Genomic DNA, 263,018 nt, shown 5'->3' with positions numbered 1-263,018 from the left:
GTACAAAGGAAACTTCTAAGGTACTGGTAATGTTCTATTTCTTAAGATGAATGGTAGGTACATAATTATTCTTTTATTATTCTTCTTAAACTGCATACACACACACACACACACTCTTGTGAAGGTATGAAATATTCCACAGTAAGAAAGTTTAAACAAAAGAAAGCTAATATTTTCTAAATTAAGTTGGAAATTCTAAATTATGGTTACAAAGGTACACTTTTTTTTTAATGTTTATGTATTTTTGAGAAAGAGAGAGAGAGAGAGACAGAGCATGAGCGGGGGAGGGGCAGAGAGAGAGGGAGACACGGAATCTGAAGCAGGCTCCAGGCACTGAGCCATCAGCACAGAGCCTGACATGCATCTCAAACTTAGAAACCGTGAGACCATGACCTGAGTCAAAGTCAGATGTTTAACCGACTGAGCCACCCAGGTGCCCCTACAAGGTATATATCATAAAACTGTTTTCTTTTTCATTTAGAATTAAAGCTTGGTTTTAACTTATATCTCAGAACATATTGAGAATTAAACATAGTACAAAATATTGCAATAAAGACCATGTTTTAAGAAATACACTTATACTAAGCATGGGTAGGCTAAATATGGCTAGGTCTGATGTTGTTGGATATAGCTATATTTATGTTGGGCCAACACATTTGAAAAACCAAACATCCTCTTTTCACTGATGTTTCCAGAAATATGACGTATCTGGTGAGCTTTACACTGAAAACCAAATCAACTTGGTAAAATTTTTCCTTTTCCTTGTTCTAGGTGTGGTATTATAAAAGCTTAAGTTGTCAGAAAGAAGAGCAGACATATTCTATTACCCACTTTAATATATCTTCAGCCATTTGGGTAACTGAAATTTGTTTTTGCTGAAACAAACATGGCCTTAAACAACCATATGTGTATGTATTTTAGAAATGTTATAAGAAAATTCTTCCCTACTACCACATGTGTATTTATTATTGTAGATTATTGTATTATATGAATGCCTGCTTATATTATTAAGCTCTGCAAAAGTAAAGACTTGACTGATGGACTGAGCAATTCTCTATGTCAGTTCTTAAGGGAAGAGGTAGATTGCATGGGAAATCAGAACTGAGAGGGCAAAGGAGATGTGGGGTGATAAACAAGGGAGCTGGATCTCTGTTCCTCTTGATGTAGAACTTGAATATTCTCGATACCTAGTCAGGGTCTCCACAGCTATATGATACATGTGCACAAAGTGGAAAAAGGCACCACCTCCCTAAGCCTTCCTCAAGACATTTTACTTCCAAAGATTATAAAACTATAATGTACTGACTGAATATGTAACAAGGCACTTAGCTGCCGTTTGCCAGAAAGTAATTTTGATAAATATAAAAATATATGATGTCTATAATGTGAGTGGTACCTCCTTATATGTGATATCTTTCTGCAGTGCCCAACCCACATAGTTCTGTGTCTGGGATTGTACACCTCGGGTTGGATGCTCGTCTATGGGATATACCATGATGAGGGCAGTTGGAAGCTAGAAGGAATCTAAGCAAAATTTCTTTTCCTAAGGCTTCGTGTGGTATAGAGAGATATCTTTGAGAAAGCCAACTCTACCTTGGATACACTTTGTCTTGATTTATTCCTTTTTTAAAAAAAAATATCTTCTATAATTTACTCTTTGTTTTTTCTTCCACAATCCAGTTTGGTCTCAGCAAAGAGGAACAATTCCTTGTCAGCCAGCTAGAATGGTGGCAAAGTAATCAACCCGGAGTGGAACCTCAGGTGGGGGAGCAGGGATCCAGCTGCCATTCCTCACCAGGAAATTCGCCACGGTTCCAGATTTGGAATTTCTAGATTTTGTTTCCTTACAGATGCTCCACGGGATTTCATGTTGCAAGGAACCAAGAATTGTGAGTTTTGAAGACAAGTAGAGGGGCAGAGTTCAGATACTTCAGATTTTAATAATAGCTAATAATAGTAACACTTGTTAAGCACTAATTATGAGCTATGCTAAAATGTTTTACATGATTCTGTACTTTATTTTTTATTTTTTTTAAGTTGTTTTAATGTTTATTTTTGAGAGAGAGAGAGAGAGAGAGTAGGGGAGAGGCAGATAATGGAATCCAAAACAGGCTCCAGGCTCTGAGCTGTTAGCACAGAGCCCAAAGCGGGTCCCCAACACACGAACCATGGGATTATGACCTGAGCTCAAGTTGGACACTTAACCAACTGAACCACCCAGGAGCCCCTATGCTTATGCATTTTAATCTTTGCAACTACCATATGAAGTAGGTCTACTAATGGAGGAAAATGAAGCTTAGGAAATTTAAATAGCTTTTCCCAGAATATACAGAAGTATCTGGAAGAGGTTAAATCAAACATAGGTCTGTCTGTGTGATTGTAGAGCCTAGATTTACCACTACCCAATCTAAAATAGTCCTTAAAGACCTAATACTTTATCAAATGGACTGAGGCTGAGACAGATTTTACATGAAGCTAATGGGACTTTAGCTTCAGAGCCCCTTTCTTGCATGGGTCCCTTCCATGTCCCGTGGGACATGCTCACATAGTCTCCTGATTTTGTAAAATGTGAAGGCAAGATTTTTGTATTCATTTTCTTAAAGTAGCTTTCCCAAATTGTGCAAGCTTAGGGCCTCACAAAACCTCATCCATCTCTTGCTGTCCAAGTCTCATAGGAATAAACAGTTAATCAGTTAGGATTGGCCTAACTCATCCGGTTATTCATTCAAATGCTTTTAGAGAATTGTCCTGGACATTTGGAACTTATGTTCCTACCCTATGAACACTTGTATGATCATCTGTGTAACTCACCAGAATGTGACTCCTTAAAGGCAGACAACATACTTTTTTAACCTGTGTTTCTCTGACATTGAATACATTAAGCTCTTAGTAAATATTTGCTGAATGAATGAATGAATGAGCTTGAGATTCATAAAGAATAAACATCCATTTTCTTTCCACAGTACTGATGACTAAAAATCTACATATGGAGAGTTAGACTTTATTTCAAATAGACTGTGGAGCTGTTTTCATTTAGCCAGATCAATGGGTTCAGATTTGAATTTAAGAGGGTCTGTTTCTTTTTCTTTCTTTCTTTCTTTCTTTCTTTCTTTCTTTCTTTCTTTCTTTCTTTCTTTCTTTTCTCTTTCTTTCCTTCTTCTTATTTTCTTTCTTAACGTTTATTTGAGAGAGAGCACAAGGAGGGGAGGGGCAGAGAGAGAGAAGGAGAGAGAGAATCCCAAGCAGTTTCCTTACTGACACAGAGCTCAATCTGACGAACCATGAGATCATGACCTGAGCTGAAATCACGAGTCAGACACTTAACTGACTGAGTCACCCAGATGCCCCAACAGAGTCTATTTCTGATGGCAGAACTAGAGGTAGAGAGGGGAGCAGGAAAGGTTGTGGGGAAACATAGGGTCATACTGGGACATAAAAAAATTAAAGAGGTTAGGTTGACCTGATGCTTTTCAAGCATTCTATTACTCTGCCATGGATTTGGGGTTTCATGTTGGTATGAGCTAAACTAAGTTCTCCATGGAGTCATCTTACAGCTGTGCCCTGTAAGGTGGGATAGGAGGGGAATATTTTGGGGAGGGGAGAGCCTGGCATGGAGGAATCAGGAATTTGTACCTGTCCTTCCTCTGAAAACAAGTAAGTGGAAAAAGATGTCATTAAGGGAACTAGGTGGCAGGCGAAGAGAATTGGTGTTAGGCTTGATATTAAGAGTCAACTTGCCTGGGCATCAAGGTACCCAGACATTTGGTCAAACATGATTCTGAGGCTGTTTATGAGGATGCTTCTGGGTGAGATTAACATTTCTCTTTTTGTTGTTTTTTTAAAAAATAATCTCTATACACAACATGGGGCTCAAATTTAGAATTCTAGATCAAGAGTCATATGCTCCACCAACTGAGCTACTCAGGTGCCCCTGAGGTGAACATTTCTGACTCAGGACTGAGTAAAGCAGATTGCCCTCTCTAATGTGGGTGGGCTCAATCCAGTCAGCTGAGGGCCTCAAAAGAGCAAAAAGTTTGCCCCTCCCACATGTAAGGGGAATCTCCTTGACTGCCATGGAGCTGGGAAGATTTTTACTGCCTTCAGACTCTGAATTGAAACATTGAATTGAAACATTGCTTCTTCCTGGGCTTCCAGCCTACTGACCTTCTGAATAGAACTACACTACCAGCTCTCTTGGGTCTTCAGCTTGTTGACTGCAAATCTTGGGATTTGTCAGCCTCCATAATGACATGAGCCAATTCCTCATAATAAGTTTCTTTATATATCTATATCTATATTTATATTCATATCTGTCTTTATATCTGTCTGTCTTGATATCTCTGTATCCTATTGGTTCTGTTCCTCTGGAGAACCCTGATTAATACAGCTGGAAATAAGGGCCTGAGGGGTCAAATGTCCATGTTTCCTATGGTCTGCATGTGGATTACATTAAAAAGAGGTGGGTTTGGGTCATCTAAAAGAGATATCAGGGGCATCTGGGTGGCTTAGTCGGTTGAGGTTTGGAGTCCTGATTTTGGCTCAGGTCATGACCCCAGGGTCGTGGGATCAAGTCCCATGTCGGGCTTCATGCTGAGCATGGAGTCTTTTTGAATTTCTCTCTTTCTCTCCCTCTACACCTCTCCCTGACTTGTGCTCTCTCTCTCTCTCTTAAAAAAATAAATAAATAAAAGAGACTCCCCCAAAACAGTCTTTCTAAGGAGTGGTGGTGGACCTTCTAAAGCTTCCAGGTGAGATGCAGTATGTGGAATAGGAAGTGGTGGAGAGAGCAGTAGTCAGCCCCTCATCACTTATTATGAAAGGAAACAGGAGGTTGGAGGTCCTCAGAAGTGGGAACTCAGAAAGTCCACAGCATTAACTAGGAAATACTACTTTTGTCCTCTAATCCACCTCCTCCATTGATTGGACCATAAAAGAGCCACAAAGAGCAGTTACAAAGTATAGAAGGAGACAGATCTAGAAAGAAAGAATACCTCTTCATCATCACACACAGGTAGATCTAGAAAGAAAGAATATGTCTTATGCCACACAAACCCATCCTGGCCTTTCCCATTTGAGACTTGGGCTCTTAATTCAGGCCTGAGCATGAAAAGAGGGGGGGAATGGGGTCATAAAGAGAAACTCTGAATCAAATGACGGTGTATTATGTTAATATTAGATAATACTGAGCTTTTTATTTTTATTAAAAAAAATTTTTTTTTAGCATTTACTTATTTTTGAGAGACAGAGACAGAGTGTGAGTGGGGTCAGGGCAGAGAGTGAAGGAGAAACAGAATCCGAAGCAGACTCCATACTCTGAGCTGTCAGCACAGAGCCTGATGTGGGGCTCAAACTCATGAACCATGAGATCATGACCTGAGCTGAAATGGGACGCTTAACCAACTGAGCCACCCAGGCACCTGAATATTGAGGTTTTTAATAGCCAAATATGGCCAGAAAAACTAGGATCCCTGCCTAAGATTTCATGCAAGGATAGAGGAGAATAATTTGACAGAAGTTAGAAAGAATGGTGAAGAATGAGTAAAACTGAAAGAGTAAAAGTAAAACTTTTGCCCTTGACTGGGTCCAGCTTATTCAATTAACCAGGTATATCCAGTTAGCCAAAAGAGAAATTTTTGGTGTGCGAATTTGTAAAACTTCTTATGACTACCATTACTATTTTATCCCAAAAAGTATAATGGAGACAGACCTAAGAGCGCCCTTGATTTAAGCCTCAGGGGATTTGCTTTCTCTTTTTCTTTCTTCCAATGACTCTGCCAAAGGCCAGCAAACTCATTTCCTGAATCAATTGGATGATTCAAAATTTCTCATCTCCAAAGTATAGCCTTAAAATCCTTTAAACAGAAATTGAATATTGTAGCTTTGTATGTATCATTGTAATAACATAAGCATCAAAATGACACCAAGACTTAATGAGCCAACGAGGTCTGTGATTAATTCAGGAAGGTAGGAGTCTGTTGAAGAGGAGGGGGTGGTTCCTGCCAGGAATCTAAATGCTTTTCATCAAGGAAAGACACATCCTCATGAGATGCAGATCATGATAGTTTCAGGGCTATAGCTTTCAAACACTGCCCCTATTTCCAGGAAACAATACATTTGCCCTTACGTATTCATAACAATCTCTGAGTGTTTAGCAACTCGCTGCTTTTTGCCAGGCAGCAAAGTTCTCTGCTAAAATGTTGTCAGATCATCAGCCCACAAGCTATAAACCACCTACCCACTAGCTCTGTTCTTCAACACTAATTTTCTTTTAATGCCTGTTTGTTTGTCCGGGGGGTGGGGGAACAGGGAGCTATTATGATGATTTATAGCATCTGCTTGATCTCCAAGATTTGATTTGTTTAAATATGGAGTCTGGTATTCAGACGGCATTTGAAAAGTTTGCAAATAAATGAATATCTTTTCTTGAAATTGAACCGAGGAAATGATTAATTCCCTTGGTTTCTTCTTGTTTGTCTGAAAGTGGGGGTTCAGAAAGCATCAAAATGGAAGGCACCTGTTGTGCCAGCCTTGACTTTAACAGTCAAATAGAGCATAAAATCTCCTGGATTAGTAATAGAGCTTTGGTTTTCCAAAGCAGCCTCTGCATTCTCAGGACCAAATTAAGGGGCGGAATTTTAGGTCCACCAGTCTCATCTTGAATTTTCTACATGATGTTACTTTCAGATGTCCACATCCTAAGTCTCTGTCCTTTACAGGAAGGTTTCTTTCGTCTTCTTCTATTCTATTCTTTTCTTTCTTCCCCTTCTTCTTCTGCTTCTGCTTCTTCTGCTTCTTCTTCGTTTTGTCTGACATATTCAAAGGAATATATCTGACGGAATAGTGACAGCTCACAGAATCTCCAAGAAACCAGAGAACAAGGGTCTGCAAACAAAGAAGAATAGGAAAGGCCAGTTGAATAAAACCACAGACAAAGCCACACACCAGCATCATCTGGGAAGGGTAGTAGTGCCCCTGCGGAGTGAGAAAACCTGTAGCTTTGCACTGCTGGCCCTGGACACTGGACATGCCAACGGCTCCATGACTTCTGCTGCCCTTGGACACAGGTGTTACATTCAGGATTTTTTTTTAAGTATAGCTGACATACAATGTTACATTAGTTTCAGGTGTACAACATGGTGATTCAACAATTGTACACATTATGCAATGCTCACCACTATATATGTAGTCGCCCTACATTATTAGAATATTATTGACTGTATCTCCTATGCTGTACTTTCCATTTCCACAGTTTGTTTATTTGTTTATTAATTTAATTTTTTTTTAAAGATTTTTTTTTAAGTAATCTCTATACCCAGTGTGGGTCTTGAACTCATAACCCCGAGATCAAGAATCACATGCTCCACTGGCTGAGCCAGCCAGGTACCCCTCCACAACTTACTTATTTTATAATGGGAAGTTTACACCTCTTAATCCCCTTCAATTATTTCACCCATCCCCCACCTCCCCTCCCCTCTGGCAACTCTCCCCCCTCCCCCCCCACCCTTCCCCCGCCCCAGTTTGTTTTTGCTTCCATTTCTACCTTCCAGGTCTCTGGTAACTTCTCACGTGCTGATAAAATGTTCGTCTTGTGATTGCAGATTCTGTTTTTCAGAATGGAAAGATGAGAACCTTAGTATTACCAGCAATGATTCAGAACCTCACAAAAAGTTCAGTGGGCACCTTTCCCCGGCATATCAGAAGGCTTGGCTAGAATGTATGACTTTCTCTCTTTGGGTCACGTATTGTGACATCATTATTGCTTGTTGCCATTCTAGTCCAGAAGTTTTAAAAATGCTTTCTTTCTGTTTGCTTTCATTTCAGTTAAGTAGTCAATAACCATTTGGGCCTAAAAGGCAACAATGCAGCTGGCGATGGGTGTAAGAGATAGGCAGAGAGAAAAATGGCAAAAATAGAACGTGATGGAATTAATTGAGAGAAAGAGAAAGAGGAGAAAGCCAAGAGGAAGAGAAGAAGGAGCGAGATAGGAGTATCACACATGCGGGAGATGACCTGTGATCTGATATTAAGTAATAAAAAGCATAGATAATGTACAGGCCTTCTGCACTTTCTTATAATGTGGCAATCACCAGAACATTTCATTTTCCTTAGTGTATTTGATAGTTTGGGCCTTGGTCATTTAATTTTTGAAACAGGAGGTGATACGTGTTACTGGATTTTGAAGCGAAGTAAGTTAAATCAGATAAACAAAGCATTTAGCCCAATGCCTGGTGTATTGTAATTGTAATTGCCCAATGAAATGTTAAGATTCCCTTCCCTTTGACCCAATAGGTTAATGTTTTATCACTAAAGGAAAAGAGCAAGAGGAAAACAAAAACAAAGGCAACAGGATGAAATCTATAAATAATGACATAACCGCCTTTATCTGTGGATTCTAAACTCTTCTTCTTCCGTGACTTCTTTTATCAGGGCTGTCAGCTAATAATAATATTAGCTGATTTGAGTTTTTCCTGTTCTGCTTCCTCTATTAGAAGAAACATTATTTGCTTTGCTTCGGTGGGGGGAGGGGAGAGTTGTTTTCACGGAAGCCTGTTATGCTGCGCTAAGGGGAGTGGACTGTACTCTTCAGGCTGAGCAGCCAGCAGCATTGTTCAAGCTCAGAAGGCATCCACAGGCTTTTCATTTTGCAATATCCACCTGATGTAGGAAGGGAGATGAGAAGAAATGAGGCTGTAAGCTAGAAATCATTTACGCAACAATATGCACCCAGTGCCTATTTTATGTTAGGTGCTAGGGAGACAACGTCCCTGACCACTCGGAGCTGACTATATAGTAGGGGAGGCAGACCCTCAAATAAGAATGTAAATACATATTTGGGTAAATGTAATGAAGGAAAAGGAAGGATAGACTCTATGAATGAAAGGAAATGCTTCTCTGAGAAAGTGATGCTTGGGCTTGAAGATAAATAAAGGAAGTCAGACAGAGAAGAATAAGGAAAGGCCTTATTCAGGAAGGAGAAACTCGAACGTGCTTATGTGCTGAAGGAAATGATGACGTTGTGCGAGGGGGGTTTAGGAGAGAGGCAAAAGACAGGATAATTTATGGAGTAAGAGTCCTCAGAGGATGTGTTCAGTGCTGGGGTAGAAGAGTTAGCCTTGGCCAGGAGGAAGGTCACCATTCGCTTCGGGATAGGACAGAAGGAGAGGGAATGGAAACATGTATTGATAGGTTTATAGATGAAAGATAGGATATGGCGGAGTTTTTCTGGGATGGTCTCGTGTTCTTTGCGCAGTAGGAGAAGTGGTTGCTGAAGGTGAGGACAGCTTATAGAGTGGAGGGCTTGGTGAAAATGGATTGAAATGGCTTCCTTGGAAAACCAGAGGGAGCCATGGCAGGGGGATGAGGCTCCTGTCCTTCCTCTGAGGGATGCTCCCATAGTCCCCCTTTCTCCCTTTAATTATTATATTTTCCAAGGAACTCAGTAGTGACATACAGCACCCATGAGGACAAGCATAGGAGAATTCTCCCATTACACTTGTATGTCTTAAACAACAACAACAAAGAAAAATGGTACATTTATGCAGGCTTCCTTTCATCCACCCTTCAGTGAGACCCAATAATGATATTGACAAAAATGAGAAATCTGGGAATATGGAGTGTGAGTGTCAATGTGGGCAAAAAGGAACACTGCTGGGGATGGTTGTGATGGCGTAGACTCATACAGCTATGAAGAGCCAGGTTACAATGTTTTGTAAAATTTAAACCTCCATAAACTACGTATGCCATAACAGCAAGAGACAGACCTTGAAGATAGTTTTTCAAACAGCAGATGGACACCCAATAGTGGGTCCAGAAATCAAGTGGCTCTCAGCTAACAAGTTAAAAGAACTTAGATTAAAGGTAGGTCATATCAGAGGTCATTACTCATAGGAAGAATAAGTACTATTTCTCAAAAAATGTTGATTTCACCTACATATATGCAACTGGTTACAAGGAGACCTGAGCTGGTCACAGTAAGAAATTTTCCATTGTGGGATGGGGTCAAGTAGGTAGAAACCCTTCTCTAGGGCAACTCACACACATGCACACAAGGAAACACGACTAGAGCCATTTCTCAAAGCATTGATTATAATAGTGATTTATAATTTAGGAAACCATCTCTGTCAGTAGATGAATTGAAAGTGGTCTGTTTATATTATGCAGTATTGAACTAGGTCCAACTATATCAGCATTCATAAATCTGAAAAGTGAAAAAAGCAAGCCGAAGAATATGTATGATACCAATTGTGAAAAATTAAAAAAAAAACCCACAAAACAATGCCATATATTATTTTCACTGTATTTATATTTATGTAAAAGAATAAAAATACTGGAAAGATATGCCATACGGTTTGGTAATTGTTGCCTCTGGAGAGTAGAAAAGGGACTCGGACTGCACATGGGAACAAAGAAGATTTTATTTCTCATGTTTTTAATTGAAAATGTTCTTGAGAAAAATGCAATAAGGTAATAATTGCCAGTTTGGGGCAATGAATACACCACTGTCTGTTATATTTTTCTTTGTACTCACTGTAGTTTTTTTTTTAAGTTTCATTTATTTATTTTGAAAGAAAGAGAGAGAGGGGGGAGGGGCAGAGAGAGAGAGAGAGAGAGAGGAGGAGAGAATCCCATGTAGGCTCCACATGTTGTCAGTGCAGAGCCCAATGCGGGGCTGGAACTCACAAACTGCAAGATCATGAAATCAGGAGCTGGATGCTTAACCGACTGAACCACTCACGCACTCCCTCACTCATTGTAGTTTTAAAGATGTGTTTACAAAAAAAAAAAAAAAAAAAGATGTGCTTACACATTCTTTGATATTCCTCCCCTCAAGAGATGGAGTTTAATTTCCCTCTCCTTAAGTTTGGGCTGGATTTGGTGACTGGCTTCTAGAAAATAGAATATGGCAGAAGGAATGGAATGCCACCTTTAAGATAAGACCAGTAGCTAGGAAAGAAGATTCTAGCTTGTATCCTGGGTTCTCTTTCTCTCCTTCTATTCCTTCCTCCCAACCCCCTCAGATTTCTCATTCTGGGGGGCCAGCTGCTAAGTTAAATGAACAGCCTTATGGAGAGGCCCGCATGGTGAGGAAATGAATCTGCTACCAACAGTCAGAGGAGTGAGCTCATGTGATTCTTAGCCCCTTCAGATAACTGCCGTCCTGGCCGACAACATGACTACAGGCTTGTGAGAGACCTTGACTGAGAACCATACAACTAAGCCACTCTCAAATTTCTGACCCTCAGAAATTGTGTGAGATAATAAATGTTTATTGTTTAAAGCTGCTAAGTGTTGGGGCAATTTGTTACATTGCAGTAGATAACTATTTTAAGTTCTCTGTATTTATATTTTTTCTCAAAAAAGGAAAATTCTCTTCTAAATACATTTATAAGTCAATAAAACTTTAAAATGAAAGGAACAGAAAGAAACTATTACCTACTCCCTTAAAATATCAACACAAACCAAGAAGTCAAGTGTTTGAGGGTATCAGAGTCATAGAATGAAGCTTAAGAACATGAACTCTAGAGCCAGACAATCTAGACTTAATGCCCTTCCTCTGTGCCTCACTAGCTTTGTGACCTTGGGAAAGTTACCTAACCTCTCTGGCCATCAGTTTCCTTATCTGTAAAATGGGAACAATAGTAGTTCTGTTATGCCCAGAATTCATGATCCCCAAAGACCACTAGGGAGACGAGTCCGATGCAAAAGCAAAGAGCCTTTATTCGAGCTAGCTCGAGCTCAATCCCCTACCTGCACCTGACGCAGCGGTGAGATACCTGGGAGAGAGCAAGTTTCAAAAGGACAAAGGTTTTATTGGGGCCTAGGGGCAGTTGGTGAGGTAATGGCTATGGCCTCAGCCGATTGGCTGGGGAAGGGTCCTGGGGAAGGGTCCTGAGTCCTGTTAGGCGGATGAGGGGGGGTTACTCAAGGGGAGGAGGTGTGGTCAAGGTGAAGGACACAGAACAAGATGGAGTCGGCCGGCGTAGGCCCACCCTTTCAGTTCCTGCCTCGTAGGTTTGTGGTGAAGGTTAAATGAATCTATTTGTTCTCTGTATTTATGAGTTTGTTTCTATTTTTTGTTTATTGTGGTTTTTAGATTCCCACATATAAGTGAAATCATATGTTATTTGTCTTTCTCTGACTTATTTCATTCAGCATAATCTAGTATGGTGACAGGCAGTGACTGCATTTGTCATGGTGAGCATTGTGTGATGTATAGAATTGTTGAATCACTCTGTTGTGCACCTGAAACTAATATAACATTGTATGTCAACTATATTTCAATAAAAAAAGGCTAAATGGACCAACAAATATAAGGCAATTAGAACAGTGCCTGACATACAATGAGCACTTTATACATGCAACTTATAATTCTTAGTATTGTTTAAAGGCAGGGGACCTTAAAGATGATCTAATTCAACCCTTTCATTTTGCGAGTGAGGAAAATGGAGATTCTTCATTTAGGGCTTAGAGCTATTTCTTCCTTGAGATGTCATTTCCACAGGAATTTTCTTTTTCCTCCCTTTATGTTAATTATACCTACTGAATGTCCCAATTTGCAAGGAACTTTGTCGGGCTCCTTTACATACAGTACCTCATCTAATCCTTAAAATAATGTAGGTATTTTTGTTATCTCCGTTTTGAAAAAACACTCAAACGCTGAGAGCTTATCATTTGCTCACAGACTAGTCAGTGGCAAAGTCAGAATTCAAACTCAGGTCTTCCGATAACAAGATTAGTGGCACAAGTACTTTTTAAACCATTTTAAGGTGTTTCAAGATTGACTGTCTGGATTATAAAGGTCTTGTAGCCTTCTCTGCCTACAACCTTATAAGACTCTAGAACAGATGTTTTCTTTGTATTCTTTTTTGGAGGTTACTATGGGTCACTTCCACATTTTTCGAAGGATGATCGAATCTGGAATCATGACTTCATCTTTCTATAGAGCAAGACCTATTTCTACAGAATGCATTGTTTGGTCTATTTCATTTCCATAATATTCTTCTACTTGGTTCCCTATTCTATATTCCAAAGAGGAACATGTCAGCTGACTGCTAAGAACTGGCAGGTCATCTAACGAGACTTAGCAGATTAGGAAGAGCTCAGGAAATGCTCCCAACCTACTAAAACTGACCTCAAACCCACTATTAATCAACCATGAAGCTTTAGTTTTGTTACTTGATTTTCACAACAATCCTATGAAACCTACTGAGATTTTCCCTTGTCTTACAGATCAGATAGAATCTTGGGGAGTTGAATTGGTGTACTCAGAGTAACAGATCAGAAGAGTTCTGTTCTGTAGCAGAGTTCTGAGTGTCCTTCTCAAAACACCTTTACAACTGTACCCAGTAGTTCCACATCTGGGTCTTTAGCCTCCAGAAAGACTCTCAAAGGGTGCAAGAATATATGTACAAGGGTGTTCATTGCATTATTCATAGTAATGAAAACTTGAAGACTACTTAAAGATTCAACCACAGAAGGTTATTTAAAGAAATTATGACAGGGGTGCTTGGGTGGCTCAGTTGGTCAAATGTCCAGTGTCAGCTCAGTTCGTGATCTTGCAGTTCATGAGTTTGAGCCCTGCATAGGGCTCCCCACTGACAGTGCAGAGCCTGCTTGGGATTCTCTCTCTCTCTCTCTCTCTCTCCTACTCTCTCTGCCCCTCCCCCACTTGTGCGCGCTCTCTCTCTCTCTCTCTCTCTCTCTCTCTCACTCAAAAATAAATGAATTTTAAAAAATCTATTAAAAACAATAAATAAAGACATATTCATACTCTGGGAGGGATACTTAGCAGCCATCTAAAACAATGAGGTGAACATACACATACACAGACACACACACACACACAGAGACATGAAGAACAGACCAAAAAAATTATTTAATTAAAAAAATCAGGTTACAGAACAAGATGTGATTCCATTTTAATATAAGGAATAAACTCCACAAATTACTATGTCTGTGCATATAAAAGGGTGTCGGAGATCATGTAACACACGTTAACACTGATACTCCTTGGTTGCAGACAGTTGGGAGTAGGAAAAAAAAAAGACACATGAACTCCACCTTAGGTTGTTTACATTTTTATAATGGTTATATGTTACTTTATACCTAAATGTTTTAGGCTGAGTTATTCACAATTTTTAAAAGTTATTCAGCCTCTTAAGTATTTATTGAATTTTTGTTATGTGTGTGTTCAGCACTCTGCCAGCCGTTAAAGAACTCACAAGGAAGCTCTCTTGAGGAAGTTTGCATCTGGTTGGAGAGAAAAGCAGAACTTGGAAAATGACACAAGACAGTTTTTATACTTCACTGCTGGGGGAATGACCAATTAGTGTGCCAGTCAGATACCTCTTGGGAAGAGTCATACAGATTTCATTCTCTGTTGGAGATTTTGTACAAGGAATGTGGGCTTGTGTCCCAAATTTCCCTGCAATGGGATATTTGCAGCTTCGAGTATCACTAAAAATCACGAATTGCTCAGTATCACTTGGGTTAACTAAACTGGAGTAATGTGTCCTTTATTCATCTATTACGTACAGTTCTCAAAAGTGACTTTGATTGGCTTTTCAGCATCAACAGAAATTGGGCTGCTGAAACTGGGTGACGTCGCCTCAGGCACCCAGTGTCCCTTATACGTAGCCCAGAGAAGGTCATTTCTGGCTTGTGAAGCAGTTCTCAGTCCAAGCCAAACCAAACTGTAATGGCCAAGGTATCTGGGTTCATTTTACTGACAAAGCATGCTCTTTGAGCCACCGAGCTTATATTTAAAAGAGCTGATTGGTGCCGCTTTTCTTCATGGCAAATTATGGACACCTACAGCTGTGTAGTATACAAGTTAACAGTGAAAATAGCAGAGGTAAAGGAAAAGCCTTTTTGATGATAGCCAGGTTCAAAAAAATGAAAGAGAAGTCGGCGTCTCTTAGCTAGTTTTCTTGGGTAGGGCTGCTTTATGTAGTTGAATAGGTTGTATCTGCATTGGAGTGTTCACTGGGGGAGAAAATCAGGCTGAGTTCTGCTCACCAAACATGGTGCAGTGCTGGCTATGTGGCCCTGGCATGTATGTGATAAGGTTCGTGGGAGAAGAACGCCTTTTTTTCAAGTAGCATAAAAGCACCATGTGGGCCAGCAATGACCCTATCCTTGGGATAATATCAGCTTGTAAACCCTAGCAAACTGTAGAATCAGAACTAAGGGCTATGCTGAAAGATTTGGAGGAAATGGAATTCAGCAGAAAACTCAAGTAAATGTTTCCTACTTGAGCCTGGTACATAGTTCATGTTTAATAAATATTTGTTAAACGAATAAATAGTGCTGGGGATAGAGTAGGGAGAAAAACAGACAAAATCTTTGAGCTTGTGTATTGAATTAAAGTAAGATTCAGTACTTACTATACTGCATGATACCATTTACATAAAGACCACAATTAATAGTTAACTGAGAGGAGCATTCAAGAATTATTAAGGATGATAAATTGGGACATTTCAGTTCATATTGTTGAAAGTTTTTACATTAAGAATATGTTCATGAGTTACTGCTTAATTTAAATTTAAAAAATTTAAGCACAAGAAAGCCAAGAAATAGTGATAGACAGTGGATCACATGGGCCAGCTTCTCAATCTTTCTCAAAAAAAAAAAACTTTTATAATATTCATTACATTATATAAATGAATTAATTTAACTTGTCTTCTATCAGATTTTCCTCAGAATTACTCCTTCTTAGCACAGTCATGCTATAACTTCCATTCTATAATTCATTCTCCTTTTATTCTTGGGGTATGTATCTTGGCACTTTCAGAAATCTTCAAATTACAAATTTCATGATAGCTTTTTCTTTTTCTTTTTTTTTCTTGATAAAACTTCTAGTTAGGAATCACTTTTAAATTAGGCTGTTTCTCTTTTTCTACAGTTCCAACACCAGCACTAAAAATTGACTTTCTGGTGGAGACCATTTTCATAAAGAAATAATAATTAAAGAAAATTAATTCACAAGTGTCCCCATGTATATAAAGGTAAGGGGAGAACAATAAGATAAAAACTTCAGGGGTATTCAAAGAAATCTGGTAGTCTCATTCAGTCACCAGCAATTCTGTAAAACTAGAATTTATGTGTATAAAATTCAAATTCTTTTTTTAAATAAAATTCAAATTCTTACCACAAAAGAATGACAAATAGTTTCAAGACCAAGTGTCTACTGAACAATTGATTATATTAGTAATATTTCAATTCAATAGGGTCTCTCTGAAATTATGTTCAGATCACTTTAACTAGATTTTTGATGTTTGTAAAACTTTTAAATCTCATATTAATCAAACATTTCTTATAATATATAATTTCTGGTTTAAAAAATTTTTATTATTAGGCATAACATAGATGTAAGTATAAATAACAACCATAACAATAATAAGTGAACACCCAGATATGCTCCACCCCACTTAAGAAATAGAATATTATCACTCTGTGTCCTACCTTCTGTCCCTGCACTGTCTCATCCCTCTTCTTTCCTCCTCTTCCCCATGGCTATCTTCTATACTGAATTTTGTATTTATCATTTCTTTGTTTTTCTTTACAGTTTTACTACATATGAATGTATTCTTAAGTAACAGATTGTTTAGCTTTGCATGTTTTTGAACTTCGTATGAGTGGAAGCATATAATTCTTCTCTCCTGAGACATGTTTTTTTTTCTTCAACATATAGGTTTTTGATGTTCATCTATGTTGACATATGTAACACTAATTTATTTTCACTGCTATATTGTATTCCATTTTATGAGTAAACTGCAATTTATTGATTCAGTTGCTTGATATTTGAGTTACCAGTTTTCTATTTGAAAAAATGGCAGTGTTAATATAATTAAACATATCACTTGGGTAAGAATTTCTTTAGGGTATATATTCAGGAGCAGGATTGCTGGATTGTAAACATGTGCACATTCTAGTTTATTTGAAATGTCAGTGTTTTTCTAAGTGGTTTTAAACAAAGTTTTTTTTTTTTTTATTATTGAAGTATGGTTGACATATATTAGTATATTAAAGTGGGTTTTTTTTAAATTTTTTTTTTTCAACATTTTTTATTTATTTTTGGGACAGAGAGAGACAGAGCATGAACGGGGGAGGGGCAGAGAGAGAGGGAGACACACAGAATTGGAAACAGGCTCCAGGCTCCGAGCCATCAGCCCAGAGCCTGACGCGGGGCTCGAACTCACAGACCGCGAGATCGTGACCTGGCTGAAGTCGGACGCTCAACCGACTGCGCCACCCAGGCGCCCCTAAAGTGGGTTTTTTAAAGTTTATTTATTTATTTTGAGAAAGAGAGAGAGAGCAAGCACAGGGGAGAGGCAGAGAGAGACGGAGAGAGAGAATCCCAGGCAGGCTCCATGCTGCCAATGCAGAGCCCAACATGGGGCTAGATCCCAGGAACGGTGAGATCATGACCTGAACCGAGATCAAGAGTCGGGTGCTCAATTGACTGAGCCACCTAGGCACTTCAAAGTTCAGCCATTCATTCTTAGTAAATAGTCAGAATTTAATCCTCATAAAAAGAAGCAGCTGCCATTATAATATCCCTATGCAGGTAAGGAAACTTAGATGCAGAGGTGTTTAAGTAACTTGGCCAAGGATCTCATATGACTGGAAAGATGTAGCTAATATAAAGACAAAATACAGAGACAAACAGACTTTTTGTTTTTGAAGGATGCCAAGACTTTGAAGTTATTTTTCTTTTCTTATTTTATTTTCATCACATTTCTATTTTCTGTAAACCAAAAGCCACACTGCAAAGTCTTATTCTTAGATTTCTGGCAGCTTGGACATCTAGCCAGATGATTGGAATTTCAGTCATTTTTTCTCCAAAGTACTTACTTGTAGGTGGCAGTGTTACTTGCAAACCCTACTTTGCATTTTTTTTCTGGGGAAGATTAGAAAAAGCCATCTGGTTAACATTACCCTGAAAAATTCTTCTCTGAGTGGAGCTTCCTAAGAAGAAATTTTAAGGGAAGAATGTGGTATAAAGCTACGCAGAATACAAATAGAAACATTTAGAAACTGAAGCATTGCATTCTGATACTTATGAGAAGTATCTTTCCCTACAATAAATTCACTTTTCTTCCAGCCCTTTTCTCCACTTTTCCTTTTGAGGAAATTTTTTTTTGAATGAAACTCTGTTTCTTGATAACACTTTTGTAGCTCTTGTTGAGGTTTAATCTTGTTCACATACTGCTTGATTTTGAACTTTGGTCTCCTTTTCCATTAGCCGTCTTTTCAATTCCTGTTTTTGTTACCACCATCCTCCACCTCCCTAATAGTCGTTCTTGCCTCTCTTTGCCTAGAAGAGAATCTGGCAAATAATAGGTGCTCAGTAAATACTTGTTGATTAACTGAATGACTGCTTAAACGGAATGAACAAATGAAATAGTGAGTGAAGACCTTTCCAGGGAGGAAAGAAACAAGATCAAAGAGAGAAAACTTGAAACAAATTGTAACTGATGGACTTTGCAAAGAAGGTTTGGTGATAATGACTTTATTCTTTTACATTCCCTAAAATCTGTTGACTCTGAGAAGGCTACATATCCATATAATTTCAGGACTCAGTTTAGAAAAATCAAATGCTATTCTAAAAATGACTATTGGATCAATTTAAAAAGTTAGTTTTTTGGTCTAATTAATTCATTTAATTACAGTTATCTTGTCCGGTTATTTGGCACCTACAACTAACAAGATGTTTTAGATCTTTAATGCCTAGTAAGTTACTCTTTCTTATCTTTTACTTTGAATCTCTTAGAATATCATTTTATATTGTACGGTTCTTTAGTTTTCAAAGTAACAAAAGTTAAAGACGGTGACATTAATCTGGGCCATATTAAATCATACCTGTTTAAAAAAAACATTCATGATGATAAAAACTGAGACATTGATTGGCATTTATTATAATTCTTATTTTTGTCTTCATAAAATTAACCTTTTGTTTATTTTTTTAAGTTTATTTATTTATATTGAGAGAGAGAGAGAGAGAGAGAGAGAGTGAGTGTGAGCACAGGAGGGGCAGAGATAGAGGGAAAGAAAGAATCCATGCTGAGCATGGAGCCCAATGCAGGGCTTGATCCCACAACTGTGAGATCATGACATAAGCTGATATCAAGAGTCAGATGCTTAACCGACTTAGCCACCCATAAAGTGACCCATAAAGTTAGCCTTTTATACAGCAACTTTCAGGCTCATAGATTTCACTTATATTGTATCTTATGAATTAAAATTTTTTATTTCCTTAATACATTTCTGTATTTTCCAAAATTTATTCAATAAACCTTCATTACTTTTAGAATCATAGAAAGCAATAGATCCCGTTAGTACCCTACCTCTCCAAATCAGCCACTTATGCCTCTGAGCAAATTGTTGTTCAGATTTATATTTTATCATAGTAATTTCTGAAGGCATGAGAACCTATGACAGTAATTTCACCTTGAAATTCCTAAGGGCTCTCTCCAGTGAGTGAATAGAGAATTACATTCAAAATGTATTCATGTAGAATTTGCAATTGCCTTCTTTGATTGTACTGTCTATACTCAGGCAATATCAAGGTTGAAATTACACGCTGATATACTTAAAATGATTTAGAACATATGAATTTATTTCCTTTTCTATATTTATGACATCCATTGTTTTCTTACATGTAAAATAGGGCAATAGTTGCTAAACTTTGTTTTAGTTCTGATACTCTCTAATCACTCAGATTGTTCTACAATAAATTCATTAGAGAGAAAATTATGGAGAATTGTATTTTGAATTCCCAAGAACACTGTTCATCTCAGGAACCAGTATATGTTCCTCAAATAGCATACAGAAAAATGCACTTTGAAAGTGTACCCATGACCTATACAGAATCACACTGGATAGAAAAAAATTGGTAAGTTTGAAGAGTTTTAACCCTGTAATAATCATCTAACCATATCCTGTACCTCTGGTTTCTGTCATTACCTCCTAAATAGAAAGACATCTATGGATTTCCATATGACATTACTTAATAAAGAGGAACTTTCTATAATTTCTTTGAATCTTTTTGAAACTTTTATTTCTCTAACTGTAGAACCCTGCTTATAACATAGACTCCGTTAATGAACTTCTATTCAGTTACCTCATGACTTTCATATACATCCCCAGGATAACTCAGGATGTGTCTGATCTGTTTTTAGAAGAGGTGGTGGCCTTTGGATGGATTATGAATTTAAAAAATATATTACAGGTATTTTCTTTTTTTCTTTTTTTAATGATTATTTAGTTTTGAGAGGCAGAGAGAAAGACAGAGAGACAGAGTGTGAGCTGGGGAGGGGCAGACAGAGAGGGAGACACAGAATCCGAAGCAGGCTCCAGGCTCTGAGCTGTCAGTACAGAGCCCAACGCGGGGCTTGAACCCACAAAGTGCGAGATCATAACCTGAGCCGAAGCCACATACTTAACCGACTGAGCCACCCAGAGGACCCTACAGGTATTTTCTTTTGAAAGTCCATTTTCAATTCTTCTGAAGAGAGCCAGCATATCTTGGCAGGAAAACAGTTAAAAATAACAAGCTTGGAAATAAACAAACCTGTTCGTATCCCAGCTGTACTTTGAACTTCTGCCTGACCTTGGACAAGTTACTTTACGGCTCTCACCCTCAGTTTTGTCATTTGTAAAATAGAGATAATAATAGAACTCCTTTTGTAAAATTGCTTATGAGGAATAATTACATGCCACACACTAAGCACTTTGCATTCCATTTAATCAAGTAATACTTATTGAGCACCAAGAATGTGCCAGGCACTGTGCCAAGCTCTGGTCTAACTCAGGACTGTTCTTTTTCTTCCCTCAAGGTTGTTTTTTTTTTTTTTTTTTTTTTTTTAAATCTAACTTCTATTCCTTTAGGTCTCCGTTTAAATGGCACTTTTCTCACAGAAATCCTCTGTGTTAGCTCAGGTCCTCCAAGAAACTAATATCAGGTTAGGATTAGATGTGCAAGAGATTTATTAGAGGAGATCCCTGAGGAAGATAAAGGAGAGAAAGCAAGAGTAAGCGGAGAAAGACTCGGATTCCAATGCAAGTCTGACATCTGTTGAAGGAGAGGGAGAAAGGAGAATCGGGTAGGAAAAGATTGCAGTACTAAGAAAGTGCTGGCTATGCCAGTGGGGAGTTCTGAAGCCAGAATTGCCCATTAGAGGAGTTCTGTGTCCTGTAGGAATGGACTGGCAGTAGTATCTCTGCTGTGCTCAGTCATTGGCTGGTTGAGGCTCAAGAGAGGCATAGCCTCCACTCCAAACGTTGTGGGTCTGGAGAGGCAGTAGCTGGGGTTGTCAGTCAACTATGCTCCTCACATAGGAGAGCTAAGAAGTGCATGTCCATAGCCAGCACAGCCTCCATAATAGGTTGGATCTCCCAGTTATTTGCTCTTATAGAGACACGTATGTTCCTTTTCTCTGTTACCACCGTAAAAATTAAGTTTCTGTTTTCTAAATTTGTAAAGGTTATTGTCTCTGAACGGTCATCTACACGAAGGTAGAAACTGGGTGGATCTTCTTTACCATTGCTTCCCCAAGAGGCACAAGATGTCTTGGGTGAAATGGCAGGTAATAAATACAAAGTACAAGAGTAGTCATTATTTTTATCCATTCTCTTCTATTCTGCACTTTACCACGTCCAAATCAAAGCACTGCGGCCTCACACTGCAGGATAACTTGCAGATTTCAGCTTAACCTTATTTTCTCTGGAGCGTCTTTATTTCATTTTGTCTTAGGGAGATGTTGCATCTTTACTTTTGTTTTTAACTTTTTAAAAAATGTTCATCCATTTATTTTGAGAGAGAGCACGAGAGCATGCGTGTGCAAGGGAGGGGCAGGGAGAGAATCCCAAGCAGGCTCCGCAATGTCGGCGCAGAGCCCAGTGCAGGGCTGGATCCCACCAACCATGAGATCATGACTTGAGCCAAAAGCGAGACTCAGACGCTTAACCAACTGAACCACTCAGGTGCCCCGCATCTTTCCTTTTAATATGTATCAAAGCGAATCAAAAGTGATGAAGCTTTGAAGATGGATTTGGGAAATGTGCTAAAATACACTCATGATGAGGAAAGAAGAACTTCTAGCACCTGGTTGTAAATTCTTTCTACTATTTCAGTGGGTAGAATCTAAAGAATGTCTCTTCTGGGCCTAGAGAGCTATTTATATACACTGGTGATTGCCAACTTCTCTCTAAATGACCTATTTCTCCATCCCCATCTCCTTTCTGGAAACCAAAATTTTCATCAGATACAACGGAGAGTGTTAGGGAGATACGAATAGGAATGTAAGTGAGTAAGACAAAGATGAAGGAACCTAGAAGTTAGAGAGGACTCCACATCATGGAAAAGTTCAAGATGCTCAACAGGCAAATATAAAATCAACAACTACAACACCACATCATCAAAAGCTCTTGAGTCCCTTAGTCCTGCCCTTCTTCCCTGACTACGTCCCAAAGCAGAGCTTTGAGTCAGGGAGGGGCCTACGCTATGCTAAAGGAGGAGGCATAGAGTGCAGAGTCCAGCTATCGAGATTCAAATCTTTGGCCTTTTTGTGGGATATTGAGCAAAGTTGCTTGACTTCACTAAGACTTAATTTTTTTACGTGTACAGTGAAGATAATGAAAGTAGCAATCTTAGAGGACTGTTAACCAGAGTATAAGACATAATTTACGTAAATTGCTTAGCAAGGTGCCTGGCATATAGTAAGCTCCCAATAAATCTCTTTCCTATCAATTCTTGTTAGGACTTCTGCCATACCCTGCTCCAGCCATTTTCAAAGTGTGTTTTAGGAGCCATGTAGTCAAAATTATTTTCAAAACAATAGTAAGAATTTATGTTTTTTTATTGTTTTAACTTTTGCTTTGATAGTTCAAAAGCAAATCATTGTAGACCACAAAATACTACCTCACATCCACTAAGATGGCTATAATAAAAAAGAGAGACAGTAATAAATGTTGGCAAGTATGTGGAAAAATTGGAATACTCATACACAGCTGATGGGGATGCAAATGCTGCAGCCATTTTGGAAAGGAGTCAGCAGTTCCTCAAAAAATTAAACACAGAGTTATCACATGGCCTAGCAATTTCACTCTTAAGTATATACCTAAGATAATTGAAGACATAGGTTTTTAAAAAATTTTTAATGTTTATTTATTTCTTTGAGAAAGACAGACAGACAGACAGACAGAGTGTGAACAGAGGAGGGGCAGAGAGAGAGGGAGACACAGAATCCGAAGCAGGTTCCAGGGTCTGAGCTGTCAGCACAGAGCTCGATGCAGGGCTTGAATCCATGAACCATGAGATCATGACCCAAGCCAAAGTCAGACTCTTAACTGAGTGAGCCACTCAAGCACCCCAAGATGTGTTTAAACAGAAACTTACACATGAATGGTTATAGCAACATTATTTGTAACAGTCAAAAAGGGGACACCCAAATGTCCATCAGCTGGTGATTGGATAAGCAAAATGTGGTATATGACACAATGGAATATTGGGTTGGATAATACTATTGAAGGGGTTGTCCTGTGTATTGATTATTGGAAAGTTTAGTAGCATCTCTGGCTTCTAGTCATCAGATGCCAGGAGCAACCACCTCTAGTCCCAAGTTGTGTCAACCCAAAATGTCTCCGAATATTGTTAAATAACCTCTGGGAGCAAAATCACCTCTAGTTGAACACCACTGGCACAAATCAATAGTTCTTATGTTCTTCACTATCCTTCTCTTGCTGTTTAAAAATAAATTACAATTTAACTTAACAGTGTTCTTAAGGAGGGTGCCTGAGTGACTCAGTTGGTTAAAAAGCCGCTGACTTTGGCTCAGGTCGTGATCTCATGGTTTGTGGATTCAAGCCCCATGTTGGACTTTGTGCTGACAGCTCAGAGCCTGGAGCCTACTTCAGACTCTGTGTCTCCCTTTCTGCCCCTCCTCTGCTCATACTCTGTCTTTCTGTCTCTCAAAAATAAACATTAAAAAATAAAAAAGAATGCTCTTAAGGAAGCAGTAAAAATTATTAATTCTATTGACTATTGATCCTTGAATTCACATCTTTTAAAACATTCTGTTTAAAAAAATAAGTATTCATAGGACGTTTCTACTGCATACTAAAGACCATAATTGTCTCTAGGAGAAGCGCTTTGTGAGATTGAGTTACAAGCTGAACTAACTTCTTTTAATATTATGGAACACGATTTTTATTAAAATATCTATTCATAGACAAAGTGTGGTTATTTAGACTTGGGTATTTGACAAATATTTTCTCAAAAATAAATGAAGTGGAATCATCAGTTCATGTAAAACAACTAATAATATTTGTTATCATTGATATAATTGAGCTTTTAAGAAAAAAAACTGTAAAAGTTGCATCATCACTGTCATCTTGACAATTACCAAATACTTAGATTCTTCCGATGAGATTGGAAGTGATAGTAACAAATGTGGTATTTAGATAGCATAGGATGAAATATGTCAACATTTGGAAGATCTACATAACTCAGTGAACCAATATTTCCAATTGACCACTGTGGGATGTTAAAATTACTCACAGTTTAAGAGATTCACCGAAAGTGCAACATGGACCAATAGATTTTCCCTTTAAAAAAAAACTTCACAGCTTGTTGGAGGTATAATTGACTCATAATAAGCTACACATTTCTACACATGTATATACACATGAAAATATTACAACAATCAAGATAATTAATGTGAATATCACTCACGAAAGTTCTCTTCTAATCCTCTACAATCTCTCCCTTCTACATTCTCCCTACATTCAACCCTTCACCCCAACTCATTCTCCAGGCTACCACTGACTTGTTTTCTCTCTAAAGATTAGTTTTCATGTCCTGGAATTTTATGTGAATGGGATCATATTTTTGCTCAACTTCTTTCACTGATCATAACTGAGATTAACCATGTTGCAAGTATATCAAAAGTAAATTTGTTTTTACTCTTAGTGTTCCATTGTATGGATATATCATGAATTGTTTATTCATTTACCTGTTGGCAGACATTTGTGTTGTTTCCAGTTCTTGCCTATTATGAACACAATTGCTATGACATGTGTGTACAAGTCTTTGTGTAAACAAATGCTTTCATTTCTTTTGGGTATATATCTAGGGGTGTAATGTCTAGGTCACATGTAAATATACGTTTAACTTTTTAAGAAATCGCCGAAGAATTTTCCTAAGAGGATGTAACATTTCACATTCTCATTAGTGGTTATGAGAGTTCCAATCACTCCACATTGCAACCATAGTTGGTATGGCTGGTCTTTTTCATTTTACCATGAAATAGGTAGGTGGTGATATTTCACTGTGGTTTTAATTCATATATTCTCTAATTACTCATGATGTTGAGTATCTTTTCATGCACTTATTTGCCATTTATATGACCTCTCTGGTGAAGTGTCTATTCAAACTTTATGCTCAATTGTTTATTGAGTTGCTCATTTTCTTATTAAGGTATGAGAATTTTTTGTTTTTTGTTTTTGAGGTATGAGAGATTTTCAAAATATACATTCTGGATACAAATTCTTTATCAGATATGTGATTTCTAAATATTTTCTTCGGTTTTTGGCTAGTTTTTTCATTTTCTTAGTGTCCTTTAAATAAATAGTTAATTTCTTTTAACTATTGAATGATGAAGTTCAATTTATTACTTTTTGTCTTTTAAGGATAGTGCTTTAGGTATTATACCCAAGAAATCTTTGTTTAGCCTAAGTTCACAGATATTTTTCCCTGTTTTCTTCCACAAGCTTTAAGTTTTATGTTTAGATGTATGATCCATTTTGTGTTTTCCCACACAATATTTAATTTCCAACACAATATTTAACTAATTAATTTATTCATTTCACCTATGAACACCCAAACGTTTCAGCATTATTAGTGAAGTCTTTCTTTTCTCCACTGAATTGCCTCTGTCCTTTGTTGAAATCAACAACTTTGGCACTTTTTAAGAACTCTATTCAGTTTCATTGAATAGGATTTGGTCAGTTTTATTGATCTGTTTCTCTTTCTTTACACCAATACTATATCTTCTGGGTTAATGTAGCTTTATAGTAAATATTGAAATCAGGTAATTTAGTGTAAGTTCTGCAACTTTGCTCTTCACTCTCAAAGTTGTTTTGGTTGTTCTAGGTCCTTTGCCTCTCCATATAAATTTTAGAATCCTTTTGTCAATTACTAAAAAAGCCTGCTGGGATTTTGATCGGGATTGTATTGAATTTACAGATTAATTTGGAGAAGAACTGACATTTTTAAAGTTTTGGCTCTTCTAAACCATGAACATGGTATATCTTTCTGCTTGTGTCTTCTTACATTTCTCTCAGCATATTTTGTATTTTCAGTGTACAACTTGACTATCTTTTATCAAACTCATCCTGATATATTTCACATTTTTGATGCTATTTTAAATGATATTTTAAATTCCAATTTCAGATTGTGTATTGTTAGTATAATACAAATACAATTGACTTTAGTGTATTGATTTTATATCCTGTGATCTTGATGATCTCATTAACAGTTCCAGTAGCTTTTGTAGATTCTGTAGGATTTTCACCACAGATCATATTATCTGCAAATAAAACCAGTTTTACTTTTTGCTTTTCAATTCGGATGCCTTTTATATCTTTTTCTTGCCCATTGCACAGGCTAGACCCCCTATTACAATGCTGAAGAAGTGGTGAGTACAGAAATCCTTGCCCTGTTCCTCATCTTTGCTGAAAACATTTAGTTCTTTACCATTAAGTATGGTGCTTTTTATAGATGCTTTCTATCAAGTTGAAGAAGTTTCCTTGAATTCCTAGGAATGGATATTGGGTTTTGTCCAGTGCTTTTGCTGCATCTATTAAAATGATGATAAAATTTTTCTTAGTTAATATAGTGAATTATAGTGTTTGATTTTCTATTAATTCAACCTAATTGCTGGGATAATTCCCCTTTTGGTCATGATGTATTATCTTTCTTACATATATTAGAATAAAAACAGCAGGAATTTTGTTAAGAATTTTTGCATCTGTTTATAAGTATATTGGTCTGTAGTTTTCTTGTAACCTCTTGGGTTTGAATACCAGGAGGACTTGGGCAGAATTGGAAATTTTCTTTTAAAAATACATCTTGTTAACTCGACAAAAAAAGAAAGCTGGAGTGGCTACATTACCATCAGAGAAAGTACACTTTAGAGCAAAAAAATATTACCAGGAGAAAAAGAGATTTTATAAAGTGGATGATTTATAAAATAGATCATTTCATAATGAGAAAATACTTTTCACAATCAATTTCATTAAGGATAAATTAATCTAAATAACAGAACAAAATCCCGAAGCCAAGAGCACACTGTACACACTGTATGTTAGTTAACTTGACAATAAATTATATTAAAAAAATAATAGAACAATTACAAATGCAAAAAATAGTTTATGCAACTAACAGCAGAGTTCAAAATACATGAGGCAAACCTGATAGAACAAGTAGAATTAGAAGAATCCATAATTATAGTTGGAGAGTTCAATACTCCTCTCAATAATCGGGTAAGTAGACAAAAAACATATTCTAAATCCCCTAGGATTTAGAAGATTTGAACAATAGTATCAACCAATTTGATGTGATTGATATTTGTAGAACATTTCACCCAACAATTGTATCAATACACATTCATCTTAAATGCACATCGAATATTTACCAAGGCAGACTGTATTATGAGTCACAGAATAAGTCTCAGTAAATTGAAAATGATTCAAATTATGCAAAGTATTTTAACTGGATTATTAAATAATGGAATTGAATTAGAAATCAGTAACAGAAAGATGTCTGGAAAATTCCTCAATTTTTGGAGACAACATAATACACTTACATATAAACCACGAGTCAAAGAAAAAAATCTATGGGGAAATTAGAAAGTATTTTGAAATGAAGGAAAATGAAAACATAATATATTAAACATATTAAACATTAATATTAAACATATTAAATATATTAAAACGTGTGAGATGTAGTTAAAGCAGTACTGAGTTACAAAAGAAGAAACATCTGTAATCAGTGATCTCGGTTTCCAAGTTAAAAAACTAGTAAATTAAAAAAAAACTTTAAAAATTAAAAAAAAAAAAGCAAAAGAAAGGAAATAAACCTAAGAGAAGAAATCAGTAAATAGGAAACAAACAATAAATATAATCTTTGAAAGCAAAAGATGGCTTTGGGATTTGAGATCAGTAAAGTTGATAAGCCTCTCTCCAGAATGATCAGGAAAAAAGAACGAGGATACAAATTACCAACTTCAGAAATGAGAAATTCTTCTACAGGAATTAAAAAGAAAATAAAGGTATATTTTTAACAGATTTACATTAACAAATCCAACAACGTTGATATTTTCACCACCACCGAAGTTCACTCCAGTAGAAATATTAAATATTTGTTGAATAAGGGAATGTTAGCTATTATTAAGGACAGGGCGCCGAGTCCAGGCTTTAGAGATCAATAAGGCATTTCAGCCCCAAGCTGCTTTCATTTCACTGGAGGGAGGAAAATAACCAAAACTTAATACAGATCAGTGCAAAAGAGTGAGGGAAAGCTGGGTCAGGAAAAGCTCCTCTCGGGCGGAGTCATCCAGCTGAGAAACGAAGGACCCGTAAAAAGTGCTTCACTTTTTAAAAAGTGCACAGGAGTCGTTGTGCATTAGCGCGAACGCGGCCCAGAGCCGAACTCCGCGGCCCAGAGCCGAACTCCGCGGCCCGGCCACCGCCGACTGCCTGATCCCTCTTGTCTCAGGGCAGGCCTAGCCAGCCCTTCCACATTCGCGCTCGCAGCTGCTGAACAGGCACCTCCGTCCTAACCCAGACAGCATTTGTGCGCCTGCGCACTCAAGCAAAGCACTTGCTGGGGCGGGCGGGGAGGCTGCCGGAAGTGTGACCTTTCGCTCCCTGCTCGCTGTTCCCATCCGGGTCGCGACAGTCTTCCGGGTGTTTCTGACAGGGCTTTCTACGCCGCTTTTTCGGTGACTTTTTGGTCTTCCGCTTCTTGCCACCGCCCCGAACCTCCCACACCCTTGCTGGCCCTGCCTTTTCTTGTGTCGCTCCTCCCCGGCCGCCGAGCCCGGGGTTTAGGTTGCGATCCGGATCCGGAGCCAGGCCTAGCTTTTACGCGGGCCGCTACCTGCTTTGGCTGCGGCGAAAGCGACAACCGAGCGCGCCGGGCTCTCGCTGCTCCGGCCTTGGAGCTCCTGGGCGGGCAGTACCAGTAGGCCCTGCTTAGCCCTTCCCCGAGGAGACCTGTGAGTTAGGGGGCTTCGGAAAGGGACGCAATGGTATAGGCCCAGGTCGGGGGCGGGGCTCGGGGAACTTTTCCTCAAACCGCACTGTTATGTTTGCGTGGGAAGTTCCGGCGATCTTTCTTAGACGTCCCAGACGTATGGGCGGCCCCAAGGCTGCTGCACTTTCTGAAGAATCTTAGGACCGCTTACTTTTTCCACTCGTTTCCTTTCCTCGCGCCCCGTTCTCAGTCTAGGAGCCAAAGAGGAAGACCGTGTTGGGACCCCTGCATGGAGTTTCAGAGGGTGGTGAAAAAATAAGGTAAACATCTGGATTAAGTATTTAAAATGTAAGGCTTTTAGTTAAAGGGGCCTCAGTTCTTCACTTTCCAGGGAAGTGCTCAGGCTAGGACTCTGTCAGATTGTTGTACCCTTCATTTCCCGGTCAGCCTTTGTAGATAGACTCGTCATCTGTCTAGGCCAGAGAGCACGATGGGGTTTATGTGTCTCACAATTTCTTGATTATCCATATATCGTCTGTTCTCTCCTTCAGCTCTTTGTTTAAATCAGCTCTTTGTTTAAAATAGGAGTTACGTACTTAGATTGCGGATACCAATAGGGTGAGCCGAAAAGAAACAGAGAAACTAAAACTCAGGCGAAATGGGAACTTGTTGACGGATATGTGGTACGTGATTTTGTGAGGGAAGATCATAACTGAACACTAAATCTGTGTTTTGTATTACAGGTAACATACTCTTCTTGTAAATTCTGTCTTGGACGGTTTATTACCACAAGGCTTTTAATATGTACAGCGAAGAGGCTCACAATATTTAGCCAGTGGTAGTAACATTATTTTGTTGGTGTGATGGCCCCAATTATGTCTGGTCTGGAAATGCTCTTTCATACAGGCTTTAGGTGGAACAGGCCATTTATCAGTCGTTTAAGAAATGGCCATTTCAAACCACATGACAAGATTTTTTTCTTTTAGCTCTGGGTTGGTATCTAATTCCTAATCAAAAGGAATGTCCTTTTCAAAACTCGCAAGTAGTTTTGACAGTGGGTGAGCAGGATATAGGATTTGGACTTTTTGCGTTGTGGAGAAAAAAAGTGAGTTTAGGAGGTCAAAGGCATTTGGACAAAGTGGACAGATAACTTGATTTAGTTGCCATAGTTCTGGCTTTTGGTTTTTATACTGGGGAGATTCTGCTTTCCAGGGAATCCTGATTATGGAAGGAATTATGTAACCTTGAAAGTTCTCTAATTGGTTGGAGAAGAGTCAAATTCAGGACAGAAATTCCAGGTTGTGAGTTACAGGACCAAATACCATATCAGTAGGAATTACTTTGTAAACCACTCCTGTACACCCTTGTCTCCTGTATGATTATTTACAAATAAACGTATATAATTTCCCATTGTGTCAACCTTAGTCAAGAAGCAACTTTAAGATTCTTGCCTTAAGAACCATGCAACGGTTTTAAAACACTTCTTCAGAAGTTCCTATATCATCCTATTTTATTGTCACGAGCATTGAGAAGCCAATAACTTTAAAGCTAAGGAAAATAAGATACCAGCAATAATCTGGATTTTCTTTCTTTATTGTAGAATTTCTTATCCTTGCTATCACAGTTGATGTGGAATCGTGTTTTATGTAGATCATCAAATAGACTTACTGAAGGAGACTTTCATTCAGAATATAAAGAAAAAGATACAAAATTTTGTGGTGGTCTCCTTAATTCTATGGTAATAGGTGTGTCGGATTTTATACTCTAAAGCTCTATATTCTGTTTAAAAAATGATTCCTCATATCGTTTTTGATGGATGATTATTTTTGGATTATTTATATTATTTATCTTCATCAAAATCAGTGTTGAAATGTATTAGAAAAATATTAGAAGGAGGAATTGAAATTCATGCCTTTTGGTTTACTTCCTGATTTCTAGATGGTCATGCGGGATGCCCATGTTGGGGAGCAGTGAATGCCATTGGTTACATTCCCTAGGAATGATCTGACTGTGAGGGCTGGCCTTGTTGAAGCCATACTTCAGGGCCAAGATTCATACTGAGGAGAACCTGACAGATACTTTGTTTTGGAGGAACTCCAAAAGCTTCAGTTGCTTATCTGGGAATTTGGGATAGGCTAACTAGATACCTGCTTTAGGTAAACTTTTGGCTCTGAAATCACTGTAAGCTTTTAAGCCTTGGATAATTTGGTCATTAGCTTTGTAGAGTACTTGTGGGCCACAAGACATCTTTTGACTTGTTCTTGTTTTGGATCTTATCATGTCATGGCATAGAAATAAGGTGAGGTCTAGACTATTTTGTCATTTTGGGTTTTCAAGTCTTAATGCATGTATATGGGGCTTTATTTGGGTCCAGAGGAAAAACATAAGCATATTTATGTAAACAAAGTGTCTAGAATTTTAACTATTAATTGATTTAAATAAATCCGAAAATAGAACATTTTAATTTTAGCTTTCTGAATACAAATTCCTTCCCTTGTTTGATCAGTAGCATCTGTATTCCAAGAAAATGAAATATCAAGCAAAATTCATTTAATGAATTATATTTAATGTTATTTTCTCATGAATCTTATGAATAGGAGTTATGTTTTGTGGGAGTTTGGGTTAGGGAAACAGAATAAAGAAAGCCAAGAAAGAAAAGAGCATGAACCCAGACAAAGGCTAGAACATGGCTTTAGTTGCTAGTCTTGAATCTGGCATTCTGTGATTATTACATGTACTTTTAATAAAGGATTGTCCAGAATCCTGCTTGGTTCAAGATATTTTCCATTTCCTTTGAGCAGTGAAAATCAGGGAGTACAGTTTAGCAGTTATGATAGGAATGATTAAAAAAAAAAAGTATCCTGTAATGAGATACAGACCTGCTGAAGGGAGTTGATGAACTCTTGTTTTCTGGAGGTAGCACCTTGTCTCTGGTTCAGATGAGAGAGTCGGGCACTTGGGATGAGATCTGATGGGACCCCACGACTCTTATTCACAATCCATTATAAATCTTGGCCTAGTGAATCTCATTCATTATCTGTGTACATCCTTGGAACTTTAGTCTTGCAAAATTGAAAAAAAGCAAGGAACAAAGTGTGTATGAGTGATTTATTAGTTTCTTCACAGATCTTTCTCTTTTTCTATCCTGTTTTTTCCACCAGTTTTTCCAACCATCTGGTCTCAATACCCAGAGGCAGCTATTATTTCTTTTAGATGCTTAAGTGTTATTTTCCTCTCTTATTCTTCAAAAACTTCTATGGCTTGTTTTTAAAATTGACATCTACTGAAAATTAGAATTCAGCACCTTAATGTAGCCTCCCTTATCATTAAATTGTACTGTATATTAACATGTAAATATATATAGCATATTTTAATAATATACGTAATCTTTAAATAAATATATGAAATAGATATGTAATATGTTACAATTTTGTTTAGATTGATATCTTTAATGTTTGTGTTATTGTGAGAACCAAATAGATAATGATTATATATCCTTTTTTATATGACTTTTTGAGTGTGTGTGTGTGTGTTTAGGTAATTTCTTTTTAACTTGCTACTTTTTTGTTTGTGTGATTATTTTTGCTCCTCTCTGTGGTCAAATACATCAGGTAAACTGCCGGTAAAGTTCTAAGTTTTTTTCTCCTTGGGTCTCTTCTTGAAACCCTTCATCCTCTTGCTCTAATTTAAGCTGGTAGCTTTCCTTCACCACTGTTCTGGGGAATTACTTTGTCTCTGCCCTACAGCAGGTCTCCCTTTTCCTAGATCCCAGGTTTTTTGTTTTGTTATTTTTTTGATACGTGACATGTCTGAACATGTTTTTATTCTCCCTTGCAGTGATAGTATGGCTCGGTATAGAATTATAGCTTGAGAGCATTTCCTGCAGAGACTTGAAGGCACTAACTTCATTGTCTTGTAGTTTCCTCTGTTGCTATTGAGGATTTTAAAGTCATTTTGATTGTCAGCTCTTTATTTATAACATTTTCCTCTTCTGAAATATAAGTTTCTTTTTCCTTATGTTCTGAAATCTTACCATAATATACCTTGGTACATACATTTTTTAAGGTGTGCTTTGTGCTCATTAGGTCCTTTAAATCTCAGGATTGGTTTTTTTCAGTCCTGGACATTTTATTGTTTTGTTTATTTGATAATTTCCTTCTGTGTGTTTTCTCTCTTCTACGGGAACTTCTGTTATGTTGGATGATGGACCATATAGTTTGATTCTCTTATATTTTTTTCTCTTATTGTTCTGCCTCCTTTCTGCCTTTACTAGTTTTTCCTTTTTATCCTAAGAGATTTCCTCAGTGTTCTTTTAACTTTCTACTCAGTGTTTCTGCTTTTAATTTTATAATTTCGAAGAGCCTTTTCTGCTTTTTAAACAGTATATTGTTTTCTGGTGTTTTTTTGCTTTAATTAATTAATTAATTAATTAATATATTTATTTTGCTCTTGGAATTGTTTTTGTTTATTCCTAGATCTTTTTTCTCTTATGGTGATCCTTGAATGTTTATTTTAAGTGAGAGTTTCTAGAAATCAAATTGGAAGCTCTGTGTGCATGGGTGGGCAGTTTAGTAGTAGACTTTACCGTAGTTTGCTAGCAGGCTTAACTTTTTCTTCGTGGAAAACTGTTACTATATTATGGGTTCTCTGGTTACCATGTCATTTGGTTTCTTTCCCAGTACCATAAATGGGTTTTCTGATTGCCTGCATTGGGAGGGTGGGCTGGGGATCCTATTTTCACTTTGTTGATTTTACTTAATACTTGATTTGTTTGTTACTTTGCCCTCCTCTTTGTAAGTTTGTAGCCTTTGGGATCAGTCATTGCAAAGTATAAATCTCTCCTGCCTGGGTCAGTGAATGGTTCTGATTGCTTTGTACAATAGTTCCCCTGCTTATTCACACAGGAGACATACTAAGACCCCCAGGGAATGTCTAAAACTGTGGGTAGTACCGAACCCTATATATACTACGTTTTTTCCTGTATATACGTACCTTCGATAAAGCTTAGAAATTAAGTACAACAATTAATGATAAAATAGAACAATTATATTACTGTATACTGCAATAAAAGTTTTGTAAATGTTGTCTCTTGGAATATCTTAATTATATTGTATTCTGTGATGATGTAGATGATAACATACACATATGATAATATGAAGTGAGGTGAATGGTGTGTGTATTATGACATAGTGTTAGGCTACTATTGACCTGATGATATGTCAGGAGGAGGATCATCTGCTTCTGGGCCATGGTTGACCACAGATAACTGAAACCACAGAAAGTGAAATTGTGGGTAAGGGGGGACTGTTATGTATGTTTTCCCCATTGCTGTGGAACAGGCTCTCTTTTAAGTGACGTCCTTTATATAAATTATTTAGACTTTGAAGGAAATCTCAGAATTTTATAGGTATTAGGCAGTATGGATTCCTTCCTTTGTTTGAGTTGATCTGTAAGAAGATGTGTAAGATCTATATCCTAAGAATCAGGTTGTCATATTATGGTTTATACCTTTGAATAAATTCAACTGGGTATATATGTAAGAATCTGTATGGCTTCATTAAATGTCTGTCCTGAGTGGTGTCTTTTTTATTATCAAAGTATGTGGTGATAACTTGATTTCTGAAAGATCTGTTGATATTAGGTTAAACACATCAGAAATTAGAAACTTGCATTTTTTTTATTATTTGCATGATATTCTTAATCTAGATTTAAAATTCATTATTAACAAGTTTTTTGTTACCTGTAGTGGGACTTAAGAGATCTGGTAAAACTTTTGAAATAACTTTGTAAGTAAAATTCATAACTTGGTAAATAATTGTTTTAAATAATAGATATTAGTTATTACTGAGTTCAATATTTTCAAGATATAATAATTTGTCTTTTAAAACTATCCTAGGTAGAAGAATACATGTTCACTTTTAGTGAACAAGAGCATGTTCCCAAACTCAATTTTGGGTCGCCCGCCTTTCACCCCAAACCATCAACAACATAATAATTTCTTCGCCCTGTCACCAACTCTTTATTCACACCAGCAGCTTATAGATGCACAGTTCAACTTTCAGAATACAGAGTAAGTATGGTGTTATTTTGGCCCATATCATTTGTAAATTTTGTTTTCTAATTGAGGACATTTTTATATGTTTATATGTTTCATTTTTATATGAAATGTTTGAAGTTAAAAAAACTGTCATTGTTGGGGTGTTTGGGTGGCTCATTTGGTTGAGTAACCGGCTCTTGATATTGGCTCAGGTCATGATCCTATCGTGGGATTGAGTTGCTACGTTGGGCTCCATGCTGAGCATGGAGTCTGCTTAAGATTCTCTCTCTCTCCCTCTGTCCCCTACCCCACTCGTGCTCACTTGCGCTGTCTCTAAAACAATAATAAAAAAGGTCATTGTATTGTTTTTTCTGATCAGTGAAATATTTAGTTTTTTATGAAATTGCTTTTTTGTTTAAGGGAAAAATGTTTATTACTATTGTTCTTTATGTGTTTTTGGTAGTTTGTCAAGAGCGGTGTCATTACAGCAGTTGACATATGGAAATGTCAGTCCAATACAGACCTCAACTTCTCCGTTATTTCGAGGAAGGAAGTAAGTACTTCTTAATTATTTTAAAAGAAAAGTTTGCATTTCTCTGAACTGTAGCTGAGTGTTTCTTGTATTAAGATTGTGTGGACATTATGCCCTAAATTTTATTTTCTGAAACCTGTGAAGTCATTCCTGTGACAAAATTTTGAAACTTTTATATTAAATTTAAAAAATTTTAGGGATACTTTTGTTGATTTATTACTGCCATTGCAAATTTTAGATGGAATGAAGCCACATTTTTCAGAAGACTACTTTTAATTGAGATTTTAACTAAATTAGATTGTTTTCTGAATTAGTTTGCTGGGGCTGCCATATCAAAGTACAACTGATTGGGTGGCTTGCACAGAAATTTATTTTCTCACAATCCTGGAGGCTCGAAGTCCAAGATCAAGGTGTTGGCAGGTTTGTTTTCTTCTGAGACCTCCCTCCTTGGCATGTAGATGGCTGCCTTCTCTGTGTCCTACACAGGCATCTCTGTGTTTTCTGTGTCCTAATCTCTACTTCTAAGGACACTAGTCATATTGGATTAGGGCCTACTTTTAATGACGCCATTTTAAGTTCTTTAAAGGCTGGATGTTCAAAACAGTTAAATTTTGAGGTACTGCTCAACCATTAGAATTTTGAGGGGACACAGTTCAGCCCATAATATCTTCTTTCTAGTAAAATTCACTATTCAATTTATCTAAATCTTACACACCTAAGGTTCTGTAATAAATATTATTATAGTAAAAATTTCTGCATGTTTAAAGCTTTCTATAGAGAAGTCAGAGTCAACTAATTTTAACCAATTAGAAGAAATTGATGTACCACAAAGTAATTATAATAGAATTTTAGAGATGATTATTAAAATAAGGTTTGGCAGTATTTGCAAGATATAGCTGTTGAATGCCTATATAAACATTCCATAAATTTATGTCCGATTAAAAATAACACTAGCTAAGAATTATTGATCATTCATGTAGTAGCGTTGTTCTGTGGAGTTTACAAATGATTTAAGTTTCACAAAACTTTATGAGATGAGTACTGTTATCCCTCTTCTGTTGAGGAAGATGAAACAGAGGTTAAGCAACTAGTTATTCAGGTAGAAGCACACTTAGGATTTGAACCCAGGTAGTCTGGCTCTAGATCTTGTGCTTCAGAGCACTGTGAGTTGTTCTTCAAAGTTATCATTGTGGAAGGCTTTATAATGATGCCAAAAGTATTGGCTTTAATTGAGATTTTAATTTTTTTGAAATTGCCTGGATAGCCAGTTTGTGAATCACAAATGAAAACAAATTCCATTGGCTCATAGTTGTACTTTAAAAACTAAAATTGACATTCTCAAGAGAAGCAGCGTATAAAGCTAAATCACTTTTATGTTAGCAGATATTAAATATACTCTTAGGTTTTTAGTACTGTACACTTTTACTTGTGAATAGGAGTTCTACTTATTTTTGGGGTCAAGGAGAGAGGAGTTGGTGTAATCCTACTGGGGTATTACATTAAAAAACCTTCGGATGGCCGTGACCCGTAGAATTTGAGAGCTTTAAAGTAATTGGATCATTTCCCATGGCCGAAAGTATTGTCTGTATGAACAAACTTAATATATCATTGAAGTAAATTTCTTTTTTTAGACAAATAATTATTTTCATTCTGGCTTTTATTTTGAAAAATTTTATGCCTCCAGAAAAATTTAAAGAATAGTACAATGAACATCTGTATGCTGTTTACCTAGGTTCATTAAAGTTTTGATTCATTTGATTTTTTTTGCCTCTTTCTCTTTATTCCTACTTTTTTTTTTCCTGAACCATGATGAAAAATTGTAGACATCATTTCACTGTACATCAGTGCATTCCTGCTAAGAACAGGGATCTTTTCCTATATAACCAAAATACATTAGTCATGCCCAAGAAATTTAACATTAATACAATACTGTTATCTGAAATGCAGTTAGTTTTCATATTTCTTTAGTTGTTCAGTGTCTTTATAGCTTTTTAATATGATCTTTTCAACTGATGAACCGGAATATAGGTGGACTTAAAGACCCTTTTTAACTATGTAGCACTCAGTTCACTTAATTTTATTCTCATTCTTTAGAATTTGGGTTTTATTGTCAGTGTTTCTATGAATGGAAGTTTTCCTCCAAAGTTTTAACTGCTGAGATAAAATATTGGGATAGTTCTGCAGGAGACTAACCCTGATATATATAGCGTATAGGTTTAAAAATATATACATATATATTCTATAAATTATATATATGCATATATATACATACATATGTATGTACATATATACACACACCCACATACGTACAAACACATTGTCAATATGCATTTTTCCTAAGGTGTTTTTCTAAGGCTTCTCTTGTGCTCAAAATGAATATTTTAAGATTCATATAGAACTAATAATGTGGCCTTGCTGAAAGAGTCAATATTGGCATTTGTTATTTTTATAGTTTTAATTGTTTTCTGTCATTAGAAAGTTATATCTTTAATTACTAAGGTATATTGCTTGTTTTCAGGAGATTAAGCGATGAAAAAAACCTTCCTCTTGACGGTAAACGGCAGCGTTTCCATTCACCCCACCAAGAGCCAACTCTAGTTAACCACATAGTGCCTTTATCAGGTGAAAGAAGATACTCAATGCCGCCATTGTTTCATACACACTATGTACCAGATATAGTCAGATGTGTTCCACCTTTTCGAGAAATACCATTTTTAGAACCTAGAGAAATCACACTGCCTGAGGCCAAAGATAAGGTAATAATAATATAGATTTTAGTTTTACCTTTTGGAAAGTTGATATAAATAATGTATTAAAAACATCAGAAATATCTAATGTTTTGGATTAAATAGAATGTGTCTTTTTTTGCACTGTTTAAACTGTTCAACCTAGTTTTCTGTCTAAATTTGATTTTTTGATTTTTGTTAGCTTTTCTTTTATGGAAGTGTAGCTTTCATATCAGGAAATCAGATTTTCTCTGATTCATAAAAATCTGGATTAGAACTCAAAACATTTGATTTCTTAGTTTAGAGAACTCTACTGTTACTTATTTTTATTTTAGAGAAACACATTTTCATATGGTTATTATAAATGTCAAAAAGCATTTCCTTTTGGGAGGTTTGTGTTTGTCATGAAGTTTTTGAATGTCAAAAATAGCGAATCCAGGAGTCATGGAGAAATTGATACAATCAGAGTGATATGATGCAGAAAGATCTATCAGAAACATTTGTAAAAAGCATTTCCAATAAATGAAATAAAGCTGTTTAATAATTCTTGGAAAATGACATTATCAGCATTGGGGAACAATGAGTTATTTAACACTAATATTAGAAGCATATTTGCCCCCTACCCCCAAATAATTTTAGGTAATTTAGAAGAGTTTACAATGTAAATATCTGTGTTCTCTTGGCTTGTCTGTGGATTACATTTTGCTGTTTTTACATTTTCAAAGCTGCTCCACTTTTAAGAAATACTGACATCTGTAGGCTAAGGAGAATGATCCTGAAGGGAGTATAGTGACTTTGTTTTACTCATCTGTGGGTTCCTGGCAACCAGCATAGGTCTAGAATGTTGTAAATGTATAGAAAATGTTGGATCAAAAAAGGAGCACTTGGTTCATTCTTTAGTTGTGCTGCTTTTTATTCCGTCATCATTCTTTCATTGTATCATAAAATTCACTCTTTTTAAGTATACAGTTCAGTTTTTAGTATATTCACACAGTTGTACAGTGATCACCACTCTCTAATTCTAGTATGCTTTCATCGTCCCCGGACGAAACATGTACCCAGTACCAGTCCCTTCCCCATCCCTGACCTTCCTCTCCCTTACCACCTGCCCCCCTTGGTTGCCACCAGTTGATTTTTTTATCTCTATGGATTTGCTTATTCTAGACATTCATATAAGTGGAATCATACATTATGTGGTCTTGCTTTTTTAACTTAGTGTATTTTCAAGGTTCATCCATGTCATAGAATGTGTCAGTTCTTTGTCTCTTTTTATAACTGAATAATACTCTGCTGTATGGATACACGATTGTATTTTGTTTATGCATTCATCATTTGCTCAGCTTTGGGGCTGTTTCTTCTCTTTGGCTATTCTGAATAATGCTGCTATGAAAATCTGTGTACAGGTTTGTATGGACATGTTTCTATTTCTTTTGGGTGTATGCCTAGTAGTGAAATTGGTGGGTTAGGTGCTAATTCTATGTATACCTTTTTGAGAGCTGCCAGTGTTTTCTAAAGTGGCTGCACCATTTTACATTCTCACCACCAATGTATGAGTGTTCCAATTTATCTCCATCCTTGTCAACACTTGTTATTGTCTGACTTTTTGATTATAGCCATCCTAGTTGGTAAGAAATGGTATCTCATTGTGATTTTGATTTGCATTTCTCTAATAACTAATGATGTTGGTCATCTTTTCATTTGTGTATTCAGATCTTTTGCCCATTTTTTAATTGGAGTATTTATTTTTTATTGTTGAGTTGTAAGAGTTCTTTGTATATTTTGAATACTAGACCATTATATATGATTTCCAAGTATATTCTCCCATTCCTGATTTGTATTTTTCCTTTCTTGATGGTGTCCTTTGAAGCACAAAAGCTTTTCATTTTAACCAAGTCCAATTTATCTTTTTCTTTGGTTGCTTGAGCTTTTGGTGTCGTATATAAAACCATTGCCTGATCCAAGGTCTCAAAGATTAATGTCTATGTGCTATTCTAAGAGTTTTATAGTTTTAGCTCTTAGATTTAGGTCTTTGGTCCATTTTGAGTTTTAATATGATATGAAGTAGGGGTCCAACTTCATTCTTTTGCTGTTAGTCCAGTTGTCCCAGCACTATTTATTAAATAGATTCTGTCATTCTTCTGTTAATATGAAGTAGAAAAGCAATTAGGTAAAACGAGTGGGAGGGAGGATGAGGCAAAGTAAAATGGGAAAAGACTAACTTGAGAAGTTTTGGTACTGTTTCTCTCCTCTCTCCATTCTTTGTCCTTTCTTTGCTTTCTCATTTTAAAGAAACTCTTACAATGCTATAATGTAAAAGCCTATGGTATAAATCAAATCTGACAAATTCTTTTAGTGAATATATAAGAATCTTTTACTATGAGTTTTTAATTATGTATACAGACTCATTTTCTATGGAATTTATAAATATTGAAGCTTTCTATCTTTTTGTATGTATTTATATAGTCATAATAGGTAACTATTGGAACTAACTAAATAACTGCTAGTTCTGCATGTGGACGAGGTATATGTTGAGTGTCAGTAAATTTAATAACATAATTTACATTAGTCAGTATATATCATTTAGTGAAGTATGGTTCCATATCAGTAACTTTTTCTGTGTGTAGTAGCATGGAAAAAGATCTCTTATATCTCATGTTTTTGGAGTAAGCATTTGTTTCAGAAAGGTAAAAAAGATATATTTTGTTAAGCAAATTTTTTTGAGTGCTACTCTCTACCTGCCTAGTTGTGGGAGAAAGAAGGCAAGCAATTAGTTTTGTGTTCATCCTTTAAGAGAACACTTTTAAAGAAAACTAACACTTATTGATGCTTTTTCTAGGCATTCATATGTTATATCATTTAGTCTTTTCAACAACCCCATGACATGGATATTATCCTAATCTTACTGAGGCTCAGAAAGCTAAATAACTTGTTCAAGGTCACAGCTAGTAACTGACACAACCAAGATTTGACCTTTGTCTCTAATAATACAAAGAGGAGGAATTTAAGATGTTTAAAATCAGGGGTAGGGAGATGACATTCTTAGAATTGACTATAACACCAGGTGATCTGTGAAAGTAATAGCTAGTATTTAGTGGCTTTCTTTGCCAGCAGTGTGCTCAATGGTTTCTATCATTTACCTCTGTTTATCTCTGCTACAGTATGAAGTGAATGGGAAGTCCAGTGTGAAAAAAATGGAGTAGTGGTTTGGGGTCTTGAGTGCCCAGTGGAATGCCATTGAAGGTTTTTGAGTAGAGAAATAGCACAGATTGACATTTTGGGGAAGATGGTTCTTGTGGTATAGTGGAGTTGAGCTTGGAATAAGGAGGGCCTGGAAGATGGGTGATTACCTTTAAAGCTATTAAATTCATTTGATGAGAGGCATGGAAGCTTTCAATTATGGCATATGGTAGTGGGAAAGATGTGAAAGACCACGCATAAGGAAAATTGGTAGAATGTGTGGAATCACTGAATATAGGGGAGAGAGGGGGAGGCTTTGATGTCTCCACTGCTTTGATTTTGGACTACTAACAGAGATAAGAAACCTAGATGTGAGGCGTATAAATTAGTTGAGGAACCAGTCATTTGTTTTGTTTGATTTTTTTTAAATGTTTATTTTTGAGAGAGAGTGACCGAGCACAAGTGGGGGAGGAGCGGGGGGGGGGGGGGGGGGGGACACAGAATCTGAAGCAGGCTCCAAGATCCGAGCTGTCAGCACAGAGCTCAATGTGGGACTTAAACCCATGATCTGCGAGATCATGACCTGAGCTGAATTTGGACACTTAACGGACTGATCCACCCAGGTGCTCCACAAGAATTTTTGGAAGTATGGGAATATCTGTAATTTTTGGGAAACTTCATCTTCTGCAGATTACACACTAAGAATATAGGTCTATGGAAAAATAGGACTGGAGCATATTATTTGAAATCTAAACATTTTTGTAACCAGAATGCTATCAAGAGTAATAATTGATACCTTGGGAAATAACTTGGTCATACCAGATAGGCGGCTTAGTATGACTGGATGCTGCTGCAGGGGATATTAAAAATATACAAAATAGAGTTGAGATATTGGCTTGTGGAGGGCACTGAGACAAGGCAGTTAAAAGTGGAGCTCTGAGTCAGTGAGGCTGCTACAAGTAGACACAGAAGGAAATATACCAGCAAAGAGCTGTTTGAGGCTGGGGAGATGTTTTATTGAGTGGGAACCCTCAATATAGTAGGAACGCAAACAAACAGGTGGGGGCTTATTTTTAGTTGTGTTAGATCCATAAGGACTCTTACCTGTGCAACAGCCAAACTCAGGGATTCTTTTTCTTTCTCATGAAGGTTATGATTCTGAGACTTCACTGTATGAATTTGAGTAAAGGTAGATGTAAGGAAGTTATTGTAGTGTTCTGTTCTAGGTGAAAGGGAATTATACCTTGAATTATGAAGTGCTTGTAGAGCACTTCACATTAGGAAGAGAAATTGATGGATTTAAGCTTTATTTGGGAATTCGAATTTATAGGATTTGGTGATGGATTATATTAGGTCATCCAGGCCTACTTTCACAAGGAGTGTCTTGTTCATTTTAGAATGTCTAACACTCCTGGCTTTCAACTCACTAGATACCACTAATCCCATTATGAGAAACAAAAAAGTCTACAGACATTGCCGTCTCACCTTGGGGTAGAATTGCTCCTGGTTGAGAACCACTGAATTAGATAGAGAAGAAGATACTGAGAATTTCAGGCTTCTACATGGATTCATGGTGGTATCATTGACTGAGATGGAACAAAATGGAAGAGTAGCAATATTTATGTGTGTGTGTGTGTGCTTAGTAGGGATTGGAGGATAAACAGGAGCCTCATCAATTCTGTGGACATTTGTCTTTAATGTGTATTTGAAACATCACATTATTTATTAAAGATGATAGTTTAATATTATAGATCTGGAATTCAGAGGAAAGGTATTGACTAGAAATGTACATTTGGTAATCATTGGCATATAGATGGTAATTGAAACCAAGAGTGTGGATGTGATTGTTCAGGGAGAGAAGAGAGCCTGGATTCAAGACTGAAAGAGGTTGAGGAAAGGATGGGAAAACAGAAATGGAAATTAAAAATATATACAACTGTTTTGGGGAGTTTGGCTGTGAAGTGGAGGAGCTAAAGATTTGAAGTTGTAGCAAAGGATTTTTTAAATTTTTAAATTTTTATTTGAACCACATATAAATGTTTAGGGGAAAGATTTAGTGGAGAGAGGGGAAATTGACTATTCTGCCAGGAAAAGAACAATCATGAATAAGATTCCTCAGAAGATAGGAAGGGCATGGATCTTGCTTATGGGTGGAGTGATTGGCTTTAGGTAAGAGAAAAGCTTTCTGGAGCTGGAGGAAAGGAGGGGAGGATAGGTGTAAATAATAAGGAAGTTTGTAGATATGATATGGAGACATTAATGTGGAGTTCCCATAGTTGAGTGGCTTCTTCCTGTTTTCTTTATGAATTATTATGCAAGGGCGTCTGTTAAGAGTGAGGAGAATGAAGTGGGATATCCAGGGTTTGAGAATAGTGGAGAGGGTTTGAAATAAAATTGACTGAGGGCAGTAAATCAAGCTGTGACCAGAGAAATAAAATAGAGAAAGACCAGTTGCTGGCTGGTGTTAGACGATTCGCTTAAGATTGGTAATAATGAATTTATTATAATAATAATGAGTCATCAACTGGTTCAGTTAGCTCCAAGGAGAGGTTTTGTTAGTTAGTTTTAATTACTTTGAAAATTCATATTCTGTGTTTTGAGACCTGAAGATTTAAGTTTTTGAAAATGAATACCCTTTGAGTTCACATTTTTCCTCCATTTTAAAATCTCTTGTCAGTTTTTTTCAAGTTGCTATATTAACAGAATTCTTTAAAATATCTGAATTACCTTTCTGAATTAACATTTATTTCACTCTAGCTTTTAGGTGAATATATGGTTGCCTGGACAAAAAAGAGGCTGTAGAGGAATCAAGAGTTAACCAAGCTCCTGAATTCTGTTATAACTGTTCTTTGGAAATTCTGATTAGTTTGAAGATACTATGTGAGTTGAAGTAATTGATTTTGAATTTTTAGTTGAGATGAGGTTAGGCTGAGGTTTTCTTGGTACTGATTATAAAATAAAAAAGATGATTGTGAATTAATTATTCAGGGTATCTTTTATAATGTTTAATTTTGGAAAGGAGAAAATATGGTGGATCCTCTTGGCACCCTTGGAGGAACAGTTTAGGGACAGTTATCTTACAGATCTCTTAGAGGCTCCATGTTTAAAAAAAATTTTTTTTTTAAATTTCAGTATTTCACTTTGTTTAGAAACATTAAAAAAGGGGATAAAGTATTTGTAAAGTGTTGGCTCACTGAATTTTAAATACACTTGGCCACTGAACAACACAGTGGTTAGGGGTGCTAGCCTCCTACACTGTCGAAATCCTTGTATAACTTTTGACACCACCAAAACTTCACTGCTAATAGCCTGTTGACTGGAAGCCTTACCAATAACATAAACAGTCAGTTAACATACATTTTGTATGTTGAATGTATCATATACTGTATTCTTAAAATAGGATGGAGAAAAAATGTTGAAATCGTAGGGAAGAGAAAATACATTTATAGTACTATACTGTATTTATCGAAAAAAATCTGAGTATAAGGATACCTGTGCAGTTCAAACCTGTGTTATTCAAAGGTCAACTGTAGTTAAAATGCGTGTATGCCCACAACTCCTGCTAATCTTTTATTTCAGCTTTTTTGAGATATGATTGACAAATAAAAATTGTATATATTTAAGGTGTAACTATAATGTCTGTAAATTGTGATTTACCATAATCAACCTAATATCCATCACCTCCCATAGTTACCACACTTTTTTTGTGGTGAGAACAACTAAGATACAGTCTATTAGCAAATTTCAAGTATATAATACATGATTATTAAAAAAATTTTTTTAAGTGTTTGCTTTTGAGAGAGAGAGAGAAAGACTGAGTTTGAGCGGGGAAGAGGCAGAGAGAGAGGGAGACACAGAACTCGATGTGAGCTCCAGGTTCTGTGCTGTTAGCACAGAGCCCAACGTGGGGCTCGAACTCACAAACTGTGAGATCATAACCTGAGCCGAAGTCAGATACTTAACTGACTGAGCCACCCAGTCGCCCGCACAATACATTATTATTAATTAAAGTCACCATATTATAAATTATGTCTCTAGAACTTAATCATCTTATAACTGGAAGTTTGTATGCTTTCATCAACATCACCCCATTTCCTCCATACCCCCAGCTCCTGATAATCACTGTTCTACTCTCTGCTTATTAATTTGACTTTTTTAGATTTCGCATAAAAGAGATCATTCAGTGTTTTCTTTTTATGTTTAGTTTATTTCATTTACTATATTGTCTTCCAGGTTTATCCATGTTGCAAATGGCAGAATTTCCTTCTTTTTTAAGGCCAAATGATATTCCATGGTGTATGTATGTGTGTGTGTATGTATACGTATGTGTGTATGTATGTTTATATACCACATTTTCTTTATCCATTCGTCGGTTGACATTTGGGTTGTTTTCTTATCTTGGCTACTGTTTAATGCTACAGTGAACATGGAAGTGCAGATATCTCTTTGAGATACTGGTTTTATTTCCTTTGAATGTATACCCAGAAGTGGAATTGCTGGATCATATGGTAGTTCCATTTTTTAATTTTTTAAAGTTTATTTATTTATTTTTAAGAGAGAGTGAGTGCTAGTGGGGGAGAAGCGCAGAGAGAGAGAATCCCAAGCAGGCTCTGCATGCTGTCAGCGCAGAGCCTAACACAGGGCCATGAACCCACAAGTTGTGAGGTCATGACCTGAGCCAAAACCAAGAGCCAGACTCCCAACCAGCTGAGCCACCCGGGTGCCCCATATTTTTAATTTTTTGAGGAGTCTCCATACTGCTTTCCAGTGTGGTTATACCAATTTACATTCTCACAGACAGTATGTGTTTCCTTTCCTCTTCATCCTTGCTGACACTTGTTACCTTTGACTTTGATAATGGTCTTTTAACAAGTGTGAGAGGATATCTCATTGTGGCTTTGATTTGCATCTCCCTGATGATTAGTAATGTTGAACATCTTTTCATGTATCTGTTGACATTTGTGTGTCATTGGAAAATGTTTGTTCAGGTCCTTTGCCCATTTTTAAATTGGATTATTGATTAATTGATTGCTATTGAGTCATAGGAGTTTCTTTATATTTTGGATATTAACCCCTTATTTGGTGTATCATTTGCAAATAATTTTCTCCCATTCTGTAGATTGCTTTTTCATTTTGTTGACTGTTTCTTTTGCTGTGCAAAAACTTCTTAGTTTGATGTAGTCCCACTTGATTTTAGCTTTAGTTACCTGTGATTTTGGTGTCAAGTCCAAAAAATCATTGCAAGACCGTTGTCAGGGAGCTTTTTTACACTCTTCTTTGCTAAGGAGTTTTACTGTTTCAGATCTTACAGTTAAATCTTTAATCCATTTTGACTTGGCTTTTGTGTATGGTGTAAGATAGTGGTCCATTTTCATTCTTTTGCACGTAGATATCCAGTTTGCCCAGCATTGTTGAAGACTACCCTTTTTCCATTGTGAAGTCTTGGTACCTTTGTTCAAGGTACCAGATAGGTTTATTTCTGTGCTCTCTAGTGTGGTCTGTGTGTCTGTTTTTTATGCCAGTACCATAGTATTTTGATTACTATAGCTTTGTAATATAATTTGAAATCAGGAAGTGTGATGCTTCCAGCTTTTTTGTTCTTGCTCAAGATTGTTGTAGCTATTCTGGGTCATTTGGGTTCCATAGGAATTTTACCAATGTCTTTTCTATTTCTGTGAAAAATGCCATTTGAGTTTTGATAGGGATTGCATTAAATCTATAGATCATTTTGGGTACTGTGAACTTCTTAGCAATTTTAATTCTTCCAATCTGCAAATATGGGATGTCTTTCTATTTATTTGTTGTCTTTGGTTTCTTTTGTCAATATTTTATAGTCTTCATTGTGAAGATCTTTTGCCTCCTTGGTTAAACTTATTCCTAGGGCCCTATCTTTGTATTGTATGTGTCAGAAAAGTTTTGAAAGCTACTGAGATGTAAATTTATGTAGAAAATCTAGGCCAGGACTCAGCAGAAGAGGTCCTCAAGTGAAAACTTGTTTTATTTTGTTATTTCCAAGTTCAGTAATAATATATGCCTAAAAGCAGTCAAACTTAAGGGAAAGAAATCAGTAATTCAGACTGCCTAATCATTGTGCCAGTCGATAAATTAAGAAGACTACATTTTGTCCACACACAAAAACATAGTAATTTAACCTGCTAACAAGGAGTGTGTTATTTTTGACATGACATTTTCCTGATTCTATTTTATTTTAGTTAATTTTAAGAGAAAGGGAATTCAGCATCAGTAATGAATTTAAACTTTTATTACTTATCTAACTTTATTCAGTAATTAATACCAACTTTTTCTTTTTTGTTTTAAAGTTTATTTTTTGAGAGAGAAGGAAAGAGCCCGTTTGTGTGCACATGCACGTGTGCACGAGTGTGAGAGGAACAGAGAGAGAGAGAGAAAATCTCAAGCAGGGTGACCCCCTGTGTGGGGTTCAGTCTTAAGAACTGTGAGATCATGCCCAGAGCCAAAACCAACAGTTGGAAACTTGAGCCACCCAGCTGTCCCAGTACTGTATTGTAAGATTATGGCAGTCCTTGTGTCTGAGGGGAGAGAGCCTGAGAGAGCTTGAGAAATTGCCTGTTTTGTTGAAATGTTTATGAACTAATAACTAATGTTTTCTGTACCATACTTTATTTCCCTTGCCTTGATAGCTCATTACCGACTTGTGCTTGTTGTTTCAAATAGCAATTATGTTTAGTCAAAAGCCTGTCACCATTTTCATATATTATAGTATGTGGTCAGGTCTTGGTAATCCCAGCTGGTAGTTTTTTTTGCTTTCTTTTACCTGGGGACCCAGTGAACAGGGGCAGATATAGAAGCTGCTGAGGATGACATTAGGCTTTATTTATTGACACACTTAAAATTTTTTCTGAATCCCAATCTATACTTGTCCTTGATGGCTTGTGTTGACCTAAGACAGTGATAACTTGTAATTTGTTTGAGCCTGACTTTGAGGACGGGTTATAGTATTTTTTTAGGAAAAATGAACATTTATATTTGGAAGAAACAATAATATTTTAAACTATGTATATAAATCTTTTTACAGTTTTGAACATATATAACATTTACTTATAGTAAAAAATAGATATCTTTTACTATTATTATTACTTTGAAGTTAAAGCAGTAGATCTTGGCAGGCAGCCTAAACGGGTAGTATTGTAGAGATTTAAATAACTTTAAGAATAGGGGGGCCTGGGTGGCTCAGTTGGTTAAGCGGCCGACTTAAGCCTAGGTCATGATCTCGCTGTTCCCGAGTTACAGCCCCACGTTGGGCTCTGTGCTGACAGCTCAGATCTTGGATCCTGTTTCAGATTCCCTGCCCTCTCTCTGTCCCTACCCCACTCACGCTCTCTCTCAAAAATAAATAAACATTAAAAAAATTTAAATAACTGTAAAGAATAATCTATTTTACGGATACTTTGTTGTAATTATTTTTTTAAACGATAAGGAAACAAAAGCAATTATTATATTTTTGAAGTTTGTTTTGAGAGAGAGAGAGAGAGAGAGACAGTGTGAGTGGGGGGAGTGGCAGCGATAGAGGGAGAGAGAGAATCCTAAGCAGGCTCCACACTGCCCGCACAAAGCCCTATGTGGAGCTTGAACTCATAAAACCACGAGATCATGACCTGAGCCGAGACCAAGAGTCAGACTCTTAACTCACTGAGCCACTCAGGTGCCTGAGTGAAGCAAAAGCAATTAAAGAAAGTTCCTGAAGTGCCATTATTAATAGTCACCTTGGTGTTACATATATGATCTGAATATTTGATGCTTGATATTCATCAGCTGAGGAGAATTCATATCCTACCTCCCTCCCTGCTCCCCTGAATTATTGAACCGTCTTCTGAAATATTTCTCTAAATTTAAGTAGAAGTCTTACTTTAGCATATATGTGTATTAATTTTGAGTTTTGTCGCATTTTTACTCTATATTCTGTATGGTGTTTGTTCTAAGATACAAAAACATAATTTGATAATGAGAATCCCTAAGTAAATAATTAGATAGTAAGGAAAATTCTTTTGTATAGAAACCTATTAGATCTCCATTATAACAGTACTTGAAAGAGAAGAAATGTTTCCATGAGTGTAAAAAAGGGAAGGGAGCTAGTATATAGTATTATATTTTTCATATAATCATAAATTTTTTCATATGTGAATGTTTCTATATGAACACGATCATTCAGATGAAAGAATTTTTATATATAAAATTTCATTTGAGCATTGTTATAAAGAAATTTGTAACTTTTTGTTATCCAACAAATGTAATTATATGTAGGATAGTACCTGCTATCAGTTCTAGGATTGTGTTGATCTGCCTAACTGATTCTGTAGATCAGGGGATTGGCAAAACTTTTCTATAAGGGCCAAATAGTAAATATTTTAGACGTGTGGGCTATGTGGGGCCTCTGTTAAATTTTTTTTCTTTCTTTTTGAAGCAATCCTTAAAAAATGTAAAAATTATTTTATGTTACTGGCCTGTAAAACAGTTCAGAGACGGTTATTTGGCTTACAGGTTATAGTTTGCCAATCCTACAGATGAATTAAATTTAATCATTCAAGTGTCATTTAAAATTTTAGGGGCGCCGGGGTGCCTCAGTCGGTTAAGCGTCCAACTTTGGCTCAGGTCATGGACTCACATGAACTCGCGGTTTGTGAGTTCGAGCCCTGCATCAGGCCCCGTGCTGACAGCTTGGAGCTCAGAGCCCGGAGCCTGCCTCTCTCTCTACCCTTCCCCTGCTCATGCTCTATCTCTCTCTGTCTCTCAAAAATAAATAAATGTTAAAAAAAAATTAAAAAATATTTATATTAACCACTTTACTGGAAACCTTTTTCAAATCTTTTATAAACTTGGATGCTTTTTATTATGGAAAATATCAAATACGTACAAAAATAGAATATGGTATCACAGATCCTTATATCACCAAACTTTAAAAACTACCAACATACTGCCAGTTTTATTTCATCTATACCTCTCTCCCTCATTAGTTTGAGTCATTATATAATGACATAATATTCACAAATATTTTCAATATTTTTTGTTATCTTTTTTATCCTTTTGCCAATGCCATACTATCTTGTAAGTCTTGAAGGCAGGTAATGCAGATCCTCCAAATTTTGTCTTCTTCTTTGTGTGTGTGTGTATTCTTGTTTTTTTGCCTTTCAAATAAAATTTAAAGTTATTTTCTTAGTTTCTAGAAACAAGCCTGCTAGGTCTGGTCTTGTCTCTTTTCTTTTCTTTTCTTTTCTTTCTTTCTTTCTTTCTTTCTTTCTTTCTTTCTTTCTTTCTTTCTTTCTTTCTTTCTTTCTTTCTTTTATTTACTTTTGAGTGACAGAGAGAGAATATGAGCAGGGGAAGGGCAGAGAGAAGGACACAGACTCTGAAGCAGGCTCCAGGGTCTGAGCTGTCAGCACAGAGCCTGATGCGAGGCTGGAACTCACTGGCTGGGAGATAATGACCTGAGCCGAAGTTGGACACTTAACCGACTGAGCCACCCAGGTGCCCCCCCCCCCGCCTTTTTTTAATGTTTATTTACTTATTTTGAGAGAGAGAGAGACAGAGGGTGTCAACAGAGGAGGGACAGAGAGAGAGTCACCCAAAGCAGGCTCCAGGCCCCGATGCAGGGCTTGAACCCACAAACCATGAGATCATGACCTGAGCTGAAGTCAGACACTCACCCAACTGAGCCACCTGGCCTCCCATCTTTTCTTTTCTTTTCTTTTGATTGTACTGACTGTATAGATTAATTTCAGGAGAATTAACGTCTTACTAGTAGTTACTTGATCCATGGGCATGGTATAGCTCTCCATTTGTTTAGGCTTTTAATTTCTTACATCAATATTTGGTAATTTAAATGTACAAGTTTTATATATCTTTTGGTAAATATATTTGTAAATATTTCTTGTTTTTTGCGGTTATTGATGTTTTTTAAATGCAGATTTCCGATTGTTTTTTGTTAGTACCAATATATATACTAGTATAGTACTATACTAGTAACCTTAGAAACTTAAAACATGAGAAAAAATGCCTTGGCTTGATATATTATGTTAAAAATTCCATTAATCTTGTGGACATGTCTTTGTGGTGTGCTTTATTATCTGTAGGAGTGTTACTCTCTTCTGTTTTCTTTTTAAAACTTTGTATGGGAATTGACCAGAATCCTCTTTAGGCATCATTTCTTCAAATTTTTTTTCTTGCCTCTCATTCACACCTCCTCCCTTTCTGAGATTCCAGTTTTCTGTTAATTTGTATTTAACAAATACAAATACAACTGAGGGGTCTTTTCCTGTACCATTTTTATGAGGGTTGGGCAGGCTAGCTTTCCTGGGTTTATGGCTTTAGGACTTGTCTTCTGTTGTTATGTAGTATTTAAGAAATATATTTTCTGAGACCTTTTCTCTCCTTTTATATAGAGTAGGATTTTTCACCCTCTGCAATATTGGCATTTTTGAGTTAGATGACCTTTGCTGTGAGGGATCAACCTATTCAGAGTAAGATGTTTAGTGGCATTCTGGCCTCTATCTATTAGATACCAGTGATGAACCAATGGCACCTCTCTTCCCCCCAGTTATGGTAACTAAAAATGTTGCTAGGCATTGTCAAATGTCCCTGTGGAGTCAGAATCATCGTAATGCTACACTGTCTTTTCTTTGCATCTAATGGCTCTTTACTGTTTATTTTAGATTTCTCCTCCTTCCAGTTTCTTGCTTTGTTTTAGAAAGGAGCTTTCACTTTTTTTTTTTTTTTTTTTGAGATTTCTGATATTTCTTTGATCCTCTTACATTTATCTGTGGACTCTTGCATATAGCCTGTGAAACTCTCCCCCAGTTTTGATTGCTGTTCCACTCGGAATTGGATTCCTTAATTTGAGGAAGGGAGCAGGAAGTAGTACCTATGGGCAGTTTGATTTCTGGATGGTCTGGCTTTGGGACTGTCCAAAATTTTTTTTTCCTTTTTTTCTTCGTATTTCTGATACCATGTAGGTCTTGGTACTATTGGTATTTGGTCCCCTCTGCTCATATTTTGGGGTCCATGAGTAATACATAGTCATTGTATTGTATTTGTTCACCATGTTTTATTTTGATTTGGTTTGGTTTGATCTGTTTATTTAATTCTCCTAGTTGCTTTATCTTTTTGGAGGGAAGGTTATTAAAAGTATTAAAATATTAATGTTAAGGATGTTAATATTATCAAAGTGATATTAAAAAATTATCTCTTTCATCACCAAGTTGCCCAGACTGCCTGTCTTCTTAAAATGTGTAATCTAAACATGATAAAAGGAAATGTTTATTCACTCTTTTCTCAGTCTACTTAAAAAAAATTTTTTTTAATTAAAAAACTTATTTCTAGTTGAAGGATAGGTGATATTATATTAATTTTAGGTGTACAACATAGTGATTTGACAATTGTATGTATTAGGAAATGCTCACCACAATAAGTATAATTACTGTCACCATACACAATTATTGTAATACTACTGACAATATTTCCTGTGCTGTACCTTTCATTTCTGTAACTTGTTTATTTTGTAACTGAAAGTTTGTACCTCTTTTTTTATTAAATGTTGTATCTTAATGTTTATTTTTGAGAGAGAGAGAGAGAGAGAGAGAGTGCATGTGTGTGTGTGTGTGTGTGTGTGTGTGTGTCTGTGTGTGTGTCTGTGTGTGTGTGTGTGTGTCTGTGTGTGTGAGCAGGGGAGGGGCAGAGAGAGAGGGAGCCACACAATCCAAAGTAGGCTCCAGGTTCTGAGCTGTCAGCACAGAGCCTGGTGCAGGGCTGAAACCCACAAACCGTGAAATTATGACCTGAGCCGAAGTTGGACGCTTAACCTGAGCCACCCAGGCACCCCTGAAACTTTGTACCTCTTAATCCCCTTCACTTATTTTGCCTATTCCCTCACCTTCTCCTTCTGACAACTACCATTTTGTTCTCTGTATATTTGAATCTATTTCCTTTTTTTGTTTTGTTCATTTTAAGAAAACATTTTAAATGATGGGTGGACTTGTGCCTGGACTCTGAGGAAGGCCTAGAGAAGGAGAGGCTGAAAATGCAAGAGAAAGATGAAAAACAGATGGAAATATTTGTGCTCTGGAGTGACCAGAGGGCTTGGATACCAAAGTATTGGTAGAGGGATGAACTTTGAATAGGGGAAGAGAACAGTTTGTCTGACAGAAGAGGGAAGGAGATGAGATTTTATTTTATTTAGATATGTTAGTTTGCAAAAGGTTGCAGTTAGGAAACTGAGGAATGTCACATCTGGTATTTTCAATTTGCATAGTAAACTTTATGTAAAGTTATTTGCTAAAGAAAATGAAGTAAGTATAGGGGACTTGAGGAAAGTAGTAAAGATTTAAAATGGTGATGGTGTAAAATGAGAGCAAAATCTAACCAGAGGCATGGGTGTCTTAGTGATGGTAAGGACCAACCCTGGGCTAGACCTTAAAATATAAATTTGAAAGATGCCAATTTTGTGATTTAAATATTTTTTTCAGCTTCATTTTAGCAACTGAGATGTAAGAGCTTAGAAGGTGGTTGTTTGTTTAGACCTAAGATTAGCATTTTGCAGGACAGGAGTCAGAGCTTCACACGGGAATAATGTTAAGGCATGATAAAAGAGTGGTTCAAGGGATTCACTCTGGGGTATAGACTGGGTAGGGAAGGAAATCACACCATTCAGGTGTTGATGAGCTCGGAGAAAAGGAAGGATTCAGTGGAATCCAGGTCTATTAAATTTCAGAGCTAGAGAAATTCTGTTTTATTGTAAAGACCATGTTATGGCTGTGGGATTGTAAAGCTGGGAAAAAATGTTGGAGTAAGAAAGTTCAGAAATGGTGGGAGTATGTTGTGATACATAGCGCATTGTAGATGAGGAAATTACCTGTGATGATGGCAAGAGTTGGGTTGAAGGGGGAAGTGTGAATCAAATAGGTAGATAAACAAGAGGATCTAACTGTAGATGGTAACAAAAAGGGTTCAGGCCAGTATTGTAAGAATGGGGAATAAGGGTGGTTTGCATGAAAAAAGACAACCAGGGGCTTCTAAAGTTTGTTAGTGTTTGTTATTGGTGGTATAAATATCGGGTTGGGCAAAACTTGTTTTTTAAAGGGACAGACAGTAAATGTCTTATACTTTGCCACTCACATGTTTCTGTTGCGTATTTTTATTTATCTGTTTGTTTATATAACCCTTTAAAAATGTAAAAACCATTCTTTGCTCATGTGCCTTCCCAAAACAGGCTGCAACCAAAGATTATAGTTTGCTGTCCCATGGATTATATTCTTTAAGAATTATCTGTGACCAGTTGTACTTTTTTGTGATTAACCAATGATACTTTACTTGGGAAAAGTTTGTAACTATTTTATTTACTAAGTAACTATCATTACTTGAGTGACAGTAGTTTTGGAAAGTGTAAGGAGATTATATGTATTCATTTTAAAGATACCGTTGGTAGTGTTGTTTTACACTTCTTAGTATGGTAATTACGTTTACGTTTCTGAACAAAATTTTTACTTTTTGTTGTGGTGGATTCAAGTTGAGTCAGCAGATACTGGAGTTATTTGAAGCATGTCAGCAGCAAGTAAGTGATTTAAAGAAGAAAGAACTGTGTCGAACACAGCTGCAGAGAGAAATTCAGCTCTTATTTCCACGTATGTTTTCCTATTTTGCATGCCCTTTACATATATATGTTCCTATTTAAAATTTTAAATAATACTTTATAATCTGTTCTATTTCTCTAGAAAGCAGACTTTTTTTGGTTGGGTCCTCTTTAAATGGATTTGGTACTCGGAGCAGTGACGGTGATTTATGCCTAGTTGTTAAAGAGGAACCAGTAAGTAATGAAACATTTATTTCAAAAGTTAAATTTCATATAAAAATCATTGAAGAAAAAAACTTGTTTTTTGTTAATTTTTTTTTAATGTTTATTTATTTTTGAGACAGAGAGAGACACAGCATGAATGGGGGGGGGGGGCAGAGAGAGAGGGAGACACAGAATTGGAAGCAGGCTCCAGGCTCTGAGCCATCAGCCCAGAGCCCGACGCGGGGCTTGAACTCGTGGACCGCGAGATCGTGACCTGAGCTGAAGTCGGACACTTAACCGACTGAGCCACCCAGGCGCCCCGAAAAAAACTTGTTTTAATTAGTTCTTTGGATTTGTTGTTCATATTAATTCAAGAAAACCCAGGAAATGCTTCTTTCTCTTTTAAGGCATATGCACATGCACACATAAGCATAACGGGGATTTTAGCATTAATTTATTTTTAAGTTGTTAAAGTGAGATGGCTTCACTGTGTTTTTAAAGAGCTCTACCTCTTGTTTGCTTGGATTGGATATGTTGCCAAGATGCAACAGACATGAAGAGAATGTGTCAGTATTATCTTGATATAGTAAAACCTTGGATTGTGAGTAACTTGTTCTGCGAGTGTTCTGCAAGATGAACAAACATTTATTTAAAAAAAAATTATTTTAATGTTTATTTATTTTTGAGATAGAGACACAGCATGAGTGGAGGAGGGTAGAGAGAGAGAGGGAGATGCAGAATCCAAAGCGGGCTCCAGACTCAGCTGTCAGTACAGAGCCCGACTATAGGCTCAAACTCACGAGCTGTGAGATCATGACCTGAGCTGAAGTCGGACGCTTAACCGACTGAACCACCCAGGTGCCCTGATGAACAAACATTTCTAATAAATTTTAACTTGATTAACTAGTGAGGTCTTGCAATACTTGTAGTACGTGACACCAAATGTCACGTGATCACAAATGAGCCAATGGTTCTTGAAATTCGCTTTGACATACAAGTGCTTTGGATTACAAGCATGTTTTTAGAATGAATTATGTTTGCAAACCAAAGTTTTACTGTATTTCCTTTCCATTTAAATTATCAATGATTCTTCTTTTAATCTTTTCTCCCCCCTTGAAAATGCTACGGGGTTTGGAGTTCTTATTTTGGGAATACACAAAGGGATTTCATTGACATTTAAAATATTTTTTAAATATTTTGGCTTGTTTCTTTTTATTTTTGTTTAGCAACCAAATTTTGTTATTTAGTATTATGTTTGTTTGAATTTCCTGTTAACTGATACTCTTGTGTGTCCTTAATACAACAGTAATCGGTGTTCACTAAGCTGACTTGAGGCAGTCTCTTTAATATGCCGAAGTCTCTTCTGAATTACCCAAGATTAATTTCAGTATAATTTTAATGTGCTTTATTATATTCTGCCTCTTTAAAAATACAAAAATACCTACTGAATGGTAATATATATTTTTATTTTATTATTTCACTAATAAAATTGGCTTATAATTACTGCAAATCAGAAAGAGGTTTATTCCAGGAAAGAAACTCTGACACTTTTCTATGCTTTGCAATCATATAAAGGAAAAAAAAACCCTCAGAAATAATAAACATAGTGAAGAATACTAGAGTTTTAATTAAATCTCTCATGCAGTTAGACTCTTTTCAGCCACATCACACCAATCCTCCATCTGGTTCATATGTTTGTGTTGTGTTGTCAGAACTTGTCCTTAAAGCAGCTCACAATGTAGATAGGGAAATAAAACATGTTACAGAAAGTTAAAATTCTGTTTGTTTTTCTAGGAGAGGATTACTTTATGTGCATTTTTACTAAAGTAAGAAAATGACATAAGAATTTTGATATTTTTTAAATTTTGCTTTAAGTTTATAATTAGGAATTGATTTAGGAATGTTGATGTGAAAGCATAAAAGTTGACATTTTCTATAACATAATTTAGTGTATATTGAAAAGTAACTTGAAAGAAAAGTATGCTTTTTCTCTTTGTTGAGAAACATTAAGAAAATAAAACATTGAATTTAGAAAGATAGTGAAAAAACACTTTATTTTTAACTTTTCAGTGTTTTTTTCAGGTCAATCAGAAGACTGAAGCACGGCATATACTCACCTTAGTCCATAAACACTTCTGTACCAGACTTTGTAAGTCTCATATGCCTCAAGTTCATATGTCATCTGACATAACTATTTAATATGTCTTAATATGTCTCTTACTTTGTTTTCTGATAAGAATTGTTTATTTTCTGGTCAGGATAGACATAATGTGGATCCTTTTTTCCCAAATGAATTTTTTTTAACTTGATTAAAAAGAGAACAATTCTTTATTGAGATAATCCCACTACATGCACTGGGGAATTCAAATGTATATAAGCTTCATTTCTTTTTCTCAAAAGATTATAGGCTGTTAGGGAAGCTACAGCATTAAATGAATAGCTGTAGTGTATAGTATCTGTGAAAAGCCAAGAAAGTGATACAGATAAAGTCTTATGGGTATTCATGTGAGGGAGTGAGAATTTCATCTGTTTCGCAGTGACATGCAATTTGTGACATCACATTTTAAAAATATCACTGAACATGAAGCCCAAGTGAATTATTCCAACAGAAAGCAAATTATTGACTTCGGCCACTGTATTATAAGATTTTATTCTTTGAATAACCTAGCTAAGCACATTTTATCCACATGTGTTAAGCCGTCATAATTTATTTTAAACTTCCACAGAATATCGTAGATTGTTGAAGTCACACTCGCCACGTGATGTTGGAAAGAGATGTGTTCATTTATTCAGCCAGATAGTACTTATGTGTCAGGCTTTGAACTGGCAAATTCAAAGTCAAGTGACCTGTTACTGCCCATGAGCAAGTTATATCTGTTGTTGGGTAGAAATCAAGTGATTTATTTTAGTGGACTTAAGTTTTCACATCTGTAAAATAAAGGAGTAATTCATACCTTAAGTAGATTTTTAATAGCTATTATTAACGCCAAATACTAAAAATGGAGGGAACCTTAGAGATCATTTAATTCAAAGGTATTTTTGGTTGTTATTTTTCATAGTTAAGGAGAATGGTGATTAGTGGATTCAGTAATTTGCCTGAGGAGTGTAGTTTGTTTTTTGGTGTCACAACCTGCACCTGGAACTTGAAACTTTTAATTCTTATTTTTCATTAAGCCTCATTGAATTCCTGCCTACAAATTCTTTTTGAAGCTTGACATATTTTATGATTTTGGTGGTAAAAGCATTATAACGGGAAAATTTTTTAATTCTGGTATTATGTTTTTCTTTATAACATTAGGAAACTGCTCCTTTGGGAAGAGTTGGCAGTTTCTTTTTTACATATTTCTGTATTTTCCTAATTTTCTATAATGAACATGTATTATTTTCAAAAAATATTTTTGTGCTTAATGGAGTAAAAAATATGTATACATGTATTCTTCCTCTTAGGGATCATATTTATTTAAATGTATCACTATCCCATGTATCTATCATGTTGCGGGCATTTCCACATTTGAGACTCTTTGTAAATATGATATTTATGGCTGCTGTAAGATTCTGCCTTATGCTATAACAGAAATGAGCTATGCTCCTGCCAGCCTAGATATTTTTCCTGCTTATAATGCTCTGATGAATTTCTTTATAAGTATTATTAGATATTAGACCACACTTCTGAATTTTAATATAAAGCCCTCTAAATGGTATTGGAATTTTCAGTCTTAGAAGAATTTGATAATGTCCTTTCTTTGCGATCTTAAAAGACTGTGTTTTCATAAACTGTTTTAGCTTAGTAAGAAACCATTTTTTAAAAATATACATTGGAACACTATGAATTTGAGAAATGTTTACAGATATTCATATTTTGTCCTTCAGCTGGCTACATAGAGAGACCTCAGTTGATTCGAGCAAAAGTGCCAATTGTGAAGTTCAGGGATAAAGTCAGGTAAGTAATTATTGAATTTTCCTTTTTCAGTCATTTTAGATCATTTTTACATATTCTTTTGATGTAGATAGTTAAGTGTAGGCTACAGCATAATAGCTTATCTTCATCAGTTTTTAAAACTTTCTTGATTTGTCTTGGAGATGATTTTTTAGAATAGTCTGAGCAATTCTTTATGCTTAACTGTGCTTAGTTATTTTGCTTGGTATTTCGAGTGTTTAAAACTATCCATTTTAAAGAATATATATATTTACATTTCACATTTTTAAATTTGCTTTTTGGAAATGTAATATACTCTTTAGAACATATCTTAATTGATGAGATTTGATGTATGTTTATATCAAGGGAGTTGTTATAAATATAATTATATCTATCTGTACACTCTACCAGCCTGGGTTCTGAATTTCTTATGGGCATTGGGATTAGAATCTTTTATACAGTATCTGAATATAAAATGTAAATAGGTGTTGACTGTTCTATTGGTTAAAAAAAATTTGTTCCCTAAAAAAGAGATAAGATTGTGATAAATTAGGTTTTCTAGCCCAGTTTTATAAAATACTGAAATGGTTTACATAAATGTAAGTGTAAAGTGTAAATATATATACATAAGTGATCCTTATTATTCATGGATTCTTTATTTATGAATTTGCCGACATGATGATATTTATTTTGTAACCCCCCAAATTAATATTTCTAGCACTTTCATAGTCATTTGTAGACATTTGCAAAGTGGAGAAGATTCTGAATCATTGAGATTAAATAATGTGACATTCTGCCTTCCTGTTTCTTCTCTTATGTATAAACAATTATTCTTTGCAGAGTCCATTTCCATGTTTTTTGTATTTTGTTGCTTTATATAGGTGACTTTGCTCTTTTAAATGGCCCCCAAGCATAGTGCTGAGTTACTATCTATTGTTTCTGTGTACAAAGCTGTGATGTGCCTCATGGAGAAAAAACTTGTATTTGATATGCTTTGTTCATGCATAAGTTACAGTGTGCTTGGCCATGAGTTCATTATCAGTGAATGGGGTGTCTTTAAATGGAAACACATAAAACAAAGTTATGTAGGGGCGCCTGGGTGGCTCAGTCGGTTAAGTGTCTGAGTTCAGCTCAGGCCATGATCTCGTGGTTTGTGAATCTGAGTCCTGCGTTGGGCTCTGTGCTGACAGCTCAGAGCCTGGAGCCTGCTTCGGATTCTCTCTCTCTCTCTCTCTCTCTCTCTCTGTCCCTCCCCAGCTCGTGCTCTGTCTCTGTCTGTCAAAAATAAATAAACATTAAAAAAATATTAAAAAAGCAAACAAAACAAAGTTATGTATTAATCAATTGATGAAAATGTTTTGACTGAAAGCTTGTGGGAACCTAACCCTTTGTTTCCACTGTTTTCATTGACTTTATAGAAAATAAATACTGCAAATGATTAGAATTGACTAAATATATATGTTTTAAACAAATCCTTAGATATATGCCTGGTTCAAACCTTCTCCTCCATTCATTTAAATATCTGTCCAATCTATAAGTATTTGAATTGTTTTCAAATAACTAATGGTAGTTTTCTTTTTAAAAAAAAATTTTTTTTTGATGTTTATTTATTTTTGAAGGAGAGAGAGACAGAGTGTGAGTCGGGGAGGGGCAGAGAGAGAGGGAGACACAGAATCTGAAGGAGGCTCCAGGGTCAGCTGTCAACACTGAGCCCGACGACACGTGGCTCAAACTCAGAGACCGCGAGATCATGATTTCTGCTGAAGTCAGACACTTAACCGACTGAGCCACCCAGGCGCCCCAATGGTAGAGTTTTCTAAAACACTTTATGGGAGATAAACTAAACACAAATAAAATTATTAGCTTATTGTAATTATTTTTTAAAATACATGGTTGTGGGCCCCCTGGGTGGCTCAGTCCATTAAGCATCTGACTCTTGATTTTAGCTCAAGATGATCTCACCGTTCATGAGTTTGAGCCCTGCATTGGGCTCTGTGCTAACAGTGAGAAGCCTGCTTTGGATTCTTTCCCTCTCCCTCTCTGTCCCTCCCCCACTCGTACCCCTACCCCCTCTCTCAAAACAAATAAATAAACAACAAAAAAAAAGTAAAACCCACGGTTGTATTTTTTTTTTATGTTTAAAATTTTAATTACAGTGTTTTTAACATTCGGTTATATTACTTTCAGGTATACAATATAGTGATTCAACAATTCTATACATTACTCAGTGCTCATCATAATAAGTATAGTCTTTAATCCCCATCACCTATTTCAGTCATCCCCCTACCTATCTCCTCTCTGGTAACCATCTGTTTGTTCTCTATAGTTAAGAGTCTGTTTTTTGGTTTATCTCTCTTTTTTTTTTTCTCTTTGTTTATTTATATATTTTTTAATTCCACATTAGTGAAATCATACGGTATTTGTCTTTCTCTGACTGACTTAATTCACTTAGCATTATACTCTAGTGCTATCCATGTTGTTGCAAATGGTAAGATTTCATTCATTTTTATGGAAGAATAATAGTCCACTTGTGTGTGTGTGTGTGTGCATGTTTATATATATCACATCTTTCTCCATTGATGGACATTTATTTGTGTATCTTTGTCTTTGATGGATATTTGGGCTGCTTCCATAACTTGCCTATTGTAAATAATGCTGCAGTTATCATAGAGGTGCATATTTCCTTTCAAATTAGTGTTTTTGTGTGATTTGGGTAAATACGCAGTAGTGCAATGACTGGATTATATGTTAATCCTATTTTTATTTTTTGAAGAATGTTTATACTGTTTTCCACAGTGACTACACTAGTTTGCATTCCTACTAGCAGGACACAAGAGGTTTTTTTTTCTCCACATCCTTGTCAACACTTATTATTTCTTGTTTTTTATTTTAGCCGTTCTGACTGGTGTGGTTTTGATTTGCATTTCCCTGAAGATGAGTGATACTGAGCATCTTTGTCTACACATGTAGAAAAATGTTGCTATGCCAAATTTCTGAGAAATTACTGCCTGTGCTCTCTTCTAGGATTTTTATGGTTTCAGGTCTCACGTTTAGGTCTTTAATCCATTTTGAGTTTATTTTTGTATATGGTGTAAAAAAGAGGTCCAGTTTCATTCTTTTGCATGTAGCTGCTCAGTTTTCCCACTACCATTTGTTGAGGAGACTGTCTTTATTTCGTTGCATATTCTTGCCTCTTTTGTTGAAGTTCAGTTGACCATATAATCCTGGGTTTGTTTCTGGGCACTCAGTCCTATTCCATTGATGTATGTGTGTATTTTGTGCCAGTACCATACTGTATTGGTAACTACAGCTTCGTAGTGTAACTTGCAATCCGGAATTATGATACCTCCAGCTTTGTTTTTCTTTTTTGAGAATGTTTTGGCTATTTGAGGTCTTTTGTAGTTTTATACAGATTTTAGGATTATTTTTTCTAGTTCTGTGAAAAATGCTGTTGTTTTTGTTTTGTTTTGTTTTTTAGTTTATTTTGACAGAGAGAGAGAGAGAGAGAGGGAGAGAATCCCAAGCAGCCTCCATGCTTCCAATGCAGAGCTTGACTCAATCCCACAAACCGTGAGATCATGACCTGAGCTGAAATCAAGAGTTGGACAGTCAGCCGACTGAGCCACCCAGGCACCCCACTGATTATACTTCGATAGGGATTTCATTAAATCTGTAGATAGATTGTTTTGGGTAGTGTGAACATTTTAAAAATATTTGTTCTTCTAGTCCATGAGCATGGAATGTCTTTACATTTGTCTGTGTTGTCTTCAACTTCTCTCATCATGTTTTATAGTTTTTAGAGTACAGGTTTTTGAACTCTTTGGTTAAGTTTATTCCTAAGCATTTTTTCTTTTTGGTGCCGTTGTAAATGTGATTGCTTTTTAAATTTCTTCCTATTGCTTCATTATTAGTGAATAGAAATACAGTGGATTTCTGTATATTGATTTCGTATCCTGCAACCTTACTGAATTCATTTATCAGTTCCAGTAGTTTTTTGATGGAGTCTTTAGTGTTTTCTCTATATAGTATCATGTCATCTACATAAAAATAATGAAAGTTTTACTTTTTCCTTACCAATTTGGATGCCTCTTATTCCTTTTTCTTGTATGACTGGTGTAGCTTTGGCTTCCTATACTATGTTGAATAAAAGTGGTGAGAGTGGGGGCGCCTGGGTGGCTCAGTTGGTTAAACGTTCGACTTTGGCTCAGGTCATGATCTTGTGGCTCGTGAGTTCAAGCCTTGTGTTGGGCTCTGTGCTGACACGTCAGAGCCTGGAGTCTGCTTTGGATTCTGTGTCTCCCTTTCTTTCTGCCCCTCCCCTGCTTGTGCTCTGTCTCTCTCAATCTCAAAAATAAATAATAAAACATTAAAAAAAAAAGGTGGTGAGAGTGGACATCCTTGTTTTGTTCCTGATCTTAGGGGGAAAGCTCTCAGTTTTTCACCTTTGAGTATGATATTAGCTGTGGATATTTCATATATGACCTTAATTACGGTGAGGTATGTTCACTCCAAACCTACTTCGTTGAGGGATTTATCATGCATGTTGTACTTTGTCAAATGCTTTTTCTGCACTTTTATTTTATTTTATTTTATTTTATTTTATTTTATTTTATTTTAGAGAGTGAGAGAGCACAAGGTGGGGAGAGGAGCAGAGGGAGGGAGAGGGGGAGAGAGAGGGAGAGGGAAGGGGAGAGAATTTTAAACAGGCTCTGTTCAGCACAGAGCCCAATGTGGGGCTTGATCCCATGATCCTGGGATCATGAACTGAACTGAAATCAAGAGTCGGATGCTCAGCCGAGTCACTAGGCACCCCCTTTTCTGCATCTATTGAAATGATCATATGGCTTTTATTCTTAATGTTACGGATGTGATATATCATGTTGATTGATACGCAAATATTGGACCCCACCCTTGCATCCCAGGAATAAATCTCGCTTGATCCGTGGTGAATGATTTTTTTTTAATGTATTACTGGATTCAGCTTGCTAATGTTTTGTTGAGGATTTTTACATCTATGTTCATCAGAGATACTGGCCTATAGTTCTCTTTTTTGTAGTGTCTTTATCTGGTTTTACTATGAGGGTACAATGCAAGTCTCATAGAATGAATTTGGAAGCCTTCCCTCTCTTCTGTTTTTTGGAATAGTTTGAGAAAAATAGTTATTAACTCTTCTTTGAGTGTTCGGTAGAATTTGCCTGTGAAGCCTTCTGGTACTGGACTTTACTTGTTGGGAGTTTTTTCATTACTGATTCAATTTCATTGCTTGTAATGGGTCTGTTCAAATTTTCTATTTCTTCTTGATTCAATTTTGAGAGGTTATATGTTTCTGGGAATTTATCCATTTCTTTTAGGTTTTCCAGTTTGTTGGCATATAATTTTTCATAATATTCTCATACAATCCTTTGTAATATTTCTATGGTGTTGTTGTTATTTCTCTTCTTTCATTTGGTGATTTTGTTTATTTGAATACTCTCTGTTTCTCCCCCTTTTTTTTCTTTTTTGGATGACACTAGCTAACGGTTCATCACTTTTGTTGATCTTTTAAAAGAACCAGCTCCTGGTTTCACTGATCTGTTCTGTACTTTTTTTAGTTTTTGTTTCGTTTATTACTGTTCTAATCTATATTATTTCCTTTCTTCTATTGGTTTTGGGTTTTGTTTGTTCTTCTTTTTGTAACTCTTTTATGTATAAAGTTAGGTTGTTTGAGATTTTTCTTCTTGAGGTAGACCCATGTTGCTCTAAACTTTGCCCTTGCAACCACTTTTGCTGCTTCCCAAAGATTTTTGGTCATTGTGTTTTCATTTTCATTTGTCTCTTTATTTTTTTGATTTCCTCTTTGATTTCTTGGTTGATCCATTCATTGTTTTAGTAGCATGTTGTTTAACTTACATGTATTTGTGCTATTTCCAGATTTTTTCTTGTGGTTAATTTCTAGCTTCATAGCATTATGGTCAGAAATGATGCATGGAATGACTTCCATCTTTTTAAATTTGTCAAGACTTGTTTTGTGGCCTACTGTGTGATCTCTTCCGGAGAATGTTCCATGTGTACTTGAAACGAATGTGTATTCTGGTATTTTAGGATGGAATGTTCTGAATATATCTGTTAAATCCATCTGGTCCAAATGTGTCAGTCAAAGCCACTGTTTCCTTGTTGATTTTCTATTTGAATGATCTGTCCATTGACGTAAGTGGGGTGTTAAAGTCCTCTACTTTTATTGTATTACTATTGATTATTTCCTTTATGTTTGTTATTAACTGCTTTAAATATTTGGGTGCTCCTGTGTTGGGCGCATTTTTTTTTTCCTATTTAAGATTATACAAACTTTTTTTCATTGTTAAATGTTCTTTATAAACACCATTTTATATTTCTTCTCTATACAGACCATTAAAAAAATGGCTTCTAATATCCAAAGATAACCAATGATAACATTTTGGTGTAAAACTTTCAGTCCCTCTTCTATGCATGTGAATGCATAAGAGTTTTTAAAATTAAAATTGAGATTATACTTTTTTACCTGACCATATATCATGGATATTTGCTTATATCAGTGAATTTTTTCTGGCTTGATTTTTAATGGCTTTACAGTAGTTTTTCATTCAATGAATATATTGTGATTAACTTAGTTATTCCCCTGTTAGAATAAGCATTTTGTACATTAAATTTTTTCCATATAAAGGATTAGTTTAATATTTCCGGAAGTAAAATCTGAAGCAAATACTGTGGATATTTTTAAAGCGCTGAATCATATTTTTGGAAAAGTTTTTAACTGCAAACTGGTTGTTGCCTGTTTCTTCCTCTCTGTTGAGGTATATAGAGGAAATGCACAGTGGTTTTAGTGTTAGCCTTGCACAGACGCAGTTAGAGAATGTAACTCTCTTGCTGCCATAAGTTTCCCAAAGGCAAATATATATATATATATATATATATATCTGAAGTGTTGATACTACTATCCATTTTTGTCAATATGCATGGTTAATTGAAAGATTATAAGATTTCCTTTCCCTAAAAAAGGAAATCTGCATTGGTAAATTTCAAATTTTATAATTAAAAGTTTATAAAAAGGAATTTTGTTAAGTTTTTATATTAGGCAGTCTTTTCATAGAAAAACTCAGTGTGCAGAAGTTGTTGGACCTAATAGTATATTTACATTAATCCTTTCTTTTATTTTGAGTTTTGCCATTCTTTGTAGATCCCTTCATTATTGCCCTATTTTTTAAATTGTGAATTGCACCATATCTTTGCTTTCAAAGACATATCCCTATTGTCCTTCCAGATTATCAGTAGCTCACTTTGGTATAATATAATTTATATGTTATTTATATCTTATCCTTTTTGGAGGGAATATAATGTATAGACTACTTTTATTTTTTTTTCACCTGTTCTTTATTTGGCTTTTTATTCCTATTGTTTTAAAGCAAATAATGCTTTACTTCCAAATTAGTTGAGAATATATAACTCAGTGAAATAACTTGACCAGAAATGTTTTTGGTCATATAATTTTGTTTACCTGGAATGGATTGCAAAATTTTATAATTTGTTTTATTAAGGATAATTAAAGCCTTAGAAGTACATTATGGATCTTACAACTGTTATCCTGTTTAGTATTTTTAATATACAGTAAATCATATTAAAATGATATACTGACTATATCTTTATTCTTATTGCTAAGTTAGTGTCTCATTTTAAAGTATTTGGTCTTTGGGATCATGCTATTTTTACATCATAGGGTAGATGAATATTAACTTAGTTATTAGGGAGTTAGTTTAATTTGTTCAAAAACACTTGAGGTAAAGTATTTTTCTCTGTTTTTAATAGTTGTGTGGAATTCGACTTGAATGTAAACAATATTGTTGGAATAAGAAACACATTCCTCCTCAGAACTTACGCATACCGTAAGTTTTTTGTTTATTTCCAAATAATTATAGCTTCTCTCTTTATCCTTTATTCCTTTTTAAATATGTTTATAATAAACACTGACATCTTTTTAATTATTTTAATGTGTAGTGTCTCATTTTATTATATGTATACTATGTTGTACACTAAAATTTATATGCTACCAGAGTTACAGGTTAATAAAATGAATTTTAGTAATTGGTAATTTTTAAAAGGTGACTAAGATACCTTGTAAAAGTAAGACACATTTATGGTGAACACAATGTTTAATACACAGGGAGGAAATGCTTTTTCTTTTGGAGTTGGGAAATGATACAAACTTACAGAGAAACCGTAATATTTTCTTACCATTTTTAAGTTTTCATTTTACTTTCAGTTGAAAATCGAGTTCGTCCGTTAGTACTGGTGATTAAGAAGTGGGCAAGTCACCATGAGATAAATGATGCCAGTCGTGGTACTTTAAGCAGCTATAGTCTTGTATTGATGGTTTTGCACTATTTACAAAGTAAGTATTATGGGTTTTTCCCAATTTTTAAAATGGAAACACAGTTAAACTTCATTATGGTGTCTTTTCTGTTGACACTGTCTTCAAACAGTATTGTTTTAAAAAGTTCTTTCTAAGGCCCATATAGCCATATTTTTCTAATTTGTTGCTTTGAACAAATGTTTTAGAAATGTTATTCCCCAGAAAACATTATAAGGAAGTTTCGCTGTGTTTTGTTTTGTTTTTTGACAGTTTTTTCATATTACTCTTTTGTATTCAAAGAACTTTTACCGCTATATTGTGGATCCATTATCTTGAGGCACATGCATGTTCAGAAGCCCTATAAAAATAAGCTCAAGCACCATTCATCATGTTTTTTATTTTTCACTTGAGACAGGAATTAAAGGATTTTCTTTTTGGATAAAGAAGTTTTTATTCCTTGTGAGTTGGCATGGAGTTTGGGTGAAAGAAATAATAGAAGATTGGAAATAATCTAAGTTTTTAAGAATAGAGGAATGATTGAATTAATTATAATATTTTCAGCTGCTAAGAATATGTTTTTAGGGTATTTAATGGTAAAAGAAAATATCCATGATATGGTATCATATACAACATGGTATCAATTTTATTTTAAAAATTGTATTTGTATTTGAGTTTGTGTATGTATTCATATGTATATAAATATTGAAAAGTTATGTGCCAGAAATACATCAGGGGTTATTTAGATTTTGTCAAATGTACATTTTAAATTACAACTAAAACTAAAAAGTGAATAGACACTAGTTGTGATTTAGAAATGAGATTTGACTACAGTATTGAACATGTATGAACAGCTATAATATGTGCTCTTTCTCTCCATTTTTGTGGGTTACTTTAGATACTTTACTTTGCCTTCTTTAGAAAAATGGACTTTTATCACACATGTACTGAGGCAGTTTGGTAAGCAAGTTGAAAGTTCAGAAATTTTTTACCACTGTTCAAAAATCATGTTAAAATTCTGTTTACATTTTGTTAAACCTATTTTGTTTTTGACAAAGTCCTCTTCACTAAGATGATTTGTAATTAATGGCACTATCATCACTGTTTCTAGGTCTTTGTTAAAGTACATCCACTCTGCACAGCTAAAGTATAACTGTATTGAGGTGCCTGGGTGGCTCAGCTGGTTGAGCCTGTGACTCTTGATTTCAGCTCAGGTCATGATCCCAGGGTCGTGGGATTGAGCCCCGGATCGGGCTCCGCACTAAGTGTGGAACCTGCTTAAGATTCTCTCCTCTCCTCTTCTCTCTCTCTCTCTCTCTCTCTCTCTCTCTCTCTGACTCTCTGACTCTCTGACTCTCTGACTCTCTGACTCTCTTACTCTCACTTGCTCTCTCTCCCTCTGCCCATCTTCCCCTCTCACACACTCTCTCTCTAAAATAATAATAAAAGTAAAAGCGTAACTGTTATTTGGCAAATTTTGGCTACTTCTCACTAGAAGAAATTAGATTGAAATAAGTAGCCGTGTTGAAATTAGATTGAAATAAATAGCTGCTTTTTTGGCAAACAGGAGTCTGCGAAGTGTATTGAGCAGTTCCAGTCGTGCCACAGTGAACTAGTGTTTGTAATTTTGGCCAGTTTATTCCACCTTTCTGGCCTTAATATTCTTATCTGTAACAGGGATAATTGGATTGGATGGACTTTTAGGTTTCATTTAACTTCTTAAAGGCTTTTTTAATATCTTTTCTGCCATGAGTAGAGAAAGGAAATTTGTCTTCTGTATATGGAAAAGTTGAAAAGATTAAAGTATTTCCTAGAATGAATTTCAATAGTTAGTAATTGACTACATATGCTTGAAAGGTGACTGATGAAAGTGTGAAGGGAAAAAGCCGATGAGAAGAGATTTTAATGGCCATCTAAGATTAATAATAATAATTAATAAAAAGGCAAAAGTATTACCTGGTTAGAAATAATAATTTGAATGAATATTCATAGAATGTTTACCATGTTTTCAGGTACAAAACTGTTTCAGGCATTCTAAAATTGCTCTTGAATTTTTGGGACACCTGGGTGGCTCAGTTAGTTGAGTGTTTGACTTTTGATTTTGGCTCAGGTCATGATCCTGGGGTCATGGGATTGAGCTGCATGTCTAGCTGTGCGCTGAGAATGGAGCCTACTTGGGATTCTCTCTCCTCCCCTGTTCCTCTTAGATTGCACGCACTCTCTCTTTCAAAAACAAAATTGTCCTTGAATTTTCAAAATTGTTGTTTATTGTTGAAGATCTCCTTTTTTTTAGTTGAATTTTTGATGAATCAGAATGGAATGTTTCCATGTTTAAATTTGTGGAGGCCTGACCAGAAAGCTCTCATCTGAAATGTAGGCAAAGTAAAATCTTACAGAGTAGCTGTTCTGAAGGTGTTATCTATTGATCAGATACTGTAATAGTAAGGTGTTTTGTGTTTTTTTTTTTTCTTTTGAGAGAGAAATTTAAAAGATTGAAGTCCAAAATTTTGAAGTAAAAATAGCTGTTACAGCTAGATCCTTCCTGAATGTATGTTGCTTTTTCCCCCCAAATGTTTAGTTTTGAGAGAGAGAACGAGCGAACGAGTGAGAGGGGGAGGGGTAGAGAGAGAGGGGACAGAGGATGTGAAGCAGGCTCTGCACTGACAGCAGATATAGCCCAATATGGGGCTTGAACTGATGAACTGTGAGATCACGACCTGAGCTGAAGTCAGATGCTTAACCAACTGAGCCACCCAGGTGCCCCTGAATATATGTTGCTTTGAGTGAAATAAACATTTGAAAAACTATTCAAGACTTTGACGTTACTATCAGGATAGTGTTAACTGCCACGGTATGCCAATTGCTCTGCAATGTGTTGACCTTAAAAAACAAAAGAGCTAGGTTTTTGTTTGTTTGTTTGCCAGTACAGTGAGTTTATTCTGGAATAGAGGAATCGCAATTCAGAACAAGCAAACTGTAGTGAACCAACCATTGGCAAGTCCAGAGAATGGAGGTTGAGGGGCTTGCCTTTATGGAGGAAGGGGAGGAAGCTGGAAGGGGCTGTTTTGCTGAATTCTCATTGCCTGGGCTGTTGCTGAGCAAGGAAGAATTCTTTCTTCCTTCTACTAGAGTATGTAAAGGAAGCTTCTTCCTATTGGGGAATGCAAAGTATACTTCTTATGGAGAATGGTGGCAGTGTGTGAGAGCACCCCTTTCAGGGCTTCCTGACTCCACTTTTCTTTTACTTATTTTCACAAATGACTAGCTTTAAGGTTGTTAGACAAGGGATTTACTGAGTGATATCCCTGCTCCCCAAAACTTTCAAATTGCTTAGTTCTCAGGGTGCTTTGTCTATTGAAAGACCCTAACCATTGATTACTGTTTGTTTTTCTCTTCCAACATTCTGGTTATGATTCTAGAATGAAATAAATTTTTTTCTAAATGTTTATAACCTTTCTTCACTGTTTTTTAAATTATAATTTTAATTTACTAGGGGTATTCAGTGAGAAGGGAATTCAGGTTTTTAATTAAGTAAACTAATTTCTAGTAAGATTTACCAATTTGACTTCTATATTACAGCAAAATTGTTAGAAAGTCATTAAAAACTATTACATGAATATAAAGACGTTTAGAATTAAAGTAACTGGGGCTTGAGTTTATTTGTAGGATCTTCTAGAATTTTGAGCATTTGAATGCCTCTGGGAAAAAATATTTTTACTTCCTAAGAGTGATTCCAGTAAGTAATGAGTTTTTCCCCTCAGTCACACACTGTGAACATTCCAGACTATCATGGAATTTTATTTTATTCCGATTTCAACTTGGGAATGGAGCATGATACAGAAGAGATATTTAAATATTATGTGATAGAAACTTATACATTTATAATCATAGTTGGAGATCACGTAAGTTGGTAATAATAGTTGATTATTTAGATATTAATGTATTCCAGAAGTTATATAAAAAGGTTTTTGCTAAACTGCAAATTAAAAATAATGATTGTTACTGAGTTTACTTAATTATATATAATGTGTTTCTAATTCTTAAATACACAGTTTGTTTTATGGTATTATATTTGGTCTTTAATCTTAAATCTTGAAAACACATTACTTGTATCTTATAGTCAAGATATTGTATTTTGCAGGTTGGATTTTGGTAAAGATATTGGAGAATGAAGAATGACAAAAAATAAAGTAACATATAAAGATAATGATTCCTTTGTATGAAATTTTAATTTTTTATGGCAAAGTGGCATATTTATATTTATATTTCTAAACTTTATATTTCTGATTTATATTTCTAAACTTTGCTCAAGCCTCCTTTTTAAAAATTAGTGAAGTTGAAGATTTTTTTTTTTCAGTTTTTTTAATAGATCGATCTCCTGAAACTATCTCAGTTTTGGTATTACTGTTTATTAGAAGAAATTAAACATAAAGGGACAATTATGATATAGCTATTATTCTTTCATGATACAGTATCATTGGACTTTACTTAAAAAATTTTTTTTGATAGCTACATCCATCTTAACAATGTTCATTCAGTATATGTAGAACAATCCTTGTCTTGCTTATTTTGTGTGTGTGTCTGATGTTGGACCAAATGATGTGTGTCCATTGATGACTTGTTTTTCTAAAAATGCAAGGAACATTTGTTTACCTAGAAATATACATAGTTTATTAACCTGAAGTTATCAACTTAGATATATTTTGAATTTAAATTTCTAGGGATCAGAGTTAATTCACAAAATATATGGAAACTGTTGAATTCTAGCAGGAACCCTTATAGTCTCATACCTGGGGTGTAGCTGACAAATTATTGCTTTGTGAAATGAATTATGTGAATCACAGAAGCTTTAAACTTTTTTTTTTATAGCCCTACCTGAACCCATCCTTCCATCCATCCAAAAAATTTACCCAGTAAGTGTTTCTTATAAATTATTCTAATACATATTATGACAAATATATGTGGAACTATTATATGCAGTATTAATGTGAATGTAAAAGGTGTAATAGTTACCTTCTAAGTATATAATAACATTTTCTATATAGGCTGAGGCGTTGGCCACTAGCACATTAAAAATATTCCGTATACTTTTTCAGAAGACTGTCATATTTTATTTGGTTATTGGCAGTGTGGTCATTTTTCTTAATGGTGGAATTATTTGCATGATGCTCATGATTATCACTAAAAGGAATTAAATATATTCAATTGGTCAAGGCCTATTTAGACTCATTCCAGTTTTCTTCGTGCTATTTTAAAATAGTTTTATAGTATTTCTTTACTCAGAAGTCTTTTAGCCCAATCTACGTATACTTTGAAAGCAGGGGAAAAATTAAGTTGAACAATTGGATAATCATTGTATCTTTCACTTGATTTTACCAACTAATACACCAAAAGGAGTAACACTGATACTTACACTCCTTGAGTGCATAATATTAAGAATCCTTCTGAAGTTAATTGGAAACATGAAAGTGGTGAAGGGTGCCTACTAGAAAAAGTTTGGTATATACTCAGTTTGAATTTAGAGAAACCTAGGTAATGTACATAACTCACAATCTATATACTTTTGTTTCTTTTCCAGTTTTTTGTGTTCCTTTTTTCCAGAATTCTGTTTCCTTGTTTTATAGTCCTACCATTTCTGTTTTCCTCCATAATCATCCTTATTCCTGGTTGTATTTGGAAATAATATTTAAACTATCTGTTTAGAATGTTTAATCAGCCTTCTGAAACCATGTAATTTTTACCTGTTTAGTTTTATGAAGTTACAAAAAGCTGTTTTCTAAAATTACTAAATAGGCAAATTGAAAAAGATCTAGCTTGAGTGATCAGTTTTCAAAGGACTTGCTTATTTTATATGTATCATAGAAAATACAAGTCCTTGATGTGGAATCTAAATTAAATATAACTTAACCTTTGATAATTGAGAAGAACTGATGTTCTTGTTTTTGAACATGTTATTATCGTAATGCACACATGCAAGGTGCTGGATAATGAAAGGTTCACTGTAATCGAGATTGCTGTGGTGAGGACTTCCCAGCTTGTGGTGGATCATCTGGTAAAGATACCGTTATAAGAATCGTTTGGAATCTGGGTATCTTATCTTCCTCATTTTGAAAACTAATTTCTGGTATTATAAAGAGCTACTATAATGTGTTTCAGTTATTGCTAGGGATCACTATGCTTTCATAAACATTGTGAAAATGAAAGCATCAGAAAGTATAGAAATAAAAGTAACTTGAACTTTTGGGTCTTATCCTTGAATGGTTTTCTCCCTCCATAAAATATTGATTATTTAGCTTATGCTGAAAGGTCAGAAATAATGACTGGGTGTTCACTGTTTCATTTTATTGTCCCAGCTTTATTGTTAAGACCTAGGTTTCCGTGTAGAAAGAGCTGTGTATATTTTTCAGCATACAAAGTGTCTAATAGTTAAAACTTATCCTTTAAAGAATCTCTTACTGTGTGTGGAACAGATGCTTCTACACAAATCTCACTTAAACTCTGTGCTGCATGAATTCGTTTTACTAAAATAAAATACTAATAAAGTCTCAGTTTAATGCTCTATGCTTGAGAACAGAGCAGAGGTATTGCTTTTATTTTAGGATACCAAGGTTCTTACTAGTATATTCTAGTTTGAAGAACCTTATTTTTACTTCTGTTTCATTTTTCTAATTTTCTAGCTCCCCCCCCCCATGACAGAGTCCCATCTTCTCTTCACTTACACTGTCTCTCACCCTATACTCTACACTCCTGTTGTGCTAATAATCCTATTTCTATACCTGTAACAAGGAAATAGATTTAATACTAGTTCAGTCCCAAAGCCTTAAAAAATACTTGTAGCAAGACCTGCTAGATTTAAGAATGTCTTAATTTGCTTTCAGGTGTGGTTATATTACCATAGATATTTGAAGAATACTATCTTTACTATAAGATTAATGCTTACATGGGTAAGGATATACTATCCACTCTTAACAGGATTTTAAATTTTATCTGAAACCTGTAAGCTAATTGATCAGTAGAGTGCTTTTCTTGGTGGTCCATCCAATGGAACAAGCAAATCAGCTTATTTCTTACTACTGATAGCTGTTATTTATGTAGTATCTATTTTATGTCAGCACTCTATAAATTTTATATACAGTGTCCTTAGTCCTCGACAGGTAAACTTATGTAGTATTTTCCTTGATTCACAGGTGAAGAAACTAAGTCTTAGGAAGATTATATTATTGATCCAAGTTGTATTACAGTCACAAATTATGGACCCAGAAACTGATATTTTTTCTATTATACTGTGCTGAATGAGGAAAGGCAAAATGATAGTAGTGTTCACTAATATATCATTTCATCTAGTTTCTGTTGATTATTACATTTTATTTGTGTATATCTGATTGTCCCTATACAGATATACCTTTCTTTAAGAAAAACATATATGACAAAATTTCAGGTTGAATAAGTAAGTTTGAGAATGACTTAAAACTTTATAGTAACAGAAAAAACACTTTATTTTACAAGGAAACAAGGTTCTTTTAAATTTTGAGCTTCTCTAATATAGTTAAGTAGAGTTTAAAAATAGGGTATAAATTTTGAAATAGAATAACATTTGTTCAGTATATTATGCTTTTTTAGTTATTTTCATATTTTCTCAAATTTATGATAATTGTTTTAAAAATTGGTATGGTGTTTCAGTTCAGTTTGGATACTAAATTATGAAAGAAAAGGATGAAAGACTGGCCATATCTTTACCTTCAAAAGCTATATAACATTATTATTACTATTTAATTCTCATTGACTTAAAAAAGGCAACATGAATAGTCAAATAGAAGACAGAATATTTACTATTGAGTTAAAACAGTGAAGTTGAGAATGTTTAAATATATAAACTCGGGTTAAGCTTATGAAGGGATCTTTAGTTTAATGGAAGTATATTGTGAGATTTACCTAGATTTATGCTAGGTGGAGATTTATGAAGATAACTTATATTTGTTTCTTTCCCTAGTGGCATCTTCATATTCTAGGAAGCCATTTTATAGTTATGAAGTTAGGAATTCTGAGAAGTAGAGTTCCCCTGTGTAGTTATGTATTGAAATATATTAAATTTTACATATATACATATGCATACATATGTATACATATAGCAACTTTTTTTTCAGTTTTAAAGTGTGTACAGTATGATAAAGGATTTTAGTTACGTAAAACAGGTTATAAATGAATACCTTTGAAAAGACATATTTAAAAGTTTGGGGGGAAGTTTTTTTTAGTGATAAAAACATTCTTTTAAAGTTGATGTTACTTAAATTTTAAGAGTTATAAGGAAGTTAATTTTGAAATAATACATTATTTCAGGAGGTAACTATACTGCATTATTGCATAAATTGGACAGTTATAGGGTGCCTGGGTCGCTCAGTTGGTTAAGTGTCTTACTCTTGATTTCAGCTCAGGTCATGATCTCAGGATCATGAGATCAAGCTCTGAGTCAGGCTTAGCACTGGGCATGGAGTCTGCTTAAGATTCTCTCTCTTCCTCTCTCTCTCCCACTCCACCTTGTGCTCTAAAAAAAGATAATGTACAGGGGCGCCTCGGTGGCTCAGTCGGTAAGCATCCGACTTCAGCTCAGGTCACGATCTCGCGGTCCGTGAGTTCGAGCCCTGTGTCAGGCTCTGGGCTGATGGCTCAGAGCCTAGAGCCTGCTTCCGATTCTGTGTCTCCCCCTCTCTCTGCCCCTCCCCCGTTCATGCTGTGTCTCTCTCTGTCTCAAAAATAAATGAACGTTAAAAAAAAATTTAAAAAAAAGATAATGTACAGTTATAATAATAATGATGCCAAGCTATATAGGTAATACTATACTATACTACATACTATACTAAATATACTAAATACTATATAGGTAATACTATTGCTGCTATGCTTTACATATATTATATCATTTAATCCTTATTACAGTTCTATGAGTACTGTTATTTTCCTTGTGTTATAGATGAAGAAGCTGAACCTTTGGAAAGCTAAGCAATTTAAGTTCATAGAGCTAAGAGAAGGTTTCAAAGCTAATTCTGACTCCAGAGCTCATGCTCTTAACCACTTCATTATAGTGCTTCTACTTTATGATGCTTATGTTGCTTTCAAAATGTTAAACATTTTACTAAAAGCAAATATAATTTAAAGGAAATTTCATGATCAGTCTTTAACATGTATCACCGAATTCATGGTAATCTGCATATAATTAAGAAAGGTTGGTGAGACTTTAATATATCATTTAGCTCTTTTTCTATTTAGGCAGAACTCTGTTTAAGTAGTCTATATCAGTTATCTTTTTCTTTGAGACCTTCCTCAACATTTATATATAGGGTCTAATAATTTATATTGTTAGAATACTATGTAACTTAAATTTCTCTGTTTGCCTGGAGGTAAAAAATAGTCTTCTTTCAATTAAGGCATGTATCTTTTTAAAGAACAGTTAGCAAGTAAAAGTTTAGCTGGTATATTTTATTCTAGAAAGTGCTTAATTGTCTAAATTTCAAACTTTGAAGGTAAGATATTATGGCACAGTCTCAGAAAATGATGGAATTTGGCAAAAGATGTTTTTGCCATTTTGGGGGGAAGCAGTTCTATGGGCAAAGAAAAGTTGAGACTTTTCAGATGTTTTTCAAAGGGTTGCCCATTTAAATTTTTCTAAAATTGGCATTGATTGAAAAGGAAAAAAAGGTACAGAAGGTACAGATCTTCAAAAATCTTTAAATATCAATTGGCAAATGTTTGCAGGAATTAAGTCATTACAGAATAAAGATGTCTTCCCTACATTAAAAACAAGCAGCAGGTATCGATAACCCACCTCACCTCCAAATGCATTTAGAAAGATGTTACATTCTATCAGTTAAATTGTTTTTCCATGGATTTAGGATGTAATTCCTTTGACTTTTCATTGTTCTTTATGTGTTTTCTAATATGTTAAAGTTCTGCCTACTCATATCCAAGGTAGCATATATTATTTTTAAATACATGTGCAATGGGGCAGCTCCCTTTAAAAAAAATTCTTTGGTGAAATTTTTCTTAAAGCAGAGAATCTTTCTGTAATGTGAATAATTACCAACAATGGGGATTTCTTTTTTTTTTTTTAATTTTTTTTTTCAATATATGAAGTTTATTGTCAAATTGGTTTCCATACAACACCCAGTGCTCATCCCAAAAGGTGCCCTCCTCAATACCCATCACCCACCCTCCCCTCCCTCCCACCCCCCATCAACCCTCAGTTTGTTCTCAATTCTAAGAGTCTCTTATGCTTTGGCTCTCTCCCACTCTAACCTCCTTTTTTTCTTTTTTCTTTTTCCCTTCCTCTCCCCCATGGGTTTCTGTTAAGTTTCTCAGGATCCACATAAGAGTGAAAACATATGGTATCTGTCTTTCTCTGTATGGCTTATTTCACTAAGCATAACACTCTCCAGTTCCATCCATGTTGCTACAAAGGGCCATATTTCATTCTTTCTCATTGCCACGTAGTACTCCATTGTGTGTGTATAAACCACAATTTCTTTATCCGTTCATCAGTTGATGGACATTTAGGCTCTTTCCATAATTTGGCTGTTGTTGAGAGTGCTGCTATAAACATTGGGGTACAAGTGCCCCTATGCATCAGTGCTCCTGTATCCCTTGGGTAAATTCCTAGCAGTGCTACTGCTAGGTCATAGGGTAGGTCTATTTTTAATTTTTTTTTTTTTTAATTTTTTTTTTAACATTTTTAAATTTATTTTTGAGACAGAGAGAGACAGAGCATGAACGGGGGAGGGGCAGAGAGAGAGGGAGACACAGAATCGGAAGCAGGCTCCAGGCTCTGAGCCGTCAACCCAGAGCCCGACGCGGGGCTCGAACTCACGGACCGCGAGATCGCGACCTGAGCCGAAGTCGGACGCCCAACCGACTGAGCCACCCAGGCGCCCCTATTTTTAATTTTTTGAGGAACCTCCATACTGTTTTCCAGAGTGGCTGCCCCAGTTTGCATTCCCACCAACAGTGCAAGAGGGTTCCCGTTTCTCCACATCCTCTCCAGCATCTATAGTCTCCTGATTTGTTGATTTTGGCCACTCTGACTGGCGTGAGGTGATATCTGAGTGTGGTTTTGATTTGTATTTCCCTGATGAGCGAGGTTGAGCATCTTTTTCATGTGCCTGTTGGCCATCCGGATGTCTTCTTTAGAGAAGTGTCTATTCATGTTTTCTGCCCATTTCTTCACTGGGTTATTTGTTTTTCGGGTGTGGAGTTTGGTGAGCTCTTTATAGATTTTGGATACTAGCCCTTTGTCCGATATGTCATTTGCAAATATCTTTTCCCATTCCATTGGTTGCCTTTTAGTTTTGTTGGTTGTTTCCTTTGCTGTGCAGAAGCTTTTTATCTTCATAAGGTCCCAATAGTTCATGTTTGCTTTTAATTCCCTTGCCTTTGGGGATATGTCAAGTAAGAAATTGCTACGGCTGAGGTCAGAGAGGTCTTTTCCTGCTTTGTCCTCTAGGGTTTTGTTGGTTTCCTGTCTCACTTTCAGGTCCTTTATCCATTTTGAGTTTATTTTTGTGAATGGTGTGAGAAAGTGGTCTAGTTTCAATCTTCTGCATGTTGCTGTCCAGTTCTCCCAGCACCATTTGTTAAAGAGACTGTCTTTTTTCCATTGGATGTTCTTTCCTGCTTTGCCAAAGATGAGTTGGCCATCCGTTTGTGGGTCTAGTTCTGGGGTTTCTATTCTATTCCATTGGTCTGTGTGTCTGTTTTTGTGCCAGTACCATGCTGTCTTGATGATTACAGCTTTGTAGTAGAGGCTAAAGTCTGGGATTGTGATGGCTCCTGCTTTGGTCTTCTTCTTCAAAATTACTTTGGCTATTCGGGGCCTTTTGTGGTTCCATATGAATTTTAGGATTGCTAACAATGGGGATTTCTGATGGTTAAATGGAATTTCTGTTTACTTATGGCATCTTTTAGACCCTTTTTTTTTTTTTTTTTTTTTTTAAGTTTGGATTTCTCTTTTGGTTCTCCCCAAGTATATATGCCATGGCCTTTTTTGTATGTGACCATGGAAAAGAATAATGGAGCTAAGAGGAGACTGGTCAAACTGTTAGTCAAGTCATTCAGCATTTGAGTAGAGTAGGTCTCACAACTCTTCATTGTTAATCACAGTTAATGATCTTTTTATTTAAATTATTGAAAAAAAATAAAAATTTTAAAAGAGGTTCAAACAGTTTTAGAATTAAGGTAAGAAAATGACTGTTTTATTTCAGCATCAGTTCATAAATTGAATTCTTAGTGTGCTATGCGCTAGAAATCAAAATTAGTAAAAAGCTTTCTGAGCAGAAGGTATTAACAGTGATCTACTTTTCTTCTCCTTGTCATTTGAACTTATATCTTTTTGTTTAATTAGCCAGAAAATAACATTTAAATTTTACAAGTTAAAATGCTGTCCTAAGTCCAGTTTTATACTTACCAAGTACAAGACAGAGGGTAGTAGACGCAGTACTCCTGCTGCCCCTCTGCTTTCATGCTTTCTTAGAAATTGAGGCTTCTCTTGTACTCCCCCTAGTTGGAGAGACAATGTAGATTTCTACCTTAGTCTCATAATGTAATACTAAATCTGAGAGAAGTGTAAGGGGAAGTTCCAGGTTTAGGAGTGTCAGCTTTACAAACTGTGGTTGGGGTAGAATGGTCTTCTGAGAGAAAGGTAATCTATTACTTCTTGGTAGTTAAAAATTATTGATAGAATTGTAGGACAGGGAGAGAATTTGTTATTTTCTTGCTCCTTTATTTTTACTGGGAGTTTTGAGGATTACCTTTATTTTTAAAATTTTTAAAAATGTTTATTTGTTTTTGAGAGAGAGCGCACTCACGCTTGCAAGCAGGTGAAAGGAGAGGTGCAGAGACAGAGAGGGAGAGAGAGAATCCCAAGCAGGCTTCGCATTGCCAGCACAGAGCCCAATGTGGGGCTTGAGCTCATGAACTGTAAGATCATGATGTGAGCTGAAATTGAGTCAGATGCTTAACTAACTGAGCCACCCGGGCACCCCGAGGACTGCCTTTAAATAGATGCACTACCCTGTTTCTCTGTATCAGCTTAGTTTTTTGGGAGCCTTTTTTTTAAATTTAATGGAGTGACTTAGACATTACTAATTGAATTGATATCCATAAACCGAAGGTTGATTTGTTAGGTATTTGGGAACCTTAAAGATAAGCTGTTTTGCCTGAACAAGTTGCTTAAAAAAAAAATCTATTACTCTGATGGCAAAGAGGCATGTAGAAAACCCATCTTAAGGACAGTGTTCAAATTACCTTAAAGTTTTTTTCTGATACGTGGATATGTATTACGTTAGAACCTCCATAGTTCATTCAGTATGTTTTAGAACCAGAATTTGTTACTAATAAAGATCATACATGAAAATGAATGGCCTACTATCAGCAAAAAGATAAGTACCCATTAGTATTCTTTCCAATAAGTGTGTTGTTTCAGCATGGATTACAAGCAAATGATACCCTCCTTTATGAATATTGTGGTAAAAGTTTGCTGAATATTGCTTTCTGGTTTGTTTCCTTTCTTCTTTTCCCTGCCTTCTTTGTCTTTTGAAGTTTAATTCATGTTGAATTTCTGTCTTTCCTTCCCATTAAGATACAAAATACAAAAATGAAATAAAATTTTAAGAATCTTAAAATTGGTATAAGTACTATACATATATTAATTACTTTTATGGTCTCTAAGAGAAATTTTAAGTGGCAGTTAGAAAACGCTCTTACCTTGTGCTTGATTTAACCCTTTATAAAGTACAACTGCTCCTTGTAGAAGCAGTTAAGGAGATACATTTATAAAGAAATCCATATGTAATTTGATGAAATCTTAGTATGTACAGTAAGGGTTTATGAATTAGAAAATTTTTTGCTACTGTAGGGATCCACTTAAATGAGTGATATACCTCAGCCAAGGTTTAGAATCTCTTAGTTTTTTAAGTATTTTCTGGCATACTCCAAATACTGGTGAAATCCTTAGTAGGAGAAAAACTTCAGATTTCCAAACTGCCAACATAAAGATTTCTTCTCTCTTCTTCAGAGAGCATTACGTCAGGATTTGTAAAGTTTTTAGTGTGTGTTTTAAATGGCTTTATATTTCCCCCTTTTTCTTTTTGACAGGAATCTTTTAGTCCTGCTATACAGCTGCATCTTGTACATCAAGCTCCATGTAATGTTCCTCCTTACCTCTCGAAGAATGAATCAAATCTTGGGGACCTCTTACTGGGCTTTCTTAAATATTATGCTACAGAATTTGAGTAAGTGAAAATTTCAAATTGTGTTTATTCATTTATCTCTGTGAATGCTACAATTTTGGTCGGAAGCTATATTTGTTAATTTCAGTGCTACAGACTTGTCTAGAAGTACACAGTTTATAAAATTTAATATTCCAATGATTAATTGTTAGAAACTAAGTAGATTTCACATTCCTAGCTAATGAAAAATTACAGTTCAGTAAGCCCGATTTTAGTAGATTTCAGTAGCGATTTCATTTTATGTTTACCTGCCTCTTTTCATAGCAGGGCCTGAATAAATGTTTGTGATGGCCCTGTATAGGTGCTACATAGTTTGAAACATCTGTTTTTAGGAAGTTAAGATTTATTTTAAACACAGCTAAAACAAACTTGGGAAAAGATCTTCTGGATACTTGATACCTGAATAGTTGTGTTAGTATGAATAAAAATCAAGGAATACTCCTTTTCCTTTTTTTTTTTTTTTTGTTTCTTCTTCTGAGGGTGATAGGTAAACATAGAACACTAAAGTGTATAATCAGACTGGATTTAACTGAAAGTTCTTAAGGGAGTTCTTAGTCCAGATTGAGTGGCATTAGGGATTGTTTGCAGCTCCTCTGAAAAGCTTGAAGGAGGAAGAGAGAGGACTTAGGAGTTGTACAAAGTTAGAGGAGGAGGGTGCCACTTGGAAGAGATTTGGAGAGAGGGAAAATAGCATTTGTAATAAATTGCTGTTATTAGGTGGGAAAAATTGTTCTAAACAGATATGTATTATCTCAGTTTACATAATAACCATATCATGTGGTATTATATTATGCCCATTTTACCAGTGAAGCATTTAGAGAGGTGAAGAAACTTTCCCTAAGATCACACAGCTAGTCAGGGGAGTATTTCTGTTGGTTTTGACTGCAAAATCCATACTCTTAACTATGATGCTTTACTGCAGTGTCAGTATTGTTTTGTTTGCTGTGATGCAGTAGCTCTAAAGAAACCTGCCTCGTAGGAGATGATTTGAAACATAGGGCATGAAAGAAGTAATGTTATTTAAATTCCTCAAAGCAGAGCTTTTACCATTCTGTGCCTGTTTAGTTTACAGTTGTGTCTCCATTACCTACCCTAGTGCCAGACAGTGGCTACTTGAAAAATACTTGCTATAAATAAATACTTTTGAAGCAGAGGGTAAGATTACAGACATGTTGCAAAGATACTAAAGGTGACTTAAAAATTACTGAATTAGGTTAAGAAAAGGAGTAGGAAAAATGCTGGAGGAAAGTAGTTGAATAAGAATGAAGTTAAAATAATCACCGTTAAAAATGACCAGCACCAGAGTGTAAGTCCAGGCAATAAGGATAAAAAGGAAGGAGCCTTCATTTATAAAGACAAGAAAAGATTTAAGAAATAAGAGACATGGGATGTAAGAGACTATAAAGGTTATTCTAGAGTTAAGATTTTTGAGATGTTGCAGTAACTGTAGCTAATGTTTAGTGAGTACCTAATGGCCTACAGTATGCCAAGTGATTTCTATATATTATTTCATTTAATCCTCCTGGTAATCCCCCGTGAGGCCTAGGGAATTTGTATACTTTGTATACTTTAAACTTGCCTATGGCAGTACAGCCAGGTAGTTAGAGAACTGGGATTCAGTCTGGGGTCTGACTCCAAAACTATATTCTTAATTTTTAGGATATATTGGCATCGTCTGTTTTATTGTAAATTAGGGAAGTTTGAAGAGAGGGAAAGGATTCATAGAAAAAAGATATTTCTACCACGTATAGTTTAGGACTAGAACATCTAGATACCAGTACCTTGAAAATCAACTGCTTTGTTGGACTGAAACAAGATGGTAGATGTGCAGGTTTGTGTGTTAGTTTAGTATTAACAGAAACTAGCCGGTTGTACCAAATGATACTGGCTAGGATGCTGAGGTTTCAAAAGAGGTTTTGAACTTTTGGATGCATTTGTTACCACTATGATACATGATTTAGGAGACATCTTCACCCATTCTTTCATCATACAGTGCAGTTGTCAAATATATTGTTGTTTCATACCAGATATTTTCAGAAATTTGACTGGAGAGAGCACTGCCAAGAATGTAGTCATGGCAATGAACTAGGTGCTGTTCAGAGGAATTCTGGCAGCTGTTAGAAATGTTTGTAAGGATTTCTTCTGAACTTGGAGATACTCGTTTAAAAAATTCTCTTTACTTGAAGGCAGAATTAAGTGCCTATTAAGCAACGCTTGAGTACATGGCATAAATGTTGCAGAAATTTGGTATGGCCATTTAAAAATCACTAAGATTTTCCTATCTGCTTCACTCACAGCTTTCTCCCAAACCTTCCTGCTGAAAATTCTTAAAATGAAGCCACGCTTCTAGAACTGTACCTGGGAGCAGGGAACTGACAAAATAAAAAAAAGGATCAGGTAGCTCAGAGAACCAAGGGAAAAAAAAGTCAGAATGTAATAATTTTGTATTTTAGCAAAACAAAGGAAAAATTTAAGTTTTAAATATCTTAAAAACTCCTAGGTACTAGAGATTCTAGGAACCTTAAAAGGTTACCTATTTTTTTAATCCTCTTTATTCTCTGGCTGCCTAATCACATGCCATTACTGCTAGTCTATCTCAAGTTAAAAATGCATGCCTACATACTTAAATACATTTTTTAAGAAGGAAATTACAAAGGCCTAATTTTTCCAGCCATCTCCTTTCTTATTCTGATTTTTTTCATCTCATTTAATAAATCATTGAGTGCCTACTACATATCAAGCTATTTTCTATGCATCAGGGATATGGCAGTTGACAAAACAGGCAAAAGTGTCTTCATGGAGCTTACGTTGCATATGTATTGTACTATAGAGAGACAATAAACAAACAAAATGTCTAGCATGTTAGATGGTGGTAAGTGGAGAAAAATAAAGCAAAAGCAAAAAAGGAGTTTCTGGTATATGTAATTCTTACAGTTTTAATGCCTGCATTGCAGTTTATTACTTAGCATGGTGAAGGAAAAGTCCCACAGAAAAAGTGATCTCTTTTTTTTAAAATTTTTTTTTAATGTTTATTTATTTTTGGGAGAGGGTGACAGAGTACGAGCAGGGGAGGGGCAGAGAGAGAGGGAGACACAGAATCTGAAGCAGGCTCCAGGCTCTGAGCTGTCAGCACAGAGCCCAGTGCGGGGTTCGAACTCACGAACTACAAGATCATGACCTGAGCCGAAGTCAGATGCTTAATGCTTAACCAACTGAGCCACCCAGGCGCCCCAAAAAGTGGCCTTTAATAAAGAAATGATGGAGAGGAATGTGTGAGTTATGTGTCTGTGGAGAAGAGGTTTCCAAACAGAAGGAAAAGCAAGTGCAAAGACAAAGAACCTGAGATGGGGGTTGTCTGACATCTTCAAGGAATAGCAAAGAGGCCAGTGTGCCTGGAAGAGAATTGAAGAAAATGCTTTCAAAGAGTTAAGGAAAGCTACATCATGTAGGGCTATCTAGTTAATTTTGGTGACTTTGGCTTTTCCTTTGGGTGGTACGGAAAACCACTGGAGTGGTTCCAGTAGAGAAATGATGTAATCTGGTTTGGTTTATCACAGGGAAGAACAGACTGGCTGCTGGTGGGTAAGAATAGACTGAGGGGAGCCAAGGGCATAAGCAGGGAGCCTACTTAGAAGGATATTACAATAATTTAAGAGAAGTGCCTTGGATAAGGATGATTATAGTGGAAGTGGATGAAAAGTAGTCAGATTCACTTGTATAGTATTAATTTGCAACAGATTAGATGTAGCATATGAGAAGGAGTCAAGAATGATTTCTAAGTTTTTGGCAAGCAACTGAAACAATGGAGTTGCCATTAGGTGTAATGGGGAAGGCAGTGGAAGAGCATTATTGATTTTAAACATTGAAAAGTTGAGATACCTGCAAAATATTCACGTGGAGATATTGAGTATATAGTTGGATATACAAATCTAGAGTTCAGGAGAGAGGTCATGGTTAGAGCTATATATTTGGGAGTTGTCAACAGGTAAATGGTATTTAAAGCTATGAAACTGTTTGAAAAAACCCATAGGAAAGAGAAAAGGCCCAAAGACAACCCTTAGAAAGTCCCTTGTTAAGAGGTTTATAGGAAGTACAGAAGATACAGGAATATGTTAAATGACACAAAGAAGAGAGGCAAATTCAAAATATAGGTGTTTTTTGAAACAACTGGCCTAGTCTCTTAAAATGTCAATGTCATTAAAAAAATAAGTGGAGAGAACTTTTTCAGGTTAAGGAGATGGGACAAATACAATACACGAGCCTTGATTATAATCTGATTAGGGTGGAGGAATTATAAAAGGCATTTGACTTACTGTTAATTTCTAGATGCTGTTGGTATTATAAAGGAAACAAAGTTCTTTAGGAGATATATGCCAAAAGATAAAGAAATGAAGTTTCATGTATCCACAGCTTAGCAAATAGTTCAGTTCAAAACACGCACATATACACATATACAAGCACGTGTGGGAAATGTTAACACTATTGTATTCTTTTTGAGCTTATATGCTTTTCAAGTTTTTCTCTCTGAAGAATTTCATAATACAAAGATGAAATAAAAATGAGGTGAGGGATAAGAAAGAACTAATTTATAGTCCAAAAGGGAGGATCATTGAGATAGGAGGAAAGCCAATAGAATGTATTGTCTTAGAATCCAAAGGTGGGGGAAGTGTTTCGAGGGGGAAGGAGTGATTATCTGTGTCACAGTTTTTGATAGGTCAAGTTCAAGATGAGCAGTAAAAGGTGACCGTTGGAACATTGGTCCACATGGGAGGCCCCTGGTCTCTTGCCAGGAGCAGTTTCTGTGGAATAATGGGGGTAAAAAGCATCACTGGTGTGGGCTCAAGAGAGAACAGGGAAGAATTAAATACACATAGTGTAGTATATAGAATGGAGAGTAGAAATCGGAGTTAAGTCTCTCCCTCAGCCCCTCTCCCCTGCTCGCGTGCTCTCTCTCTCTCTCTCTCTCTCTCTCAAATAATAATAACAAAAAGGAATTGGAGAGTTCAGTGGGGTTGAGTATTTCAGGAGAAATAACCCATCTTGATGTCAAAATTGATGATAGCAGGAAAATACATAGTAAATTGTTGAACAGTATACTTTTTTTGAATCAAGGAGGGTTGGAATCTAGAGCACAAGTGGGATAGGAGCACAGACAATGCATTAATAATAATAAGAAGAAGGGCCACCTGGGTGGCTCAGTTGGTTGAGTGTCTGACTTTGGCCCAGGTCGTGATCCCGCTTTGTGGGTTCAAGTCCTGCATCAGGCTCTGTGCTGACAGCTCGGAGACTGGAGCCTGCTTCAGATTCTGTGTCTCCCTCTCTCTGTGCCCCTCCCCCACTCTGTCTCCCTGTCTCCCAAAGATAAATAAACATTAAAAAAAATTATTAAAAAAAAAAAGAAAAAGCAGAGTATGTGGATATAGAGGAATTGATAAGAGTGGGAGGTATAGAAATTATCTTTTGGTTGCTTTAGTTTTTTAGTGAAATGAAGGATGGACATCAACTGGGAATGATTGTGAGGAAATTTGAAAAGTGAGAGGAAGTATGAATTATCCTGTAGGAGAATAAAGGAGTGTATTAACTATGGAAATACAATATAATTGGTGGGTAGTAGCATCTAAGGTCTTTTTGAGCTAAGTCATCATAAATTTAAAGTGCATTTAAAGTTGTCATGAATTTAAAGGTCAGCATGGTTGCATATTTCTCTCCAGGCCTGTTGAGCTGCATGGGAATGAATTGGAGTAGACATAGATTTAATAATGGTTGTTTTTCAACCAAATAAGATCAGTGCAGCAGGAAGGGTAAGAAAGTTGAGGGGGTGTGCACGGAAGTGGTTTATTCTGACCATAGACAGAATGTATTAAATTAGTCTCGAAAATGTGGGCACAGGGATGCATGTAGGACATCCAGGTGGTGGTTTCCAGTTGTTAATTGCAAGGATTGTCCTTGAGCTTAGTATCAAGATCAGGGCTGGAGAAGAGGATTTGGGAAAGAAACATCAGACTGTTAAAGCTTAGGAAGGGTGCTGTAGCATTAGAAGAAGATTGAAAGAGGTGAGACCCTGGTGGACACCAGAATTTAAGGAGTCAGGTGGAAGAAAGGGTCAAGCAGAAGGAGAACCAGTCAAAACAAAACAGAACTCTAACAAAAGAAAACTCTAGGGACGCCTGGGAGGCTCAGTCGGTTAAGCGTCCGACTTCGGCTCAGGTCATGATCTCACGGTCCATGAGTTTCAGCCCCGCGTCAGGCTCTGTGCTGACAGCTCAGAGCCTGGAGCCTGCTTTGGATTCTGTGTCTCCCTCTCTCTCTGACCCTCCCCCGCTCATGCTCTGTCTCTCTCTGTCTCAAAAATAAACGTTAAAAAAATTTTTTTAAAAACAAAACTCTGGCATTAGACCAAAATTTTCTGTCTGCATAAGAAGCTTGAAATCCCTGACAAAGTTTTCTTTTTGTTTGCTTCCCAGCCCCAAATATATATTTGTTCACTTAATTAGACTAGTCTTAGCATATGTGTGTATGTATTTGTATGTATGTATGTATATGTATGTGTGTACATATATACATGGTCATATAGTATCAGACCCATAATTTTGACTTGCTTTGTTAGACTTAAAATTTTAATTTTAATGTTCCTATTTAAGAAAACATTTCAAAACACTTTGTCATTAAAAAAATGGCTAGGAGAGAGTTAATGGATGAGTAGCAGTCCATTATCATTACTGAAGTAAAGAAGCAGGCATCTTACCAATATAGAGTTGGTAAACTAAGTTTTATATTCAAAATATTACCATATATTATCAAATCTATTTTAGATTAAATTAAGCCCTCTATCTGCTTTCCTGACACATTCCTCTTTTATAGGCTGTATCTTATTTTACACCTTAATTATTGAGTGAAAAATAATAGATTTTCATATGGCAAACAAATTACAATAGAAAAATATGGTATGATGGGAATGCAAGCTGGTGCAGCCACTCTGGAAAACAGTATGGAGGAGGTTCCTCAAAAAACTAAAAATAGAACTACCCTATGACCCAGCAATTGCACTACTAGGTATTTATCCAAGATATGGGGTGCTGTTTAGAAGGGACGCATGCACCCCAGTGTTTACAGCAGCACTATCGACAATAGCTGAAGTATGGAAAGAGCCGAAATGTCTGTCGATGGATGAATGGATAAAGAAGGTGTGGCATATACATACAATGGAGTATTGCTCGGCAATCAAAAATAATTAAATCTTGCCATTTGCCACTACATGGATAGAACTGGAGGGTATTATGCTGAGTGAAATTAGTCAGAGAAAGACAAAAATCATATGACTTCACTCATATGAGGACTTTAAGAGATAAAACAGATGAACCTAAGGGAAGGGAAACATAATATAAAAACAGGGAGGGGGACAGAACAGAAGAGACTCATAAATATGGAGAACAAACTGAGGGTTACGGGAGGGGTTGTGGGAGGGGAGATGGGCTAAATGGGTAAAGGTCACTAAGGAATCTACTCCTGAAATCATTGTTGCACTATATGCTTAAAAAAATAAATAAAATAAAATAACAAAAAATATAGTATGATACAAGGGTTAATTAGGACCCTGTTTTAAAGAATGACATATTTAGGGGGGCACCTGGGTGGCTCGGTCGGTTGAGCGTCTGACTTCGGCTCAGGTCATGATCTCACGGTCACTGAGTTCGAGCCCCGCGTTGGGCTCTGTGCTGACCGCTCAGAGCCTGGAGCCTGTTTCGGATTCTGTGTCTCTCTCTCTGCCCCTCCCCTGTTCATGCTCTGTCTCTCTCTGTCTCAAAAATAAATAAACGTTTAAAAAAAAAATTAAAAATAAATAAATAAATAAATAAAAAAAAAGAATGACATGTTTAGGGAAAATGTTTATAAATTTCCATTTGGATTCTACATTTAAATTCACCTCTAAAAATAAAAATAGTAAATAAATTATATATCATATTTTATTATTTCAAATATTTAACAATTTAGAAATATTTAAAAGCGCTTTGAAAATGCAATAGATTGAATCAGTCTAAATTATAGTGTTTTAAAATTTTTTTTTTTTTTCCCTTTGTGAAGTACTTCAAATGATATAGTCACTTAAATAGCTGCATTATTCAGGTTGATTATAGGCTGCAGCTTAAATGATACCTGGTTAGGGATAATAAAGTGAATGTAGGTATGTAACATATGTTTCTGTGACCCAGTTTAGAACTAAGTATTGGCATGTAATATAAATTCAGGATTGTATTTCATAGAAATATGGTGGTAAGAAGAGTTCCTTTGATTAATAAAAAAACAAAAAACTGTAATTTAACAGCAGGATACAGTATTTCAACATTCTAAATTTGTCTGAAAGAAAAAAAATCGGTCTACACCTTTTTAACATTCCAATTTTAACTTTATTTCAGATTCAACTGTCCTTTAAGTTGAATGAGAAACAAGTAGTCTCAGGAAAAAGTTCATTTTATTAGTGAAATTTACCTCAAGTGGTATGAAGTAAAGTGTAGCACAAAGTATCATTGTTTGGTTCTGGCACATGGTTCTATAACTCTCTCCTTTACATTGTTATTTTTTTTTCTTTTGTATTTATGTATGTATGTAATCGCTATAACCAGTGTGGGTCCTGAACTCATGACCCCAAAATCGAGAGTCTCATGCTCTATTTATGACTAAACCAGCTAGATGCCCGTTCCTTGTTATTTTACAAAAATTTTGGAAACAAACCTGGACCAACAGAGCATTGTAGTTCTTTTCTGTTTGGAGTTTCTACTAATGGAGCTACTGTACATGACAGATCTAAAACATGTTACTGTAATTAATACTAAGTATTTCTCTTTGATAACCTACCTAGTTTTTAAAAAGCATAAATTCTGATACGTATTCTTAATTTAAAAGCTGTCTTTGTTAAGTATTTCTAGTATTCCTGATAAGAAAAAATAGAAAATCATACTTCAAGGATCCTATTCAATTATCCAACTTCACAAGGTGCAATGTTTTCTTGCATATTTAACATAGAGATGGATCAGTTTTCCAGAAACAAATGCCATATTGGACCCATGATTATATTCTTAGAAATTCTTTGTCTGATAAATAGAGGACGAGTAGATAAATGTTGGAGATGGAAGGTCCCAAAACTTGGTCTTTCTATTCTTACTGAAATGGTGAACAGAACTAAATATGGCTGAAAAAAAAAAAAAAGATTTCACCTATTTTCCAAACTTATTTTTATCTTGTATACAAGGTGAATTGTCATACATTTTAGAGAAAACGAAAATCATACTTGTGCAGAACTATTATAAAGAAATAAAAAAACCAAACAAAACCAGAATGTAAGGTTAGTACCTACTACAGACAGATTGGTCAGTTTACCTTTCGACATGCTGATAAAATTGTTTTATTTGAATATAACTTTACTGTTAATAGCTACATCTGATATACAGCAATAACAATATGTTTTCATAGAGTATTATTTTTTCCTAAAACAGCACCTACTGGCTTCTATTGGAAAATTGCAAAATTTTCTCCCAAATCATATAAATGGACATGCACTAAACAAGATTATTTAATGATATCTGAAAACAATGTGCGATTACATGTCTTAATAAGAAATCCTTCCTGAGGTGCTAACAATGAACATAATTTTTATATTTTCTGCTTATATTTTCTTATTTTTCATATTCATTTATTCAGTAAATATGTATTGAATGTTTACTTTGTACTAAACAATATTCGAACAGTGAAAAAAATACATAAATTATCTTGGAGCTTTCATTCGGCTTGGGAGAGACACACAATAAACAGTAACATAATAAATAAGCAAATTGTTAGAATATAAGTGCTATGGAGAAAAAAGGAGAAGGGGAAATAGGGGGTGCTGAGGGTGGAGGCAAGTTTCAGTATTCTGTGAGAAAATCAGAATGGGACTCACTGTTAAATATGATAAACCTAATAAAATGAAAATTAAGCAAATAGTTAACACGATATTTTTCTTCTTTTAGCTGGAACAGTCAAATGATTTCAGTTCGTGAAGCCAAAGCCATTCCCAGGCCTGATGGTATTGAATGGAGAAATAAATACATCTGTGTCGAAGGTAGCTTTCCCACAACTACTACTTTACCACCCAGTTATCACCATGGTACTGAGAGAATTACTTGAATAATTTCAGTTTGTATTTCAGTTAAAATTAATACATTCATATTCTGGCTTACAAGTCTTTTAGTTATAAAATTTTCTTTTTTTTCTTCCAACTTTTTATTTAAATTCCAGTTAACATACAGTGTAATATTAGCTTTAAGTGTAGAATTTAGTGATTCAGTACTTACATACACCATGCAGTGCCCATCACAAGTGCCCTCCTTAATCCTCATCACCTATTTAATCCATCCCCCCACTCTCCTCCCCTATGGTAGCCATCAGTTTGTTCTCTGTAGTTAAGAGTGTGTTTTTTGGTTTGCCTCCCTTTTTCCCCCTCTGTTTGTTTGTTTTGTTTCTTAAATTCCACATATAAGTGAAATCATATGGCATTTGTCTTTCTCTGACTTACTTCACTTAGCTTAATACTCTCTAGCTCCATCCACGTTGTTGCAAATGACAAGATTTCATTCTTTTTTATGGCTGAGTGTTTTCATTGAATTTTAAAAAATTAATTCTTTAGCTGTAAAAAATAGTAAATACGAATTTAGGCGTTTAATCTTCCAGTTGGTAATATTTGAGCAGTCTTTTATTCATCCCTCCTGCTTGTAGGTGATTGAAATTTAATTTCATGACTTGAGGTGGAAGAAAATATTATCTTCCTGTGATGATTCTTATACTGAGATAAAATGAGTTCTTTTATAGCTAAAATATCGATACTTAAGGCAAGCTAAGTTTTTATGAATAGTATTTATTTTACTTTAAAAATCGAATGCTCTGAAGATAATCTGTTCTCTAAAATTAATTTACATGTTGTTGAATATTTCTTTGAGTTGGTGGGAAATTGACTTCAAGAGGCAAAATTACTCTCACAGATTCCAAGTTGAAGACTTTTGTAAATCTTGAGGTAAAAACGAATGTGTTAAGTGTTAAGTGCAGTGTTTGTAGGAAAACATCAAATTTAGAATATTTTATTCTTGGATTATATGCAACATCTTAAGCGTCTTTGAATATGAAATTTAATTTCCTGCTTTGGTGGTTGGTTAAATTGCATAGTGGGTTTGTATTATTTTAGTTACTTGTGTTCTTTTGAATATTAAAAACTGTTGTGAAGTGCTGTGTGTGATGTGATCCGGTAGCTTGGCATAAGGCATTACTCTATTTTTAAAAAAAAGCACAGGCGTTCCTCGGATATATTGTGGGTTCAGTTCCAGACCACCGCAATAAAGCAAATATCACAATAAAGTGAGTCAAATGAAGTTTTTGGTTTCCTGGTCATATGAAAGTTACGTTTACCCTATATTGTAGTCTATGAGGTGTGAATAGTATTACGTCTAAAAGAACAGTATACAGGGTGGCTCAGTCAAGCGTCCGGCTCTTGATTTCGGCTCAGGTCCTGATCTCATGGATTTTAAGTTTGAGCTCCACATCAGGCTCCATGCTGACAGTACAGGCCTGCCTGGGATTCTCTGTCTCCCTCTCTCTGCCCCTTGCCCGTTCATGCTCTCTCTCAAAATAAATAAGATATTAAAAAAAAAAGAAAGAAAGAAAAATGTACATACCTTAATTTAAAAAGACTGTTGCTAAAAAATGCTAACCATTGTCTGAGATTTCAGCAAGTCATAATCTTTCTGCTGGTGGAGGATCTTGTCTTGATGTTGATGGCTACTGACTAATCAGGATGCTGATTGCTGAAGATTGAGGTGGCTGTGGCAATTTCTTAAAATGAGACAGTCAAGTTTGCTGCGTTGATTGACTTCTTTTCACAAATGATTTCTCTATAGCATGTGAGAGCATTTTACTCACAGTATTTCTTTGAAAATTGGAGTCAGTCCTTTCAAACCCTGCTCTTTTTTTCAACTAAGTTTATGTAACATTAAATCCTTTGATGACATTTCAGCATCTTCACCAGGAGTAAATTCCATCTGAAGAAACCATTTTTTTTTTGCTCGTCTATAAGAGCAAGTCCTTATCCATTCAGGTTTTATCATGAGATTGTGGCAAAAGTCATTCACGTCTTCAGGCTTCACTTCTTCTTTTTTTAATGTTTGTTTATTTTTGAGAGCGCAAGTGGGAGAGAGCAGAGAAAGGGGGACAGAGGATCTGACGCAGGCTCTGCGCTGACAACAGTGTTCAGGCTCCACTTTTAATTCTACTTCTCTCACTCTTTCCACATCTGCAGTTACTTTTTCCACTGAAGTCTTGAACCTCTCAAAGTCATTCATGAGGGCTGGAATCGGCTTCTTACAAAGTCCCATTAATGCTGATATTTTCACCTCTTCCCATGAATCACAAATGTCCTTACTGGCATGTAGAATGGTGAATCCTTTCCAGAAAGTTTTTCAGTGGACTTTGCCAAGATCCATATAGGAATCACTGTCTTATAGCCTTACAAAATATATTTCTTAAATAATGAAACTTGAAAGTCGAAATCACTTCTTGATCCCTGGGCTGCAGAATGGATGTTGTGTTAGCAGACGTGAAAACAACAATTTTTTTTACATCTTCATCAGCACTCTTGGGTGACCAGGTACATTGTCAATAAGCAGTCATATTTTGAAAGGAATTTTTTTTTTCTGAATAGTATGTCTTAAAAGGTGGCTTAAAATAATTTAGTAAACTGTTGTAGACAGATGTGCTGCGATCTAGGCTTTGTTGCTCCATTTATAGAACACAGGCATAGTAGATTTAACATAATTCTTAAGGGCCCTAGGATTTTCAGAATGGTAAATGAACATTGGCTTCAACTTAAAGTTATCAGCTACATTAGCCCCCGACAGGAGAGTCCTCTTATCCTTAAGCTTTGAAGCCAGGCATTGACTTCTTTCTAGTTATGAAAATCCTAGATGGCATCTTCTTCCAGTATAAGGCTGTTTCATTTACTTGGAAAATCTGTTGTTTACGGTAGGCATCTTCACGAATTATCTTAGCTACATCTTCTGAATACATTTCTGTGGCTTCCACATCAGCGCTTGCTCCTTCACCTTGCACTTTTATGTTATGGAGGTGGCTTCTTTCCTTAAACCTCATGAACAAACCTGTCCTAGCCTCAGACTTCTCTTCTGCAGCTTTCTCACCTCTCTCAGGCTTCGTAGAATTGGAGAGAGTTAGGGCCTTATTCTGAATTAGATTTTGGCTTAAGAGAATGTTGTGGCTATTTGGTCTTCTGTCCAGACCACTAAAATTTTTTCCGTATCAGCAGTAAGACTTTGACTTTCATGTTCATATGTTCACAGGAATGGCTCTTTTCATTTCCTTCAAGAACTTCTTTGCATTCACAACTTCGCGTTCATTCCAAGAGGCTTAGCTTTTGGCCTGTCTTGGTGTTCAGCATGCCTTCTTCACCAAACTTAATCATTTCTAGCTTTTGATTTAAAGTGAAAACTGTGTGACTCTTTCTTTCACTTCACTTGAATACTTTGAGGCCATCATGGGGTTATTTTTTGGCCTGAGTTCAATATTGATGTGTCTCAGGGAAAATAGGAAGGCCCAAGGAAAGGGAGAGAGACAGGGCAATGGCCAGTGGGTGGAGCAGTCAGAACACACAACAGCATTTACAAAGTTTGCCTTCCTATATGGGTGTGGTCGTGGTGCCCCCTAAAAATTCCAATAGCAACATCAAAGAGCACTGATCACAGATCGCTATAACAAGTATAATGATAAAAAGTTTGAAATATTGTGAGAATTGCCAAAATGTGACAGAGACAACAAAGTGAGCAAATGCTGTTGGAAAAATGCCACCAGTAGACTTGTTCACAGGGTTGCCACAAAAAAACACAGTATCTGTGAAGCACAATAAAGTGAAGTGCAATAAAACAAGGTATGCTTGTACTGTGACAATAAACTCCTTTTAAAAATAGCCTTTCTAAACAATCAAAAAATGTACATACAAAAGGAGTGTTTTAAAATTATGGGCCTGCTTAGATTATATGACAAATCTAGAGTTAACCTCTTCATCAGATTTCCTATTCTCCCACACTTTTTCCAGGTCTTTCCCCTCTGTTCCATTTCTTCTTTCTAGCCACTTGATTCTCTTTCTCTTTAGTCATTTTCTTTCAGCTTTAGAGCATACATACGTCTTCTCATCGTTGAAAAATGCTCTTGATTGGTACTGGCTCTTGTAATTAGTTTTTGTGGGTTTTTTTTTTTTTTTTCCTTTTTCAGTGCCAGAATTCTTAAACTAGTAATTTTTACCTACTCCTGGCATTATTTCGGCTATCCCATCTCATTTCTAATGCCTTTAGTTATCTTCCTTTTCTCACTGGTATCCTCAATTTCCTTGTCCTCTCATATAGACAGTTTCCTTATCACTACATATGGACTCTTCTCTCTTATCTTGTGGGGGAAGGGTTAGTGGGGTGGAGGTGAATATGTGGAAGGTAACATTGGAGACACACACACACACACACACACACACACACACACACACACCTTTCCTTTGTGTTCTTCCTGTCTTCTATACTTGCTCTCCTGTTTCTCTTCTTTCACTGCTAAATTTCCCCTACAAATTACTGTTCTCACTGTATCTTTTTCTAAACCTTTAAACCATCCACTCACACCATAACTTTGTACTGTTTTCCATCCTTATGAGTATTAAACTTCTAGTTTCAAAGGTATTGACCTTTCCTCTGCTGGATAAATCAGTGGTCTTTTAAATTAAATTTAAAATTACCTTTCTGTGATATTTGACATTGACCACCTTTTTTGTGTATAGTGTTTTATTCCTTTTGATAATTCTTTGTTCTTTATTTTTAGTTCTCTAAGGGTAGGGGATAGGTCTTTGACCCTTTGTCATTCTTCAGAAATCTTATTTTTATAACTTAGACTTAAAACATACCTATGCTGATGACTTTGTTTTTACTTGTCCTGTCACTTGAATTCTGTCTACCTTATTAGATGGTTCACAGGTATATAAAAATTTCTTATGCAGATATCTAATTAGGATTCACAATGTGCACTTGCTATTTCATAGGTTAAAAACTGTCAAATATTGGCTCTTTCATATAGTTCAACCTAATAAAGAAACCAAAATTCTCATTTTAATAATTTCTTGTTTATATGTGCATTTGACACTCTAGAACCTTTTGATGGAACAAATACGGCCAGAGCTGTGCATGAAAAGCAGAAATTTGACATGATCAAGGATCAATTTTTAAAGGTAAGCAGTGTATGAGATTAACTCTAGAAACCTTAGTGGACTAGTATGCTTTGAAAATGAAAAAAAAAAATCTAATAGGACAGAGTAGCCATGGTTCCTGTGTTATGAAGCTGTTAATGTAGCACAATAGAGAATTCATGACTTGCTAGATACACTTTTCCTACAGAGAAATTGAACTCTTTGTTCATTTACATGGCTTTCATTTTCATGGAAGTAAGCATCAAAATGAGTGAATAAAACCTAACAGACTCCTTTCTATCCTTGAAATATCAAGGAACTACTATAGCTTTAGAAGAAAGCTAATGTTTGTTCTATGATTTTTCTTCTGTATACCCCATTGTAACAAGGAATTCGAGCGCCATTTTATCTTTGTTTATATTTTGAGAAATTAAAAAAATCAATGTGTATATTTGTGTACACACACATTATATATAAACCTCAGAGATATATATATAAAATACTGTTTATTCCTTCACTCTTTAGTCCATAATATGAATTTATTCATCGGTGATTTTGCTAGGTGTGGTTTCTTTCCTCAAGGAGTTCGAAGTACTGTGTAAAAACACATTGATGTACATATATACTATGAGACAGATAGGAGAGAATGCCTCATTAAAGAAAAAAAGATCAGCAAACTGTGAAGGTCGTTTTAGAGGAATACTTTTTCATTAGACATACAAGTAGACTTTATTTTGATGATAATTAAAAATGTAAGTATGTCATATTACAAGCTGTCTTTCACATTAGGTCCTCTTTTTATCAACCAGAATAGAAAATTTAAAATTAATAGAATTCTTCAAGGCAAAACAAATATCCAAGAGGAAATATTTAGGTCCATCAGATTAAACTGAGAATTCAAAAACAGCATTGCTACATTGTGGTTTTTCTTGATGCCTGAACTTTCATTTAGGATTGTTCAGCTATAAAACCAATACTTTTAGTCAGTTGAACAACTGAAGTAGGAATAAACCAGATATGCAGTCACCGAGTAGTGAGCCAAGTCTGTAGCCTGTGAATAAGAATTTGTTTTTTTCTTTTTGATAAGTTCTGTGTGCTCTTCTTTTTCTGAAGCACATAAAAGTGGTTTATTAGAGATTTACTCTCTGCTTTGTAGTACTATTTTTAATTGGAAAAGCTTATCGATGCAAACTAGTCAACCAAATAATTGAAGTAATCTCACACTCTCTCAAACTCCAAAGGTTTTGTCTTAATTACTTTGCTATTTTAGAGGAAATTATTTAAATCTGTGAGTAAATGTTAATATTGTCATTTGTATCTTTTTGTACCACCTATGTGTCTGTCCCTTTCTTTATTAATAAATTGGAACCACACAGGTATAGGGTTTTTAAATAACATTTTCTTTTCTGACAGCAGAAAAAAGACATTTACTATATTAAAAACTTGGGAGATAAACACACACACACACACACACACACACACACACACACACACACACAAAATCACCCCAAATTTTACCTCCTAGAGAGAACCACTGTTAACATTCTAGTAACTCTCTTTTCAGTCTTTTGTTCCACTTATATTTTATGTTTTAAGAATTATTTTTTTCTTTTTCTCCCAGTCATGGCACAGATTGAAAAACAAAAGAGATTTGAACAGTATACTACCTTTAAGAGCTGCTATCCTGAAAAGATAACTGGCTTCTATATCTTAATAAATTCTTCTGAGAAATAAAGAACAATAGTAACACCATAATGCATTTTGTTTACCTCCATCATGGTTTCTTTTTAACTGTTTTTGTTTTCATGTTTTATTTTTAAGAGGACATACTTATATAAAGATTGCATATTTTATTATGACATTTCCTAATAAAACCCTTTGATTTAAAGATGTATTTTTGAAAATGTTTACATTGATTCGTAATATTATGGCATGGATTTTCAAGAGATCAGATAAAATATTTTTGGGGGAATTATCTGAACAAATAAAAGGTTTTTGATATAACTTCAATTAATTATACCACATGCTAATACTGAAGAGATGTGTGGAATTTTGGAAAGGGACTGATTCACACATACTTAAATATAACGTACAGTATATAGTTTGTTGCCCGTCTGTTCTGGTAAAGTGAAGATTCAAGCCAGTTATTCGGTTACTTGAAACAAAATGAAATCTGTAATTTCACTGAAATCACTGCAGAGGCATGAAATACTGGACAATTGCCTTAAGTCTTCACTTGACTCTCCGGGATAGACTGAGGCTTTGGGTGTGTCTATATTAGCATTTCATTAGTACCTCACATGCTTTTGATGTACTCCTGAGATTGCTTTAAATTTTTGTTGAAAACAGTACATTTTGCACTGTAGTAATATGAGCACCCTGTATTGTTTAGAGGTTAGTAAGTTGTTTTAAAGAATTAGTTCATCGTAGATTTTTGAAAACATGAAGTCCCCTGTGCTTTATGATAGTTCAGTGCAATGTGCACTTTTACTTTATTTCACGTTTTCCTGCTTTTATTTTCCCTGTAACATGAAGCAACAGAAACTGAAAGATCAAAGTTGAGATTATATCCTATTGACAGTATCAGAGTTTGTCTGTGTACAAGTGTAGGATTGTAATCTAAACTGGAATTTTTAGGCAGTAAGCCACTATAAAATGTTTTAGGTAAGACAAAATTATTATAAATAAAAGCTTAATGTTTGTAAAGATATCTTTTTTAGTATTTTTTTCCATATGAAGAAGTAGTGGTGGCTGCTAAAAAAAAACCTACAGTGTTTATTAAGATTGATTATGGTTTATGTAAATATTTGTAAATTGGTCAGTGCCTGTACATTTAAATATGAAGAGTAATCTTGAAAACAATTTTAACTTTTTCAGAAGGACTGTGTACAACTTCTTTGAGACCTGCTGTAGCACAGTTTGTACCTCTAATGTATTTGAGTTTTTTGCAGACCAATTCAAATGCTAAGACTTTTGCTTTTCTTTGACTTGTAAAGGTGCAGATTTTCATTTCTTCTTTAAGTTTAAATTTTTGTATGATGTCAAATGGAATAAAGTTTATATATGGAAATTGTTGATGTGTTGGTTTTTTCTGTGTGAGGCTTTACTTATGAGGTGAGGCTGTAGTTATCATCTAGAACTGAGCTGAATCTAATTTTTATGCTTGATAGTTATACAGAAAATCTCAGAACGGAGATCATATTTGGTTAAGCCAGCTAAGCACATCAACACCCTATTTCCCTGACATTATTTAGAATAAAGCTTTCCACATAGGTGAATTTTTTAGATTACTGATGTTTTCACACTTTTGAAGCAATTAAGCTTTACAGATCAATTCTTTTTCTTGGAAAGTTTCCTAAAATATACACTGTGCAACTCTTCTTTATTAGAATGTATTGAACATAGTTAATATTTTGGTGATGACTGGGCATCATTAAAAACAGTAAAAAATAGTCCTCATGCTCTGTGGTAATACTGTATAGCTCTCAGGGATGGGGAAGTATGTAGGGAGTTCTGCCTTTATAGTATTAGGACATTTCCTAAGAAAGCCCTAGCATTTACCATGGTATGGACTCTTCCACTGTTTTCTCAGCTCTCAGTGCCATACCCCGTCAACCCTATCTTACTGCTGCTACTTTTTAACTATCTTGCTACAACAAATGCATAAAGAAGTTAATAAACTTGTACCCGTTTCTAAGTCAATAGACTGAAACCTAAAATTATGTATCTTGTGATAGACAAATATGTCAAATAAGTGGCTGTTAATATATGAGGAAATTTTTTAGACTTTTAAATTATTTTCAGTTTGACTTACTTGTGTGGTGAATAATACATTCTTTTTATTTTCTGTTTGTATTGATCTGGCCATTTCTATATATTTGCATGTATCATTAAGAAAATAGTGTTAGGAAGTTAAAAATGTGCAATCTGTACTGCAGCCTAAGTTTTGGGTTGGTTTGAACTGGAATCTTTGCAAATAAATCTTGTTGGCTTTAGTTAGTGTTCCCAAGAAATGTTGAGTGAAATGCAAGGAATATACAGTGGCTTTCTATACTTTTGATTAGTGTTTAACAGATTCCCACAACTGGGATTGAATGCTTTTTGTCCTAGGTGAGCAGTCATTTGGGACTACTAGTTGGAAAAGCCTGGCTCATGTTAGGATAATTATTGCTGATGTTAAACCTGGTTTAGTGAACCCTGGAAGACTGGACTCTTGTGTCTTCCCTTCTCACACATACCAGCTGATAATTCTGAACTATCTGCAGTTCTTTCCTCACAGACTTAAGGTACACCTATAATCTAGTGTAACTGGTGAATACAACCTAACTTATGTTCATCATATTTAACAACTCTGTGAATAGAATTTGTGGTAATTAAAAATAAATGTCTATTTTAGCCATAAAATCATCCTCATGAAAAGAAGAATATGTATTATAAAGATCTCTCTACCTGTTCTATGTACTGAGCAGGTCTGGTCCTGTTCTCTTCAGGGGATATTCATTAAGCATCTACTATGTGCTAAGTACTTTGCTTCCTTCTGGGCCCCTAAGAGATGGGGATGGTGGGGAAAAAAATGAGTAACAAATTTACGAAATGTACAGAGGGAAACAGACACATGATTTGGATATAGGATTGAATTTAACCTGAGCATTTCAGAGAAAGGTAGTGATCTTGAATGGTGAGTCACAGGTATATAAAGGTGGGAAGAACCTTTCAGGCAGAAGGAACTGTGTAAATAAGGGTACAGTGGTGTGGCTTAATAAATGTTGAGAATCGTGACTTCTAAAGAAGAAACCAGACAGATGTGGGCTGCTGTTATCCAGCATTCATCTTCTCGAGGAGTTTGAGCTTTCGTCCTTGAGCACAAGGACGCCACTGAGTTTTAAGCATGGGCATGACATGATCCAGCCAAAGGTCTAGGGCGTTTGGGTTGAGTTTCAGACAAAACTTAGACATTGACCAAAGTGGGGAAAATTATTTCTCTTCAAAGATATTAGGGGAGATAATGTCCCGACTGAACAGGCTAGGGGCCACGGGGTAAGAGAATACACAATTCATATGCAAACATAAAAGGAGCCAATACTGAAAGAACAACGGTTCAAAACTGGGCTTATGAAAAGGGCAGACTTAGCTGTTTCCCCCTGGATCACTTACACTGGGCGGGAGACCTTGAGCAAGCCAGCTTCCCAAGCTCTTCTGAGCCTCAGGTTTCTGATCTAGAAAACCAGCATTGCAGTTAAACGTACCACCGCAGAATCGTGAGGGGATAATGAAAGCTAGACCCTTCGCAGTGTGCCTGAACTAGCAACGGCTCTGCTCAGGAAGGAGTAGTTATTTGGTTGGGATGAAAGGTTTACCAAGAAGTTCTGTGCCAAACACACGGCCTACCAAACCCACACTGGGGGAAAGAGAGGCGGGGCTGGGTGCCTTTTCTCCTTTCAGCAACCTGGTGCAGCTGAAGCCTGTCCCCCTCGGAGTGATGATCGCTGCTGGCCCAAAGGGCCGCCTGGGATCCGCCTAAAAGGGTGGGGAGGGCTGGGGGGCGGGGGGAAGTTGGCAGACGCGGGGGAAGAGGAGAAGCTGAGCCCGGGCCCCAGGAGCTCGATGGCGAAACTTTGACGCCTTCTATTTAAAGTCGCGGGGCCAGCCCGCCCCCCGGGCCGGGAACCCGAGCCGCGCGCCGGGGCAGGGCCGGGCCGGGCCGGGGCCAGAGGCGCAGTCAGAGGGAGAACACCAGGCGCGCGCGGGCGGCTCCGGCTCCAGCTCCGGCTCCGGCCCGGCAGAGGCACGATGGCGAGCAGCGACAGCAACCACGCCGCGGAGAGCCCCTTCGGCTCCGACGGGGACGAGGAGGCGACCCGAAGGCCGGAGAGCGACGAGGACGAGGAGGACGAGGAGGACGAGACGGCCGCCGAGTCGGAGGAGGAGCCGGACGCCAGGTAGCGTGCGCCCCTCTCCTGAGGCCGCAGCCCGAGCGCGGGCCCGGCCGAGGGCCTGGAGGTGCGGCCGCGAGGGCAGGTGCTTCGCAGGCCGACTCCGCACGCTTCTCTTTTCTTTCTCTGCGCTAGAGTTCGTTTCCTCCGAGCTCAGCACTTTGTCTCAGGGCGTGCTGCCGTGGTAAGGAACTTGAAGGTGAAGGTGCTTGCTGTCAGCTGGAGTGACAGGCCCGCCTGCAGCGGCAAAGTTCACGACCGCCCCCCTTCCCTCCTTCACTCCCCCCTCCCTCCCAGCAACTTGTGACTTGCTGCTCTTGTTTATTCCCGGGGATTTACTTAGGGTCCTGCCTGACCACAGAATGTGCTGAAACGCTCATGTTTGGCCCAAGGCTTAGGAACAATCTTGAAAGCCCGAGCTAGAAGAGAAGGGGGTACGGAGTGGGGGTGGAGGCGGAGAAGGCTGCTCTGGAACCTTCAGATAACCGGAGGTCTCTTGGAAGCCAGCCCTGGACCAGATCGCTATGAGAGAGCTTTAATTTGGTACAAAGGCTTACAAATTCTTTGGACGAAAGAAGCCTGACTTTCAATAACCCCTCTTCTTAAAATCGTGCTTTCTCCCCACTATTGTTCCAAATATCGTTTCAATGAATGTGATTGCAATTAGGTAATATTGTATAAAAATATGGGTCTCCTTCTACTTCCATCTCCCTCCCTCTCTTCATGTACGCCCTAAAATGAGAACAGTAGAAATCACAAGGGAGAGAGTCGTGTTTTGTTTGCTTGTTTTGGTTTTTTGTTTTGTCAGTCAGTCATGTCCTTTCCGAAATCTATTAATTTCAGTAGAAAGGCTCTGTAGGTGACAGATCGATGTGCAACATTTCAGAATGCCCCTCTCAAAGTTAAAAATTCTGTCCAACCAAAGCCCGCAGAGCTGAAGTTGAAGTAGCCCATAGAGTAGCACTGATTAAGCTGAATGGTCAGTCAGATAAGAAGACTGGAATGTAGGTTACATATTGACCAAGCAATTGCCGAGTGGGAAGCAGGCACAGTCCCTGCCCTCAAGGACTTTATGGAAGAAATTAGGGAGCAATATGGGGAATATGAGTCTATGTGCTAAAGAAATGAGAGGGGCAGGGGGGACAGACCGTGCATACTGTGGAAGCTCGGAGGAGAGTATGTAGATGTGTGACTGCCTTGAGAGGAAGTGGGCATGACCTGGGCCTTAGAGAGTAAGCAAAAGATGCAGAAAGGAGAGGCAGAAGAGAAGGCACCTGCGGGAAATGGAGGAGGGAGTAGGCACCCGTGATTCCCGGGCAATACTGAGAAGGGAAATCTGTCAATCTCAGCCTTTAGAACCTTTTCCCCTAAGTGACATTGGGGATCCTTATATCTTAGCCCAACCAGAAATTACCACCTAGAGAATTTGAAAACTCCAATGTGAGCAGCTGACAATGATTCCAAACACCACGCTGGGATTCCTTTGCCTTTTTCGGGTAAAGATAGGATTTATCTGCAGTAAGTTTCGGCCTGCTCTGACTGCAGGTGGTCAGGTGGACACCAAGGCCAGCGTCGGAATTAGTAGAGTGAGGGAAACAGGAGGAAATGGGCAGGTGGCTGGCCGCTGAGGCTTTGTAAACCATCACACTTTTACATTTTGGATTTGATAGTGTGAGTAACAAGAAATCAGTAATTCTGAGCAAGATTTAACTAAGATTGGAAACACATTGGAGTTAGGGGAAGGTTACTGACAGCAGATTGGCAGATTAGAAAGTTGGTTTTCAGGAGGGCTCCTATCAGAGAGACAGTAGCAAAGAGGAAGAAAGGTGTGTAGAGATTGAACCATGGTGAGGGCCAAGGGAAAGGAGATGGCAGGGAGGCTAAAGGTAGAGAAGTGTCAGTGGGCAGGACCTCCTGGGGGAACTGAGAGTCCTGGACTTTTTACTACCTTGAAGTATTGTTAGAAATCAAACCATTTTGTTGTGTGTACGTTTACAAATATGGCCTAAAGTTCTTTTTCTTCTGAGGCTAGAGGTGAGGACTTGGAATATCTTGTAAAGGATGGGAGGTAGGAATGATGTCTCATGGTTCTTCACCCCTTCCTCTTGCCTCTTCTGCCAAAGATTTACAATTATGAGAGGGTCCACTCACTCTGTGCCAGGCTTAGTGCTAAGTGTTTACGTATGTTTTCTCATTTTAAACCCTCCCAGCAACGCGATGAGATGACTGTCCTTTTATAGATGAGGAAACTGAGGCTTTGTATAATTTCCTGAGGGTATAAGGCAAGTCATTATAAGAACCAGGAGGTGAGCCTGGGTGTTTCCTCCAAGCCACTGCTGGAATTTCACCACCTGCCTTCCTTTGCAGGACAGACCTTTATGTAGGTGAGACTGGAATGGCTCCAACTAGCTTCTGCCTTGAAAAATTCGTAGAGCAAAAGGAAAGACCTCATCTTTTTGCATAATAGTGGAAATTTTCCCCCTTCGTGAATGGAAAAGTTGTTTGCATTTTCTTGGAGGTCAGAACCTTTCTCAGAAGTTAGACTACAAACTGATTTTTTTTTTTTTTAATTAAGAGGCACATAATAGTAAATAAATGGAAATAGCCTAATAGTAACAGAATGACTATTACATCTACTTTATGTATTATTATTAAGCCATTATTAAAATGCTATTTACTATAGGTTTCTTAAAATATGGAAAGTGTATATATTGAATAGGAAAAAAATGTTCACTGTAAAATTTAGAATGATCTCACTGTAAAATAAAATATGTATTGGGAATAGGCCTAAAAGGTTAGTAAAGTTTCCTAAAAAGTTAATAAAGGTTACCATAGTAAACATAATAAAACGTTAATAAAGAACATTTCAGGAATGGTATATGGAGTTTTCTGTATAGCCACCTTTCTGAATCAAGGGAAAAAAATCCCTTTTAATTATAAAAATGCTTTTCTAGTGCAGACAAGCTCACCATTACACATACCAATGTTTATATCGGATCAGAGAACTACCCTCCTGATGTATCATTTAGTGATACGAATATGATATGTGGCATGAAAAAGCCTGAGTGTGAATCCTGTTAGCCATTCTATCATGAGCAGATTCCCTATTTTGTCTTAGCCTCAGTTTTCTCATCTGTAAAATGGTAGTAATAGTTCCTAATGTATAAGGAATGTATAATGTATAAGGTTGTCATAAACTATGTGAATGTAAGAGTACTTGCCTTTAGTAGGTTCCCAATAAATTTTAGTTTCTTATCTCCCTTCAGATGAATCATCATTGGTCATCAGATGAGTCACTATTGGCCGCAAAGCTACTTCTTCTGCCCACCTTCATCAATGAGGGGAGCATAATGGTCTCAGTTTTCAAAGAATAATGATCCTGTTCCACTTTGACATTTTCCTGTATTCATTCACTAAACATTCGTGGAATGCCTACTGATTGCCATGGACCATGCAAGGTGCTAGAGATACAAAAATTACTAAGAATCCATTACTGTCCCATGGTGTTCATATTCTACTTGGAGAAACAGAAAAACATAATTATGTCACTAACTTTATAAGTGATTTAAGGGGGAAAAAAGGTCCTTATGAAGTACCTCAAAGTAGGGAGAAAGTCCTGGAATCCATCCTGCCTGGAAGGGTTGGAGAAGGCTTCATAAGGGGCTTTGGAGCAGGGTATTCAATGCTAAAAGTGCCTAGAAAGCTAATAATTTGTGGATATCAAAAAAATATTTTTGTGTTGCTAAAACTTCATACCAAAGTTATATGTGAAAAGCATCTCTATAAAACCTGCAGGATTTCAGAGCTGGGAGAAGCTTTAGAAATTTCTGTTCCCAGAGAATCCTTTTGCAGATTCAGAAACTGAGTGTCAGGAACATTTGTTCAAAGTCACACAGCTTTTTAGTGGTAGAGTTGGGACTTAATCCAGGTGTCTGAGCTCCAGTCTAATGTTCATTAGTTTATTCTTTCAACAAATGTTTATTGATTGGTTGATTGATTGATTGATTATTATGTGCCGGACACTTTCTAGGCACAAAGGATACAGCAGCGGACAAAATGAACGAAGTTTCTGTCTTCCTGAGAGTGACTTTCCAGTCTGGGGAGACAAATAAACAAATATGAAATATGTCAGGTGACAACAAGTGGTATGAGAACACGTGTAGCAGGATAAGGGTTTCGCTGCTTTGGAGAAGGTGGTGAGGAAGGCTTTCCTGATAAGGTGACATTTGAGCGGAGACTGAAGGAATGAGGATTCTAGGCAAAGGGAAGAGCTGGTGTCAGGGCTCTGAGGCAGGAATATGTGTGGCTGATTTGAGGACACAAGGATGTTGGGTTGCTGGAGCAGAGTAAGTAATGAGAGTGGAGAGGTGGAAGGGGAGTCTGAGAGGTAGTTGGGTTGCAGATCAGGTAGCATTTTGCAGGCCATAGTAAGGACTTCACATTTTATTCTGAGTGAAAAAGGAAGCTGGACTCAGTCTACCAAATCACTCAAGGTTTAAAACAAACAAACAAACAAACAAACAAACAAACAAGAAAAACATGGTGGTTGCGGTATTCCATTAAATAGTAAGGGCCCATACATTCATATACTCATTGATATTTATTGGACATCGACCATATGCCAAACACTGTGCTAAATGTTTCAAATTCATGGTGTCCTGTATGGTGGGAAATATGTAAATGTGCATTCATTATTTCTGCATTTTTCTGACTGCAGAGCAGTGAAGCTGGACTCTTTTAGTCTTTCTGACAGATCACTTAGAAATTTTTCAGTATTTTTGCTTTGGATCATTTTCTGTTGTTCAGTTTTAATTTCTCTGTTTAAGCACAAAGGATTTTTGCCACAGCAGTACCCAAAACCTAAAAATCCTCTTGAATTGCAGTTTTGCCAGTGTCTGTATAAAAATAGGTCTGTGTAAGCTGATAGAATTAAAATTATTAGTGACATTTACATTTAAGTAATCATTGTAAGAAACAAAACTTTTGGAAGGTGAAGGGAGTTTGTAAGTGGTTTTTGTTATCAGTACGGAGCACTCTGTTTCCATGTATCTATTTATATGATGGCTCCCACTGCTGTGCTTACCCAGGTGTTTTGACAAGTGTGTCATTTGAGCCAGCCCTCTTTTGAGGTCAGTGGAAAGAGCTGCGAGGGGAGGGGTGACTGCTCAGGATGCCAGAGACGGAGGGAGGAGAGAGGATAAAACAGGCGCTTGGAGCCAGAAACTGAAGAGCTATTTAAGTGTTGGCTGCATGAGCATTACATGCCCTTGGTTAGACTTTGACTCAATTTAAGGAATACAGCAAGAGTTGTTGTTGTTGTTGTTTTTTAAACAGCAAACCTACTAATGTGTACGACATATTGACTGTAGAATTTTACAAAAACAAAAGAAATGTATCCATTTCCTGGATATTCTGAACCTGGGCTTAGTGAAAACCTTGACTCAGTGCAGACAATATAGCCAAATTCCCCTTCCAACCAAGAAAACTTAGAGAATCAGGTATAAGAGACGGGATGTGGTCTGTACCTGAAATAGTAATCTTTGGCTTAGTCCAGCATTCTCTAGTAGACATATAATGTGAGCCACATATGTAATTTAAAATTTTCTAATAGCCACCTTAAAGTCAAAAGAAACAGGTGAAATTAATTTTAATTTATTTTATTCAACCCAGTATACAAGTTATTATCATTTCAACATGTCATCAATATAACATTATTACTGGTATATTTTACGTTTTTATGATAAGCCTTTAGATTTGATGTGTATTTTACTTTCACAATGCATCTCAATTTTTCCCCCCAGCTACATTTCAAGTACTCAGTAACCACATGTGGTTGGTAGCTGCTGTGTTAGTGCAGGCCTGATAATACCTGGACATCCATTAGCTTCACTGGAATCCACAGAACTGCCACTAAAGTTGCATATGTGTATACAACCTTAGACACTAGGAACATAAAGGTGATTGCATGGCACAGTTCTTTCTCTCAAGGAGCTCACAGTCTGGCACAGGGAAGCAGTTAGCTCCAACATAATGTCATAATGTCATAAGCACTACACTAAGGATATTTTAACAAAGGAATAGAGAAAAGACATATATTCTTCTTAAAATGAGACTTAAAAGGTTTTGCAGAGGTAATGCCACAGCTGGGCAAAAAGATATTTCAAGTACAATATGCGGTTAGATATTGCCTTAGACCCTAGTTCCAGCTCTCCTGCTGCTGCTAATTGCTCCTCTGCCTAAGCTTTCTTTTTCTCACCCACCCAGAAGCACTCAGCATTTCCAAGACTGAGGATATTTGTTGAATGAATGAGTGAGTGGCATGAATAACCGAATGAACGAATAAGCAAGTGAATGTCAAGTCATCAGACTCCCATGAGAAGCAAATTTAGTTGGGATGTTGAACCTGTTAGGTTAGGTAGAATTGTGGTACCATTCATTTACCAGGAACTGACAATATCCAGTGACTCTGGAAACACAGTAGCTTGGAGGGGACAGTGATAAGTACGGAGGGATTGTTCAATTAGGATGTCTGCAGTCATCATTCCCACCTTCTGTGACTTGTTGGAAAGCCTCCCCTAGGCTGACCCTCCGGCCAGATCATAGATGGGAGGATAAGAATAGGCTTTGCTTTTTGCCCAGAGAAAAGTCCTCTGTTAAGGCAACTGGAGTGTATTCAGTTCCAAAATTCCACATCCTAATCTGATAAAGTCCAAGATATGTGGGAATATTAAATGATGCTACTGTTGTCTTCCAAATTGAACAGCTCAGAGCCTTCTCATTGAGCCATTACTATATTTTCTTAGTTTGCATATGCTTGTCTTTAAAAATAAATTCACATGCTAAACACATTTGCATTCACCACAAATTTCCTCTTAACGGCTGAATTCACTAGGACACTTAAAATTGTTGATTTGTAAATAAGATTAATTTCCTCCTGTTATGACTTTGTTAAATTAACATTTGTTAAGTGGAGCCATAGGGTGCCAGATGGTGAGCCATAGTTTGACAGAAGACCACAAAAGAAATTGCAGTAGGGATCTTTATTACTGACAAGCCCTGGAGGAAGTTCATAGCCACAAGGGAGGTGAAGGCAGAGTGAAGCAGAGAGAAAGTCAAGACCCAGGACACATGCCTTTATTAGGATGAGTGGAGGGCTCTGGGTTTCCTGGGCTATGACTAGATCAGTCAATTTGAACTAAAATTAGTGGGGTTTTGGTAAATTCCACTGCGGTCTTATCTAGGGGAGGCACTGAAGGTGGGGGAGACTGTTGATCACAAGAACTGTCAGGGAAGTCATATCAGGAAATCCCAATGGCACGTGACTCTTCAGACTGTTACCTAGGATATGTGCTTGCATGAGGGAGGCTGGTCAGCTTAAGGCCACTTGACCAAACAAAATGGATGCCGAGGCCCCAATACCATGGAGTAGCTTAGCTAAGCTCATGACACCTTCACTTTCAGGAATGTCTGTACTATAAGAAAAGAGGCTCATTCATTCAACAGAAAATTATTGAGGACCTACTTAGAATGAGTGAACAAAACACAATTCCTTATCTTTAGAGTTTAGTCTCTGGAGAGGGCAGCCAGTAAACAAGCAATCTCACCTGTAATTAGTTGAATCGAATGCTTTAGTGAAATGAATTGGGCCTGGGGAGCTGCGGCTGCTAGCTGGGGTTCTGCTAGTACGCCAGCCCATCAAGTCTCAGAGTCTTTGTGTCAGTCTCTGGATCCACCTTGCTAGCACTTCTCTTTCTGCCTACAGAAAAAGATTTCAGTGTCCTGTGGTCCAAGGCTGGCAGGAAAGCCTGGCTGCTGATGGCACTTAACCTTGATGGGGCCTTAGCTTCATTTCCCTGACTTATGTTTCTGATGAGTGAACAGAGACCCAGAGAAGGGAAGCGAAACCAGTATTGGCTCAAGGAACAGTTGGTCTATCCCTTGCACTGTCACGTGTTACTTTGAGTTATTTTCTCAATAACTCTGTGATATAGGCATTGTTTTCATCTCCGTTTATGAAAGAGAAAATGGAGGCTTAGCAATACTGAGTAATTTATCTAATGTCAGACAGCTCGTAAGTGTGGTAGGGTTCTAACCCTAGCCTAATGGTTCTCATGAGTTCAGTGCTCACCTCAAGATGTATGTCTGTATACACAGTGGACACATATCTGGTCTTTATTAGCTAATTTCTTTTTTATTTGAGTATAAATTAGTTTTTTAAAAATAACTATTTTAATTTACCTCTACCTTTAAAAGTAAAGCATAAAAGACCCAGAAAATCTGCATAATAGCTAATCCTGACCAGCCCCTTAGCATATTAAGTTTCCTAGTGATAGGGGAAGTAGATCTTATGTTTAAAAATAGACATTAGGCAATCTAGTGTGATTGAATTTTCATAAGGTCAAACATAGCAACACCAAAATAACTTCTCTACATGCTCTATGGGATCATATGATAAATGTTTAATAGATAATTACTGTAATACCTTTGTTTAAAAGAATTTGTATTGGAGGGGCACCTGGGTGGCTCCGTCAGTTAAGTGTCCGACTTCGGCTCAGGTCATGATCTCGCGGTTTGTGAGTTCGAGTCCTGCATCGGGCTCTGTGCTGACAGCTCAGAGCCTGGAGCCTGCTTCAGATTCTGTGTCTCCCTCTCTCTCTCTGCCCCTCCCCTGCTCACGCTCTCTCTCTGTCTTTCAATAATAAATAAACGTTAAAAAAATAATTTAAAAAATCGTTTAATAAAAAAAAAAATCATCTTGTTCCTGGGTGCCAAGACAAGGGCATGGAACATGAGAGGTGACAAGTGGTCTTTGAATTTGGCAAAAATGCAGGTCAACAGAGATAGATTAAGCACAGAAATGCTACCACCTGTGAGAAGGTTAAAAGTTGAAACCTTTCAGCATCTGTTTTAGATTGGATTCCCTTTTGAACAAATCCCTTCAAATACAGGACCTTACAACACTTTCCTGGGAGAAGAGGGCACCAGAAAGGGGAAGGTGGGTTCTTAGGAGTAAGAGGGCACCAAAGGCCCACTGAAGTGACAATTATGCTTCTTCGGTCCTGCTCAGAGGAGTGAGTTAAGGAGATTACCCAGGACACTGCAGAAAACCACTTTCTCCAAGCCCTTGGCCTCAGATCACTCATTACTCAGGGAGGGAGGGATATTCTTCTGACTCCCTGACTCCAAGAATCCAGGATACAAAAACAGGGGTGGGAAGGCAACATACACAAAGTTGGCAGTGCTGATATATGAACCAAAATCACCTGATAATAAAATGTATAGTTAAATTGGGGCGCCTGGGTGGCTCAGTCGGTTAGGCTGCCGACTTCGACTCAGGTCATGATCTTGCGGTCCGTGAGTTCTAGCCCTGTGTCGGGCTCTGTGCTGATAGCTCAGAGCCTGGAGCCTGCTTCATATTCTGTGTCTCCCTCTCTCTGACCCTCCCCTGTTCATGCTCTGTCTCTCCCTGTCTCAAAAATAAATAAACGTTAAAAAAAAAAAAATGTATAGTTAAACTGACTGATAGGATTCCTATCCATTTACATACTTTGGAAGAAAATCCCCAGATACTGACCTAGTTGGCAGGAGATGCAGGGTAACACAGCCTCTGTGGCTGCAGGACCAAGGCAGAGAGGTGACTGCCTGCACCAAAAACTGGGGCCTTACGATCTGAATAACTTAGGAGAATCAATGGCCTACTTAATCTTAGAAGAAAATGGCAAGAAGTGGCAACCATTTCTTAGAGTTTTCTTTCCATTTCTCTCTGCTCCAGTTCTTACCTGCTGCTCAAACCGCCATAGTTTCCACCTGTCAATCCCACAAGTTCCCTTGGACTGAGTTTGCATAGCTTAAGAGTTAAGAATCACAAATTCAGAAACCCAGGCTTTAGTAACAACATTCCCTCTGAACAGCTTTCCATTTGCCAGGAAATTCTCATGTAAGTGATTTTCTCCAGGTAAGGGGAACTACCTTGGGTTCCAGAGTCAGGGTCAGTCAGTTTTGGAGTTGCGTAGCAAGCTGTGACCAATTGAAGCTGAAAGTGACCCTATTCGCTGGATATTGGTAGTTGAGAAAATCAGAAAAGAGAGCTTAGATGGCTAGGAACAACCCTTAAAACCATGCTTCAAAACTAGTCTGAACTATGCAACTCAATTATAAAAAGACAAATAGCTTAATTTTAAAATGGGCAAAGGATCTGAATAGACACTTCTCCAAAGAAGATTTTCAAATGTCCAATGAGCCCATGAAAAAAGTGTTCAATATCATTAGCCATCAGGGAAGTGCAAATGAAAACCATAAGATACCACTTCATACCTACTAAAGTAACCAAAAAGACAATAACAAGTGTTGGTGAAGATATGGGAAAATCAGAATCCTCATACACTGCTGGTGGGAGCGTAAAATGATACAACTGCTTTGGAAGACAATCTGGTAGTTCCTCTAACTCTGTTAAACATAGAGTTACCATATGACCCAGCAATTCCACTCCTAGGTATATACCCAAGAGAAATGAACAGATACATCCACATAAAAACTTGTTCACAAGTGTTCATAGCAGCTCTATTCATAAGAGCCCAAAAGTGGAAATGACTGAAATGTCCATCAACAATGAATGGATAAAGAAAGTATGATATATTCATACATGGGATATTATTTGGCCATAAAAAGGAATGAAGTATGGATTTGTGTTACAAGATGGATGAACCTTGAAAACAGTATGCTTAGGGAAAGAAGACAGACATAAAGGACCACATACTGTATACTTCCACGTTTATGAAATGTCAAGAAGAGACAAATCTGTGGAGATGGAAAGGATATTAATGGTTGCCTAGAGCTGGGAGAGAGATGGGGAAAAGATTGGGGGATGATGCTTAAGAGTGTGGGATATGTTTTTGGGCTGATGAGAATGTTCTAAAATCTATTGTGGCGAAGTTTGCACAACCCTATGAATATACTAAAAGCCAATGAATTGTACGCTTTAGGTGGGTGACTTATATCGTATATGAATTATATCTCAATAAATTGGTTTGTTTTTTTAAAGTTCTTGGGTAAGGAAATGGTTGCCATTATTACTGGGCACTAGATGTCACAATTTGTACTGTTGCCACTTTCATACCAGTAACTCAGGATTGCAACAACTGCTACCCCCAGAGAAAATGACGATCTCTACCATTTATTTCATTCATCAGTGGCTCTCAAGTCGGTCTGGAATGGGTGTGAAGATCATCATGGGGAGAATATCTGGCATTGTCACCTTTAGGACCCACAAGGTGAATTCACCAAATGGGAAGAGAGGTCAGATGCTAGACAGTCCAAAGGAAGTCACATGTCTACTGGAACAGCATGAGACACTGGACTAAGATTTCTTCAGGTTTTGTTACCTGATCCTCAGAATGTTGAATACATGATGTGTGAGATTTTACTTTTTCTATGGATGGACAACGCTTTATTTAAACAGTGAAACAAATCAAATAGTTAATATAATAGGAATAATAATAATAATTAGTAAATAATAATAAATACGAATTTATTTGGAAATACAACACAGAGCAATGACCGAGTACAACCATATGAGGTTGAAGTACCCTTTCCCATTAAATATCAGTTGACTCTGACTATCACTGTTTATTCTAGCTTTGACTTTCCATTTTATGATAGGAACAAGTCTTTAATTTAGGCCTCACTGTAACCTGTCTTGTACATCTTGGTATCTCTGCTTTGGGGTTTCAGAGCTCTATTGAAATCTATCTGTTGCCATTAATTATCTGTTTGCCATTATTAGAAAGTTAATTGCCTTTTAATTCTTTTAGTCTATATACCTAGGTCAGTCCTCCTTTGGGGAATTATCTTCAACTCACAAGGTGGGCTACTATGACCCTGACCAAGGGGAGAAATGAGACTCAGATTCTCTTTTCTGGTTACTTGGAAATGGAGACACTGATTCTACTTAGCTAGTTTTAGAAACAAAAGGTTGGGGTTCAGATCTCAACTTTATTTTGATATTTTTAATAATATCTTGGCTTTTATGTTTTTAAAAAATTGGTAGCTAATTTTCCTATTAGTCAAAAAAATTCTAAATTTATTTCTATAAACTGTCCAAGAAGAAATTAGCCAAAATTGCTGAGCATAACTTGGGGTCTGAGTTGGTATCCAGAAAAAAAAATCCGATTTAGAACTAAATAAGCCTATCCGTCAAGGTAGGGAGCCCAGAGTATAGAATATGGGTGGGGAGGAGATCCCATATAGATGGGAAGGGTAGAACTCTGAGTGTAGTATCACCCAAGTGGATTTCTAAAACCTTGGAACAGTCCACTCAAAATAGAGCCCAAACAGGGAATGTTTCAGTCTCAGAATTCTGCAAGCACACCTATTGTCTACCTAGGTGTAAGAGGGTGAAAGCCCTCTGAATCTATCCTGTCACTCAGGAAGGCCCCCATCCTTCATCAAGGCAGGTCATGACATCTGCCAGAGGTGAGATTGTATTGCTTTCCCCGCCCTTTCCCTGTGTTCCCTGGAATATAGAGGTGTTGAAAGAGGGAGAAGCAATAAAACACCTTTTCAGAAAGCCAGGATCCTCTGCTTTTGTTTTTGGTTTATGTCTTAATCTCCTTGGGAAATAACTGTTAGAAATAACATAAGAACTCCAAGACAATCGTGTAGACTCTGGGATTGAAGGTACCGTTTGGTAGCAACCATGTTGGGCCATGTGCAAGAGAAACTGAGGAAGCCATGCTAAAGGAGAGAGAGACAGAGGGACAAGATTCATGATGGATTTCCTCTTTCCTCTTCCCTGTGAGGCCTGGATACATCTGCCCTTGGATTTCATGAGAAATCTCTGTTTCCTTCAGATAAGTCCTATTTAAGTGCTTTTTCAAAGCTAGCTTGAGAGAATTTGTTCCTTGCACAAGAGTGTTTTAATCTCTTCTTAACATTTCTAGCAGCTATTTTTTTTCTCTTGCAGACCTTGGCTCCATATGTGCCCTTCCTCAGAGCTAGCCAAAAGAACCCCTTAAGGTGGAGTCATGCCCCACTTTTCCAGAAATGCTTATTTCCCCCAATCAGGAATCTTTTGGACATCAATGGCTACAGTATTGAAACCCATTTGACCATGAAGTCCATTCAACCTTATCAGTACAACTTACTCCAGCAAAATTTTAAAAGCCTGCTTCAGACCTGGAGAAACTCATCCTTCCCATCCACATGCCTCCCTATTGCAAATATGTTAACTCTGTTGAACACAGGGTTATGGACCTAACACCAACTCTAGCACATACCATCCAGGCGCTGGTAGCAAAACATTCATGATCAATCTCGGATTGACCTCAAGAGTCAGAGTCCCAGACTGTCTTTGAGTCTCTCCTGGAGAGTTGTTAAAGCCTTAGCAGAAGTTCTCCAGTATATACTGGTGAGAGCTGCATGACCTCTTTGAGCCTCACACTCTGAAAGTTGTGGGTATGGGGAGGAGTAAGTGAAAATATGAACGCACCAGGATATCACATGCTCCTGGAACAGAGTAGAGTGTGAAGGGGTGTCCATTCTTCCCCCTGCCTCCCTTCAGTATGATCTGTCAGGACCCCTTGACTCGAGCAGTTTTATGGGACCATGCTGCCGTCTAGCAGTGCTGCTCTCCAGTGCCCACTCCTCACCTACACCTTAATTGGGTGTACTCCCAGTTGTACAAATAACTCTCCTTGATTGGTGCTTTGTTTTTTTACTTAAAACTGACAGTGAACTTCAGTCTGGACTACACCTATCTCATTAGTGTCTTTCATTTCCTCAGGGGGTCAGAAAATGTCAAAAGCTTTCTTGTTAGAAAAGTATTTGAATACATCTCAGGGTTTCATTAAAATATACTAGTCCTAAAGCTCTCTGCAATAATTGTGAGCTCTAAGTCAGAATAGAGCCAGGGATGATGTCTCTGCAGCCACTGGGATATACAGTTGGAACAGCTCTGTCAGCACAGTTTGGTGAATGGCTTTTCTCTCAATTTAGGTTTCAACACGATCATGGCATTCTAAAAAGGATTTCATTCTTCATTTCTGTTTTGTTTAGGGTCTGTGTGTAATTTTTCTTTGGAACACATAGCACACACTCGTAGATGTTGACTGAGAGCATAAGTAACAATTGAGCAATGCAGGGAACAATAACCAGAAAACTCATCAATTTTGCTTCGTTACACTTTACAGAGATAATCATTGTTAGAGAGATGCCTTCTCTCTTTACTATTTATAGTGTTATGAATCAATCAAAGTGGATTTGTAGATCCTTAAAGTCTGGACTTTACAAGGTTAATTCAACATCAGAAAGGAAAAGGCAGAGAACGAACATATGGAACACTTGTTAATTGCTAAGTATTGTACAAGGCATTTTACACATAGTGCAATGCAGCTGCCTTAGGAAATACATTATTAATTTCCTTGTTAACTGATGATGACCTTCAAGTTTAGGAAAGGTAGGAGAAGTAATTTGCCCAAGCTCATACAGCTAGTAAGTGATGAAGCCAGGATTTAAACGCAGATCTCTCTGGGGTAAAAAATGTTATTTCTACCATTACCCCATCTGTTTGTATCGCATTGACTCAACGCTGTGGTATATACTAAGGTAATGAGACTTAGTTTGTGTTTGAAGAAACTTAATGTCAAACAGAAGATGCATAGTAAATGCTAATTGTAATAATGTTAAATAGCAGTAAGTAAACACTGTGGTCGAATTATCAGAGAAGTACTCTGTGAGCAGAGAATTCCAATAAATCTCAAGTACTGTATTTCATCTGAGAGAGTGAGCTCACTAACAACTAGCTCAGTCACATTTTGATTTTCTAAAAACAACTCTCAAGACAGGGCTCACATGGTACACTGTGTTGATAAGTGTGGGTAAGGATAGAAGGCTCTTGTACAGGCTGCTGATAGGAACACAGGGATAAACCTTTCTGGAGGGAAAATTGGCAATATGTATAAAAATCCTGAAAAACTAAGTTTGACCCTCAAATTCTACTTCCTAAGGTGTTATTCTAAGAAAACAAGTGTGCAGAAAGATATATTTGAGGATGTTGTCATAGCATTTTAAAAATTTTAAAGTTACTTATTTTGAGAGAGACAGAGCATGAGCTGGGGAGAGGCAGAGAGAGAGGGAGAGAGAGAATCCCAAGCAGACTCTGTGCTATCAGCCCAGAGCCCAGTGTGGGGCTTGAACCCATGAACTGTTAGATCATGACCTGAGCCAAAACCAAGAGTGGATGCTTAACTGACTGAGCCACCCAGGCACCCCAACATTTTATTTTTATATATATTTTTTAATGTTTATTTATTATTGAGAGACAGAGAGAGACAGAGAATGGGCATTGGAGGGGCAGAGAGAGGAGACACAGAATCCCAAGCAGACTCAGGCTCTGAGCTGTCGGCACAGAGCCCAATGTGGGGCTCAAACTTACAAACCGCAAGATCATGACCTGAGCCGAAGTCAGATGCTTAACTGACTGAGCCACCCAGGTGCCCATCATTTTTTTTTTTTTATAATAGCAAAAACTTAGAAATAATCTGTTTGACAATAGGGTATGGGGTAAAGTGTTATATCCTGTGATAGAATGCCATGTTAACCATTAAAGCTATAGACCAGTAGTAACTTTGAAAGTTTGATCTCGCAGGGTGTTCTCAAGATCAAAACTGTTTTCATTATAATACGAAGACATTTGCATTTTTCACTTTCATTCTCTCATTAAAGTGTAGAGTATGAAAAGTTCATTGGCAATTTTATTAGAATCCGCATTGTAACTAATCTTTAAAACACTACCACTTGTCAAGTTTGGGTGTGGTTTAAAGAAAAATACCCACAATAATCTGAGAATTACTCCTCTCTTTTTCCACTACCTATCTGTGTGAGGCTAGATTTTCTTCATATATTTCTTTTTTTTTTTTCTTTTTTTTTAAAGTAGGTTCCATGCCCAATGTGGGCTTGAACTCACACTCTGAGATTAAGAGTTGCACTCTCTACTTACTGAACCCACTAGGTGCTCCTTCTCATATACTTCTGCTAACAGAACATATCTACATTTTGCATGCAGAAGCAGATAAGAGAATTCAGCTGTCTTCTGTTAAGCCAAACATTAAAAATATTTGCAAAAATCTGGGGCACCTGGATGGCTCAGTTGGTTAAGCTTCTGACTCTTGATCTCATGGTTCCTGAGATTGAGCCCGAGACCCTGAATTAGGCTCTCTGCTGCTAGCGCAGACCCTGCTTGCATTTCTCTCCCTCTCCCTCTCCCTCTCCCTCTCCCTCTCCCTCTCCCTCTCCCTCTCCCTCTCCCTCTCCCTCTCCTCTCCCTCTCCCTCTCCCTCTCCCTCTCCCTCTCCCTCTCCCTCTCCCTCTCCCTCCCTCCCTCTCTCTCCCTCCCTTTCTCTCTGCCCCTCCCCCACTCATTCTCTGTCTCTCTCCCTCTTTCTCTTTCAAAATAAATAAACTTTAAAAAAAGTTTTTGCAAGAATCTAAAATAATGTCACTTTTATCACTAAATATTTTTGTTTACATTGAAAAATAGAATTTTTTTTTGTAAAATATGTTACTGATGTTGACATGTAAGAGTTACCTTAATTAATTAATTAATTTTAATTTTAGAGAGAGAGAGTGCAAGCAGGGGAGAGGGGCAGTGGGAGAGAGAGAGAATCTTAATCAGGCTCTACGATCAGCACAGAGTCTGACACAGGGCTTGATCCCACAACCCTGGGATCATGACCTGAGCAGAAATCAAGAGTTGGATGCTCGCACTCTCAACAATAGCCAAATTATGGAAAGAGCCTAAATGTCCATCAACTGATGAATGGATAAAGAAATTGTGGTTTATATACACAATGGAATACTACGTGGCAATGAGAAAAAATGAAATATGGCCTTTTGTAGCAACATGGATGGAACTGGAGAGTGTGATGCTAAGTGAAATAAGCCATACAGAGAAAGACAGCCATATGGTTTCACTCTTATGTGGATCCTGAGAAACGTAACAGAAACCCATGGGGGAGGGGAAGGAAAAAAAAAAAGAGGTTAGAGTGGGAGAGAGCCAAAGCATAAGAGACTGTTAAAAACTGAGAACAAACTGAGGGTTGATGGGGGGTGGGAGGGAGGGGAGGGTGGGTGATGGGTATTGAGGAGGGCACCTTTTGGGATGAGCACTGGGTGTTGTATGGAAACCAATTTGACAGTAAATTTCATATATTAAAAAAATTAAAAAAAAAAAAAAAAGAAAGAGTTGGATGCTCTACTGACTGAACCACCAAGGCACCCCAGAGTTATTTGATCTTAAAATGAATAAAAAAAAATAATTTTTGTTAATTGCTAATATTATAATTATCAAAAATACAGTCCACGTAAACAAAAGCTTTTTGAAGTTCTTGATAATTTTTAAAAGCATAAAGTGGTTTTGAGACCAAAAACATTGAGAATAGCTGTTGGAATAGAATATAGCATGGGAGAATGTTCAGAGTACATTTTTAAATTTAAAAAGCACATTACAAAGCCTACCATTTGTGTAAAACAAACAAACAAACAAACAGACAAACAAACAGAAAGACATCTCAGGATAGAAGAAGAATAAAAGAAATACACCAGTATATTAGAAGTAGTCGCTTTGAGTGTTGAGATTATTGATTATTTTCATTTTCTTTTGTGCTTTTCTGTTTTCCCACATTTTCTACAGTGAATTTATATTTGGCAATTAGGAAAATTTTTTATTTTTAAAGACAGAGCATCAAAATCTTGACTTTTTACCTGAATTCAAATGAAGAATAGGGAGAAAAGTATTAGCAAATGTTGCCTATATTATGCTTTTTAAAACATTTTACTAAGATCTTTTTTTTTTCTCCACTGGATTTTTCTTTCTCCTTTGTGGGTGATGAATAAGAGAATGTTATGGGAAATTCATTTTAATTTTTAGAACTGCTAAAGATGTTTAAGTGCTTTAAAGTCTTATAAATATGATTTGTGGGGTGCAGAGTTTTACGTTAATCCTATTTATCCCAACATATCCATATATCCCCCATAAAAGCAAATTAAATGATTGAATCTATTTTTGCTGATTTCCAATTTTGAGATTCTACAGTCAGAAAAAAAAGATGAGGGGTGCCTGCGTGGCTCAGTCAGTTGAGCATCTGACTGGGGCTCAGGTCATGATCTCATGGTCTGTGAGTTTGAGCCCCGCATCAGGCTCTGTGCTGACAGCACAGAGCCTGGAGCCTGCTTCAGATTCTGTGTCTCCCTCTCTCTCTGCCCCTCCCCCGCTCATGCTCTGTCTCTCTCTGTCAAAAATAAATAAACATTTAAAATAAAAGTTTTAAATGGAAAATAAAAAAGATAATAAAAAAAGAAACAAAAGGACTAGAGCAAGCTACTGGCAAATTATTCCTAGTATATTAATGGAAATTTTATTTCATCTTTTTGTTTCTTTTTTCTCTGGAATTTGAGAAACTTCCTTGATGATGTTGCTTTTACTATCTGCATTATGTTGTAGGTGAAATGCTTCTTGTTTTTTTCCAGCAACAGTGTTTGGACTTGATGAGGGGGACCATCAGCTAGGTTGAGGGTGCCCTCATTGTGCTGCCAGTGGTGTCTCGTGAGGTTAATTCAGACAGGCCCAGGAGAGCCAACCCACTGTCCCCCAAGCCTCTCTGCTGGTCCAGGTAGAAGGTCCCTGCTCTGGAACCTCCAGGGTTGGGATGTTTCTCACCCATCCCTGTTCAGCTCGGCAGCATCTGCCGGAGTGAGGGTCTTGGTGTGTTTTATTTTTTTTTCCCCCTTTAAAAAAATGACAGAAAAAAGAAAAATGTTGCCATATACTATACTAGGCATATGGACAAACCCTCATTTCATCTAATAGAGGAGCTGGGTTTTATCTTTAAGTGTATTATTGTAATTTTCAAGACCACAATCTAAGGCCTCTTTCTTTATTGCAGACCTAAGAAAAATCACTGGAGGGACACTAAGGAAATGAGGAAAACCGATCCAATTTTTCCTACTTTTTGGACCAATTAGTCCTCATCCTCCATGCTTTTATGGAGTTATAATTGTAGTAAAAGAAAAAAAAAAGTGGAACAGCAGGGGAGAAGTCTATCCTGACTCACTGATTTATTTTAAAAAGATCCCAGCCTGACACATTCTATGCAGATGAAGTGCTCTGTCTCTTGGTAACCACCCCTCAACCCTCACAGGAATTTGACAGCAGTGGCTGGTGGGGCACAGTTTCTGTTCTGCGCTAATACTCAGTAGCTGTTGAAGAATTCCAGTGCTAAAGAGCTAAGCCTGTGTGTAACTCCTCAGCTGGGAATCCCAGAGCACAAATGTTCTTATCCTCCTTGGTTTTTCATTTGCATGCTCAGCCAAGGTTAATGTCGCCTATGGTTGATTGTTTTTTCCCCTCAGTCTTGGGTCTCCCTATACCAGTGGTTCTCAACTAATATAATTCTGAAGATATTTTTGGTTTTGGGGGCCAGGTACTGTTAGCATCTGGTGGAAAGAGGCCAGGGATACTACTGAACACCCTTAGCACGCAGGACAGCTCCTCCCTCCTTGACAAAAAATTTACGTAGCCCCAAATGTCAATGGTGCCACCACGGAGGAGCTCCCAAGGCCACAAATAACTGATTTGCCCACATTTTGGTTTGAAGTAGTCACTAAGCTATGAACCAGCCCTATCACACCATAGTTCATTTATTTTGCTTCTCTAGGCTTGGCACCTTTCTGCCCTTAGTTTTTTATAATGGAGAATTTAATGGTTGAGTTTTTATACTTCTCTCTGGTGGATTCAGACATTTGCCTATAGTTTACTTAATTGAATCATAGCTCCTAACTCATGGCCAGGCCCTGAATAGATAGTTACCCCCTAAGTATTTGTAAATTGATTGCTCATCCCAAAACCCAAAGTACTCTTTTCATGCTGGGGAGATAAACGGCTCCTAGAATTCCAGAATCCTGAAGGGTCATGTAACACCTTTACCCACTACTGGGTAGACGTTTCCTACTTGAAGTAAATGAAGAAGTTTATGCATGTAACCCACATGTAATATTTTGGTTGGGGAGGGATGGGAGTCAGAAAGATGAAAGATAGTCACTATTTTGAAACCTTGCACTTTCAGATGAATCATTTCTTCATGTAATCCTGGTGAAAGGTCAAGCACATATTGCAGGCACTCAGTAACCCAAGTTATCTCAAGTGTATGTGTAGTTCATCATTTACTAATAATGAAGACTGTTTAAGCGCTGAGTGATGAGTATCTTCCAACCTGCTTGGAGGTTGCAATATCATTTGGAAGCATCAAAATAATATGTGCCACTGGATCTTTGAATTTTCAAAATTAGACTTATGCACACCCAGTCAGACCCTATGGTTTCACACCTCCCTCCTTTTGTACTTGTTCCTTTTACTTGAATTGCCCTCAATCGTTCCTAACCCGGTCCTCCTGGGAAACTCATTTTAATTTTGTAAAACTTTATATTAGCTTTTCATATTCTGTGATTATATTTCAGACCCCGCCTCTCACAAATATTCACACAGCCTGCCCCAATCTGCTCCCAAGTTAAAAAAATGTCCTTCTCTGTTCATCCATGTCAGATGCCTTTTGCACAGTCTTTCTGTTATCACATGTGTCAACTGCATTTTAATGATCTCTGTCGATTTATCAACATGCTAGGGTTGATGTTCCTAGAAGGCAGTCACTGTGTTATTCCTCTTAGTATTCCCATGATTTTCCACATTATGAGTACTTATTAGAATTTAAAACAATTTCTATTATTTATTTTGCCAGGCTCAATTTTTTTTTCATTTGTAGAATATTATTGATTAACGGTTATCTCTGATTATGAGACTGAATCGGGGTTGTGGTAGTTAAGAGAGACTTTGCTTACCAATGTTAGAGTAATTTTTTACAAGAATGTTTTCATTTACTTGTATAATCAAAATTAAAATTTTATACACACACACACACACACACACACACACATACATACATAGATATGTATACATATATAACAAAAGAAGTGTTTTCTATGCCAAGTAGTACCAATGTTCAATGTTGGTGCTCCATGGTGACTGAGAGATGTAGTTAAGGTTTGTATTAGATAACACTAGCTGCTGTAACAAACCAAATCTCAGTGACTCGTCATAATAAAAGTTTCTCCTAAGCTTGCTTGAAAGTCCAATGCAGGTATTTCTGGTTGGGCAGCTCTCCTCCAAGTAGTGACTCAGGGACTGAGGCATCTTACTTGTTGTGGCTTTGCCCTTTTTATTATGTGACATTTAAGGTTGCCATGCTTCACTGCACATGGGAAAAACTACAGAGGGTCACATGTGGGAGGTTTTAATGAGCCCTACCTAGGAATGGTATATGTTACTAGTGTTCACTTTCCATTGCCTAGAATTCCTTCACTTGGCTGCCATCTAGCCAGACCTAACTCAAGGGAGTCTCTCTGTATACAAAATGGAAAATGGAATCTATTAGAAGAACTTTGAAAAGCTCACAGAACAAATGGTAGACTGAGGGATTGGACAAGAACTAGGGGAGTGCTAGGTGGGGTCCAGGGAACAAGAAAGTCTGCCATGGATTTTCAGTCTTCCAATCATGCTTCTAAGATTCAAATTCCCCATTAGGATAGAGCAGGGGGTGGGGAGTATATGGACCATATGGTATATGGGGGGTATATTAGCCTAGTAGCTGCTCATCTCTGAGCACCTAGAAGACGGCAGGATTGACAGTCTGATGGCTTACTGTCCAATTCAGAGTGAAGTTCAAACACTTCCCATGGCCTTGATGACCAGGTGAACTGGCTCCCAGCTACCCTTCTTGCCTCATCTCCTGTTTTTCTCTCTCTCCCCCTCCCAGCTCCATTACACTCCCATATTTGCTGCATGTGTTTGCTAAGTAGTCTCATCTTAGCGATGTTAGTAATATTGTTTGCTAGTATTTGCATGCTTCATCCCTCACGCTTTCCAAATCTGCTCAAATGCCTCTTGACATTGAGACGTCTTCTTTGACTACCCTATTTAATATAGCACCCCAACTCAAACCATCTCCTTCAATCTAATTTTTTGTTTTATTTTATTCACAGCCCTTACCATTACCAAACATTTGTATGTTTGCTTTGTTTTCGGTCTTCCCCTCTACTAGAATTTAAGCAACATGAGAGCAGGAACTTTGTTTTGTTCACATGCGAAAAATCAGACACTGGGTGAGTGTCAGAGCAAGCCCTAGAATCCATCAGCAGATCACTTGAGGACCAGCCTAAGAACTGACATGGCCTGAGGCTAAAGTAGCCTGAGGCATTAAAGAATACTAACTTTTATCTTTTTTGCACAATCTGACTCAAATTGTCAACCTTATTCTCACGAACATTTTTGCCATGGATATAATATTACTTATCACTGACCATGGGTAATGCACTTTTAAAATTGGTCTACATTGCTTACAATGCATCATAACAACCATTGTAATTCTGGACTTCTGAAAACTAGTGCAGATGAAGATGTGCACAGGTCTGTGTGCATGTGAAAGAAACCTACACATGGACAGGGCATTACTGAGTTCTGCCTGGCGGATTTCTCTTGGTCTGATTGGTTCACATATCAGTTTATGGTGGATACTCACAAGCACATAGGTTAGCTTTCGTAACTGTTCTTGCTGTCAAGTGATGTCCTTTAGGCTTTGCGCACTGCTATTCTTGTGGCCATTTGTGTATATTGGGCTTTGACAAGTAGATTATTACACAATATCCTCTATCCTCTGCCTAAATTCTGAAACAACTGATAAATAAATCAAAGGAATGGCAAATAGAGATGAAAATGTCAACCTTATTACTGATAAAGCTGCTAATATCAGAGAATGTGGCTTAAATATAGGATAACAATGTGCTTTCTAATACCAAATCTCAGAAATAAACAGTTTTATGTACCCAGTCATGAATTCTGAAGGACTACAGGCCTCTCCACAGGAGGGCCTGTTCTATATACTTAACAGCACAAGGAACAAAGTAAAATAGGAAACAGTGATAGAGGGAAGCTAAGCCAGGAAAGACTGTTACATAATAGATGTTCTTCCACATGGAAAGAGATACCTGGAATGAGCAATGAGTGTCTCGGTTAATAATTTAAAGAAATTGCTGTGGTGTATTCTGTGAGATTTTGTAGATTAAAAAAACTCCTTTAAAAAATCTAAAAAGGTGTGAATCTTTATACTGCACAGTTTATCCATAATCCCTTGTATAGATGAAGCAGAAAATGTTCCCACACAACTGAGTGTTCTGAAACTAGGCTGGGAGAATGTTGATTGTGTCTGGCAATGCTCTTGTAGAGGTGAGGGCTTAGGCAAGCACCTGATTCACTTTACTCTGGAGCTGCCTCCAGTAGCAACACCCAAATACATCTTAGATTTCAGAAGACTAAACTAAGGGAAAATTAATTTTCAGTTCTACCATAAATCTATAGCTCAGACAAAATTGGTTAATTTGAAGTGAACTGTAAAGATCTTTTAGAAAATTTGCACCAAATGATCATCTTGCTGTAAAAAATCATGCCTAACCCAGTGCCTACTACATACTTGGAGCTCAATAAATACTTGTTGAATAAGTGAATCTGGATTTTGGGCTTCAATCTGAAATCAGTTAAAAGTCAACAATGATTGAAGAAATTTTACAGTTTGGAAATTCATCTGAAACATAAATTCCATGGGTATAAATGGATATTAGAAATGTACAGAAAGAGTAATATAAGCTCTCTTAATTATTTTCCACTAAACTTAATTGACTAGAGTAACCAAAGGCCCCTAGTTAATCTTTAAAACAGGCTGATGCCCAAGGCAAGCTAACCACTCTTTGTAGTAGGCTACTGTCTAATAATACCCATCATTTTGAGTAGCATTGTTACTAAGGGTCAGTTTTGAGTATTCCCAAACCTTTTAATACTAGTTGTATTTGTTATTGTTATAACATGATTTAATTAAATATTACTCAAGCTGGTGAAACCGAGTGCAAGAGTAAAAGAGCTATTCTTCTGAAAACAAAGGTGAATGTTTTGGAAAGACTTCACAAGAGGAGAGGTCATAAAAGACAGCATTCCTGTTCGTAGGTAGTTCACAGCCTTGTAGAGTAGCTAAGAAATATGTAAAAATAATTCTAGTGTAGGGTGGCAAATGCCATAGAAGATTATATGAAGATTCCAGAAGTTCAGAGGAGGAAAATTACTTTTGGCTCACAGAATCATTGACAGCTATGTGGAGAAGTTGATACATGAGCTGGTCTCTGAAAAGTGTAAAGTTTGGATGTACAGAGATGATTCACTCCAAGTAAAGAGAAGGATGTAAGCAAAGCCTTGTGGGCTAAGGTTAATGTTTGGCTGGAGCACAGGGCTCATGAAGAAGAGTGAAAGATAAAGGCAGAGAGATAAATGGGTTTCAAGTAGTAGAGGGCCCAAACTTCCATGCTTATGAAGTGTCTGGTCATTGTGAAAATAAGATACTTATTCTTCTCATCCACAATGAACTTGAGTGGTCTTTAGGATACCTACAAACTGAGGACTTTAGATTAGGGCATGATAAACCTGTATAATAATTTTTTCATTCATGGTTTCATACATTTTTTTTCTTAACTGCCATATAGCTTATAAGCTCCTCTTAACCTAAGCTATTTTATGTTACTTTTGTTCAACAATGCATGTGATTACTTTTCTGCTAAGGAAATGGGTATTCAATTAATTTTTGGTGAAAATATTAATTATAGCATTAGTGAGTATGTTCTACGCGTCTTTTTTTAAGGCCCATATAAAATACTAACAATTTGTATTAGAATATTATAAGCCTGCTTGATATTTTATACTTCAAAAACATGTTTTTCAGAGTTTGCAATATAAGCAAGATCACATGTGAATTTGTTACTATGTTATAACAGTTGATACTTAATGTGCTCTAACAAGTATAGTAGGGAAAAAATCCTATCCATTACCTTTCTTTGTTTGAAACATTATTAGTGCACTGTGATTCCTTGAGAGTGGAATAAGTCATTATGAAAATCTGAGGTATTTCTCATAATTATATTCCCATAAGGAATGTCACTTTAGTTGTTGGTCAGAAGAAGGTACTGCTAGTTCCTAGAAATTAATCTTCAGCTTGATAAAAACAAAATATAATAGTTATAAATCTTAGCCTTCAGGTAAAAAGTTTGAGGACCGGTTTCACTTCTTTAGAAGTATAGTTCTTTTGTCTTTAAGTAAAAATAAAAGCACCAATTAAAACAAAGATGATAATGGAATAAGGGAAATCATTATTTTGTTAGTTCTACTTCATGGTTAGCCATTTTCCTCTTTAAAATTTTTAATTTGGATATATGTGTATTTCCTTTCTTTGGTTTTTCTCACTTGTAAAATGAAAAATGTTATAAAACCACAAGGCTCTTTCCATTCAATAATTTAATTTTCAATAAGTTATTAGTCTCTCTTTCAGCTAAAGTATAGAAATGAAGAGACAGGGTATATCTAAGGAGGGGGATCACTGCTAAATTGTGAACACAAGAATTTTTTTGATATGGTCATATTCCAGAATTTTATCCTTCATTTTGGAACTTTAGAAGTTAGATTTTTCCAGCACATTTAATAAAATTTAGCTCTTGAGAACTGATTTATACTAACACAACTTACACACACAAAATAAATTTAGAAAATACATCAATTTAACAACAAGATATGAGAATATTACCAGCAAGCATACCAAAACACAATTCAGGGGGTATCATATCCCCTCCTCACTATACAAAGGGGTTAGTATGTCACACAATGAAAATATAAAGTAGGGTTTATTGGGAAAAATTTAAAGAGATGGAGAAGTAGCAGAATACACAAATCCTTCAAGTACTTATCCCACAGAAATTCTTACTTATTCAGGGCATTGGCTGGACTGCTATAGGAAGACAAGGGCTCCTGGGGGAGGGTGATGCTTATGTAATGCTTAACTTATTTATAGGGAGAGGTGGACATGGAAATAAAAGACAAGATTGAGAACTTTGTCAGAGGACTGTAAACAAAAGAATGGAAACCCTAGAAGTGAAAAATACAATAACAATGAAATATTTGATGCTTTTAGTAGCAGTTTAGACATAGCTGAAGACAGAATGAATGTACTGAACGATAGAGTAAAAGAAACATTCAAATGAAGCACAGGTAAGACACAATGAAAAATTGTAATATATGAAAAATTGGAATATTAGAAAAAGGAGAGACAAGGGACAGAAGTAATATTTGAACAGAATATGGCTAAGAATTTCTCAAAAATGGTGAAAGACATCAATATACAGATTCAAGAAGCCATAAAAACTCCAAGCAGGATAAGATTCCTAAGCACAAGATAGTAAAACTTCTGAAAACTAAAGACAACAACAAGATCCTAAAAATAGCAGAGTGATGATAGGGAGAAGTACTCGAGAATACCTTCAGAAAAGCAGTTACATTAACAGTTGATTTATCAATGAAACAATGGAAGATAGAAGACAGTGGAAAGCTATTTTTAAAGTATTGAGAGAAAATACCTTTCAATCTAGAATTTTATGCCCTAAAAAAATATTCTTCAAGAATGGAAGTGTAAAAGACTTAAAAAAAAAAAAAAAAAAAAGAATAAAGAGAATTTATCACCAGCAGATTCACACTAAAGGAAATATTAAATGGAATTCTTCAGGGAGGAGGAAAGTAATTCCAGATGGAATTTTGGGGTGCAGAAAGGAATGAAACACAATAAAAAGATTCAGTATCTAGGTAAATCTAAATGAATACCGACCTTTTAAAATAATAATAAAGCAGGGGCTCCTGGGTGGCACAGTTGGTTGAACATCTGACTCTTGATCTCGCCTCAGGTCATGATCTCACAGTTTGTGAGTTTGAGGCCTGCATCTGGCTCTGTGCTAATGGCACAGAGCCTGCTTGGGATTCTTTCTCTCCTTTTCTCTGCCCCTTCCCTGCTTGTGCTCTCTCTCACTCAAATAAATAAACTTGAACAAATTAAAATAATAGTAAAGTTTTGTACACAGGATTTAAAAACATTTATAGAATTAAAATATAATTACAATAGCATGTAAATTGAAATTCAATTGGTTTATAGTCTTTGTGTTGTTTTGGAAAAAACAAATACCAATTTGTGTTAGGCATTAATGAGTCGAGGATGCATGTTATAATCTCTAGGGTAATCACTAAAAGAATAGTAAAATGTAACTGCCAAGCTGATAGAGAGGGAAAATGGAATAATAATAAATACTCAAAGGAAAATAAGGCAAGAAAGGAGAGAAAAAGGGACATTGACTAGGTAGTACAAATAGAAAAACAAAGAAGACTTAACCCCAAATATATGATAATTATGTTGGTAATTATAGTAAGTTTAAATGAACTAAGTGCTGCATTTAAATTGTCAGAGTTTATTTAAAAAAAATCTTTGAGCTACTGGTAAGAGACACATCTAAAATATAAGGATATAGGAAGGCTAAAAGTAAAAATGCAAAAAGATATACCATGTAAAAATTAATCAAAACCAAGCTGGTATAGTTTTATTAATATCTAAGTACAACTATATTAGTATCACAGCATCCCCAGGCAAAAATCATCATTTACAGATAAAGGGAACATTTCATTATGATTCAAAGTTACTATTTCCAGAAAGATATAACTATTCTAAATTTATTTGTATCTAATAACATAGCTTTAAGTATATAAATCAGATATTGATAAACTACAAAGAGAGACAAATTCATAATTATAAAATTTTAATAGATCTCTCTCAGTAGCTAATAGAAAAAAACAGACAAAACATCACTAAAGATAAAAAATTTGAATAAGACAATGAATAAGTCATACTTACTGGACCTATATAAAATGTTGCTGAAAGACTGCAGGACACATGCATTTTTCAAGAACACACAAATATTAAAAACAAAACCACCCCCAAAATTTGGCCAAATATCCATAAAACAATTCTTAACAAATTTTAAAGTGTAACTTAATATAAAATAAATTATTTGGCTGCAATGCAAAGAAAGCACTAACAAGAAAATAACTAGGAAATCCCCCTGTATTTTGAAATTGAGAAATATATTTTAAAATAATCACTGTGTCAGATTAGAAATCACAGTGGAAATTCAAAAATATTTTGAGATTAATAATAATGAAAATATATATACAATCTTTTATGTGATACATCAAAACCTTTTTTGAAAGAGAAATACACAGCCTTCAGTTAATACATTAGAAAAAAAAGTTAAAGAAAGGAAATAATAAAAAGCAGACAGTTATGAGATAGGAAACATCAATAAAGCCAAACTTTATTTAAAAAGATTACTAAGTAATAACCTCTGGCTGTTCTTATAAAGAAAAAAAAAAGAGAGAAGATAGAAATAACCAATATCAATAATGAAAAAAAATGGATAACATTTTATTTTTTTATTTTTTAAGGTTTATTTATCTATTCTTGAGAGAGAGAGAGAAGAGGGGTGCAGAGAGAAGGAAAGAGAGAATCCCAAGCAGGCTCTGCACTGACAGCACAGAGCACGACGTGGTGCTCTAACTCACGAACTGTGAGATCATGACCTGAGCCCCAAAGGCAAGACACTTAACTGACTCAGCCATCCAGGTGCCCTGTTATGAATAATTTAACTCCAATGACTTTTTAAAATTTAGGTTCATAGGCCAATTCTTAGAAAAATACAACCTACTAAAATGGACACAAAAATAAACAGAAATTCCAGGTAGACACAAACTATTAAATAAATTATTAATTAAAAACCTTACCACAAAGAAGACTTCAGGTCCTGATGACTTCACCAATAAATTCTACCAAATGCTCAAGGGAGAAATAATACCATCTTCCACAAATTCTTCCAGAGAATACTGAAAGAGGGAACATTTCCTAATTTGTTTTTTGAGGCAGCACAATCTTGATATGAAAACCTGACAAGCACATTGTAAGAAAAGAGATTACAGGTCACTTATTCATGAACACAGGAATAAAATTCCTAAACAAAGTATTAGTAAACAAAATCCAATATTATTTAAAAAGTATAATACATCACAAACACATGTCATCATTTCAGGAATTCAAGGTTGGCTTGACATCTGGAAATCAATCATTATAATTCATTACATTAACAGAATAAAAGATATGGTCATCTCCATAGCTGTATAAAAAATTGTTTACTAAAATGTAACATTCATTCATTGTTTGAAAAAACCTCTTAACAAATGGGAATAGAAGGAAACTTCCTTAATCAGATAAAGCTTATCAAAAGGAAGGAGGAGACTGTGGCACTCAGCTCTGGCCTCAAGTATATTTTTCTTGATCTAACTCAGACCTGGTAAACCTTCTCCTTGCTCAATGTAACAAGTAAGTGAGCTACATACACAGGTCATCGAGATGTGTCGGTCTTCTACATGGGAAGCCAAGTAGTAATGAGAACTTTGTGAGAATCAGAGGAGAATGAATGAGATGATGTTCATAGCCAATATCCATTAACTATGAGAAGATGATGTATACATTTTTGCATAGATGAGAACACTTGTGTTCCTGAACAAGAAATATATTTCTGAACTCTATGCGGACCATTTATCTTCTATTAAGGGAAATTATTTTTTTAGACTGAGTGTAATGTGAATACTTGGGCTTTGGCTTTACACATGCTAATATAGTCATTCTCTGATTCCTGTTGGCTCTGTCATTCTTCTATTCCTTTGCTTCTCTCCAAAAATCCAGACATCCCAAAATACTTTGGGTTTTTCAGTGAGCCAGGCTGATTTATTCATATGTACATTTTGCATATTCTGTGACATTTTCCTGGAATAACCTCTCCATCCTCACACCACCTCCACTCCTCATCCATTTGGCAAACTCCTATTTATTCTTCAAAATCCAACTCAAGTATCTTTCCTTTGTAAAGTCTTCTCTTCTTTATATTGTCATTGTATCTTGCATGTCTTCTAGAATAATACTAATCACACTGTGTTAACATGTTTAGTTCTGTCTCCCTATTAGATTTTTAATTTCTTGAGAGAAGATTCTGTGTCTTTATATTTGTATTCCTAGTATTTAAACCCAATGAAAGTTTGTTAAGTGAGAAATGAATGAATGAATGAATGAATGAATGAACTCACCTCAGTAGGGCTCTGTCTTCTTAGGATCACCATTTGGGTATTCTGCTAAGCACCCATGAACTCATCCTCGCTAGTAATGAAAATTTCTCCGGTTGAGTACATTAAATTTACAATCAATAATTAACTCTAAATTGAATTTATAATTGGTTTTATAATACTACTATAGTCATGGGGTCTCAAAATGCTGACTTCTCAGATGCATGTCATAACCTTAATTTTTAATTTCATCCTGCTTCTCTTAAAGCTAAAGGGAGAAGGGGTAGAAGGAATTGAAAATTCTGAGGAATAACTTTAATTAGGTATGTAAATAGCCTGAGAAAAAAAACATTTTAAAATAAGATTCAATCCAAAACCAAGATAGAGTGTTAATTCCTAATTAAGTTCAGTGGTTTTATACCAAAGCAAATAAGTGAGAGAAGAGTTGCCAAGGAAATGGAGAAAGTAGTTCTTCCCACTGCTTTCCAGCCCTTTGCACTCATGGCATATATAGGGAGTGAAATTACTTATAGTGCACTGGGATGAATGGATGAATGGATGAATCTTCTTGCTGTTGAAGACCAGCAGGGCAGGGGTTCTGCCTAGCTGTGATGAGAGTTAGGGAAATCAGGATCTCAGCGGTCCATACACCCTTTGCTGCAGACTGTTGGGGAAACTCTGAGGTTTAAGAAAGGGGGGTAGAATGTAACTGCAAGAATTCATGGTCTTGGCCCTCAGCCTCACCTAACAAATTAGGAAGTGTTCGAAGTAAGTGAGAAAGGCGTGTACTATTTAAATTTCATAGTTAGGATTGTGTAGGCTGGTGGTTTTTAATTCTGCTTTAGACTGGTGTCACTTGGAAGCTTTTAAAACCTAAAAACACAGAAAAACTGAGACCCTACCCTAGTAAAGTCAAATCAGAGTCTCTGCCGGGAGGGGTATAGGATGGCATCAGTATTTTTAAAAAAACTTCCTACAGGTGACTCTCAAATATATCCAGAGTTAAGAACCACTGACATAAGCAGTGACTGATGATTAAAAATTATTAGTAAGGGACCTAAATTCTAACTGTGTATGTTTTCAAAAAGCGACTCAATTTAATACTTGTACTTAGTGGCTTTTTGTATAGAAAGGTTTTTGGTTTTGTTTTTATTGTTGTAGAAAGGCATATGTCAGTCAGTAGTTTGTGTTTATCTCAAGTTATAGCCATATTCCTAGAAGGATATAACCCTTGGAGTTTTGATCTTGAACTTAATGTTTATGAAGTATTGGCAAACAGGATTGCTGAATTGATCAGGAATAGTAACACTGGAGTTTTTTAAAATAAGCCTTGAAGAGGAGATAGAATTTAGGTGTGCAGAAAAGGTAGAGTGAGGTGGGGGATGAGAATTTAAGTGGAGGAACAACATGAGCACCAGAAAGGAAAAGGTATAAGAAAATTTCAGAGAAAAGTACTGCAGACTCTGAGATAGGAGCCCAATGGCAATTGAAGGGACAGCCAAAGCCAGTTGTGTCTTGAAGGCACATGAGAGCAGTCCAAAGAGATCACCTTTTCAAACACCTGTAGCAGTTGAAAATGACCTTGCCAAGGCTCCCTAGGTCTCTAGTCCAATGATTATGTAGGAGCCTTAATTACAGATAGTGTTTAGTGAGCACTAACTATATGCCAGGCACCTTTCCTGAGCATTTCGTGTGTATTAACTAATTTAATCCTCACAGCAGCCCCGAAAGGTAGGTTCTATTATGATCCCTGGCTCACAGATGAGGAAAGTGCCGCCCACAGGCTGTTTTTTTAGGATATCTCTATATTTTCCCTGTATGGCTCATACTCAGAGTCCACACAATATATTAACTGGACAGGAAATTATATAGTTAAAACAGAAATGTACCAGGTATGAATAAGGTAACAGTTGGTACTTGGAAATAATGTCAGCTAGGGATCAAAGAGTTAAGTATTTTGAATTTTTTTTCTACAGGTAGAAAAAAATTTACTGAGGAATGAGGAATTTACTGATATTTTTAAAGTTTATTTATTTATTTTTAGAGAGAGAGAGAGAGAGAGAGAGAGAGTTGAGAGACAGAGAGAGAGGGCGCGAGAGAGCAAGCACAGGCGGAGAGAGGGAGAGAGAGAGAGAATCCAAGCAGGCTCCGCATGATCATTGCAGAGCCCAACGTGGGGCTTGAATCCACAAAGTGTGAGATCATGACCTGAGCTGAAATCAAGAGTTGGACACTTAATTGACTGAGCCACCCAGGTCCCCCTCTACTGATATTTTTTGAGCAAGCAGTGTGATGATGAAAATTTTTGGTGAAGTTGGTGTGGAAAGAGGAGTAGGGTAGGGTGAGGATGGGGAGGGTAAGAGGTAAACATTATACCAGCTGACCAGTTAGGAAGCTAATGAAATAATCTAGGGATGACATGATAAAGGTCAGGGTGGTTGTAGTACTAACAGAAAGGACACAGATGCAAGTGCCATTTTGAAGGTCCTTGCGCCCAAAGAGTGAGCCTGAGTGACTGGGTAAGCCACAGGAGGTCAGGGGGGCAATCCTGGTAAGGGTAGGTGGTGAACTGAATCATTCCAGCCTAAAATGTGTTATTATATTTCATATTCTGACTTAGAGTTTTAAATTTTATTTTGTATACCTCCTTATTTTTGATACAGATGGCAATACTTATCTGTATGCTTTAATTTCACATTAGCCCATCCACCTAGTAAGAATAGGATATTTACTTATTTCTATATGTAATTAATATTATTATTTATTATTAATATACATGTGATTATTAATAGTATTATTACTTACTTTAGATTATCAGACCAGGATGAAGAGGGCAAGACCAAGCAGAAGTGTATCATAAATGACCCCTCCTTTTCCATGGTGACAGTTCAACGGGAAGATAGTGGAATAACCTGGGAGACCAATTCAAGCAGGTCTTCTACTCCTTGGGCCTCGGAAGAAAGTCAGACTTCTGGTGTATCTAGTCTGGAAGGGTCAACTATGAATTCTTCTCCAGGGAATGTTTCCTTTATTGTGGATGAAGTTAAAAAGGTTCGGAAAAGAACACCTAGGTCAAAGCGTGGCTCACCATCATTGCGTCGTAAAGGCAACAAAAAGAGAAATTCTTTTGAATCTCAGGATGTTCCAGCAAATACAAAAGATAATCTTTTAATTTCAGAAAGCCAGGTACTAAACAGTCAGAAAGAGAAGTCATCTAGTGGCGTTCATGATAAAATAAGAAAAAAGAAGACCACCTCAAACACACCTCCTATTACTGGGGCAATATACAAAGAACACAAGCCCTTAGTGTTAAGGCCAGTTTACATAGGAACAGTACAATATAAAATTAAGATGTTTAATTCTGTTAAAGAAGAATTAATTCCTCTACAATTTTATGGGACATTGCCAAAGGGTTATGTAATTAAAGAAATACATTATAGGAGGGGGAAAGATGCATCCATTAGTCTAGAGCCAGATTTGAGCAATCGTGATTCTAACTTAGTTTCCAAAACAGGCAAATTAGTAGCCCCAAGCATAGAAGATGATAAAGTAAAAGGGCTTGCTTCACCCTGGAGAGGTGTACTCTCCAAAAGATCAGAGTCCTCGACCTCCTCATTCAGTCATGAAGATGAAAAGAAAATTTACGTTGATTCTCCCCTAAAGGTCACATCTGCCACCAAGCACACAGTTTCCTCTTATGCAAGTAATGACACAGCAGAACAAGAAACACAGCTCAGCCCTCCACAGTTAGTGCCACAACAACCAGGCGATGAAACAAAACTCCGTGAAATGGAGTCTTCCCCTCTTACACCTGATACATCTACAACTGGGTTCCTGGGAAGAGCAAAGGAAGAATTTGAACCTGATTCACGAGAAATTGTGACATCAGAGCATGACTCTTCAGTCTCACCACCTTCAGTGGATGAGGTAAAGAAGGAAGATGTGTATTCTGCTGACCATTCCATTTCATTGGAGGCAGAAAAGGTTTCTCGGGTAACAGGTTTACCAGGTCTGGCAGCATCCATCCAGGAGGATTTTGGCCCAGAGACAGAAGGGGTGGACCTGACTTCAACAGAAAGGGCAGAACCGGTCTCTGAAAAATGGAGCCCTCCTCATCTTGATGTCAAAGGAGTGGAGGAAGAAAATGTGCCTGAGCCATCCATTTCTCTTTCTGAACCTCCAGTATTAGAGGAATCAAAGAAAGAAATAGAAACTTCTCTACCAATAGCTACTACCCCTGAGTCTGAAGATTCTAATTTAGTGGAAGAAGAGATCATAGAACTTGAATACCCAGAAAGTCCATCTATTTCTGAGAAGCCCTTCCCATCATATTTGGCCCCTGAAGTGGAGCGGAAAGAAGAGGAGATCACTTTACCATCACTGAAAACATCAACACCTGAATATGTTGCTTCATCTGAGGAAGAAAGAGAGGAAAATGAGTCTGTTTCTACTGATTCTGCTTTTGTATCAGAATATTCAGTCCCACAGGATTTGAACCATGAACCAGAGAAGCAAGAAGTTGAGCCAGTTCCTCCATCCACTGTGAAAGGTATATCTGAACATGCAGTTTTTTCAGAAGAGGAGAATGAGGAATTTGAGCCTTTGGCCTCTGCGTCTGAACGCTCTCTCTCACCATCCACAACTGAGAAGACTTCTGAATGCCAGTCCCCACTGTTTTCAGCAGCTATCTCAGAACATGTGGTCCTGTCTGGAGAAGAGGCTTCAGAAAGTGGATATTACACACCAGATTCCACATCTGCTTCTGAATATTCAACTCCATCACAGGCAACAAAAGAGTCACTGAAGAAAACAATTGACCATAAGCCCCCATTAGAATCAACAGGTGTTTCTGAGCATGTGATTCTATCAGAAGAGAAGGAAGATACAGCACCATATTCCCCAGATGTGGCCTCTGAATATGAACACTCTCTCCCACCATCCACAACTGAGCAGACTTCTGAATGCCAGTCCCCACTGTTTTCAACTGCTACACTGGAACAGGCGGTCCTGTCTGAAGAGGACCTAGGAAGTGAGCGTTTCACACCGGATTCAACATTGACTTCCCAATATGCAGTTCCATCAAATGCAGTGCAGGAATCCCCAAAGAAAATAATTGATGATGTGTCCCCATTAAAATCAAGACCTGTTTCTGAGCACATGATTTTGTCAGAAGAAAAGGAAGACACTGGGCCATATTCCCCAGATGTGGCCTCTGTATCTGAACACTCTCTTCCACCATCCATAACCGAGCAAACTTCTGAATGCCAGTCCCCACTGTTTTCAACTGCTGCACTGGAACAGGCAGTCCTGTCTGAAGAGGACCTAGGAAATAAGCGTTTCACACCGGATTCAACATTGACTTCCCAATATACAGTTCCGTCAAATGCAACGTATGAATCCCCAAAGAAAATAATTGATGATGTGACCCCATTAAAATCACAGGGTGTTTCTGAGCACATGATTTTGTCAGAAGAAAAGAAGGAAGACACTGGATTGTATTCCCCAGATGTGGCCTCTGTGTCTGAACACTCTCTCCTACCATCCACAACTGAGCAGACTTCTGAATGCCAGTCCCCACCACTTTCAGCCACTCCATCTGAACATGTTGTCCTATCAGAAGAGACAGTAGAAATTGAGCGATACACACCCTCTTCCACCTCAACTTCTGAAGTTTCAGTACCACCATATGCAACACCCGAATCACAGGAGGAAGAAATTATCCGGACATCCCCTTTAAATCTAAAAGGGGTCTCCTCACCCACGAATTTCTCAGAGGGAGAGCAAGAAGACATTGGACCTTTTTCTCCAGACTCAGCATTTGTGTCAGAATTCTCATTTTCACCCTATGCAACTCAGGAAATAGAGAAAAGAGAATTTGAATGCGATTCTCCAATATGTTTAACATCACCATCTGAACACACTATTTTGTCAGATGAAGACACTGAAGTTGAACTTTTCTCTCCAGACTCAGCATCACAAGTTTCAATTCCACCATATAGAATCCCAGAAACAAAGAAAAATGAATTTGAGCATGATTCACTGGTAACTACAATATCTGCCTCAGGATACTCTTGCTTTTCAGAAGCGGGTGAGGAAGACATTGCACCAACAGCTGCAACACCTGTACCTGAGCACCTCAGTTCATCACAGAAGCAACAAGCCAAACCTTCCCCTTCACTGTCTGCACCTGAAGACTCAAGTTTGCCACCTTCAGCAAATAAAAGAGAGATCACAGAAGTTCAGCCAGATGCTCAAACAATCTCAAGACCTGTATCTGAATATCTCATTTTGGCACAGGAGCAGATAACTCGAGCATTTTTAGAACCTGACTCTGAGGACTTGATTCCATCATATTTAACCAGTGAAATGGATAAGGGAGAAATTCAGACTATTTCATCAGTAGCTGCAAGACCAGTTTCTTTACCTGAACAATCATTTACAGTAAAGGAAGACATCAAACCTGTTGTGTGTTCATCTCAATATTCAGCTTCACCTGATTCAGTTCATGCACTTAAGGAGGAACAAGAACTCAAAGCTTCACTCACTCCAAAAGCTGCAAATGAACAGATGGCTTTGTTAAAAGTTAAAAGTAAGGAAGAAATTGTGCCTGATTCTCAAGAAGCTACAGCACATGTATCACGGGATCAAGAAATGGAGCCTCAGCCTCCAAATGTTCTAGGGTCTGGGATGAAATATTCAGTTCTTCCTGACTTGGTAGATGAGCCAAAGAAGGATGTGAAACCTAATTTAGCTCCAACTGTGACATCTGAACTAGAACAGAGAATGTTGTCAGAGAACGAACCTGAAGTAATAAAACCATATTCACCTCTAAAGGACACATCTTTATCTGGACCTGAGATTTTATCAGCACTGAAAACACAAGTGAAACATGACTCTAAAATAACTGATACATCTAGAGTGCTGCATTCAGCTCCACCAGGAGTGCAAAAGGGAACTGAACATGAACCACCTGCACCAGAATTTCCGGAAGAAATAAAGAAAGAAATTGAACCTAGTTGTTCATTAACCACAACATCTGTAACTAAGCATGACTCAGGCTTAACTAAGTTAGCAAAAGAAGAAACCCCAACAGATTTCTCTTTTACCACCCCTCTAGAACATCCAGTCTTAACAAAAGTAGAAAAGAGTGAATTAGGAAGTGATTTGCCACCACTGGTGACGTCGACAGATGAACATCCACTTCTTAAAGAAGAAAAGGTAGCACTGAAAATTAGTCCTTCTCCTACTGAAACGGCTACATCTGAACGTCCAGCTTGGTCTGAAGCAGAGAAAGAAATTAAACTTGATTCACCTGCAGGAATATCCTCTGTACCAGTGCATTCTTTGTCCAAGGTAGAAACTGAAGAAGTTAAACCTGGGTTGCCAATAACAAAAGCATTGTCTTGTCAACATTCAGATGTAACTAAAGAAGAGAGGGTGGAAAATGAACAAGGTGTTTCATTTTCTACAGTCCTGGACTCTGAACAACTGGTTTTACCAGAGAAAAAGAATTCTCTGTCTGCCTCAGCGGTGTCAGGGCCTGAACATGTGCTTTTGCTCAACGAAGGTAGTGAGGTAAAGGAAAAAGAAACCAAACTTTTTTCCTCACAAAACATGTCACCTGCACTCAAACAGACAGCCCCAGAATGCAAAAATGAGGAAATGAAAAGTTCTCCTGCACTGGAAAATTTAGCATCAGAAGATTTAACTCCAACCCTTGGAGATGATAAGAACAAAGAGGCAGAAGAGCCATCTTCTACAGCGCGGGGAAATTTCCCATCAGAAAGACAAGATCTTGTTCTGGCAGAGCTCTCTTTGGAACCTGAAAAGAAAGACAAGCCATACCAAGTATCAGAATTACTGAGCACTGAGTCAGAAGTCATTCATAGTTTAGGTGGGCAAGATGGATCCATAGATACAAAACACATAAAATCTCCCATAACCGAAACAGGGGATTCTGTCTTAGAAAAGAGCCTCACTGAACTTAGGAGCAGAGGAGAAGGAAAAGAAGAAAACAGGGAACGTCATGTGTCACCTACAGTCGACCCTGAAATTCCAGAGGTTTCATCATACCTTAGGGAGGAACCACAGATTCAAGAACTTAAATCTTTCTCTCCCAAGGTGGTCAGCTTAGGGTCAAAGGAAGCATTGGACCCTCTAGTTGAAGGAGACAGCCCAAAAGAGCTTCAGCCACTTTCTTTTTCTTTAAAACAATCATCAGAGAAATTGAACCATTCAGCCGACATTAAAGAGGGAGAAAAACAGGAAATAAACCCATTACTGTCAACAGGAAATTTGAAGACACAAGTGATAGGACATGTTGAAACGAAATTAAATGAACAAACAGACCAACCAAATTCATTCCGTGTGCCCCAGAGTATAACAGATCCATCTAAGATTGTTTCTTCTGACCTCCTTGTAGAAAAAGAGAAGCCAGGAAAAGCACTTCATTCAGAACAAGCTGTTAAATTACCTGATATAAGCACATCTTTTGCAGATAAACAAGATCTGGGAGTTAAACAGTTTTTATTTCTGAAAGAGAATTTGCCTTTGGAAGAATCAAAATCACTTACAACAAATGAGCCTGAAGATGTTAAAGAAACACAAGTGAAAGAGGCCCTTATTTTTCCAAAGGATAAAAGCTGGATACTAGAAAAGCCAGAAAGGGATCTGGCAAGTCAACATGAAGAAAGAATATCAGGATCTGTGCAGCTGGGTTCCTCTGGCAGTAATGATTTGATGACAGGACAGCTTAAGGCTGTTGTGCCAGATAAAGACCACACATGTGAAACCAAAAAGCAGGTTCTGCCACATTCTACTGAAGTATCTCCTGTATCATTACAAGAGCCAGTATCTACTCTCAGTACCTTCAGTGGTGACATAGAGACCTTATCAACTAAAACTTACTCTTCGGAAGAAACAAAGCTGGCCCCCAAACCAAAATCTTTAGTTCCAACTGGAAGTGTAGAGAGAAACGAAGCAGAGAGGAAGCAGATCTTTTCTTTCATGGGGAGTGAAAGTTTGACAGTGGAAAAAGCAAACGCAGAATTGTCCACGCCTTGCAAAGAAGGCAGCCAGGAAGAAATCAACCTACCTTCTGAAAGAATCCTACAGAAAGGAGTGTCTGGCCCATCAGTGGAACTGATCAAATCAGAAACTATTCCCTCTCCCTCCAAAGCAGCCCCTTTCCTGGCAGAAGATGCAGAATCTGCATTGGACAGTGAAAAAGAAGCACACAGGAGTATATCTTCTTTACCTGGAGAGAAGTCATTAGAAAAAGAAAAAACGATTCAGTCAAAGGTTTTAGATGTTAATGAGAGAGGGAAACCAGCACCTGAAGTGAAAACACCCACTCCAGTAAAACTCCTCTCTTCGATCCAAGAAAATGAAGAACCTCAATCTGCAGAGCCATCTGAGGCAACACAAAAATTGCCTAAGCAGCCAAAGGCAGTTGAGCGAGGCCTTTCTGAGGAGAAGGGAAAGAAAGGAATCTTATCATGGATGTCCAGTTTGTTTTTTGGATCAAGGACTCCAGATGACAGAGTTGCTGAAAAAGATTTAGAAACTCAGCCAAGTCCATCTGTAGAAAAAGCAGTGCCTGCGACACTGAAGTCTGAAGGAGCAGCTCCAGCTGACTTTAATGCAACCAAGACGCCAACTGATCATCTGTTACCAGAGACAAAACTTAAACCTGCTGAAAAATCCAGAGGTACTTTAGTTAAATCTGGTGAAAGCCAAGACTTTAAAGAAAAAACTACATTTTTATCAAATGTAGAAGTTTTACAACAGCCCCAATCCAACCTTGAGGTGTCTAGTGAAGACTATGGGAAAAAAGAAATCCTAGCGTATTCAGAAGAAATGGATTTAAACTCGGTAGTTACTTCTGCTGATGGTGAGGAAGGTCTTGAAATTCAATCTTATTCTCACATGGGTGAGAAATCCATGGTGGAAGAAGCAAAAAATGCTGTTCCTCTTCACGTCGCTGATAGTAAAAGAGCCCAGAAGCCAGAAATTTCTCCTCCATCTAAATGGAATATTTCTATTCTTAAGGAAGAGCCAAGAAGTGATCAAAAAGAAAAATTATGCTTTTCATTTGATGCAGTGGATAAGGTGCCACAACAGCCAAAATCAGCTTCATCTAGCTTCACAAGTAAAAATATCATGAAGGAATCAGAGAAGCCAGAGACAATAATTTTGCCAGTAGAAGAATCTGAATGCAGTTTAATTGATCTGGGTGAAGACAGACTGAAGAAAGAAATGCAAAAACCTACTTCCTTGAAAATTTATGAAGAGGAAACAAAACTCAGGTCTGTTAGCCCAACTGAGGAGAAAGGTAACTTGGAAACCAGATCACATTCCTTGGCAGAAAAGAAGGTGCTGGCAGAAAAGCAAGAAACTATGGCCCCGTTAGAATTTAGAGATAATGAAATAGGGAAGGCACAAATTGCACGTGGATCTAGCCCTATTAAATTGGAAGAATCAAAAGCCACAGCTGTGCTTCAGCAAGTCTCTCAAAATGAAGACCACAAAGAAAGATACACAATTATGGAGGAGGAGAAAGATGAAAAACAAAAGCAGTCACAAGCATTTTTAGAAGGAAGAAAGTGGCAGGAAATTCAACCTTATTCCTTGAATGTAGCCAGGTCTATGCCTGAAGAATCAGATATCTCTTTAAGTCATTCTTCAGGTGAAACTCAACCACTTTCATTAGTTAAAACTCTGTCAGTTACTGAAAAATCAGAAACTGTACTCTTGGAGGCTCACCCAGAAATCAGAGAAACAAGGGCAGTAGGAACTCAACCACATCCAAAAGAAGAAAGTAAAGTTTTGGTGGAAAAAACCAAGACTTTCCTTCCAGTGGATCTTTCTTATCATGAAGAAATAGATAAGCAGTCTGTACCTAAGGAAGGAAATCTGATATTGGAAAAGTCAAGCAGTGAGGTGGCAAGTCACAGTGAAGAAAAGGAACAGGTTACAGTGTCAGAGCCATCAAAAGGTGTTTCAATAGATATCACAAAAGAAAGTATGAAACAAGGATCTCCATCTAAAGAATCTGAAAGGATTTTAGATCATCCTTTTGATGAAACAATGAGCTTAGAAACCCCACCATCTTTGTTGTCATCTGTGAAATCACAAACACTTGTTTCTAGAACTTATCCAGAAATCGATACAGTGAAGAAACAAGAAATGCCATGGTCAGAATTGACTCCAGATAGGCATACAGTCCATACTATTCAAACATCTAAAGATCTAACATCTGAAATAACTAAACAATCTGTTGTTGCTTCAAATCACCACTTGGAGGCTGTGGAAGATGCCCATGTAAATGAACCAAGCTCTTCAGTGAGCAGCAACTATGCTCGATTTATAAAGGATGCATCATCAATTGATGCTGATAAAATGGTTTCTTCTAGAGAAATATCCAAGGAACCTGAAGACACGTATGTAAAAGATGAAGAATTTACAATGACTAGCAAACCAGCTGGACTTTCAGAAGATCAAAAGAGTGCCTTCAGTATTATTTCTGAAGGCTGCGAGATATTGAATATTCATGCTTCTGCATTTATTTCTTCTGTTGATCAGGAAGAAAGTGAACAAATGCAAGATAAATTAGAATATTTGAAAGAGAAGGCTTCATTTAAAACAATATCTCTTCATGACAATAGTGAGGCAGTCTCTTGCCATAAAACTTTAAAGAGTAAGTTAGAAGATTCTGATCAAGTTATATCACTGCAAGAAAATAAACAAAAGGCATCTTTTAACACAGAAGAGGAGATGCCCACCTATTCAGAAACTGATGATTTCACCTTTAATCAGCCTGCAGCTCCCAGTGAAGAAGATTATTTTGAAAAATATACATTGATTGATTATAACATCTCCCCAGACCCAGAAAAACAGAAAGCTCCATGGAAATTAAATGTTGAAGTGGAACTCTCAAAGCAGGTTACAGAAGATACTGGCTCTTTCCCAGAAAGTTCAGAGGAAAGTGCCCTGGAACATGAATATGACTTGCTGAAGTTAGATGAAAGCTTCTATGGGATGGAAAAGGACGACAGCAAATTATCTCACCCAGAGACCCGGAAGCATTTGGATATCCAGCAATCAGCTGACAGAGATGTTCCAAAGAGCATAAATAGAGATGTGGACTTAAAGTCACCTGGGATGCCATTATTTGGTGCAGAAGAAGGAGTTTTGTCACGAACCCAGATATTTCCTACCACCACTAAAGCCATTAATCCTGAACTTCTGGAGGAGCCACCTGCACTCGCATTTTTATACAAGGATCTGTATGAAGAAGCAGTTGGGGAGAAAAAGAAGGAAGGGGAGACAGCTTCTGAAGGTGACAGTGTGAATTCTGAGGCATCATTTCCAAGCAGGAACTCTGACACTGATGATGGAACAGGAATATATTTTGAGAAGTATATACTCAAAGATGACATTCTCCATGACACATCTGTAACTCAAAAGGACCAAGGCCAAGGTCTGGAAGAAAAAGCAGTTGGTAAGGATGATTCATACCAACCAGTAGCTGCAGAAGGGGAAATTTGGGGGAGGTTTGGAACTATTTTGGGGGAGAAGAGTCTGGAAGAGGAACAGAAAGCTATGTATAGGGAAGGAGAATCAGTAGGCTATGTGGGGCCTCTTGACAATGAAGCTATGCATGGAAAAGTTCCCATAACTGAAGAAGTCACAGTGGTTACCCAGAAGGTAAGCTATGCGATTCCATTTGAAGACACCCATCATGTCCTGGAGAGAGTAGATGAAACAAACAGTCAGAGTAATGAAGCAGAAAATGCAAGTCCAGAAGTCAGTCTGAATGTCCCAGTACAGGTGTCCTTCCCAGAGGAAGAATTTGCGTCTGGCCTAGCTTGTGTTCAAGAAACACTGCAAGAATCTAAAGTAATAGTCCCGCCTGAGCCAAGTGAAGACAGGCTCCGCCGTAGCCCTGTTCAGGATGAGTATGAATTTGCTGAATCCCTGAATTATGAAATGGTTGTTCAAGACACTTTATCAGAGGAACTATATTCAGAATCCACACCTGAAGATGTGTTATCTCAAGGAAAGGAATCCTTCGAACACATCAGTGAAAATGAATTTGTGAGTGAGGTAGAACAAAGTATGTCTGCTGAACAGAAGGAGTTGGGTAGGGAGAGGACAGAACAAGAACAATTATCATCAGAGTTAGCAACTGAGAAGGAACAAAAGGAACTGAAAAAGTCCCAGATCGACACGTACTGTTACACTTGCAGAAGCCCGATTTCTGCTGTTGACAAGATGTTTGGTGCCCACAAAGACCACGAGGTTGCAACACTTGATACAGCTATAAGTGCTGTAAAGGTAAAGAGATGTTAAAGCTTATAAGTACATGACAATACATATACACTTAACTTGTTTCAATTAACATTTTCTCAATTTAAAAAATGACCAATATTTAATATATTCATATTTAGGCATAATAGTCTAAAAGAAAGCTAAGAATTCTTTCCCTAAGCATTTAGTTAAGATCAGTTTGACAAACATTTATTGGGTATACACTATGTGCCAGGCATTTTTCTAGGTTCTTGCAACACCAGTGTAAATAACACAGGGTCACTGCCTTTGAGGGGTCCTCTCTTATGGCAGTAGCCCTTAACATTATCTGAAAGGGCCAAAGGATTTTAAATTGAAAAATGTACTTTTGAGCATAAAACACAATTTATTTTCTATTATCTACACTATTATTCTTTAAAAATACACATTTATATTACATTGAACAATATTATTGCAAGTTTTATAAAAAACTCAAGATGGTCGTTTTAAATTTTGGTTTTCTCTGTATTTCCTCCTTATGGTAAAATTGATATTATAATGGAAAACCTTTGCATTCTTTCTGGCTATGTCTATAGATTCCCAATGTTAAAAAGCTAGTCACAACACGTACCCTCAATGCATGTAATTATAAATACTCTCCCCAGAGATACTATTGGAAGTCAAGTATTTAGTCTTACAGATTGTGACATACTTTCAGTAGCCTTCTAACTGGAATCCCTACCCTTGTCTCTCCAAACCATCCTCCAGTACATTAGCCAGAATGATCTTAAAATGCAGACCATCACAAGAATTGAGCACTGACTACGTGCCAGGCACTGTGTTAAATCCTGTGCATACAAGATATCATCTACTCCTCACAACAACCCTGTCATTATCACCAATTTTCAGACAATGAAATGAGTGCAAATTGTTTTAAGTGATTTGCTCAAGGTCATGGAAGACAGACTAGGATTGGTACCCAGGTCTGTCTGATGCCAGAGCTATGCTCTTGGCTGTATATCCATATTGCTTGGCCCAGTGCCTTGCTAATGGCAGCAATTTTCAATATGATTATTCAATCAGGTCACTGTTAAATAATTGTTAGGCTCATTTTGATTTAAAAAATGATGTTAGAATCTTGACATTTTTTTTCCCCAGAAAATTAAAATTTCTCAATTGTCTAACATAGGTTATGCTTCTCTACAGTGAAATTTTGTTGAAACTTTACCTGGTAAAATTTGGGGGTAGAAGATGGGGCAATTAAAAAAAAAAAGAAATCTCAGGCCTCTGGATGCATTAGCACTGGTGAAATGTGCCCCATTCTGTGATGACACTTGGTTTCGCTAACTGACAACTACTGGGCACTGTCAGCAGAAAGACTAGATTTTTTTTAGCTTTCTTAATTATGTTTTATTTATCTCTATGAGTTTTAGAAATTAAAAAATAATTCTGTCTAAATATTGTCAATTTAAAACAAAGTTCAAAAGCAAGGGGATACGTCTCCTGCTTTAAAACCATTTTTTTTTTTTTCTGTTTTTACTTTTATTTGCATGTATTTCATGCAGAATTTACTCCCGGGCCATAAGTTTTTGTTTCTTCAGTTTCTTCTGGGATATCTTTTTCTTCTGTGCAACCTCCTCTTCTGGTTTAGGAACAATCTGCTCTTTTTCAGTAAGGATCATCTCAATGTGGCAGGGAGAGCTCATGTATGGGTTAATCCGACCATGAGCCCTGTAAGTTCTACGCTGCATTTTGGGGGCTTTGCTCACCTGGATGTGCTCAATGACCAGAGAATCTACATCTAAACCCTTAAGTTCAGCATTACTCTCTGCATTTTTAAGCATGTGCAGTAAAAATTCGGCACTCTTTTTGGGCCACCGACCCTGTGTCCAGCCCCACTGTTTGGCCTGGGCACACCTACCAACTCCACCATTGTAGCGTCGGAATGGCACACATTGCTTCTGCAAAGTGACATCTTTCAGATACTTGGTGGCTTTTCGGATATGCATACCCTTGATGGCCTGGGCAGTTTCCCGTGTGTTCTTAAAGTGAACACGAAGATTTGAACCTCTTGATTTGCATGATTTTGTCGGGTTTTCCGGGTCAAGTGAATAGCGAACCATTTTCAGGATCACCTCAGGCTGCTTATGGGAAGAGCTGCTTTAAAACCATTTTAAAGTTTTTCCCCCCTGATGTTCTCTAAACAGTATGACCAAAAAAAGTGGAAAGCTAGTTCACTAAAGCCAGAGAGACCTGCTTTGTTTCATTAAATCAACTGTGAAGATTAAGAGTTGGTTGACAACTTTTAAAAATTAGAAATCAATTTAAAGTTATACCTTGAGAATTCTCTAGCATCTTGTGTGAACAGACCATTTGTGATGAGTCAGAAACTGGTGACTGCCTTTATAGATCATCGAGGTCCTTGCTTCTCCTTTCCTGCCATCTCCACTGTGGTGGCTTATCTTTTGCCACTTATTTTCTTCATTCACTCTCTCCTTCTTTCTCAGTATTTATTGACCTCCCGTTACATGTTGGAAACTGTCTAATCATTGGGAATGACAACAAAAATAAAAGAAGATGGACTAACGGCTCCCCGAAATCAGTCAGGATTGTGGGAGCACAGTGTTCTGAAAAAGGACCCTTTTGGGAGTGAGCCAAATGATAGAGTAGGACTGAGAGGGTGAGGGAAGGTGAAGACCGAGTGAACCTTCAGTAAGATAGAGGTTTTTCCAGCGATCAAGGCACGGAGGACATTCTAGAGACAGGAAATACCACACAAAAAGGCACACGGGTGAGAAAAAGTTCAAGGAAAGATGGGGCTTGTGTGATTGGAGCCTGGGCCTTGTGGAAAAGAGGCAAGAGCTATAGAGGTAAGTAGAAGCCAGATCCAGAAGGGGCTTCCATCCTTGCAATTTCTCCATCATTCTGTGGATAGTGAACCAGGCAGCTCTGTTATTTATGTTGCTATTCATTAAGTTTAGCAGGATAGATTATAGCAGGGTTTATAACTATGGCTAAGGCAGCTACCATCTTCCGCCATGACCCATACATTTTCTAGTTGGCTTTCACTTCTTGAGTATTTTAACCCTGTAAGGGTTATGACAACCTTTGGGTCTCTTTAGTAAACAGTTTCCATTATTTGGTATGCTAGGCTCCTGGCCCGGTGACACTCTGAGCACCTTCTCAGAGTGATCCAGGCACACCGAGGCCATTGGCACAAATGTGAGGAGACTACTTGGATAAGTTGAACAAGTTCAACAAAAAGTCTGCAATCTTTGAAGAAGACAATGTATAAAAATTGAAGCTTTAGGGACACCCAGGTGGCTCAGTCAGTTAAGTATCCAACCATTGATTTCGACTCAGGTCATGATCCTAGCATTGTAGGATAAGCCCCAAGTCAGGCTCGGTACTGAGTGTGAAGCCTGCTTAAGGTTCTCTCTCTCTCTCTCTCTCTCTCTCTCTCTCTGGCCCATCCCCCCAACCCCGGACTCAAATTTAAAAAAAATTGAGGCTTTACTAAGGAGAAAATTAAAATCCATGGTTTACTAAAACAAGTATGCTTTGAATTTATGTACTCAACAAGAACTCCTTCCTCTTGCATGAGAAAACAAACTTTCTATTGCTCTCACTCACAGACCTCCTAATTGTTTATCATACAGAATTATCTACAGTCAATTTAGATGAAGCAGCAAAGAAAATTTAAAGATTGATTTGTTAGTGAATGTCATATAGTAAATCTCTACCAAATGTACTAAATTTATGAGGAAATTAGAGCTCACTGGTTGAAGTTATTTTCTCAAATGTCATATACCAACCATATCTAAATTTTTTTCTTCAGGTCCAATTAGCAGAATTTCTAGATAATTTACAAGAAAAGTCCCTGAGGATTGAAGCCTTTGTTAGTGAGATAGAATCTTTTTTTAATACCATTGAGGTAAGTTACCATAACCCTTTTACTTTGACCTGGTTTGTTCATGTCATTATAAAGAAAGAATTCTGAGCCAGAACAATCTGAATTAGGGATTGTGTATGCATATGTGGTTTGCCATTGTTGGTTTTGTTCCATTAAAAGTGAAGGTCCTCAAAGTCTTCCATCTGTGTGTAATCAGTGAAACTACTTCCTTTCCAAGGATAAACGACTTGTCCTTAAAAACATGTACACATTTATTAGGTGCTTACAATGACAGGGCAAATGCTTTGCATGCTTTATCCAATGTAATCCTTACAATAACCATATGAAACAGGTGTTATTAATTTGTTTCCATTTTCTATGTAAGGAACTGAAACTTAGAGTTAAGTATATTACCCAAGGTCATAGTACGTTCATAGTAGGTTGAGAGTCAAAATTTAAATTCAGATCTGAGTTCTTAACTTGCTCCACTATCCTGTCTTTCATTGGCTAGCTCTGCAGAAATGCTTGATGTCCAATGCCCAGGACAAATGGGTGTCTCTCATAGTACCACTATCTGGATGAATTTATGCCCTCCTAGCTGTTGGCCCCTGTTCCCTCCTCAGTGGAGGCAGGGGTGGGGGGCTATCTCCATCCATATGCAGAAATGGCCCAGGTATCCTCACTTGTCAATCAGACGTGGCAGAGGGCTGCTGCAGAAGGCTGGTGCCCACGTTCCCTATCATGAGGGCAACTCTCACCCTAGTTTGCTTGAGAAGGGTCTCCTTAACTCCTGTTTTAGATCAGTTAACACCTGCTAATTATTTCGAATGCCCCCACCAAGTATCCATTTTAGACGATAAATTATATGATCACCTTATCACTAGCCCCGTAGTGAGAACCACTATATCCAGTGGGTATCTGGATTTGCCAGATGGGCAATAAACTTTCTCTTACTGTGGTGGAAGCTGTCCCCCTCCCTGGAGAGCACTTGTGAATGTAGTGCCCTGTCCAGTATCTTGCTTCTCCCTTCCTCACACAAGGATTTTCATGGAATGGTGAAAATGGCACTAAACGAAGGTCAGGGATCTTCATTCATTCACTGTGCCGCCATCTTCAAGTTTTATCCTGTGGAAATGCAAGTAGGCAAGCCTTCCACACAAATATCTGTTTGTTTGTTTGTTTGTTTGTTTGTTTCGTTAACTAAATCCTTCTGGATAATAATCTTACAGTGAATTTTATTGCAAAGCTAACCGTGGCCAAGAGGCTTGATGTGTTGAAAACATAGACTGTGCCCATAATCTAAAATTCTCTTATGAAGACACCAGAGCTCAGTTCTTTAAAAGACTGGTGTTTCTCCTAAAAGAAAAGAAGCAAGACGTGCACTTTGTGATTCATTAAAAAGTGGGTTTTTTTGTTTGTTTGTTTTATTTGTTTTTTAGGAAAACTGTAGTAAAAATGAGAAAAAGCTAGAAGAACAGAATGAGGAGATGATGAAGAAAGTTTTAGCACAGTATGATGAGAAAGCCCAGAGCTTTGAGGAAGTGAAGAAAAAGAAGATGGAGTTCTTACATGACCAGATGGTCCACTTTCTGCAGAGCATGGACACGGCCAAGGACACCCTGGAGAGCATCGTGAGAGAAGCAGAGGAGCTCGACGAGACTGTTTTCCTGACTGTAAGCACCAATTAAAACAGGCCTAGACACCCTCCACCTGCTCTATGCATCCAAGTCTAGTTTTTAGAATTCATCTTTCAATATTCCCCAAGATCACTTGTATCATTTATATTTCTCTGTGGGGTTTATGTAATTCTGACATTTAAAGATTATTAGGTATGCCTGATGCTTATGGAAAAGGCCCAGAAAATCCTGAAAGTCTTAACATCCAAATCCAGCTGAAGGATACATGAAAGTCAGGTCACAACATCAACCATTCACTCTGTCACATGGATTGGTCACCTTCTAAGAGTGAAGGAAAACAGCCTGAAAGCCTTACTCATGCTATGCCTTCCCTTTGGGTGCCAGCCTGATCTCCCAGTGCCTGGCATCCTCATGCTGGCCCCTGGGCCTGTCCTCTCCACTCCTACTCCCTAATCTGAAGTGACATCTCCTAGGGACCATTCCCTCTGAGCCTCACCCAGTGGCTGAGAGTAACATGTCAGTACACTTGCAGCATGCAAAAGGATGACATAATGTGATACCTCTTTCAGGTAACACATCAGTGTTTTTACAAGGGTCCTCCTGGGGACCAGATTCCTTAATTCAAGTATCTTATGGACCGAGATTCCCCTGGGTGATTCTCAAGTTGCACCACAGAGGCAGCTCTTTGCTCTCCTAATTCCCTAGAACATTCAGTAAGTTCCTGGTTCTCCATGGAACCAGGATTGACCAGGAGTAGTGTTTTCCTGGAGGATGGTCTCACACCTAATTGTCATATTGGAGGAAAGCACCATCTTATGAAGAGTTGGGACCTCCCTTTCAAAGTTCCCCAGTCCTCCCAGCTCTCAATTGAAGTCTGGAGATAGAACAAGGAAAAATGGGATAATGTTAAGCTTTTGATATGGAGATACTTCCAGGTAGGACTAATTTGAGTAGGTTAGACATGGCATCCTCAAAGGAGAATGAAAATCCTTCAGTTGCTTTATGTTTAAGGCAAAGCTTTAATCTTTTAAAATTAGGCGCCTCTTGTGAAATGTAACATTAATAAAGTTCTTTGTGTTCCCTAAGAACCTTACCTTTGTTTGATAAAAATATTTTCTCTCTAGAACAAATTGGAAAAAAGAAAGCATTTTTTTCTGCTTATGAAAGTAATACATATCCATTTTTAAAAATTTGGAAAATACAGAAAAGCACAGAGAAGGTATCACCCAAAGATAACTATTGATTGCGTTTTAGGTATATATCCCACATTGAACAAATAGAAGTCCTTTTTCTTGCTTTGGAGAATTCTATTCTGGAAGCTAAGCCATTTGTTAATGAGTAGAGAGGAGCAGCATAAGAATTCGTTGCTGGCCTTGCTTATCATAGAGAGTAGAGCAGAACTGGAAATTAAGCCCCCTCCATCCCTGCCCAGATCCCCCTACCCCTTCTGACCCTCATTTCCTTGCTGCTGGGGGTTATAGCCCCCAAAAGAAAGAGACAGAGGGAAGATAAAAAGCTAAAAAATAATGCCTTTAGAACATGCATAATCTTAAGGCTCTAGGTTGGTTTTACACTTTGTTGTTAATTAGTTTCTCTCTCTCTCTTTTTCTCTCTCCCTCTTTCTTATTACCTCGTAAGTCATTTGAGGAAATCAATGAAAGGTATATAAAACATGGCACAATGTAGTGGCGACTGAGAATAGCATGACTGTATGCTTTATTTTTAATATTTTGATGCTTTCTAGAAAATGAGCTGCCAATTAAAAAATACATACATTGACTGAGCTACTGAATTTTCACTTTTAGACACTGTGCTTTTAAAAGCTAAATGACAGCTTTGAAAGAATATTGCATGTGCTTTAGTTAAATAACAATTATAACGTAGATTTTTAACTGCTTCCTTGAGATGTATTCTGTATTTTCAGCCTAATCTGGACCATCTTTCTTGTCATTGCATATAGAACATTTTGTAGATACTTAGACTTACTGGTTAAATATGAGCATTTGAAAGAATCATTCATTTTTGCTTTGAGTAATTTTGACTTCTGCAATCTTAATGGAATGTTCTCTCAGTTTCTCTTCAAACGATAGGCATGCATGTATCTTCTCTTTCTTCTCAGCTAATCTAAGTGAATCTTCCTCTTTTGATTGTGTTTTGTCTTTGTTTTTGCCGTTAACACTCAATCTAAGGGATTTTTGTCATTATTTTAAAAGGCAAAACACTCAACGAGAAACTAGGAAATGTCTATAAAAACACATACCATCAGATCTGTGTTTATCTTTTGGAGCATCTGATGTTGAACTGCTCATACTGATCTGACACATTTTCCCTTTTGCCACAAAGCAAGACCTGAGGACTTTCCTACTAGTTGAGCCTAATGTTCTTATTATTTCTATCCCTTTGATGTACATTTTTTAAAATTGCAAATTTGGTTCAGTTTACTTCAATGGCAAATTGCAAAAGAGCATAAAGCAAAATAAAAAAAAAATTGCATTTGTGTTATATTAAAACATAGAAACCTGATTTTTTTTTTTTAGATAATGAAAACCGCACAGATGATTCCTGCTTACCTTTAAAAACAATCTATGCAACAGAATATTGCTAATATGTTTTAAGAAAATAACTTGTATGTTAGTACTGGCGTTATTCAATAAGGGTTTTTATTACAATGGCTCTGCCATAAATCAAATTACCCAGGGAGCTTTAAAAAGTGCTGACGCTTGAATTGTGCCTCTTGTGATTCTGATTTAATTGGGTTGGGATATGGCCTGGGCATTTTTAAAGCTTCTGAGGTGATTCTAATGGGCAGACAGGGTTGAGAACCTCTGGCGTATAACAATCCATCCTCCAGTGCAGTGGTTCCATAAACATGTTATGCCTGAATTACCTGTGAGGTTTGTTAAAGGAAAGCGCCTGGAGTCCCACCCCAGGTCCACTGCAGGAGAAGCCAGGGTGGGATGATGGGTCTGCATGGTTACCAGTCCTCACACAGGAGTCTCAGGCACACCAGGTAGGTCTGGAAACTCATACCCAGACCTTATTTCCAGTTCTCTTTATTTTTAAAAAAGTATACATTTCTCTAAGTATTATTGAATTTTGTCTAAAAGTATATGGATTTTTATATTACAGTGCCATTTCATATACACTGGACAGTGTAGATGTGTTATTTGCTTACTGATATTTCATCTACTCCCTGAACATGCTGATTGGCATGAAAATTTGGTGAATACAAAATAGCAAACACTTTGACCTTCAAAAATGCTATAGTACATTTTCATTTTTCTTAATGTTAGGATGTTAACTTGCTAATATGAATTGGCATCCATTGAATTCTAAATACCAGTTCTTTGGTTTTGTGCTTGAACTTGTTCATCTGTGTGTCCTTTTAATTAATTTTTATTTCATTGTCCAATTGACAATGGATTAATCTTTGCTACAGCCGCATGCCACCTAAAGGAGAATACACGTGGGTAACTGTTATTTTTCTTGAAGAAAAAAGACAACAAAACTTGGGATTTGGTGAAGAAACACGAGCAACTAATGAAAGCCCTTTTAGACACGCACAGGGGTGTGTGGACATGCGCACACACCGGCAAGCGGTAACGCTTGATTATTTCACCAGAAAGAAGACTCTCAGGTCTTCAAGACAACTTCTGCCTCAAAGCCTCAGTATTATTGGTGTTCTTTGCCATAATAACTGTTTATTATCTGGTTGTATTTTTTTTTAACTTGTTGTTTCTTCTCCCTGCCTTCATATGCTATCTCTAAAGGCACTGCTTGTATATTAAATTATTTTTCTCAACACTGAAAACACTTAAATTAAGGAACACTGTCAAGCATATTTAGACTCAATATTTGCATATTTTGAAAAACACATTTGCTTAGAAAATGCTGGTCTGTTAAGAAGATGCATTTACTTTTTCTCTCTCCGGTTCGCTTGTTTGTGTTACAATAATGAAAAAGAAGGAGAGGCCCAACCATTGTAGGACCTGCCCTTAAAAAGATGCTTGCTCATTCTTTCATATACAGATGTTAAAATTGAACAGGGAAGTGTGTCAGAGAAAACTCAAACATTTCATTTGTGGTATCTACACCCAGAACTTTTGCATTACAGAAATTCTCCCACGTAGTCAGTTACATGCCTGGATTAGGCTCGGTGAACGTGCTAGTCAGCACTATTCCTTAATTCAGAATCCGTCATCTCCACCCTCTGCCTCCCCAAAGCCTTCTTTTAGGCCCGTGGTGTCTTCCCTCACCCAGAGCATTGTGGGCATCTCCCAACCCACTTCACTAATGCCTCTGGTCTGCGTAGTTGCTCTGGTCCTTTCTTAGACTCATTCAGGGATATTCTTCTAAACTTCCCTTGTGAAAACACTCCTGTGGTTCTCTTTGCCTTGTGAGATAAAATGGAAACTCTTGGTAGATATGAAAGTCTTTTCACAGTCAAGCCACAAACCACCTTTCCATTTGTTCTCTGTCTTCAGTTTCCTGGTTCCCAAGGTAGCCCCTGGGTCCCTCTGGCCCCTCAGAAGTGCTGCACCTTTCACAGCTCTCAGCCTTTATTCAAGCTGTTCTTCTGTCTGCAACACCCTTCCTTCCTTTCCTGCCTCAGAAACTCCTATTCATTCTTTGAGACTCAGCCCAAATTTCACCTCCTCTTTGAAGCCCCTCCTGGAACCATCTCTCCTAAAATCAGATGATAGTGTATTTTATTATTTTATTATTCCTAGCACTAGTAAGCATAGTGGGCACTCTTTAAATATTTCAGTTATATTTTATGATCTTTTCCCCTCACACTGATAAAACATTTACCAGACCTGAGATCCTGATATTCTCACCCAAATGAAAGTATCCTCTATTCATTCCAAATTTATTTGTTAAAAGCTATTGTGTGCCAAGTAACACAGTATGGTATGGTGGTGAACAAAACAAAGTCCTTTCCTGCATGTAGATTATATTCTGGTGAAATAGAAGGACAAAAACAAATAGGTTGTGATAAGTTTGAGGAGGTAAAATTCAACAGAGTAAAGGATATTAGGGACAGGTTGTGCTGTGTGAGTAGTGTACTCTCTGAAGAGCTGACCTTTGAACAGAGATGTAGTGAGGAAGGAGCCATATAATATCTAGGAGAAGAAAATTCCAACAGCAAGTGTAAAGGCTCGGAAGTGGATCTGTGCTACCCAAACCAAAAAGTCCATGATAGTGAAGCCAATGGAGTTCCTCGAACCTGGCTTAATTGCTGGTATATATTTCTAGTCTCCTTTGAGCGAGATGCACAGAGGAGAGCTCCTAATGAAATTTAGGGCCCCTCGTGCTAAAGTGGAATGCTTTTGCAGTCTCTCCTTCCCCCTTTTCCTCTCTTCGGAATCAACCTGTTTTATTTTTGGTTGTTTTGGTTTTTTTTTAAAGCCCAGGTTGTACCTGAAGACAAATGCTAAGAGTTAGCATCCCTGCTAAGAGGGTCTTGAGTATATAAAAGCTGTTGACTTATAAACTGTGGTTTGTTTAGTCCTTTAAGGATTTATAGGGGCACCTGGGTGGCTCAGTTGGTTAAGCGTCTGACTTCGGCTCAGGTCATGATCTCACAGTTGGTGAATTCAAGCCCCGCGTCTGGCTGTGTGCTGACAGCTCAGAGCCTGGAGCCTGCTTCAGATTCTGTGTCTCCCTGTCTCTCCCTGCCCCTCCCCCACTCGTGTGTGCACTCTCTCTCTCTCAAAATAATAAATATTAAAAAAATTTTTCTAAAGAATTTATAGACTTTATCCTCCTTCACTGTTGTATCCCCAGTACCAGAACAGTGCCTGCCACATAGTAGGTGAACATAATTTTTGAAAAACTAAATAACTAGAAGCATAATAGTCAGAGTTGAGAAAAGCAAGGGCATCACAGAGTATGTCAATTTCCAGAAGGGCTGTCCGTCTTTATATCCTTCTGGAAATAATCATTAGAATATAGTAATAGGACTATTATATTAGGACTATCTGTTAGGACTAACTATTATAATAGGACTCTCTATTAGGACTATCTATTAGGACTAAACTTATAGATGCAAAATTGAGACTGTATAACTTGATGGAATCTATCTGGTTTGGGAATATAGGTATGCAATTTCTAATATTAACCAGTTACAACAAAAGAATCCTAAGAATAAATAGATTTTAGACATATATTTTCTAGACTTTGAAACAGTTTAACTCCTTTTTGGATACAATGCCTCAAAAAAAAAAAAAAAAAAAACAACACCCACCACCACCACCACCAACTTTATTTTAAACAATTATTTTCATTTTGTATGTTAGTAATTTCTTGACTTATGTAGAAATGTTTTTCCTCCTATGGTAGGTTGCTGTCTGCAATGGAGAACACAGCTTCTTTAGAGAAAATGCCTGCCGCATTTTCATTGTTTGAACATTATGATGACAGCTCAGCAAGAAGTGACCAGATGTTAAAACAAGTGGCTGGTAGGAATTTTAATATATTAATTACCTTGTTGAAATCTGGCAGTTTTTCCTTGTTTTTTTTTTCTTTTGTAAAGGTTTTTTTTTTATAAATACAGTTGAAAATGTTATATTAGTTTCAGGTGTACAACAATGATTCAAAAATTCTGCATATTACTTGCAATGTGCACCCAGGTAAGTGTATTACCATCCATCACCACACAACGTTATTACAATGTTATTGACTATGTTCCCTGTGCTGTACTTTTCATCTCTGTGACTTATTTATTTCATAAGTAGAAGTCTGTACCTCTTAATCTCCTTTACATATTTCACTCATCCCCCAAATCCCCTCCCTTCTGGCAACCACCAGTTTGTTCTCTCTGTATTTCTGTTTCTGTTTCTGTTTTTGTTTGTTTACTCATTCTGTTTTTTAGATTCCACACATAAATGAAATCATATGGTATTTGTCTTTCTCTGTTTGACTTACTTCACTTCACTTAATACTTTTTAGGTTCATCCATGTTGTTGCAAATGGAAAGATTCTGTTCTTTTTTTATGGCTGAGTAATACTCCATTATATGTATATCACATTCCATATATATCACATCCCCTTTATCCATTCATCTGTCAACGGACCTTTAAATTGCTTCTATCTTGGCTATTGTAAATAATGCTGCAATAAACATAGGGGTGCATGTATCTTTTCATATTACTGTTTGTGTTTTCTTTGGGTAAATACTCAACAGTAGAATTCCTGCATCATATGGTATTTCTGTTTGTAATTTCTTGAGGAATCTCCATACTGTTTTCCACAGTGGCTGAGCCCACTTACATTTCTACCAACAGTGCACACCAATATCCACAATCTCCACATCCTTGCCAAGACTTGTTTTTTCTTGTCTTTTTGATTCTAGCCATTCTTACCAGTATAAGATGATATCTCATTGTGGTTTTGATTTGCATTTCCTGATGATGAGTGATGTTCAGCATCTTTTCATGTACCTGTTGGCCATCTGTATGTCTTCTTTGGAAGACTATCTATTCAAGTCCTCTGCCCATTTTTTAATTGAATTATTGGTGTTTTTTTGATGTTGAATTGTGTAAGTTCTTTATATGTTTTGAATATTAACCCCTTAGATATATCATTTGAACATATCTTCTCCCATTCAGCAGGTTTCCTTTTAGTTTTGTTGATTATTTCCTTCACTGTGCAAAAGCTTTTCATTTTGTTATAATCTGAATAGTTTATATTTGCTTTATAGTTTTTGTATGTAAAGAAATATAACTGGAAAAAACCTCTTAGTTGTAAAAATTTACAGCTAGATTCTGAATCAAAGCATAAGACTAGCGTACCATTACAGTTATAATCTGCATTTCCATTTGAACCTTTGTGACTGTCTTAGAATATCAAGGGATAGGGAGAAGGAGTGATGGAACCAAGGTCTCATCTTTTTTTTTTTTTCTCTTTGTAAAACAAGACTTCTCTCTCTGTCTTCTAGAGATTATTTGCTTCACTCCAGCAGTTAGGTATAGAAGGAAAAATAAATCAAATATTTTCGTATGTGTTGAACAGATTTTTCCTTATGAGTGGTTTTTCTCTCTTCAACTGAGCCCCTGCCCCCTTTTTTTCATACTAAACAGATTAGTTAGAGAACTACCAGCTCAGCATCATGCTCTGTGGCCAGGAGCCTCCTACTCAGCTGTCAGAAGCATCCTGCTGGCTCTTTAAAAATATTTTTTAATGTGCTATTTTAACAAACAAGACAATGAAACTTATTTAGATTTCCCAAAGCTGCTGTGTTTCAGTGAAGTTACCAAGTTTCACTTACTATAAAATGTACTCACCTATCTTCCTTAAAAGATGCTATATTCCTTCTAGACCACCTTAAAGACAGCTGATGTTTTTAAACTGACAATTAATTTACATTCCTGTAGGAACAATTTTAGTTTAGTAACTAGTAAAAGGCTTTTTTCTGTGTCTTTTAGAAAGACCCAAAAAACCCACCAACCTTATATAAAGTGCAAAATTCGATCATTTATCCTAATAGATTTTATCCATAAATGTGTCAAACAAAAGGGTGTTTTTTGGTCGTGTCTTTAAGAGGCATTGAAATAGAGCAGTGAACTATTGGTGGGAATGTAAACTGGTATAGTCACTCTGAAAAACAGTATGGAAGTTCCTCAAAAAATTAAAAATAGAGCTACCTTATGACCCAGCAATTACACTACTAGGTATTTATCCAAAGGATACAAAAATGCTGATTTGAAGGGGCACACACACCCCAATGTTTATAGCAGCACTATCAACAATAGCCAAATTATGGAAAGAGCCCAACTGTCCATTGACTGATGAACGGATAAAGAAGATGCAGTATATATAAAAAAAGGAATATTACTTAGCAATGAAAAAGAATGAAATCTTGCCATTTGCAACAACCTGGATGGAGCTGGAGTATATTATGCTAAGCGAAATAAGTCAGTAAGAGAAAGACAAATCTCATATGATTTAACTCATATGTGGAACTTAAGAAATAAAACAGGTGAACATAGGGGAAGGGAAGGAAAAATAAGATAAAAACAGAGAGGAAGGCAAACCACAAGAATCTCTTAAATACAGAGAACAAACTTAGGGTTGCTGGTGGGGAGGTGGGTGGGGCGATGGGCTAAATGGTTGATGGGCATTAAGGAAGGCACTTGTTGGGATGAGCACTGGGTGTTATGTGTAAGTTATGAATCACTAAATTCTACACCTTAAACCATTACTACTAGGGTAGGTAGTAGGGTATGTTAACTAACTTGGATTTAAATTAAAAAAACCCCAGCAATTAGAGCGGTGATTGGAAAGTAAGAAATTCTGATTAATGAAGTAGATTGTTTGCTTTTAAGGGATTCATTAAATGTTGTTTTTCATGTAGAAGGATTCTTTTGAATATCTGATAGGCAATGACAGGACATCTCATGTATTTTAGAGGCCACAGGGTTAAATTGTCACAAAGTGTTAATGATTTATTCGGAAATAGGGCACATGGCAGTCCCAGCAGTTCTGAGCTGTTTATAGGGAGACTGATTTCTGAAAGGAAAATGCCATGCATGGGGTGTCTGTTTCATAGAACTGGAGCCCAGGGTGTTGACTTGCTGCTAAATAGTTTTTGCTCATTTGTGACCAGTGATGCCTCTCAGATGTAAAATCTTTGCCTGGTACCTGAAAAGTTAATCCGATCATACCCTAAACCAATCAGAAATCCTAAGGAAAGGATGTGACTTTTCTACTGGGAAATGGAACAGTCCCTAACACTCATTCCACACTTACATGATGCCATGTAAGTGTACCAGGGAGACTGTTAAGCATATCCTAGCATCCAATCTCACAACAACCCTAGGAGATAGGTTTTGTTCTTATTCCCATTTGACAGGTGAAGACACAGAGGGAACAGAAAAATGTCTCTCATATTGCCCTAGATACACAGCTACTTGAGGGTAGGGGGTGTGTGTGGTGGGGAGCACTTAGGCTTCAAGGTCTTCATACTTGAACCACTCCTCCACACCAGAGAGGTGAAGCACAGTGCTGTAGCAGGAAGGGTAACCAGAGATTAGTGACATCCAAGGCTTCCTTGACTTTGGCTCCTGCGGACTTTTTTTTATTATTATTTGTGGTAAAATACACATGACATAAAATTTACCATCTTAACCACTTTGAAGTGTACATCCACATCCTGTGTAACTATCTCCATTATCCGTCTCCCAGGTTCTTTTCATCTTGTAAAACTGAAACTCTGTACCTACTGAACAACACCTCCCCATTCCCCCAGCTCCCCAGCCTCTGGCAACCACCACCCCACTCCCTGTCTCTATGAGGTTAACTACTCTACATCCCATGTATAAGTGGAATCATACAGTATTTGTCTTTTTGTGATTCACTTATTTAGCATCATGTCGTTAAGGTTCATCCATGTGTCAGAATGTCCTTCCTTTTCAAGGCTGAATAATATTGTATTGCATTGTATTGTATTGTATTGTATTGCGTTGTACGTGTTGTATTGTATCATATTGTATTGTATTGTGTTGTATGTTTATATCGCATTTTGCTTATCCATTCACCTATTGATGTCCACTTGGGTTGCTTCCAATTTTTGGCTGTTGTGAATAATGCTGCTCTCCTGGGAAGAACTAGATGGAATGGGAATCTGCATCTGGCCACACAGGTCCTGAAGTCTAAGTTGATCTGATGCTTAACTTCCTGAGTGTGACAGCTCTTTATGGGCCCACTCCATCAGGAGGAGGGAATCCATGGGGTGATTTCTCTGCCCAATTCCTTAGCCTCCAATAAAGAAGCCTTAAAATCTCATTTTGTATTTTTTTTTTTTTTTGGCATTACTCCTGTGCAAGTTTATTCCTACAGAAGTGTAAACAAAGTTGCTGACATATGAAATCTCAGTCTCTGATATTCTGCCACATGGGAATTGTAAATCCAGCCATAATCATTTGATTATATCTATGGAATATTCTTATTCTCTTTTTTAGAGTACTTTGAAAAGTAAAAGTATTTCCTGTTTTTGAAAAAGAATGTTTTAACTGTAATAATTTGGGGGGAAGGAACACATGAGGTCCAAAACCATTCCTAGCCCACACTCTTTGTTTAATTCTCTACAACTACTTCTTCCTTAAAATTTGGTGATTTGGGGGGAGTAAATATCACTTTTTAAGTTTGTTATGCTACCTGAGAGAGACGTTTTTGTAAACATGTTGCCATTTTTATTTATTATTTTTTAATTATTTTTTAAATGTTTTATTTATTTTTTATAGAGAGAGAGCATGAGTTGGGGAGGGGCAGAGAGAGAGAGAGAGACAGACAGAATCGAAACAGGCTCCAGGCTCTGAGCTGTCAGCACAGAGCCTGACACGGGACTCGAGCTCACAAACCTGAACCGAAGTCGGACCCTTAACCGACTGAGCTACCCAGGCACCCCCATGTTGCCATTTTTAAAAGCAGATATAGCTCAATGTAAAATTCATAGGAAAAAAGAAAGGGAGATTTTCATTGTTTATGCCTCAAGGAGTTCTCCTACACTGTTTCAAAGGCAATTGACAATAGTTGAAGAATTCTGCCTGGCTTTTCAGTAAACCCAGGTAACATGAAAATTTACTGAACTCCATTTATCCGGATGAACTCCTTTAGAATGTGACACTGATTTCCTGCTGGGAAGACAAACAGGAAAGTCAAAGACAGTGTATGGGTCTCTGAACCATTATCATTTGTTGGGGAGGTGCTCTGCCCGGCAGGCTTCTGAGTTTATTAACCATGGCTGCTCAGCCTGAGTTTACTCAGTATGTCTTACCTCTGTAGACCCTCTGTGATATACCAGATGATGGATCCCCGGTTCAACTCGCATCTTCACGGGCTTCCTGCCTTCTTCCCTCCATTGTCTGTGCTGCTGCCAAGGCCTTTTTGCCTTTTGAAAATTTAGCACTGCTGATATGTGAGAGAATCTGCTAAGCACTTAATGTATATATGCTGGTTACAACTAACCTGGGAGGAAATGTTATTATTATTATTGTTGTTTTCCCATTTTAAAGATGGGGAAACTGACACTAAGATAACACAGCTAGTAAGTGAGGGATCTGGCATTTAACATCAGGCTCTACTTTGAAGCCCATGAACTTGACTACCCGTTTATCCTGCTTCTAATTTTTCATAATTCTGTACTTCCTCAGCTCTTTATGTCTTTATTGAATCTTCGATTTGCCTCTTTTTGTTCCATCCCTTAGACCATTTATTTTTTTTCTTGTTTTTACCTTCTTGTTGAACTAACCTTTGTTTTCTTTTCCTTCAGTGTTGACTTTTAATAAAGTAATCTCATAAGACTTGGCCCATAGTATTTCAGTAAGCTTATCTCTCAGGAAATGTTGACTGGAAAAAATAACCACAGAAACAAATTTAGAAGCATAACATCTTTTCAACTATAGGAATAACCTTTTCCTCTAATTTGTAAAATATGTTCAATGCTTTTGTATCTCAAAATTTTGGAAGACAATTGCATTGGAGCTTGATTTATGGTGTTGTATACACTGTTAATGTTCAATATGCATAATGTTAACTTTTTAAATCTCTGTGAAAACCCTTGAGAATATTGTCTGAATTTAAAATTCAGAATAACAGAGTTATATCAGATATCTAAACCTTATCTTTGAATCAGTTAATGGTGTACCTTTTCTCCTATGTAATTTTAATATTTTGTTTAATATTTTAAAAAATATGTAGGTAGAGTCACATTGGAAAGAGAAAATGGAATATAATTTCAGAAAGTGTATTTTGATATTCATACAAGTCTTTTCTCTGTTTTGATCATGTAGCAACTAAATCTCAAAAGGGTTTTATTTATCTCTTTTGTGAACATAGGCTCTATGTAGAAGGATACAACATTGGTTAGGTAGCAGAGCAACTCAAGTTTTTGTTTTGAATGAAAACCATATCATTTGATGCATCCTGTAACCTGTATACATTTGTTACTCTGAATATAGGACCACAGAGGAGTATTTTCAAGTGATCATATTTTGGGGTCTATTTTTATTTCTACGTGGATATAAGCACACATATACAAATGGATAAAAAACATTTTGGAGGGATATGCCCTCAAATGTCACAGTAGTTGTCTCCAGTGAGAGTCTTTGGGGTGGGGGGTGTTGAGAATGAGAGAGCCCTTCCACTTTTACTCCACGTACTTCTATATTGTTTGAATTTTTTTCAACAGGCCTAAGTGACTTTTGTAAAAGGAAAAAAAAATCAATAAATAAAAACAGCATTAGTGATAATAAATCTTGCTTATATTGCAGTTCCACAACCTCCTAGATTAGAACCTCAGGAACCCAATTCTGCCACTAGCACAACAATTGCAGTTTATTGGAGCATGAACAAGGAAGACGTCATTGACTCATTCCAGGTTTACTGCATGGAGGAACCACAAGATGACCAAGAAGTGAACGGTAGGATCTCTAACACAGATACAGATGTGTGTGTACGTTTCTGCATCTTTATGTGAAGTACTTACAGATATCCGTATTAAGGCTCATTCCACAAAGCATTTGTGGCCACATATAGAAACAACAATAAGCCAACAACCATATAAGTAAACACAAGACCTATAAGCAAATATTGGAAGTCAGAATCAAGAAAAAGAAAATGCATAGGTATCATAATGGTCAACATGAATATTGTAATTGAGATTCAAATTTGGCTTTGAGTTCGCGGGATAACAGGAGCAACTAAGATATTCTCATTTTCGGAAAGGAAGTTACATACCAGCCTTTCAGGGAGAACAAGTCCCTTTCAGTGCTTGAATCTAAAAGAAAGTATAACACGTACCATTTTGCAGGGGAGAAATGAGCCATATATAGGACAGTGTCCTCCATAATAATTGTAGCACAAATGTAGGATTAGATGTCATGGTTGGCAGTTTCTCAAATCCATCTTGATAAAAGCTGCAAACAAACCATAAAGGTTAGAGTTCACAATTCTTGAGGCATGGGCTTTGAAAAATGTGCTTTGCTCATGTTTCCGATTAATATGCAGAGAGAAGTGAAAGTGCTTAGTAGGGTGAATGTATGATACATCTTTAGAGCCTCTGTAAATATCTCTCTGTTCAGTAGGACTTCTTTTTTCTTTCATTTTTTTTTTTTTTTTTGAGAGAGAGAGAGAAAGTGTGAGCAGGGGAGGGGCAGAGAGAGAGGGAGACACAGAATCTGAAGCAGGCTCCCAGCTCTGAGCTGTCAGCACAGGGCATGACATGGGGCTCAAACTCAGGAACCATCAGATCATGACCCGAGCCGAAGTTGGGCTCTTAACCGACTGAGCCATCCAGGCACCTCTGTTCAGTAGGAGTTCTAATAAGACCTGGAAACCAGACACTTTGAGGTTGTACTTCCTGATGAATCAGAGCTGGGTGTGCTGGCATTCTATATTGCTTGTTGAAGACAGACCCACATTTTTTGGAAAACAGAGGAGCACACGACAGGATGGACATGCTATTCCAAAACTCAGGAGCCCAATTTGTAATGAGGAATGAATTTTATTATATTTCACTGTTACCAAGATTTAAGTTTTTTGAGATGTCATGTGATACATATTTAAATTAGAAAAAAAGTTAAAAAAAATTTACAAAGGCAACCATAGACATAGTGTGAAGTTGGCTAAGTTTGTCAGTTAAGGACTCTTTATTTTACTGGTGACCTATGACCACATACAACATGAGATAAGTGTCATCCCCATTTGCAAATAAGAAAACTGATGTGAGGTTAAGTAATTTTCCGAAGGCCACACAACTTATACATGACAGGGGTAGGACTCAAGCACAAACCTTTGAGACTCCAAAGCTTATGTTTTTGTCTGCTTGTCTCTGGGTTTGTCTTGTTATACCACACTTCCTCTTCCTCTGTATCTAGCTGCATACGTCATGGACCTTCGTGACTCTCCAAGACTCCTCTTAACAATGATTTATTGATTGCCTGAAGTGCTTTTTTTTCTTAGTACTTCACCTCCCCATCTGCCCCAGCCCCCAAACACTTACCTGTCCTGTGTCTCATCTATTCACCGCCTTGAAATCTGCAGATGCCCGTTAGCTAATCTGGTGATCTATACTGTGATGCCATGCTCTGTGTAGGGTCTCCAGCAATGTATGTTATGTGCGTTGTTAAAAGTACTGGGGCAATGGAACTCAGCCCAAGAGGATGATTCCACTGAGAACTGTAGCCACAGTTTCTAGGATGTGGGGGAAATGTTTTTCACTGTATAAGTCCTTCTAAGATTCTTTAAACCAAACTTTCTGTCCAGAAAGAAGAGCTCATTGGGACAGAAAGATGCAATTAAATAAATGGAGTTGAAGAGTTCCTAAATTTCCTTTAAAAGTAAATGATCTGGGCTTCTTAACTGGGGGAGTTTTGAAGATGTGATTTTCAAGAGTAATCAGGGAGGATAACTAAAATTATCAGGGCTAATTCAAACAAGAAAATAATTCTTTTTAAATTTTTTTTTTAACGTTTATTTATTTTTGAGACAGAGAGAGACAGAGCATGAACGGGGGAGGGTCAGAAAGAGAGGGAGACACAGCATGTGAAACAGGCTCCAGGCTCTGAGCAGTCAGCACAGAGCCCGACGCGGGGCTCGAACTCACGGACCGCGAGATCGTGACCTGAGCTGAAGCCGGAGGCTCAACCGACTGAGCCACCCAGGCGCCCTGAAAATAATTCTTTTTAAAGGAGAAAACATTTCAGTAAGAATAATCAGATTGGCCCAAAGGGGGCAGGTGTTCGTAATGGTATCGAGTAATGATACTACTAAAATATTGAGAGTAAAGTGACTTAGAAATTTTAGGAAATGTCTTAATTGACCAAATTACTTTTTAGAATAGTTTGTGACCTATCAAAGTTATTTAAGTATTTCTGTAAGTTGTGGAACTCTCTAGTTGGAATGATTCTGGAATTCATGAAGAGGAACCAGGATTTGAAACTTTGAAAATTATACTGAATACTAAAATTGTTGACTAATTTGGGAAGTTGCTTTATAACATCATAAATTTGGAAAACATGGGGTTGTCCTTATTTTATTACATGCTCTCCTGAAATATTGGCATTGCTTCTTAAGAATTTTTTGAGAATGTATTACTGAGATTTAAGCTAACATAAACTATGCAATTTTAGTATTTGCTATTGAACTACATTACTTTAATTGTGGCAGATGAAGTTCATATCATACTAATATCCTATTATTTTCTGTAAGTGTTCACATGTAATACGGCATCATTCTAAATGTCACTTTTTAGCATGCTCTTGTTTTCTTAGGTATTTGAAAATACTAGCTATCACCTAATGATATCTGTAAGTTTATCAGTTTGAATTTTCCACTGAAAATAGTAGACCAATTCTTCTAGTAGCTAATTTCCAATTAACTTTAGAAGACACCCTAAAGTTTATAATTGTGTTTTGTGCTAGACTTGGTGGAAGAATACAGATTGACAGTGAAAGAAAGCTACTGCATTTTTGAAGATCTGGAACCTGGCCGTTGCTATCAAGTGTGGGTAATGGCTGTGAACTTCACTGGATGTAGTCTGCCGAGTGAAAGGGCAGTTTTTAGAACAGGTAAAGAAATGTTAAGGGGGTGTCGGGAGGCAATTTTCAATTCTTCATAGATTACTAAGATCAACCTATAAGCATTTATTAAGCACCTATAGTGTGCTAGGTGTTGTGCAGTGGTGAGTACACAATGATGAGTAAAACTGGGCTCCTGTTCTCAAGAAGCTTGCTGTCAAGTGCGAGAGATAAAACAAAACAAAATATCATAAAAATTGTGGTAAGGGTCATGATCTATTTATGTACAAGTTATTGTGAAAACACTCCAGAGGAGTACTCAAGAGAGCCTGGGACAGGGGCAGGTTTAGGAATGGCTCCTTAGAATTGATGCCTAAATGGAACCCTTTGAAGGATCAGTTAAAGGAGTATATTCCATTTACAGAAAACATATGAGCAGAGGCATCAAGGTAAGAAAAAGTATGGAGTGTGCAGGGCACTACAAGAAGTTTAGAATTATTTCTTTGACTTAAAAACGAGGAGAGGAAAGATGTGAGGTGACAAAGGCTAGTGTATGGGGGCCATGTTTGCTAAGGTAAGATTGGGCTTCATCGTATGGGTACTAGGAGCCCCAAAAGGTTTTTCAGCAATGATATTCAATGGGGAATGCATCCCATGATGGAATCTTTTCACTGAAGGCTGCCGTGGGTGTGGCATAAGCCAGGTTTGCATCACCTTTAAGATCATTCTAACTACTTGAGGGCGAGAAATGACTCACTCCCACCATTTTATTCTTTCTTCTTGCCTCCTAAAATAAGTATTTATTGAGTACCTACTGAAGGCAAGATTATGGCTAACTTGTGTGAAGGGAGACAGACAAGAATCTGTATTGTAATTTGCTTGTAGATGTATAAAAAAACTGTTGAGATTTATAGGAAGCTAATATTAGAGGCTCTCTAGGGATGGGTGAAAACTGTACAGTTTGGAAGGCAGAGGTGGGAGGGGGTCTTTTCATTATATACATTATCTTTTGGGCTTTCAACCAAGAATGTATTTTTTAATCAAAAATTAAAATGAAACCATGCCCAAGCACTCTTCCCAGGGTACGAGGGAAGCAGAGCTGATGTTGATTGTTCCATGATTGCTTTGGTTCTCTCTCGCAGCACCCTCCACCCCTGTAATCCGCGCCGAGGACTGTACTGTGTGTTGGAACACAGCCACCATCCGATGGCGGCCTGCCAACCTGGAGGCCACTGAGACCTACACTCTGGAGTACTGCAGACAGCACTCTCCCGAGGGTGAGGGCCTGAGGTAAGGATCTTTTCCACAGGGAGAGCCCAGGGTGCCTGGAACTCAGCTCAAGGTCCTAACCTAACTGAGCTTCTGCCTAGAGAGGGAGAAGAGCTTCCTAACATCCCGCTGAGCTCATTAAGCTGTTGACTTGATTTGCAACTCCATCACTATATTCGTCAATGAACTCCAAGTTTGTAATAAAACACATGCTACAATGTAGAATAATAACTCCCTTGTAAGAAAAATGTATGCAAATTTTAATAAGATAGAACATTCTTTGAGGTATATTTAACTTGAGTCGTTAGACAGGATTTATGCATATTTCATACATTTTTTAGTAGTTATATCAGAATAGATACACCTAACTCAGGAAACTAATAGTGAGCTTATATATAATGTAAATCTGTGTCTCCATGATGTATTGGTAATATAAAGGAGCTAATTATATATATGTATATATACATATGTGTATATATGTGTATATATATAATATGTATATGTATACATATGTATATGTGTGTGTGTGTGTATATATTATATATATTACATATATATAATTACAGAGACATACCTGCCTCTCCAAGAGCAAGAAGGATCTAAAGAGATTTTTCCAGGAAAAAAAGAAATGGGAAGCTCTCTCACTAAACTTATAAAGCTTTAAATTTGTTAATAAAGGGGTATGCATCCTGGGGGCATTTGGTAAATGTTAATTTATTTACTGAGGTGGTGATTTCCTAGACTCCCATCCATGGCAATAGAGCAAGTTCACATTCCATGATGTGTATTCAGATCTTTATTATTAATGCTCATATTTTAATAGAGACACTTTTAGCTTGTTTTCATTTATTTATCTTTTTGAAATGTTTATTTAAAAATTTTTTTAATGTTTATTTATTATTATTGAGAGACAGAGAGAGACAGAGCATGAGCATGAGAGGGACAGAGAGAGGGGGAGACACAGGATCAGAAACAGGCTCCAGGCTCTGAGCTGTCAGCACAGAGCCCAACCTGGGTCTCGAACTCACAAACTGCAAGATCATGACCTGAGCCGAAGCCAGATGCTTAACTGACTGAGCCACCCAGGCGCCCCTGAAATGTTTATTTATTTTTGACAGAGAGAGAGAGAGGGCACGAGTTGGGGAGGGGCAGAGAGAGAGGGGGGGATCAGAAGTAGGCTCCGCACTGTCAGCAGTGAGCCCGATGTGGAGCTCGAACCCACAAACTGTGAGATCATGACCTGAGCTGAAGTCAGATGCTTAACCAACTGAGCCACCAAGCACCCCTAGCTTGTTTTTAAAACAAAGTTTACTGAAATAAATTATTTTGGTAGGATATAAAACTTTGAAATAATAGTACATTAGGCAGCTTTTTAATAAAGTATATTATTTAAGCTCTTGATTATCTACATGATCAATCAACAACTATTTATTTAGTTATGTAAGGTTTCACACGACTGAGCAATAATCATAGTTTCTTTCAAATATGTGAAGACAGGCTTCACAAAACAATGTTCAAACAATGAATTCATGTTGAGTGGGGTATGTATGGGTGGGATGTAGGCATTTCAGCAGATGTGAGAACATAGTAAATGTACATAAAACAACATAGCTGTTAATGTGCCAACTGCTGGATGGCAGACCTCAATAATCAGCAAATAGAGGCGAGGTGAATTCTGACCACAATGGAGTGGGAGAAGAAGAAATGGGGGCAGGGGGAGTAGGGGGAGAAAGAGACAGAGAGTTTATAACTGACTTTTATTGAGCATTTACTGTGTGCCAGTCACTGTTTTTGCCTTATTTATTTATTTATTTTTTAAACTTTTTTTTAATGTTTATTTATTTTTGAGACAGAGAGAGACAGAGCATGAATGGGGGAGGGGCAGAGAGAGAGGGAGACACAGAATCGGAAACAGGCTCCAGGCTCTGAGCCATCAGCCCAGAGCCTGACGCGGGGCTCGAACTCATGAACCGTAAGATCGTGACCTGAGCTGAAGTTGGACGCTCAACCGACTGAGCCACCCAGGCGCCCCTGTTTTTGCCTTATTTAATTCTCATAAGAACTCAGAGAAAACAGACTCTTTGAGAGGGTACTCAGCTAGTGAGTAACAATCAGGATTCAAGCCCCATTTTGTCAGTTGTCAAAGTCCAAGCTAATAATCCCCGTTTAATGTCACCTAGGGGCATCCTGAAACTTCTTGGAACTTCTCCACAAAAAACCCTTGGTGTCATGAGAGCCCCGTATCAGCAGTGCCCAAGTCCCTGGCAACCCCTCCCACTGTTCTCCGCCATCACCTCAGTTCTTTCTGAGGCAAAATCAGACTGTTAAGGAGTGCTCTGAAATGACTCATCCTTGTTATGGCGTCTGGCCTCAGCCGACATTTGCATAAATAATAGCCCAGTTGGATTCTTAAATCAGCAGGGATCTGGAAACCCTGAGATCTAGTGGCCGTTGCACTAAGGGAACTGTGATGTCATCTCATAAATGTGGCTACAGGGAGAAGGAACGGGGGGATGGATGGGGAAATGGCAATCCATTGAGGGCCTCAACATGCCAGGAACTATGCTAAATCTCTTTCAACTCTCTCAAAAATCCTAGGAGGGAGGTGAGGTGATGAACTCCATTAAATGAGATTCAAGAAAGTTAAATAATTTGGCCAAGGTATTAAATGATGGAGTGAGAATTTGGAGTCAGAATTCAGACTCAGATCTGTCTTATTCTCTCCACTAGTTCTAAAACTTGTATTATTATATAGACTGAGTTAGCATACTTCAACTGCCTGACAATAGGGAGTCATTATGTATCTAGAATTTCTTTTTTTTTTTTTAATTAAAAAAAAAATTTTTTTTTTAAACGTTTTATTTTTGAGACAGAGAGAGACAGAGCATGAACGGGGGAGGGTCAGAGAGAGGGAGACACAGCATCTGAAACAGGCTCCAGGCTCTGAGCTGTCAGCACAGAGCCCGACGCGGGGCTCGAACTCACGGACCGAGAGATCATGACCTGAGCCGAAGTCGGCCGCTTTACCGACTGAGCCACCCAGGCGCCCCTAGAATTTCTTTTGACATATGAAAATTATAGATGTAAAGAGAGAATGCAGTATCATTATTCAAACCTTTCCTGACCAATGTTTTTCCTTTCCCTGATCACCCTGGGGGCCTCAAAACAAAACAAAACAAAACAAAAACAAAAAACCAAAATATTCATTTAGTATCAACAATGAATAATACATTCCAAACAAATCCTTCTATCAAAGCCAAAGAAGCCAAAGATGGTTCCATTTGTAAGAAGAAAATGGCCACCCACAAATTTTATTAAGACAAAAGTTGTGCTAATTAAAACATAAGGCTTGTCATTATTTTATTCTGTTTGGGACTTGCTGGTAGGTTCATTCTAATTTTTCTTGTTAAAGGAGAGCCTCTGAGAGGCTGGATAAGCAGATGTTCCTAGTAGTTATAGAACAGTACAGGGATCCTTTGTTATTGAATGGATATAGTCCAGCAAGTTTAAAGTGAAGGGAAATTCCACATTCAGAGCCTTGTTGATAGCTTGGAGCTGTTTTGGAGATGGAACTGTTTTCCAGGTGCTAAAAGATTCCTCAGTGCCAGGAGGTAGAATGGTATGTCCAATCCACAACCCAGGGGGGACTCTCCAGCCTCTGGATCCCTGCTGAGTCTGACAAAAAAAATAACTTCTTGAAGCGAGCACACATTTGTTGGCCACAAATCACTACCTTGTTCATTTGCTAAGTCTGTTGCCGATGTACAACATTAGAGACATTCCTCATCAATACAAGAACCCTCAGTGTCTTAAACCCCAGGTTGGCGTCAAGAGACTGCAATAACTCATTTTTAATTTCAGATGCCCAGAGCTGCAAAACTCGTTTGTATTTCTCTTGGTTCTCCAACTTAAGAGTTGAGAGGAAAGGAAAAGTGGCCATGTGCCATAATCTTTTGACTATCTGGTGCTTACAACTACCTTGAAAGTATTCCTTACAAGGTCTGATGGATCAAAACTATACAACATTATGAACTATTTAACTATGATCTGTATTGTTGCATCTCTAAGATAACAACTGTACACAGCTAGTCAGATAGTAGAATTGATAAACAAAATTAAAACTTGATCACCTCTAGTCAAAATGCAAACAATCCCTACTGTTCCATTCTATTAGAACCACATTCTTCACTTCGGTTCTCTGTACAGCAGTACATAATTAGAGTTATTTTTGTCTTGGAAAGAACAGTAAGCCAAGAGTTATCTGATCCCACTCACTTGTTGTCTCCATGAAGGGATCATTATGTAAATTTGCAGCCTCAGTGTCTGGGACACTATCTGGCATATTGTAAGTACTCAATAAATATGTGTTACCTGAATGGGTTAATATCAATTAGCACTGAACACATAATACTGATACCAACAAGAAAAGTTAGGCCAGATTTGAGGATAATCTCTTACTCAAAATGGGAACAAAATAACCTGTGCTGAAAAGTAGCACAGAATGGTGAATGAATTAATTTTAGTGCTTGGGTGCTTAGCTAGGAGATAAGACCAGCCTAGTTCATGGACTAGAAACTATTTAATGGATCACTCTATGGCACTTATAATCTTGTTTAGCCATTGGTCACATAACCTTTTCATTGGTTCTGGGTTCTATCCAAAAATCTTATGCTAAACCAGATCCAAAAATTGATACAGAGGTCACTGTTGGGGAGTAAATGGGATCAAAGATTCCTTCTTTTTGATGTGGTGTGTTTGGGTGAGGATGGGCAACTTATCTGTGTAGATATTCAATAAAGTTCTGTTAAATGAATGAATGAGTGAAGGAATGAGGGGAGTAGCCAGCCTCCTTCTGGCCTTGCCACCATCAGGTCATCTAGCTGGCTAGAGTCTCTGGTACAGTAGAGAGGGAAGACTAAAGCGAATTGAGAACTAAATGAGTTCATGTCTCTTTCTCACCTTCAATTTCTGAAGAGACAGATAGCCTTAAAGTCTCTGGTCTGGAGTAGGAAGAGAAGTTGAAAGGAAATGAAAAGAATGGAGAAAAGGATGAGTAACATGAACGTACACACACACAGGGAGGGCATTGATTACCCTTTAGACTGGGGAATCTGATTTTTGTTGCCAGAACAGAAGGACCTGCATCTTCAGACCTGCATTCATTCTCCCAGTATGATGGCCTCTAAATGTTCCAATTTAAGACCAAAGGTGCTGGCGAACTCTTACAGTGAGTGTTTGAATGGAGTGAGCCTACTGAGCCCCCAAGTTCCATGACGTGGTATCTGAAATAGCCAAGCAATTGCCTCCATTCCGTAATCCTCACAGAAAACACATTTGCATATTTTTGTGTGTGGGCATCATGGCTGGATCCCAGCAGTCGGCCCCTGTTGGGATTGGGCGGTGGGCGGGGAGTGACAATCCCCGGCTTGTGTGTGGGGGCTGAGGGAGCTCCTACTCACCCTTTCCTGTTTTTCTTTGAATGCTCTCCTCAGGTTGGGTGGGCTCAAAACACTTTCAAAAATTTTCCACCGCTCGGCTGTTTCCTCAGCTGTTCTGTCTCTCCTGTGTGGAGAGAAGTCAGCAGAACTGTGGGTGGAGGAGGGAAAACTGAGAGAAATATAGTACAGGGATTAGCTGTGTGGGCTGTGCAGAGAGAAGCTGTGTACTGAATGACAAATCTGTGAGACTCAATACACCACAAAAGTAGTTGGTAGTGAACTTCCTGCCCCTTCCCCTGCCACCCTGGCTGTGGCTGTAGGGTGGAGAAATCCTCCCTGGGTCCCCCTCCCCAGAAGCATCCCCAGGGTGAGCTGGGGTCTGGGTGCTGGGCCTGTAAACTCATGTTCCTCCTGCTTCCAGCATTCAGGGCCACACATGGTGGGGCAGGAACAGAATTGTCTCTCATGGTTGGGTTTTCTAGCTGGGGACAGCTGCCACTCTGTCTGTATAATAAGGACAAATAGGGGCGAGTTTTCTAATGAACTTAGTACCTGAATAGGATATGAAGAATCCCAGCATTTCTTTCTTTTTAAAAAAACTTTGTACCAAATTTTCGGCTGGATAGGTGATGACCAATTGTCAACAGCAAATGATTTGACCTTCAAATCATTGACTTCCTCCTCCTGGAGGAGGCAGTTATTCCTGCTCCAAGCTTGCTTCACAGGGTGATAGGAGGATCATTGACATGAACGGACCAAAATTTATTGAGTATTTAAGAGCTAATAGCCAATGTTTACATGGTATTGTTTCCCTGACCCAGGTAATATCTCTCAGCAAGGAGCACTTGGGAGAGTGAGTTATGGGATGATTCCCACTCCCTTACCCAGGATTCTTGGCATTTAGCTTTTCCTAAAAGAAATCTTTCTTCCCAAATGAATCTAATTAACTTTGATCATTTACAATCCTATACACCTCCTGGTTGTATAGTAAAACCTCAATCAATGAAAACCCAGACTGTTCCTTCACTTCTACCTTATGTTCTGTCAATTTCCAAAAGGATTCAAGTTGTTCACTATAAAAGACCTAGACATAATAGAACGACTAGAAACAATCATGTAAGAACAAGAGCCAGATCATGCAGGGGTGAGGAGATTGTATCAGAAAGTACAGGTTAAGAACAGTAGCTCAATGGAACATAAAATTTCAATCTGAACTTCCTGGTAGCTAAGGTGAAAACAAGAGAGGGGGAGACAGCAAGAGGGAGAAAGAGATTACATAACTCGTCTTTTTATAAAAGGGAAGCATAACATTTCACTAAGAGACAATTATATTTCTTGACATTCAGCTCTAAGATGAATTTTTCATGTAGATCTTTATATAAGGGCTATTGAACAAGATAATAGTGATTGTCTTTAAGAGCAGTTTTACAAAAATTGCAAAAACATTGCCGATGTAATCATTTTTTAAACAAGGTCTGAAAATGTAATGTTAAATCACCATTCCAGGCGGGTGGTGCTATAGGGACCTCAAGTAATTGTCTACATATGTGGGCTTAAAGTGGTTAAGGAAAATTTAGAGAATCCAGAGGAATGGATGTTACTAGACTCCTGGGCTTCTCTGCCTGAAATAGAAATGCTATCATTCAGGCTTTGGAGGGGAACTACAGAGAAAACAAAAATCCAGGATCCTTCTGCTGGAATCCTTTGGCTCACTTAGATTTTTGTGAGAAATCTAATTACAGGAGAGCCTGAGTCCCAAGGTTGGCAGTGTTCAGCCCTCGTGTTCCTACGCTATTATGAATAGTGATGTTTAGTTAACACTGAATCTCATAATGTCCTCATTTATCAAAAGAAAAATGGTCCTGCTCAAAAATTTTTATTTTACCAAGTTAAAAAAAAAATCCATATATAAAGAATTTTCTTCTTAATCCTGATTTAACTAAAGTTTTTCATCTTAAAACAGAAAGTTCCATGTTTATACAGTTTAGGTTTTTAAAATGGCTTCCAACAGCAAAAGTTAGTTCTTGCATTTAATGTTGCTTATGTTCTCATGGATTTTTCTTCTTTTTCCTATTTATCCCTCCCATCCCGTCTCATCCCACTCTATCTTATGAGTATGTTTTCCAAACCTAACTGATCATAAAAATCAACTGGGTTGCTTGTAAAAGCTTAGATTCACAGGCCTCCTTAAGAAATTCCAATTCAGAAGGTCTAATGTGTCCGGGCAGGTCTGGGAAACACTACTAGCTGGTCCCCTAGGGCCCAGCCGTGTGCTCTGTTCACAGTTCACATGAAATGGTGTTGACTGACTGGCTGAATGTTGGTGCGGCCAACAGGAATGCTAGCAAGAACCCACTGTGTTTTTAACAAACAATTTGTACTTAGCCATCTGTTGTGCACTGCCGTGACAGCACCATCCGTAGGCTGCTTCCAGGAGTAATGGCACTGGATTCCTCCATATTGTTTGTACACATGCCGCCCCCCTCTGCTGGGGAGAAAACATGCTAAGTCTAGGTGTTAGACACGGCAATGCAGAGGCAGTCACTCCTCAGTATTACCAGCCCCTCAGGTTCCCTAAAGCACACATACACTCCTTTCTTCCATCCCACACAAATTGTTGAATTATCGAATTCCTAGAGAAGCTACTATACAAAATTCAAATTAACACGTGTTCTGCAAACACATTCAACCAACTCCTGAGCTTGTAATATAGCTCTAAAAGTAAATTATTTAATTAATTTTGGATAATATCCAAATGGTACAAAATTCAAAAGATACAAAGGGATACAGTGAAAATTAAGTCTCCTTTCTATTTATCTGTCACCTACTCAATTCTTCTCCCTGGAGGCAACTACTCTTACCTGATTCATATTTATCCTTTCAGATGTGTGTATACAAACATCTCTATATTTTTGCAACCAATGGTAGCATACTATAGATATTTCTACCACCCTTGCTTTTCTTATTTAAAAATATTTCTTGGTGAGTATCCTGTACCAATAGATATGGAACTGTCTCAATTTTAAGAACAATTCCATTATATTCTGGTTTAAGAATATAATTTAATTTATTTAACCAATTGAAAGGTACTTAAGTTGTTTCCATTTTCTTGCTATCACAAACAATGCTGCAGAAAAAACCTTATCATATATCATTTCACACGTGTACCAGAATATCTGTAATTCCTAGAAATACAATGACTGGGTTACCTGGGTGGCTCAGTTGGTTAAGCATCCAACTCTTGATTTCACTCAAGTCATAATCTCATGGTTTGTGAGATTGAGCCCCACATGGGTCTCTGTGCTGACAGCATGGAGCCTGCTTGGAATTCTCTCTCTGCCCCTCCCCTGCATGGGTACACACACTCTCGCTCTCTCTTTCTCTCAAAATAAATAAACATTGAAAAAACTCTTTAGAAATAGAATGACTGGATAGAGGTTTTACATTTTGGATTTTGATAGATATTACCAAACTGTTTACGTAGAGGTTGTGGCTGTGATACACAGGCTAGAAGCATACAAAAAGAGTACTTTGTTCTTCATATCCTAGCCTGCATAGGGTATGATAAAACTTTTGATCTTTGACAACTTGATAGGTAGAAGATAGAATCTTATTAAAGTTTCAGTGTGCATTACTATTAATAGGTTGAACATCATTTCATATGTTTTGGAACCATGTACTTTCTTTCCTGTGAACTATTCATTTCCTTTGCCTATTTTTTTTTTTCCTGTTGGACTGTAGTTTTTTCCTTATTGATTTGTAGAAGTTCTTTGGTTTTTAAAGAACATTAGTACTCACCTACAACATGGGTTGCTAATTTCTTTTGAAGGTTTTTTGCCATGCATAATTCTTAAATTGATTTGTAGTTGATATTCAATATTATATTAGGTTCAGGCATATGACATAGTGATTTAATATGTATCTACCTTATGAAGTGATCACAATAAATGTAGCTATCATCTTTTAGCATACAAAGTTATTACATACTATTAACATACTATTAACTGTACTAACATACAGTATTCCCAATACTGTACCTTGTATCCTCCTATCTTATTTTATAAGTAGAAGTTTGTATCTTTTAATCCCCTTCTCCTATATCACCCATCCCCCCACTCCTCTCCCCTCTGGCAACCACCAGATGGTTCTCTGTATTTATGAGTCTGTTTCTGTTTTGTTTGCTCATTCTTCTTTGGATTCCACATGTAAGTGAAATCATATGGTATTTGTCTTTGTCTGACTTAGCATTGTTTCACTTAGCATTATACCTTCTAGGTCCATCCATGTTGTTACAAATGGCAAGATTTTGTTCTTTTTTATAGCTGAGTATTATTCCATTGTGAGATAGGTCTCTAGGCCTAGATATAGAAATATCTCACATCTTCTTTAATCCATTGATGGACCCTTAGGTTGTTTCCATTTCTTGGCTATTGTAAATAATGTTGCAGTGAACATGGGGATGCAGGTGTCTTTTTAAGTTAGTGTTTTCATATTCTTTGGATAAATATCCAGCAGTGAAATTGCTAGATGATATGGTTGCTCTGTTTTTAATTTTTTGAGGACTCTCCGTACTGTCTTCCACAGTGGCTGCACCATTTTGCATTACCACCAACAGTACACAAGGGTTCCCTTTTCTCCACATTCTTGCCAATGGTTTACTTCTTATCTTTTTGATAATAGCTATTTTAACAGGTGTGAGGTGCCATGTATTGTGGTTTTGACTGATGTCTCTGTGGTGATGAATCATGTTGTATATGCTGTGTATACCTTTTGATATTATTTTAGTTGAATTTATCAATCTCTTTTTAAAATAGCTTTTAGTTTTTGTCTCCTATTTAAAAATCCTCTCTCTTATGTTTTTTTTTAGTATCCAGTGATTTCATTTTTAAAAACTAGATCTTTTATCATCTGAAATTTATTTCAGTAGCAAGTGTGAAATTGGTAATCCAACTTTATTTTTTCAGTATGACTATCCAGCTGTCCGAGGAAGAAAACCCATCATTTGACCTTCTGATTTGAAATACTTCCATTATTATCTACTTAAGAGCCTGTGTTTGGCTCCATTCCTGACCTTTATAATCTGTCACGTGTTCTATTGATCCATCTGTTTATGTCCCAGTGCCATGCAGTTTTCATTACCTTAGCTTTGTAATTTAGAACTCTTGGTAGGTTAGGTTGCCCCTGCATGACTTCTTTTCTTAACCTCATGTCCATGTCTCCAACTTATAGGAATGCTTTTAGTATTTTCTCATTGAGCAGTAGGTCCCTAATGGTTTTTTACTTCATGAAGACCCTTTTCAATTCCCACGTAAAATGATTCTTGCCCCATTGTCTGTATGGTAGGTTGTGTCAAACTTTAGACTGCCTTGTGAAAGGTCTCAAGCTACAAAGGCTTTCCTTATATTGGGCAGACATTGTCTCCCAGTGGCTTCCCCTCATTTGCCTTCTGAAACAACAGAAGAGGGGAACAGTCTCATTTACCACAGCCTTTCAGACTTCTGTGGGTCTCCTTGAAAGTTTCTCTCTGCTTTACAGCACTGGAGTTTAACAAATGTCATTTGTTCTACCAGTGGAGAGATGAGCAGCTGAAAGTCTTTCAAAGACCTGCTGAGCACAGAAAGGTGGGATTGTACTCCTCGGCATGCTTATGCTCCACCAGCAATCTGCTAATTGCTGATGCATCAGGGTTTCTAGATGCTTCCTTGCCCTCACATTCCTGAAAACTGCACATAGAGAGCTGTCCCCTACACTGCAGTATGGCTCTTGTAAGGAGAATTCTACACTTATGACCCAGAGTGAGGCCATCTGACTCACATTTCTTACTGTCTTTTGAATTTTACTCTTGGCTTTAGACTTCTCACATAGATCAGTCATAGTACTGATGAGGCTAACATCCCTCTTACCTAAGCACCAACAACTTGCTGTGGTTCCATGTGTTGTGTAATCACTTACCTCAGTTTGGATATTCTGTGAATCTGGGTCCTACTGCAAACTACACTTTGAATAAATCATGTGGGTTCGGTTGCAGTGATGATGTTTTTGTTTCTGCAATTAAAAAAATTATCATCTGTGGAAGAGTGCCACTCTTCAGATTTCAAATTCCAAATTTTTAAGTCTTTATTGGGTGGGGCCTGGGTGGTTCAGTCAGTTAAGCGCCCTACTTCTGCTTGGGTCATGATCATGTGGTTCGTGAGTTTGAGCCCTGTGTCAGGCTCTGTGCTGACAGCTTGGAGCCGGGAGCCTGTTTCAGATTCTGTGTCTCCCTCTCTCTGCTGCTCCCCTGCTCACACTCTGTGTTTCTCTTTCTCTCTCTCTCTCTCTCTCTCTCTAAAAAAAAAATAAACATTAAAAAAAAGTTTTTATTTGGCTACAAAGCAAGGAAAGCTAATATGAGGAATTTTATGGCATTCAAGTGATGAGGTCAGACAAGTAAAAAAGACATGGAGATAAACCATTTGTATGTGAGATTTTTTGCTTTGTTCTTGGTGCTGGAGCATAAGATGACAACTTGTCACCAATAAAACGCTATGACATTTCACATCATTTTTGTGCTCATGCCTAGTGCTTTTATTTCACAGATGCAATGAGGGCATCGTGCATATCTATCAACTCTGCATGACCTGTTCACATACTGAAAGCAGGATCTGATCCCATATTCTGACTTCAATACCGTGTAGACCTTTATTCTTTAAATGAGTGGTGAGACATAGGATGCAGTTGATTATATACATGGAATTCTTTCCTTGACAAACTTCCTAAAACTTCAAGGCAAACACTTCCCCCAAATCAGTATTTTTGGTATTTAACAATCTCATTGTTATGAAATGAAGCCAGCATGTTTTATCCCTTCTCTGAAACTAAAATTTCCTCACCTAGTCTTGCTAGATGCCCCTCAGGCTTCAGGGTAACAGGGTCTGGGCACACAAGTGATTGACAGACATTTATTTCATGAGTGAATGAAGTTAATTCAGTACAGGCCCAAGTATGCTTACTGAGACAATAATTTTACAGCTTATTATAATTAGCATACATTTAAAACATCTCTTTAGTCATCAAATCAAATAAGATAAGCAATACATCCACCCCAGAATAATATGCTAGATATTAGTCAGGAATTACATTCTTAATCATAGGACGTGGGTTTTCATTAACTAACTGAAGCATAATTAGTTGTCTGTGAACATGTGGCTCATTGATCCTCTGTGCATCTAAAGATAGTGCTTGTGGAGGGCTGGGTCAGGTGGTAGGTTCTGAAATACGACCAATAACATCTGAGCAGTCTCCAGCGGTCTCTTCCAGACAGGGCACTAAATAGCATATACACAAATAGACCCAGTCTGCTCCCCTCCTCTGTCCCCTTCTTTCTGAGGAAGACCGGCGGGGGGGGGGGGGGGGGGGGGGGGTGTTCACGTTTAGACGTGGCGGGGGAGGGCATTGTTACTTTGTACATATTTCCTGCTTTTAAAAACTTTTTGATTAGTTTGTTTTTTGAATCAATGATGCTTTTTCCTTCTTCTGATTCTCCATGGTGTTCTCTAAGGCAGGTACTGAGAAGTGAAATAAATCTACAGAAGTAGGAGTGACCTGAAAAAAATCTTTGATTCAAACACTTTTGTAGTACATTTGTTAATAACAAACACAAAGAAAAACAAAAACAAGCAAACGGATTTAAAAAAAACAACAACAAAAAAAACCTTCTTCTGAGAATGAGCAGGAAGGGTATTGTACTATTGTTTTCGCTGACCATTATCCAAAGGCAAGATCTCCAGGGAACAGAGCCTGGCATTAGCACTCAGATTAGGAATTGCTTAGTAAGGAGCCTATCTTGTAACTCTCTCCAAAGCCTCTCCAAATAGAGGCTGAAAAAAAGAGCACTTGTGTAATTTACTTGCATACATGCTCTGGGTCATGCTATCAAGCAGATCAAGAGAATAGAAAAGAGGCACAAACTACTTCAGTTCCCCGGCAAGTTCTGAGAGCTCTCTGTTCAAATCCAGCAAGTCTGTATGTGTTTAAATGGTTGGGCTGTTGTAAGCCCGCTGCCACTTAGATACCACTACCAGCCTTTTATCTTAATCTACATGGGAGATTTAGAAACAGAAACTTTGGGGATTTTATTTGGCAATTAGAACTTGCTTTTCTTGCTTGGACTAAACTTGCTTTACAAGATATTGTCTTCTAGGGGTGCCTAGGCTACTCAGTCGGTTAAGTGTCTGACTCTTGATACCAGCTCAAGTCATGATCCCAGGGTTGTGGGACAAGCCCTGCATCCGGCTCTAAGCTGACAGTGAGGAGCCTGCTTTGGATTCTCTCTCTCTCTCTCTCTCTCTCTCTCTCTCTCTCTGCCCCTTCCCTGCTTACTCTCTCTCTCTCTCTCTCAAAATAAATAAACTTAAAAAAATATTTTTTAAAAGGTATTGCATTCTTTAGGGCTCTTCTGTTTCTATAACTTGACTGGCTTTTGTAGGATGGCCATGTACAAAATCATCACTCACCTTAAGTTTCCACTATGCTGGATCTGCTAATTAGATATTAGGATCTGTGGTATTATAGATTGGCTTAACATCATCTTAATCCAGAAATGCCCTCTTAGGCAGAAATTGGTAAAATAATATATTCTTGCAGACTCATTAACCACAAAATTAGTCTGTTTTCTGAATTTTAAAAAAAAGTTTGGTTCAGTTCAGGAGCATTCTGGAAGGCATATATTGGACAAAGTTGACAAAGGTAAAAGTGATTTGATTAAGTAATCTTAGTGGACCATAAACATTTTGTAGAATTGGACTTGCTAACTCGGTGGTCACCAAAAGGGAAAAATAAGTTATTTGTTGTGAATAAAAAATGTTCAGTCACTCCAGGATTGACATATGATGAGTTGTTTAGCGTGTGACCCGGTATTTAAATTAGTTTTTCTTTTGTGTTTAGATCCTTCTCTGGAATTAAAGGACTCCAGCTGAAAGTTAACCTCCAACCCAATGACAATTACTTTTTCTACGTGAGAGCCATCAATGCATTTGGGGCAAGCGAGCAGAGTGAAGCTGCCCTCATTTCCACCAGAGGTACTTCTTTTTCATACACACACAGAGAACTATTTCCAAGCATTTCCATTTCTTTCCTTCTAACACCTAGAGAAGACACTGTAGAAGACTACCTCTTAAAGCTCCAACCTCTTGGACTAGGTTCTTGGCATGAGGACCCAACATTGGTTAAAGACCAAGATATTTCTTTTAGATTTCTGGTTTAAGAAGTTCTCAACTTGGCTACCCATCAGCCATCAGTCAGGGTACTTAAAAAAGACCGATGTTGGGCCCCACTCATGGAGACTCTGATCTGATTGATCTGGAGATGCATATGGGCTCTGACATGTGTTTTTAATCCCCCCAGATGATTCTTGTTTGGCTCTCAATGTGCTATAATTAGTGGGCATGTTTTAAGTGTGTGTTAGGGACAGTGGGATGGGGATATTCTTATTTTATTACACTGTAAACTCTATGAGCAAGCTTCCAGTCTCATTCTTCTGTTTATTTCTGGTGCCTAGCACATAGTTTGTGCCAATTAATGTTTGTTGAATAAATGAGTGAATAACTCAAGGAAGTGATAAAGCTGTTCAATGATATTTTGGAGAAAATAGCCAAATGATGCCAATAAAAAAATACTTGGTTGTTCTCAATTATTGTGAAAAGTGAGAGATGCAAAGGTGATCATTTTCTTATCTTACCCTAGACCCAAAGATGGCAGAAGATTGAGGGCGGTATATCAAGTGATTTGCTTAACCAGCAAAAACTTGTGCACATGCCTTGTTTGTGATGTGGTCAGGGCCAGCCTGATGTTTACAGGAGAGGACATGAGGGCTGCCTTCCCAGAAATATTTCCCTTCCAGTCCTAATATGGTGCCTGGATCTTCCACTGTTAGAACCACTCCCTCGGCTGACACGAGTGCATCTTCAGACTTTCATGTGCGCGTGAATCTCCCGAGGAGCCTGAGAAAATGCAGATTTTGGTTCAGGAGGTCAGGACGGGCCTGAGCTTCTGCATTTCTAGCCAGTTTCCAGGTGATGTTGCTGGCCAGAGGAGCACATTTGCATAGCAGAGGGAGCTCGACTATGCGAGGCGCACCGCAGCACCAGGTGCAGGCACGTGGTCATTAGCACTCACCCAGGCCTTGTTTGTCATGGATGAGATTTCCAGCTTGTGGATCTCAAGACACTGAGCAGGGCATTTTGATGTCAGGGGAGAGGGAGACTGCAGTCTGAAATGTGGGGCTTGGCCCAGGGACAGCACTTACTATTGTGGTCATCTTATAATCTTATGTTCATAACTGCAATAGGAACCCGATTTCTTCTGTTGCGAGAAACGGCTCATCCTGCCCTGCAGATTTCCTCAAATGGGACAGTGATCAGCTTCGCTGAGAGGAGACGGCTGACAGAGTAAGTTGAGTGTTCTGAGAGGGGTGTCGCCCTGGTGTGGCCTTGCCTGCGCATGTTCTTGGTTTAATGGACATACCTGGGAGTATAGTATCGAATATCATCACGAGCACAGCCATACGGTTCGGGTACGGCTCATCACTAGGGAGAAAGTGCCAGTAGTTCCTAAGTTGGAGTAAGTGTCAGTATTTGTATTGCAAACACAAGCACAGATGGTTTTGCTTAAAACATAGGCTGTTTTCAGGTACCATCACTGATTTAATGAAAAAAAGAGTCTAGGCTAAATTCTTCTGTTATTTTCAATAGCAGACCAGGTTTTGTTTTTTTTTTTAAATTTTTTTTTTTTTTTAACGTTTATTTATTTTTGAGACAGAGAGAGACACAGCATGAACGGGGGAGGGGCAGAGAGAGAGGGAGACACAGAATCGGAAGCAAGCTCCAGGCTCTGAGCCGTCAGCCCAGAGCCCGACGCGGGGCTTGAACTCGCGGACCGCAAGATCGTGACCTGAGCTGAAGTCGGACGCTTAACCGACTGAGCCACCCAGGCGCCCCTCAATAGCAGACCAGGTTTTGAAGAGAGGAGAATGACATTTTGTTGAGTTTCTGCTTCTGGCCACAGGGAGGACTTTCAGAGTTTCAGACTTACTTGTCCCTCCCCACCCAGGAGCTCCCAGAAAAAGGAGTACTAAAGAGCCAAAAGCCAAGGGCCCCATGGGGAGACTGATCTGCAATTTGCTTGCGATCTCTCACGGTCATTGTGAGGGGCAAATGGTCAAATGGGAGAAAGTATGTGAAGGCTTTTGAAAAGCGTAAAACATGTGAGACCCAGGCAGCTGTTGGCGTGGATGTGCCTCCCACATGGCTGCCGGCAAGCCCTCAGTCCCTCACGGTGGCTGCCAGCAATGTCCTGTGTGGTGTTCCCTTCTGGTTGCTGTTCACCGTATTCACTATGGCGCATGGCCCAGCTCAAGTGCTAGCTGCTCCTGGAAGTCTTCTCTGGGCCCCAGTGCCCTTTGATCTTACCTGTGAAAAGGTCTGAGCGCAGGTGGATTGTTTGTTAGCCACTCTGTCTTGAATAATCCTCAAGGAGCAGCCCTGTATTCTGCATCTTTGAATTCCCAGAATCTAGCATGGGGCCTGGAATGTTGTAGGTGCTAAAAAATACACAAATAAGTGAATTCAGAGGAAAAAAAAGATTTAAGAAATAGATTGGGCTTTTCTTTTTCTGATTTTTCAAAAAATCAAAAAGAAAAGAAATAGACTGGAAGTTGGTTAGAGTTCATAGATGGTAATTGATGGTAACTGTAATGTATTTCATAGACCTTTATTTATTATTAACCTGAAAATTAACTCATAAATATCAGGCAGCCAGGTTTTGCTCAGAGAGCAAGGGCCTGTCAGTATCCACCTCTTTGAAAGGAGGTTGTTGGGTAAAGACACGAGAAAGTGAAATACATTCCTTTGCATTAATCATTTTCTCATCTGTTAAAAAGGAGAGGGTGCTGACTGAATATTAACACTGCTTAAATTAAAAATGCTTCCTTGCTGTCTCAGCCATTTCAAAGGAGGATTGAGTACTTCATGCAAACAAGGTCACCCATCAGCAGTTGAAAGTGCTTGGGTTCATTTTACGGTGCCTGTTACAAAAATAGCTAAGGTGAGACAAAAGGAGACCTTTCAACAACCTCTCAGGTGCCCCTACTACAATCCAAAGAGGCCAGAGTCCCAAAGACTGTTGACCACAGCTTCTACAAAGCACACTCATCACTCCTGATCAGTTCTACACTCTGCTCTGGCCCTCACCGGCTGTCTTGCCATTTAAGAGCTGCACCTCATTTGGTCTCTGTGCCCAGTAAGGTCAGCAAACACTGGAACTCATTGTTAAAGAAGATTTTGGAGACTCCTCCCCTACGTTCTCCTCCTTTTCTTCGTCTTCTCTTGATGTTTTGGAAAAAAACTTTGCAAGTTATGTTCTCTTGGACCTCCCCACCTTCCTCCCTTGTATTTCCTCACTCTCCCTGAAATCAGAGATGGTGCCATGTCTTTTTTTTTTTTCCCTGCCATTATTCTAATTATTTCCTGGCTCTTAGCTCCTTCAAGAGATGCAGTATACTATACATGCATGGTGTATGTGGCAGCAGAAATGTGTTGAATGCATGTTGAAAATTTGTGCAGTTCTGTGGCAATGAGCTCAAAGTTGGGGGCACAATGGACAACAAATGTCTCTAGTCAAATTCCAGCAGTTTCCAAGGATAGAATCCTGCCTAAACTGTGTGCAACTGTGTGAATGTGGATGTTTAGGAGATCAAAGCTGGTGATACCTGTGCTAGGCTTAAGTGATCCACTTTGTCTGCAGAATCCCCTCAGTGCTGGGTGAGGAGCTGCCTGCCTGTGGCCAGCATTACTGGGAAACCACAGTCACAGACTGCCCAGCTTACCGACTTGGCATCTGCTCCCGTTCAGCTGTGCAGGCTGGTACCCTGGGACAAGGGGAGACTTCGTGGTACATGCACTGCTCTGAGCCACAGAGGTAAGCTGGAGCCTTGCTTCCCTTCTTGGTCAAAGTGTCATGAGTTAATGTGTAGGCAGAGGTCTCTGAGGCACCTAACAAATAGTATCCTACTTCCCTGTCCAAGTCTGAGCCGACAAAGAAAGAAAACAAAAGAGTCAAACATATGAAGACTAAACTGTTAGTCTGATTACTGAGGAAGCCAACTTTAGTGAATGTGATTCATACCTGAGGGAAAGGAGATTTCTTACATTGAACCCTATTAATAGATTTCACCCAGCCATGCCACCTTCCCCACCCTGCATGGCAGAGTTCGCCCCTGGAGAAACAAAAAAGGAAGTATGTTTCATCAGTAAGCTCATTCTCCAAAGATAGTGAGGAGAGACCTCTATGCCACGCATGGCCAATTTCTCCTTCTAAACTCACCTGAGGGTGGAGGAGGTGACAAGGGTAGTACTAAAAAGCTTCCTCCCCAGAGGAATCAACAGGAGTGAGAAAAGAAGTGAGTCCCCGATACCCCTCTCACTGGTCCATATCAGGAATTGGCAAACTATAGCCTATAGGTCAAATAGGACCACTCCTGTTTTTGTAAAATTTTACTGATAGTATTATTGGAATACAGTCATGCTCATTCGTTTACGTATTGTCTGTGGCTACTTTTGCATGTCAATGGCAGAGCTGACTAGTCATAACAGCAACCAGTGACCCCCAAAGCCTAAAATATTTACTATGTGGCCCTTTACAGAAAAAGTTTGCTAACTGTATTAGTTGTAGTTTCGTTTGGTTGGTTACTATGTAAACACCATAACCTGTGTTAGTCTCAGAGAGATGAGGCAAGCATGGAATGATCTGAATATGCTCACAGGGTGGTCTTTATTAGAAACCTGACTTTAGTCCTGGCCCCATCCTTGATTAGCCTCCTGTTGGCTACTCACCAGGAGTCAGTGAACCCTTTGAGCATACCTAATAGACCTCATCTATCTTGTCAGGGGACAGGGATGCCTGGTCTGCTACATTTTTGGGTTGTGAGGATCACATGAAGTCAGGTACAGGGGAGAGTCTTGAAATTGTAAAGTATCAGGAAAATGTGAGGCATTATTCAAATGTAATGCTTTAAAAAGGAAGCCTTCAGTGCTCACAAGTTCCCAGAAAAAGGCCCACAGATTGGGATTTTGCATATCTCTGGCTGCACATTCCTCCCTGTATCCTATTTGACAGAGTTTGATTTTCTGACATGGTTCATAAGGACACTATCTCCAAGAGCTATTTAAAGTCACATTTCATCAAGTCAAAGCAATTATGATAATTGATGTTCATTGCTGTGCAATGCTTAAGGGCCTAGCCCCTGCCTGGAGTTTAAAATCTCTCAAACCCAGAAATTATAATGAGTAGATTTAGAGCTGGAACCAGATATTGATTTCATGAACCAGATATTGATTTCATGAAAATTTCCTTAGGCACTTGAATCTTTTTATTTATTTATTTTTTAACATTTAAAAAAAAGTTTATTTATTTTGAAAGAGAGAGAGAGAGAACATGAGCTAGGGAGGGGCACAGAGAGAGAGAGATCTCAAGCAGGCTCTGCAGGGTCAGCACGGGACCCTGATGCAGGGCTTGAACTTAACTAATTGTGAAATCATGACCTGAGCTGAAATCAAGAGTCAGATGCTTCACTAACTGAGCCACCCAGGCGCCCCAACACTTGAATCTTTGAAACCCCAAAACCATAGATTAGCCTCCAGTAACAAATTTCTAGACTCTAGAAAACATAATTGTATCTTGTCAACAGGTTCAACAAGTTTGGTCTTCGGCTCTTTCAGGCCCAGGGTAGGCTCTGTGGGTTCCGGGAGGAAGAGTGTGCCTGTCTGTGTGGTCACAGCACAGAGAGGTCAAGCCTTGAGTGCCTTCATTTCATGTTTCAAATAGAGCACCCCACCTTAAGGCACTGTGATAACCACTGTGGCAGACCCCTCTCTGTTTCACTTTTCTGGCTTCATGATTTTAAACCCAACTGTATTATTCTTGATACTACTTGGGTAGAATCTAAGGTTTAAGATATTATAGGTGGAAAGGAGAAATGGAGAGGGTCTGAGGACACAGAATCAACTGGACTTTTTCCTGCCCACTCCTAAACTTTCTCCCCTAGTTCACAGCCTTTTTACCTCCTCCACCACAGCTACCATGCCTGTACCTTCCAGGGCGAGGTCTGCACCCATGCCACACTATCCTGTGTGTTGCAATTGGCAAATATTTCTAGAATATCATTTCCATCATGTCCCTTGTGTTTTTGCTCAAAAATCTACAAACATCTACAGTTTGTAGATGGGACCACAGTCAAGACAGGAATCCAGGAATAATATGACCAGGAAGGGGGAAGGATGAGGAGACCCAAGGGGAGTAAACCATCACGACCAAAAGGGGCTGGACTCAGTCTTGGCCAGTAGTGAGATTCACAGAGGTAGGCCCACCGGGACGTGGGGGCCCCAGTAGAGCAGTTCCAGAGTTACACGGGTATCTAGAATCAAGTTTCGATCTTTGTTCGAAAGACACCAGCAGTCCCAAGAAGGGGCAGACAAAAGCTGGGCAGGGAAGAGAGCTCCAGTTAGACAGGCTTGGTTTCAGGCCAGAGTGGAGGCTAGAGAAGGAACCGATATGCTGGATAGGAAATGGAGGTGGAAGCAGGGCAGGGCAGGGCAGATTCCAGGCCCTGCAGAACTGGTGGAGCCAAGGCTTTGAGGAATGTCTCTCCCTCCTTGGCCTCTATGGTGGGGACTAGCTCAGGGACTGATGGGGCTGGGCCTGTGAGCACCAGGGGCCTTCTCAGCATGACTTGGGGAAAATAGCTCAGTAGGGCATTCAGAACTCTCTAGACCAGTGGTGTGCAATCAAAAATTCTATGAAGATAGAAAAATGGTGTCACAGATGGCTTTTGAACACTTGAAATATGGCTACGAGGACTGCAGAATTGGACATTGAATTTTATATCATTTTAATTTTAATTTAAGTGGCCACATGTGGCTAGTGGCAATTGTGATGGACAGGGCAGGTCTAGTTCCTGGCCCCTGACTTTACTTATTCATGTTATATCCTCACAGTCACTCACATGTCCTCTCCGAACCTGTCGGACAGATGGTGCTGTTCTCTATGACGAATGGGCTTATTCTGCCACCTCGTCATTGCTTCTGCTGTCCCTGCTGGTTGGATCCCCTTCCTCTTTCCCACCTATGTCCAGTTCCAACTGTTCCTTTTTGCTGAATATGAGCTCATCTGCTCCCAAAGCCTTCTGTAAGAGTCCCAGCCTACACTGCTGTTCCCAGTCACTGCCACTTGCAACCTTGGTTTTCTCTGTGGCTTCCAGGGCTTCCTGAGCTTCTTATTGTTCTGTGAGATCTCTCATTGGCAAGACATTGAAAAGGTCCTTTATCACTGTGTACGCCTTGCTTACTTTCACATCCCCGCGAACCTCTGCCATCTCACATGGTGTTTATTCCGCAGGGAAGTTGCTAGCTTCCCATTCCCAAAACACACCTGTACTCAAGCTTCTGGGCCCTTAACACTGACGTCATAGGCCTTAAGGGTCCTTGGCTTTCTCTGCCACACCAGTGCCACTGTGTTTCCACTCCTCAGACCATCCTCACTGATCTTTCCCTCATCGCTTCTATCTCATTTTTTCCCTTCTCCCACTTTCAAGGCCCCAGCCTCTGCTTCTAAGACTCCCAGGAGAAAACACCAAACTTGGGTTACTTTTTGCCCAGAGCAATTTAGCCTCTTCTGTTGAGCGATTTCCCCTTCCTAGCCTGCTCTTGGACCTGTCCTTTCACAACCAAACAGGTCCATTAAATGTGTTTATAAACACTTTACCAAACTCTGCCCTGAGACGGAGCCTCACCCATAGCCCACTTTTAAGTGATCAACAGAGTTTTCCTCCCTGGTCAGGAGGGTCTGGGTTCCCCAAGGGCGAGGACAGTACTCTGTGGTCCTTCATAGCCCCCAGAGGGCCTAGTAAAGTGCTGGACTCACAGACATGCCCAGTGAATACTTGTTGAGTTGAATTTACTTGAATTGAAGAGAGAAATTAGAGGCAACACACCTGAGCTGCAAGCCTGCAAGAAACATTCAGAAGACAAAAAGGAAAGTTGGTCTGGGGTGGGGGGGCATATACAAAGGATGAAGTTGGGCAAAAATAATGAAATTTTTCTTAAACTTCATAAAGGCCCTTATGTAAGTTACTTAAAAATGTTTTAAGCTGTAAAAGTAATACATTTTATGGAAGGCAAGCCTGCAGTACTTTTAAAAATACATGGCAGCCTCAAAGGAGTTTTATTCAAAAGAATGACACACCATGAATGCGGTAGTTAAAACATGTGGGCAGCTGGGAAAGAATTAGAATGTTGAGAAAAATCACAAGGGAGGCATATGCTGGTTATTCTGGGACCGCCTCCTAATGTAGAAGGAGCAAAATTATTAAAAGTGTTTGTCTATTGAGATGAGCTATGCATTTTAGCATCTAGGAGGGATCTGGTTAAAGGAATTGGGATAACATTATTGCAACTCATTATTGTGTAGTGAAATTAATAACTGAAAAATTAGTTATCACCAAGTGATCTTCTTCACCATGGTCTTTCAAGATTTCCAGTTTTTAATTCCCCATTCTGTTTCTTTTCAGATATACATTCTTCTACAGTGGCATTGTGAGCGATGTGCATGTGACTGAGCATCCCGCCAGGGTGGGCATTCTGTTGGACTACAATAACCAGAGGCTTCTCTTCATTAATGCTGAAAGTGGACAGTTGCTCTTCATCATCAGGCACAGGTTTAATGAGGGTGTTCACCCTGCCTTTGCCCTGGAGAAACCTGGAAAATGTACTTTGCACCTGGGGATTGAGCCCCCAGATTCTGCAAGGCACAAGTGATTGTTGGCTTTCAGAGTTTGCAAGAAGAATAATTCAAATTTTGGGGGTCTATTGTTCTTTCCCTTGGGTGCTATATATTCAAAACGTCTCCCATACATTCGCACTAATGATAGCTACATGCACAGTGATCAGCATGCGAGCAAAACCACCAAGGAAACGTTGACTTTCTAGGTAGCGTTTGAGTAAAGACGATGGAAAAACAACTTCTACCCTTTGCTTTATGTATGTTTGCGTTCTCCCCTAAATTAAAAGAATTTATACCTGATTTGGGCACCAGAATAGAGAAGTGGTCTTCCACCTGTTTTATCCGTGATGAACAGACAGGATATCCTTCTCTGACAAGAAACATGGGCTTTTTCCATAAGAAAGATGTCACCTCACTCCATTAACGGATGTTGGATTCTAATCATTAGAGAAGGAGTTTTAATTGTTCACAGCTGATAACGAACTCTTTTGTAATAATATGTACTGTAGGACATGAGTCTCTTTTCCCTGAAATTTTAAATGTAGACAAGAGCTAGGTATTAGAAATTTCCATTTGCTAAATAAATGGCTAGAGTCTATAAAACAAAACCTGTTATATGAACTTATTATATATAACTTATGAGCCCTGCATCTCTGGACTGGGACAGACGGCCGAGTAAATGACCATCACGCTTCAGTGGGTTGTGTCACGACTAACTTTCACATAAGAATTTTACATGCGTCTTTTAAAATCTGAACACTTTTATCCCATAGTTACAGTCAACTACAGGAAGCTGGGAATCTCTTTTTGCCAAAATGAAATAGTTGGTCATTTTTAGATACTATATTGAAATCTCTTGAAATCTTCCTAAAATATGTGTGCCAAGTTGATAAATCTAGAAGGCATTTTGAGATGATTGCTCTTGTTTTCAATAATGTAAATACTTTGATCTTATTTATAGATTTTTTTAATTATGAATTCATTTCTCTCTTTTCTTGCAATTAGGAAATCGTATCCTACTTTTGGGATCTGTTCTAAATTCTCTTGATTCACAGCTAGAAAATCCAAACTGGATCTGTAACTGCATTGGTAGAGCCCCTCCAAAGCCATCACAACTCTGCTTTAAAATGAGAGCAGCTACGGCCAAGTGGATACTTAGTGAAATAGAAGGAACAATGTAGTGCTTTGTTGAGAATGTTCTCTTCACTTTTGTCAAGACTTAAAAGTGTTACCATCAGGTTCTGACTCATCAGCAACCAATGGGCATTATTACTTTTTTGGTGAGAATGTCATGTAATTAAAAACAGGAACAGTAGTAGCAACCACATGAATTTTAGAATTTGTCTCAGCTTGGGTTCTTCCAAAAGACCTGGAGATAAAGATGCAGTGCTGGTTGTTTACACAAGAAGGAATTCTGGGAAGCACACGGGAGGAAGTGGGGAAAGTAAGACAGGAAGGGGGAAGAGCCAATAAAGGACATGTTTTATGAGTGGGGTATTGCCACTCTGAGCAACTGGGGCTCACTTGTGCTGGTGGTACCCTGGAAACCACCCAGAACGTTCCAGAAGCTGGCATTTAACCATTCTGTCCAATCCCTGTTGGTTGAGGGTTGATCCAGGGGGCATTAGGTTCCCATCCACTGCCCCCCCAACCCCCGCTTTTCCAGGTGTGTTCCTTGCAAACTCCTGCAGTCTCCAGAAAGCCCTCAGACAAAGGAAATGAGAAAGAAAGTCATCTCGTGCAGAATTGTCACCAGACAACTGCCTAATGCAGCTGTTGGTACACTCAAGTGCGCTGGGGGTGAGTTGGAGGTAAATGGGACAGGGCACCAGCAGCATCTGCCATCAAGTTGGCAGCTCTGGTATGAAGGGGAGAGTCAGAATAATGGGAAGAACTAAGGTTGAAGCTTGATTCAGCTCTTCCCAGGTTTTAACTCAAATTCTTTAGTTATGCCTTTGTCTTGGGATAATTGTAAACATCAAATTAAATAAGCATGTGAAATGTCACAGCATTTTGTAGTTTATAAAACATCCAGACAAGGGACTTCGGAGATCCTCTTTAAAGCCAATCCTCTATCACGTCCCGTGAGTGGTCCTCCCATATCTGACTCCATGTGTGTGGTGGAAGATAGGACTCTGGGCTCAGAAGGTCCATGTTTCAGCTGCCTCCATCTGTTGACTGATAGATTTCCAGTGGGTGGGTTTCTAGGGAATTATTCCAGTGGAGACAAGCAAAGTGAAGTTAATGCTTTTTCCTTACATCCTCAAGCAATTCCTTCCACCTGGCCCTTGTTTTGAGTTCATTTTTCCTTCTTCTTGTCCTTCCCACTCACATAACACAAACCCTCAGAGCAAAGAAAGGAAGTCAGCAAATTTTGTCAAAATCGCTCCTCTGCAAATCTGTCAATGGTACTTATTAGTTTAATAACATGTAGAGCTCATACCTCATCTCTTTTAATCTTCATCAGGACCTTGCACAGTAAAATTCACTGCCATTTCATAGATGAGGAAACCAGTCTCAGAGCAGTTAAATAACTAGTTCACACTCACAGCCGGCAGGTGGCAGAGTGTGGATTTAGATACAGCTCAAATCCTGAGCCAGGAGGATAAAAAGATGTTTCATTTTGTATCAGAGATCATGTTTTCCATATATATGTGATTTGTGAAAATTACATGTGTGTGTATATACATACACACTCTCCCCATACACCTGTACATATGCAGGCAGACATTCATACATAAATATTTTCTTCCCTCCTGAACTGACTTCCTTCCCAAATGTCAGTTTTGTTGTTGATGCGGTCTTGGGTTTACCTTTGATTCCTTCTTCAGTACCGATGACCTTAATTAGGATTCCAAAGAGTCGGTAACATCTTATTTGTGAAGAAAAGACTTTAATACATGAAACCACAATGCTTCCTCTCAGGTATAGGGCCAAAATAAAGGAGTTTTGGGAAAAAGAAGAAGAAATGAGGGTTAACACTGTGGTTCTTCTTTGTTTGCATACACACCTGCACAACCCTGGACAGGTACGTTCTTGGTCAAAGATGGAAGGATTTTTCTACTGAAGTAAATCAAAATGCATTCCTGCTGTTTTTTTCTGGAGATGCTTCCATAACGTGCAACAGAACTGAAGTATCTTACTTCATCATACCCACTTACAAAATTGTGTGCCTTAAGCACCAAACACTAACACTCTCCTGTCAGAAGCATCCTTCAGGCTCCAGAGTGGCCTGTGTTGGAAGTCACTTCTTATCTTTACTGTGTTAATTACGCACCAATGATCTCAAGTGTTCAACTGCTGAAAGGACTCACAGGACTCAGTTCATATTCAACGAAGAGCTTCGTCACAGGCAAAGATATAGTACAGCTGCACAGAGGAATGTTAGGCCATCAAGGGGTTCTGGTATCTCAAGTGCAGCCTTGTTTGTGCTCCCACTGTTGGGTTACGCATTCTGTCCAAAGTCTCCAGGCCTCAAACCACCACCAGTGTGCATGTGAGGCATTGTGATACCAGGAAGCCCAAGTTTTGTTTCTGGTGGTGTTGGGCCAGTGAACTGGTCACATAGGCACTTTCCAGGTATACAACTAGCCCTAACTGTTGAGCCTTACTCCCCTGCCTCCTTCAGCCTCCACCAAAACCAATGCAAATCATCAATCTGTTGATTGTTACTAAATGATACTATCATTCTGCAGCAAAACAACTGGTGGTTGTTGAATCATGGTTCCAGAATCTCACTTATTTTTTTTTAATGTTTGTTTATTTTTGAGAGAGAGAGCACAAGCTGGGGAGGGGCAGAGGGAGAGGGAGACATAGAATCTGAAGCAGGCTCCAGGCTCTAAGCTGTCAGCACAGAGCCTGACGTGGGATTGAAGTCACGAATTGTGAGGTCATGACCTGAGCCGAATGCTTAACCGACTGAGCCACCCAGGCACTCCATTTATTTTTAGTTAATAGATCTCATGACCATGTCCAAGGGTCAGTAGCTTTGTGGATATGCATGTGATCAATTAAGACTAGCAAAAATAAGCCTATGCTGGGCACTTACTGTCCTGTGTCCCTGAGCTCAACTGCTGGGGAGTGTGTGAAGAGTAATAATAGTAAGAACTGAGTCCATCCGCTCATGTCCCTGATATGGTGATTGCCAGAGTGATCCCAGGCACATCCCTGAGTTGAATGACACGGGTGCTGTCCCTGATATGGTGATTGCCAGAGTGATCCCAGGCACATCCCTGAGTTGAATGCCACGGGTGCTGAGTTCCAGTCCCCTTTATAAAGTGCAGGAGGGAACACGCTTTCTGGGCTGCTTTCTGAAGAGGAGATCAACACCTTTCCTTTTTCCTTAGTATCCTCAAAGTGTTTGTGATTGTGTCCCTCTTGGTGCTTCTGTTTTGGTTGTAAATGCACTCCTTTTCTATGCTGAGTTTGTTTTTTGCAAGTGATATCAATAATTTCAAATCCCAAAACAGTATATGAACTACAGTTTCAGAATAGATGGGGGATTAAGAATGTCTAACTTGGAGCAAAGATGATTAGGGAAGGAGGTAAGATATCTTTAAAGGTTTGAAGAGTTATCTCTAAGAGGAATAAAGCTTACTTTGATTTTTATACTAGGACTGGTGGGGAGTCCCAAGTTGACGAATTTGGTTCAAAAGATGGAAGAACGCCCATCAGTGATGATTGGCCCAGGGACATGCTGCTTAGCAGTAATGAGCACTCAGAGTTAGGATGAATGATCAATTGCCAGAAATATTAAAGATTTGGGTTCTAGATTCGTGGTTTTGAAACTGTGTTCCTGAAGTGCTGGGATTCCACAGACTTGCCTGATGGCCACTGTGGGATTCAACAGGAAAACCGAGTGGGCATAAATTCTGACCCCTGTCCTATTTCATCACGGCAGCTCAGTATTAATCTGTTTTACACATTGGGTTTCATATAATAATTCATTTGATGAAAAGATTTCCATGAGTAAGTAAAGTTGGAAAAGTAGATAACCATTGAGTTTCAAGTCTGAATTCTGTGATGCAGGATGACCCAAAAGTCCTTAAATCCTCCATTCTTTCAGAGTACCTTTTACTTTACTATCCAATACTGATATCATAAGGACTTAAAGAAATTGTTTCCTATCCCAGATTTCCAAGAACTTCTATAGATGATTACATTCTCCTGGTTGACATTGCTGACCTCCTGCTTCTGCGTTCTTCTCCGTGACCTCTAGCTACCTCACCACTACGTCTTCATCCTTCCTTCGTCCTATTTGGTCATCCTGAAACATTGACACAGTGCTCCGTTGATTCCTTAAGGCAGTGCTAACACAAGGCTAAAACTGGTAGTGATTAACACAGCTTTTGCTCAAGAGTTGGGTTTAGTGAGGGAAATTTCTTCATAGATCATGAAACAAAGTAAAGCTGAATGTGAGGCATCTAACAGTGCTAGGAGCCCCTTTTGATCTCTTCTCCAGCTCGGTCTTCCAGCCACACTGAACAGACTAACCTCTCCATGCTACTTTATTCTTTAAGTTTCTAGATTCTGCTCAAACTTTTTTTTTTTTTTTTACTATCAGCTTGCAAGGAAGCTGAAAATGTCAAAATACAAAAGCCTCTCTTACCAATATAGACATTTTGTATAATAGAATGAGAGAAAATTTTTCCCTCCTACCTCAGCCTCTTCCATTCTGCCCAGATTCTAGGCCTCTCTTTGCAGAACTAAAAAGGCCACTAAATCAATTCTCTAAACCAAAGAACACTCATTTCCCCAGAGTGAATTTGGCCATTACCCCTCAGAATGGTTTTAGAATTCCCTTAGTGTCTTCCCTTTAGTAGATTTGTGTAGAACTAGGTAATGTTTGAAAGTTCTTTCTCAACCTAACTGGAGCTCCCAGACTTTGTGGTGGACTTCCTGGCACTGTGGAAGACTTTACTGCATGTTAGGCACTTCAGGAAGAATGACACCCTTCTAGAGTCAACATATTATTTGAGGATTTGATAACTTCAGAGGCAGTGGGTGATTAGGACAAAGGAAAATGGGGAAGGAGAAGCATAATTCATTCATTAATTCATTCAACACATGTTTATTGAGTACTTACAATGGGCTGGGCACTCTTCTAGGCCCTAAGGAAATGATAGTTATCAGATCAGACAAAATCCCTGCTTTCAAGGAGCTTATATTCTAGTGGAGGAAGACAGACAGTAAATAGATATATAGCCTGTCAATGGGGAATAAGAACCAGGAAAAAATGAGAGTAAGAGAATAAAAAGTAATAAGAGGTAGAGGCTGCTATGTATTTTAGGTATGATGGAAATATCTCTGATAGGATGATATTTTAGTAAAGACCTGAAGGAAATGATGGGGTGAGCCACATGGATGTCCTCGGGAGAAGAGTCTTCCACACAGAGGAACAGCAAGTGTAGAAGTCCTGAGGCAGGAGTATGGGGGTGTTGGAAGACCATTGAGGCCATGAAGGCCGGAGTGGAACAGCAAGGGAGAGAGAATGCTATGAATACAGTCAGAGAGGAGCTGGGGACAAGTCCATAGTGACCTTAACAACCAAATAAGGACTTTTTGTTTTATTCTAGGTGAGTTTACAAGAAGTAACAGGTATGGAGAGTAGACACAATGGCAATCTCAAAGAATTGGCTTTTCATGTGCTTGGGTATTATGTTTTTTAACATTAAATGGAAGATTTCATGAAGGCCCCCTGAGCTGGCCTTTGCCAACTCTCAGCTCCCGCAGAGAAAGTGCTTGGTGTAGGTAGAAGAAAAGGTGGTTTTTGTTTTTTGTCTCCTCCCCAGCTCTGCCCAGGAATCCTATGGCCCTACTCACTTTCTATTTCAGGGGAGCAGCCCCTGCTGACTGGTTGCCATTAGGACCATCTAGCCCAGAACTGTGGAGGGTGGGGCGGAACTGCTATCATAGCTGGGCTGACATTGTGCTGAACAGAGTCTGCTCACCCTTAATGACAGGTTGGCAACCATCAAAGATGGAGAAATATAAGCATATTTGAAGGAAATGTTTCATATCTTTTCAACGGCATGATTTTTCAGTTACAGAGAAGGTGAAGTAATGATGTCATCTAGGGAGGTTGCCTGCCAAACAGGCCCTCATAGGTGTGTATGTGAGTGTGTTTGTGTGTGCATCTGCATGTTGTAAATATTTCATATGTGTGATTGTGTGTATATGTGTGTGTGTGTGTGTGTGTGTGCGCATGTGTGTGTCTTAGCAGGGGTGTGTGTGTGGTCAGAAGTGTCATTACAATTCAGAGCTTGCTTTCCCATTGAAGATCTAGCAACTAGACTTGTCAGAGCTCCCAAGGGTTGTTAGGTTCAGAGGGACTCACCCACATTAATCGAGCCCACAAAAGACTTATTAAGTAATTGAGAACACCATTTGCTTAATTTATAGTGAGAAATCAAATTATCAAAGGGACTGATGACCACATCTCTGCTGGTCACAGGATTCTCTCTCTAGGCCCCTGAGGAGAATTAACATATTTTCACCCGGGGAAGCCCTATGACACTCAAAAGATTGTTTGGTGATCAAGGCAAATCATGTGAATGATCTTAATGACCAGCATTATTAAACTGCCATGACAAGCCATGGGCCCAAACATTTGGGTTTACTGCTCTAAGTACTTTCTCTCTGCATTAGCACTGGGCTTCCCTAAATCCTGTCTTTCGAGGGTTATTCAGTCCAGTTGCTTACATTACCATTAAGAAAAAATGCTGCCTTAAGACCATTTCCCAGGCTATAGATTTTTTCTTTGGTAAATAATTGATTCGATTTTTAAGCCCTGTTCCTCCTCCTTTTGATCTGAAGAATATCATGCCTGTTACGATGACTGTTGCAGATGATAGAACATTATCTATTACATAAAGATCTTACTGATTTAACACAAGGAAACCACACTTGCAAATTCTTCTGTGGCATCTCACTATCTCTCTCATGGGTTGACTGCATGTGGGAGGAGGACATTCATTCAAGGATTTGTTGTCACTGATGAGAAAGAGTGGTTGAGAACACACATCCGGGAATCATGGAGATGGAGCTCTGTACCTTCATAGCAAGTTGGGCAAACTGTTCCACCTCTTACAGAGTCCTCATAGTAAGACAGGAATAGCACCAGTTATTATGTCATAAGGTTGCTCATACACTCATTTGAGGACTAATTAAGTACCAAGCACTGCTCTAGGTACCAGGGAGCCAGCAGTGATCAAACATTGCTGCCCTCTGGAAATTTGCATTCAAATGAGAGGAATGACACACAGTACAAGAGATAAGTAAGTACACTGTTTAGTTTCAGAAAGTGATCAGTGCTATACAGAAAAATAAAGCAGGGAAGGGTTGTTGTGACATGTAAATGAAAGAACGTATGTAAAGTCCTTAGAATGCCTGATCTATAATGATAGCAAAAACTTCAGCTGTTACCAATTGAGCTGTACCGCAGGGACTCTTACAGTGAAAGAACTAAGTGTGGCCCTCAGAATAGCACATGGGCCTCACACACAACTTGGCATGTAGTTATGCTATCCATGACCACTGTGTCTCCAATGCAAGTTTAATATTTTCCTGTTTTTACTCGTTGCAAACACTCAGGAAAAGTATTTAGAACAAAAGATAAATTATCCTTAATGTCACCACTCAGAAGCAATTTAACATTTGGTATGCATCCTCGTAGGCTTTTCTCTTTTTCTTTGGACGCACGCGCACACACACACACACACACACACATTTTTTTTTTTTTAATTTTTAACATTTTATTTATTTTTGAGACAGGAAGAGAGACAGAATGCAAGCAGGGAGGGGCAGAGAGAGAGAGGGAGACACAGAATCTGAAGCAGGCTCCAGGCTCTGAGCTGTCAGCACAGACCCTGACGTGAGGCTCAAACTCATGAACCTAGAGGTCATGACCTGAGCCAAAGTCAGATGCTTATCGGACTGAGCCACCCAAGTGCCCCCCACACACATTTTTTAAATGCGACTAAAATTACTGTTACATAACCTGCTTTTGTCACTTAAAGCTCTATCTTCTGACATCAACAGATTCACATCAGTATTTTAATGTCCAATTATAGTCCACTGGAAAGAGAAATCTTTTTATTTTTTTATTTTTAGAGAGAGAGCAAGTGAGCAAGGAAGGGGCAGAACAAGAGTGAAAGAGAAAGACAGTTCAGCGCAGAGCCTGACCTGGGGCTCCATTTCATGACCACGAGATCACGACCTGAGCCCAAATCAGAAGTTGGACGTTTAACTGACTATGCCACCCAGGTGCCCCTGGAAAAATGAATCTTAAGCTAGTTTGTTATTGATAGATATTCATTGACTTCCAAGTTTTTGTTTCTATAAAAATGCTTTGGTTTTAAAGGCACAACTTCACTATTTGGCCTAGAGTTTTCCATGGATCTGTCATGAGAAAGTATGCATTATTTCCATATTTACTATGGACTCTTATCACCTTTTAAAAACCCAGCTGGGAAGATTGAATAGAAACTCCTTCATGGTACCTAGTTTAATTTAGAGTCAATTCAGTGTAATTACATTTAACAGTATTCAGTTTAGATGTATTTTTTAACATCTTCCGTGTCAGGACACCATGCTGATTCCTGCTGGGAACCAAGATGAGTAAGACGTAATCCCTCCTTTCAAGGAGACCAAGACAGGAACATAGATATTGGTAATCAGCATATAGGCCAGAAGAATCATCGGATCACAGACTAGGGAGAGGACATATCTATCTGTTTGCTGTGACCAAATAATAAGAAATGTTAGCCTTATGTCACTAGTGTGTTGAATAAGCAAGCCTCCTGAGACAGAGTCATAAATGATGTACTGTTTTTGTCTCCTTGTTCCCTTTTAAGTTTACTCAGTAGAAGGAAGTTCTAAATGAAATTTTAGGCAGAGGAACTTGGGAGGCCTTAGGTGGGCTTTCTTAGAAGAAATGTGGAAACTAAGACCTGGTGATTGAGTAAAAGTTGGCCAAATTGAGGGGTGTGGGCTCTGGGGCAGGAGGAGGAAAGAGAAGAGTATTCCTGATGTAGAGTAAAGATGAGGAGGTGAGAAATAGCCTGATGCCTTAGAGGGGTTCAAAGATCAATATAGTTATGTGGGAGGGAAGGAGAGGTGTGCTGTGGAGGGCTTTTATAGTGGGACAGATTTTCTCTGAATACCCCAGGTTTTAGCCTACATTCATACAAAGTGGGCAGTAAATAAATATTTTTGAAAATAAAGTCTGAAAATCATATAAGTTTTTGGTTCCTTAACACAATTTCCCTTCTCATGATTCAGAACCACCATGCATCAACTTCCCACTTCTCCTCACTGGAAAATTGGAGGACTATCTCCAAATGGTTTTTGGACCTTAAGGCAGAGGGAGAAAAGTTTGCATCCTTCAAGCAGAAGCTCCCATGGAGTTTGTTGGTAAAGCAAGTTGTCTCAGGAAGTAATGACTGAAGGTGAGTGAAGGATTGAAGCCTCCGGGTCAGGGATTATCATTCAGAGTGGATGAATAAGCTAGACTCATCCAAAGCACAAGCTATTTCAAAGGTGGTTTTCTTAGGAAAAAAAATGGTGATCAATCGTATCTTTCAGGAAATCAACTCTGCTGAAAATAATTTATCCTCCTTTTTACTTTTGTCTTCTTTCAGTGAATTAAACTATAACCAAGCTTATTTCTTGATTTGCATTTCTCCTTAATTATTCTGAGCTAAGTTCTACCCTGCAGAGCTCCAGAAAATGGATAAAATATGCATCCGAGTGTTGAACAGCAGCGGCAGACTCCTACACACCAATCCCTGGCTGTGTGGGACGCTGCCATTTTCCCCAAGTCATTTCAGGTCAGAAACACCTCTGCTCCCAAAGAATAGCACTTAGGGGCCCCCACACAAGGTCTTTGTATGCACCGTATAATATCTATCAAGGAGCAATACATTGTTCTGCACCCTCCCAAGAGTAAGTGCAAGGCTACTTTTCTGCCCCTATGGACATAGAAGGGATTCTACAATCATTCTGCCCAATGGGAAACCCTGTGAATTACCTTTAGAGGGCTTGAAGTCAAAATCAGAACATGATTTTACTTTATTCTCATCCAATAAGCCAAGCTTTCTTTTAAAAATAACATTAATCCATATGATTGTGGAACTTCTGAAAACTGCAGAAATGAGTTAAAAAAAAAAAAGTATCCACAATTCTGCAGACTTAGACTTGGTTGGTATGTTCTTTGGCTTCTGGCCTTCTGCCTTCTGCCTTCCCCTAATGCAGATACAATGCCTAGAAGTGTCACAGGCAACTTGCAACCTTGAGGATAAAATTCACATGCTGAGCATGAAGGAGCATAATGACAGAAGCTTGGATTCTTTCTCAACGCCATTGGTGAGAAACCATTCTGGTTCACTACTTCTTACCTCTAATCTTTTTGGAGTAAAATAAACCCCTATCCTTGGAAACCATTAAAATTTTAGCTGTATTTTGAAGTATGACACACGTTCAGAAAAGTGCATCACAAGTTTATAGCATAATGAATTTTTTTCAAAGCCAATATAAGTGTGGACATGTAATATATGTATACCAAGAAAAAAAGCATTATGGTAAGTGACTCCCAGTTACTCTCACTTCCTTAAGTAACCTGAATCTGAAGTTAACCACAGATTAGTTTTTCCTGGTTCTGAACTTTGTATGAATGGAGTCACACAGTAGTTTTTTTCTTTGTTTCCAGCTTCTTCCGTTCAACATTATATTTGTGAGATTTATTCATGCTGTTGTATGTGGCATTATTCATTCTCTTCATTGTATAGTAGTATAATTTATAAATATACCATAATTTGCTTATTCATTTTGCTACTGATGGACATTTGAGTTGTTTCCAATTTGGGGCTGTTAAAAATAATACTGCTGTGAGTATCCTTGTACATATCTTCTAGTGAATATGTACACACTTTGTAGTGAAGATAGCTAGGAAAAGAACTGCTAGGCCATGACATATGTATGTTCAGCTTCAGTAGATAGTGCTGAAGTCCAAAGTATAAAGTTACTTCCAAAGTAAAAAAGTTCCAATTTCCACTCTAACCAGCACTCATAAGAGTTTCAGCTGCTTCATATCCTTGCCAAGTATATTCACATCATCGTGGGACCTGAACTTTTTTTTTTTTTTTTTTAGGATTGGAAGACACTATACTTTTACAAAGTGATTGTCATGTAATTCTTCTTATTGTTCACTCCCTAAATACTGAGTACATGCCTGAGTCTTAGTGATGATTCTCTCTCTTAAGGGAACAAAATTTACAATGAGTCAAGCTGGTTAATATGAGGTTTTGGATTTTGAGATTATAATGAGGTCATCCCTTAGCAACTCAGCTTAAAGCTAATGTCATGCTTCATTTGAAATGCTAGGTTAAATTGGCTTTGGTCAATCAATGCTAGGTTTAAAAACTAAGAGAGAATGTGTGGGATGTTCTTGCTCCATTATGATAAATGCTGTGATACTCAAGGGTATTGCTGTGGACAATAGGATGTGGAATTCAATCAATCTGGCACAGTGCCCTCTACTTTGCAGAATGAAGAGAAAGCTGACAGTTGGATGAAGAAAGGCCTTGTGGAGGAAGCGTCATTAGAGCTGACCTTCAGGAAAAAGTTCAGTGTTTTTGCAGGCAATCCTGGGGAAGTTATTACAGAAAGTGCAGAGGAGATCACTGGATCAGAGGTGAAAAGAACATGCAAGCGACCCTGAGGAAGCCAGCAACTAAGCTGCCCCAGAAGTCAGGAGTCTTTCAGTCTTTTCTGTGCTTAGAGCCTCATCAACCAAGACAGGTGTGTGTGTGTGTGGTGGGGGGGGGGGAGGGGGACGGGAGGGTGGGGGATGACGGGGGAGGTTCCTCTCAATCCCCTGGCTTTAGTCTTGCTCAGCATTCTGGGGTGTGCTGGCTCAGGTCGAAGAAGCAGCACATACTAACTTCCTCCCAGCTGCCTGAGTCAGCTGAGCCAATTGCATTGAGTGCTTGACATCAAGTCTTCTCAAACAGAATCCTGTTGGAAGTAAGAAACACAGACAGAGCACTCCCTTCTTGTGTCTCCGCCTCTGGTAGGACATTTTCATAGATGGTGCTCATCTCCCAGTTGTGGTACTGGTGGTTGGGATAGTGATTACCTGTCTAGGTTGTGGCCTGCCTGGACTGAAGTCCCATCTAGTAACTTGCCCCAGGGAGGGGCCAAGGCTCAGTCAGATAAAGCCTCTTCTCATTACACGGAACACACCCACCCCATCGGCCCAGTTCTACTGCTTTTGATGTCAGGGATGCAGACTTAGGCTGATTAGTCCATTCAAAGTAGATTGAAAAAAAAAAGTCCCTATTTATTTAGTCAGGATTGTGTTTCAACAACAAAACCCTGAAAAGCTCTGAGGCTTCAAAGTTTATTTCTTATTTTTGCTATATGTCCATTATGGGTTGGATGTGGCTCTATCCCATCTTACCTTTACTCTGGGACCCATGCTAATGGAGCAGAGGGCCCTAACTGAAACATTGCTATTTATCTCCTGGCAGGGAGGAGCTCAGTGAACCAGCCATTAGCCCTTAAAACTTCTGCTGGGAAGTGATCCAAGGCTCTTCTGCCCAGTTCCATTGGCCAAAGTCAATCATATGGCTAAGTTTTCTCTAAGGGGTAAGGAAAGGATAATCCCCCCCACCCCACCCCCCCACCCCCCGGGAGCAGCATGGAATATTTGTGAAAAATGCTACAATATTCCACACTTGGTCACCAAGGGAGGTATTCCTCAATTTCATTGTAAATTTACCTTAACTGACAGGTACTGATGTGGTTTTTATTTACCATCTTTTAAAACAGTGGGAAAACCTGAGTGGTAAGTACCAACCTCCAGATGATTGGTGAAGGTCATTCAGTTTGGGTGAAGAGCTGAGAAATAACAGATTCAAAGCGTAGTGTGTGTTGTAGGTTGGGGACATAGAGTAGGAGGCAAGATGGGGGGAGAGAGAGGAGCTTGAGTGTGGTGGGCCTTAGGCACCAAGGGTTTAGAATCATTCTTTAGGCAGTGAAGTTTCATTGAAGACTTCAGAGTGTTGGGATGCACACTCTTCCTGCCAAGATCCCCGAAGACATTTATAAAGGATGAAATGAAGGCTGGGTACTAGTTAGAAACCATCACTGGGAGAATAATGATGAATTTGACTTCAGTTCCAGACAGATTTAAGTTCAAGATCTGCCTTTGAAATATCATAGCCACATGATTCCAGGGAAGTTCCTCTACCTCTCTAAACCTTGGTTTGTTCCATGTAAGATGAGAGGCCTGAGAAAATTAAACTTAAAAGCTTAAGTTACGGGAAACTGAAACCTAACCAAGCTTAACCAGCTTGTTCCGCTTCTGTACAATTGTTTGGTGCGCCCATGTATTCCTGATCAATCATAGTTGCCTGGCACAACCGTATATTCTTGATCAACCATTGTTACTTGGCACATCCGTGTATTTCTGATCAACCATTGTTACTTGGCACATCCGTGTATTCCTGATCAATCATAGTTGCCTGGCACATCCGTGTATTTCTGATCAACCATTGTTACTTGGCACATCCGTGTATTCCTGATCAATCATTATTGCTTGGCACATCTGTGTATTCCTGATTTCCCCATGACTTGTTTGTACCTGTCTATAAAAGGGGTGTGAAAACCTCTCTCAGGACCTCTTGGCGTCACCGGCAACGAGGGCGCAGAGGTCCAGGTTCGAACCTGCAATAAATGACCCTTGCTGCTTAGCTTTGACTCTGGACTCTGGTGGTTCGTTTTTGGGGGTCTCTTAGACTCTGGGCGTTTCAAAGACAGAGATGATAATAGTATTGCCTTCCATGGTTTGCTGTGGGAACTAAGTAAAGTAACGTATGTAAAGTGGTTAGCAAAACCCAATACACCTAGAAAGCCCTTACATGTGGGAAAGCAGAGACAATGAGGATTTAGAATCAATAGGATCTGGTGATTTTATGTGAAGAGTAAAGACATGGGAGGATTTGAAGAGAGTACCAACGTTCCCGGACTGGTGAATGGTAATGCCACTTACCTATTCAGAAGCTGGTAACAGCTGGGAGAGGAAAAATCCTGAGTCTGGGATCCCAGGGAGACATCCGTGGAGAAGGTTTCCAGCAGGTGCTTAGAAATGTGAGCAAGGCTGAGTAGATAGAACTTGTACAATGAGTCATTGGCTGATTGTGTGGACAGATGGTTTCTGGGGTCTCTTGCGGAAAGTACTTAATTTTATTTTAATACTTACACAGCACTAAGAGCTGAGGAAAGAGACACTTCTCCAGGCTAAAGATTCTGGACGTCAGTGATTCTCACACTTGAATATATCAGAATTACCTGGAGGGCTTCTTTAAGCCCAGAATTTCTGATTCAGTAGGTCAAGAGGCTGGAAACTGGGTTTCCTCACCTCCTCCAAGTGCTCTGCTCTTATGTTGTCTCTGTCTTAACTTAGTCTTAGAGTAGACCTGGAAAATGCTGACCCCACAAACAGGAGTGATTACATTCACACCATTGATCCTCATGTCTAGAATAAGATTTAGGGAAATGGCCTTTTGAGAATACACAGCAGATTGCTGGGAGATCAGCAGCAATTCAATATGACAAGTGTGGCAGATTTTTTGATTTGTAACATCCCTATGTTATAATTCATAGAATAAGTCTTTAGCCTATGGACCTTATTCAAGAGATATCATCTGTCCTGATGAACTAAAAAATCCAGAAAACCACAATAAATGCCTGTTGTGTGCAGATCTTTGTCTCACTCAATAGTCTGCCTTTAGCAGCAGCTGCTGTCACAGAGGGTATCTTCCTTTAGGCATTAGCAGGGATGAGGGGTTGGGATGGAAGAAGTGACAATCCTAAACTCCTCTCAGTAATAAAGACTGCACGGATTTACATCCCTGAAGAATTTATAGTTTTTGCCTGGATGTAAAGCATTCTCTTAGTTTACTAACAACTATGTAAAATACAGTAATCCTTTCTTTTGTCCAAAGGACCATCTAGTAGAAGCTTCTAAAGTTTCCCATTACTTTTTTTTTTGCAGTATAATTGACATAAAATAAACTGCACATACTCAAAACGTACAGTGTGATGAGTTTTGACATATATTCACATTCATAAAACCATCACCACACTTAATATAGTGAACATATCCATTACCCTAAAAGTTTCCTTGTGCCCCTTTGTAATCTAGAGACTACAAAGTCTTAGAGTGTGCTCTACTCCCTACATGACCCTATTCCTCAGCAATCACTAATCTGCCTTCTATCACTATAGGTTGGTTTACATTTTCTAGAATGTTGTATAAATAGGATTATATAATATATACTGTTTCTTTGGCAGGGGAGGGGTCTAGCTTCTTTCACTTAGCTGAAGTTTTTTGAGATTCTTCATGTTGTTGTATGTATCAACAGTTCATTCCTGTTTCTTTTTTTTCTATTATTATTTTTAATGTTTATTCATTTTTGAGAGAGAGACAGAGAGTATGAGTGGGTGAGGGACAGAGAGAGAGAGAGAGAGAGAGAGAGACAGAGAACTTGAAGCAGGCTCCAGGCTCTGAGATGTCAGCACAGAGCCCGATGCGGAGCTCAAACCCATGAACCATAAGATCATGACCTGAGCCAAAGTCAGACCCTCAACTGATTGAGCCACCCAGGTATCCCAGTTCATTCCTGTTTCTTATTGAGTAGGATTTCACTGTATAGATATACTCCATTAGTTTACTTATTTGTTAATGGGAATTTAAGTTGTTTCTAGTTTGGGGCTATTACAAGCACTGCTGCTATGAATATTCACGTGAAAACTCATGTACATGCAGATGCTTTCATTTCCCTTGGGCAAATACCTAGCAGTGAAATGTCTTGATCATGTGATGTACGTGTAAAGTTTTCAAGGAATTGACAAAATTTCTGAAGTGTTGGAACTATTTAAGATTCCTTAAGGAATCTTAATGGTGTATGCAAGTCCCAATTTTTCTGCTTTCTAGCCCATATCTAGTTTTGCCAGTCTTTTTCATTTTAGCCATTTTAATAGATATGTAGAGGTATCTTATTGTGGTTTTAATTTGCATTTCCTTGATGGTTAATGATGTTGATTATTTTTTTCAAGTGCTATTTGCTATTTGTGTGTATATATAAAAACATATACAATGTATATAAAATATATGTATGCAATTTTTTGATGAGGTATTTATTTTTAAATTGATTTGACTTTTCATCATTGAGTTGTAACAGGTTTTAAAAATATATTCCAAATACAAGTCTTTTGACCAACATATGTTTTTTCAAATATTGTTTTCTCAATCTGTGGCTTGCCCTTTTCACTTTTATAACAATATCTTTTGAAAAGGAAACATTTTATTTTGATGCAGTCCAGTTTGTTGGTTTTTTAAATACTTCCTATTTGTGTTTCATTTAATTACCCAAAGTTACTAAGATTTTTTTATGTTTTCTTTTAGAAATCGTATAGTTTTCGTTCTTATATTTAAGTCTATGACTCATTCTGAGTTAATTTATGTTTATGGTGTAAGGTAAGGATCAAGATTCTTTTTTTTTTTTTTTTGGTTTTTACATAGACTAACCAGTTGTTTTGGCTCCATTTGTTAAAACAATTAACCTTTCCTCATTGAGATGCCTTGGCACCTTTGTTAATCAGTGGATCATATATGTGTGAATTCTCTGTTCTGTTCCATTGATCTGCATCTGCCTTTATGCCAATATCACACTATCATAATTACTTTTACTTTATATGTATTTCTATCTTACTTAGTTACTTTATAATGTTTTAAAGGTAGTTCTCTAATTATTTTTTTAATATGAAGACAACCGAAATCTTTTAGAGTTGTACAAACTTTAATCAAATCCCCATATAGCTTTTGTCTCTCTAAACTGAGAAGTCTTGATATTTCTGATTTGTCTCTATCCAAAAACTCAATAACAATTATTGTAGTGAAATTTTATCCCATTGCTTCCATTTCTTTTTTTTAACTTTTTTTAATGTTTTTAAATTTTTTAATTTATGTTTTTATTTTTTTGAGAGACAGAGAGAGAGCACCAACAGGGGAGGGGCAGAGAGAGAGGGAGGTGTAGAATTCAAAGCAGGCTCTAGGCACTGAGCTGTCAGCTCAAAGCCAATGCGGGGCTTGAACCCACAAGCATGAGATCATGACCTGAGCTAAAGTCGGGCCCCCCCCCCACCTCATTTCTTCCATTTCTAACGTGCTTTCTTTGTCACACACACACACACACACACACACACACACACACACACACACGGCACATGAGTAAGTGCAATAAGAGTAGCTTTCCTTCACCCTCCTGTCATTATCACTATTGCTGCTACTGTTGTTACCATTATTGCACACACACTTTAGTTTCCAACATCCTTCCTAAATATACAAAACCATTCATTTTAGTTTTGTGCCCAAAAATTGAGCCAGGTTAATTTCTTTAATAAACGTACATCACTCCTATGTTCCATTCCATCTCGGCTATTCTAGAGGCTGTACTGGGGTATCTCATTGTGGTTTTAATTTGCATTTTCTTATGAGTAATGATGTTGTACACTTCCTGGAATATAATGGAAAACTCAGATATTATTAATTTATAAGTATTACTTAAATTCTTTCTCCCTATATGTATAACTGAGTACTTTTTTACACTGATCCTTTTTCAGGATCTTGCCCCCTTACCTGTCTTTGAGAGATCATTCTGTGGTATCATTCTGATTAAATGATAATCAGATTATCATTTAATAGGCTGAAAAGCCCTATGAAAACTGGAGGTTATGTCTTGTCTTTGTTTTCTGTCTTAAACCAGTGTTCTATTCATAATAAAAATTTCCATTTCCAACCCAACACCTAAAAATACAGTTTTTAAGAGTGCTGTGTGTGTGTGTGTGTGTGTGTGTGATTACGTCAAAAGTTTGGGGAAATGCAGATTATAAACTCAGCAACATCAGGCTTACATCTCTGCTTCTCTTGCTTGAAACCAGTCAGATTTTTGTTCAAATTTCAGCAAATTCCACTCTAAGTGATGATATGACTTTAAGTAGGGGAAACTCCTTTCGGCTCTTTTACAGCATTTTGGAGAAAAAGGAAGAGGGGCTGACAGGCAAAGTTGTTAAATGTTAAATCATAAGCTGAAAAGTCATTGAATGCAAAATAATTCAAACTCCAAATGAGAAGAGAGCTCAGGAGGGACTTCTCACAATGAGGTGGAAAAAAAATGTCAAACCAGCAGTAATTGAGGGTAAAGTCAAATGGAGGATGGAAGTCTCCTTTCTCAGAAGAAAGGGCTACTCTGTCTTTGTTGCCTCCTCCACTTTTCCTTTTTTCAATTTGGGATGAGGAAGGTGACAAACTGGAGGGAACATGGTGGAGGGAGAGCAGAGGAAACTGCTGGCTGAGCAGGAGCTGCAGGGGCGGAGGGGGAGGGGCCCCACTTTGTGCTTAAAAGAATCTGAGAGGCTGCCAGCAGCCCGAATATGAATTAAGGAAGGTGACCTTACAGAAATAGAAAAAATGACCTCTCTCTAAAATCTAGAGGGAAAAGATGAGGATGTTAACTAGTTAGGAAAAAAAATCATCGCATATTGGAATATGAAAGGACCTTGGAGGTCATGGAAACCAACTCTTGCATTTTACAGATAGGCCAACAGTTGTGAAGAATGAACCATCAGAGTCCAAATTGGTCTGCCACAACATAATATGTTTGCATTTGAAGTAATAAAAAATAATGTCCTTCAACATCAAAGAAATTGTGTGCTCTGAGAAGAGTCAGTCTTTTCCTCTCGTGGCTTTTTGTCAGTGACACTGAGCACCATCAGAGCCCTTTTAGAAGCACCGGATTGACTTGCCTAAGAGCCATTGCTTGTTTCATGAGATCATTTTAAATTGTGTTTTTGAATATTTGGAAAACTATCGTCATCATACTTAGTACTTAATCAATAGTTGTGTACATTTTGATTCTCTTAATAAATAGCTATGGTATTTGAGCAGGGTTGCTGTATACCTGGTGGTCCAGTGGGTTGGGGCCAAGGAAGACAAGGCTCTTCATTCCCACCACCTCATACGTTTCTTAGCTTTGGCTGTAAGAGCAGCCTTTCATGTGTCTTCCTGTCTCCTACCTTGTCTGCTTCCTTACCATCTTCTGCACCAGCCCGCAGAGTGACTTTCCTAAAATGCAGACCCGATCACACCGCCTTCTTGCTAAAAACTCTTGGTAGCAACTCAAAGACCACAGGTTAGATTCTAAACTCCCTAACCTCCAGGTCCTTCGGGCCCTCCCCCCCCCCCCCCATTTATGGCTCCCCTCTTAACACTTTACACTCAAGTTTTAGTGATCCCGTGTTACCCAGCAGACCACTCCAGATGGCTGTGTCTTTGCTAGCAGTTCTTTACTGCCTAGGATGTCTTTTCCCACTTCCTTCTCTACCTACTCTCTGTCTACCCGTCCCTCAAGGCTCAAATCAACAATTTCCTTGCACTCCCGGTTACAAGCGACTATACTTCTAATAGTGTCTCACTCCTTTCTGGACGTACATTTCTCATCACACCTGTAACATCTTATTGCACTTATTTGTATCCACATCTATGCTAGAGAAATCAATGGTTTTCAAACTTCAAAGCACATGGTGCACATAAGAACCACCCAAGGAGTTCATTTAAAAGGCAGAAATTTCTTGGCCTCACCCCAGAGCTTCTGTTTCTGATTCTGATTCAGTAGGCCGAGCATCAGAGGGGTTCACGGACATCTCTGAGCCTAAGGAGAACCTACTGTAAATCAGGTAAGTCTTCTCCTGCTTACAGCACCATTTTTCCAAGGGCAGAAGATACTGCTGGTGAGTTCCACCTGCTTCTCCTTGATCACTGACTCACAAGAGTATCAGCTTGAGAGATCCCAACACTCCCTTCCTCTCCTCCCACTCTCTTGGGGGTAGAATATGCAAAACTCATTTATATTCCCGCAAGTAGGTGAGAATCACATTCTGGGCCATCACCATTCAATAATGGAAGCTTTGTGGAAAGTAGTGACAGGTGAGAGGAATGATTTCATTTTTCACTTTGACAATTGGGTGAAGCAGATTCCTGGCAGTTCTGCAAAGGTTTTATGCCCACATAGTTACCCAAGGGATCTGCTTAGCAACCAAGAAATGCTGCAAGGGGAGGCAAAGCAGATTCTTCTCTCAGTGACATCTTGTAACTGAGATGCTGCTGCACAAAGAGGAGATAAGAGGGCACCTCTGACCTAGGGTTCCCGCTTGTTCTATGGTCTCCAGAAAGGCCTGTCCTGAATGCCCTGGTCCCTCTCCCCTCCCCACAGCCCACGCAGAGCTCACCTAGAGGGGAGCATCATTCCCCAGGGGGCTTGGCTGTGCTTGGCTAGACTTCTTCTTTGTGCGACTATGTTTCTGACTATAACATTCAACCTATTTGTTGGAGGTTTGTTTTGAGAGGATCTAATATAGCACCCCTCTTTCATGCCTGGGTTTTGAACTGCAAAGGCAAAAAGCAGGCACTTGGCAAACCAAATAGGACAAGTTCATGGAAAAAGTGGATATTGGAGGATGGGGCTTGTATCTGCCGACAAGGGGGTTTCCTAATGCTGAATCCTGGAACCAAACTGAACTCCCTAAGTGACAGCCCTCCCGTCCTCTGCCCAGGAGCTGGGGCAATCTAGCAAATGTGCCCTGGGCTAGAAGGTGGGTTCCCTGGAGGAAGAGTGGCAGGGGCTGGGCAAGTCTGGATGTCTCTTTTAAACCCACCCATCTGGTGACTCCTTCAGTCTTTCTGGGTGGAGGGAGTCAAGGGCAGGGAGAAACCACAGTGGCAGGAAACATCAGACACAGGTACAGGTGTTCCCCAAACCCAAGTATATTTACTGTTAACTATTGGGAAAATACAGAAAAATATATAAGGAATAAAATGCAAATCATCAGTAATTCCAAAGATACACCATATATTTTTTTATTCTAAGGCACATATTTCTTACTTTCTAATGTTCCTTAAATTGGGATGTACTTTACAATTGTATGTGTTTAATGTAGTATTATGACTTTTTCATGAAAGTTTTTTTAAGCCTCTAGTGCCTCTTTCAGTTGTCAATATCTTAGAAATGAGGAAAGATGGTAAATTTCAATTGTTTTACAAAATAGGGATTTTACTGGAGCATTTGTCTATATCAATAGGTAGTGAAAACCTGATGTACAATGACTGCAAAATAGTCCAGCAACTGAATGTATCAGAATGTATTTAATCTCTACCTTTTGTCATTCAAGTTGTGCTTTTCTGTTCGTTTTAGTTTTTAGTATTATAGATAATGTGGCTGGTAAACTTTCTTGTACCGAAGTCTTTGCTCCAAATGTGATCTTTCCCCCCTTAAGAATTGGTTCTTGAATCCAGGATATTAACTTTTTTTTAATGTTTATTTTTTTTTTTTTTGAGAGGGAGTGTAAGTGGGGGAGGGGTAGAGAGAAGGGGGTTTGAAGATCCAAAGCGGGCTCTGTGCTGACAGCAGCGAGACTGATGTGGGGCTTGAACTCACTGACTGTGAGATCACGAGCTGAAATTGGCTGAGCTGAAATTGGCTGCTCGATGGACTGAGCCACGCAGGTGCCCCCAAGATATTAACTATTTAAAAGTGTTGGTTTCATGTGACCATATTGTTCCTCAGAAAAGTTATCCAATGGAGCATCCCACTAATACTGTCTGAGGGTGCTCATCTCAGCACAGGCAGCAACACTGAATATCATATGTTACATTATAAGGTAAGATACCTTCTGAATTCGAGAATTGTCTATCTTAATGCCTACCTTGCCACTCTCCATCAACCCTCCCATGGTTCCTCCCAGTCCGGTCCAGTATCCTGGGAGAATAAGAACAAGCACAGAGGACAAGACTCAACAGTATAAAAACCTTTGCTGCCAAACCCAACATAGTCCCCTGATTGGTTAGGCTCACTGATGGAGGAATGAGGCAGCCCTAAATGGCTAGAATCAAAGCAGGCAAAGGAACATCCACAGCTCCTTTGCCCTCTGTCCATGATCCCAGCTCCCAGTGGCAAGGTAGGAATATGGCAAAACAGTGCCGAGGAAGCTGGCCGGCTAAGCATTTGTCTTCATGCCTAGAACACACTATTTGAGGTTCCTCACTGCACCTCCTTCTCTCTTTACCCCAGTGCTCAGGATTGGAGGAACCTTGAGCTTCCTGTGGATGCCAGAAAGCATCACCGGTGGGGATGCCATGCTTCACCTTGGTCTCCAAGTAGCCATTCCAGAGACAGCAAGGGAAGGCTTTGGTCTGGGTTTGATGCCATGCAACACATTTTAATCAGCATCTGCCATGTGAAAGTCAGTATTAAGTGCTGTAGGAAAGACAAGGTTTTATTTCTGTCGAGAGCTTTTTATGGCAGCAGTTCCATGGATCCCCACCCCACTCCAACCCATCTGCTTGCTCCTTGGGTATAGGCAGGAGATTTTTCTGGAAAGGAACAGCATGTGCTCACTCCTCAGAACCACAGACAGAAGCAGATTGGACTATGGCAAATGCAAGCCTGTCATGTTTACTGGGAAAAAAAAAAAAGTTCTTGGTTCCCCAGAGAATAATGTATCAAAACAAAGTGGATTCTATGGACATTTCTCAGCAGGATGATGTGTACTCAGGTTAAGTAGAGAATTCTAAAGCCTAAATATGCCCCAATTACACTGGATTCTTTACCTGTTTCTCACCTGAGAAACAGATTCTCTTATTTGATACTTAAAACCAACTGGGGGCTTTAGGTGAAGATTTTTAGGGTAGAATTTGGGCTTTTTCTAGTAAGATGATTTAGTAAGATGATTTACCACATCTGCTGGGCCAAGTGCCTTCATGCTACAACAGTTTATGTTTAAACAGTTTCTATAAAAGTAAGGGGGCTCGTAGGGTTTCCGAGACAGGTAAGCTGCACTAGGATAAAGCTCACTGATAATGGAGCCCAAGGAGCCTTCTCAAGGGACACTACCAGGGATGGTGGTTGTGGACCAAACAGAGGAGCAATTTGAACAGCCAGTCTCTCAGACAGGAAAGGTGGAAGAAGATATCCTTTCCCAAAACAGGTGGTAGTGCAGAGTGCTGGATTATGTAATAGTGGAACAGACCCATCTTGGGGAAGACAGTGTCCTTGGGGGTGTTCCTCCAAAGGGAATTCAAGGAGATTTGAAGGCAAAGTGAGTAGGGTTGACATCTCATCAAGACAGTAGGGCTCTAAGTGTTGATCCAGGAGCCCTGGGCACTCTGATGTCCTCATAATGGTATCCTGTTCTCCCGGCAGAGCAGAGAAACTGGGGAAAACTTGGAGAAGCTTTAATGCACTGATCTCCGCCAGCTCCCAAAGATCCTTGGAGCATGGGAGAGCAGAAATGAAGCCTCTCAGTATTATTTTTCCTGAGGCCCCATCTGTGCAATGAGATTTACTGCCTGAGGTCAGGATGGGGATTAACTCTTGGATCTATCCAGCCCATTGAGGAGAGGGTCTTTGTCAAACAACCCTTCACTGGGTTGGTATCTCACCAAGAGAATAGGGCAGAACCTGTAGGGTCAGCAGGGGGGTAGGGGATCTCCAATCTGTCTGTGCTGGTGGGGCTTCCACTATGAACACTCTTGGGGTTTTACTTCCTGCTGACCATTTGAAAAACAAATCCTGGAAAGTAAATAATATATAAGAATAACAAAGAAGACTTGGTTTCAATAATAAAAGATGAGAAGATTAAGATGAGCTTAAAACCAGACATTTTAAACATGAATAGGCATTTCAAAATAAGTTTAAAAATAAGCAACTGTGTTTGAAATTCCAATAAAAATAAAGGAGGAAAAATAACTGAAATAAATTAGGTTTAAAAATAAAATTTTAAATTAAATTCAAAAAATAAAATTTAAGAAATTTTGTATCTGGAAAGTTGGAAGAAAAGTTACAATTCCAATAAAAGAATATTAAGAGTTTTTTCAAAAGAGAAGCTACAGCTAGATGAGATTTAAAATAAAAGAAATGGCTAAACTCCAGTAAGAGATCAAAAACATAAAAAATGAAGCAATGCATGATCAAAATAAAACCCAAAGCCATGAGGTAAGAAGCTAAAAACCTGTTAGTAAATGAAGCTAACCATGACATAGGATTTGTAAACATTATAAAATAAAAGGAAAAATATGTAGGATAAAATGAAAATGGAGAGTTTTTCAATTTGGAGTCAGGTGTAAGACAAAGTGGGTGAGGAGGAACAGACCAGGCAATAAGTTCCTGTGGACATGGTTTCCAGGGACTGCTCCTCCTTCTCCCAGTCAGTGACCTCCACCTCAAGGGGCGCCATTTATTTTGGGGGTGGGGGTGAAGAGCCAGGTGGCAGAAAGTCAAGAGCTCCTCTTACCCCCTTGTCCTAGACATCACCCCCCACCCCCAGACTCTTGGTGTGGTCTAACTCTGACGGTATTTCTCCTTGCTCCTTAATTCTTCGTACCTATGAGAGGCCCCGAGGAAAGGAATTTTCCAGAGCCACTGCAGCCCTGGGACAGAAGAAAGAGCCCCAGATCCTGCTGTGACATTCACCCTCCTATTTTCACAGGAAAAGGAGAAGACATGAAAATAGGTAAAGAGAAAATCAAATATGTATTGAGGGTAAAATGTCTAGAACTGTAAATCGTTCACTAATAACTCCTTTCGATGTCTTCTGCATCAGAACATAAATACCAGTGGCAGGAAGTTTATCTTCTGCAAAGTTGCTAAAACTACCCCATATATAATTATATATTCTTACTGTATTGGCTTAAAATTGTGCAGAATAAAGTGTAACCTAAAGAGAAGCCAAAAATAGTTACTTGGTTTCCTTTGCCAAATTTCCTTGAAAAATGTAAATGCATGAGTGTTTAAAATTAGGTAATCAGCTAACAAGTATTTGTTGAGTATCCTGTGTTTGGAGGCCTGGAAGCCTCGCTGGAAGCAATGAGGACAGACTTCCTGGCCTTGCTGTCCACCAGAAGGGCACAGGGCCCAGCCCAGGCTAATTTTCATTGCTGTGACCTACTTTTCATCAATCTGATAGCCAAAAAAAAAATGTATTTGGGGCATGCTTGCTCTTCCAGGGTCTTTCTTGGTCCACTACTAAGACACTCAGGCGTTTTCTTCTCTTCAAAAATAGATTATTCCTGCAAGTGGGCATTTTAGAAAGTGCTGTGCTATTTTACTTCCTTAACTCACTTTTTTCTGCCTCAGATGATGCTGCAGGTCTGACCACACTACCTAAGCAGCAGCAGGTAGACTCCTCTGGTAAGAATCACATTTATAAATTAATTTCATGTTCCTGTTTATTACTGTGTATAGCCTGGTTTCTCTAAGCCTCATCAGTCTGTCAGTAACAGAGAGGTCCTATGAAACATCATAGCCCAATAATACCTAATAAATGCACATCCCAGTCATCCATATTTCGGGGAGTGCCTATGATAGTTCATGCCATCCCACTTAACTCCTTATGTTCACCTCTGGACCCTCTTTGCTGTCCGTTTGTGAATCCACTGGAGACTGTTGTGTCACGGTTACCACCAGGTCCCGTGGTAAATGGGAACAGGAAGCAGTTACACACCACTCCCCCCACCATCCTGAGCCCTCCAAAAGACTTAGAGCGAAGGTAGACGAAGGAATTTTGTGTGTTTGTGCCTGGATGGTGGATCCCCAACCCTGCTGTTCACCTCAAGCAAATAGCTGCTGGTGCCAAGAGGCAAAGCTAAGAGCTGTAGAGCCATTCTTCATCTCTGGGAAGCCTTACCTGCCAGAGCCCTGGTGTGCTTCACACAGAGCTATCGAGAATACCTACTTCCTGCATGCGGGATGGTACTTCTCACCTGCACTCAAAAACATTCTGGGCCCTTCCTTGGGTTTTCCCTGGAGCCCCTTTATCCATAGAACTTAGACACAGAAACATGGACTTGGCATCAGGGCTAAAATGTGACATATACACCATGTTCTCCTCCTGGAGGGATGTGAGCTCTTTTCCTTCTTCTCAATAAAAATACTCTTAATGCAGGTCGACTCCTAGAAGGCCCTCCTACCACTCAATCAGAGAGGCTCCTGAAAGCTGGTTCCCACCTTGGTCTCAAAATGCTCCAAGCACAAAAGTAACCTGTGACCATCAGCAAGGCGTTTGTGCCCCCTGGACCTCCATTTCTTCATCTGTAAAATGTGATGTGCCCTTTCCATGTCAGTTATGAGTATCAAATGACATCATTGATGGCTGAGCACTTTTAAAAAGCCCTATAACAATACAGCGTTGGAGGAAACTAAGAGCCAATTGCTTTGTTTTCTTTAAGCCCAGAATGCCAGACTTGGGGGAAAGGTTGGTTTCCTTTGCCTAATTCAATCTGGCTGGCCTAGTTTAGTTTTTTTAAATAACAGATTAACTTTATATGAATTATTTATATATTTTACTAGAGTTTTGCCAAGAGACTTTAAACACGTCAAAGATGTTGGGGTTGGGAGTACAATGGTGGGTTGAACAGGTAGGCAAGCATTAGGTGGGCGGGGGGGGGGGGAGAAAACAAGAGGCTATCTCTCATAAAATAAATCAAAGTGCATAGCCCCGCCAGTACCTAAATGGAAAATATACTGGATATGTGCGAGTTAATTAGCTCACTAGTCTGTGAAGCAGAGCCATACCCAGGACTAACTGGCAAACCCAATATCCAGAACCACCATTTCCCCTATGCCCGCAGCCATGGCAGACATTTCTAATGGATTGTGGCACCCTCTCTATCTGGGCCGAAAGTTGACCTCACATTCCTTCGCAGGAAATGCTTTTTAAATTCTTCTTTTTAATTTGTAATTTTTTATGCTAGAAATCTTGAAGAGTATAGTTAGATCAGGGTAGCCCACGTAATGACAACAGTAGCTTGAAGCTACAATCATTTAAAAAAAAAAAAAGAAAGAAAGAAAGCTAAGGGGCCATATGTTGAAGGAAACTGCTTCATGAGCTATTTGGGCAGTTGTTGGTGGAACGTGGGAGGACCATAGACCAAGAGGAGACCAAGAGAGGAGGGAGGGGGTCAGAGCCTGCTGCTGTGGGATCGTTGTGCTGCTTCCCTCCCTTGCCCCCTCCCTCACCTCACAAACAACTAATCCCCTGAACTGGGTCATATATTGACACATTGAACTTTAGATTTAGATTTAAATGAATTTAAATGAAATGTACTTAAAAATTCAGTTCTTCCGTTACACTGGTCGCATTTCAACAACTCGCTAGCCTTATGTGGCCAGCAGCTCCTCCATTGGGCAGTGCAGATATAGAACATTCCCATCATCACAGACAGGTCTATAGGCAACCTATAGCAAACCCCACCATGTATCCTACTCAAAACACTGCTCAGTAGCCTGGCATCATAGGACTTGTCCTCACATGGTAGGAGTTCCTCACACACAGTATTGATAGAAACTCAGTTCTGACCACCTGCCTTCACTTCACCTATACAGAAAGAAGGACTCAGTCTGGGGAAAGAAGGAGAGAAAATACACTATTTCAAGAAATTATTTTTCTTCAACATGAAAGTTACAAAAAGAACAGATGGCACTTTTTGAAAAATGAAAATCTGGGATCGAAGAGAAGAAAAGAGCCAAGCATGAGTCTCAGGACTGCTGTTGATTTTTCCTGACCACCCCAGCCAACTCAACACCATCGTTGTTGCTATAAAATACACAAATGTTCTTAGTTTTAAAACTTGGGTTGCAGAGAGAATTCTTACTTTTGCATTCAGTTGAAAAGAAGATGCTTGCTTTTACCTAAATTTCTTAAGATTCTGTGATTTCCTATCCTGCCTGCCTGCTGGCTGTTTTGTGTATGAGGCAGAACAGATAAGCTTTGACCTTGGAGCTGCTCTGTGGGATTTTCTGCAGATGGTTCTCAATAATAAGGTGTTTGCTCATTTGTTTCTAGGTTCCTTTATTTCAAAATAAAAGTGCAGCCAAATTGACCCATGGGGAGAGAACAGATTAGGCAGAAAATAGAATCTCCTTACATTTCTTACTCTAACGCACTCTGATTCCACCCGTGAAATTGTCCCACCAGGATGCTGGCAGTAACAGAACAGGGCATGGCAAGGAGAGACAGAGAAGAGACCTTAGTTCTGGATGGGCACATGTGAGGGCCGGGAAAGTCAGCTGAGGCTGAGAGGGCAGACAGGGGCCTCAGGTTCGGAGCAAGAGGCCAGGATCTAAAGTGCAGGAGTCCGGGGAGAAGGTGAGCCTCATACCGTCTGTTGCTGTAGGCACCTTAGAGCTGAGCACAGGCAGTTTCCCCACCAGCCTTGAGCCCACAAGGCTTATCTGCATGTGGCTTCTGGCCCTAACTGAGGCAGAAAGGAGATGGAATCCTGGCACATGAGACCTGAAGGGACCTTTGGTATCCCCTTCTGGAGTCTTCCCAAAGAGCCTGAAGATAAGAAGCACCTTATATACTTGTTAAGTGTGGAGCCCTGGATCTGAACCACACCTCCTGAATCTTGGTCACCTAGGTATCTGATAAGCAGCTCAGGTGACTGATCTCAGAAAGTCTGGGGGATGCCTGGGTGGCTCAGTCAGTTAGGCGGCCGACTTCAGCTCAGGTCATGATCTCATGGTTCATGAGTTCGAGCCTCGTGTCAGGCTCTGTGCTGACAGCTCGGAGCCTGGAGCCTGCTTCAGAATCTGTGACTCCCCCTCTTTCTCTGTCCCTTCCCCAGCTCATGCTCTGTCTCTGTCTCTCAAAAAATAAATAAACGTTCAAAAAAAATTTTTTTTAAAGAAAGTCTTGGAAACACCTATCCAACAGTTTTCGGACTGGACCCCACAGAACCCTGAGGTCTCTCGATGCTTCTTTAGTGCTACAGAAGGGTGCAGTAAGAATGAGGGGAAGGTAGGTGATGGGCATTGAAGAGGGCATCTTTTGGGATGAGCACTGGGTGTTGTACGGAAACCAATTTGACAATAAATTTCATATATTAAAAAAAAAAAAAAAAGAATGAGGGAAGGACAGAATGTGTGAAACTTGAGGCTTCCCACCCTGCTACAATGTGATAATGGTGAATAATAGTAGCAAGTGCTTATCAAACGCTTCTATCCTAAGAACTATGCATGTATTATCTCATTAATCCTTACAATCACTCTATGAAGAAAGTATTATTAGAATACCTATTTTATGGATGACAAAACCATGGCTTGGCAAAAAAGTAGCTTATTCAAGGTCACACAACTAGTAGGTGGAAAGGCTGAAATTTGAATAATAAAACTCCTTACCATCATGTTATACTAACCTTGAAGAAGCTCCTCTTGTATTTGGTTTATGTCTTATTGGGCACCTTATAGTATTTAGACTATAAAATAGTGGATTACCCCACTAATAAAGGTGTGAAAGCACTTGGCTAATCTGATCCCTACCTTTTATACAAGAAGAAGGTAAGGCCCAGAGAGGTGACGTTGCAGTCACAAGGTCACAAAATAGGGACACAAAGTTGGATGATCTAGCCTGAACAAGGCTGGTAGCTTCCCCAAGAGGCTGGCTCTGAACTGGGCTCTGCACTCAGCCAGCAGTATGCACTGAGCCAACCCGTTCTTGCGACCTTTCCTGATTTCCTACGGTTGGCGGTCATCATCGGCTGGGAAAGAGTTATGACCCCCACTGAGGCCTGGATTGGGTACTAAGGGCGTTTAGCCAAAGGGGAAAACAAAGGTCACAGTTTATGGTGAGTAAATTTCTCATCTTGTTACACGGAACCATGACTCCTTTGTTAGCCAGCCTCAAGTGTCTATGACTGCGACTGAATCTGATCCTCTTTTATTCCTGTTGTAACTAATGTCCATGTGGCATGGGGCTTCCTGAAAGGGTGAAATATTTTCTAGAGGAGGCTATATTTCAGGTGCTGGTGACTTATTTCTTCTTCCCTGGGACTGGTTCATCAATCACTTGGAGATGTTTGCAACCAAAGGGCAAATGCATTTCTCAGAGCAGCAGCCTCCACCCCAGTCCCCAAGGCAAAGCCGGGTGATCAGGAAAGGGCTTGGGGGGCAGCCAGCCCTTGTCTTCCAAAACCCACCATCTGGGAAGTGTGTGTTTTGCTCCCGCTGGGGAATGGACACATGGCTAGATGCCTGCAATCCCTGATCCCAGAATGTATGGTGTCTGTCTGCCTACTGTCCCTGTGAGGGGGAAAAGAAGGTTTTGAAGCTGCACACTCTGCTTGGGAAGTCCTGCTGAGCCTTCAGGTTGATTTATTTGATTGAGTGTCCAAGACCCGGTGTGGTTTCCAGGGCTGCTGTCAAAACTATCTTTTCATATTGAGAAATCAATTTTCCTCCCTTGACTGAAATGGTTTTACAAAATGTACATTTGAGAGAGAGCTTTATTCTGGAGGATACTTCTTGAATGACATGTTTCTTGACACAGGCTCTGTCTTGGAGGGGCTTGGATGAGTTGGGTCTTGACTCCATGGATGGCCTTCTTGTCCCCGCCCCCCCCCCCCCCACACACAGGTTTCTAAAGAAGGTGGTTGCATAGTTGCACCAAGTAGCCTTTAAACATCTCTCCTCATTACCTAGCAGATGGATCACAGACAAATTCTGCTTTCGTTTTTTCCAAGTAGTGATATCTCTGATGTATCTTAGCAGAAAGTCCCATGCTAAGCAAATCTGGCCAAGGAAATCTGACCTTTGCAGCGAGAGGCAACACTGTGGTGCCACACATCTGCAGGAAAGTCTGGGAAAGACAGGTGGGTAAATAAAATGGAGGTGGGATAACAGGGTGAATTTGGAAGCCAGCAGTTGTGGGGGAGACACAGCTTTACCCTCTTAGGGTTCTTTTTGGCTGGGCCTGAGAATTAAACTGACACAGACAGATCAACAGGAGAAACATGCGCACATTTATTTAATGCAAATTTTATGTGACACGGGAGCCTTCACAAGGAATGAAGAACCAAAGAAATGGCGAAGACTACTTGCTTTTCTATTAGGTTGAACAAAGAGAAGCAATTGTGGAGCTGCAGGGAAAGGCTAAAGGAAGATAAGAATTGTTTTAACAAGGTCTGTTTGTGTAGCAGAATTCTCTCCAACCCAGCTTATCCGGGATGATAAGAATATTGCTCTCCTCCTGGTACAAGGAAGACAACTTTCCTATGGGAATCTCATCTCCTGCATTTAAGAAAAAGAAGGAAGGTTAGAATGTGTTTCTTGTATTTGCTGTTTGAAGTGCCTTGACTTCAGAAGAGTCAATATGGCAGAGAGGCATATCTGGGGTGGCTTGTTCTGAACCCCTTCACCGTGCAGCATGAGGGGAGGCTGCATAGGTGGCCGTTAAGAGCATTAGGCTTCTGGCCAGTCTGGGTTCGAATCCTGGCTCTGTCACTTCCCAGCTATACCTCTGTGAGCGAGTTCTTTATTCTCTACTTTTGGTGGCTTCATCTGAAAATAGCACTTCATGGAGTTGTGAGAATTAGATGAGTTAATGGATATAGAACATTTAGCACCATGCCTGGCCTACAGTATGTGCTTAATAAATATTAGTATCATTATTCACCCTTTCTTGGGAAGTGATAGTGGCTTAGTGTGGGGACCTACCTAGTGAGGTTTTGATTCATCCTTGACTGATTTCTCAGCCTCTTGGGTGGCCATGTTTTCCCGGGAAGTTGGCAAGTGGAGTGAACTACTCTCACCTGCCCTGAAACGCTGGGTCGAGCTTCCTAAAAGCAAGGCAGCTGGAAGGCAGGTGATTCTCTCAGAGGTTAAATGCTCCTCGGTCTCCTGACCACTTCATTCTGCCATTTCAGAAGGGATTTTTCAGTTAATTAAAGAGAGGCAAGACCAATTACATTCAGCCCTGCCTTATAAAGAGAAGACTTGCTGGTATCTTTACAAGCCTTGCCTCATCCCAGCGTGCTCCTCCTTACCCTCCAGGCGGAACATGTGTGTCTCTTTTTCAACCTCCTTAGGAGAAAAATGAATGACTCTCATATAAATACACAAATGGCAAGAATAATTAAATCTGGCAGTGTTTGAAATAAAGCCATGGCCTATTATTGTCCTGTCTCCGCGGGTCTCTCATTCCTGGCCTGTGCAGAGTCCTTGAGCAGAAAGAAATCACTGGCGCTGTGCGGCGAGCTGCAGTCAACCATGCTTATGAACCGCAGGGCAAGTTCCCCAGCTCGAGCCTCAAGGGCTTTCCTATGGGTTGAGGCAGCTGTCTAATAAAAGACCATTTTCGTAATCAGTGTTCAGTGAAAACGTACCATTTTCATTTATAGAAACAGTGAAGCCACCTGCTATTTAAAGGCCCCCTCCTCCTCTTCTTCCTCACCCCAGGGCTGAATCTCCCAGCTCACTCCCTCAGCCAGCTGTGTCTTGTCAAAGTTCCAATCTCCTCCTTCGGAAACATAAATCTCTCTGACCGTCCACCCCATGCACATTGCTTTTTATCCTGTCTGGAGTGTAGGATTATGGCCTCACCCGCAAAAAAATAGCTTCAGGGAGAGTGGTCAGCTGAGAAGGAACTAGGTGTACCCTATCAAGGGAAGGATAGCTAGACATGACTCTGCTTCAGAGCCCGGACTCACTGATTCACACGGCACCCATTCCCACACAGCTCCGGCTGAGTCAAGCACTGACAACTGAGAGGGCGGAGAGGAGAGGAAGAGAAGAAAATGCTGCTGCAGAGACAGGAGCGCAGCACCCAGAGTAAAAGGAAGGGGCTCAGAGCAAACAGAAGGAAGAAAGCAAAACAAAGAGACAGATGCAGCAAAACCTCAATTAGACAGCCGGCTTGGGGAATGGGCGTTTTGGTTAGTGGAAGTTTCTAGTTAACTGTGAATGGAGCCAGAATCCTTTGTCTTAACCCTTAATTCAGAAAAGCTTTTTACATAATGTTAGTTCACTTCCCTAAGACCATTACAGATGGGGACCATGGGATCTTATGGCATCTCAAAGGGCAGCAGTCAGGATGTGAATACCAAGTGCACAGTGGAGAGAGTATGGAGGGAAGTGTCCCAGCCTTGGAGAAATAGATGCTGAACCTTGTGTTTATCCTGAAAGTTAAATCTCTGATTTAAACTTGCCTTTTATCTTAATCACTAATTGCTGCGAATTTTTGTTAAATTTTAACTGCATAGTACGCTCCTATTTATTCTTCAAATCTCAACTTGAATATCACCTCCTCTATGAAGCCTTTCTGATTACTCCTGCTCTCCCCTCAGGCCCTCCCTGTCACTTCTGTCTTTGCTTAGCATACTGTGTTTAAATAATCTGTAAGCATGGGACACAGTGGGCAAGTGATTGAGGGAGGGCTTCATCTAAGACCTTGCTTGTAAAGAAGCTGAACTCCCAGTCTTTGCCTTATGATAGTAATAAACTCCAATTACCTGTAAAGTCTCAGACGGTAAAAAAAAAAAACAAAAAAAAACAAAAAAAACAAAACAAGTCCAACTTTACTGTTAGATCCCCAGCCCATAGTCAGAAATAAGGGAGGGAAAGAGAGAGGTGAAAAAGGGAGGAGAAATTCTATAAACGTAAGAGGGGGAGTGAGAGAAACCATTTACAGTCTTGGTGATTTAATCTTGAGACCTAGTCCTTGCTGTTTCCCTCTGATCTGTAAAACAAAGTGCCTCCTACAGGATTTTTGAGTTCTGAAACAACTCAGGAAGATGATAGTTGTCTTTCCATTAACCACTCCATTCTCTAAATGTACCATAGGGGGTAGGAGTGGGGTGGGAGTTTAGGGAAGAAAATCAGTCAACAGTTAGCAAGAGCCAAATAAACACAGTGGCAGATCAGTGGAAGCTGAATTTGAGGATAGACTGAAGTCCAACCAAGAGCTAGAAGGTCAACTCCATTCAACATTTGCTGGGTCTCTATTCTGGGGGCCATGATAAAAGTCACCAAAATAGTCCTTGTTGGGCCATGATCTGTTGTGGAGAATAGAAAATAAGGAGTAAGGCAAAAAGAAGGCAGGGGAGGGGCGCCTGGGTGGCTCAGTCGGTTAAGCATCTGATCTCAGCTCAGGTCACGATCTCGCGGTTCATGAGTTCGAGCCCCATGTTGGGCTCTGTACTGACAGCTTAGAGCCTGGAGCCTGCTTCGGGATTCTGTGTCTCCCTCTCTCTCAGCCCTTCCTCCGCTCGTGCTCTGTCTCTCAAAAAGAACTTAAATTAGTTTTTAAAAAAAGAAGAAGAAGGCAGGGCACTGGCTTGGCATCCAGTTGCACAGCTCTGGTTGTGTCAGGTCTGTGGTCCAGGAGGCAACTGCCTGGACACTGGTCCGTGGACTGCTGGCACTAGAGGGCCATGGAAGGAGCAAGCAGGCAGGGCTGGTATCTGGGAGATTAGCTCCATCTTCCCTGAGCTCAGCGGAAACCCAGAACCCCTCTCTGCCCTGGGCATACTCCTGGTGTGTGACTAGCCCCCAGTAAGCCCTGGCAGTCTCATGTCTGTCTGGCCATGATTTCAATTCTAATTTAAGCCATGGCCCTGGTGATCTTTTTAACACCCCTCTGAGGGGCACCTGGGTGGCTCAGTTGGTTAAGTGTCAGACTGTTGATTTCAGCTCACAGTTCGTGAGATCGAACCCCACATCAGGCTCTGTGCTTGGGATTCTCTCTCTCTCCTCCCCTCCCCCTGTCCCTCCCCCACTCAAGCATGTGCTCCCTCTCTCTCTCAAAAACAAAAAACAAAAAAACAAAAACCTTTAAAAAAAACCACCCCTCTAAGAAGGGCTGCGTATTCCTTAAAAACTAACCAATAGCCCTTTTGAGCTATGGGTTTTACAGACAGGAGAGTGTGTGGTGAAATCCTATTATAGACGTTGCAACACTGTCCTTTAGGATTCCCAAGGTAGACAACAGTGTGGATGCCAACCTGGCAGACAAACTGCCCGTTATGTTTATGTGCATCAGTTGTCTGTTCAGAGCTATACCCACATGAGGAAACAGGAAGCACCCTGGACATTTCCCTGGTATGTCCCTGCTTTCCCTGGTCTCCTGGAGGAGAGGGCCTATTTTCATAGTATCTGGCACAGAACCTGACAGAGTGTAGGTGCTCAACAGATGCTCCCTGAATGAATATAATAATTCTATTTTCAGAATTCAATTATGACTGGATCAAGTCTGACCCATCGTCTCTTTGCTCCTTTATAGGGATGAGCTCATTGAATGTCCCCACAGGCCCCAGTAGCTCACCTGTTACTCAGCTGCCACCATCTCAGCAGCAAGGCAAGCTGGTCCTCAGGCCGCAAGCTAGAGCATGCAAGATATTATATTGCCTTATCCACACATAAATATGAGTAAGGATCTTGGCCCAGTTATAAGACAGGTGATTATTTCCATTCCTTTCTGTGGCACCTCAAGCCTCGATTTCTGCCACAACTAGAACACAGAGCCTGATGAAGCTGGAGTTGGGTGTCATAGTGCCTTTTGGCCTAGGATTTCAGAGCCTGAGCTCCACACTCACATTGGGCAGCTCTTGAGCCAGCTCAGGGCTTCCAACATTTCTTTAACATCTATCCTTGAGATAGTGGAGAAGAGACCTTAGATATTTGGTGGGAGTCTACTGAGCCTGCTTTTGGTCGGTCTTTTCATGCTACTCTTGAAATTGGATGCCTTCTGATCTCTCTGGTTTTTCTGGCGTTAGCAACTCACTGCCCTGGGAATCTTTGCTGGCCACAGCGATTGCCAAGAACAGGGAATGACAGATACCTCTGAACCAGAGCCTTGTCTTATTCCTTCAGGTTTGTGGTAGACTGGGATGCCCACCATGTGTACACACACCCACAGCACATGTCGTAGGCACTCCTGGTAGTTCAGCTCCATGTTAACTTTGCTGTCCAGTGGAAAGTGGCTGGAGTGCTCAGGGATGAGTTCACCCACTTTCATGTAAGAGTCTGTATTTACTGATGGATCAAGGCCCTTGGGATTTCTGTAATTTGACTGGGTCCATTATTTCTCACCAGCACTAAATTCAGGGGGTAATCGGAATCAATTTAGGGTTTTTATTCTAGTCACTTAAAAGTAATTTTAAAAAAATTCACCTTGTCCTACATCTACTTCCCACCTGTACCTTAACAACATATTCTCTTCTGACTTACGTACTGAATAAGTTTTGAGATGAACTTAGGGCAGGAAGTCTTCATCTGGCTGCCATGGAGGTAGATAGGTTGCCAAGAATCTTCTTTGGTAGGGCAGGTGGCCATGTCTCGGTCCCACCAGGTTTGACAGCTACATTATCTAGGGCCTGCTAAGCTGCCTTAGGGAAGCCTGCACCAGAGGAGGTGGGGGTTGGGTCCCCTATTTGTTTGTAGATCCAGAAATCCTGAAAGCCCCCCAGGAGCCTATTCTTCTCATCTGTACATGTAGATGTTGACTTCTGGAGCATTCCAGGTTCCCAGGACTGAGGCCACCAAACTAGGGGAAGGAGGGTGCTTTGGACTTGGGTAAGTGCTTCTTTCTAAGCTACTGTGCAAACGGGCCAAGGAGAAAACAAGAGATAATGAACTCTTACATTGAATATGTTCCTCCTTCTGTGGAGGATGTTGCTTTCCCTACAGGAGCCTCCCTTTAACTTTTCTCTTCTTTCTGGCTGAGTTCCTCTGCAATTTATGGTAGAACTTCTTCCTACCACATGTTTCTCCTGGAGTCTACTTCAATGTCAGTAGTCTGTTCTCATGGATTCAACAATTCAGTAATATTCATATCTGGATTCATGGTATCTTCATACTACTATTAGGGAGAGAAAACCCTCTGCCAAAAGGGACAGTGCACATAGTTTCTTTCTCTTTTTGAAACATATTCAGCTATGACTGGAAGTGGAGAGACAAGAAAGGAAAAGAATGTGGCCACCCAGACTAAACCATAAAAGTATAGAAAGAAGTTCCCCCCACCATCCTCGTAAGGTGCCACATCAAGACAAAAGTGCCTTTCAATGAAAATAGCTCAAAGTGGCTTGCTGATAACAAGTACAATCATGACATTGATGACAAAGATGAGGAGGAGGAAGATGATAATTGTAATGATGTGATCTGAGTGTTTGAACAAGTGCCAAGAATGAATTCATTTGATTCCTGAAACCTTCATACTGGGAGTGTCCAGTAGTTTCATAGCAATTGGCATCATGGATCGATCAGTAGCAGCCATTTCAACTGAGTGGAGAAGGATTCTGAGGTTACATCCAGGGTCATCTGCAGACGATGTGATGACCAATTAGTGACATCAGATGTAACCAAAAAAGACAGTGGGGAGCAAGAATTTCATATACTCACCATCCACGCCGTGTAAACCATGGTTTGTTTGCATCTCTTCTCATTCCACGGTTGAGTCATCTTAGCTGTTTTATTTTGCATTGGGTTATTTATGAATGTGCCATAATTTGTTGGTCACCTTTTCCTGCTCTCCCACTATGTGCTAGGCACTCTACTACATCTTATCTCAAAGACTTGAGGAGAGCTAGGAAAGTGGCCTTTTCTTACAGTAACCTTGTGTCCAGGGCCCACCCTTCTCTTTGCTTTCTGTGGGGGCACAGTCCATTTTTCAGTGACAGGCCTGATGTCATGATGATTTCAAGTGATTTGGCCCAAAGACAACACCTACTCCCTGAACAATATCCATGAAAACTTAACACAGTAACTCGAGTGAGTCACATTTTCCCTGTGGATGTGATTTGCAGATGTCGGGATGGAACTTAACCAGGGCTGCCTTCTGAAATGGAACTTCCAGAGAGCAGCAGACTGCAGAGCTGCCTTCCCAGAAAAAGAAAAGCCTCCTCTAGACAATTAAGAGTTCTGATCACACAAATGAAGGCAAGGTTTCCAAAGAAATCGAAACAAGAGTTGAGAGAAAACGAGCGTGGAAAATTTCTTTACAGAAAGATTCAAACTCACTGTAGAGCCATGTAAAGGAATCTTTTTTTTTTTTTTTAATCAAAATATGTTCACGAATACTGGCTTATTTGATTCTCATAATAACCATGGATGTGGACTGTGGATGTGGGCCACGAAAACATTATGCTCCATTTTGTGGTTGGGAGAAGCCAAAGAGAATGTAGTGGTTTGCATCTCAGGGCACATGACTAGCAAATGATGGAAGCAGGACACCGGTCTTCTGGTTACTCCTAGACAGTGTTCTTTCTGCCTCACCCTGCCTTTACAAACTGGAGGTAGGTCACCTAAGCAGTAATCTATTTTCTTTCAGAGAGAAATGTATCTTTTAAAAAATTGAGGATAAAAAATAGTCTTAAATAGGATCGCCTGGGTGGCTCAGTCAGGTAAGCATCCAACTCTTGCTCTCAGCTCAGGTCTTGATTGCATGGTCGGGAGTTCAAGCCCTACATTGGGCCCCATGCTGGGTGTGAAGCCTACTTAAAAAAAAGTCTCAAATAAACATAAAAACAGTATTTTAGTTATATTTTATAATACATTCAAAGATTTTCTTAAGATAGAAAAACTGAGGGGCAGAGGGAAGTAGGGACAAAAGGAAGTGGAAAAAGACACAGTGGAGTGCTAGATACACCCATGACTTACATGGAGTAACAGCCCCATAGTGTCACTTTTTACAACACAAAAGGGCGGTTATCTTTTCACAATGATAAGCAGAAATATGGGCAAAACTTCTCCTGGGAGCTGGTGATGTTGAGGATAAAATTTGGGGTAGGATTGAGAGTTCTCTTAGCTGTGGCTGAAAATGAGGGAGATCATTTCCTTTGATGTTGTAATGTTTAACTTTGAGAACTAAGCTACTGCTCTGTATTCAGCTCCTTCTTTATAATAATGGGCAATGACGACTGATGAGCACATAGAATACGAAGAGTAAGAGAAAGCATGGCAAGAGAAAACCAGAGTGGTGGCTTTTTAACACATTAGGATCATCCGGGAAGCTGTAAACCTGTCCTGCCCAGCCCTGGCCCCAAACCTCTCGGGCCGCCATGGCTGGGACCCTGGCAGCAGATCAGGACTTAAGAGTCTACAGGTGTGGCCAATGTGTGGCAAGTTTGAGAACACTGGTCCAAAAGATCTGTCCCAAAAGGCTGATATAGGAAAGGAAAATACACCAAAATAACTGAAATGAGATTGGGGGAGGGCCACGCAAAGTCTTCTCCTGGAAGAGAGACTGAGAACAAAAGATAGAGATGATTCAGGAGGTGAGAACGCAGGAGGGTGGCAGCTGAAGATGCTGTCTCTCTGATTCAACTTCCAAGAGCAAAGACAGAGGGGAGAACCCGGGGATTTTGCTGGAAAGTTGAGTGTAGAACATCTTCCCCCTTTGCCTTAATTAACCTTTATTCCAATGCAGCACTTTGAGGGCTGGGAGAAGGGTGCTAAATCCTCCGATTCATTTGGTGCTGGGCCTCACACATCAGCAGTGTAGGAGGAATTCTCACCGGAGGGAACACTTGCTCTTATGTAGGACTCCTAAGGTTTCCCTCCTCCAAAGAAGCCAACGGTTCTGACAATGGACAGACCAGCCATACAAGAACAGCCGCCTCACCAGTGGAGGTGACCAGCCAGGCCAACAGGAAGCTGGTGATGGTGAATGGGTGAGGGACTCTGAGATAATGTGTGATGAGAATGAGAAAGGAAAAGAAAATGTCAGCTTTCAAATTCCTTCTGAGATGGAGTCAGGATGAGGGGTTTCTCCTTTTATAAACGATCTGAATGAAGGGATGAAACTTCCTTTTAGATCGATATTCGTACCAATATCATTTGTTATGGCTACACCACCCCAGGAATCCTTAGTGTCATGACCTCCCTCCCCACCCACTCCCGGTGGGTGTAGAAGCTCCCTGAGGGGCTATTTCTTATGCAGCTTTGTAGCCTTTAAGGTATACAGTTTAGCACCTCCCCAACATGTAGTAGAATCTAAATGAAAGTTGATGGAGAAACCAATGTGTATGGGAAATACCATGGGCTAAATTAAATGGGTCCTCCTGAAATGCAGGTGCCATGTCCTGTTGCTAAGGGGCAAGCGGGGATGCCCTTTGGGGAACCCAGGTCCAAGGGATTTCTACTCTCCAACCTCATTCAGAGTGGGGGCAGGGAAGAGGAGAATGGACTAGAGATATCCTGGAGGTGACATTTTAGATCATGACACTTGGAGACTCTCTGACAGGAATGTGGAGGGCAAGGCAGTAAAATGATCTTCTCATCCCTCAGGTCATGGGCAACACTTTGGGGAAGCAATTGAGGGACCACAGCATCAGGTGTCACTGCTTCCCAGAAAACTCAGTTTGTGATCAAGTGGATTTTATGATGCTGAAGTCCTTTCTGGAAGGCCAGAGACACTTTGAAATTGGGTGTCCAAGTGGGCTTGAGAACTGGATTTTTCTATTGGTGAGAGAGCTCTTGTTTCCTCCAAAGCAGTAGGCTCTGAGTAGGCTCTTGGAACCCCCCTGAAGCCTTGGAACACTTGCCATCTTCTGAACAAAAGCATCTCGTACATACTCTTAGGAAATAGTTACATGGAAGTTTATGCTCAGTCTCACTTTGTTTTGCCTGCAGCATATAAAAAGTTTCCAGTGTGCATCTCCCGTGCTCTGATGTTGTGGATTAATCACATTCTGAGGGAGAGCCTAGAGCCTGGCCCTGCCTGAACTTTCAGTGAGAAGATGCAGATATATTGGTCAGGACAATTATGGAGATAGGTCGGGCATTAGAGGCTTTGGCTGCAGGCACTGGTGATTAGGTTAGAGCCCATTGGACAAATGGATTAGTGTTGGCTGATTGGGCTCCCTTGGACAAAGGGAAAGAAAAGACTACTTTAATCAAGACTAAGCCACATCTCCCAGGCAGTCAGCCATCGTCAGTGCCTAAGAATGTTCCAGTATGCTAAGGCCTGGCTGGTGTCTGTTAGATGGGACTCTGCACCTGCACCAGTCGGGAATACAGTCAAAAGATGGAAGCCTGGGAGGAAAAAATCTAGGTCAACTTCTGTTGATTCCCTAACATTCTAGTTTCATGACTTAAAATGTACTTCTCATTGGTCCAAATAACATAACTACTGGACCCCAAGTTTATGAATATAAGCACTTTCAAGCAAGCTAAGTGGCTCCCAAGGAATATATAGTTAGTCCAAGACTTGGACTATATTTGCATTGACCTTGGCTTCTTACTTCTTTATCAGCTCCCAGGTCTATCTGATTGGGTCTTGCCATTTGTCAATTCTGAGTAATAAACCTTCTAGATGAGCTCCTGGGCTGCAGTGTGTTGATTTTCCTGCCATGGTTTCCTTCTCCTTGTGTCTTCTGGAAAAGAAGACCTGGTCTGAGTTCCCTGGGTGTTTCTTTGCTGGAAACATTTGGAACCTTTGAGAATCAGTCAATATTTATTCCTTCTGGCTGGGGAAATCAGGGAGGGCGAACTGATTTCTGTATTTAACAAGAGGTAGCATTTAGGCCAAATTTCTCAAGTCTGAGTGCACCTGAGACTTGCATGGGTGGGGGCGAAGGGGATTGGCAGGGTTAAAAATTATTAATACCTAGGCTCAACCTAGATATTTCTCATTCAGTTGTTTGGTATGAGGCTCAGGCCTCGACGGTGTTCCTAAAGTTCCTTGGGTGCTATTAATGTGTGGCCAGAGTTGAGACTCCGATTTCAGGTTCTCAGCTGAAAGGAAATTTGTAGGTGGGTGTAGGTATCCCATCTCTCTGATTAGATTATAAGCCCCTAGAGAGTGAGGACAGTGTCCTTTGTTTTGGCATCTTCTCCCTCAGCGTTTAATAGTGTGCAATATGCACGGGGTTCTCAGTAGGTATTTAACTATGAATTCTTGGGTGCATGCACAAAACATTCCCGGAGAAACCTCATCCTGTTGAGGCAGTGGCTACTATTTTAAACACACTGCAATCCGGAGGCCCTTTTAGGGAAGTCTGGGCCAGCTGGACCTGTCACAGTTACACTCAGCACCAACCTAGCTGCTTAAGAAATGTCTAGACGGAGAAATCCTCCAGACAATGAAAAGTAGAAGGTGTCTAGGGTATTCTTTCTGCCTCGCCTTGTCTTGCTTTGCTTTGCTTTCTACAGGGAGGTGGGAAGGGGGAGATGGTCAAGTATCTGATAAGGCATCTCTGTTTCCCTTATCTTAAACATACAGTTTCTGTAACTTTCTGGAAACCATTATTTCATTATCAAGTTTTCCTTGGAAACCTTAGATGAGGGGCCCCTGGATGGCTCAGTGGGTTATTCATCTGACTCTTAACCACAGCTCAGGTCATAATCTCAGGGTCATGAGTTCAGGCCTGCATCAGGGCATGAAGCCCACTTAAAAAAAAAAAAAGAAACAAGGGAAAAATTAGACAATAGAGTCTCTTGTCTAAGTACATCTGGAAGGAGCCTCTGCGGTTATCCCTTGATACACTATTATGATTCAAGTGTCTGTAGGTCTGAGCACTTCATTCTCATAAAGAAGGAAACTGAGAAAAGCATGACAAAACAGAGAGGGAAGCAAGAAGAGAAAGCCAAGAGAGGGTGAGAATGGAGTTTAGAATGAGCCCTGGCATAACAGCCACCTTTGCTACATAACACAATGGTCTATGGATTCTATTTCAAAAATCGACCTAAAAGCACAGAAGAGCATTTTGGATTTTCAAAAGTAGCATACACAACAAGGAGGGATTGTGGATCAATAAGAGACTAGATGGAGCCTCACAATTAAATGCTTTCTATAGAGTGAAGAGCAGATTTCTTCCGTTCCCTTTGTTCCTTTCTCTCTCTCTTCTCCTTCCCATAAACACTCATTGAGCTAAGAATAAAAGCTCACAGGGGCGCCTGGGTGGCGCAGTCGGTTAAGCGTCCGACTTCAGCCAGGTCACGATCTCGCGGTCCGTGAGTTCGAGCCCCGCGTCAGGCTCTGGGCTGATGGCTCGGAGCCTGGAGCCTGTTTCCGATTCTGTGTCTCCCTCTCTCTCTGCCCCTCCCCCATTCATGCTCTGTCTCTCTCTGTCCCAAAAATAAATTAAAAACGTTGAAAAAAAAAAATTAAAAAAAAAAAAAAAGAATAAAAGCTCACAGTCTTCACATTCCCTCAAAGAGGTCATGATTTCCTAGGGCAGATAGGGCATGCAACAGCTCTGACAAACGGTGGAACATGAGACATGCCCAAGCGAAGGAACGTGGGAAAGGAGGGGCTATGTTCCCACAAAGCTGTTCCCATTAGAAAATGAGCCCCAAAGGCCGCCCAGCTTGGTGAACTCAGCCAAGAGAGAGTGGGCCTGGCCCAGCCCAACTCTCAGAACGCAGGCATGACGCCCAAGAGGAAGGTCAGCGAGGTTGTCATCTAAACCTGCTCCTGTAAAAATGGAAACAAAGCTAAAAAAGGAGGCAGGTGGGGTGCCTGGGTCCATTAAGCATCCGACTTCAGCCCAGGGCATTATCTCGTGATTCACAATTTCGAGCCCTACATTGGGCTCTGTGCTGACAGCGCAGAGCCTGGAACCTGCTTCGGATTCTGTGTCTCCCTCTCTCTCTGCCCCTCCCCCGCTCGCTCTCTCTGTTTCAAAAATAAACATTAAAAAAATTCTTTTTAAAAAGGCAGCAGGAAAGTATAAATCTTCAGACAAAAAAGTGCAAACAGGGAAAAGGGGAGCAAAGGGAAAACGGGCTGAAGTGGCTAACCAAAAACCAGACGACTTTCTCCTGCAGAAAACGGAAAACGTAAAAATGAGGAAAGTCCAGCCTCTGACGAAGCAGGAGAGAAAAAGCCAAGTCTGGTTAATCCCATGTCTTCTCAGTGTCCCTGTCTCCATTCTTATACAATCTGGAGGACTGTTTTTATCAACTATTTTATAAACGCAAGTTTTTTGGTAGCTCTTGAAACATTTTTTAAAAAGAGAGAATCCCACCTTGTCCCATTTTTTAAGTGTAAATGCTTTTTTTAAAGAAATGAAATCATTTGCAGGTTGTTTATTTTCAGGTACAACCAGAAAATAGTGGGATATTGAATTTTGGAGGTTTTGATTGTCTTGGGTGTCAGCTTAACATTCCATAGATGGGGCAGTTTTCATAACCTATAATACCAAGCCAACTAAATGACAATTTGGAGTCAGTCTTGCATTTCATATGTCTTGAAAATTTTAAATTACCTCTATTCCCATGTTGCTTTTGGTAAAATTGTTTCCTAAATAAAACCACTCCTTGATCTTCACTCTCCTTGTCAGAATTTTGTGTGCTCTGTGTATCACCTTGGTTGTGGTAGTCCAGTTTTCCTGGTAACTTTGTTAATGTGCTATGCAAGATCAAAAATTTGACTATGTACTGTATATGATATTAAATTGTAAATTAGTGGGGCTTACCAATGTAACATGTGTACATATGTACATATGTACATTGGGGCTTACCAATGTAACATGTGTAAGCATATCTTCCACAGCATTTGAAGATATTGGTACTTGATATAATGTTAAGGAAAATTTGCCTCCAAATTTTAAGATGGAAGGTCACTGGAATAACTTTTCAAAAAGAATCACAACTACATGATTTTTTAGGTTTTTGGTATGTACGTTAAGAATTCTGTACAAATTGAAATCTCTGTATGATCCTCAGAACAACCAATAAAAACTCAATTATTAAAGAAAAAAAATGAACCCCAAAATGAACTCTGGTTCTCAAAGTCCAAAAGGACATCTAAGGCCATCTCATCCAGGGTGCCTTGTGGGATCCTTAACCAATCCATGGTTGTAGAACCTTACTTAAATATTTGCTGTCTTCCATTGCCAGACACTTCTAGCATCCTTAAGACAAGCAACAAAGTCAGTCATTATCATTCACGACTCTCATAGTTATGATAGAAAATTGCTTCCTGGTGGAAGCAAAAAAGATAAGTTAGTAGCTCATATAACAGTAATGTCCAAGATGTAGGTCTGGCTTCAGACAAGCCTAGGTGTAGGGCTCCATAGGGAATCTTCTGCTCTCTCCCTCAGCTCTGCTTTCCTCAGATTCAGCTTCATTCCCTGGCAGGCAAGAGAGTCACCAGCACCTCAAAGTTCCTATAAACTTAGCAACCCACAAAGAAGAGAGCACCTCTTTACTACCAGTCTTGGAAAACTCTCATTAGCCTAGTTGGAGTAAGGGCCAATCCTTAAAGAAGGAATGATTAAAGATAACTCCAAGGTTTCAGACTAGGGAAAACTGGGAAATATTAATACCTTGACCAAAATTAGTGTAATCAGAAAGAACACTAGATTTGGAGAAAGAGAAATTGGAAAGGAAGAATTTGTTTTAGGATAAGTCAAAGATATTCGTGGGATTCTAATGAAGAATGGCAGGTGGTTAGGAAAATGACTGTGGTACCAAATGGGAGAATATATTTGCAAATTATATATCCAATAAGGTGTTAATATCCAAAATATATAAAGAACTTATTCAACTCAACACCAAAAAACCACATATCCCAATTAAAAAATGGGGAAAGGACTTGAGTAAACATTTTTCCAAAGGAGACATCCAGATAACCAACAGACACATGAAAAGATGCTCAATATCACTCATCATCAGGGAACTGTAATGAGATATCAAAGATATAATGAAATATCACCTCACACCTGTCAGAATGGCTAAAACCAAAAACACAAGAAACAAGTGTTGATGGGGATGTAGATAAAAAAGGACAACTTGTGCACTCTTGGTGGGAATGCAAACTGGGGCAACCATTGCAGAAAACAGTATGGAGTTTTGGTCAAAAAATTAAAATTAGAATTACCATATGATCCAGTAATTACACTACTGGGTATTTACACAAAGAAAGTGAAAACACTAATTTGAAAAGACATATGCATCACTATGTTTATAGCAGTATTATTTATAATAGCCAAGATATGGAAGCAACCCAAGTGCCCATCAATAGATGAATACATAAAGAAGATGTGGTGTGTGTGTGTGTGTGTGTGTGTGTGTGTATATATATATATATATATATATATATATATATATATATATAGTGGAATATTACTCAGCCATAAAAAAGAATGAGATCTTGACATTTGCAACACTATGGATGTATCTAAAGGGTATAATGCTAAGTGAAATAAGTCAGTTAGAGAAGACAATAACATATCACTCATATGTGGAATTTAAGAAACAAAATTAACAAAGAAAAGAGACAAAAAACCAGAATCTTAAATAAAGAGAAATGATAGTTACCAGAGGGGAGGGAGAAGGGAGGGGGTTGGGTGAAACAGGTGATGGGGATTAAGATTGCACTTATCATGATGAGTGCTGAGTTATGTATAGAATTGTTGAGTCATTGTAGACCTATGTTGCAATGCAACACTATGTTGATTATATCTGAATTAAAAAGAAATAAAAATTTTAAAAGTTAAAAAAAAGGAAAAGGAAGAGGGGGAGTTTTGTGGAGAAGCTGGAATTGGAGGTGAGAATCTGGATCATTCTATAGAAATGAGAATGAGAGCTACAAAATTGATTGTATTCAGTAAAGAATAGTATGTAAAAGTGAGGGTTGAGGAGGCTCTGGACAGGTGACTTGTGAGCTATAAAGCATTCAGTAAGTGGAAATTTCTATTATTAGAATCAGGATTACATGTATGAGAAAGGAAGAAAACAAGAGGCCAGAGAAGGAGAATGAGATTACAGGATGGGGCCTGAGATGCTGCAGATCATAATAACCATAATTAGGATTCTTGACTAGGAAAGTCAATTTCTCTAGGTAACTCAATTCAAATTGGCTTAGTAAAAAAAAAGGAGTATTTTGACTCCTATAACAGGTAAGTGCAGGGTAGTCCAGACTTAGATGAATTCTGGGATTCAATGACTTTGGGACTTGTTCTTAGTCTTTTCACCTTATTCTGCTTCCCTATGTTAGCTCAGAAATCTTCTTCTTATGGTGACAAAAAAAGAAGAAAGAAAGAAAGAAAGAAAGAAAGAAAGAAAGAAAGAAAGAAAGAAAGAAAGAAAGAGAGAGAGAGAGAGAGAAAGAAAGAAAGAAAGAAAGAAAGAAAGAAAGAAAGAAAGAAAGAAGCTCTATTCTATCTTCTTGAGAGCAGTTCTCCAGAGAGTTCCAGTAAAGGGCTCCAAATTCGTCTTACTGACTCTGGTTGGCATACCTGCCATTATATGCCCATTTCTAAGCTAATCTCTGGGGCAAAAGTTTGTTATTCTCTGATGTTTAGAATTAAATCAACTGGAGATGTGAATGGAGGCATCCAAACCACATGGGCTGAGAATAAAGGACGGGCGATTCCCTAGAGGAAAAGTGAGGTGCTGTTCCCAGAAGAAGGTGGAATAGATACAGCAAAAACAAGACTATCTACCACAGAAACCAGGAGAAGAATGTCAAGACGGGTGATAGTCCCAGAGGTTGAAGAATATGGGAAGTGAATGGACACAGTGCACCTTAGGCAAAGGCAGACGTTCTTTAGACAAGTGGCTGAGTCATTTACTTCTTTAAAAGATCAGAAACATGGGAGGAAAACAGATTTTAGTGGGTGAAGGAGTGAGTGGGAGTAGAAACACTGTAAAGGCAGGGATTTGGTATTTTAAAGAAGTCTCTGAAGGAAGCAGAGAGACCAGCTCTAACCCAATATCCACAATTATTGAGCCAGGCACTTTGCTAGGCACTAGGAGAGCTGAGATGAGTAATTAATTACGTCTGTGTCCTCAAGAGGCTCAAAGTGTGGAAAGGAAGGGAGAATGGTCAACAAATAAAATATGCAAAGAAGGAATATGTAGTATCTCAAAGGTTGCAGAATGAGACGGTGCACCCCTGGGAGCCTGATATTAGATCAGAGTTATCTCACAAGAGAGAATGACGAAATCTATCCAAGGGTTTGGAGGAAGTCTCTTCATGGAAGGTGGTGCCTGAACTGGGTTTTATGTGATGAATGGGAGTTTGCTTTAGGAAGCAAAATGGGGAAAGGGGTGCCAGGCAAAGGCAGAAGTTCCCTAAGAGGCTCATGGATGCATTTTGTGGGAGTGAAAAGCATTGAGTGGGGGAAGGCAGGTGGAGAAGGGCCCATGTGATATGTGGAGGGGGTGAGGGCTTTGTCCAGTGGTGTTGGGCAGGGGGCAGTGAAATGTCAGTCAGGGCAAGACACATCAGACTAACATGTTAGAAGAATCTCTTTGGATCCGTCTAGAGAGGAAGCCGCATGGACAGGCCAGTTCAGAGGATGGGTTGGTGGTGGTGGGAAGGAGTGACAACGTACAGTAGACTTCTGTGTCCAATAGACACTGAAGAAGGGAGAGAGTGAAAGGACAAGAGCAAGGGAAACTCATGAAACTGAATAGTTATTGGATGGAGGAGCGAGAAAGAGCAAGCTTTGAAGGCAGGTGATAGAGATGAGGAAGGACGCCCCGGGGAGGGCGATGCCAGAGGTGCAGGGCGGGGGAATGGGGAATGGGAGGAGAGCAATACCCAGAGAGGCAGGGAAGGCGGTGCGGCTCCACACACGGTGGCGGCGCCACAGGCTGAACACTGAGTGGAGGGGAAAGTTAGAGAAAAGGGCTAAGAATCCGGCGTGTCATTGAGGACGGCAGGAGAACAGTTGGAGGGCTTTAATTTTGTCAGTTCAGAAAGCAGTTAAGATCACCTGTTGGGAGTGAGTGGGCTTCCGACTTCCCTGTGGGAAACATGGGGATAGTAACAGAACCAATCAATCCCCGAGTCATGCCAACTCCACCCCCACCTGGGCCCTCCTCTCCACTTCCGGCTGCTTGCCTCTTCTAGGTCGTTAACTACACCAGCGGTGCGTGGGGTGGGAGTGCTTTTCAGACCCTATCGCCCCTCGGAGTTTCTTCAAATTCTCACTACCCCAGCATCTGATTTGGGAGGTCTGGAGTGAGACCCAGGCACGTGTGTTTTCAGAACACTTCATATAGGAGATTCTGAAATGCATCATACCCCCCCCCCCCCACACACACACAGTTGAGAGTCGCTGAGGTACGTAGGGCTGAGTCCTGGAATTTGCTATGATGTGGGAGAAGATGGCATGGATTCGTTTGCAAAAACTGGGTGGGTGTCAAGTGACTCAGGAAAGGAGGACAAGGAGAGCAGGTGGCTGTGCCAGCAGATTCGGGAAAGCGCGGGGGCTCCCATTCTTGTGTTCAGCGGATATGCCTCTCCCAACCACACAGAGTGCCAGAGAGCACTTAAGAGACTCAGAAAATCTATAAAAGCTGAGAACAACCGAGGATAACCACATTTCTCTGAAATATCACGGTCATTCTTCTAAAGGAATGGAAATGGGGAGGGAAAAAAAAACTATTGATAATGGAAAGGCACTGGGGAATCAGCAAAGTTGTAGTAGTTTGTGTGCAGCACTGCCCTCTGCTGGTTACAGTCGGACCTGCAGCTGTATGGCAACAGCATCCCTGACTTCTTGCGTGCACCGTGGAGAAGACAGGTGAGTGGGGCTTTTGAGCAATTGGAGGTGAAGGCACGAACTAGCGTTAAGTCCACACATATGACTTCCAGGTGAAAGTTGAGCCTGGAAATTTAGACTTGGAAATCTTCCAGTTAGCTATGTTCAGAAAAAAACAAACTGTTGAGGAAAAACTGCTGGGGCCCTGAAAAAGTTTCTTTGGAAAATATTTTGATGTGCATTTAATGGGCACAGTCACCTAGAAATAAGCTACAGAGGTAGAATTTTTTCCTGGAATGAATTAGTGAACTTTCAAAAAGGTTTGGCATTTCTATGCTGTTAATAATAACGTCCAACATTTATTGAACATTATTGGCCGCTTGTATGCGTTACATCAATTAACTTTCATAACAACCCAATGAGACAAGAACTATTATCATCTATACTTGACTGGTGAGGTAAGTGAGGTGTAACGAGTATAAGTACTACAGCCAAGGTCACAAAACCTGGGCTGGGCAAGGAATGAAGCCTAGAACCATTATGCCATCAACTGCTGTATCACATACATGAAAAAATGTATAATCGCTCAAACATCAGCGATATTTATTTTGTGTTCGTGTAATGGGGCCACTCAGGTGTTTCTTGTGAATGGGTGCATCTCTTCCTCCATGTGCTGGTTTAAGGACTCAGACCTCCCCTGGCTTGCAGCTCCTTTTAACTGGGTCTGGTCATTTTCATACACCTCTCGGCAGCCAGAAGAAGAGAAAAGAGCAAAGAGAAAGCACTTCTTAATACTTGTTAAAAACTGTGGCTCACATTCCAGTGAATAGAACTAGTCCATTGGCCACACAATGCCAAGGGGGCCAAGAAATGTGCTTTCTGGCTCATCGGCCACTTTCCAGCACCAACTCTACACCATGGGAAGGGGAGCAGGGATTTGCGTGGTCAGCTGGCCACCTCTGACCTCCTTCCAGTAACTCTGATGGCATGGTTCGCTGGCTCAGGTCACACCTGTTCGGGGAGGATGGAGGAAACCGATCCCTACCCCAAGTGAATAATACCACAGCAAGATCCTGAAACTGAGGTCTTTAGCAATAACCCACTTGTACTTTTCCTGCTAACAAAGCATTTTCATGCTTATTTTCTCATTTAATCCTCACAACTCCTGGGGGGGTGGGTTAATGATTTTTATTTCCCACATAATAAAGCCAAGTGTAAGCAGTCAGGTGGTTTGCCCAAATTCTCACAGCTGGGGCTCAGAATTCTCGTTTCCAGATCCTTGAAATAGTGGTGGCTGCTCAGGTAGGTGGAGCTCGACCGAAATATTTTATGGTGAGATGAGAGGAGTAGGCAGAGCAGAAACAGGTGATGCTGCCCATGGCCTGAATAATTGCTTATTAAACAGGGACCTGGTGACTCTGTCCAATCTCTGCCAGGGATTCTAAAATTGGAAAAGGATGACAGTGAAGCAGAAGGGAAGCAACAAAGGGAGGAGAGGGAAAGAGGCTCTTGGAGAGTCAGCAAGGTTCTCAAAATGTGTCCTTGTTTTCTTTCGTACCAAATGCAGAAAACGATCAACTATGGTACATTTCACAATTTATCAATTTACATTGCAGATTCTCTTTACCTTTGGTAATTCTATCGTGTTCTTAATTGTTACAGCATTTCCCTTCTTCGAGTTTAGGAGGGGTCTTTACTTCCATCTACTCCACGCCTCCTTTTTGCTTTATCAGAGTCGCCCATAACAACCTGGTAAAAAGGAGGGACTATCACTATTTTAATTCGCCAAGTTTTCATTCTGTGCTAGTTAAAACTTTTATATTTTTTGTGAAATTATTTTAATATACACAAGGCAGAAAAGTAATATATAAACATAGAGACACTCAAGAGGTGAGTTAACAATTTTAGCATTTTACAGATATTTTTCTGTTAGTGATTTTTAGATTAATTCCATTCTGTTTGGAGCGTAGAATTTGCTTTCAGTTATTTTACATTTGCCAAGGCTTACTTATGACACAGAATGTGATCTATCTTCTGAATGTTTATTGTGTGCGTGAAGAGAATACATATTCTGTTCTATGTAAATACTATACAGGTCAAGTGTGTTGGTAGTGTTGTTCAGAACTTCTGTGTGCTTGCTGATTTTCTGTCTATGGTTCTATTGATCAGTGAGAGAAGATTGTTGAAATCTCCAACAATAACTGTGGATTTGTCTGTTTATTCTTTCACTTTTTGCTTCATGTATTTGGAACTTCTCTTTGTAGGTGCATACACATTTAAATTGTTAGATCTTCTTGGTGAGTTGAGCCCTTTATTATTATGAAGTGTCCCTCTTTATTTCTGAAATATTCCTTAATCTGGAATCTGGTTTGTCAATAATAAAACCACTTCAGTGTTATTTGACTAATTTATATTTGAAGTATTTGTATTCCATCTAAATTTATCTGTTGGCTTTTTTTAGTGGTTTTAGTGGTGCACTAGTAGTTAGAATATATACACCTAAATTTTCATAGTCTACTTAAAGGTAATATTTTACCACTTAAAGCAAACTATAGTGTCCTTAGACCATATTGGTTTTTACTCTCCCCTCTTTATGTCGCATTTGTCAAGTGTAGTATATCTACATACACAGAAATGTCAGCCATATATTCTTAGGATTTTTGCTTTCAACAGTCCTATCTATAAGTAGGGGGAGAGAAATGGCTTTTATTAACCCGGATATCTACCCTATCGACTCTTCATTCCCTAAGTTTGAGGTTTTCCTCTGATACCCTCTTCCTTCTGCCTGAAGAGCTTCCTTTAGTATTTCTTTGAAGGAAGTCCTGTTGGCAAAAAACTTCTTACTTTCCTTCATGACAGAAAACCCCATGGGGCCATGACTAGTTTGAAGGCTCTAGAGGAAAAACGGGAAAAACGGGGGGGTGGGGGGGGTGGTAAATCCTGGAAACCCATGCCCATGTAGGTTGCTTCTTCAAATTTTGATACCCCTTCTCAATCTGCCTGCTTTTCTTTTCAGAGTCCTCAGATAATTGCTTTTTGTATTTTTTCCAGTATTTTAGTTATAACCAGTGCGATAGTTTGCAGGGGATTAATTCATCTTGGCTCAAGTCTGTTTCCTCTTGTTTCATTGAATTTTATCATCTTTTTCTAGCTTCTTAAGATGAAAACTTCGATCATTGATTGGAGAATTTTTTCTAATGTAAGCAATTTAAAGGTATAAATATCCCTCAAGACACTGCTTTGATTGTATCCCACAAATTTTAATGTGTTTGATCTCTATGATCTTTTAGTTCAGAATATTTTATATTTTTCTTTGTGATTTCTTCCTCGATGAGCTAATTAGAAGTGCATTGTTTAATTTCTGAATATTTAGAGGCTCTTAATTTATCTTTTATGTTAATGATTTCATTAATTCTGATGTGATCACAGAACATATTAAGTATAATTTCAATGAAATGCATTGAGATTTGTTTTATGGCCCAGTGCAACCATGTATAAGTTGAATATGTGCACTTGAAGATATTATTGTATTTTGTGGTGTGATGTTCTATAAATGTTAGATCGAGTGTGGTTCAGATCTCCTATGTCTCTACCGATTTTGTATTCTATCAATTACTGAAAAAAATGTTGAAATTTTGTAGTTCTTCTTAAGTTTTATTTTATTAGTTTTTGCTTTATGTATTTTTTGAATCTCTGAATTTGGATGTATTCACATGTAGGATTTTATTACTACAAAACATCTCTCTTATCTTTCATGATAATCATTGCCTCGAAATCCATTTCATCTACTATAAATATAGCCATTCAGTTTTCATGATTATCTTTCTAATGTAGCTTTTCCCATCTTGGCCTTTAACTTCTGAGTTTTTAAAGTGAGTTTTCTTGTACAGAACACTTGTTGGGGTTGTCTAGTTTGGCCATCTCTGCCTTTTATTTCATGTATTTGACAATTTATATTTAATATAATTATTGATATAGTTGGGTTTAAATATAATATTTTACTATTTGTTTTCTATTTGTTCCAATTTATCTCTGTTGCTTCTTCTCCTCTTCTCCTACCCTCTTTTGGATTTATTGAGGATTTTTAATATTCCATTGTATCTCCTCTATTGGCATATTGACCATACCTCTTTTATTGACTTGCTAAATGTTGTTCTGAAGTTCACAATATCCGTGTTTAACTTAGCACAACCCATCTTCAAACAATACACGATTTTGCATCTGTATATTTCTACTTCTCCCTTCTATCCTCTGTATTATCATTGTCATACATTTTACCCCTGCAAATGTTACAAAGCCCACAATACACTGTTACCAGTTTTGCTTTACACAATCAAATGTCTTATTAAAGAAGTTTAAAAATGAGAAATAAGTATATTATATTTCTCCCTTTATATTAAATATTTATCTTTTCCTTTAGTTATCCTTTTTGTGCAGACACAGATTTCTTCCTGGTATTATTTCTTTCAGATTGAAAAATACCCTCCTTCATTTCTTTTAGTATGAGTCTGCTGGCAATGAATGCACCTAGTTTTGGCTTCCCTGAAATAAAACATGTTTTTATTTTTGTCCTTACTTTTGAAGAATATTTTTACTGGATATAGATTCTATATTAATAGCTTTTTTCCCTTTCAGCACTTCACAAATGTTATTTCATTTTCTTTTGTCTTCTGTTATTTCTTTTCAGAAGTCACTAGAATTTTTTTAAATCTTTGTTCCCCTCTATGTAATTGTTTGGGCTGCCTTTAAGATTTTTGCCTTTGTTACTCATTTGCTGAACTTGGATCTATGGGTATATAGTTTTCATCAAGTTTGAAAAAATTTGGTCAAATTCCATGTATAGGGTTAGTCTTTACATTCTTTCAAGTTGTCCTTGGTATCTCTAAGTGGCATCTTAAAGTTGTCTTCTTATAGATCTTAAATATTTCTTATTTATTTCTAGGTATTTATATTTTTGTTGTAGTGGCTGTTATAAATGAGGTTTCTTTGTTACTATATGTTCCAAATGGTTGTTGCTTTTATAGAGGAAGACCACTATGCGTTAATCTCTATATTAATCTTGTCCCAACCACCTTACTGTATTCCATTATTGCTTCCTATTCATTTGCCTATATTTTCCAGGTGCATTTAATATCAGGAAGTGCTACTGTGATTGTATTTCAAGATAATTCCCTTTCTTCATGATATAAGTGTTATGCCCAGAATTCGTGATCCCCAAATACCGCCAGGGAGCCGAGTCCAATGTAAAAGCAAAAGAGCCTTTATTGGAGCTAGCTCGAGCTCAATCCCCTACCTGCACCGACGCAGCGGTGAGATACCGGGGAGAGAGAGCGAGCTTCAAAAGGACAAAGGTTTTATTGGGGCCTAGGGGCAGTTGGTGAGGTAATGGCTATGGCCTCAGCCGATTGTCTGGGGAAGGGTCCTGGGGAAGGGTCCAAGTCCTGTTAGGCAGGTGAGGGGGTGGTTACTCAAGGGGAGGAGGTGTGGTCAAGGTGAAGGACACAGAACAAGATGGAGTCGGCCAGCGTAGGCCCGCCCTTTCATAAGACATATTTCATCTTCAGTAAGTAGCATTTCCTATAGAGCCTGATGAGCCTGTATTATATAGGCATCTGTTGTACTTGGTTCTTTAGCCCTTTGTAGGATTAATTCTTGGATACTTTTTTTTTTTTTTTTTTTTTTTTTTTTTTTTACTGTAACTTCCTTTAGTTATGGTTTGGAGAAGTTTTGACTAACACCCGCACATGGTACAATTTTGGAAGTTTGATTTCTAGAGGTCTACTTTTTTACCACCCACAACATTGGGCAGATGGTCAGCTTCCTGCCACATCCTTAGACCAGTGGGCTGAGTTTTCTAGTCCTTATTTCATGGAAGGAACAGCCTTCTCTGGCTTTTAGCTTTATTCAAAGAGGTCAGTTTCTGCTTCTAACCACCAGCCAGCCAGAGGCTTAATTCTCTCTTCTTTGTGTCTTAAAACCCAACTTCAATGCCAACACCTATTTCTGGTATCCCTGTAGGCCATTTGCTCTTAGCACCTGCTCAACTTCTTGGGTTTGAGTTTCAACTTCTTTTCTGGGACCTGGGAATTTTCCTTGCTTAGTTTTGAGTTTGGCTATGGAATAATGATGATAATAGTAATGACAACAACAGCAACAAATGTGGTTGCTGTTGTTGTCATTATATTTTATAGAGAATTTATATGGGCTTGGAGCATAATGAGAAACTTCCCAAGTCGGTTCAATCTGTGCTGTTGACCAGGATTTCCTGATAATCTCTTAAGTAATCCTGAAATATGTTCTTTACTGCCACAGAGAGGATTTAGTTATCCTCAGAATATCTTGGGCCCTGGAAATAAAAGATACCAATTGTTCGTTTTCGCTTGTGCACTCAGCAATTTCTTTCACAACCTCCATTCTACTCTTTTATATACAAACATCTATTGAACATCTATTTTGTGCCAGGAACTACGCTGGCATATAAAACTTAATACAGTGACATCACTTGCTTATAAGACATGACTCTATGGTACAGGGTCAGGGAATACTTTTCATACACTCTGCTAAGTACCAGACAGGCATGCGGGCAGTGCATTTGCAGGGAAATGTTGCTTAAACGTTTTGTGTATGAGTACAAAACAGAGATGACCATGGGTCTGTTTTTTATTTTTCTTTTACATCCTGGGAATAATAACAGACAGTGGCAAAGTAGGCAGCAGGAGACAGGGAAGAGAGTGGGAGTCACCCTGAGAATCAAGACACTTGGCTACTGATACTTGTCACTAACCAGTCAGAGGCTGTCAACCCCAGCTGCCCTTCAGAAGCCACCCACCTGAGGTCCTGACTCAGCAGATCTGGAGTGGGTCCTAAGTATTTGCATATTTAGAAGTTTATGTGGGGCGCCTGGGTGGCTCAGTCGGTTAAGTGTCCGACTTCAGCTCAGGTCACGATCTCACGGTCTGCGAGTTCGAGCCCCGCATCGGGCTCTGGGCTGATGGCTCAGAGCCTGGAGCCTGCTTCCAATTCTGTGCCTCCCTCTCTCTCTGCCCCTCCCCCGTTCATGCTCTGTCTCTCTCTGTCTTAAAAATAAAATAAAACGTTAAAAAAAAAATTAAAAAAAAAAGTTTATATGATTTAATATATGATTAAGACTGAACATTAACCTAATGTTACAACCTTGGGTTAGTCATTTTAACCCTTATTTTCTCTGTGCCCTCAACTGGGAAATGAAGCAGGTAATTCCCAGTTAACACATAATAGTTGCCCAAGAAGACTGTTTGTGACCATTGTTGTTTTTGGTGATCATACTATTGTGTAATCCCACTGCTTTTAGCAGCTTAGTTGGTATTTTTCCTGAGAAAAGTACCAATAATCTCAAATGAAAAGCAGACACTTTTCCTATCATCCAGTGTTTTAATTTGGCTTCCAAAAATTAAGTAATGGTGCTTGCTGTAACAGCTTTGCCAGTCACAGGACCTGCCTTTACACACAGTATTACAAAGTAACGAGACTGAGTGTTAGGATTTGTGGAATCTGCCTTCTTGCCTTTCAGTAACACCTCGGGGGTGTGTGGGCAGGCAGGAGAGTGTGAATCGTAATTGTTACTGAACCCAGTTGGAAGACTACAGCAGGTGCCCAGAGGTTAAGGTTCCAAATGTTTCTCATTAATTATCTTCAAAACAACCTCTCATCCTAAAAAAGCCCCAATTAGGGAGCAACACATGGCTTTGAAAGCCATGGTGGTAAATTTCCTGAGGTACTGGTTTTCATTTGGGGAATTAGTGAAGCACAATGGGAAAAACGTGGACTCTGGAGCCAGCCAGGCTGGGTTCAAATTCTACTGCTACCACTTAACGGTTTGATGACACCGGGTGAATTACTCCATCGCTTGTGCCTCAGTGTCCTCATTGGAACTATGGAGATAATGATAATGACACCTATGTCACAAAGCTGTTACACAAATTAAATCAGTTAACCCATGCATGACATTTAGGACTATGCTTGGAGTATGTAAACATTCAAGAAGTCCTGGCTTTAAATTATTTACTCCGAGACAAAAATTAAATCTATAGGGACAAAGTGCAAAGTGGGGGCACACGTCAGGCTTGTGGAGAAGACATCTGGGGGATGGGTCGGGCTTTTTTTTTTTTTTAATTTTTTAGTGTGTTATTCATTTTCTGAGAGAGAGAGAGAGAGAGCATGGGAGGGGCAGAGAGAGAGAGGGAGACACAGAATCCGAAACAAGCTCCATGGCCTGCAGCCTGATGTGGGGCTCGAACTCCCGAACCATGAGATCATGACCTGAGCTGTAGTCAGACATTTAACTGACTGAGCCACCCAGGCGCCCAGGTGGGGGCATGGGTTGGGCTTTACTGAAGTTCTTACATGGCATTTTCTGGTCCTTCTAATGCAAGGCCAGCCTTGCCTGGAGTGCAAGCCCACCTCTGGCTGGCCAGGTTGACAAGGACTGGACTGAGGATCCCACAGACAGCGTATGAGGCCAGACCACGAGACACTGGGTCAGACAGTGAAGAGCTCTTTGCATCTGTCAGCCCCACCACGGTTTCCCCCTCAGCCTCTCCCTCACTCCTTTTAGCTCTTTCCCCTCCTTCTGCCCAAGCCTGGCCTCCACTTCATCTGCCTCATCCCTAGGCTTTTCTCCACCTAGAGATCATCCTCAGGGCTTGCAGCCTCCTGTCAAGTCTGATGAATTCCTAGCGCCTTGACCCCACCCTACCCACCTAGAGCAACGGGGTCTTGGGCCCAGCCTCTTCTGCTTCCTAGGATAGTAGGACTTGCGTGGAAGTGAGCCTCCTGTATCCCATGCAGAAAAGAGCCATCCTGGCTAGGGAGGGGCAGCTTGTTTTTGCCATTCCCCTGGCAGACTGTTCTCACACACACATTTTGCTCAGGGCAGTTTTCAGAACACAGACATGCCAAGCTGGCCTCACCTCTTATTAACTGGGACTCAACAGTCGAGTCAGTTTTGGTTTTAATTAAGAGAACACAAGGATTGGGGCAAACTTTGCAGAAGTAAGAAACAGGAGCGAAGGAAAGAGATTAAAGCCATGCCTTGTTCTCATTGGAACATTGGATGTTTTGAGAATACAGAGTTGTTACTGAGTCTTCTTCATTATCTCTAAGGAGGGAGAGAACAAACCCACTCATGGAGGGCAAATTGACTAATGTGTATCCTTTAATGAATTCTTCTTAGCAACTGGTTTTCAGGGCCTTGAGAAGCCCTGTGAGTGTAAAGGGCGTGTTTCATTTCAACAAACTGGGTGGACCTCGGGAAATGGAAACTTCTCTACAGTCAAATATCCTTCCTTCAGTGTACGCGTTTCCACACGCAGAGCTGTGTGTACCGGAATGCTGGAGAAATCTGTAGGTGATGAGAAGCCAGTAGGGTCACTTGATTAGTTCTCCAGGATTGCCATGGTAAAATGCCACTAACTGGGGGGCTTAGAACAACAGAAATTTATCACTTCCGAGGTTACAAAACCTCAGAAGTCAGAAGGGCAACACTTCCTCTGAAAGCATCAAGGAAGGATGTGGCCCAGGTCTCTCTCCGAGCTTCTGGTGTTCGCTGGCTTGTGGCAGTGTGACTGTAGTCTACATGTGGTTTGCTCCCTGTGTGTGTATGTGTTTACATCCAGATTTCTCCTTGTTACAAGAATATCAGTCTTGGATGCCTACCCTATTCCAGTGTGACTTCATCTTAACTAAGTATGTCTGCAGCAACCCTGTTTCCAAATGAAGTCACATTCTGCAGTACCAGAGGTTAGGATTTCAGCATATGAATTTGCAGGGGGTGGGGGGGGGGGCACAATTCAGTGTGCACCAGCCACAGCTATGTCCTACAAATTTGAATCCTCAAAACTGTGGGACTCTGCTTTGCATAGCCCATCCCACAGCTCAACACTTCCCTGCTCCTTGACCACACGTTTGCTAGAATGACTCTGGTAATAGCTCTGTGTGTGCTGGAAATGAGGCCAGAAATGTGGGCTGGGCTGAGTGTGCAGAGTCTTAGGGACCGGGTTAGAGCCCGGTGCTTTATCCTAAGGGCAATGGGGGCCATTGAACATTTGTCAACAGAGGGATGGTCAACCTCTACAAAGACTCTTTCAACTATAGTGTTGGGAGGAGGAGTGGAGACAGAAGAAGGCTGTCTCAGTTTTCCAGGCAAGAGACAGAACTGGCTTGAGCCCCACTAGTGGCAGTGGAGTGGCAGGAAGATGGCTTAGAGAGAGGACTGCTGTGATTTCTTTATCAGTGTCTAGAAAAGAGGAACTCAAAGTGTGTATTATTGTAGTATGGGCACTGCCATTTGGGTTTCTGGAGATGGACACTCTAATTTTGGAACAGATTCTCTTGTTTTCGAGGAAATCACCAGGATGAAATCGTTATTCACACCAAAGTAAAGCAGGTTGTTCTTGGAACAAGTGATACAGACATCATACATCTGACTGTGACCACTGCAGAGTGAGATGCAAAGTGATAAGAAATTAGAGAAAAAATTTCCTGAAGTAAAGATTTAGACCAAATTATTTGTAACCCCCATGTATTGGTTTCCTGTCTGCTGCCACTACAAACCACCACAAACTTAGTGGCTTAAAATAACACAAATTTATTATCTTACAGTATCCTATCCCTGGGTCAGGATCTGACATGGTTCTCCCGGGGAGAAAATGGAGGAGTTAGCAGTGCTGTGTTTCTTTCTGGAGGCTGTGAGACTCTTTGCTCTATTTCTTTCTTTTTTTTTTTTAATGTTTATTTATTTATTTTTTTTTTTGAGAGAGAAAGAGAGCTTGAGTGGGGGAGGGGCAGAGAGAGAGGGAGACACAGAATCAGAAGCAGGCTCCAGGCTCTGAGCTGTCAGCGCAGAGCCTGATGCAGGGCTCAAACTCACAAACCACGAGATCATGACCTGAGCCAAAGTCAGACGCTTGACTGACTGAGCCACCCAGGCTCCCCTCTTTGTTCTACTTCTAAGGCACCTACATTCCTTGGCACATGGCCCCTTCCTCCATCTTCAAAGCCAGTACTGTGGATAATCCAGGGGAATCTCTCTACTCAAGGTCAGCCAATTAGCAAGCTTTATTCCATCTGAAACCTGAATTCCCCTTTGCCATGTAACCTAATGCATTCACAGGTTCTGGTATTGGGATGTGCATGTCGTGGGCACGGGGGTGCATTATTCTGCCTACCACACCCCCCATGGTGAGTAAATTAGTATAGTGCAGGCAGTGCAAGGCTGAGTAGTGCACTTGTCTTATCTGAGCTCTGGAGAACTTCTCAGGGGCTTTCTCTTGAAGGAAATGGAGATTCCCAGGGCCAGGTGGGCTGAGGCAGCATGAGCAGACCTGAGTCTGGGAGTAGGGGGCAACACTCCCTGTTCTCTGGGGAGAGGGGTTGGGGAGGGGGATCCACTCAGCATTGGCATGATATCTTCTAAATAATCTTATTGAGATACAGGAGACTGATAGGAGGTAGACATGGCCTTAAGGTTGGGGGTCCAGGGCCTGTGACTCCAAGGAACACAACAATCCCCTTCTGTTATTCCCCAGACATCCAGGACATATTGTCACCTGTCCTAGACTGGGGAGTTAGTGATGGGTGGGGGTGGGGGAGGTGCCATGTTGCCACTTGAAGCGAGTTCCTTTAGTAAAACAGCACATCCTGGCTAGCCGAGTTATGGGAGGCAGCGTGAGATGAACTGGGGGCCCCAGACCGCAGCACTGGAGCCTCAAGTGGTAGATAAAGTGACACACGCTCACCCTCACAGCATCTTCAGGGATTCCCAGAAATGGAAGAGGGAGACCCTTGGGGGTGGAGGGAGGTGACAGGAGTGGGGGGTGGCGTGGGGGTGCAAAGTAGCTGTTCTGCTAATCCCAGACAGATGCGGGTTTGACCGTGAAACAGTTGAGACTTTATTTTGGGCTCCTGAAGCAGACATCTGGGTTTCAGGAATTAGACATGGAAGGACTGTGGGAGATGATGGAGGAGAAGGTGTCTGGCTGACGCTCACATGTTTCCTTGTGGAGCAGGGTGGATTCTCGGTTCCTGGAAGATGCATTTTGAGGAGGCCTGTGGCAGCAAGGATGCAGCCATTTGCCTTGTGTGCCTGGAACTGGGGCAGCTCCCACAGGCCTAGGTTTAGAGTTGAAGCTTCCTGTGGTAGCAGCACAAAATGAGGGGCATGACTATTGATGCTAAACAGGTGAGGGCAGGGAGCACCCTAAAAGCCTCTAGGTCTTTGGGAGGCGGGGCCCCCCTCCTCTCCCAGTACCTATTGCAAAGGTCAGCTACAGGTGTAGGGCGGTTTCCTCTTCTGGTTCCATCTTCCAAAGGGAGGAGTAGTTTCCCTGTAAGATGTCAGGAAAGACGCGTTTTTAATGAGAGACCTTGGTGCTTGGGGTCTTCTCACCCTCCCTCCTCACCACCTTGGCCTTCTCCTCCCACTTGCTGTCTTTTCCCTTATTTAGAAGAAAGGTTTGGTTAAGACCATTTGCTTCATAAGATATTTTCTGTTTAGTCTTTTTTTTTTTTTGATTAAAAAAAGAAAAAATTGTCAAAGTCTTAGCCTCAGACACCTAGTCCACAGTTGTCCATAGGGTTACATGTTCCTATATCTGACTTTGTCCAAAATGCATCCCCTGGAAGAGACCCAACTGATCTTCTGATTGCAATGGAAGAGAGAACAGTAGTAGTCCAGTGACAAGCAGCTTTTCACTGCTACCAACTCCACCTGGTTCTGGAAGCAGCAAGAACTTAAACCAGATACTTGTTATAGGTTCCAAAGGCATTTTGTCTTAGCCATGCCCTTGTCCTTCAGACTTGTCTAGTTGTGCCTTCGCCTCTAACTCTTTGATTCAGTTCTGTTCTGTGAGGGATCCAAAGAAACGAATCTATTGCCAGTCTATGCTTAAGCAACTGATGAGAGACGAGGGCTATCTTCAGGAGGCAGGCAGTTATGCTAGGAGGTTACACTATGAGGCAGTTTGTGAGTAGGTCCCAACCATAGTTAAGACTGATGGGAAATTCTGTCAGGGTTCAGAGCAGGTAGAAGGAACTATTGAGGCATTGGTAAATTGGGAACAGAAGACTTTTTGAAATTATCCCTTGAAGGATTGTCTCTGCAGAGAGAAAGGAATAGGGGCATGGAGTAGGGAGAGAGCATAAGGGATATGGTATATGTGTGCATGTTTGCACGTACAGGCACATAATTGTTATACGTGTAAACGGTGTAAAATTTGAAAGGATAAAAATGTATACAAAGTCTCCCTGTCTCCTAGTCCCTTAGTCACCCAGTTCTCCTCCCTAGAGACAGAGTTGATATTTAAAAACATTTAATAAATACAGAGAATCCCCCAACACATACACACACACACACACACACACACACACACACACACACACACACACGTACACCCATGGCCGGATGGCCAAACCATCTTCTAGGAATGGAAGTCTTAAACATGCATGTTGACTTTTTTTTCTCTGTAGTGTTATGTGGCCATTCTTTACAACCACCAAACCCTGACAAAGAATACTTCACACACTGTTTTGAGGGCCATGCTTCTGGAACAAGACACTGAAAACTAGAAAGACCAAGTGTAATTACATAATGTTAGCCACCCCTAACCCCACCCAGGAATCCCAGGAGGACTTGGCTCCCCCAGCGCATGGGCTGTGGAGTTGGGCCAAGGTACCTAGATGACATGGACTAGTGGCCCTAGCTGACACATGGGCTGCACCTAAGGGAGAAAGATTTGGTCCCATTTGGAGACCAGGGAAGAGGCAGGGCTACCCCCCTCTTTGCAAGTGAGTGTGCAAAGGAGGTGCACAGGGGACCCACAGAGGCACCCCTCAGGGAGGGCGCTGCCAGGGCTCCAACCTTGGGGAGGAAAACAGAACCTGCAGCCCCGCTGCGGCTCTTTCCAGATGGGTTTCCTGACCAGAGGAGGACTCCCACATTGAAAGGTTATGTGGGAAGGATTCTGGTTTTTCTTCTCCTGCTGTGAAATCAATTAAAAACAGGACGGATATAAAATGGTTTTATAACCTCCTCCCCCTCCTGGCTTCCTTCCCTCTTGGGGATGGGCCAACCCCGACTGGAGAGAGACGAGAATCTCATGGTCTGAAAATTCTGTGGCAGTTTAAATAACGGTGACCTATTGCTCCCGCTCTCCTCAGGGGACCTGAGGCAGGAGGAGCAAACGTCTCCTGGAAAATGGACAGATGAAGGAGGACCCCATAGGTTGGCGGAAAGGGGCCGACCCTTCGGGGCTCTGTGCCAGTCCCTAGCCTCTGCTCCCCGCAGGTTCAGAACTGGTCTAACCTGGGGAAGTAAGGCTACCTGTTTTAGAAGACAATGTATTTCTCACAGAATAATTCAAATTGGCTTGTTCTGCTTACACATACTTGCTCTGTACAAACCAGCATCAAGAATTTTCATTCTGTTTATCTACAAATGATCATAACAGATAACTTTTATTGCATACGACTGTGTGCCAGGAACCTGATTAGGTGCCTTTGCTAAATTAATTCTTCCAATTCTGCCACCACCGAAGGTTAAGTAGTGTTTTGCCCTATGTACAAAGAAGGAAAATGAGCCTCCAAAAGCTACCAAGTGGCAAAACTAGGGTCCCAATCCGGGGCTGCTTTACACAGCCCACCAAGGTAAGTAATAATGATTCTCATTTGTTGAGCCTTTGCTGTGCGCCAGAGACATGACGCACGTTATCTGGAATCCTCACGGCGAACCTGTGAGGAGGCAGCAGCTCCGCCCTGCTTGTAGACAAAAAAGTGGCCCTTAAGGAAGTAGCATGAGGTCACAGAATTGACTTGGTGAAGTCAAGGCTTGAAGTCAGCTCTCCCTGCGTTCAGCAATTCATTCCCGGCATGAGGACGGTGCTCGTGTCCTGAGGTGCTCCCGGTGGGTGCTCTGGGAACAGAGAAGGGCCCCTGAAGGTCATCCCTGGTGGGCTGAGGTTGAAATGGTCTGTGCACAGAGCGTGAGTGCAGCCGTCGCCAACACACATGGTTCTCAGCAGCGTGTAATGTTTCCTGGGACCATGGCCAACTTGGCTGAGGCTTTTTAGACATCTTGAGGGACACAGTTCTGAGCATCTTAAATGAATAGACAGACTTCTGTCAGGAAGTGCCACTTCATACCACAGAACTGCCCCCATTTTTCCCAATGAAGAGTCTTAGTTGGAAATACGTGATCATTTTAGGGTCCTATGTTTTTCTTAAAATGTTTTAACACTTATTTATTATTTTTGAGAGACAGACACGGAGCACGAGTGGGGGAGGGGCAGAGAGCGAGAGAGAGAGGGAGACACAGAATCTGAAGCAGACTCCAGACTCAGCTGTCAGCACAGAGCCCGATGCAGGGCTCGAACCCACAAACCATGAGATCATGACCTGAGCAGAAGTTGGACACTTAACTGACTAAGCCACCCAGGCTCCTATTAGGGTCCTATTTTTGTACCTGATGCAAAATCTTGTGAATGGACCCGTATGGCTTATACATCCCTCCTTACACGTTGGACAGTTTTTAATCTCTCTTTAGGCAACTCCAGCCTCTCTGAACCCCTGTGCTATTTTCCAAGGTACAACCTCCCCTCAAAACATCTTGGAGTGTCTTAACATCCTAATCGGCATCTTCCCTTCACTCACTTTTCCCCATATGATCCTCATCCTGAGACATGTAGTCTATAAACAATAGCAACATAATACAATCCAGGTTTGGGTTGGCATCAGAACTTGCTGACACATTCTCATGTCTATTATGTATTTTAGGGCTCTTTTAACCCAAGGAGGAAAAGCCGTACAAACACAGGTTTCAGAAAGGAAATGCAAGACAGTGATCAAAGCAGGACTGGGGCCTACGTTTCCACTTTCTGCCTTTTTCTCCACCTCTCTTGGTCCAGACTGGATTCTCAGGTGCAGTCAGGCAACTGCACCCTTGTGACTCAGGAACATTGCTCTGACTCAGACTGTTTCCTTCAAGGGGTTTCTTCAAATGCTCTGAAAACTCAGCCTGGAAATGGAAAATGCCCCATACAGGTGAAGCTTAGATCTAGAACAGTGCATTTCAGAAGAAGCGTATTTTCTGAAACCAAGATTGTTGCACAATTTGAGCTATCTCATCTGCACCAGTGGCCGGTCAGTCATTCATTCAGCAAACACTTAGAGTATCTTCCAGGCACCAGTACTGCCAAGTACTGCGGATGTGGTTGGTAATGATATAGGCACAGTTCTTGTCCTCCTGGAGTTCAGAGTGCATCCAGGGAGTTGGATAATAAACTGGAACTCACAGTGAAATTATATGTTATAACAACAGGGAAGCCAGGTCAGTCCCAAGGTTTGGGACAATTTCTGTGAGGATATGACTTTCAAACTTGAAGAAGTTTCACAAGCTGGCCAGGTGGGGATGAGTTGACAAGGACTTCAGGTATGACAGCCAAAAGCATGGTCCTCACATATCTCTAAGTTGAGGGAATTTAATTGCCCAAGGCCCAGATGCTGCTCTCTGAAATCCATCCCCATGTGTTGAGGCTGTGCCTCCCATAGGCACTCCCAGCCAGCGACTGATCATGGCAGCCTGTTCCTTGGAAGCCAGGACTCCTCTGATGCCACCTTGGCTTGAGGATACCCCCATAGCCCTATCAAACGCCCTTACATTGCTGGCTGGTCTAAGCTGCATCCACCCACCTTCCTTCCCTCCCTCCCTCCCTCCCTCCTTCTCTTGGGATCAGACTTGCCCCTGTGCTCTTTGTTCAGCCTCCCCATCCACCTGGGGAGTGTATGGCATTGCCCAGGGGAAGTGAGCCAAGAAGAAAGGAAAAACCAAGAGGAAAGGGCCCAGAGCAGATCCAGGCAAGTTCTGTTCTCTCAGCAGGAGGAGGAAAGTCAAACATGAGGTGCTGACAGTTTATTCCAGGCATTGTTTAAGACTAGACTTCTCTGTCCCTTCCTTTGAAAATTCCAGAATGACTCTGGCTAAAAGCACCCTGTTTCAGGACAGGGTCCCAGAGGATTCTGGGGCAGGATGGAAATTGTTATGAAACCATCTTTTATTCTACCTATAAGAACTTTTCCCTTCCTGTAACATCTGTATCTTTATGGGAGCAGAAGCAGGTGACCCTCCAGGATCTCACCTTGGCAAGGCCCTTCCCAAGCCTCACTGGGGGCAAGCGCAGGCAGGCCTCAGACAGGGCCAGTCTAGTCTAGGTGCCAGGTGTGTCCTTATTGTGGAGATGGACACTACAGCCTATCAGCACCTGGCACCATTCAGTATCTAGATCCTTACTAGCCATCAGCCCAGGCTCAGATGCTTCCTGGCTACATGGGGAGAATGTCCTTTTCCAGCTACCGTGAGTCACGTAGCAGATCTAGTTCTTCTTGCATATTAATAAATTGATTTTCTGGTTTTATTTTTAAAACAAAAGAACAACAGTAACATCAAGGGAGGTCATCAGAGAGGGAAAGAGTTACAAAAAAGCAACATGCAGCCTGTGGGTGTCAGGTGGAAGTAAGCGGAGTAGATTTGGGCTTTTAGGTGGGCATAGTTACCCCAGCCAGGATTTCAATGGTGCCTTTCAAATTCATTCTTTATCTATGTGATGCCTGGGGATTAGGTGGGAGTACCAAAATGCTATAATTATCAAGAGGAAAAAAATGACCCTGCTGGTGATCATTTAAGGAAGTATTTAAGGACAAATAAAAGGAAGTACATCTTTACACAGCCTGTAGCATATAAGTGGAACTCATTGCCCCCTAAGGTGTTACAGATGAAAATAATAAAAAATGGGTCCAAGAAAAGGCTAGGTAAATTCACGGATATTGGATGTAATGGTTATTAAGGTCAGCCTATGAAGACACAATGTTCCCTCAGAACTGTTTCTGGTGCCCCTCTAGAGACACCTGGGTTCGAGGCACATCAAGCTCCTACATGTTTCTGGAATGCGGAGTGCTCTTTCTCAATGCTATGCCTTTGCCACACTGTTGTCTTGAGTGTCCCTTGCCACTTTCTTCTAAGTCTGATAAACTACCATGAATTCTTCAAGACCCAATTTAAATGGAGCCTCTTCTGAGTAGCACCCCCTCCCTGATTCCTCCAGGTCAATGCTGATCACTCCTTTCACCAGTGGAACTCTCTCCCAACACACTATCATGGTTTGCCCAACTGGACAGAGATTGTGTCTAATTCTTGTGGGCTTAATTCAGAGCCTAGCTGATAGCGCCTAGGTATGAAATATGTTGAATGAATGAATGAGTGTTGAGCTATATCAACCAATGGTTTGAACACATACAATGTTTATGATACTCTTAATGACCCTCTTAGAAGCTTCTAATATCGGATAGATGATACTTTTCTTCCAGGACATATGCTTGTTTATGTCAGCTAATACATACGCTAGTCTCCAAAGAAGCATCTATGTAGTTGAAGTGGAGTAGCCAAGAGTCTTATTGAGATTTTAGTGTCTTTAACTTAACTGTGTCTCTTAGGCAAGTGAGCCAGTTCCCCAGAAATCTGGTCTAGAAATATTGCCAATGCACATTCCAGTGACTTTGAGATGTTAGAAAAACAGACATATCACCTTTCAGGCTGAAATCACTGGGAACTGCATTTTAAAGTTGGGTTTCCTTCCAGATCCTTAGGTTATGAATGACACACAGTCTGTGGAAACTTTATGAGATCACCAAGAAGCTGAGGTCTTTAACTCTCAAGAATTGTTTAATCACAGATCAACCAAATACAATATTTGCATGTTTTAAAAAACCAAAACAGCAAGCAAAGGTCTGTTGATCAAAATGCTGCCCCAGTCCAACCAACACGAGAGGCCTGCCCAAGCTCAAATATGGAGATTCAGAAGATGATGAGTTTTAGGCAGAGGGAAGAGAGCAGCAACCCTGGACAATAAAAGAAAATCTAAGAATGATGAGAAGTCCTTCTCTGTCAAACAATCAGGCCTAGAGAAAGGCTCTTGGCAAGACTCCTAGCAAGAACCTGGAGGTCCAATCCTGATTTTAATCCCCTCAAAAAACCATTTGAGTTTAACTTTTGTAAAGTTTTAGTAGTCAATTTAAAAATAACAGAGGCGCTTGAGTGGCTTAGTTGGTTGAGTGTCTGACTCTTGATTTTGGCTCAGGTCATGATCCCAGAGTCACGGGATCAAGCCCTGAGTCGGGCTCTGTGTTGAGCATAGAGCCTACTTAAGATTCTCTCTCTCTCTCTCTCTCTCTCTCTCTCTCCCCCCCCCCCCCACCCCTCTCCATTGCTTATGTGCTCTCTCTCAAAATAAAATAAAAATTTAAGAATCTACATACTCTACTAACTTGAAGGTAAATACAGGGACCACATACAGGTGTCCATTCAACAGACAGCTGTGGGAGCAACTCTTTCATTTAGGGGCATCTGCTTGGACCCTGGAGATGCAGC

At 39.0% G+C, this 263,018-nt stretch overlaps 3 protein-coding genes and 2 long non-coding RNA genes across 8 annotated transcripts in view; 3 read left to right on the top strand and 2 right to left on the bottom strand.

The window, feature by feature from the left end:
* The first annotated feature begins 29,291 nt into the window (after positions 1 to 29,291).
* On the top strand, positions 29,292 to 100,404 carry TENT2 (terminal nucleotidyltransferase 2). Of its 2 annotated transcripts, none has more exons than XM_019462909.2 (15): positions 29,292 to 29,580; positions 35,157 to 35,330; positions 35,761 to 35,850; positions 38,348 to 38,585; positions 55,267 to 55,381; positions 55,472 to 55,563; positions 57,616 to 57,682; positions 59,404 to 59,473; positions 67,268 to 67,344; positions 67,722 to 67,850; positions 72,678 to 72,721; positions 81,948 to 82,084; positions 92,086 to 92,177; positions 97,297 to 97,376; positions 98,956 to 100,404. In XM_019462909.2, the coding sequence occupies exons 2-15, from the start codon at positions 35,194 to 35,196 to the stop codon at positions 99,028 to 99,030; spliced, it is 1,443 nt and encodes a 480-aa protein (XP_019318454.1). In that variant the 5' UTR covers positions 29,292 to 29,580; positions 35,157 to 35,193; the 3' UTR covers positions 99,031 to 100,404. The 2 variants fall into 2 exon arrangements, with proteins under 2 accessions (XP_019318454.1, XP_019318450.1); XM_019462905.2 differs by having other exon boundaries at positions 57,604 to 57,682.
* Positions 100,405 to 102,907: 2,503 nt separating this feature from the next.
* CMYA5 (cardiomyopathy associated 5) lies at positions 102,908 to 193,847 on the top strand. 2 transcript variants are annotated; one of them, XM_019462904.2, is made up of 13 exons: positions 102,915 to 103,273; positions 136,196 to 146,723; positions 150,514 to 150,609; positions 152,007 to 152,240; positions 153,843 to 153,865; positions 158,547 to 158,665; positions 165,476 to 165,625; positions 168,626 to 168,772; positions 169,864 to 170,011; positions 184,354 to 184,487; positions 185,756 to 185,855; positions 188,209 to 188,382; positions 193,028 to 193,847. In XM_019462904.2, the coding sequence occupies exons 1-13, from the start codon at positions 103,125 to 103,127 to the stop codon at positions 193,272 to 193,274; spliced, it is 12,249 nt and encodes a 4,082-aa protein (XP_019318449.2). In that variant the 5' UTR covers positions 102,915 to 103,124; the 3' UTR covers positions 193,275 to 193,847. The 2 variants fall into 2 exon arrangements, 1 of the variants encoding a protein (XP_019318449.2); XR_002083921.2 differs by lacking the exons at positions 153,843 to 153,865; positions 168,626 to 168,772; positions 169,864 to 170,011; ... (2 more) ...; positions 188,209 to 188,382; positions 193,028 to 193,847 and having other exon boundaries at positions 102,908 to 103,273; positions 165,476 to 165,589.
* On the bottom strand, positions 148,231 to 148,815 carry LOC109274936 (60S ribosomal protein L17-like). Its single transcript, XM_053907250.1, has one exon. The coding sequence runs from the start codon at positions 148,796 to 148,798 to the stop codon at positions 148,244 to 148,246; it is 555 nt and encodes a 184-aa protein (XP_053763225.1). The 5' UTR covers positions 148,799 to 148,815; the 3' UTR covers positions 148,231 to 148,243.
* A 9,501-nt stretch (positions 193,848 to 203,348) lies between the features above and the next one.
* Positions 203,349 to 206,047, top strand: LOC109274933 (uncharacterized). The gene is made up of 3 exons (XR_002083920.2): positions 203,349 to 203,687; positions 204,493 to 204,603; positions 205,784 to 206,047. It is a non-coding gene; the product is annotated as an uncharacterized LOC109274933 (long non-coding RNA).
* Positions 206,048 to 255,471: 49,424 nt separating this feature from the next.
* Positions 255,472 to 263,018, bottom strand: part of LOC109274932 (uncharacterized) — a 10,306-nt gene continuing 2,759 nt past the window's right edge. Inside the window, exons 2-4 of one of the 2 annotated variants that reach the window (XR_002083919.2) lie at positions 260,886 to 261,000; positions 255,855 to 255,930; positions 255,472 to 255,737 (exon numbers count right to left, since the gene is read on the bottom strand). This is a non-coding gene — a long non-coding RNA (uncharacterized LOC109274932). The remainder of the gene's footprint in view (positions 255,738 to 255,854; positions 255,931 to 260,885; positions 261,001 to 263,018) is intronic. The other variant, XR_002083918.2, reaches the window with a different exon arrangement.

Source organism: Panthera pardus, unplaced genomic scaffold, assembly GCF_024362965.1.
Source record: "Panthera pardus isolate Hobbes unplaced genomic scaffold, ASM2436296v1 HiC_scaffold_2, whole genome shotgun sequence".
Classification (NCBI taxonomy): domain Eukaryota; kingdom Metazoa; phylum Chordata; class Mammalia; order Carnivora; family Felidae; genus Panthera; species Panthera pardus.
This window is presented reverse-complemented; position numbering and strand designations above follow the sequence as displayed.

Excerpts from the sequence above, each read along its gene's own strand:
- TENT2 (XM_019462905.2), top strand. The coding sequence starts at position 35,194 with ATGTTCCCAAACTCAATTTTGGGTCGCCCGCCTTTCACCCCAAACCAT. Across the intron at positions 59,474-67,267 it reads AAGTTCAGGGATAAAGTCAG|TTGTGTGGAATTCGACTTGA; the intron begins GTAAGTAATTAT and ends TGTTTTTAATAG. Across the intron at positions 97,377-98,955 it reads TCAAGGATCAATTTTTAAAG|TCATGGCACAGATTGAAAAA; the intron begins GTAAGCAGTGTA and ends TTTTTCTCCCAG.
- CMYA5 (XM_019462904.2), top strand. The coding sequence starts at position 103,125 with ATGGCGAGCAGCGACAGCAACCACGCCGCGGAGAGCCCCTTCGGCTCC. Across the intron at positions 152,241-153,842 it reads ACGAGACTGTTTTCCTGACT|TCATTTGAGGAAATCAATGA; the intron begins GTAAGCACCAAT and ends TTACCTCGTAAG. Across the intron at positions 153,866-158,546 it reads TTTGAGGAAATCAATGAAAG|GTTGCTGTCTGCAATGGAGA; the intron begins GTATATAAAACA and ends CTCCTATGGTAG.
- LOC109274936 (XM_053907250.1), bottom strand. The coding sequence starts at position 148,798 with ATGGTTCGCTATTCACTTGACCCGGAAAACCCGACAAAATCATGCAAA.